The sequence below is a fragment of the Camelus ferus genome, chromosome X (assembly GCF_009834535.1).
Source record: "Camelus ferus isolate YT-003-E chromosome X, BCGSAC_Cfer_1.0, whole genome shotgun sequence".
In the NCBI taxonomy this organism is placed as follows: Eukaryota; Metazoa; Chordata; class Mammalia; order Artiodactyla; family Camelidae; genus Camelus; species Camelus ferus.
The window spans coordinates 73,976,354-74,258,513 of record NC_045732.1 but is presented as its reverse complement, the minus strand read 5'-3'; the positions used below and the strand labels follow the sequence as shown (position 1 = coordinate 74,258,513).

Here is a 282,160-nt window from a genome sequence, read left to right as displayed (position 1 = left end):
CTTTATTATCTCCATGTAAACTGCCTTCCTCCCCCTTGAAGTCCCAAACACCTACTCCCAACATCCTCTTTTGGCTTTAGCTGAAGATGGTATTTAAGGTGGGGGCTTCAGCCATTTTGGTGAGTTACTCAGTTTTCCTGGGTCTCTCCCATATATACATGTTGCTAAACTTTTGCTTGATTTTTTCCTGTTAATCTACTCATGTCAATTTAATTCTTAGACCAGCCAGAAGAACCCAGAGGGGTAGAGAAAATTTTCTTCCTCCATGACACCAGGAACCAGTCCTCTCCTTCCTTAAATGAAGCTCTCATATGCAGTTGGAGTCTCAGTTCAAACTTCTTCTCAATAAAAATGAGTATCACTTGTTGGCAGGAGGGGTGGGTAGTAGAGCTGGTAGTGGGACAGAAAGGAAGGGGGCAGGGCACAGCCATGCAAGGAATGACACAGCAATTAACACCAAGATGGCAGAAAAGTCAACTCCCAGCAGGCCTTGAGGCTCAAGATGGCAGGAGATTTGACTTCCAGTAGACCTTGAGCTTCATTATACACTTATTGTAATATATTAGCATACAAAATGGCACACTCACAGGTGCCATGACAGTTCTGAGGCTAGCCATAAAAGGTCAAAACTGGGCAGTGGCCCAATTCCTGGGAACCCCCGCCCCTTCCCCAAAGTAGTTGGAATAATCCTCCCATTTGTTAGCATGTGAAGTTACCGAGCCCATAAAAACTAGTAACCCCCACACCTCGTGGCCGCTCTTCCTTCTGAGTGAGATGGACCCCACTGTGTCTATGGAGTTTGTAATTACTTTTACTTTAAACTAAGCACCCAAAACCACTCTCGTGGCCTTTCTCTTGCCTTCTGAGACAGCCTACATTCTGTCTATGGAGTAAGTTATCTCTCTGAATAAATCTACTTTTACTCAATTATGGCTCACTCTTGAATTCTATCCTGTGCTAAGCCAAGGATCCTCAGTGGTGGGGTGTGTCCCAGGGACTCAACGGAGACCTAGGACATGGCCATCCTCTCACACTCCATTTTCTTGTATCAGTGTTGCTTCTTCATTGATGACATTAGTAAGTGACATCTCAATGCATAAAATATACTATAACTTTGAACTTCTTAGAAAAAGGGTCTAGTACTTGATTCCCTTCCTCTCAGAAGGCCCCTTTGCCAATTGCTTCGTCCCAAAAAACCCCAAGGTCAATATACCAATATGTATGGGATACAGCTGGCACAGCTCCATTTGCCTGAAAACTTGGAACCACCAGACCATTGCCAAAACCCAAAATTTCCAGTTACAGCCTTTTCTCTAATAATGGATCCTACTTATTTTACATTCATTACCACTGAAGTGATCATTCCCATTACAACAGCAAAGTCTATTTCACTGTTTCTTGATGTCTTAACAACTTGAAATATTTGTGGATAATAATTTGAAATGGTCTTACTGGATATGCTAAATCTACTGTTACGTATTGAACTGTGTCTCCTCAAAATATATATGTTGAAGCCCTAACCCTGAAAGTGATTATATTTGGAGCTAGAGTTTTCAGGAAGTAATTAAGGTTAAATGAAGTCATAAGGATGGAGTTCTAATCCCACAGGACTGGTGACCTTATAAGAAGAGGAAGATCTAATGTTGCTGGACAAAGTGGGGAAAGAAACCTATGAGCTCAGTGATTTGAATTCCCAGTTCAAGCGCTGTACAAATCACCTGAAAGCTTCTAGGTGTGCCCTGAAGGAAATCCTTACCTCCCGTAGTCTCAGGGCTGAGATTGCTGAAAATCAAATGCAGAACCTCTTCGTGCAATTGGCTAAATTACAATGCAAATTGAATTCCCAGTCTCACAGGTTGTGTGTGGTTAACAGGAGGGCATTGATTGGGAAAGAATGAGATTCTGTAAATTGCAATGGGAATGTGTAAGACCGTGATGAAACTGAGGACATTGAGCCCCTACATTCTGATAAGTCTTCTTTGCCAGAGGAAGAAGTGTGACCACCCTCAGTGGCAGCAGCCCCTTTACCCTCATTTGAAGGGATTAACCTTGCATTGCCTGGGGGAACTCTAATGGCCTCTCCTTGTGTAGCTGCCATGCAAAAGAATTCTGAGTCTCCTCACAACCCACCCCATCACCCATCTTTGCTTCTAGTTCTGTAACTAGATTCACGTTCCAGCAGGGCCCTAATGGTGAGACACAAACTCTGACCCATGTACCTTTGTGAAAATTCCAGAAACCAGTTAAGAATCTGTAGTACCCTAGGCAAATGCAAAGTTAAAGCAGTTGCACTGGAGCAGTTAAGAGCCACTTCATATTACCACAATCACCCCTCCCCTTAGCAGACGTAGCTCAGCCTGGTTTCTGGCTTCTCCCTCAGGGGAGGGGAAAAGGATGGGAACAGTGGAATGTGCACTCATTGTTCTGGCTTTTTGGAGAGCTACGTGAGAGATTAGTTTCTTTCTTACCTGATTTGGAGCACTAACAGAACTCACATGGTTTGGATGCCTTGAAGATACTGAAAGTAAAGAAGAGTAGAGGCAGCTTGCTGTAGCATTAAAGGGACTGCAGAGCCACCGACAGAGGCTGGTGTGGCTTGGTACAACCAAGAGAAGGTACCCAACTTGTGACTTCTCCCACAGGAGAGAGTGAAAAGAATGGAGTGTGCAACTGGTATTCCAGCTTTTCAGAGAGCTGCCAGAGGGACTGGTACCTGCCTTGCCTTGGGGGGGGGGGGGCACTGATGGCAAGCTGGCGTAACTTGCATGCATGGGGACCACTAAGAATAAAGGAGAGGGGGATGGCTTGTAGCACCAGAGATTCTGCAGAACCAAAGGTACCAGAGAGCATGAGCTCCTGAAAAAGAAACCAGCATAATTCTCTAATTGGGAAATTACATGTATAATCCCAGATAAGTTACATCCCACCAAAAAAGATTTCAGAGGTCCCCATCTAGCCAGGCTGATTGGTGAAAGTCTTCCCTAGTTTGAAGTCAGTACAAAAAGACTAGTAGAAGTGGCTGTTATTTCAAATACATGAAACTCAATTATAAATTACAAGGCATGTTAAGAAACGGGGAAACATGGCCCAAGCAATGGAACAGAATAAATCTCTTGAAACCAACCCCAAAGAAATGGAGATCTGTATATTACCTTAAAAAAAATTCAAAATAATTCTTAAAGAAGCTCAAGGATCTACAAGAGGACACAGATAAACAAGTAAATGAATGAGGAAACAATGCATGATCAAAATGATAATATCAACAAGGAGACGTTATTAAAAAAAAAACAGAAATTCTATAGCTGAGTAATATAAAAAATGAATTTAAAAATTCACCAGAAGTGTTCAACAGCAGGCTTAATCAAGGAGAAGAATCAGTAATTTTGAACAGAAGATATTTCAAATTATCAGAGGAGTAAAAAGAAAAACAATGAATGAAAGTGAAGAAAGCCTAAGGGATTTATGAACACCATGAGCAGACTGATATATGCATTATGGAAGTTCCAGAATGAGAAGAGGGAGATAAAGGGACAGAGAGCCTGTTTAAAGGAATGATGCCTGAATACTTCCCAAATCTGAGGAAGGAAATGAACATCTAAATTCAAGAAACCCAGAAGACTCTACGTAGGGTGAGGCCAAATGGACCACACCAAGACCCATTATACTCAAGCTATCAAAGTACTTAGGAATAAACTTAATTAAGGAGGTGAAATATCTGTATACAGAAAACTACAAAACACTGCTGAAAGAAATTAAAGGCATAAATAAATGGAAATATACCCCATGCTCATGGGTTGGAAGTCTTAATATTTTTTAAATGTTCATACTACACAAAGATCCAATGCAACCCCTATCAAAATCCCAATGGCATTCTTTATAGAAATACTAAAAAATCATCCTAAAGTTCATATGGAATCTCAAAGGACCTTGAATAGTCAAAACAATCTTTAGAAAGAAGAACAAAGCTGAGGCTTCACACTTCTTTGTTTCAAATTATATTACAAAACTACATAATCAAAACAGGATGATACTGTCATGAAGACAGACATATAAGCCAACAGAACAGAACAGAAAGCCCAGAAATAAACTCTCATGTTTATGGTCAACTAATCTTTGACCTAGGTGTGAAGAACTCTCAATGGAGTAAGGATAGTATCTTTAGGAATGATATAGTGAAAACTGGATATCCACATGCAAAAGAATGAAATTACATCATATACCATATACAAAAATTAACTCAAATGGATTAAAGATGTAAACATAAGACCTGAAACTATAAAACTCCTGAATATAAATCTAGAAAAACCTCGGAAAATATTGACATTGGAATGGGCATGATTCCTGGATATGATACCAAAAGCTTAAGTACCAAAAGCAAAAATAGACAAATGGGACTACATCAAACTTAAAAACTTCTGTGCAGCAAAGGAAATAATCAACAGAATCAAAAGGCTATCTACAAAATGAGAAAAAGTATTTGCAAATTGTATATTGGATAAAGGGTTAATAACCAGAATATATAAAAACTCTTTCAACTCATTAACAACAAAAATATATATAACTCTATTTTAAAAGACTGGATAAAGAAGTTGTGGCATATACAGTGGAATACTACTCAGCCATTAAAAATGCCATTTGCAGTAACATGGAAGGACCTGAAGATCGTCATACTAAGTGAAGCCAGAAAGAGAAAGAAAAATTCCATATGATATCACTTATATGTGGACTCTAAAAAAAAAGACACAAATGAACCTATTTACAAAACAGAGATAAGACTCACAGACATAGAAAACACTTATGGTTACCAGGGAAAAAAGGGGGTGGGAAGGGATAAATTAGGAGTTCTGGATTTGCAGATACAAACTACTATATATAAAGTAGATAAACAAATGGGTCCTACGGTATAGCACAGGGAACTATATTCAATACCTTGTAATGGCCAATAATGAAAAAGAATATGAAAAGGAATATATATATATATATATATATATAAATCACTATGCTGTACACCAGAAATTAACACAAATTAACACATTGTAAAATGACTATATTTCAACCAAAATAAATACATAAAAAATAAAATTAAAAAGGAAGCAAAGGACTTGACTAGACATTTTCCAAAGACGTTATACAAATGGCCAATAAACATATGAAAAGATGCTCAAATTCATCAGAAAAACATGAATCAAAACCACAATGACTTAATACCTCTCATGCATTAGAATGTACACTATCCAAAAAAAGAAGAAAAAAACAAAAAAAAAAGAAGGGAGAAAGGAGAGAAAGAAAAGAACAAGTGTGTGAGAGAATGTGAAGAAATTTGGAACCCTGTGTACTGTTGATGGGATTGTAAAATTGTGCAGCTGCTATAGAAAAAGAGTACGGAGTTTCATAAAAAATTAAAAATAGAACTACTATGTTATTCAGCAATTCTACTTTTGGGTATATATCCAAAATAATTTTTTAAAAGATCTCAAAGAGATATTTGGACACCCATGTTCATTGCAGCAATGTTCATAATAGCAAGATGTGGAAACAACATAAATGTTAATCAATGAATAAATGAATAAAGAAAATGTGATATAGAGATACAATAAAATATTTTTGTATTTGTATTGTATTGTATTTCATTAAATAAGAAGGAAATCCTGTCATATGCTACAATATGGATGAACCTTGAGGATATTATGCTAAGTGAAATAAGCCAATGACAAAAACTTACTGTGTGACCACTTAGGTGAAGTATCTAAAGTATTCAAACTTATAGAACCAGAAGTATAATAGGGTTTGCCAGAGCTGGGGGAAGGGAGAAATGAGGAGAGGTTAATCAATGGGTACAGAATTTCAATTATGCAAGATAATAAAGTTCTATAGATCTGTTGTACACTAATGTGCATATATTTAACAATACTGTAATGTACATTTAAATTTGTTAAGAGGATAAATTTACGTGTTTTTTTAAATTAACAATTTAAACTTTAGAGCAGTTTTAGGTTCACAGCAAAACTGAGTGGAATATACAGAGTTCCCATATATCCCTTGATCCCACAAACCACAAGTTCCCCCACTATGGACATCCCAAATGACATTTATTACATGTAATACACTTGGTAATAATTGGTGCTACATTTATTACAACTGATGAACCTATTTTGACACAGCATTATCCAAAGTACATAGGTTCACACTTTGTAGTGTACATTCTATGGATTCTGTTAAATATATGGTTACCTGTATCCACTATTGCAGTATCATATACAGTAGTTTCACTGCTCCAAAAATCCTCTGTGCTCTGCCTATTCACCTATTCCTCTCCACTCACTCCTGGAAATCACTGATCTGTTTCATGTCTCCATAGTTTTGCCTCTTTCAGAATGTCATATAGTTGGAATCATATAATACGTAGACTTTTCAAATTGGTTTTTTTCACTTAGTAATAGGCATTTAGATTTTCTCCATGTCTTTTCATGGCTTGATAGCTCATTCCTTTTTAGTACTGAGTAATATCCCATTGTCTGGATTCACCTACTGAGGGACATTGTGGTTGCTTCCAAGTTTTGGAAATTTTGAAGAAAGCTGCTATAAATATTCGTGAGCATGTTTTTGTCAGACATAAGTATTTAATTTATTTGGTTAAGTATCAAGGAGCACAATATGCTAGATCATGTTTATTTTTCTAAGAAACTGTCAGACCTTCTTATAAAGTGACTATACCATTTTACATTCCCACCAGCAATGTTTCTGTTGCTTCACATCCTCACCAAAATTTGGTCTCACCATAGTGTTGGATTTTCACCATTTACATAGGTATGCAGTTGTAACTTGTTATTTAATTTGAAATTCCCTAATGATACATAATTTTGGACATCCTTTCATATACTTACTCTGCACCTGTATATCTTTTTTTGCATCTGTTTATCTGTTTGGACATTTTGTCTATTTTTAAATTGGGTTGTTTGTTTCTTTTTGTTTTATAAAGGGAGGTAGTTAGGTTTATTTATTATTATTATTTATTTAATGGAGATACTGAGGATTGAACCCATGACCTCATGCATGCTAACCATGCGCTCTTCCACTGAGCTATACCGTCCCACCTGTTTGTTTCTTACTGTTATGTGCTTTTTAACACACACGCACACATAAAACAAAAAAAAAAAAACAAATAAAACAGTACCTGGCACATAGCAAATATTCAAAAAAAAAAAAACCAAAAAACGATGCAACCAACTTTTAGGACCTGCAGCTGAGAGACCAGCCCCCAAATAATCTAACTTTGAAAACCAATGGGGCTTGCATCTGGAGGCCAACAAGTTTGTAGCAATCTGGGAGACAGCTCTTAAAGGGCCCACCCACTCAAATGCACCTGCCCCAGGGCCCAGCTTAAGGCAGCCAATCACTCCCGGACTCAGAGTGAAGGAGGTTCACCACTTTTATTAAAGCATAAGCCTGAGGAGCAGGAATCTAGTTTAACAAACACATCTAGGAGCCTTCTGGAATACTCTCCAGGACAGAGACTGGTGGGCACCATCTTGGCACTATCCCTTTGCCATGCTCCAGAACATCAGTATCTTCTGGAAGGGAGCATTTACACATATCTGGTGCTCCAATCTTTGTGGCTGATGCCCAGACGATGCCTCTTGACTGCCTGGCTCCAGAGGACAAGGGAGCTTGCATCCCTGGTCCAATGGGACTGTAATAATCACTGTCACCTAGAAAGGCACTCATCTCCCTGTCTGGCAGCTCAATTTTCCACCTGATATCAGGGAACACTTCTACAATGCCTGGTCAGTGGGGCTTACACACGTGGGTCTCACAGGACTATGACTAACAGAGAAAGAGTTTTTAAACACCTACCACACCCAGAGCACACCAAGAGGCAACAGACCCAGGAGCTAGGTCTTTCTGTGAAGGAAGCCTATTAGCTAATCATCATGGCTGCAGCCTGAAGTGCGGGCTTCCAATTAAACAGGTATCTAGAGGATAACTGTAATCCTTCCAGAGACCTTGGAGGGTGGGTCCAATCTTTACACTCTCCCTCTGCTGTGCTCTAGAGCACCAGTGTCTCCTGCAAGGGAGCTTTACATATGTCTGGTGCCCTGGTTTTTGCAGCTGCCACCCAGGAGACTCCCCTTGATCACCTGGCTCTTGTGGTCATGGAGACTTCCATTCCTGGGTCCCACAGAAGTGTGGAAGTCAGAGAGATGATTTTTTAGCGGTCTGCCACCCTCAGGGCACTGTACAGACAGCAGACTGAGGCACACCCCCTAGGCTTGCTGTGAAGGAGGCCTCTTTGCTTGTCCAGGAGGTTTAGCCTGAATGGCAGGCTTCAGGTTTGGAGCTGCTCTTAAGAAACCCAGACTGTGTACACAACCTTGGTGTTCTCCCGCTGCTTTGTTTCAACTCACCAGTATCTCCCAGAAGGAGCTTATACCTTTGTTTGGAGCTTCAGTTTTTGTGACTGCCACTCAGAGGAAACCACCTAATCTTCTGGACAGTGAATATTATGTTTGCAGTCCCACAGGACAGTATATATTTGCATACTATTAGAAGCTTCTTCCTGAGGGTCTGGGTTCCAAACAATCTGAACCTTGGTGCTGACATAATGTTCACTTTAACAAAATCTAGAAAAAATACTAGAGCTCATCAATCAATTTGGTAAAGCTGCAAGATACAAAATTAATATACAGAAATCTGTTGCATTTCTATACACTGAAAAGAAAATAGCAGAAAAGGAAATTAAGGAAACAATCTCATTTACCATCACAAGAAAAAGAATAAAATACTTAGGAATAAACGTACCTAAGTAGGTAAAAAACCTGTACTCAGAAAACTATGTGTATATGTCCATGTATGACTGAAAAATTGTGCTGAACACTGGAATTTAACACAACATTGTGAAATGATTATAAATCAATTTAAAAAAAGGAGATAAAAAAATTAATTAATTAATTAATTAAAAAAAAAGAAAACTATAAGGCACTGATAAAAAGAAATTGAAGATGACACAAAAAGATGGAAAGATATACTATGTCCTTGGATTGGAAGAATCAACATTGTTAAGATGGCCATACTACCCAAGGCAATACACAGATTCAATGCAAACGACCCTATCAAATTGGCATTTTTCACAGAACTGGAACAAAAAATGTTAAAATTTGTATGGAATCACAAAAGATCCCAAATAGCCAAAACAATCTTGAGAAAGAAGAACAGAGCTAGAGGAATTATATTCCCTAACTTCAGACTATACTACAAAGGTACAGTAATCAAAACAGTATGGTACTGGCACAAAAACAGACACATAGATCAATAGAACAGGATAGAAAGTCCAGAAATAAACCCACACATTTATGGTCAATCAATCTATGAAAAATAAGATAAGAGTATACAATGGAGAAAAGACAGTCTCTTCAATAAGTGGTACTGGGAAAATTGGACAGCTACATGTAAAAGAATAAAATTAGAACGTTCTCTAACATTATATACAAAAATAAACTCAAAATGGATTTAGAACATTCTCTAACACCATATACAAAAATAAACTCAAAATGGATTAACGACCTAAGTGTCATTAGGATACTCTAAAATTCCTAGAGGAAATCATAGGCAGGACACTCTGTGACATAAACCACAGCAATATTTTTTGGACTCCATATCCTAGAGTAATGAAAACAAAAGCAAAAATAAACAAGTGGGATCTTTTGCACAGCAAAGGAAACCATAAACAAAATGAAAAGACAACCTATGGAATGGGAGAAAATGTCTGCAAACAATACGACCAACAAGGGATTAATTTCCAAAATATATAAACAGTTCATACAGCTCAGTATTTTAAAAAACCAAACAATCCAATCAAAAAATAGACAGAGGTCCTAAATATACATTTCTCTAACAAAGACGTACAGATGGTCAACAGACACATGAAAAATTACTCAACATTGCTAATTATTAGAGAAGTGTAAATCAAAACTAAAATGAGATATCACCTCACACGGGTCAGAACGGCCATCATTAAAATGTCTGCAAATAATAAGGACTGGAGAGGGTGAGGAGAAAAGAGAATGCTCATACACTGTTGATGGGAATGTAATTTGGTGCAGTAATTATGAAGGACAGTATGGAGGTTCCTTAAAAATCTAAACATAGAGTCACCATATATCTAGCAATCCCACTCCTGGGCCTATATCCAAAAAAGATAAAAACTGTAATTCAAAAAGATACATGCACCCCAACATTCACAGCAGCACTATTTACAATAGCCAAGATATGGAAGCAAACTAAATGTTCATAGACAGATGTTAGGATAAAGAAGATGTGGTGCGTGCGTGCATGTGTGTGTACGTGTGTATGTATAATGGAATATATATAATGTGTATATACATATACATATATAATGGAATATTACTCAACTATTAAAAAGAATGAAAGAATGCCATTTGCAGCAACATGAATGGACCTAGAGATGATCATACTAAGTAAGTCAGACAGAGAAAGACAAATATCATGTATCATTTATACATGGAATCTAAAAAAAATGATACAAATGAACTTATTTTACAAACCAGAAATAGACTCACAGACATAGAAAACAAACTTATAATTACCAAAGGGGAAAGGAGGGGAGGGATAAGTTAGGAATTTGGGATTAACAGATACACACTACCATAAATGAAATAGATAAACAACAAGGACCTACTGTATAGCAGAGGGAAATCTATTCAGTATATTATAATAACCTATAATGGAAACGAATCTGAAAAAGAACATATATGTGTATAAATGAATCACTTTGCTGAACATCTGAAACACTGTAAATCAACTATACTTCAATACAAAAAGAAAAAGAAAATTACATATATATAATGGAATATTGTTCAGCCATAAACAAGAATGAAATCTTGCCATTTGCAACAATATGGACGGACCTTGAGGATGTTATGCTAAGTGAAAAAAGTCAGACAGAGATATACAAATACTATATGTTCTCTCTTAAATGCAGAATCTAAAAAAAAAAAAAAAAAAAGCTCATAAATACAGACAACAAATTGTGAATTGCCAGAGGTGAGAGGGTGGCTGTGGGAAGAAATAAAATTTTTAAAATAAATAGATAGATACATAGATAAACAAACAAATAAACACATTGTAGAAGAACATGTATCAGCATGGGAAAATGTTCACAATATACTACTTAAAGAAAAAATCTTGCTACAAAATAGTATGCACAAAATAAACCATTTTACTAAAGAAAATATACTCAGAAAAGAAAGGCTAAAACATACATTAAAATGTTGAGAGTCTGAGGACAGTAGGACTCTATGCAATTCTTTTCTTTCACTTCTGAATTTTCTAAGGTTCTGCACTGAACATTTCTTATTTTTACAGTTTTTTAAAAAGCCTTTTTAATGAAAACAGCAATTTTGCAAGTCACATCTTATACTATCTTCACATCTATTATTAGTAAACGTAATGGAACATCTTTCACCATAGGAGATTCTCAATAAAAAGAAAAAAAGAAGGGATACCGTCATTCCTTTTTCCTCTGGGAAATCAGATTAAAATACAACCATGTTAATCTACTAGCTAAGTGTAAATGTATTCTTCAACATGCATATGTTAAGATGATTTGTCAACTTGCATCACTGAATGTGAATTTGGGGGACTCTGAAAGATTCTAAAAAAGGAGTAATATATCAGAGATTTTACTTGTGAATCAGAAGGCTATTTATTAAAACAATTTCAAGAAGGAATAAATCTGTAATTATATAATTGAATGTTAATTATAGAAGAGAAGCAATAATCCCAGATTAATGCCATGTCTAAAAAAATTACTGCTTTAAGGTTTTAGCATTAGAAACCCCAAAGCATCAAAAATAGAGGTCTCTTTCATGAATACCTCTTTATTAATAAAAAATAGTAATAGGTAATATTTATTAACAGCTTACAACAAGGCAGGTACTGAGCTTAATTGCTCTACATAAAGTATTTCTTGTAATTTTCACAGCAGTTCTGTGAGGTATTTATGATATACATGTTCCCTCAAGATATCAAAGTCTAGCATTAAAATAGAGTAGTACTAATAGTTTTAACTATATTTCGTTGATACATCACTACTCATTTTTGCAGGATTTCCAGTCCTGAAAATGTCATCTTAATATTTGTCATTATTTCTAATGATAAAACTTCGTTATGGGTCAGGTATTATTTTAGTACTTTATATTCATTATATTCAGTCATTCTCACTATTACTTTAGGAGCATTTATCCCATTGACATTTAATTATTGGTAGGTATGCACTTACTGCCCTTTTATTATTGATTTTCTGGTTGTTTTTGCAGTTATTCTCTGTTCATTTTTTCTTTTTTTTTTTCCTTGTGGTTTGATGATTTTCTTTAGTAGTATGCTGTGTTCCTTTCTTTTTAGTTTTTGTCTATCTACTGTAGGTTTTTGATTTGTGGTTACCATGGGTTCCATCTATGTTGACCCATAATTACACCTACTTGATTTAAACTGATAGTCATATAAGTTCAAACAATTCTAACAGATCTATATTTTTTACTCCTCTTCCCCATATTTTGTGGTTTCAATGTCATCTTCATGCTTATCCCTTTACTGTTTAATTTAGTTATAGTTGTTCTTATAATTTTTTGTCTTTTAATCTATGTACTGGCTTATTTAAGTGATCTTCAATCCTTACTATATATTTGCCTTTCCTATTGGGATTTTCTCTTTCCTATAGATTTTCACTTCTTTTCCATTTAGAGAAGACCCTTCAACATTTCTTTTAGGGTAGGTTTAGTATTATTGAATTCTTCTAGTTTTTGCTTATCTAAGAAGTTCTTCATCTCTCCTTCAATTCTAAATGGTAATCTTGCTGAGTAGAGTAACCTAGGTTTCAAGTTTTTCATTTTCAGCAATTTGAATGTATTTTGCCATTCCCTTCTGGCCTGCAAAATTTCTGCAGAGAAGTCAGCTGACATCCTTAAGGGGATTCCCTTGTATGTGACTCTCTGTTTTTCTCTTGCTGCCTTTAGAATTCTCTCTTTATCTTCAACCTTTGCAATTTTAATTATATGTCTTGGTGTGGGTCTGTTTGGGTTCATCTTGCTTGGGGCCCTCTGTGCTCTCCTGTACCTTGATACATGTTTCCTTCCTTAGGTTTGGGAAGTTTGATGGGCCAGCCACCATCAGAGTTCCAGGCTGCTTCTGATGTGCTGCCTGAATACATGCCAACGACTGCCCTCGCCCCACCCAGATGCCGCCCTAGGTCTGAATCACTTCTGTGTCCCATAGCTGAGCTGTCTTCCTGGTTGTGGCAGCCCTAGGTCCAGTGCACATCTGCAACATGGAGTAAGTGAGGCTGAAGTGTTCGCTCAGCTCACGCTGGGACATACACGGGGTGGTCGCAGGAAACCTGGCAACCACTGGAGCAGTCTTCAATCCACCCTCTTCACCCTGCTTCAGGGGAAAGCCAGCATGCTTCTCACAGGAGAGCCCACACTTCCCACAGCCCTCCCGTTCCCCTGTGGCCCTCCCACCAGACAAAGGGGCTTATCTTCCCTGTGCAGGACCCCAGGGCTTGGGTGACAAATAAGTGGCTCCAATTGCTCACTCTCTAGGGGAACCTCTGCCTATGTAATCTCCCTTTTCCTCTGAGTCCCCTCCCAGGGACACAGATCCCAATCTGATGTCTTCTCTTCCCTTTCTACCCAATTCCATGTGTATCTTTCTTATAGCCTTGGTTGTACAGGAGTTCTTCTGCCAGTTTCTAGCTAGTTTTCAGTGAGGATTGTTCTACATATAGATGTATTTTTGATGTGTTCATGGGAAGAAGTGAGTTCCATGCCTTCCTCCTCCTCCATCTTGATCAATCTCCTTAGTAATAAAGTATTTTTAAGTAAGATAAGTACATTTTTTAGACATTATGCTATTGCATGCTTAACAGACTACAGTATAGTGTAAACATAACTTTTATGTGCACTTGGAAACCAAAAAAATTCATGTGACTCACTTTGTTGCAACAATCATTTCATTGTGGTGCGGGATTCAACTTGCTGTATCTCTAAAGTATGAGGCACAGTGTTAGAATCTGTTTGGCATTGCAAAAGATCAGTAAAACAGAGTCCCTTTCCTCTAGGGCTCATAATCTGAGATATTTTCAAAACTAAACTACAAAGCATTTGTTATATATATATATATGTAAAAAATGCTAGTTTGGGGTTAGGAGAGAGAGGAATCAATTCCTCCTATGAGATCTCAAGAAGGATTATAGTGAATGTCTTACCTAATACAGATTTTGAAAATGGGTAAGACTTCAACAGGTAGAAATGAAGTGGAAGAAAATGCTACAGTCATGTCATGTAGTATTAGAGTGGAAGAGTGCAGGGTTTACTTGGGGAAGTGAAACTGGTAAAAGTTTTGGAGAAATCAAGAAGAATGACAGAGGTTATACAGGTCACAAGATAGTAGGATAGCAATTGTCTTTTGTTTATCACTGTATACCCAACATGGTGCCTGGTAAAAATTAGTACCCAATAAATAAAGGACAGGAAATATGAATTTAAATGTAGACAAATGCCTTAATTTTCAATACTGGAGAAAAGCTGGATCTCAGAATAGTTATAACAGATTGATTTTCAAACACCTGAAAAGAAAAGCAATATTCATGAAGAACTAGCATGGATTTATCAGTAACAAATCCTATTAGATTCTCCTCACTTCTTTTTTCCAACTTTTTTATTCTGAAAAGCTGAAAAGTTATAGAAAAGTTGAAAGAATAATTCAATGAACACATTTATGCTTTACTTAGATTCTCCAAATGTTAACATTTTGCCACATTTGCTTTCACTCTTTCTATGTATGTGTATGTGTGCATGTGTGTATTCTTTTTTATTATTTAATTTTTTTCCTGAACATTTGAAAGTAAGTTTAAGATATCATTTCCTTTTAAAATAAGGTTACTAAACTGGTATTAGCAAACATAATGTACCTGGGCTTTCCAAAGGATTTGAAAAAAAATTTTTATAGATTCATGAATGAAATGGGAAAATATGAGTTAAATGATTTGACTAGGTGAGTTCACAGTTAAATTAACATCTTGAAGATTGTTGATTAATGGATCGATTTCACCCTGGAGGAAGGTCACTAGCACTGGACTATAGGGCTCTGTACTTACCGCAGTTGGAGAAAATATTTTGTCCCTGGATAATATCTAATTCAACTGTTTCCAGATGTAGTTTATATAAATCACAGTTGGGGCTTTTTTCTAATATATTCTTGCCACCCCGACAGATTCTTATTTAGTAGGACTGGGGAAGGCTCCAGGCATTTGTGGCAGACATTTGTGACTGAGAATCATTGATTTAGGGTAACTCTCTTCATCTGGTTGAATCTCAAGGTATCCCTACCTCTTTGCAAGCAGTTAAGATTTAAAAACCTTCCAACATTTATAACACAAAGAATTGCCTAAACAATTGCCTCCACCTGAATGAAATAGATTTGCTAGTTTCATGTCATCTCTCAACTTGCAGCAAGAGTTTTAATTAAGACTCAAAAAACTTACAGTTGTACCTGCTAGACAAGGTAGAGGCCTTTTAAAATATCTTCCATTGGCTAAGATTCTTCTCCTGGAATGTGACTAAATTGGGCCTTATAACATAAAAATTCTAATGTGTAAGTGCTTCCTCTGAGTTTTAGTATAAGATGTTTGAAAGAGACCTATATTTTATAAAGTGAATCCCTATATTTTGAAGGCGTTTATGCATTTTACTTTCTACATATAAGATGAAAATATGTTAGTAGAGGGCCAGACACTAAGCTTAGTGTCTGAAGGACACTATGAGGAATATCATGGACTCATATAGTGAGAAACTTTCCTTCTGTGTCATGATTTATCTCCTTAAAAAGATAAATATAATTTGGGGTTTTCATCTTCTCCTAAGGACCATGCTATCTTTAAAGATCTGACTACAGTTTGAAAACCCTTTAATCTGTATGAACTCTTTGTAAATTATAAGATAATAATCAGATGACTTCAATGGTGTAGTGGGTGGGAGGTTATCAAGACCTTGCACATGGACTCTCTGTGGGCTGGGAGGCTGATTTTCCTATTAATCTGTCATCTAGAGTAAGCTGTATAAATCAGAATGAGACAAGAAAAAAACTTCTGAATTTACTTTTAAAGAACAGTTCATGGAATAAATTTGGAACAAATAGCACACTTATCTGTATGCATCAGGTCAGTATTATGGTCAGTATTATTGGATTACAGCTTGCCTTTCCCTGCCAGGGTAAAGAAAAGTAGACCACAACAGGAATAAATTGTGCAAACAAAACAAGATCTTAAATGTACTATGCTATTGAAAAAGGGAAGTTATGTTAACAAGAATATGTAAAAGGTAGTTTTAATTCACAGGCAACTTTCCAATATTGTTTATAAAAAACTAAGAAAACTATCACCCCAGTTTCTGAAGACTATAATAATAACCAACATCTTACCAAATGCTTAATATTTGCCAAGTGTACTTATAATTACATTAGAGCTGGCGTTTTTAACCTCGGCTGCAAATTAGAATCATCTGGGGAACTATAAAAATTCCAGGTAACCAGGCCTCAGGAGAAACCAATTAAATTAGAATATTTGAGAGTGGTGTTAGTCCAAGTATTAGTAGTTTTTTAAGCTCACCAGCTCATTGCAAATGCAGCTGAGGTTCAGAACTGTTGCTTCTGATGCATCAACTATTTAATCCTCATAACCACACTTTGATGGGGGTAACTTTTTATTATTATCATCATCACCATCTCTAAATTACAGCTGAGAAAACTATGACAGAGAGATATGAAGTTAATTTCCCAAGGCCATCAGCTCATAAGGGACAGAACTGGGATTTGAATCCAGTCAGTGTGATAATTATGCTATTATTAGGCTCTTGCCACTCAAATTAAAAACTACCGATTAACAAAATTTTTGTCAACGTCCAAAGTACCAATCATAACTGTTGCCCTAGAAGCCTTTAAATAATTTTATTTTGTTTGGTTGAAAGTGAAATGTAAAGAAAATGGTGTCTACTGTGAAAATTAATTCCTCTTTGTCAATATTATAATACAACTAAATTATCTGATTTCTAATGTATATCTATTGTCATCCAGCAATGTCAGACCCTCATTCTTTAATACAGTCTCAAACTGAGTCTTACTTACAGCATTCCTATTTCTAAAGCACCCCAAAAAGTTACATTTATAGAAGATTAAAGCAAAACCCATTCTTCTAAATATTCTATGTTGTAGCCTTCAATTAAGTGAATCCATGAAAGCTTACTGTTTGTCCTATGTTATTTTAGTCCTTTGAAGAATTACCTTCCCTTTAGTTTTTAGATTTCATATTTATGTACTAATATACTATTTAATGTCTTTTCATTGCAAGATGCTTCAAAAATTTTGAGGCAGGGTTATAAATAAATAATCAGACATGTTTATATCAATGACTTGGGTGAAGGCATACAAGGATTATTATGAATCACATGAATTTAGAAGTTATATCTAAAATAGTTTGACAAAATGTGAACTAAAAACAATATTGAAAGATTTGAGTTATGTACTGAAGCAATGAGTATACTTAGCATCCTGCACTCAGTTGTAAAAAATATAAGACACAAGTTTAACACTTTGAGTCAATTCACCCTATATATCTGCACGGAACTGGTCATTAGGAAGTTCCTTCTTGTATTGAACACAGCATCTTTGTAACGTTTATCCGTTGGTCTTAGCTTTTCCTACTCAGGCACACAACAAAACACCAATGACAGCAAGATGTAAAACCACACGACATGGTATCAAATATTTGAATACATCCATGATCTCTGGGAAAAAATAGACTGCAGTAATTAAAAACCTGAGTTCAGGCTACAGATATACTGGGTTCAGGTCTGAGTAGGATGACCAACCATCCCAGTGTGCCCAGGCATAACAGCTTTCCTGGGATATAATACTTTTGGTACTAAACTTGGGAAAGTCTCAGACAAACTGAGACGAATTGGTCATGCTAAATCCTAGACCCACTATTTTTTAGCTGTATGATTTTGGGTAAGTTATTACACCTCTCATTTTCTTCATTAGCGAAATAGAGCTAATAATTTTCTCTGCTTCACAAGGTAATTGATGTGAGGATTAAAGGAGTTAATGCATATAGAGCACAGAGCTCAATAAGTGGTGGTAGCAGTAGTGGTCGTAGTAGTAGAAGGCAGTTTCACAGGATGGGGAGATATTCATGTGACTAAGTTCTAAAGACGTTAGTTATCTACAAAATTAATATAAGAGAACACTGACATGGCTACTGAAAAATAAAAAGCCAATGTCCAGGAGCGGGATTCCTGGGTCATATGATAAGTCTATTCCTAGTCTTTTGAGGAATCTCCATACTGTCTTCCACAGTGGCTGCACCAACCTGCATTCCCATCAGCAGTGTAAGAGGGTTCCCTTTTCTCCACAGCCTCTCCAGCATTTGTCATTTGTGGACTTTTGAATGATGGCCATTCTGACTGGTGTGAGGTGATACCTCATGGTAGTTTTGATTTGTATTTCTCTGATAATTAGTGATATTGAGCATTTTTTCATGTGCCTATTAATCATTTGTATGTCTTCCTTGGAGAATTGCTTGTTTAGGTCTTCTGCCCATTTTTGGATTGGGTTGTCCTGGGCATATATCCAGAATGAACCCTACTTCAGGATGACACCTGCACCCCAATGTTCATAGCAGCACTATTTACAATAGCCAAGACATGGAAACAGCCTAAATGTCCATCAACAGATGACTGGATAAAGAAGATGTGGTATATTTATACAATGGAATACTATTCAGCCATAAAAACTGACAACATAACACCATTTGCAGCAACATGGATGTTCCTGGAGAATGTCATTCTAAGTGAAGTAAGCCAGAAAGAGAAAGAAAAATACCATATGAGATCACTCATATGTGGAATTTAAAAAAAAAAAACAGAACATAAATACAAAACAGAAACAGACTCATAGACATAGAATAAAAACTTGTGGTTGCCAAGGGAGGAGAGGGGTGGGAAGGGACAGACTGGGAGTTCAAAATTTGTAGATTCTAACAGGCATATGCATAATAGATAAACAAGATTATACCGTATAGCACAGGGAAATATATACAAGATCTTGTGGTAGCTCACAGTGAAAACAAAATGTGACAATGAATATATATATATATGTTCATGAATAACTGAAAAATTGTGCTCTACACTGGAATTTGACACAACATTGTAAAAATGACTATAACTCAAAAAAAAAGTTAAAAAAAAAACCCATTGCAATACTAGGCTTCATTAATAGAGCTACAGTATTCAGAATGAAGGACTAGATTATCCTGTTCTACTATTTTGATCAGCCAATATCAAGAATAATGTGATTAACTCTAATGTCCAGCAGAGGAGTTATAACTAGAATGGCAACCGGTTTTGAAATCATATCATCTGAGGTAAAAAGAAACTGAGATATTAGCTTGGAGAAGATAAGGTGTGGAGGAAAAATGAAAGAAATTTTCAACTTTGTGAAAGTACTTCCATTATAATGAGGAGGGAGTTACAGGCAGTGTCAGATAATTTTTTGAAATGATCTGAAAAAAGGCAGCAGAGAGATGCTGAAACAGACAAGTTAAGACTCAGGAGACAGAAGAACCACAAAGATGTTAGATATTCTCTACTGCCACATTTACCTGGGAACAACTGTCAACTCTGAGTACAAGTAGAGGGCTGAAAATCCATTGCAAATCCTGGTGCATAGCCCAGAAGAGGGCCACTGCAGGGGGGCACAGAAATCAGTACTGCTTTTGGCAGACATTTGGAGAGGGGAGCTCAAGCATGTAGCCAAATTTCTCCTCAAAGTATGTGCTGCATATTGGGGATACATGGGATATAAGGCTAAAATCACAAGCTGAATGCTCTGAAAATCAGAGCAGTGTCTCCAGTAGTCACATAAGACAAAGATTAGAGTTCCGTGAATAAAAAAAGCTAGGCTATGCAATCACCACCCAGAAGATATCTGGTATTTCTGTCTTAGTATCAGATAAGCAGATTGGGAAAATTTGATAATACAAAACTGATCAAACAAAGGTAAAATATCAAAGTTATAAATATGTAAGCACTTATATAGTGAAGAATTAACTTTACCCAGAGTTCTGATCATTGCCCTTGGCTACTAGGAGGTAATCTCTAGGTCCCTGGAATGTTCTTCCTGATGGGAGTGACTTTGTTTGTCCGTGGGCTTTGGCCACTAGACAGTCTAACAATGTAATTTATGACGGGGTTTATGAGCCAAACCATATCAGTTCTCACCTGTGAAGGAACTGGAGACTAAAGATGGAGGGCCTGGAGAATAAAGATCAGCCATGCAGGAAGTATGTGATCAAGCCCCAGGGTTTTTGGTATCCAAAAACCCTGGATACCAAAAGCTCAGATCAGCTTCCCTAGTTGGCAATATTCTTTTAAAATTGTTACACATAGGTGCCGGGAGGGTAACATTCCCCTGAGGAAGATGGAAGCTTTACATTTGGAACCCTCCCAGGCTTCACCCTACGGATCCCATCCTTCAGATGGTTCTAGTTTGTATCTTTTTGCTATAAAAAAAAACTGTAATCATAAGTATAGCATCTTTTTGAGTTCTGTGAGCTATTCTAGTGAGTTATTGAATCTGAGAATGATTGTAGGAACCCGTGAATTTGTAGCCCTCAGGGATCCTGAACTTATGACTACTGTCTGATGTCAAGGCAGTCTTTGGGGACTGTTCCCTCAGATTGTGCAGGTTTCCCTAATTCTTTACACATCTGCTAATAGGGTTTTGAAATATAAAAGGCAAACATTGATAAAATCTAAAAGAAAAATTGGCAATCATCATTGTTGAATACTTTGAATACTGTAATACATCTCTTAAAATAGTTCATGGCACAAGCAGGAAAAAAAATCTGTAAGGACACGGACAATGTAAAAAACACAATTAAACAAATTTGACCTAATATATAAATTTTATGTGAAAAAGAAATGAATTTAATCTGCACTACATACAAGCAACAACCGACTATATACTGTTTTTAAGTACATATGGTGCATTTTCCCAAATTGAACAAATGTGATTGTAAAATGAACTTCAGTAAATATAAAATGATTGAAATAATTCAGAATATGTTCTTTGAACATAGTGAAATTAAACTAAATAAAATTAAAAGTTCAACTAGAATACTATAATATGTTTGGAAATTAAGGAATATACTTCTAAATATTTCATGGGTCAAAGGAGAAATCAGAATGAAAAATAGAAAATATTTTGAGAAAGCAGCTAAAAAATATGGCCAAAAGTTTGAGATATGCAGCTAAAGCAGTGTTTAGAAAGAAATATATAGCTTTAGATGTATTATTAGAAAAGAAGAAAGACTGAACTTCAGTTATCTAAGTTACCATCTCAAGATAGTAGAAAAAGGAACAAATTAATCATAAAAGAAAATAGAAGGGAATAAATAATAAAGATAAGAACAGGGTTGAATAAAATAGAAAAAGTCTATGTAATAAAGGAAATCAACAAAGTCTAAAGTTCAATTTTTAAAGGATTAAGAAGTTAATATACTTTACTAAGACTTGAAGGGAAAAAAGAGAAACAACAAATTACCAATGTCAGGAAAGGAGTGGAAGAAACTAGTACAGAAAACAAACACTGAAAGTATAAGGGGATACTTCTACTTCCAAAATCCTAGCATGTGGAGAAAAAAAAACTGGCAAAAAATATTTTTAAATAACAATATAAAGTCTCTGGAAAATGTCTTTTCTATTTTATTCAACCCTGTTCTTATCTTTCCTCCTTTCCTCTTGGTACCCCTTAGTAAACTGGGGAAGGAATTTTAGTTCCAGTTCTGTCACTCTAGCTATTTAAGCTTAGGCAAATCATATATTCCCTCTGAATCTCAGTTTATTCATTAGGAAAATTAGAATAAAATACTTCCCTTATCTCACAGGATCATTTTGAAAATCAAATGTAAACGTATGACAATGTCTTATAAATTCTAAACCAATAGACAAACTTGAGTCATTATTAAACGTAAGAAATTTGCTAACAATAATGTAGAACTGGAGCACATTTCTATCATCAGTAGGATTGATTGTATAAAAGTGTGTTCTCTGTTATCGTTATGTTAATGAGCAATTTTTTATCATTTTTTTCTTAAAAGGAAGTACATCAAGTTGCAGTTTTATATATGCAGTCCTTAATTGATTTAGTTTTCTGCCTGTGGATCAGTGAGATTTGATAGATAAATCTGTTACCATCCTTGCTTTATAAAATACATCAGCAAATAAAAATAAACTTTTTTTTTTATTTTTTAAAAATGTATCTTTCTGGAAAGTGATTACTTCAGGTTTCTTATAATCCAAGAAGATTCTACCAAAACTTCCTGTCCATTCTCTCAGTTGATAGACTATTCCCACAGAAACATTCCCATTGATAGCATCAGAGCAAAGGAAGAAAAATGAACTATCCCTAAGAAAAACTATCTCCTACCATATTCTCTGACAATGCCACAATAACTTGGTGCTTCCAAGGTCAAAATTCAAGGTCTGAATTGGCGTGTAATTATAATCATCCAAAAAGCAAAGAACTGGAAAGAAGTTACTGAGATTCAGAAGTATTCCCAGGATTCTAAGTGCAGCTTGCCTTGATGTCACTCACTTTTCAAGTTTTAAGTGACTACCTGAAGGATTAGCTTAGCAGGAGCTAAAGAGGGAAAAAGACCCCAAGTACACATATTTTTCCTGCCTAGCAAAGTCTTGACATATTTTACAACTGCCCTCTGTGTATGGTGCTCAAGATGAACTGACCTAAAAGAGTTAAATGTAGACTTTCCATACTCCAGTTTAGGGTCAGTGAGCTCATTAGCAGAGAGAAAGAGAAAGACGTGGCAGTTCAAGGGCTCTGTTTATAGGAAAACACTGTCGAAAAGGGAAAAAGAGCAATTTTAATATCTATGTGAAACCTGAAGAACCAATAAGGAATATAGAACAAATATTCACATGACCTGAGGGTAGAGAAGGGTTTCTTAAACAAATCACAAAAACACAAAACAAAAAATTAATAAAATTTGACAAAGAAATGTACTTCAAAAAAAGAACTATAAATACAGAAAAACAATCAACAGGCTAGGAAAGGATATTTGTAATATACATGTCTGAAAAATTAGTATACAGAATATATAAAGAGCACATATAGATAAATCAGAAAAGGTCAAACAACCAAAGGTAAAAAGCAGTCAAAAATTACAGGCAGGCAATTCACCCAAGAGGAATATTAAATGGAAAATAAACATAAAAGATGCTCAATCTCACTATCAGGGAAATACAACATGGTTCATGAAAAGTGCCAATTATAAAAGGATCAATGTATGTATTTTTCCCTGAATGTGTTTTGTTATTATTTTTATAGCTTGACCCATATATTTTATTTATTCTTTAATTATTATTTTAATAATAGTTTTGTTGAGACAAATTCACATACAAATTTACTACATTGAACTGTGCAATACAGTGGTTTTTAGTATATTAACAGAGTTGTGCAAGCATTATCCCTATCTAATTTCAGAATATTTTCATCACCCCAAAGAGAAACCCCACATCCATTATCAGTCACCGCCTCTCCTACAGCCACTCTCAGCCCATGGCACTCAATAAATTACTTTCTATTCCTATGAATTTGCCTATTCTGGACATTTCACATAAATGTAATCATACAATATGTTGCCTCATGTATCTGACTCTTTCACACGGTATAGTGTATTCAATGTTAATACATGTTGGAGCATGTATCATTAGTTCATTCCTTTTATTGCCAACCAATATTCAATTTATGGATGTTTGTTTATTTTCTTATCAGTTGATGGACATTTGGCTAGTTTCCAATTTTTAGCTATTAAGAAAAATGCTGCTCTGAACATTAGGTTAGGTTCGTTCTAGCCTGGCACCCCAACGTGACCTTGGCCTGCAAAGGTGAAAAGACAGAGTTTTAGCTGACCTTGTAAATACATGTGTCAATGGTCCAATTACACTGATTCATTGTTGATTATACAATCATATTGAAGGGTATAGATTATTGGAATGTTAACCTAGATGGAAGTCACTAGTTCTGTGCCATAGAGGTTTGCAATTGTTTCTGTCATAATCACTATTAATATGCTCTAATGAAGGCATAGATCCTCAGGTTTCTAGTTTCCCTGAAGGGGTGTCCAATTCTTCTTTCTCTGATATAATTTGCAGCAACAGCTCTTAATATAACATGCATATCACAATTCACTGTGATGACTTTTTAGAATGTACATGCCAAGGGATTCTAAGTTAGTAGAAATAATATTTTTAAAAACTCCATCAGTGATTCTGATGGCACCCATCCCAACTGAAAATAAGTGCATTATCACAGAACTTCATATGCATTCTTTATTTTATCAGCATTACCAGGAACCTATTCCATTCCACACACTACTAGTCCACAGAGACACCAAATTAAGAGAAAAAACATCCGCCACTGAGAAACTCACAAGACTAGAAACGGAAGACAGACATAAAAACAAATAACAATACTCAGTATAAATAGTTTAAATAAAATCCTATGGGATTCTAGCGCTCAGAATTAGCAATTTACAAGAGGGTAGCTAAGGAAAACCTCATATAAGATGCAAAATTTTAGCTGGTTCCCTGAGGAATGAGGCAGAGGAGAAAAAGTTATGTATGTAAGGGCAATGAGTAGAGATTGAACATGGTATATTTGGGATAGAGTGCGAAGTCTGATAGAGCTAAAACCAAGAAAGTGGAGAAACATAAAAAGACTGTAGATGAAAGTTGGGACCACATTATAAAGATCTTTGTATGGAATCCTAAACATTTTAGAATTTATTCTGTAGGTTGGGGGATGGGTTCTTTGGCTAGCCACACAGTAATTATGAAGACTCTGAAAATTCCTATGTACATGAGTTTTTAAAATAAACAATTACTGAAGGCACAATATAAGTTTTTAAGAAGTGAAGTGAGATGAGTAGATTTCTTTTTAAAAAATACATTTTGAAGCAATGTGGAGAGCAAACAAAAAGTGGAAAGAGATAGGAAGCAGGGGGGAAATAAAGAAGGCAATTGCAACAGTCTAACTGAAAGATTATGATGAATAGATTAAGGGGAAAGGAAGTGTTACATATACACCATGGAAAGGTACTAAGGGACCACATCATAAAGAGCCCTGTATGACATCCTGAAGGGTCTATACGCTATCCTTGCAGTACTGGGGAGCCAGTGAAAGTTTTTGCTTATTTGTTTATATGTTTAAAGGAGAAGGGGAGGAGGGCGAAGAGAGGTTTGTTTTGGAAAAAGAACAAAAAAAAAACAGCAATTATGCATATTCCTACCACTCAAATGTATTCTTAATATTTTGTCATATTTGCTTTCAGTATTTGTTTCTATATATAAAGTTCTTTTGTAAAATCACACAAGCAATACACAAGCACAATTGTCCAATAAAAATTACAAGGTTAAAGCTAAAAACTATCTAACTTTTATCAAATTCTATACCCCACTCCTTGGAGATAAATTTTTTTTATAAATTTAGTAGGAATCCTTCAAGTCTTTTTAAATATAATTTTAATTAGTAATATGTGTGCCCTTAGAAAATCTGTAGTTATTATTTTTGTGGTTTTAAAAATCATGTATATAGCATCATATTTTATGTATCATTCTGGACTTGTTCTAACAACATTTATAGATATATTCAGATCAACCGATAAAAGTATACTTTATTGATTTAAATTTCAGTATCAATATCCCATTTTATGGATATAGTGCAATGTATTTATTCTTTCCCCTGTTGATGGATATTCCAGATTTTTACAATTTTTCCTTTATCATCATGCAATGCACATCTTTTTAAATGTGTCTTTGGAAACCAATGGCACTGTTTTCTTGAGGGAAAATACCTAGAGATTAAATTATATGTTAAGGACACGGTCATTATTCCATTTTTAATGGATAATATCAAATTTCCCTACAAAGCAGCTATGGCAGACTTATCAATTTGCACTTCTACCAGCAGAGTATAATACCAATTTTTCCCATGACTTACCAAAATTTGATATGACAAGACTTTTAATTTTCAAAATTTCATCTATAAAAATTATATTATGATGTTTTTATTTGCATTTGCCTACTTAGTGGTTCTGTTTTTATGTGTAACAGGATAATATTTTGAGATAATTAAGAGCCTGTTACTCCCTAGCCCTCCCTCTTATATCAATAAGTTTATATTCTACCAGTTTGACAGCAGCCAAGAGCTGGAGAGCTGATGCAAAGCTATAACAAAGAGTCAAAATTTGAGCTTTGCTATTTTATGTAGATATTTATAAATCTATACTAAAAAGAATACCAGAAAGTCAAAATGCTTTTTTGATTTACAAGTACCATGTTTTGTTCAGAAAGAAGTGATTCTTCCTGGAATTCCAGAAGATGAATTTTGGACATCAAAAATCTGGAGGATGATTATAAATCAATAAAAAATGTTAAAAAAAATCTGGAGGACAAGGAATCTAGCATTTATGTCATAAACCATAGAACTCAAAACTACAGACAGGTTTGTCCGTGCCTACCCCAAGGAGATAAAAGTCCAATCAGGTATCAGGAAGAGGAGATTCAAAGAGAACCTGACCAGAGCTTAGAAACTGACTTCATGAATACGGGGCCACTGTTTTACAACTCAGCTGATCTGGAGGTAGAGCTGGAGGGGATCAAGTATAGAGAGGGAGAGAGAAAGAGAATCCTGATAAATTTTCACTTATCAAAACTTACTATATTATGGTAATTATACTATAGTTTATACTATAGTAATTATGGTAATTAAACTGATATTGTATCAGAAGTAAACACATAGATTTTTTAAAATAAATTGACAGTCTGGAAACTATCACATGGAACTAGGTATATACAGAGTTGATACTAATATTCATTTAGAGGAAATGGACTATTATATAAGCAGTAGTTAGATCATTGATTTCATATGGAAACATAATGTGATTATGTTCCTCTTGTCAAACATACGAACACACACACACAATTCCAAATATATTAAAGTCTTATACTTGGGGAAAACAAAAAAACAATACTTTAAAATGTTGGTCTTTTTCAGGGTATTATTCTTGATTTCTTATTACTCTATATAGAATTCATGAGTAAGCAGAAGACAACAATCCAGAAAAGGCAATTGAAAAGGAACTGATAAAGAGAAAAGTTTGTGTAGGAAGCTCAGGGAGGAGCTTCAAAAAGAGGGAAACTGTGTAATAGAATAAAATAATCAGAAAATACTCAACACAACCCTTTAGCTATGCCTCACAGCTTTAAACATTTGTGCCCATATATAATTTTTAAATGTTTGATTCATACAATGTACTAGGTAGAAGCATAAACTGAACAATGTTAGTAAAATATTAACTCACTATTACATAACTAGGAACTTCCTGAGTCATGTTAACCTGTTTATACATTCAATGATAGTCCAATACAGGATTTTATGTCAAACGGGAGTGGTAGAACAGAGCTATGACAGAGAAAAGTAGAACTAAACAATGAATTGTGAAGGTAAGAGAAAAGATCATAGATATATAGGAAATATGCCTAATACACAGATGATTGTATTCCCTGAATAGACCAGAATAAAATGACAAAAAAAATGAAAAATATATAATAGAAAATGAAACATTCTTGTACTAAAAAATTGAATGTTCATGTGTAAGGGCTCATGTAGCAAGCAAAACAAATAAAAAGAGATCTACTTAGTAAAACTCAGTTTGAAAGTGTTACATACATTGTAAAATAATTAAGAATTCTATAAGAATCCAGGCAAAAAATCAGATACTTCAATAGAAGTAAAAACACACTGGTCTTAACACGTAACCTCCACAACATTAAATTGTGAAAAACTGGCGTTAGATAGCTAACGTTTACTAATGGACTGATGTGTGTCAGGCACTGCCTGAGTACTTTACATAAATCATAATATTTCATTCTCATACAAAACTGTTACAGTGTGTAATATTATTATCCCCATTATACAGATGAGTTCATTACATTTCAGAGAAGTTCAGAAATTGTCTAAGTTAACAAAGTTAATAATCAATGGCATCAGGATTCAAACCCAAGCCATTATCATTTCAGAATGTGTTTTTTTAATATTATGCCATATTGGTTCATATATGGAAAGGCAAAATACAAATGTAATGATTATTTCTAAAGAAAATATTTTTAAATCTTAAAAAACAAAACAATTGAACAATAACATACTGGTTGAAAATCCAAGATAATACCAACAATAATGAACTAATGAACTAACAATGAGCAATAGTTATCATTAGTAATAGAAAAAGACTGGAAACAACATTAACATATATCATTCAAGGAAAATTTAGATAAATTATGGCACACCCACCCAATGGAGACTCTGAAGCAGTAAAAAAGAACTGAGGAGCATCTCTGTATACTAGTACGCAGTAATCTCTAGATATGTTACATATCTAGAAAGCAAGGTGGAGAAATGAGTGACTATAAATTATTATTTACCTAAAGGAGAATATAGACATATAAACATAGTTGTTTGTATTTTCAAATGGAAGAATGAATCATATAATTTTAAAAGTTACCTATATGATGGTTGCACAACATTGTAAAAGTAGTAAATGCCACTAAAGTATACATTTTCAAGTGGATAATTTGATGTTATGTGAAATTCACATCAATTTTTTAAAAAGTTCCCTTAAGGGGAGGGAGAGTACAGAGTAGAGAGGACTGAGATAGATATTGGACATCTCTTACTTAATATAACATACTTAATAGATTTTACTTTAAAATCTTCTTAATATTTTACATAAATATAAAACTTTTTCAAAGTAATCATTACAAATGAAAACCAAATGAAACAAATTGTCCTAACTTTCTGTCAAGTTGGTGGCAAAATCATGTAGAGACAATTTATTTCAAGTATCTTTAAAACACAGATCTTTGACTGTACAGCCCTAACAGAATATACTCCAAAGACTAAAAACTCTAACCATGTTTTCAGTAATCATAACGCTGGCTACAGTGTAAGAATTATTATTCTGAAACTACTACCATGTGGGTATTGTGGAATAACGCAAATGAGTAATTATGTTGATGCCCTGAAAACTAAAATTTTTCACAAGGAATTGAAAGACACAGATTACGATCAATGAGATTCAGGCATGAATTTGAACTGGCGGTATCAGTATAAATTCGTGATGTACTATTCTCTTAAAAAAGTACTTCCCAATTATGTCTACTGAAAAGTCCTGGAAACTATGACCAACTCATTAGTAGTGAGTACCACTAGCATCCAAATTATAATCTCTAAATATCATTAACAACAAAAAGGGAATTGAGGCTTCCTGAAGAAATGTCTGTTTTCAAGTCTGGTGTAAGAAATACGTAAGATAAGCATAAAACATGCCGTCATTCCAGAAAACAAGGAAGTTGCACAAGAACTTATACAAGGCATATGCCTTTGTTTTGCCTAGCTTGGAACTCCCTCAGGGCAAAAAATGCCTTAAAAGAGGGCATTCCTTGAAAACACTGAAAGGCAAATTAAAAACGGATGTTACCTGAGGCAGATGATTACAGCTGAGGAAATCAAGATACACTGAAGTCTGGGAGGAAAAGCTGAGAAGAGTCTTTGGAGAAATAGGGCATTAATAAGCTACCACATACACTGGGCAACTTAGGAATCCATGTGCATGCCTAGTGCATGACACACACTCAGAAAAGAATTGAGAAGACTTAAAGCTTTCAGCTCTGGCTCATCTTTAGGTTCAGTGTATGCAGAAAGTGAAGGCTAAAGCAAAGCTGTGACTAGTCTGGTTAGCACTGAAGGAGTGTCCTAATATAAAGCCAATCTGCAAAGAGTAGGGGAATTTTTTTTCTTACTCCAGACTTTCAAAGAAATCTCAGGTAAAACACTAGCTGAATGCAAATTAAAGGTACAGAGTATTTAAAAAGCACATACAACGAAGAATTTAGTCTTTATGAAATTAGTTTAGAAAAATCATGTAACAACCAACCAACTACTACCCATATAAGCAATAAGCAGTCCTGAACAGGAAGAATTTCATTTACAGAGTTATAACATTGTAATAAAATGTTCAGTTTTCAGCAAAAAAAAAAAAATATAAAGCAGGTAAAGAAGCAAAAAGTAAGCCCCATTCACAGGAGAAATTAACAAAAACTATCCCTGAGGAAACACAGTTATTCTACTTACCAGAAAAAAACCCTTAAATACGCTAAAAAAAATTAATACAGGAAACCAAGAGAATGATACCTCAAGAAACAGAGAATATCAACAGTTAGAAATAATGAAAAAAGACCATATAGAATATCTGAAGCTGAAAAGTACAATAACAGAAATAAAAAAATAATTAATTAAGGCAACAGTATATTAGAACAGACAGAAAAATAAATCAGTCAACTAGAAATAGGTTAATTGAAATGATCCAGTCTGAGGAACAAAAAAGAGAAAATAATGAAGTAAAATAAACAGAGTCTAAGAGAGCTGTGGGACACCATCCAGCATACAAACATAGACATTATGGGAGTCCTAGAATGAGAGGAGAAAGAGAAGGAGCAGAAAGAATATTTAAAGATACAATGGCTGAAAACTTCCCAAATTTGATAAAAGACATGAAACTACACAACCAAGAAGCTCTATGAACTCCACAAATGATAAAGGCAAAAGATTCCATAGTGAATACATAGAAGATCCTAAATTAGACACCATCAGAAAACTGCTAGAGCTCATCAATGAGTTTAGTAAAGTTGCAGGATACAAAATTAATACACAGAAACTTGTTGCATTTCTATACAGTTACAACAAACTATTAAAAAGAAAAATTAAGAAAAAAAAAGAGAAATTAAGGAAACAATCCCATTTACCATCACATCAAAAAGAATAAAACACCAAGGAATAAACCTACCTAAAGAGGTAAAAGATCTGAACTTGGAAAACTGTAAGACACTGATGAAAGAAACTGAAGATGACACAGATGGAAAGATATATCATGTTCTTAGATTAAAAGAATCAATATTGTTAAAATGACCATACTACCCAAGGCAGTCTAGAGATTCAATGCAATTCCTATCAAAATACAAACAGAATTTTTCACAGAACTAGAAAAATAATTTTAAAATTTGTATGGAAACACAAAAGATCCCAAATAGCCAAAAGAAACTTGAGAAAGAAGAACAGAAGTAGAGGAATCATGCTCCCTGACTTTAGACTATATAAAAAGCTACAGAAATCAAAACAGTATGGTACTGGCACAAAAACAAGCAAATAGATCAATGGAACAGGATAGAGAGCCCAGAAATAAACCCACACACTTATGGTCAACTAATGAATAACAAAGGAGATGAGAATATAAAATGGAGAAAAGACAGTCCCTTTAATATGCGGTGCTGAGAAAAGTGGACAGCTACTTGTAAGAGAATAAAATTAGAACTTTCTTCAACAACATATAAACAGAGACAGACTCACAGACATAGAAAACAAATTTATAGTTACCAAGGGGGAAAAGGAGCGAGGAGGGATAAATTGGGAGTTTGGGATTTGCAGATACTAACTACTATACATAAAATAGATAAACAACAAGGTTTTACTGTATAGCACAGGGAACTATATTCAATACCTTGTAATGGCCTGTCATGAAAAAGAATATGAAAAGGAATACATATATATATATACATATTATATATATATATATATATATGTATAAGTGAATCACTATATTGTACACCAAAAATTAACCCACTATAAATTGACTATACTTCATTCAGTCAATCAATAAATTCAAAATTGATTAAATACCTAAATGTAAGACTGGAAACCATAAAACTCCTACAGGAAAACATAGTCAGGACTCTCTTTGACATAAATCGAAGCAATATTTTTTCATCTGTCTCCTAAAGCAAAGGAAATAAAAGGAAAAAATAAACAAATGGGATCTAATTAAATTTTAAAGCTTTTGCACAGCAAAAAAAAAATCAATAAAACAAAAAGACAACCTCCTGAATGGGAGAAAATATTTGCAAAGGATATGACTGATAAGGGGTTAATATCGAAAATATATAAACAGCTCATGCAACTCAACATCAAAAAACAAACAATTAAAAACTGGGCAGAAGACCTATATAGTCATTTTTCCAAAGAGGAAATGCAGATAGCCAACAGGCACATGAAAAGATGCTCAACATCACTAATCATCAGGGAAATGCAAATCAAAACCACAATGAGATATCATCTCATACCTATTATCAAAAGAACACAAATAACAGATGTTGGTGAGGACGCAGAGAAAAGGGAACTCTGGTACGCTGTTGGTAGGAATGTAAATTGGTGTAGACACAGTGTAAAACAGTATGGAGGTTTCTCAAAAAAAAAAAAAAAACTAAAAATAGAACTACCATATGAGCCAGCAATTCCACTCCTGGGTATATCTGAAAAAATAAAAACCAAAAACACAAATTCAGAAAGATACATGCACCCCAATGTTCACAGCAGCATTATTTACAATTGCTAAGGTATGGAAGCAACCTAAGTGTCCATTAGCAGATGAATGGATAAAGAAGATGTGGTTCATATGTATAATGGAATACAACTCAGCCATAAAAAATGAAATTTTGCCATTTGCAGCAACATGGATGGGCCTGGAGGGCATTATACTAAGTGAATAAGTCAGACAGAGAAAGACAAATACTGTACGCTATCACTTATATGTGGAATCTAAAAAATGCAACAAATTAGTGACTATAACAAAAAGGAAACAGACTCATAGATATAGAGAGTAAACTACTAGTTACCAGTGGAGAGAGGGAAGAGGGGAGGGAAAATATAGGGGTAAGGGAGTAACAGGTACAAAGTATTATATATAAAATTAATAAGCTACAAGGATATTGTACAGCACAGGGAAAATAGCCAATATTTTATAATAACTATAAATGGAGTATAACCTCTAAAAATTGTGAATCACTATATTGTACACTTGTAACTTATAAAATATTGTACAACTATACTTTAATTTTTAAAAAAGATCCATAATTAGACACATTATATCTAAACTCTAAAGCCAAAAACAAAAAGAATCCTGAAAAGTGACGAGAGATAAGTGATTCATCATATAAAAGGGACTCTCAGTAACATTGTGGGCTGATATCTCAGCAGCAACCACGGACACCAGAAGGCAGTGGAATGACATATATAAAATGATCAAAAAAAATTGTCAGAAAAAATTCTGTAACTAGCAAAATTACCCTTCACCAAAAAAGGAGAAATTAAGACATTGCTAGAAAAAAATTGAGAGAGCTCATGGCTACTACCAATGCCCTATACGAAATACTAAAGAGATTCCTTCAGGTGGAAATGAAAAGAATCTAGCCATTAATGTGAAGCCATGTGGGAAAATTAAAAAACACTGGTAAAGGTAAGAAATGTGTAAATAGAAAAGCTAGTACTGTTGTACGTTTGTTACTCCTCTTTTTTACTCCATATAACTTAAAAGAAAAAGGAATAACACAATTATTATATATCAATGTTATTGGGAACACGATATATTAAAATGTGCTGTATGAACAAAATGGTGGCATAGGAATTTCTACCTCTCAACAAACCTTTCACACACACCCCCCCAAGAAAAATCCAATTTGAACAACTGTGCATAAAAATACCTTCACAAGAGCAAAAGATTTCAAGTGAGAGATTATAGTACCTGGATGAGCACAGAAATTTAAAAAGGGATAAACTGAGAAGCGTAGGAAAGATAGATTCAAACTCCTCCCATCACCCTCCCCCAAGCCTGGGCAGCCCAGCGCGGAAAGACACGTTCCCCATGGGAAAAGAGGGGTAACGTGAACATCCAACTCCACAGACCTTAGAGAGGGCTCACACCAGCGCCCGGCCGACTCCCGCAGCCCTAGGTGGCTGCTTGTGGGCTCCCGTGAACCGAGTCCCCATTCACCCTCCAGCAGCCCCAAGCAGCGTCCTAGGCACCAGGCTGCCAGGGGTTCCGGTGACCCCAGACGCTGGCTTACCCTAGCGCCGGCCTACTCAGCAGCCCTAGCCGCCTCCACGGCCCCAGGCGGACTCCCTGTGGGCTCCTGGGTGCCCAGGCCCCGGCTGTCCCCGGCGTCTGTCGGCTCTAGCAGCCCCAGGCAAGTGCAGTAACACCAGGCTCCCCTCAAGCTCCTGGGAATTCAGTTCCCTGTTTTACCCAGGCGCCTGCTGGCTCCAGCGGTCCCAGTTGGCTCCTGTGACTCCAAGCCTCTGGCCGACTCCCAGGAACCAAGGCGCTGGCTCACGCCACGGCCTGCCTCCTCCAGCAGCCCCAGGCACCTCCCACACCCGAGGCAGCTCCCAAACACCCAGGCTCCTGCCTCACTCCACACCTCCCAACTCTAGGAGCCCTAGGCAGCCGCAGTGAAACCAGGTTCACTGCGAACTCCGGTGACCCCAAGTCCCCAGCTCACCTCAGCAACCGCCGGCTCCATTGGCCCGGGCTCCCACGGCACCTGACTTCCGGTAGACGCCTGCAAACAAAGGCCGCTAGCTTCTCCCAGCGCCCGCCCACTTCAGCAGCCGCGAGTGGCCCCCATTGCCCCAGGTGGTGGTGTCCTTAACAACAGGCTGCCAGGGGGTTCCTATGAATCCAAGCCTCCAGCTCACCCTGGTAGAGCCCAACTGCTGTGGATCTAGGTGGCTTCCACAGCACCAGGCTTCCAGCAGTCTCCCAAGAATCCAAGCATCCATCTTACCCCAGCACCTGCCAGCTCCAGGGGCCCCAGGAAGCGCCAGCAACCCCAAGCAATCCCAGCAGCACTAGGTTCCACGTGAGATCCCGCAAATCCAGGTCCCTGGATCACCCCAGCTCCTCCCAGCTCCCGTGGCCCCAGGCAGCTCCCACAGATCAAGGCAACTTTCTTGTCCCCAGGCTCTCAGACGACCCCTGCAAACCCAGGTTCCCAGCATACCCAGGCACTGACCAGCTCCAGCAACCCCGGTGGCTTATTTCTTTGGGATGGCTATAATAAAAAATATACAAAATAGCAAGTGTTGACAAAGATGTAGAGAAATTGGAACCATAATATAACTCTGGTGAGAATGTAAAGTAATGCAGCCACTGTGAAAAAAGATGTGACGATTCTTCAAAAAGTCCAATTACCGTATGACCCAGCAACTTCACTCCTAAATATATACAGAAGTCAATTCGAAATAGATACTAAAATAAATCCTTATACACAATGTACATAGCATCACTATTCATAATAGCCAAAAGGTAGAAACAACCCAAATGTCCATCAATGTATGTACAGATAAACAAAAATGTGGTAGATACATACTATATATTATTCAATGATAAAAGAGAATTATGTACCAATACACGATATAATGTAGATGAACCTTGAATGCATCATATGAAATTTAAAAAGCCAGACACAAAGGATCTCCTTTTTATTATTTCATTTGTATGTAATATACAGAATAGATAATCCCAAAGAGGCAGAAAGTGGGTTAGTGATAACCAGGGGCTGAGAAGATGGGGGAATGGTGAGTGACTGATTAATTGGTACAGAGTTTGTCTTTTTGAGTGATAAAAATATTTTGCTACTTCATAAAGATGGTAGTTGCACATTTTCAATGCACAGAATGCCACCTAATGGTATACTTTTTTAAATTGACATATAGTTGATTGTTGTGTTATTTTCAGGTATACAGCAAAGTGATTCAGTTATACATATATACATATTGTTTTATAGATTCTTTTCCATTATAGGTTATGACAAGATACTGAATACAGTTCCATGTGGTATACTGTAGGTCCCTGTTGGTTATTTATTTTATATAAAGCAGTATATATATGGTAATCCCAAACTCCTAATTTATCCCCCCCACCTCTTTCCCCTTTGGTAACTATAGTTTGTTTTTCATGTCTGTGAGTCTATTTCTGGTTTGTAAATAAGTTCATTTGTACCTTTTTTTTTAAGATTCCACATATAAGTGATGTATGATATTTATCTTTCTCTGACTTACTTCATTAATATGATAATCTCTAGGTCTATCCATGTTGCTGCAAATGGATTTATTTCACTCTTTTTTTTATGGCTGAGTGATAGTCCATTTATATATACCACTATATATATATATATATATATATATATATATATATATATATACCACTTCTTTATCCATTCATCTGTTGATGGAAATTTAGGATTCTTCCATGTCTTGGCTATTGTAAATAGTGCTGCATATATATTTTTGAGTTAGAGTTTTCTGCGGATATATGCCCAGGAATAGGATTGCTGGATCACATGATAACTCTATTTTTTGTTTTTTAAGGACACTCCATACTATCCCTCATAGTGGCTGCACCAATATACATTCCCATCAATAGTGTAGGAGGGTTCCCTTTTCTCCACATCCTCTCCAGCATTCATTATTTGTAGAATTTTTAATGATTTATTATTTGTAGTCTTTTTAATGACATTCTGACTGGTGTGAGATAATACCTCACTGTAGTTTTGACTTGCATTTCCCTAATAATTAGTAAAATTGAGCATCTTTTCATGTGCCTGTTGGCCATCTGGATGTCTTCTTTGGAGAAATATCTATTTAGGTCTTCTACCATTTGTTGATTGGGTTGTTTGTTTTTTTGATATTAAACTGTATGCAATGTTTGTATATTTTGGAGATTAATCCCTTGTCAGTCCCATCGCTTGCAAATTTCTCCTATTCTGTAAGTTGTCTTTTCATTTTGTTTATGGTTTCCTTTGCTGTGCAGAAGCTTTTAAGTTTAATTGGGTCCCATATGTTTATTTTTGCTTTTATTTGCATTACTCTGGGAGCTGGTTTGAAAAAAATATTGCTATGATTTATGTCTAAAAGTGTTCTGCCTATGTTTTCCACTAAGAGTTTTATAGTATCTGGCCTTACATTTAGGTCTTTAACCCATTTTGAGTTTATTTTTGTGTGTGGCATTAGAGATTGTCTTAATTTCATTCTTTTACAGGTAACTGTCCAGTATTCTCAACATCACTTATTGAAGGGACTGTCTTTTCGCCATTGTATATTCTTGATATTTTGTCATAGATTAATTGACCATAAGTGCATGGGTTTATTTCTGGACTTTCTATCCTGTTCCATTGATGTATGTGCTTGTTTATGTGCCAGTACCATACTGCTTTGATTACTGTAGCTTTGTAGTATAGTCTGAAGTCAAGGAGCACGATTACTCGAGCTCCATTCTTCTTTCTCAAGATTGTTTTGGCTATTTGAGGACTTTTGTGTTTCCATACAAATTTAAAAATTTTTTTGTTCTAGTTCTGTGAAAAATGCCATTGGTAATTTGATAGGAATTGCATTGAATCTGTATACTGCCTTGGATAGTATGGCTATTTTAACAATATTGATTCTTCCAATCCAAGAACACAGTTTATCTTTCCATCTGCTTGTGTCATCTTCAATTTCTTTCATCAGTGTATTTTTTTAATTGAAGTACAGACAGTTACAATGTGTCAGTTTCTGGTGTACAGCACAATGTCCCAGTCATGCATATACATACATATACTCATTTTCATATCATCAGTGTCTTACAGTTTTCTGAGTACGGGTCCTTTGCCTCCTTATGTAGGTTTATTCCTAGGTATTTTATTCTTTTTGATGTGAATGGTAAATGGGATTGTTTCCTTAATTTCTTTTTCTGCTATCTCGTTTTTAGTGTATAAAAATGCAACTGATTTCTGTATATTAATTTTATATCCTGCAACTTTACCAAATTCACTGATGAGCTCTAGTAGTTTTTTGGTACTATCTTAATTTTCTATTAGTATCATGTCATCTGCAAACAGTGATAGTTTTAAGGGAACATAACAACCAACTGTAAAAAAAAATCAACCTACTTTTATACCTTGATTTAAACATATTTTACAAAAACTATGAGCAATCAGGGAAATTTGAATACTCACTAGATACTGCATTATACTAAGAAATTAGTGTTATTTTTAAAATGTGATTATGGTATTGTAGTTATGTTTAATGTTAACTCTTTTATTTTAGAAATACTAAAAGATACACAGATTAAATATGATATTGGAGATTTGCTTCAAAATAATGGAGATGTGGGAAGTAGGTGGAGTTCAAATGAAGCAAGAATGATTATAAACTTATAGTTATTGAAGCTGGGGATGAATACATGAGTATTTATTATAATAGCCTTTCTACACTTGTATTTGTTTCAATTGTTCCACAATAAAAAGATTTATTTAAATTATGTTCAGCTTTTTAAACATATGTTAATGTGTGGAAAATATGGATAGGAATAGAAATTGTTCTTGATAGAAAGATAAGCAGACTGAGCAAGTTTTAAAAATAAGAAGAAAACCAGCAACTATGTTCGTTTTGCTTGAGCTGATAGGTAATAGGTAAATAACTAACATAAGGCTTTTTGCTTTGAAAGGAAGAGAAAAAATCTTGCAGTCGAGAAAGAGAAAAAATGCAAATTATTATTGTGTAACAACAACTTGGCAAACTGTAAGTTTGGTTGCTTGCCTGCAGGAAGGGGAAATAGGTAGCTGGTTGGGGCACAGAGGTTATAGAGAATTTTCTACTATTTAGCCTTTTGTATCTTTTTAACTTTGAACTATAAAAATGTATTACTTATTTAAAATTAAATAAAATTTCAAAAATAAAGAGGAAAAGAAAAGTGGAAGACAGGAGGCACTGTGGTGAAGTAAATTAAAATATGCTAATATTCTCATTTTGTATAGAAGAATATAATAGAAAATGCTTTATTCTTAATGCTTACACTTAAAAATTATAGACACAAATATGGTGTTATTATTTTAAATAGGACTGAACACTATTCATTCACTATATACTGATATCAAAGAAACAAGGAAATAAAAAGATTAAACACATAATTAAAAAGTAAGATTTTTTTAAATAGGAAAAAGAAACATCAAACAAAGCAAAATTTAAGAAGCAAGACTAAATATAATAATTATTAAAATAAAAGCAATTATTTGAACTCCTTTATAAAGGTTGAAGAAACTCAGATTGGAATAAAACCATAAACCCAATGAAAGGATTTGTAAAAGAGATACACATAAATAAAATTAATTTGGATAAAACTATACCTACATCTACATCTTCACCTACATATATATCTATAACTATCAACAACCATAATCATAAGTAAGATTGGTTTGTTGTTTTGTTCTGCTATCAGATTTCACTAAGTTTATGCTAACTTTGTAAGCATAAATTATGAAACTTTCAGGCTTGCACTTAACCCTGAAATCACTTCTTTAGGACAAGAATTGATTGTTCCATGGAAGTTTGGGAGGGGTGCAGGAAAGACATAACCCTGTCTCAGTTTCTTATGTACATCATAACTTGACAGCTTTTCAGTATCTTCAATGTATTAGTCTTTTGTTCATGTTTTCCGGGGTTATTGAGCAATCATTCATCATTTCTATTGTCTTACAAACATTTCAATTTCATCAAGATTTTCAAATTTTAAAATATTTTTTTAAATCCTTACCTACATTTATATCCCAATAGTAATTCCTAGTTTTAGTAGTTTTCTTTCTTTTTTTTAATATTTTTAATTGAAGTATAGTCAATTTACAATGTTTTGTCAATTTCTGGTGTACAGCATAATGCTTCAGTAATATATATATAAATATAGATATAGATATAGACATAGACATAGATATAGATAGATAGATTCCTTTTCATATTCTTTTTCATTATAGGTTATTAGAAGATATTGAACATAGTTTCCTGTCCTACACAGTAGAACCTTGTTGTTTATCTATTTTATATATAGTAGTTAATATTTGCAAATCCCAAATTCCGAATTTATCTCTCCTCACTCCCTTTCCCCCGATAACCATAAGTTTGTTTTCTGTATCTGTGAGTCTGTTTCTGTTTTGTAAATGAGTTCATTTGTGTCACTGTTTTAGATTCCACATATAAGTGATATAATATGGTATTTTTCTGGCTTACTTCACTTAGTATGAAAATCTCCAGGTCCATCCATGTTGCTGCAAATGGCATTATGTTATTCTTTTTTATGACTGAATAGTATTCCACTGTATATATATAGACCATAACTTCTCTACCCAGTCATCTGTAAATGGTCATTTAGGTTGCTTCCATGTCTTGACTATTGTAAATAGTGCTGCTATGAACATTGAGGTATATGGATCTTTTGTATTAGAGCTTCCTCTGGATATATGCCCAGGACTAGGATTGCTGAATCATATGGTAAGTCCATTTGCAGTTTTTTGAGGAATCTCCATACTGTTTTCCATGATGGCTACACCAAACTACATTTCTACCAACAATGTAGGAGGGTTCCCTTTTCTCCACACCCACTCCTGCATTTGTCATTTGTGGACTTTTGAATGATGGCCATTCTGACTGGTTTGAGGTGATAGATACCTTATTGTAGTTTTGATTTGCATTTCTCTAATAGTTAGCAATACTGAGCATTTTTTCATGTGCCTATTGGCCATTTGTATGTCTTCATTGGAGAAATGCTTGTTTAGGTCTTCTGCCCATTTTTGGATTGTATTGTTTGTTTTTTGTTATTGAGTTGTATGATCATAATCATAACCTCTTTATTTTTATTTTATTTTACTATCTTCAATATGGATCTGGGCTGGACGGCTAGGGAAATAAATATAAATTATTGGTCATCAGAACATAGTTAGTTATGAAAGCCACATAGATACAAGAAGATGTTTACAGATGTGGTTACTGCAGCATTTGTTTATACTAGCAAAATAACGGAACCAACCTAAGTGCCAAGAGTAGGGGAAATGACTAAATATGTCATATTCATATTGGCTGCTTAAATAAACCACAGCATTTCCACAATGACAAGCTAAATAAACTGCAGTATATATATACACACACCATATATAGCTTAAAAAGGATAAGGAGATCTGTGTGTACAAATGTAGAAGTATATATGACATAATTGAGAGTAAAAAGTAATTTGCCTAAATATTAATATAGATATAGATACCATTTATGTGTACACATATTAATATATAATACTGCAGATTTTCTATGGCAGTATCTATAAACATTTAGAAGGATAATCACCAAATTGACAAATACAGTCACCTCTAGGGAGGGAAAATGACATCAGATTTTAGGATGATGATGCCAAAGGGTCTTTAATTTTACCTTTAATGTTCAAATTTTGCATTACATGTATGATTAAAAATTAATTTTAATGTTGAAAATTATATATTGATCAATAAATTCTTTTAAAATTTTAACAAAATCCAACACCTTTCATGATAAAAACACTCATAAAATTAGAAATAGAAGGGAACTTCCTAAACCTTGTAAGGGGCATCTGTGAAAAACCACGGCTTATGTCATATTTAAAGGTAAAAAGTTTGTAATGGAAAAGAATCTGAAAAATATTCGTATGTATGTATATGTATAACTGAATTGCTTTGCTGTAGTATATCACTGGTATATTGTCAACTGTGAACAGCATTCAAATGGAATGTTGCAAAGTTCTGGATTTCCCTCACGGTTAAGTGGCAAGCAGGATCAGAATGATTTTAACAGCAACCTTAGTATGCAAGAGGCCTCAGTTGAAACCTAGTGGAACTGTAGAATCTTGGAACATTTGAAAGAGACTGAGGATGAGATCCTGAAACATAGGAAAATAAATAAGAGAAAATAGTATCACAAAGGACAAAAAAGAAGAATTTCAAGAAAAGAGCGATCAACTCTGTCAAAAACTACAGAAGTTGGATTTAGACTAAAATTAGGCCACTGAAATAAGGACAGCAAAACTATTTAGTAATATAAAATACAAGTTCAGAAGTCTGAAGAATAAGATATCACATCCATAAATCTACTAAAATGGTGAATTCACAAGATATTAAAATCAGAAAGATGTGTTTTGTGCTGTTTTTACGGTTTTCCTATCTTTTTGAATCAAAGGCCTATTCAAAAGAGTAAATGCAATTGTCAACCTTTTTTTAGAGGTTTGAAATTATTTGTATTTTTAAGTGTGCTTAGTCTCATTTTTTCATTGAAGGTCAAACGAATAAAAGTCAGGCACTGACAGGGTTGAATTGTCCCATCTTGTAAGCAAAACTTTGCCTGGAATTTTACTTTGGCAAGCCAGAAGGTCTTCTTTTGTAGAATCCTAGGTCCCTTTTCTAAAGAAGAGAGGGTCATCCTTAGTATGTTCCTCCCACAGTCATTTATTTTCTCTCAAGCCAACTGGATGCTTCTCTGTCAGAGGGCCCCATATTTCCATCCAAAGGAATTATAAACACATTTTAGGGGTAAACCAGATGTTTCTTTGTATAAATGCAGATGTTACTTTAAATCAATGTGCTTGTAATAATTAATTATAACTTTCATCTGCATTCTTAAATTCTGTTTTACAATTGTTATTGTAAATTATTATATAAAGTCCCATCAGAGATGATTACATTATTCCTTTTATCATGCTCTTTCTACTTCTGCTGTTAATTTTACCATATCTCATCAAATGCTAAGATTTGGACTGATAGACTTTTTTATATGAAAAAAGGATAACTCTTTAATCTTTAGCTAACAAAGCTTAGTGTCAACCCTGCAAAGATATTATGTGCAGGATTAGATTATTAAGAATACAAATTGTCCCTTGGTCCTCACATTTCTTATATTTATCTTTTCCAAAGAGCTCAATCTCTAATCCTGCAACGACTTCAATTTTTTTTTTTTTTGCATGACATAAAATGTCCATCATCATGTAGTCAACCAGTCCTTATCTTCCACTTTAGTCTCATCCTGGCCTCTACTGCCCTGGCATCTTATGTTTCTACCAAATCAAGCTACTGAAAACCCCTCAAATGTGATATTATCTCTCATGCCTCCAGCTTTGAACAAACTATTTTCTCAACCACAAGTACATTTTCCTCAGATCTTCAACTGACTAATCCATACTGTTTTATTAAAACTCAGTCAAGGAATCATTTTTCCTGGAAACACTCTCTGTCTCTGTCTCTGTCTCTGTCTCTGTCTCTGTCTCTCTCTCCCCACTTCCAACTTTGAGCTGGTAGCTCTACATTGTATCTCAATGTGCTCCTTTTGCATGTATCATTCTGCATTAGAAGTTTTTCAGCAACCCTACTAAGGTATTATTTACAGAAAACAAAATACACATTTTAAATATACAGTTTAATGAGTTTTGACAAGTGTATATGTCTGTGTAATCACCACCTCAATCAAGAGATAAAGCATTTCCTTCACCCCAGAAAGTTCTCTCATGCTCATGTATTTTTTGCAGGCAATCCCACCCACATAGACAGACCTTAATCTTATTTCTATAAACATAATTAGTTTTTCTAATTCTAGACCTTTATGTAATTAAATCACATAGTATGTGCTTTTCTTGGGCTTGGCTTCTTTTGCTTTTCATGATGTTTTTAAGACATCCCATATTGTTGCATGATTGATAGTTCATTCTTTCTTACTGCTTTGGGGTATTCCATTTATGGCTATGCCATGCTTTATTTATCCATTTACCTGTTGATGGAAATTTGGGTTGTTTCCAGTTTGAGGCTATTATGGAAAAAAACTGCTATCAACATTTGCACACAAATCTTTGTGTAGATATATGTTTTCATTCCTCTTGGGTAAATAATTAGGAATAGAATTGCTAGGTCATATAGTAGCTATATGTTTAATTTTATAATGAACTGCCAAACTGTTTTACAAAGTGTTTGTTCCAGTGTACATTTCCATCAGCAGAGTATGAGTGCTCTAATTGCTCTATATCCCAGACAACACTTGGTATGGTCAGATTTTTAATTTTTGCCATTCTAATGAGTGTGATGGGTTATCTCATTATGGTTTTAATTTTCTTTTCCTTGATGACTAATGATGGTCATCTTTTCATCTACATTGGAATTTCTTTCTTTACATGTTTGGCAAATCAGCATATCATCTGTGAAAGAATCTGATTTTTGTATCAAAAATCCATGTTTGAATTTCAGGTCTGCCATTTTCAGTTGTTTGATCTTGGGCCACTGTCCAACCAGACTGAGCCACAGTCAGTTTACCTGTAAAACGGGAATACCACTATCTCACTTGTGGATCTCACAGGTAGATCACATATGTGAGGTGCCTAGAACAATGCCTCTTATATGGTAGAACTTAATGAACAGTAACTATGATTTTTATTGCCAAAACTATTTAGAACCCTTACCAGTTTTCCTTCCCAGGCTGTAGTCAAAGCTGCAGGAAGCTATAAGCCTTGTCTGTAGTCATGTTGTTGTAGGTCAGGGATTTGCTCTACATTCCCCCATCCCCTGATTTCCTCTCTAGTTTTCAAACTTCAAATTTTTAATGATTTTCCAAGTTTCCATTCCACTGCCTCACTAAAATGTAAGTTCCATAAGAGAAGTAATACATCTGTATCATATACCTCTGTATCCTGTAACAATGCAATAGATATTTGCTGAAAGAAGAATGAATTATCTGCATCCTCCCTCTCTGTCTCACTTCAAGGCATTGACGCACACATCGGTTGATCTGTCTGGTTTTCTATTTTAATTTCTCCAGGAGGCATAAGATGCTTTGTTTTGTAATTGCCCATGGGTAAGACCTTCCTCAGTGCCATCCAGCCTAGAAACTCTTAACACTGCACTCTAGCCTAAATCAACCTTCTAGGTTCATGCTTGTCTGGAAGAAGGCAAGCTCTGTAGCCACAATTCTGTGATCCCCCAGTTCAAGGTGGCTTTTGCTCATTCCTCTCACTAGGCTCCTGACCTAAAGAATTCCATCCACAAGCTGTAGGAAACTCATGAGCACAATTGGCTCAAGTACAATATGGCATTGTGATTAAAAAGAGAGAGAGGAAAATGTGGGTTGTAGCATAGGATGAACCTAAGAGAGAGACCAAACTCTACCACTTATTTGCTATGTGACTTTTGACTTCCTTTAAGTCAATCTCTGCTCTTAATGTAGGTAAAATAATTAGGTAACACATATAAATAGCTTAGCATATTAGTTCCCAGCTCATAAGTAAGCTTTCAGTGTCAGGGATGACTTCTTTGAAGCAGAACTGTTTAAGCTGAGATTTGAAAGATGAGTAGGGTTTGACCAAGAAAAGAGTGGAGGAAGAGCATGAAAGGCACAGGGAACAGTATATGCAACAGTAAGTATGGGGTGACTCTTCCCCAATGTAGCCTTCTACTAGTGCAAAATGATGTTTGGCAAGAAGTAATTGTGTTATATATCCTAATAGAGTTTCTTCAAATAATAGCCATTAGAGGTATCTGGCAATTTTGTAAAACAAGCCCTCATCCAGCACACCTGAACCAATTCAACTGGGAGTATTAGAGCCTTACTAAGAATGTCAGCAGAAACTAGTCCCATTAGAATACCTCAATAGACTTCGACTTGGTGGTACTTTAAAGACGCAAGCTTTCCATTGCAAATTGCCTCTATTTATTCTTAGTTCTCAACCTCTTTTGGCCAAAGGCTCACAATTACTTCCTGAAAAGCCCACACCCTCCATTCATATCAGAAATCTGTAGCGAGGACAAACAATATCTCCTAGGAGACACCAACATTCTTGCCATCTTTAGGCCAAGGCTCCTGGGATCTTGGTGATGTATTTTGATACATGAAGGATAAAGAGTTTCTCTAAAGCAAATGTATGACCACCAAATCAGCCTGGTGCCAGACCCCGCACGTTTGCCAGACAGGCCTATTCTATAGGCCTGACTTCATGGTCAAGGCCCTTCACTAGTATATAGATATCAACTGTTCTCAGGAACCATTACCATGCCATGGGAAGATCATCTTCTTTCAATATTAATCTAGATTATAATGAAGCTACTATTTGAGAATGTTAGCACTTTAGGTGACTTCTCACCTCCTGTACAGCATTTTAGTGGTCTTCATAAAATTAGATCTCTGAAGTATCTATAACCTTGCCAATATCTAGAAAGGTGGCAAGTGGAAAATGGTCTTCCACATACTCTTTGATAATTCGAATGTTCTATATTGCCATTTAGCCTATGCAAAGCCCCAGTCTTCTTTCAGAAATTAATCAAAGCATTCTTCTAAAAGTGGGAGTTCTACCAAAAGAAGTGAATTTAAGATTTACAGATTTTGACTCTCTGAAGTTGGGGAAACCTTGCTCAGAGTATCTAATGTTGGTTTGGAAAACGAATCAGTGATACAAGGATGAATGAATACATGGATGGATGGGTGGAAACAAAGGAAAAATAATTAGGCTATAACTATAATATGAAATGTTTAAGTTATCTATAAATTGTACCTCAAGTTATTTTTGAGCACTTACTATATGCAGGCACTATTGCAAGTTACATATATATATACATATAAAATCTCATTTAATTCTCACAACCACCAAATGAAATAAATGCTGGTACTAGTGATATAGCTAAGGAAACTGAGACTCAGAGAGAGAAAGTAATTTTCTCAAAGTCACTCAGATTATTAAGTGATAGAGCTGGCATATGATCCCAGGCATTTTGGCTCCAGATCTTAATTTCTTAACCTCTAGTACAACTGCCTCTAGTGCATACATTTGCAAGAATGTATTATTTAGTAAGAAGAGATAGTATATCTGAATATGACCACATGCTAAGGTGAAATAAATACATTCTCAAATTTGGAGGGAAATGTAGAAGCAAAGAAAAGATGTAAGCAAAACACTATTCCTATGGGAAATGGTACTTAATGATGTTCAGGGGCTCAGACATCAGGATCCCTACAAACCTGGCACAAATTCTAATCCAGATCTGGTACTAATTTCGCTTTGCAGCCTTGAGCAAACTAGCAAATCTCTCTGTGTTTCAGTTTCCTCAACTGTAAAATGTGGGTAACATTAGAACCCACATTAAATGGCAGTGGAGAGGATTAGATACTGCAAATAAAGCCCATAATGCTGTGCCTAGGGCATAGCAAGAAATTAATCATGTTAGTTATATTGTATTATTATTATTATCATTATTATTGCTGTTCTAATTTCTCAATTGTACAATAAAACTGGAAATGGCAAATTATTTTGACATTTCATGATATCTATAATATTTGGCATGGTGTTGACATAGCCTAAAATTCAGGCCAAATGAAAATTCAGTCTCCAGGAAGACAAATCTAATCTTGATTAGCAAACTAATCAAGATGATCTAATGAGGATAGGAAAATTTTAATTCACAAGTAAACAGAAAATAACAATATGGGCTATTTCTGAAAACAAAAAAGTAGCAGATTAAAATTAAGAAGCATATTTATCCAAAGCCTATTGATTTAGTAAGGAGCCATCCTTCATAAAAGATCTGCCTTCTTATCACCAGGGACTTTAAAGGCCTGATTAATGGGAAGGCTAGGATGCAAGATATCATCTGCAACAACACAGGAACATACATACATCCCACTCAAACGTAGAAGATGGCTCCTCATCTAGGAATTGTCATGAACAAGAATGCCCACTATGTCTAGACAAGTGTTGTTGTAGTCTAACTTTCACCAAGCATAACCCAGACCCTGGCATTTAATTAATGTACAGGTTGCTGGTTACATAACAAGTTTAATTTGAGCTCTTTGATCATGTAATTTCTAACAAGGAAAACTGGGGAGAAGCCCGGTTTAAATAGAGAAGTCATGGATTTTTCCGCTTCTATTGTTTCAGGTGCCACAAAAAATCTGCAAATCCATGACACACCAGGCAGTAAGGCAGGATGTGTCAGGCAGGCAGCCAGAGACAAACAGACTCCAGAGCCAGAGACAGGGATGGATGGAGGGCAGGTCACGAGCAGATCGAGCAGCCTCTTAGGAGCAAGTGTGAGCCTGTTCTAGACAAGCAGGGGGTCATGGCGAAACAGGCAAATTGGAAGCCCTACAGGGACAAGTTAAGTGATCTACTTCAGGATCCCGAGGAAAATCGGGGAGGCCGGGGGGCGGGGTAGTGGGATGAGGGAGACCGGAGGATGAGGGGCTAGGGGTAGATGCTGAAAACCAAAAGCAGAACGGGAACAAATTACAAATGGAGAATGCAGTCGCATTGCGTCAGAATCGAGTGGACTTTGGCAGCTAAGGCAGCGCGCCGTTCCAGCTTCAGCTGTTCCGCTTCCCCTTCTGCCACGTGAATCTGGCCGGGGGGCTTGCGGCGCAGGCAGTGGAAACAGCTGGCCAAGTGAGGAGCGTGGGGGTGAAGAGCTGAAAACGTTCTTGCAAAGAGAGTATGTTTTGCTTATAAAGGAAATTAGAAATGTGCTGAAGAAGGTATTTCAGTATGAATGAGGTTTTTAGCTATTTAAATACCCCAAAGAAAAATCGTTCGATAGCAAGAATGCCTAAACTTAAAAAAATTTAACAGGACACAAGCACACACTTCAGTAAATGAGTTAATAAACCATATAGCTAAACATGCATGGCATTTTCAGTCTAGAAGCCTCCCAATCATCTCCCACTCTTTTTAAAGGGCAGAGAGCTGTTTAACAACCCTTCAGTGTTCCAGGCAGCAAATCGGCTCTCAACTATTAATGGCAAAGCTGCCAGAAGCCAGACATACCTGGGAACAGATGAAAGGTTTCGTTTGTTCACCTCCAACGTTACACTCATTCCCACTCAGGACCTCTGAGCACATTACTGGAAATTTTTAAAACACACAGTTACTGGTGTGAAGAGGTTTCTGAAAACATACAAAGCACACATTCAACAAGAAAGTCTACCTGAAAATCCTGTGAGGGCAAAATTGGATCGGAACATTACAGCATGCCTGTTGTTTTTACAAAGACCAAAGCAAGTTCAAAGACTCAGAAACTTTCTTGAAAATGATAGCAATGTTATGGCAAGTTAGGTTTCATCTTGCGTGCCAAATCCAACTGATTGGTAGTTGCTTCCTGAAGCTCCATGTACCTGGTCAAATTAGTGACGTCTGCCATAGCTTAGGGAGGAGGGAGTAGATGTGCATCATTGTTTCAAAGTCTAGCTTGCTTTGAGTCTCAGGCCATCCGGCCATACTGCTTTCTAGCCTAGAGGTGCACATTGGCAGCTCGTGGGCTGGGTTCACACTGAAGACGTGCTTTGGCCATCACAGTATTTTTTTAAATTAATTGCCAATATTTGAAAATGGGAGCTTTCACATTTTTTTTAAAGGACTTGAACTTTCTTTTAAAAATGGACATTCCTTGTAGTTTTAGACCTATCTTCCCAAATGGCATCTGCCTCCTGGAGCTGTGTAGGGGGTGCCTCCTTTTGATGGGATGTCTTCTCTTCAACTTGCCTTCTTTCACTCATTTACATTGCCTATCTGGCTTCTGAAGGATATGTGTCCATGACTCCCTGCTCTATCCCTCTGTATTATTGTTACTTAATCAAGTTCCTCCACGTTAATGGAAGACTTTGAGTTTCATTGTTTCCTTTTCCACTTCAATTTTGTCATTAACCAGAATGACTTTAACTCCTTGGCTTCACAGTTGCTGGACTTGCTCAGCTTCAATAAGTCCCACCTCCACTTTGGCAACCCACTCTTCAGCAACAGAAATGTCCTCCCATCAAAAATGTTTAATTCCAATACCCAAGTTTTTTGTTTTTGTGTTTTGTTTTACTGTAACCTCATATTAGCACAGATGTTTCTGCCTTTATTTCCAAGGACTCTACCATTACTTCTCAACCAGTGGATTTGGAAAATATGGAACAGGTAACTTTTCATATTTCCCACATCTGTCAGCCCCTTTCTGGGTCTCCTTTGTTCCCATTGCCCATCATGTCACTGCCTCTCTTGAAAGTATTTTCAATTCTTTTGTTCCTTTATCTTCCTCTCATACCTGCTCACCAAAACTCATCCCTGGATCAATTCAACCACTCAGCTTCTCCAGGGTGATCAGCACTCCTGGACAAAATCACTCCCTTCAAATTCCTGAACTCCAATCTCAATGAGCCTTAAGTCCCTAAATAACACCCTCTCCTACTCCCCTCAAAGGCTACTTCAAAGAGTCACCACTTTCCTCAAACTGTACAGTCTACTTCTTCTTGCATCACTTTGAGAAGCAACTTTTGGTTTCTACTTGCTGGGAAAATCAAGGCCATCAGATGAGAGATGTTCCTTGCCTTGCTCCTCCACCACCTACAAACTTACTTAATGGCTGTGTCTTTTAACATTTTTGAAAGCACTGCTTTTGCTCATAAACTAAATGTTGTCATTACCCAGGACTCCAATCTCAGCTCTATGCTCTTCTCATATCATACATTCTCTGTTGTGATCCCATGCACTTACATAAAACTTCAGCTATAACCTGTAAGCTGCGGCATCCAACCCAGGCCTCCCTCTCACCAGGACTGTTTTAGGCTGATTATTTGAAGAAACAGCAGACACCAGAAAAGCTCTGAAAATTGAGTAGAAGTTATCCTTTTGTAAGAGACATTTACATTTTAAATGAAACCTCCATTTGTAAGGGTATCTCCCTCTGTACTAGGAAGAAGAGGATGACTAAATCTCTAGAAACTTATCAATGGAGAAGACAATGATCTAAATACACATAACAACCTTACTCTTGCTTACTGGTTTTCCTGATAGCCTGCCATAACTGGCTTTCCCACCCACTAACATCTTCTTTTGTCTTTAGCTTGAGATGGCATTTAAAGTGATGGCTTGGGCCAGTTGGGGCAGTTACTCAGTTTTCCTGGGTCTCTCCCATGTATACACAAGGTACATATGTTATTAAACTTCTGTTTGTTTTTCTCCTGGTAATCTTTTTATTAGAGGGAAGTCTAAGCCAAGAACCTAGAAGGGTAAAGGGAAAATTAATTTTCCTCCCTTATATCCTCTTTTTCTGTACCCTCAGTACTCTATGTGAGTATTATAGCACCTTTTTACACTGACTTATGAATGTCGATTTACTTGTATGATTCTTCTATCAGGCAGTAAAGTCCCAAAGACAGGGAGTGGTTGATTGATTGATATTTATTTCTGTATCTCCAGTGCTTAGTACATTATTTAGTTTGTAGTAGATGCTTGATTAATATTTGATAAATTAAAAAGGAAGGGAAAAAAATGAATGGAAAGTTAATTAGAAAATAGAGGAGACTAAAAATCCATGATGCTATGATTTCTTTTTTACACTGACATCAAATTTATGTCTTAACTGGGGGCTTGTCTTTCAGTTATGTACTTGTAGGGGGTAATTGAGGATTTTTAAGAATTTATACTACTGGTCACCTTTGTGTTACTTTATCATGAGTGATGTTAGGCTGTACTTTGCATAATTGAAGTGCTGCCTGACTAGATCCTTTGGATCCTGTTAGGGTAAGTAGGCTAAATTACATCACCAAGAATTTCTCTTTCATTTGCCAACCCTCTATTGTCTTACAAAGAAAGTCAATGCAAACTCTGCCCCAGCCACCATGCTTCCAGGACTCTTCTGCCACCACTCTGCCTGCCTTGCCTCATCTTGTTCATTCTTGCTGCCAGTTACAGCTGCTGCTTTAATAGAATGAGCCAAGCAGGCTCCCCAAGCAAGGTGAGAACAGTTTCCCAGAGGAGCGAAATAATTGTTAAATCACAGGCTTTGCAGATCAAAATCACTTCTAACCTCACTCAAAGCCTCCTTTTGTGCCTGGAACAAATTTAAATAGTTGTGCTTCTGCTCCCTTTACTACACACTCCCCCCATAGCCTACCTCCAAAATCAACACCTTCTTGCCAATGAATAGCCTAATTCAGACCTCTCCTTTCCTTTTCAATGAATGGGTCAGGAGGTACACTCTGCTCCCTTCCTGCCTGTTCCTAGGCTGGTGTGCACTGTCCAATTATGCTATAAGCCCTCCCCAGGACAAGAGTGTGGTATCTGTCTAGGGAGGGAAGTTTACTACTGTTATGTAGCTAGTAAGGTCTATAATAAAGAGGCAACACAGGTGAGCCTCGTCCGTTCACAGTAGGCACAGGCTACCTGTCACATGCTGCCAAAAGTTCAGTCTAGTGGCACAACCCTTTGAAATATTCTAGCTTATCATTTCTGCATTACCTTGGATGTGGCCTGCCTTCCTGCACTTATTTATATGCTCCAAACTGTAACACAAGTATTTTCAGAAGGTGCTGGTCTCTGTTAAAAAAAAAAAAACAAAAAACTAGGCATCCTGCTGCCAAAATAGTCATCTCTGCTAGTTCCATAAATCACCTGAACATTTTTGCCAGTACTTTTTTTTTTTACTTAAAACAGCACAAATTTATTATCATATAATGCTGTAGTTCAGAAATACAACACAGTTGTCATTGTGCTGTAATCAAGGTGCTGTAAGGGCTGTATTCCTTTCTGGAGGCTTCCAAGGGGAAATCCATTCCCTTGCCCTTTCTAGATTCTAGATTTGCCAGTACTTTTTAAAGCAAGTACATTCACCCACCTGATTCCCCTTTACAATCTTTGGTCAGACCACATTGTGATGTTATTTCACTCCAAATTATTTAATGCCCTCAAAGTTCAAGAGTTGCACCTGAGCAAAAATTCCTGTTGACATGTCTGTATTAATCCCTTAAATGCTCTTAAAAAGAGCATTAAAAAAAACAAATCAAATAAATCTGTTTAAAAAACAAATCAAATTAATCACTCTAGTAGCCATGAAATCTTTCTTTTTGCATTTTCAAATCTCTTTCCCAAAACTTTTTATTTAATCTCTATTCAGATATTATAAATCCCCATGTATCTTCAAAATTCTCAAACACCAACAGGTCTCCTCACAAAGCCAATTAATTACATTGAAGCCATAGGGAAACATTTTTTACAAGTATCTGTAAATATTCTCTTAAATGTTCCTGAATATATTTAGATCTAGATAGATAATTCAAGCTGAAATATGCAACCTATTAAAGCTCAATGCTTTTCATGTTAAATTTAGGCCACGACCAAATCACCAAGCTTGCTAATTAGATTTCCTGTGGTTTGATCAACCTAGAGAGTTCAAATCTTAATGCTAACTTAATTGTCAGAATTCGTTCCCTTTTAGCAATTTGATTGATGTGAGAAATTTAAATCTGAACAGAAAAATGAACTTTGAAAATCCCTCATTTTATGTTTTCCCATCTAATAGAAATCACATGTCTCCTCTTCAGGCAGAAAGAACTGAAGTGGCCTCCCAAGTCATCTGACCCCCAAGTTTACCTAAGCAGAGATATGTGCTTTTCAAAGCTCCAGTTCCTGGAACTGTGTCTGTATATTGGCTGGACTGTGTCAACGGGGAAAAGGCATAGGAGAGGGACTGTCCAGAGCTGTTTCATGTTAACCACTGGGTCTGGCTCAGGACTTTATCAGCACCGTGCTGCCTTTCCAACTGGCAAATTAAGATTAATAGGAGGACAGCCATAGAGCCATGGCTTCCATTCTACGTTCTGCTGCTGCTGCTGCTGCTGCTGCAGCTGCTGCAGCTACTGCTGCTGCTGCTGCTTCTGCTGCTGCTGCTGCTGACAGATAATTTATTATTGCCTTCATCTGGCAGGTTTGGCGTTAGGGTTGGGACCTGACAAGCTATTTCCTGAGTGCGGATGACCAACTTCAACTGAGTGTGACAAATATTTTATAAATCCTATATTTCTTTCAAGAATCACTGGGAAAATAAAATACCCCCTGACCCCATCATTTTATTTTGATAATTAGATGCTTTGTTGAGTAAGGAAAGTTAAACTATTTTAAAACAATCAGTGAGGAATTTAGTAACTCTTTATAAATGTTGGCTCTCAAGACTCAGTTACATCACCCAGCATACACATCTGGAGGAGCATACATCTAAATGGACCCAGAGCAAAGCCTGAGTTCATTTTTGTGCTACTAAACACCAGGGCTTGAATAATTGCATAAATCATTAGGCAAAAGCATTTCTCTGTAGTCAATTATTAAACAAAAACTTCCAGAGAGGCCTGAGAGCATGCACTGCCTTCATAATATCCTAGGAAGGAGAGCTAGAAGGATTCTGAGAATAAAAGTGAGGCCAGGCCCTGAACACAGCCACAAAATATCAGGCAGGATATAATACTCCCAGAAAAATGAAAGGATGCAGTCATCTTAGAGGCTCTGAGTTTGGAGTAAATCATATCCTGTACCTTCCTGCCCTCCCCCTTCTCAAGTACATCCAGGTTAGACTGACAAGTTAAACATCCAGGCCAATCCAAGGGGAAGGTGATATCACCATCAATAGCCTATATAAATATGGAGAAGGGCACTAATGACTAGTAGCCTCATGGACTTGCAGGGAGGCTTATGAATTTGCATCTGTCACGAGCATGACCAAATGATCCGGACGCAGAGGGTCCACAGGCCATGCTTTACGAAGCACTGCCTCAGAGAATAATAAAACTATCGTAATCATGGGATCCTAGAGGTAGAGAGTCCCCAGAGACTATCAAATCACTTCCAACAGAGCCAAAAAAAAAAAAAAAAAAAAGATGTGTGCCATTTGGGGGAGGTAGTAAACAGCCTATCACTGGAGGTATTCCAGCAGAAACTCAATAACTCCTTAGCAGGAATATCGTAGTGGGATTTCAAATCCCACATAGGGAACTTAGGCTATGTGATCTTTAGGAAAATTTCAAGTCTGAGCTTATATTATCTCTAGCTCTGGGAAAAGTCAGAAATCCCATTCCCAGAAGTAGAAATAATACTAAGATATGTTCCAACTTATCAGATCATGGGGGTGATGTTTTAAGAAAAAGTTTATACGCAAACTAAAATAATGCCAAATGTTCTGAAAAATGTTCTGAAAAACTATGCACTGAGAGTCTATGGAGAGAGAGAGAGTCTAGAGGGAAGAGGTTGCTTGGTCTAATTTGAAGGAGCATGAGAAGAAAGGTTACTGTGCATGAGTACACCTGGCCTATATCTGATAAGTTTAAGCGCTTGATATCGGTCCTCACCTACTTTCGTCATGGGGCAGAGGTTAGAAAACAGAATGGCCATGAGATGGAGAATAAGTAGGAATGGGAGCGGGGAGAAATAACACTAGCCCACAAAGTGAATCGCTCAGAAAGGTATTCCATATACGGTATCTTTTGGGGAAAGGGCTGTAGCACAACATCCACATTTAATAATTCAGGCAATTATGTGTGTATAAGAGGACTTCTAACTCAGGGCAAGATTCCTGGAGGCCGTGGTAGTTGCAACAGTTCGTGAAGCTCTTCTTAGTGCTCAGAGTAGTGGAAAGGAGGAAAGACATTGGAAACTAGCATTTGTAGGGCACTTCCTATAATCGGGGACTTCTACTTTGACATGACATTTAATCCACGCAACAGCCCTACGAGATGAATAGCATGCTTATGCCCTTTTTACACGTGAGAAAACTGTCTTAGAGACACAACGATTAGTAAATGGTGGGGTTTGAACCCGTGATTCTCTGATTCTAAAAGCCATGATTCTGCCACCACCTCAGAGTCTCTCACATTTAATGTGCACGTTAAAATCATCTGAGGAGCTTTTAATAATTGCCACTGCCCAGATCCCACTCTCAGAGACTCAGATTCAACTGTCTAGTTGAGAAAAGGGGGAAATAGGCATTAATATATTCTTCATAACGTACATAGAGAAAAATGCACAAAACAAATTACAGTTGTGTGAACCAGTGGTCCATTTCCTTTTCGTTTCTTTCTTTTTTTGGTTGTACAGTGTTTTAATTCTTTGGCTATACCACAATACTTTTAACCATTCACTTGTTGATTTACAGTTTGGGGCAAATATAAATATAAAGCTGCTAAGAATATTCTTATACATGGCTTTTAATAAACATCGGCCCTTACTTCGAAAGGGCCTATGCATTTCCAGCAAAGCAATAGTGTGCTCAAGAGGATAAAAATTGGTTCTTGGGGAAGTGAAAAAAATCTTAAGATGTTATAGTGGTTTGTGGCCCTCTAAAAGGCCCCAATACATAAGCCCATATACACTATTTCTGGAGTATTAAAATTTCATGGTGGGGTGAGCACGATAAGGACAAAAAGTCTAAAAAGGCTCTTAGGGGATAATAATGGAAAAAAGGTTAGGAAACACTGCTTTATATCTAGGAGTGAAATTGCAGTGTGTATCTATGTTCAACTTGACATATACAGTCAAAGAGGTTTCCAGAATGGTTATATTTTTAAAGTACCAGAGGATATTCTAACATACCCAGAGTTGGCCTTGACTACACTGTGACTATCTGTCACTGCCTGTTCTGAATAAGGAAAAAACAAGACAGAAGCATTCTCCAAAAGTAATGCTTCTTCAACAATATTTTTAAGGTACTGTGTTGACATGATTGTTTCTAAGTCTTGAGATACAGAGAAGGCAGTTGAGTGTTGTCTAAAAAAAATTTGCTTACTCCCCCTACCAGCTAATATCATATTTACTCCCAAGCCCCCTTTGGCACCCTCCCTCTGAGGTTAGAAACTCTGCCTTCCCAGGTGGCCTTAATTTTATCACCTGGAGCTGGGCCTTTCCTCCAACATCTGCCCCATGCCATATATCTCAAGTTCTAGCCTCACTTATGTGTAAACTTGCTTGTGTCTCAAGTTACCTTATTGGTAAATTGTCAAAGCTCCCTTACACTTTCTGAGTCTCAGACCAGTTCTGTGTGTAAAATTCTGTCCCCTTGGCCGAATTCTAATTTATGTTCTTAATTTGAAGGTTATGAATGTTTCTTTTGGACCTTCCTATGCTCTTTATTTTCTAGACATGGCTACATCTAGATGATCAAATAAATACCCTCCAACAGAGGAAAAAATCATTTTATGATTAAAATCTTTGTTTAAAAAAAGAATCACTGCATTTAGAAGATGACTAAACTCTGACAGATGTTGAACTGAAACATCATTTAGGGGACAGTAACGGGAAAAAAGCAACTTTACTTCACCACTGGCTGCCTCACGAAATCCAGGCTCCTACAGCAGTAACTCGCACGCGCATGTGTGGTGTGTGTGTGTGTGTGTGTGTGTGTGTGTGTGTGTGTGTGTGTGTGTGTGTGTGTTTGTGTGTGTGTGTGTGTGTGTGTGTGTGTGTTTAGGGGCCTCTGGAGCTGCGTGGCTAGATAGCACTTCCATTGCTACAATTTCAGCAGGACTCTAGCTATAGCATGGTCATCAGCCTCTCTGGGGACTAATGAACATATGAGGGAATGTAAACTTTGTTAGCTTCCATTATGCTCTCAGGCACAAATTAATCCTCTCAAGCATACATAGACTGCCAGAGCCTCTGGACCAAGTAGAAGGACCGGGATTCCCTGGAAAGAAAATATTAGCTCAGAGTAGGAAGGATGGAAAAAAAACAGGTCCACTTTCTTTTAAAAGTTGCAATTATTTTTCACCCAAGCAAAAATGAATCATGATCTCCCTCTAGTGACCAAAAGAAAAGTAGCCACCAGACTATCTTAAGTTCCTTTTTTTTCCCCAACAGGCTAAGTGTAAAAATGTTCATACTTATTCTCAGCAACTAAACACACACACACGCACACGCACACGCACACGCACACGCACACGCACAGGCATACATATATGACTCTCTTTGTTTCTCTATGACCAGACCACAACACTGTGCTTGGAGCAAAATCAGAACACAAATTATGGATGCCATAACTTGGATACCAGCTACATATGCACTAATTGCTTTATTGCTAAGCACAGGCAGCCTTATAAAATATTAAAACCTTGGGGCTAGACAACTAAGTGTTAGGTAAGATGGTGTCTGAAAGAAGAAGAAATCTGACGTTCTTGTTATTGGACTAATGAACTTAAACTGATGCACAAGCTTCTATGTGGTTGGAATCAGATTATACTACAGATTTTCATTTTGTTTTTCCTGTATCCACTAAGTGTTTGCTATAGGACAGTGTTTTCCTCTCTCTATTGTTTTAAAAGTTGCGGTTTTTTAAATATTCTGTTATGTTTGCCCTTAAGAATCATATTCATGTTTATGTACTTTTATTAATTTATTAAAGGTATTAATACCTATAACTACTCCCTAATAAAATAAGAAGCTCAGCATGCTCTCAAATTAATTTGGTCACATCTCATCTCCATTATGTTAATACTGTCTATAATTTTAGTTACGGGTTATGGTGAATATACATTCATTTTTTCCTCTCCTTTAGTCCTGAAATTATTTTTTATTTTATTTTTAAGGCATCAGTAAACTTAGCAAAGAGATTTTATTATCTTAACTTGCTATATTTCTAGAACTGTCATTTGGATTTTTTCCAGTTTCATTTGAGCACTTCTGATCAAGTTTTCAGTGTGGGTTCCTGTCCCACAGTGCAAGTCCCCTAAGGCCTAGTATCCCAAGGAATATTTTTCTTATTCCTTCACAATGGAATAAAAATTTAGCTAGGTAAAAAGTCTGGCCTCAAAGATCTTTTCCTCAACATTAAAAAAATGATAACTCAGATATCAATCTAACTCTAATTCCTATATTGTTGATCTATTCTTTCTTTCTGGTTCACTTTTAGGAAGATTGGTGCTTTTTTTTTTTTTTTTGGACTAACACACTTTACTTTTTAGAGTAGCTTTAGGTTTACCTAAAAATTAAGTGGGAAGTACAGAGTTCTTGTATATCCCAAAATGCTCCCCCCCACACACATACACACACATAGGTACCCCTATTTTTAGTGTTTTATAAAGTGTGGTACATTTGTTATAATCAGTGAAGCAATATTGATACATTACTATTAACTAAAATTCATAGTTTACATTAAGATTCACCTTCGTGTTGTACATTCTATTGATTTTAACAAATGCATAATATTATCCACTATTGTAGTATCATACAGAATAGTTTCACTGCCCTAAAAATCCCCTGTGCTCCAACTATTCATCCCTCCATCCCTCTCCCCACCGCCATCATCATCATTATCACCAGGATTATTAATATGATTATCCTCACCATCACTATCATCATCATCACCATCATAAACATAAACATCATCTTCATCATCATTACCAAAACCGTCACAATTATCAACATCATCATCTTCTTCATAATCAAAATAATCTCATAATAATCACAATCATCTTTATCACCATCAGCAGCAGCAGATCACCATCAGCACTCACATCATCATCCTCACCATCATTATCATGATCATCAACATCATCAACAACTTAATCATAACCATCACTATCCTCATCATCATCTACCCACACCATCTTCTTCATTATCATTGTCACCATCTGTTATGGGCTGATTTGTGCCCCTCAAATTCATATTTTGAAGTTCTAAGCCCAAACGTGACTGTATTTGGAGATAGGGTCTTTAAGGAGGTAATTATCAAAACTACAATGAGGTATCACATCACACTAGTCAGAATGGCCATCATTAAAAAGTCCACGAAAGATAAATGCTGGAGAGGGTGTGGAGAAAAGGGAACCTCCTACACTGTTGGTGGGAATGTAGTTTGGTGCAGCCATTATGGAAAACAGTATGGAGATTCCTCAAAAAACTAAAAATAGACTTACCATATGATCTAGCAATCCCACTCCTAGGCATATATCCAGAGGGAACTCTATCTCAAAAAGATAATGCACCCCAATGTTCACAGCAGCACTATATACAATAGCTAAGGTGTGGAAACAACCTAAATGTCCATTGACAGATGACTGGATAAAGAAGTTGTGGTATATTTCTACAATAGAATACTACTCAGCCATAAAAAAGAATAAAATAATGCCATTTGATGGACCTGGAGATCATCATTCTAAGTGAAGTAAGCCAGAAAAAGAAAGAAAAATACCATATGATATCACTCAAAGGTGAAATCTAAAAAAAAAAAGGACACTAATGAACTCATCTACAGAACAAAAACAGGCTTACATAGTAAATAATCTTATAGTTACGGGGGAAAGGGGGTGGGAAGGGATAAATTTGGGAATTTGAGATTTGCAAATGATAACCACTATATATAAAAATTGATTTAAAAAAACAAATTTCTTCTGTATAGCACAGGGAATTATATTTAATATCTTGTAGTAACCTTTAATGAAAAAGAATATGGAAACAAATATATGTATATATATGCATGACTTGGACATTATGCTGTATACCAGAAATTGACACCTTGTAACTGACTATACTTCAATAAAAATAAATAAGTAAACAAAAAGTTAAATGAGGTCATAAATGTGGGGCTCTATTCCTATTGGACTTGTGTCCTTATTAGAAGAGGAAGAGACACTAGAGTTTACTCTTCCCTGTCACTTACAGAGAAAAGAGCATGTGAAAACAATAAGAAGGTGCCATCTATAAGCTGTGGAAAGTCCTCACAAGAAACCAACCATGCTGGCACTTTGATCTTAGACTTCCAGCCTCCAAAGCATACCAAAACTTACAGGACCCAGCAAAAGGAGTGCTAATAGGGAATGTTTCATACATTATTTTATAACATTTTCATACATTAAAAAAGATTTCAAATAACATAACTAGAACCAGAGAAAGAAAAAATCTAAATGCAAAATTAGCAGAAAGAAGAAAATAATAAAAATTAGAGCAGGAAAAAATAAATTGAGATTAAAAAAACAACTTAAAAATTGATAAAACTAAGAGTTGGTTTTTTGGGTTTTGTGTTTGATAAACAAAATTTACAGACTACTAGCTATAATAAGAACAAAGGAGAGAACACTCAAAAGAGTAAGATCAAAAATGAAAGAGGAAGGGCAAAGGTATAGCTCAATAGTAGAGTGCGTGCTGAGCGTGCATGAAGTCCTGGGTTCAATCCCCAGTACCTCCATCTAAAAATAAATAAATATACCTAATTCCCTTCCCCCTAAAATAAATAAATAAATGGTACAAAATATAAATGCATTTACATAAATATAAATTCTAATTTTTTTAAAAAATGAAAGAGGAGTCATTACAACTGATTCTACAAAAATATAAAGTATCATATGAAAATATGAAAAATTATGCATAAAAAATTGGACAACCTAAAAGAAATGGAGAAATTCTTGGAGATATACATCTCCCAATTGTGAAAAGAATAAAAACAAATAAGGAGACTGAAGAAGTAATCAAAAACCTCCCAAAAAAGAAAAGACGAGGATCACATGACATTTTATGGATAAATTTAAACAAACATTTAAAGAAGAATTAATATCAATTCATTGTAAACTCTTAGAAAAAACAAGAAATAACACTTCAGAACTCATTCTATCAGGCCAGCATCACCCTAATACCAAAGTCAGGTGAAGACCTCACAGGAAAAGAAAACGTACAGATCAACATCTTTGGTAAACACAGACGCAAAAATTATCCTCAAAATACTAGCAAACCAAATTCAACTAAAAAAATTGTACTCCAAGAGCAAGAAGGATTTCTCCCTAGAAGGCAAGGATAGTTAAACATACATACAAATCAGGAGGATGCCAAAATGGAGACATAGGAGAATCCAGTCTCCATGTCCCCTTATAAAGATCAATGATTGAACAGCTATGCATGAACAAAAACAGCTCTGGGAAACCTCCAGAATCCACTTCAGAAATTTTAGCAACACTGCGGAGCAAAAAAACCTCAGAATAACTGCACAAAAAAAGAATTGTTCATCTTCAGGAAGGAACTTCCCAGCTAGAAAGAGTTCCCCTCACCAGCAAGGGAAGAGTGGAGGTAAGTGACCATCTTCTCCAGCCTCTTCGGGCAGGGTGTGAAGGTCCCACTTTAATTTAACCTCACCATATCAGCAAACCTGAGACTTACAGCACTGGCTAGGAACAAAGAAGAAAAGCAAGGGCTAATATTAGCAGAAGAGCCATTGTGGTACAGAGAACTGCAATGCATACAAATTCAGCAGATTTCACCACTGTTGACGTCAACAGCCAGCACAGACTCTACAGATGCCCTGCAGATTTGCCAGCTTTTGCTCCACGGTTTTTTGCATTTGCTGATGCCAGCCACCTGAGTCCCTCCCTCACCACCCCTACTGGAGTTGGAAACTGCACCAGTAGCCATCCCAGGAATCTCCAGCCATGTAAGTCACTAGCTGCCTGAGTCCTTCCATGCCTGTGACCTGCACCAATAGCTAACTCAGGTATCTGGGGCTATGTGAGTGCAAGACACCAGCCTAGACCCCCATAGCTGACTCCCACTGTTGTGCCCAAGATTGGGTCTATCCCCTTCAGCTGTGTGCTGCATACCACTAGCCTGATGCCCATCATCTACCTCCAATTCAGTATGCACACCTCCTGGGAAACTGTGCAGCCATGGGAAAGTACAACAACAACCAGGGCCCCCACAGCTGCTTGTGGGCCCAGATCAAGCCCTGCCTTCTGTCAAGGGCCAGAACCACCATACCTGCCTGTAGCTAGCCCCTTCAGCTGTGCACCTGCACACTTCCAACCTAACCCCTATCACTAGCCTCCCCTGCAGTGTGCATACCCAGGGGAAATTATGCAGCAGCAAGAGAGCATGCCAAAATCCAGGGCTTCCATAGGTGCTCAGGGCTCTCTATTCTGTTCCATTGATATATATGTCTATTTTTGTACCAATACCATGCTGTTATGATTACTGTAGCTCTGTAGTACTGTCTGAAGTCTAGGAGGGTTAGTCCTCTGGCTTCATTCTTTTTCTTCAGTATTGCTTTGGCAATTCTGGATCTTTTGTGATTCCATATAAATTTTAGAATTATTTGTTCTAGTTCTGTGAAAAATGTCCTGAGTAGTTTGATAGGGATCACATTAAATCTGTAGATTGCTTTGGGTAGTATGTCCATTTTAACAATATTAATTCTTCGAATCCAAGAGCATGGGATATCTTTCCATTTCTTTAAGTCATCTTTAATTTACTTAATCAATGTTTTATATTTCTTCTCATAAAAGTGTTTCACCTCCTTGATCAGGTCTATTCATAAGTATTCTATTTTTTGATACAATTTTTAAAGGGATTGTTTGTTTACTTTCCTCTTCTGATCTTTCATTGTTCGTGTAAAAAAAAATTCAACTGATTTCTGTATGTCAATCTTGTATCCTGCTACCCTGCCAAATTCTTTTTATTGCTCTAGCAGTTTTTGTGTGGAGCCTTTAGGGTTTTCTATATATAGTATCATGTCATCCACATATAGTAACAATTTTACCTCTCCTCTTCCAATTTGGATCCCTTTTATTTCCTTTTCTTGTGTGGTTGCTTTGGCTAGGACTAAGGAAGTCTTTCTTCTTAGGCATGTCAACCCCTTGTTTATTTACCATGTCTCTCATGGTAAATTTGTTCCTACTATTGATGGAAAGTGTTCATTATCTTCTGTCTGTTTCACACATGCACTGACCATTATGTGCAGGTTAATGGAAGAATACCTTATCTTCTACCTTCATGAGGTTCCTACCTTTGATCATTTCCTTATGACCTAAGAACCAACTTCAGTGGACTCTTAAAATGAAGGGAGTTACTAATAAAGACTCTCTCCTTGGCCAAACTTAGTTAGGTTCCTCTGAGCCCTCTTTTCAACTATGCTTTAACCTTGGCCCCAGTCCTATCTTTGGCTTACCCAGTCTGATTTTAGCAAGAATCCTGCTAAGTCAGTTTAGAGAGAATCTCCCATACTTGATATCTGATCAAGTTTTTCATCTCCCACATTTGATGTATAAGTCCTTGGCCTGCCATTACCAAGAATCCTGTTAGGTCTGTTTAGCAAGAATCCTTCTACCTTTGATAGCTCCTCTGACTAATTTTCTATCCACTGACCCTCTCACCCTGCTCCTTGGATAGAAATCCTCCCATGTCCTTCTTATATTTGGAGATGAGCCCAATCTCTCTCCCCTACTGCAATACTCCTATTGAAATAATTTTGAATGAATTCTTCCTCACCATTTTAGTAAGTGTCAGAATACATATCCTTTAACACTATGCTCTTTTGGTACAGACTTTGCTCTTGAGTGTGGGCTTTCTACTGTCTACCTGGGACTTTATTGATCATAAATTACTTCTCTATATTTTTGGTTTCATAACCAGATATTTACTTGTGGTCCATTCCCAATTTATTGATTTCTGGTTTAGAAGGCCCCTATGGCTTTTTGATACATCCTACTTTCAAGAATTTGACTCTGGTTTATTAGTGTAATGGCCCACAGTCAAGTGATGTCCTGTCTTCATTTAGCACCCAGGCTGGGCCTGTAATCTGCAGTTGAGCTGATGCTATATGTTTTAATAGAAACATGATTTGTCAGCTTACCAAAAACAACTGAATGCATACCTGCAAGTAGAATATTCCACTAGAAGTACTTCTTTGTACCTCCTTAAAACCACTGACTACCTAGCAACCAGGCAGTCTTACCCTAGAGCAACTAAGGCTTCAGTCTTGGGCCTCCATGATATCCTCTGGAATGCCACAGAACAGTTGCTTTTTGCAATACTCCAAATGACACTAAAATGCTCAGAAGAATGTCTATGCCTCTCATTTGCCCAATCATTCTCCCAGAGAAAAGATTAACACCATTAAGGGTATTTGCCTATCAATAAAATCCTAGGTACCTATGCTTTTTGTTTCATATGGAAATGTATTGTTTCTTATGGAAATGTACAGTGTGAACAAAACAAAGCCCCTGAACTGTAAACAATTAAAACTATTGGGGAGAAATACACAAAACAAATGGACGCATAATATTAGATAGGTTTGAGAAAAACAAAGCAGACTGAGTGGTTAGAGTGACAGATTATAGGTGATCAGGGAAGGCTTCTTTGAGATAACATTCGAACAAATACTTGATTAGAGAGAGCAATTCATTTGTGTCATGTTAGTGTTGACATCTGTTAATTGTATTTTTTTCATTCAAGATTTTTCTGGTTCTTCATATGACAAGTGATTTATGATTGTATTCTGGACATGCAAGTATTATGTTTTGAGTGTCCAAATCATACTTACATCTTATATTCTAGCAAGCAGTTTAGATTTAGCCCTCAGGTTTTGGCCTACTTTTGTGGGCTATGTTTCAAATGACAATTTGGTTTTCACAGGCCTTAAAAAGCTATTCAACTCTGCTTCATTTATTTGCTACCCAGAGGCGAATCTGAAAACTTGGGCAGGATTTCAATTTCTTGTACAGGTCACTTGGGGGTTCTACACAAGACGCTATAAATATGTTGAAAAATTCCTTTCTCCAGCTCCTTCCTCGTCTCTCCAGTTGGAAGGGAGAGAAACACCACCTATCTAGCTCACCCAACTCTGTCTCCTAGATATCACTTCATTAAAAGGGGAATACTGCCTCCCAGCCACCAAGTGGGGCAAGGTATATTAGTCATTTTTAAGTATCAAGGAATTTAAAGTTGAAAAACTTTCACTCTCTATGTATCTCTGGCAGATAAACAAAATACACAGGTGTGCAACATCTTACCAAAAAACACTGAGAAATTCAGCTGACATAGATTTATCAAGTGGTATACAGACAGAAGGAAAGAAATTTGTCTCTAAGTGGATCAAAACCAAGGAGAGTATGCTGAGAACTACGCTGTATTAGAACAGAGAACACAAAGGTTGTCCAGCGAAGCAAAACCAATGAAGTACAATGGCAAGGAAAATGAACGTGTTCCTACTACTGATTATACAACAAAGTTAAACAAACTGAGCAATCAGCGTGTGACATTCATTCACAAGACCTCCTTTTTGCCAAGAGTAAATATTCAATAAATAAATAAAATTTTTAAAAATAATAAAATTGCCTTTCTGATTTCTTTACCCATGAATGCGTCATTTCCCAATATGGTGGTCTGGGTAAGGGCATTTTCATTAGAAAATTAGTTCCTAGTTAATGGGTATGTGTAACCTTTCTGATAAACTTTTTATTTCTTAAACTTTTAAAATTAGTTTTATTTTATTTTTTCTTTCCGTTTTATTCAACACTGACATTCAACACTGTATAAGTTTAAGGTGTACAATATGATTTGACTTACATATATCATGAAATGATCATCACAAGTTTAGTGAACATCCATCGTCTCATATACAAGATTAAAGAAACAGAAAAAAATGTTTTTCCTTGTGATGGGAAATCAGGATTTACTCTCTAAACAAATTGCATATATAGCATACAGTAGTGTTAATTATATTTATCATGTTATACATTATATCCCTAGTACTTATTCATCTTATAACTGTGAGTTTGTATATTTTAACTGCCTTCATCCAATTCCCTCTCCCTTCACCCTTTGCCTCTAGTAACCACAAATCTGATCTCTTTCTGTGACTTTGTTTATTTGTTTGTTTTTGAAGTATAATTAACCTATAACACTATTAGTTTCTGTTACACAATATAGTGGTTCAAAATTTCTATGCATTTTAAAATGATCACCACTATAAATCTAGTTACAATATGTCACCATATGACGATTTACATAGCTATTGACTATATTCCCCACACTGTCACCCGTGACATTTTTTTTTTGCAGCTGGAAATTTGTGCCTCTTAATCTCCCTCACCTACTTCTTTCCTCCCTGACCCTCTCCCCTCTGGCAACCACCAGTTTGCTCTCTGTATCTATAACTCTCTTTCTGTTTTTGAATGCTTATTCATTTGTTTTGTTTTTTAGATTCCACATATAGGTGAAATCATACAGTATTTGTCTTTTTCTGTCTGGCTTGTTTCATTTAGCATGATACCCTCTAGGTCCATTCATGTTGTCACAAATGGCAAGATTTCATTCTTTTTTACATCTGAGTAATATTCTGGTGTGTGTGTATATATATATACCACACACACATATATATACCACATCTTTATCCACGCACTTATTGATGGGCACACAGATTGCTTCCGTATCTCGGCTATTCTAAGTAATGGCACAATGAACATAGGGTGCATATGACTTTTCAAATAGGGTTTTCATTCTCTTCAAATAAATAGCCAGGAGTGGAATTGCTGGGTCCTATGGTATTACTATTTTTAAAATTTTGAGGAATCTCAACACTGTTTTCCATAGTAGCTGCACCAATTTACATTCCCACCAACATTGCATGGGGTTTCCCTTTTCTCAATATCCTGGCCAACACTTGTTATTTGCTGTCTTTTTGATAGTAGCCATTCTGACAGGTGTGGGATGATACTTCATTGTGGTTTTGATTTGTGTCTCCCTGATGGTTAGTGATGTTGAGCATATTTTCAGATGCCTGTATGTTTTCTTTGGAAAAAATGTCTATTCAGTTCCTTTGCCCATTTTTTAATCTGGTTGTTTGTTTATCTGAAGTTCAGTTGTATGAATTGTTTGTATATTTTAAAAAGCACTTATAATACATTAAAGATGGTAAAAGATCAAAACTGCATTTCATTTAGGGTTGTGTTTCCCATGTTATTGTAGTGGGATGAATGGTGACCCCCCAAAAGATATGTCTACATCCTAATCCCTAGAATCTGTGATTTCCTTAAATGGCAGAGGGTATGATTTTAAGTTAAGGATCTCAAGAGGAGGTGCTTATTCTGCATTATCTAGGTGAGCCCTGAATGCAATCACCTTACAAAAGAGAGGTAGAGAGAGTTTACAGACACCAAGAGGAGAAGGCAGTGTGAAAACAGAATGGAGCGAGATGTGGCCACAAGCCAAGGAGTGCCAACTGGCATCAGAAGCTGGAAGAAGCAAGAAAGAGATTGTCCCTAGGATCTCCAGAGGGAATGCGGCCCTCTCATCACTTTGATTTTGGACTTCTGTACTCCAGAACTGTGAAAGATAAGTTTTTGTTGTTTTAAACCATCCAGTTTGTGGTAATTTGTTTTAGTAGCCTCAGGAAACTAATACAATTATCTTTATACAATTTTCTTATTTCTTCTTTGCCTTCTACATGAATTTCACATTCGCTATGGAGTTTCCAATTATTGAGATACTATACTGAAAAAAGAACATGAAATGGTGAGTTCAGAAAAGAAAGCAAATGAGTCAGCAGTCTTATTCTTTCTTATACACAGGTATACATTTATTTGCTTATTAATCACCAATGGCTACAGGATGTTATAAACTCTAGTCAACATTTTGCCTTTGGTCATTTGAAATCAAGTCATAGGGTTCAAGAACCAATCCACAGAGTTCAGGTTTATGCATTTATTTATGCTTCATTCCTTAAGATAGAGTAAGCAATGGTCCTGAAGGAGGAGGTTCTTGAACAATGATGGTGGTGGTGATGGCTTATCACTTATTCCAGGTAAAGGAATTGGAGGAAGAGGAGCAAATCCTGTGGATAGAAGAAGTGCTGGTAGAGCTGGTGATGGGGATGGCCCTCCATCTGTCTGTGGATGCAGTGAAAGACATCCTGAAGTTTACAAGTAACCTGAGGGCCCATGCTCCTCTAATATAAATAATCCCAATTTTCAAATGCTTGTGATAAAATATGCAGTAGTCTAATAGTAGAAATTTGTGGAATTTTTAGAGATTATACACTACTTATTAACTTATCAATATTCAAGGACTTAACAGTACACACAAAGGAGTTGTACACATATTGGATTAGCATTTTAAATTCCACAGAATGACTACTTCTGCTCTAACATTCTAATGCTAGAAGGGTTGGCATCCTCATTAAAAACTTTGTGACATACTAATCTAAAACAGAAAAATCAGACTTCATGATGAACATATACAAAGAAGAGGTACACTATCTGTGCTGGACCTGTGAGACTAGTTGGTTCAAATATGGATAATTAATACAAGGATATGGTTTGATCCCCTTTGGGCTAATTAGCTTTTATACAAAGTGTTTATCTCACAGTGCCAATGACCTAGCTGTCTTCTAATAAAATAAGAAATATTCCTTGCGTAGTAGTACATGCTTATCAAAGTTTTTACATCTATTGTCCCTTTTGATCTTTGCTATAACCCTGTAATATAGGTAGGGCAAGTAATTTCATCTTACTGCTTATAGATGAGAAAACTGAGACTCCAAAAGTTTAAGTGACAGGTAAAAAGGTCACAAATTTAGTGTAAAACGTGATTAGGATTTGAATGCAGTTCTTCATATAATTCAGTTCTCTTTCTGCTACAGCAGACTACCTCCTCATGAATACATGTCATTTGTCATGAACTGAGGACAGAACCTAGGTGAATGCTCTAATTTGGGAAGTAAAAAAAGGAAAGAAACTGACTTCTTATAGATGTGAAAAGTGAAGTAGGAGGATAGAGAAAAAAATGAAAGCTTTACTGAAAAATTATCAAATTTTACAGATATAGGAAAGCAGAGTTAAGCCAGGAAAAGGCTACCAGATCGGGTCATTTGGAGTTTACTGTTGAGTTTTTACATAACTTTTTAGTAGAAACAGACCAATTCAAGCAACAAACACCTATTGAGGATCCACTATGTTAAGAGGCAATCTTCACATCGTGAATATTCTCTCCAAACAAGCTGTCTTGAGGAGGGCACTTAATTAGTTGTAAAGTATAGACCACTTAAGAAAGACTTTAAGTATACGTGAAAGCTTTCCTCAAAGAGAATGTAGGTGGGACTATAAAGTTGATAGGTTTTCAAATGATAGTAGTCAAGATTACAGAAGTCTACAAAAGCTTTTGGGATCATTAAAATAATTGAAGATTTTCTTCATGAAAGGACATGTGGTTCTCATGGTTAATTTTATGTGTCAACATGATGGGGTAACAGGGAACCCAGATATATGGTCAAACATCATTCTGGATGTTTCTGTGAGGGTGTTAATGGATGAGATTAACATGTGACTTAACAGACTGAGTAAAGCAGATTGCCCTCCCTAATGTGGGTGTGCCTCATCCAATCAGTTGAAGACCTGATTATAACAAAAATGCTGATCTTCCAACTAATAAGAGGGAATTCTTCCTGCTTAACTGCCTTTGAACTGGGACATCAGCTTTTCTGTGTGCACTGGAACTCGAACTGAAACACTGACTCTTTCTGGGTCTCAAGAGTGCTGGCCTTCCAACAGGAACTATACACCATTGGCTTTCATGGTTCTCAGGCCTTTGGACTCAGACTAGAACTACACCAATTGCTCTCCTGAAATCCCAGCTTGCCAACTCACCCTGCAGATCTTAGGATTTGCCTGCCACCGTAATCATGTGAGTCAATTCCTTATTTTTTATATATATATACACACACATAAAATATACCCTGCTGGTTCTGTTTCTCTGGAGAACTGAGAGAAATACAAAAGTTGCCCCAAGTTTTCAAATTAAAATGAAAATTTTCTCTCAAAAACAGTTTTGCTTGTATAATGTATTCTGTCACAACATATTTAGGGAGTTTAAAAAACCAAAGCTTGAGTCTTTCCACACATGGAAATGATTTGTCTTAGGAAATCAGACTCATAGAGTTATTTAAACTAAAATGTTGATATACCAGAAAGTCTGTTACTAGTCACATTTTCCTTCCATTTAACAGATAATTTTCTACCACAGAACTCATCTTGACATGATACAATATATATCTAGTTTCATTACCTGGGTTCAACTTTGCTGGAATTCTGTTCCAAGCTCTTTGATCTTTTCTTCCTTTTTTTTTTTTTTTTGGCATCTTGTTTTGCGCTTAAGTTCAGGCTCTGAATTCTTATTTTATCTGCAATGATCACCACCATAAATGCACACTTAATAACATATGATTTTCTGAAAGTATTAAACAATATTACGTACAAAGTAAATGGAACACTCTTTGCTTCTTTAATTCCCAGGCCTTCACTCATGATTGTTTTCATGACAATTTAATACCTCTGTGTGGGGATGGGGTTAGTGCTGGTAGTAGTAGTGGTAGTAATGGAAAAATATGCCCTCAGCCCAAGGCAAACAAAACATTTTCACTCCCGGAAAAGAAAAACTATAAAAAAAATTTTAAACGGATGGACCACGTTTCTCTCCCTATTTCATGGACATTTTTGTTATTTTGCTGTTGAAAATTGTATCTTAATAATGTATGCTGTTTTTTAATGTTATATATACTATGGATCTAGGTTTAATAAATTAGAAAATTAAGTCTAAAGATAAGCTGTCAGTTCAACTTCTTAAATATATTTAACCTTGAAAAGGAATCACACTTCCAGAACATTCAAATTGATGCACATAAATACAAATTAGAATCTTTCTACTGCATCCTTCATTTTCTGGCATTGTAAAAGATGTGCGCCACAAAACCAGACAGTAGAATGATATACACCATAAAGGCATTGTCCTTGAGATGGCAAATCAAAACACTTGTATAAAATGTTATGAGATGAAATGTGGGAGGTTAAAATACAGTACAAAGCCAGAGGGATTGGCTGAATGGTGAGCATTATTCTGCTGTGTCCTGCCAGAACTGTCTCATTCAAGCCTCTAAACAAGTCCAGACAAGCCTAAATACTTCACATGAACACTTCTTAAGTCCTACTAAAAAAAACCATACACATCTTACTTCACTTTTGTGGCAGTGTCACCTCAAGTCATTTTAGAAGGCTGTATGCATAACCCAACAGCGCTACTTTTGTTTCTAAAAGTGATAGATCTTGTCTAGAATTGTTTTTAGCTTATGTGGAACAATAAAAATTACCTAAACTGTTAGTAAATATTCATTATCAGAGTATATTTGAACTTTAGAAATTATAGAAGGCATTCAGATCCAAGTCTGAAGAAAGAGCAAGTGAGCAATGTGGGGTCCAGCCTGAAATACTACTTAATAACTGTTCTATCCATTCATACCCGATTCCCTGGAGAATGTGCCACAGGGGCTGATCCAAATCTTCTCTAGTTTCATTAAATTTCACACCCTCCCCAGAGCTTTCATGATCAATCAATGACCTGGTTTCCTAGCTCACTGAGAAGACGTGAGCTTGTTCACCTTCACTACTATTCATGTTATGATTTCTCTGAATCCACATTCCCATCTTCCCCCCTGCAATTAGCTTCTCCTCCTGGGCTTTTTGAGCATAGTGCCTTCACAAGCACACTGTTCACCACTGCTTTCTGTAAATGTTTCATTGCTACCTTTGCAGAGAGGCATACAGTTTTTCTCGAATTTAAAATTAACAACACATGGAATCAGAATCACACAAATCCGCAATATGTGAGCCGGGAGAAGCCTTCTTAGAAGTCCACTAATTTTATCCTCCACGTCTAACGATGAAGCATTTAGGATCCAAGGAGTGTGACTTACTTAAAGCCACAGCCAATTAGCAGCATTGCTGAGATCAGGTCTTACTGCTTGCTTATCATTCTATAACCTCTTTTCTTTTTTCCTTTATACTGCCACTTTAAATGACTCAGAAGAAGAGAAGGTATACATGTAGTCATTGGGAGAATATACATGGTTTCATTCTAAATATTGGTGAAGAGAATAAGAGAATAAAGCATCAAACACTGAAACGACTTTGTTATTGTTTTTCAGCGCTGCTTTTCCTAAAATATATCCTTACGGAAAGCTTTGACAGAGAGAGTCACAATTTGCTCCAGTCCTGTGTGACTGGTGAAAGTGCCTAAAACTAAGTGGATTCTAAGATTCTCAAACTGAGTTTTGAATATGCTACTTAAAATAAGAACATTAGGTACATAAAGATCTATTAATCAAAAACCATGCAGTGTTTTCACCAATTAAACTGACAGTTTCCTACAAACATTTGATGCTCAAGCTGTTAGAATCTATTCTAGTAACAAGAAAAATAGACATTTCTTCAGAAACCCTTAGTAACTTCTGTGATGCTCTATGACATCTGGAGTGAAATAGGAAAAATGATTATCTAATCTCCATGAAAAGTCAGTTTTGAAGAGACAGCAATATGAAAGCACTTTAGTTTCTTGTCAGACAGATGAAAACTAGAGTTTTTGGCTTCTGCTTCAATCCTCCTCCCTTCCACCAACAGGAAAGGAATACTATATGAAAGATTCATAGGAAGTAGAAAGAAAAGGAATGAAACTTTGGGTAGAACCTAGTAATAATTGTAGCTATGCTTTCATGAAACAAACAAAAGACAATCTAGGTATAAATAAAGCTGGCAATTGCTAAAAAGCATTTGTGTAAGACATTAACATTAAAAGAAAAGAGGACCTAAATTTTACCAAACCTTATGAAATAGGAATGTCATTTTTCAAATGTACAGTAGAAAATCTAAAGTAGCTAAATGAACTCACTCTAAGCAGCGAGGGTGGGAGGTTATTTGGTTTTTGTTGCCATCAAGAAGGCTGACTTTAGAGACCATAGAACTAGATAGCCATCTCACAGACCTCCAAGAACTACCTATTGTAAGGAAGTGATAGCTGAAGGAGTGTAATGGGGTGTTATTGAGGCTGATTGCTTCTGACCATATTCTTTCCACAGCCTAATGTTATTTCATTTCATCAATCACTTTAATATACAATGGCTAGTGTTTTCTTCTATATGTATTAAAGGTGATGAGGAAGCAACAGTAGATTATAGTAACTTTATTAGGGAAAAGAAATTTCGAGGTTATGTTTTGGGTCCAGAAGTGTAAAGTACTACATAACCGAAACAATATTTAAAAGGTTTTGCAAAACAGAAATGAGAGGATATGTGATTAAATTAAAATATTTAATCTAACATTTAATGATCCTTATCATTTTTGTTTTTATTTTCTTCAGCTTTTCACTAATCTACACAAGAATTCATTAAAATTAAACAAAAGTGATGAGAAATTATCACAGCAGACCCAGCCATCCTATAAGTCCACAATGCAGAGTATCACTTATTTTATTGTGGTAAAGTATACTAATAGGGTTCAGGACATGCTACCCTAAAATATGGCACCTTGGCATAGTGAATATTTTAAGCTAAAGGAGTTTGAGAAATGGCAGAAACAGTTTGTGCTCTTTACCTTCTCCCCCAATCACCTTTCTCCCCTCAAATGGGTCATAAAACCCTCCTGTGACAGGTGCCCACCCTATACCTGGAGGAAAGGAGCATCTTTATCTCTGAATTAGAAGGTGTACAAAGAAGAATCTGAACAAACAGGCCTTGCTAAGATGACCCCCGTTTACTACAATTACTTCATACTCCTTAATCTATCATATCCCTTCACAACAGTCCACCCTTCATCAAACCTAGCATTAAAGACGTGAGTTTAACCATTCTTCACATCTTCATTTCCTTATGAAAGATTCTGTGTCACATAAAACATATCAAATGTCTCTGTCAGTTTCATTTTCAGATCTAGCCAGGGATGCTAAGTGGGTTGAGGAAAACGTATTCCTCTCCTACAATACATAACATAAAACTGACCATTTTATAGATTACCATTTTATACCTATTGCCATTAAAGATAAATTGGCCTATCCCACACATAAATCATAAGCTGCCACATATTCTTTTCTTAGCTAACTTAATGAATTCAACAGGACGTGTGCTGAGGGCCATAACCAAGCATCCATGAATATATTTTAAGCACATTCTTACTATTTAAAAATGATTCCAATATTTTTCAACTTTTATGATTACAGAATTCTATAAAATTTCTTTCATGATTTGTTGTGGGTGGAAATGTGCCAGACTCTATATTTATGATGATTAACATTCAAAATACCTTAAACAAAAGCATTGATAGGAGGAGATATAATAACACTTGTTAATATGAGATTCTTGTGAAAGATTGTACTTGAGTAATATTCAAACATTCAATCTGGGGCAGAAAGTATCAAAACATAAGGAAAAATTTCTCAAGTACAAGTACACCAGGAGCAAGTTTTTTCGATATATGTAATTGCCTTAATAATAAATTATCCTTAGTTAAGCATGGAAAAAATAACTAAAGAACCTCTTCAGAGAATAATGCTGTTCTCATTATTATATATACCAAGGGAACAAAAAACTTTTTGGTGTGATGGATATATTCGTTATTTTGAGTATAGTGATTATCTCTCAGGTGAAACACATGTCAATATTTATCAAATTGTATACTTTAAACAGGGTATCTTCTGTCACTTATACTCATATTAATAAAGCTTAAAGGGAAAAACCTGTGTGTCTAGGGCAACATAACCAAGGAGAAAAGAGTTTAAATAATCAGGGCAAAGAGTAGCCTGATCTTGTTCATTGCTGGCCATGCTTGAAAAATATTTTCATTCTAATTTCAATGGAAAATCATTGGAGAGTTTCAGATATGATTTGAAAGATGGGCAACAGTAGAATCACATCTGTGTGAAACCGAATGAGACATTGCACTCCCTAAGTCCAGGTGCTCTCAAGAGAGAGGTCCATAGGTTTCCTTAAAGTTCCTGAAGTATCTGCTCATTTGTGTGTGTATGTGCACATGTGGATTTTTAAAGTTAATTTCCACACTATTCATCAGCTTCTAGAGGCACTAGCACTAATAGTCATGCCATTGCCAGAGGTGACCCTGTTAACTGTATAGTGTTATAACAGAAAAGAACATACCTGACTCCATATTAGATGTGCTCCTTTAGCTCTAACCCTGTGCTCTGTTTCCTGTTCTTAGTCTTGCTGGTTCTGCAAATTTTGTAAAAGAATGTTGCCTAGAGCCTGAAATATACAGGATATCCCACTCTCAAGGTTCCGATTTTTAAGGGTTTAACACTTTCCCATTCATATAAAGATAAAAAGTTGAAGAATAGAAAATAACATTTATCTTGTTGGAGGTTTGCAGGGAAACCACCACTTGACCTATGTGGACAGCTGAAAGAACAAAGGATTCCAACACCAAGAAGTTGGAGACAACCAACCATATTCCCTCCCCTTTTTGGTATAAAAGGAGCCTACATTCTGACATGGGGGAAGATAGTTCTCCAGGACGTTAGTCTGCCATCTTCTCGGTCTTATGGCTTTCAGAATAAAGTCCTATTCCTTGCCGCAACACTTTGTCTCCCGATTTATTGGCCTGTCGTTCAGCAAGAAGAATGAGTTTGGACCCGATAATAGTGTGTGTCTTTCAGAATTGCCTCCATATACTTACATTCTCATACAAGGAATCATTAAAAATAAATACCCTTTAAGCTGTTGAATAATTCTACAAGATTTAAAAAACACCTATTTGCAGTCCTAACTGAAGACACAACCAATTACAGGTCTGTAAATGCATTCAGAATCAACTCTTTCAGTTGGCATTTTCTCCCATATATCTCAATAACATACCCAAAATATAATTATCAGTTTTGGTTGGCACAGTTGTGTTTGTGGATATTTATAGCTCTTTATCATGGATCACTTCAAACAAAGCAGACAGAACAATATTAACAAAAATTCTATATGTCAGTAAAGCAGCTTCAACAATCAACATTTTGCCAACTAAGTTTTATTTGTTTTTTAGCATATTTCAAAGATATTCCAGATATCATACGACTTCATGCATAAACCCGAGGAGTTATTTCCTCCGCATACTCTACTGTACCATAAACTATAATGAATACGGCTTTAAAAAACCATAACCAAAATACTATCATTGCATCAGACAAAAATTACAACTATTCCTTAATGCCACTGGAAAACATCCACGTCCAGTGTACCTCCTTGACATAAATATCTCTCTTAAATTTTATTTGTTCTTATTTGGATGCAAACAAGTATCTTACATAGCATTAGCTGAAATATGACTTAACTCTCTTTTCATCTATAACAGCCTCTCCCCACTTTCTTTGATGAAAAGACTGGATTATTTGTCCTGTAGAATTACATTCTGTATGTGTCTGTATGCATCCTGTCCTGAACATGTTCCATTAGAAACAGAATATCCTGTAGTGAGATCTAAGGGCTTGGTTAGATTCAGGCTCAATTATTTTAGCAAGAACATATTACAATTGATGCTTTGTCCTCCTATTGCATCATATCCAAACACACACGATATCTGTTCCCCACAGTTTCCCACATTTTTGATGTAAAAATTAATCAGTGGGTTGGTGTACTCTCACTGTGCTTCACCCACATTATAAAATTTCCCATCCATCTTTTACTTAATTTTTATTAAATTTACAAGTTGGCTTACTTTTTTATTTTTGATATGCCATTTAGATACTACATAATCCACCACATTAAAGCGTACAAGTTATGGGAGTTTTTTAGTATGTTCAGAAAATTGTGGGCCCATGACCACAATAAATTTTAGGACACTTTCATCACCCCAGAAAGAAAGTCCATACTTACTAGTCATTCCTATTCTCCCGTGGGACTGATAACCCACTGCAGTGGTATAAAGATGATTTCAAAGTGAAAACATCTGACCTACAATGGAGGCGGAACTAAATCTTTTCTGAAGTTCCCTTATCTGACTAAAGCAGAACTTTATGAGAGACAGATTCCACCACCCCACCCACATGAGGCAGGGTGTCTGATCAGGGAGGCCTGATTTTGGATACCAGAATATTCCAAAAGATTTTGTAAACAAGTCTCATCAGACTTCTATCCTTTGAAGTCCTAATCCACCAACCCCTCCTTGTGAAGCTGGTATATAAACCCCTATCTCTGGCTGTTTAGGGAGCCTCTTCGTCTGAAAGCTTCTATATAGTAAATAAACTTTTCTCCTGTTCATTTACTGTTATTTAATTTTCAAGCCCCTAGCCACTGGAACCTAAGATGGTGAAGGAAAAGTTTTCCTCCCAACATCCTCCTCTCACTATTCCCTGGTAACCATGAATTAATTTTCTATTTCTGCAGATTTGCCTGTTCTGGGTATTTGATGTGAATGAGATCATAAAATGTGTGTTCTTTGGTGTCTAGCTTTTTCCATGTATAAAAATGTCTTTAAGGCTTATCATGGTTTTTAGCACGTATCAGTAGTTCATTCCATATTATGGCTAAATAAAAATCTATAGTATGGGTAAAGCATATTTTGCTTTAAACATTCGTCAGCTGATGGACATTTGGGTTGTTACCCATTTTGAATTTATGAATAATGCTGTCATAAACGTTCAGGTACAAGTTTTGGTTTGAATGTCTCTTTTCAGTTCTCTGGGATATATGTCTAGGAGTGGAATTGCTAATCATGTGGTCACTCTTTAACTTTTGGTGAGAGTCAAATTGCTTTCCACAATGTCTGCACCATTTTACATTCCCACCAGTGTATGAGGGGTTTAATTTATCCACATCCTCATAAGCTTGTTAATTTCCATTTTATTTTTTAATATAGCCATCTATGTAGGTGGGAAGTGGTACCTCCTTGTGGTTTTAATTTTCAGTTCCCTAATGACTAATGATGTTGAACATCTTCTCTTGCTCTCTGTGGCCGTCTGCACAAGGGCAGCAATGGATTTGCAGCATGAGAGCCCACCGTGTGTGAACTAATCCTGGTTCGCATTGGCAAACCACTTTGCTTCGCTGGACCTTGGTTTCCTGGCACAATGACTGCTTACTGAACCTGTGTCTGTCCAGGGAACAGAAACAGCAAAAAGGCTCTGACTGGGATCTCTGCGCGGGCAAAGAGCCACTACTCCCTAGAGTGAAGGAAAAGAAACAGAGGAATCCAGAGGGGCAGCTGAGATCAGAGCCCAGGCACCAGTCAGGTAATTCCATCTGGGGAAGAGGCGGCCGATCTCCTCACTTTCCGCCCTCAACAAGGTGGGCATGTTGTGGCAGGGCAGTAACCCTCCCCTCACCCACTAGGAGCTGATGGCAGCTGGGCTCTGTGAAGGTTCCTGTGTTGACCTGAAATGCAAAAAGGCAGCTGCCTGGCCAGGACAAAGCAGCTCAGGGCCCTCATTGTCCTTCTGCTTCCAGCCCTGAAAATTCCCACCACCTCTGCCCCAACAGCAGGGAAAGCAGGAGAAAGGGGGATGTGAGTCAGCCTGAGCCAAGAGCCAAAGCTGGGAGTAGCCGGGCTGCAGGTGGTCTTAGGGGGCCTGGGCCTGCTCAGGTCCTCTGTGAGGGAGCAGAACAGAGGCAGGGAATTCTGAGGAGTTAGGGGCATCAGCATGCCAGGAGTTAGGTGCTGCCCTGGGGTTGGTGCCAAACCCATGGATACCTTTTAAGTGTATAAAGATGGTTACACTGGGGAGTAGATCTGAGCAGGGGTGACTTCGATTTTCCCTTGAAATACTTCTGCATTTGTGAATATGGTTTTTCTTAAATAATAATCCAGCAAGTGTTACATCTGTCAATGGCAATAAAGAGTCAACAAAAATGTCTTCAAAATGGATGGTTTTAGTTACCAAAGAGCTGCAGGTTCCTCAAGGGCCTAGAGACAATTGTTTCTAAGGCTCTTTATTTGCATCTCTCCCCTCCCTACACCCTGCCACAGGGAACAAGGTACTGGGAGCATACAAGCCCCAATTTAACACCCATCATCTCGGAGTGGCGGGATCACCTGTTATCTTCCTTTTGCTCTCTTTGCTGCACGTGACTCCATTATGTGAACGTTATTTTGCAAGACGAGCATGCTCCTTTTTCGAACCGGAAAAATAAATCAAGGAAGGCGAAACCTGCAAGTCGCTGTGACTCCTTGGGACCCAGCACACCTCCACCCACCTAGGCGGTGTGGATACCCCCTGCAGCAGCCCCCCACCCCCACCCCGAAAGCCACTTCAGAGGTGACTAGCAGGTCGTTGGCAAACAGCGGGAGGTAACCGGGCGCAGGGAATGCCTGCTGTTGCAAGGAATCTGCCGCCCACCTGAGGAGGCAGCAAGCCAAGTATTAATATCCTCAGGCATATGCATGATACAAACTTGTAACTTCGTTTGAAAGTGTACTTATTCAAAGTTTTTCCCTCTAAATAGTTTTGCGACTGTTCAAAAATTTCCGTTATACTGTTCCTTCACATTCACGGTTTGCTCACTTGTCGGCAAGGACCCTACAAGGGGGGGGGACAAATTGGTACTTCAGAGCAGAGGGCGAAAGACGGGAGGCTTCATCTCCGCCTTTCCCAAGCTCACCTCTCCCACCGCCCCGCACCTGGGACCTTCTCAGGAGGTCCCACCCCCTCCCCTGGGCGGGGCCAACACTGAGGAATCCGGATTCCCAACCCCTCCGCCCCTCAGAAGCGCCCCACCTCCCGGGCGTCTCCGAGGAGACGCGGACGACGTGGGGAGGGGAGGCGGTCTACCCGGGGCCAGGCGGGAGCTGCTTTACGGCAGGGGCGGGCGGGGGGCGCAGTTGAGTCCCACCGGCTCCCGCGCGAGGATCGGAGCGGCCCGGGTCTCCCCTCGCGGCGCGCGGCCGCAGCCAGGTGGGTCCCCCCAGCCTCCTTCCTCTCCTTTCCCTTCCTTTCCCTGATGCAGGCGACGCGAGGCCGGGGTCTGGGCTCCGTCCGGTAGCCTTTGTGGTCCGGGGGCCCTCCCGGTCCTCCGGCGCCTGGGCAGCCTGTGCCGGGCGTGCGACGCAGGCCAATGGTGGCCGGGTCGGGCCGAGGGGGCGCCGCGTGGGCCGGGCCGGGGTGTGGCGTCTGGGCGAGGCTGGCTGAGCGAGGGCGCCGGGATTGTGCCGCCGCCTAAGTTCTGTGCCCTGACGCGTGTGGGGAGAGCGTCCAAGTAGAGCCCTTTGGGTCTCCCCGTCGACTGGCCTCGAAGCGTTTCCCTGTGGCCGGAAGGCGGGAGGCAGGAGGAGGGGTCGCCAGTTCCTTCTCCCTCCTTTCTTTCCTCGCCGTTTACGTGGTGGCCGGAGGGTCGGCTAGGTCCAGCGGGTCCGCTGCCGACAGGGTCTAGGCTTCTTGGAATGTATCCCTAGAGAAGTAACATTTCCTTTAAAGACGTGCCCCTACCAGGGACCGAGGGAAGAGTACGTGTCCTTCCGTTGCCGTTGGGCTCAAGTCCTCTACTTATCTTTTGCAAACTTCCGAAAATCTTAACAGGAAACGCATTGCCAATAATTGGCCGAGAAACTATTCCGCCGTGTAAATTTCCCGTTTATTTAAGCGAAACCAGATTTACATAATGGGTTGCAAGAATATGTGAGAAGATTCCACCCTCTTTATTTTAAATGGAATGGTGGAACTTAGGAGACCAGGGTTAATTTTCGCTAGTCGTTCGTGCTCCTGGTGTTTTGAAGCTTAGCAGGGGGTTGAATTTGAGGAGGTAAAACACCCCGAATGAAGAACGGATGAAGAAATCTAGCCTCTTAGATTCCTGTATATTTAAAACTGTTTTTAGGTCTTGCTATCGGCCATCAGACCTCTTGTATTTCCCTCATTAAAGGGAGCCTATTTAGTAGCAGCCAAAACTTCCGACAATCCATTCTGTCCACGTTTGGTTATTCATGAAACTGTCACATCCTGTTCAGTCTCTGGAGAAATCTGAAAAAGAATTAGGTTAATACAATTACATTTATAGACATGAACAACAGACAGAAGTTTAGTTTATGCACATGCATTTTTTTGTTGTTGTTGCATTTTATACGTGGTTTTTAAAAAATGCCGGTTAAACAGCCCTGCTATTGCTAGTGTTTACTACTGGGGAGTGGAATTTGGAGGAGGCTCTTTCGGATCATATTTAAACCACATCTCTGTGCTTAGAACTTTTTTAGACAAAACAGGAATTTCAACTATGATTCTTAAGCATAAAGTTTTTGAAAGAAATGATGGTTACCAAACAGCAAAGAGTTTAGGAATGAATTTTTGACCTAAAATTTTGACCTATAGGCCTGTTTCTAAGTATGCGTTTAACGACATGGAAGAACAAGTCCCCAAATTTTCATGGGCTCTCCCCAAGTGATGGGAATACTGTTGGTTTATGTTTTGATCTTTCACAGTTCTGTGCAATAGAATCTGAAAGGAGGATTATTATCAGTGAAATAACTAAGCTTTTTAAAGAAATTACTTTACTTTATTTTTATTTTTATTTGTTTTTTATTGAAGTACAGTCAGTTACAATGTGTCAATTTCTGGTGTACAGCACAATGTCCCAGTCATGCATATACATACATATATTCGTTTTCATATTCTTTAAAGAAATAATTTTAGATCATCAAATATAAGATACCAGTAGTAATACAAAAATATTTATAAGGTTGACCAATTAGATGGAGACAAAAAGTCCAGAAGGAAAGAAAACACGTTTATGCTGGATATTTCTAGACAGCAGTATTAAGCGTATGCATGTGCGTGTGCATGTGCGTGCACGCTTGTTTCCTGATAGTGCTACTGAGGCAGAAGTTTCCTCTTCTTTCCAAAATTTAAAAACTAACATAGTAAGTTCTGCAGAGAAGATGTGATGGCATGAAAAAGCAGGGATTTTTACATAAGGGGCTGCCTCTGTTTGCAGTGGGATCATACCCATTTTAGGGGTAAAGGGCACAAAGCAGTTGGCTCCACACTGTGTAAAAGCATCTGCCTATGAGATGGCGTTTGGCTCTCTGTATGTGTGAAACAAACCCTTGCAGGAAAATAGCAAGTAGTGACTTGAGACCACTTAAGATATGCCACATCCAAGACAGGACAAGAAACAGCAGGTAATGTAGTCCCCTCAGAAGGGCAGGTCATGGTTGGAAACCCATAATATATATAAGAGATTGTACAACAGTGCAGTTTTTGTTTAGATTTTTCTTACTATGCATGAGTCAGGTATCTTTGTGTATATTTAGTGTCCTTTTATGTTTCTTTCTCTGTGGGCTGTTGAAGTCTTTTTGTATTGCGTTCTTACTCTAAAACGATTTCTAGAGCTTGTTCTTTATGTAGTAGGAAGACTAGTGATGTGCGTTGAAAATAGTTTTTCCTGTTTGTCATTGCTTTACTAACTTTGTTTATGAAGTTTTTTTAATATGGTGAATTTTATCTATTGATATTTATCTGTGTTTTCTTTGATGGGTTTTGAGTCAAAGGTAGAAAGGCTTTCCCCGCTCCTGGGTTATAAAGGAATCAGCCCATGCTTTGTTTTAGTAGTTGTATGATTCTGTTCATTGTACATTTAATTCTTGGATCCATGTAGGGTTTATCCTGGTTTATTGTATGAAGTGCAGAATTAAGAACCCCCTTTTTTTTTTTTAATAGATGAGTACCCCTTTGTCCCAAATCTGTCTTTACCCCCACTTATTTGGGAGGCTACCTTGTCATATGCTAAATTCTTGTATGTTTTCGGGTCTGTTCTTGGACTCTGTTCTGCTCTATGTATGGTAGAGCTAGTCATCCCACCACGTGGCTACTCATTGGCAAAACTCTCCTGGGTATTCCTGCCTATTTATTTTATTGTCCCTTATGAACAATGGAAAACAACGAGAAAGTCTTCAAAAACCTTTTAGATTTTCCTTAGGATTAGAATAGATTGATTAATTAGCTGATGAAGAATTAACATACTCAAGAGGTTGAGTCTTTTTATTCAAGAATATAGTACATCTTTACTCTTGTTTAAGTCCACATTGTTGTCTTTTAGGACACGGAAAGCTTTCTTTATATAGGTTTCTCATGTTTTTGTTTGATTATTCCTAGGCATATAATCTTTGATTGCTGGTTCTGTAAATCCCTCCACTATATTTAGTAACAGGAAATACGTCCGTGGAATTTAGCTGAAAAAATAGAGCCCTTGATTATTAAGAATTTTGTTAACTTTATAGGAGTCAGTGGATGATATGTTTTCCATATTCTTATCAACCCAAAGAAAGGTGGAAAAGATTTGAAGCGTGTACCTCTTCGTGTACGTTGGATTTTCAAGCACTGAGTAGGTAAAAGTTGAGTAAAACCTTATAAATTAATTTCCCTGAAAAATTTTGTTTTACACCTCATTGGAAGGTGCTAAAACCCTTGCATTTCCCCTTCTTTACACGCTTGTTGAGGTTACAAAGTTTTTGAAAGCTAATATTATGTGGGAAAGATGCAGACTGAGGCCTGATTTCCTGAGCACAGGTTAGGGATCTGTCCCACACAATCTCCTGTGGTCTCTGCTCCGGTACTGTGAGCATGATGGTCTCGGTGTGTCCTTTTGACCAGAGATCACACTGTGACATGATGAAGATAGAGGAGACATCTTGCTTGAGGTCCCAGATATCTTCCAAACAAGAGGATCATGGAAGCCATGAAGCAAGGGTTGGCTTGACTATTGCAGATAAGAAATGTGGGCAACAGACCTTTATCTAGGGACTCTAGAGGATGATGTAAGATCTCAACTGATTAATTTTAAAAGGGCTTAGACAACCTTAGTTGTACCTAACAATATGGGCTAAAGAGTACTGTTGGAGCCTGTGAACCAGAATTTATTTAAGAGGATCAAAATTAACAGAACTCTAAATAGAATTCACCTATATCACCCTTTTCAAGGCCTAGTATAAAAAATGGTGAACAGTGGCTCTCTTCAAACTAGGAGATACAAAATGCTAGTCATTTTCTTCTTTAGGGTCTTTATCATTTCCCTTTACTCGTTGATGGTACACAGACCTTATTTGCTGATGAGAACTAAACAAAATTATATTAATCAGTTTGAAAAGTGGAGTCTAGCTCAAAGGATAGCATGAAATAATGCTTTCTTAGCCTGATAAGAGTCCAAGCATAGATGAAGCTCTAGACTGATTAGTTGGATTCCATCTCACTGTAATCCTGCTTTAGCTGAGGAGACAGGCAAAATAACACAGAATGGAGGCAGACACTTGCACATTCATCATTTGCACTTTTTAACTTTTTATACTGACTTCGATAAAATAGACGAGCCAGGTCTACTAAAATTGGTACATCTTAAACTGGGCAGGCAGGATGCATTTAGGAATATGTCTTTTGGAAACCATTTGGCAAAAATCGATCCCAAAATTGAAAGTACACGAAAATTTTGGTTCATTTTATTGCTTCTCTGAAAACAGAGAAGAGAATTACATAGACAAGTGAGTAGAGGAGTGTTTCCAAGAGGGTGTCCTTCAGCCAGGTTTGTAGAATTGAAAAGTAGGAAGGGATTAAAATGACCCTCTAGAGATGAATAGTGGGATGTCTAGTTATTCAGCTTTGGGAGGTGATATATACCACCTCCCTTAGAAAGAATAAGATGGTCGTACTTGTGGGCCGTAATCCTTGGGAGAAGTGTGTGCTCCTTTGAAGGAAAAAAGCAAAAAAGTCCTTGAACAGTTGACTTCGATGAGTCTCATGCAGTATGGATCTAGAAAGAAAGATCTGTGTATATAGGGCATACTTCTGTGCCAGTACACACACAGACTGAGGTAGAAACAGACATTCACCTTCCACCTAAATGTTTCTTGCTCTCCATGAGACAGTCTTTTGAGGATGAAAAGGATAACATAAAATTGTGACTTGCTTTTCTTTGGGGTCCATGGCACGAGGAGGAGGCTCTTTAGAATTTTTCTTGATGCCTCTCAGTAGATTGAAAGATTTCTAACAGCCTATGTTTGGAGCAGAACATTAATGTGTGGACCAAGAGGGAAAAAAAACCCAAAACACAATTTAGCTGAATATTCCCAAACAGAATAGTGTATGTGCTGCTGGGGAAATCAGACATGGAGGCACGAAAAGAATAAATTTCATTCTGATTGTACTGTCTTGAGATAGCTTTACCTGGAGAGTGTGTTGAATGACGGCACAGTGAAGATTTTTTTTCCCTTCCATCTGCCACAACCATGCAAAACTATATTTTAAAACTATCTGTGACTCGTAGTAAACTCATCATCACATAACATGTGCGGATTGCAAAGAAAAAAAGACTAAAAGATTGTCTTCATATAACATGCTCGAGGTAAAACACATGAATACTTTAAAAATGACAGGTATCATAAATTTTTTCCTTATCAAACATCTAATGAAATGACTGAGATTGAACATGGGACAGACAGGAAGACACATATCATTCCTAGGTCACGTAATTGCGTACATGACTGATTACAAATATAATAATCCATATCTGAAGAACAACACACACTATTGTAAACAAACCCCCCCCCCCCAAATTTTGTGACGATCACTGTATTAGACTAGAGATGTACCTGTTTACTAACATACTTAAAGGAAGTTTGGACCAACTCCCTTTGACTCAAACTAAATAAGGCTACAACTTGAGGAAGTCTTTGAGGCGGTGGGAAAATGGAAGATGGATTGCTAAAGATACAGGTGCAGGTCCACTGCTGGGTGCCTCGATGGGCGAGTACTCGCTTTCTTGTGGTGAAGGCAGCTTGAGAGGACCCCTCAGAGACGAGGCCACTCAGGGTGGCGTACAAGGGTTTGAGGCGCCCGCCCGTCCCCCGTCCCCCGTCCCGCCAAAGTGGCCAAGATGTTGAGGCACCTTGCTTTTCGCCTGCCAGGTTGGAGCCTGCTTGGCATTTCTTTTTTTCGTCAGCCAAGGGCGGAGGGAGAGGACTGGGGAGAGGCAGGTTGCTGTTTCTGGTGCGATGCTGCCATCAAGAGGAACAGGTCCGCCAGTCGCCAGCCTCGCGGACCCTGTGCTGTCCCTTCCTGGGGAGGAGTGGCAGGGGCGTACAGTCGGGAACAAGGGCCCGGCCCGTGCCCCGGGAAATCAAGAGCTCCGCCAGCGAAGGGGCAGGAGGTGTGACCCGAGGCCTTAGAAGCTCCAGAGACGGGCACCGGGGGAAGGCGCTCGGCCCCCGTCCCGTCCCCCCCCCCCACACACCCCCCCCCCGGCCCCCCTCCGCCGGTGCCTGGCTTGTAGGGTAGAGGAAGTGGAGGCTCCGGGACTCTGGCGGCCGCCATGTCTGGGCGGGACTAGAGGAAGCTGCTCGGTTGGAGCCCAGGCCAGGCCAGGGGCCGCCCTGGGCTGCCCCGGGGCCGCGGGCTTTTGGCCGCGTGCGTGCCCCTTCCCCTGGGAGTAAGAGCAGGTCCGGCCTGGGCAGGCCCAGGGCCCCCGAAGCCTCTCTGGGCCGCGTTGAGCCCAGCCAGAGTTGTGCTGCCATTGGCAGCAGTGGCGGAGTCCGGCCCAGTGCCGCTTTTCTGTCCAGCTCGGGGATGACGTGGGGAGCCTGGCTACCCAGTGCCAAGGGGGCCCGAGGCCCAGCGAGGGCTCGCAGTCGGAGTCCAGAGGGGAACGGCGCTCTCAGGACCAAGGAGACACTGCAGAAGGAGCCCTTCTCCTGAGCCAAGAATTTCTGCCATTTCCCGGGGTGTCCAGGATTCTGGCACAGGCCTGTCGTGTCCTGTCCCCAGGGCTCCCGGACCCACCTCCTCGAGAGGACAGCACAGGAGAGGAGCCGGGCCGAGCGGACCCCTGGGCCATGCCTTTGCAGACTTCGGCTTTGTCCCGAAGAGGCCCCGAGCCTCACTTCAGCAATGAGAAGGAAGGGCCCTGGCTTCCATTCAGCCCTGGCTCTCCAGGTCTTGACCCTGTGGCCCTGTGCTTGCGGCCGCAGCCCAGCGGGGAAATCAAGAAGAGGTCTCAAGACGCTGCCTAAGGCCCACCTCTGTTGGACTGAGCGAAATGCGCGCCCCCCCCCCCACCTCCCCTATCACCACCCCTCATCCAGCTTGTCTCCCAAGTGCATACTCCGGGCACACGACCGTTCCTTCTAGACCCTGACTGTCCCCACGGGCCTCTTCTGGAGCAAGCCCTGCGGTGGCTCGTTCCTGCGCTTTGCCCAGCTCTTAACCTGCCTGGGGGTCAGCAGGCTTGCGGGGCCGGGGGTGGCTGTAGCGGTGGTGCTGGTGGTTTGGTGGTAACGTACCGGGCGAGGCTTCGAACTCCAGGAACAGGTCTCCAGGCTGGACCCCTCCCTCCACACATTCCACTTGGCTTTCACCCCTCTTGGAAGGTTGCTGACACCCGCCCCCTGCCCCTTCTTTCACACTTGGGAGCCGGCCGAAACTCTGCCAACAGGCGGTCTCACGTGGGCAGAGCCCTTCCTTGGGGCCAGGGCCTGGCCTCCCTGATCTGACTGGTTCCCTGGCCCCAGGTGGTCTCAGTGTGCCCCCCTGGCTAGGGTCAGCGGCTGCCCCTGCGAACCTTGGGCCCCGTGGGAAAAATCTCCGGCGTCCCCCCCAGACAAGAGGACCCGGGTCGTCCACGACGAGGGAGGCCCCCCGAGGACCAAGGCGTCCCCTGGCTGCAGCGTGCCCGAGCCCGAGCCCGAGTCCGAGATAGAAGGCGGAAAACTTTGGCCCTCGATCCCCTCCCTGCGGACGGTGATGTCCATCTCAGCGTGCTGATGTTGGCCCAGTTGTATCCCGTCCCGAGTGGGTCTGGATACCCAGTGTGATACGGGACAGGAAGGGCCTCATGGGGTCCTGTGGGGCATGGCACCCAGACCCTCTGTGGCGGGCGCAAAAGTAAACGAAACACACCCCGAACCGGAAGTGGAGCTGGAACTCGGGATGTGCGGCCCGCCTACGTTGCGCTTCCTTGTCTGGCTCCGGGACCAGACACTAATCGGGAAATTCTCCGTCCTGTCTGCAGAATGCTGCCCCTGACAGGGTGGCCGCCTCCTCCCCCTTTCCCCTCTGTCCACGTTGCTGGACCCGGGGCCTCCGACGGGGCAGCGGCAACGGGTCCTGGGTTCCCCCGGGATCCCACCGGCGGACCTGGGTCCCGCAAGGAGGGCAGAGTTTCGGGGGCCGGACGCCCTGGATGGGGTAGCTTCAGCTCCTGGTTCCGGAACATGGCGGCTGCCGAGGCCACGCCCCCAAGGTTGGGAAGCCCGGCCGGCCTGACAGCCAGGGGCTCCCGGGTGGGCGAGCTCGGCTCCCACCACCTCCTTTCGCTCCCGCACCTTACTCTGGCGGTGTTCCGGAGTTGGCCGCCCCCCCCCCACCCCCCACCGGGAATCCTCTGAGTGAACCAAACCCACCCTTCGTCCCATGCCCACGGTATCCACAGGCAGGGTTTGGAGGCCGTGCTCAAAAAGCTTCCGCTTGATGGCACTGTTGCTCCAGAAATGCCAACCACCCTTGCGAGCATGGCCTCTCCCTCCGCCCTTTGTGGATCAAAAAAGGCCCAGGGAGGCCCAAGAGCCATCCAGGCCCTGCAAGTGGGGTTGGCTCTACTGGTCTACTGGGGTGTTGCGCGGAGGTGGTGTCTCTCTCCCCTTCGGGGCTTCTCGTGGGCAGAAGGCCGGTACATGTGCGGACAGCCAAAGGGATGCGTGTGTATCCGTGGCTCCATCTCCGCTTCGCTCTAGTCCACACTTCCTGGCGACCGGGGACCCTGTTTATGTCTGCGCATTTGGGGACCGCTACCCATACGGGTCTTCTCAGGCAGAAGCCTAGCTCTCTCAGGACACTGATTCAGAGCTCGAGGTGGCACGGGGACCCGCATGTCCCCTCTTGTTGCGTGGTTGTCTCTCTCCTGCTCTCCTCCAGCTACCTCAACGGGCCTAAGGGCTCCGGAGCAGGCCCAAGAGGGGCTAGGCCACGGGGACAGCGGGAGGAACTGACAGGGACCCGGGGAGCTGGGGTGGATTGTTCCTGCTCACCTCCAGGGGGGCTCGGGAAGTCACTCTGCCAGCGAGTGCCCTGGGGAGGTTGTGGTGGTAGGGGTCCTGGGCGGTGGAGGGGGGGAGGGTGGGGGGCGGGGGCGGGGGTGGGGGAGGATGTGCGCGTATGCGTGCGGGTTTGAAGTCCACGGGACAGGTGCAGAGCTCAGTGTCTCCATCCACACAGATACAGGACCTTGGTGAGGGCCATTAGTTCAGCGGACCCTTCTGGGAAGCTCTCCACGGGAGTGTGTTCCGTACTCTACCCTCAAACCCCGGACTCGTTCGCACCTATGTACTTACGTATTTACGTACGTAAGGGTGCGCGTGTGTCGTAAGGAGGTACGTGTACCAGGGACACACGTGCACTTGCGTATGTGTGCGTATGCGTATATATTCACATAGACCGTTCCTTCTCTCGTACTTTTCCCCTGTGAGTGCGTTGGAGGTGCCACCGTGGAGGGAGATGTATTATCCCAGTCAAGGCAGAAGCCCTCACCGGTGCACCGTGGCGGCTCCTCACTTGTGCCTCCGCCTTGCGACCCCCTCCCTGCAGTGGGAAAGACGTGGGATTGTTGTGTGCGTCGCGCTCGCGGGCTTGAATGCAGGTGAAAGCAAGCCGACGCACAGAGGGCCGTGTCCATCTCGCCTGCTCTGGGACCCCACCGGGCTGACGTAGCAACGTAGGCTCTTTTGCGTTCGTTGGCTCTCAGCGTTGTAGGTCCCCTGGCCTTGGTGTGTCTGTGCAGAGTCAGGTCCTGTCCTGCTAGATCCTCTCCTTTTCTTTTGCGACCAGCAGCCAGGGTAGAGTGCCCTTGTCTCAGCTGGGGCGGGGTGCGGGATGCTGGGGGGAATGGCGGGGAGCAGGGAGGAGCCTGCCTTGTTTCACCTGTCCCTTGTCTTTGGACACTAGGGCCCTCTCTTCTTTCTGCCTCCCTTCCTCCCTGTCATCGATGGAGGCGCCGCGCGCCGAGGCGTGCAGAGTCGTAGTTACCCAGGCGCCAGGTGTGCGTGGTGGCGTCACCGGGGTTCGTTTTCCGGGCTCGGCGTCCACCCGGAGCAAAGCTGTGGGGTAGCTCTTCACTCGCACCGACTCCCCCCCGGTCCCAGGACACAAGGCCTCGTCCCCGGGAAGTCAGTGCAGGGGAGCTGTGTGCGGCCAGGGATGGGAGAGCTTGGTGACTGCTTACCAGCCCGTCATAGGAGCTGCCTGTCAGTGGAGGGTCTGCCTTTCCAGTTGCGGTGGAGGGCGCGGGCTTGCCAAGTTACCCATCGCTATCCCGCCACAGTCCCTCGGGTCCAGAGCCGAGGAGGAGAGCTCTGCGGCTATAAACGCTAAGGTGATGGCTGTGGTTCCCACGGAAGACAGATTGGTGGTGGGGGGAGGTATGATCCAGGTTTGACCCGACACGGTCCTTCCTGTAAGAGCTCCTTCCGTCCGACACCCGCGCAATTTCCAAAGGACGAGTGCGGCTTGATTTTTCACACCCTGCTTTCCTCGGAAGTTTTGCTGGTCCCGGGGAGCTGGTACGAATAGTCGCCGAAGACACTGTCGAGGTTGCCTGGGCCGGGGCTGCACGCGGCCCGTTGTTAACCAGCAGCGTGGCGGTCCCTCACTGAGTGAAGGGCGTTGGGCTCTCTCTCTCGTTGCAGAGGAGGCAGAGCGCGGAAGGAAAGGTGGAGAAGGGACATCATCGGGGACGTCGGTCCATCTCTAGGCGCTGGTGTTCTGGGTGAGTGAGTGCTTTCTGTTCCCTTCCTTCTCCTCTTCCAAAAGGGTTTATTTCATCATGGGAAAGAGGCAGTGATTCTGGTATGTCGGCAAGCCTCGAGGAGGAGAGACTCCCAAGGTAGGTTCCCGGCAGCGGGGGGACACTGGTGTACTAGGCCGGAGTTTTCCGCCGTGGCAGAGAAAGGCTCTCGAGGCAGGTCGTGATTGTGGAGTGGGAAGGAAGAGATGCTTGGACGAGCATGTGGATCATCCGTGTACATGCGGGCGATCGGCACGTGGAAACTGAGGTCAGTGTCCTGCAGGACCGGGGAGAGTGGAGAGGAATTGGGCCCGAGCCAGGGCCTGGGGCGTGTGCACCTGCGACCGGGACCCAGATTGGCCTCCAGCTTCTGTGAAGCTTAACTGCCAGCGACGTGATCATTCGGCCGCCCACCTCACCCACGAGAAGCCGCGGTCTCAGCCCCAAGGGGGCACAGGCGGTTGGTGACCCTTTGAGGAGATCCAGGCCTGTTAGGCCTTTGGCCTTTTGTGCTGTGAGGGCAGGAGCCCCGTATGCCTGTTCCTCCCCTCGCCTCCTGAGCACCCTTGGGCCCAGCTCGCTCCACCCTGGCACTCGCCCAGGCCGGGAAGGCCATGGGAGGGCGCTCTTGCTGGATTATTGAGAGGTTGCGCCGGCTGGACGTTTGGGAAGGGGGATGCGGACGAGACTGGGTGACCCGTGAGATTGTGTCTCGCCAGGCACGGGCCGGATGTGACTCGAACTCTGTGCCCACACTCAGTGTGTTTCCCAAGGTCTTCGGCTTGGGAACCGATTGCTAAAGATACAGCTGCAGGTCCACTGCTGGGTGCCTCGATGGGGGAGTCCTCGCTTTTTTGTGGTGAAGGCGGCTTGAGAGGACCCCTCAGAGACGAGGCCACTCAGGGTGGCGTACAAGGGTTTGAGGCGCCCGCCCGTCCCCCGTCCCCCGTCCCCCGTCCCGCCAAAGTGGCCAAGATGTTGAGGCACCTTGCTTTTCGCCTGCCAGGTTGGAGCCTGCTTGGCATTTCTTTTTTTCGTCAGCCAAGGGCGGAGGGAGAGGACTGGGGAGAGGCAGGTTGCTGTTTCTGGTGCGATGCTGCCATCAAGAGGAACAGGTCCGCCAGTCGCCAGCCTCGCGGACCCTGTGCTGTCCCTTCCTGGGGAGGAGTGGCAGGGGCGTACAGTCGGGAACAAGGGCCCGGCCCGTGCCCCGGGAAATCAAGAGCTCCGCCAGCGAAGGGGCAGGAGGTGTGACCCGAGGCCTTAGAAGCTCCAGAGACGGGCACCGGGGGAAGGCGCTCGGCCCCCGTCCCGTCCCCCCCCCCCACACACCCCCCCCCGGCCCCCCTCCGCCGGTGCCTGGCTTGTAGGGTAGAGGAAGTGGAGGCTCCGGGACTCTGGCGGCCGCCATGTCTGGGCGGGACTAGAGGAAGCTGCTCGGTTGGAGCCCAGGCCAGGCCAGGGGCCGCCCTGGGCTGCCCCGGGGCCGCGGGCTTTTGGCCGCGTGCGTGCCCCTTCCCCTGGGAGTAAGAGCAGGTCCGGCCTGGGCAGGCCCAGGGCCCCCGAAGCCTCTCTGGGCCGCGTTGAGCCCAGCCAGAGTTGTGCTGCCATTGGCAGCAGTGGCGGAGTCCGGCCCAGTGCCGCTTTTCTGTCCAGCTCGGGGATGACGTGGGGAGCCTGGCTACCCAGTGCCAAGGGGGCCCGAGGCCCAGCGAGGGCTCGCAGTCGGAGTCCAGAGGGGAACGGCGCTCTCAGGACCAAGGAGACACTGCAGAAGGAGCCCTTCTCCTGAGCCAAGAATTTCTGCCATTTCCCGGGGTGTCCAGGATTCTGGCACAGGCCTGTCGTGTCCTGTCCCCAGGGCTCCCGGACCCACCTCCTCGAGAGGACAGCACAGGAGAGGAGCCGGGCCGAGCGGACCCCTGGGCCATGCCTTTGCAGACTTCGGCTTTGTCCCGAAGAGGCCCCGAGCCTCACTTCAGCGATGAGAAGGAAGGGCCCTGGCTTCCATTCAGCCCTGGCTCTCCAGGTCTTGACCCTGTGGCCCTGTGCTTGCGGCCGCAGCCCAGCGGGGAAATCAAGAAGAGGTCTCAAGACGCTGCCTAAGGCCCACCTCTGTTGGACTGAGCGAAATGCGCGCCCCCCCCCCCACCTCCCCTATCACCACCCCTCATCCAGCTTGTCTCCCAAGTGCATACTCCGGGCACACGACCGTTCCTTCTAGACCCTGACTGTCCCCACGGGCCTCTTCTGGAGCAAGCCCTGCGGTGGCTCGTTCCTGCGCTTTGCCCAGCTCTTAACCTGCCTTGGGGGTCAGCAGGCTTGCGGGGCCGGGGGTGGCTGTAGCGGTGGTGCTGGTGGTTTGGTGGTAACGTACCGGGCGAGGCTTCGAACTCCAGGAACAGGTCTCCAGGCTGGACCCCTCCCTCCACACATTCCACTTGGCTTTCACCCCTCTTGGAAGGTTGCTGACACCCGCCCCCTGCCCCTTCTTTCACACTTGGGAGCCGGCCGAAACTCTGCCAACAGGCGGTCTCACGTGGGCAGAGCCCTTCCTTGGGGCCAGGGCCTGGCCTCCCTGATCTGACTGGTTCCCTGGCCCCAGGTGGTCTCAGTGTGCCCCCCTGGCTAGGGTCAGCGGCTGCCCCTGCGAACCTTGGGCCCCGTGGGAAAAATCTCCGGCGTCCCCCCCAGACAAGAGGACCCGGGTCGTCCACGACGAGGGAGGCCCCCCGAGGACCAAGGCGTCCCCTGGCTGCAGCGTGCCCGTGCCCGTGCCCGTGCCCGTGCCCGAGCCCGAGTCCGAGATAGAAGGCGGAAAACTTTGGCCCTCGATCCCCTCCCTGCGGACGGTGATGTCCATCTCAGCGTGCTGATGTTGGCCCAGTTGTATCCCGTCCCGAGTGGGTCTGGATACCCAGTGTGATACGGGACAGGAAGGGCCTCATGGGGTCCTGTGGGGCATGGCACCCAGACCCTCTGTGGCGGGCGCAAAAGTAAACGAAACACACCCCGAACCGGAAGTGGAGCTGGAACTCGGGATGTGCGGCCCGCCTACGTTGCGCTTCCTTGTCTGGCTCCGGGACCAGACACTAATCGGGAAATTCTCCGTCCTGTCTGCAGAATGCTGCCCCTGACAGGGTGGCCGCCTCCTCCCCCTTTCCCCTCTGCCCACGTTGCTGGACCCGGGGCCTCCGACGGGGCAGCGGCAACGGGTCCTGGGTTCCCCCGGGATCCCACCGGCGGACCTGGGTCCCGCAAGGAGGGCAGAGTTTCGGGGGCCGGACGCCCTGGATGGGGTAGCTTCAGCTCCTGGTTCCGGAACATGGCGGCTGCCGAGGCCACGCCCCCAAGGCTGGGAAGCCCGGCCGGCCTGACAGCCAGGGGCTCCCGGGTGGGCGAGCTCGGCTCCCACCACCTCCTTTCGCTCCCGCACCTTACTCTGGCGGTGTTCCGGAGTTGGCCGCCCCCCCCCACCACCCACCGGGAATCCTCTGAGTGAACCAAACCCACCCTTCGTCCCATCACAGGCCCTTGCCCACGGTATCCACAGGCAGGGTTTGGAGGCCGTGCTCAAAAAGCTTCCGCTTGATGGCACTGTTGCTCCAGAAATGCCAACCACCCTTGCGAGCGTGGCCTCTCCCTCCGCCCTTTGTGGATCAAAAAAGGCCCAGGGAGGCCCAAGAGCCATCCAGGCCCTGCAAGTGGGGTTGGCTCTACTGGTCTACTGGGGTGTTGCGCGGAGGTGGTGTCTCTCTCCCCTTCGGGGCTTCTCGTGGGCAGAAGGCCGGTACATGTGCGGACAGCCAAAGGGATGCGTGTGTATCCGTGGCTCCATCTCCGCTTCGCTCTAGTCCACACTTCCTGGCGACCGGGGACCCTGTTTATGTCTGCGCACTTGGGGACCGCTACCCATACGGGTCTTCTCAGGCAGAAGCCTAGCTCTCTCAGGACACTGATTCAGAGCTCGAGGTGGCACGGGGACCCGCATGTCCCCTCTTGTTGCGTGGTTGTCTCTCTCCTGCTCTCCTCCAGCTACCTCAACGGGCCTAAGGGCTCCGGAGCAGGCCCAAGAGGGGCTAGGCCACGGGGACGGCGGGAGGAACTGACAGGGACCCGGGGAGCTGGGGTGGATTGTTCCTGCTCACCTCCAGGGGGGCTCGGGAAGTCACTCTGCCAGCGAGTGCCCTGGGGAGGTTGTGGTGGTAGGGGTCCTGGGCAGTGGGGGGCGGGGGTGGGGGAGGATGTGCGCGTATGCGTGCGGGTTTGAAGTCCATGGGACAGGTGCAGAGCTCAGTGTCTCCATCCACACAGATACAGGACCTTGGTGAGGGCCATTAGTTCAGCGGACCCTTCTGGGAAGCTCTCCACGGGAGTGTGTTCCGTACTCTACCCTCATACCCCGGACTCGTTCGCACCTATGTACTTACGTATTTACGTACGTAAGGGTGCGCGTGTGTCGTAAGGAGGTACGTGTACCAGGGACACACGTGCACTTGCGTATGTGTGCGTATGCGTATATATTCACATAGACCGTTCCTTCTCTCGTACTTTTCCCCTGTGAGTGCGTTGGAGGTGCCACCGTGGAGGGAGATGTATTATCCCAGTCAAGGCAGAAGCCCTCACCGGTGCACCGTGGCGGCTCCTCACTTGTGCCTCCGCCTTGCGACCCCCTCCCTGCAGTGGGAAAGACGTGGGATTGTTGTGTGCGCGCGCTCGCGGGCTTGAATGCAGGTGAAAGCAAGCCGACGCACAGAGGGCCGTGTCCATGTCGCCTGCTCTGGGACCCCACCGGGCTGACGTAGCAACGTAGGCTCTTTTGCGTTCGTTGGCTCTCAGCGTTGTAGGTCCCCTGGCCTTGGTGTGTCTGTGCAGAGTCAGGTCCTGTCCTGCTAGATCCTCTCCTTTTCTTTTGCGACCAGCAGCCAGGGTAGAGTGCCCTTGTCTCAGCTGGGGCGGGGTGCGGGATGCTGGGGGAATGGCGGGGAGCAGGGAGGAGCCTGCCTTGTTTCACCTGTCCCTTGTCTTTGGACACTAGGGCCCTCTCTTCTTTCTGCCTCCCTTCCTCCCTGTCATCGATGGAGGCGCCGCGCGCCGAGGCGTGCAGAGTCGTAGTTACCCAGGCGCCAGGTGTGCGTGGTGGCGTCACCGGGGTTCGTTTTCCGGGCTCGGCGTCCACCCGGAGCAAAGCTGTGGGGTAGCTCTTCACTCGCACCGCCCCCCACCCCCGACTCCCCCCCCCCCCCCCCCCCCCGTTCTCAGGACACAAGGCCTCGTCCCAGGGAAGTCAGTGCAGGGGAGCTGTGTGCGGCCAGGGAGGGGAGAGATGCTGATGTTTTATTTACCAGGAAGAGAGGGTTCTTTTTAGTGAATGTTCTGTGAGGTGTTTTCTGTGTTTGTCTTTGTTAGTATACTTGTGTTTGCTAAGTCACTCCTGTGTGTATCATCAATATCTTATAAGTATGTGTTATAGAAACACGTACTGTTGCATCGTTGGAGGCTACTACTTGATTTCTGAAGAAAATGATTTTAACATTATTAGTTAATATAGGGCCTGTTGCCCTCGTATTTTCTCTACTCAAACTAGGTTGATCGGTATGGCAGTGACGTATCATCACATGGGGCTTCTTTTTGTTGAGTCACTGACACATTGTAAAACTGATTTTGCTGAAATGTGTTCAAGTCTGTGGTTATCGTAAAATAATTAACTTTTTTTACCTTAAAGAAGTGAATTGTATGATACATTTTGCAGAGTCTGTAGTATTTTAACAGAATTTTTATGTATGAACATGTAATAGGAAAAGAAAGTTAAATCAACATGTTATCATCCCTTTTCTAAAATCTCACAGTGATGCAGAAACTAAACCCAGATCTAACCGAAGGAGGAAAATAAGTAAGGTTAATATAGCATAAATGGAATAGAGAAAAGACGAATTAGATAACTGATAGCTGGTTTACAGAATTACCATATGTTTAACTAGACTACATAAAGAAATTGTACATCACTAAAGTTAGTATTGTTAGTGGGAATCACGGCTTATCCAGAGTGATACAATTGTATATTCATAAAAGTAGCCAACAAATGGCATCATTTGGTGTATTATCAGAAGAATACAAAAACATATGTAGCAATTGATTATAAATAATTTAAATCATCACAACAGTTGCGATTGTTAGACCAAATGTCTTCCTTCATAAAGAGAAATTAATACCATTCCTTCTCAAGTTTCTCAGAAAAACGTAAAATCACGAAATTAAGGTCCATAGAAATGGAGCTATATACAAGGCGGGATAGGTTTATTTTTCAGAATTGTCTCCTGTGATGTTGGAGTTTGGGAAGTACAAAGTCTGTGTTACAGACTGGCGTGATGGAAGTCCATGGAAAAGTTCATGTTGCAGTTGAAGTTGTAAGGCAGTGTAGAAGTAGGTTTCCTCTTCCTTGGTGGACCTCTGTTTTCTCTTAAGGTTATCAACTGATTTGATGAATCGTACTTACATTATGGATAGTAATCTGTACTTTAATTATAAATGCTAATCTCATCCAAAATAGACCTTCAGTTCACATTTAGACTAGTGTGTGAGCAAATATGTAGGAGTCATGGCTTAGACATGTTGACACATAAAATTAACCATCACAGCATCTTTTGTCATTTTTTATGACCAGTATTATCCTAATATCAAAGCCAGACAAAAAATATCACAAGAAAAGTACAGACCAATATCTTGTTTGACTATCCGCATAAAAATTCTCAACAAAATACTAGGAATCCTCATCTAACAGCGTATTAGCAGGAACGTGTCAGAATAATCCCAGGAATGCAATGATGGATCCATATGTGGAAATTAGTATCATAGACACATAAATAGGCATAAATAGAATGAAGCCTAAAAACCACATAATCATGTCAATTGACGCAGGATAACCACTTGACAAAATATAATACCTTTGTTTTAAATTGTAGTTGATTTATAATGTTGTGTTAGTTTTCTGTGCAGTGATTCAATTACACACACACACACACACACACACATATCTCTCTTCTTTTTAAGATTCTTTTCCATTATAGATTATTACAAGATACTGAATATAGTTTCCTGTGCTGTACAGTAGGTCCTTGTTATCTATTTTGTATATAGCAGTGTGTTAATCCCAAACTCCTGATTTATCTCTCCACCACCCTTCCCCTTTGGTAGCGATACGTTTGTTTTTTATGCCTGTAAGTTCATTTCTGGTTTATAAATGAGTTCATTTGTATCATTTTTTGGATACCACATAGAAATGATAGCATATGATATTTGTCTTTCTCTGTCTGACTTCACTTAGTATGATGATCTCAAGGTCCATCCATGTTGCTGCAATTCTTTTTTATGGCTGAGTAATATTCCACTGTATATATGTACTACATCTTTACACATTGGTCTGTTGATGGACACTTAGGTTGTTTCCATGTCTTGGCTACTGTGAATAGTTCTGCTATGAACATTGCGGGGTACATGTGTCTTTTCAAATTAGAGTTTTCGTCTTTTCTGGATATATGCCCAGGAGTGGGATTGCTGTGTCATGGTTAACTCTATGTTGAGTTTTTTGAGGACCCTCCATACTGTTCTCTATAGTGGCTGTACAAATTTACATTCTCACCAACAGAGTAGGAGGGTTCCTTTTTCTGCACATCCTCTCTTGCATTTATTATTTGTAGACTTTTTGATGACAGCCATTCTGACTCGTGTGAGGCGACACTTCATTGTACGTTTGATTTGTGCTTCTCTAATAATTAGTGATGTTGAGCATCTTTTCATGTGCCTGTTGGCCATCTGTATGTCTTCTTTGGAGAAATACCTCTTAGGTCTTCTGCCCGGTTTTAGATTGGGTGGTTTGTCTTTTTGATATTGAGTAGTATGAGCTGTTTGTGTATTTTGGAAATTAATCTGTTGGCCTGAACTTTATCTGAACTAGAACAGCTTGACTCATGGCCGTCAAATACACGTTGTTCATCGGATTTAACCATTAAAGAATGTCCACTTTGAAGATAAGGAGTAGTGTCCCTTCCTGTCATGCCAATGCTAGTATGCCTTCAAAGATACGGTTCCCTTCCCAGAGGCCAGGATCATGCTGGCTCACTGTGTGCATGCTTATCTGTAACCTCATCTCTGTTGAAACCTTGAAGGAAGAAACCTGTTGTGTTTGTTACGTGTTCTTTGTTCTTAGGAGATACAAAATTGTGCTGAAAACCATGCTTCTCTGGGGTGCTTTCTTCCTTGGTGGAGGCTATACCTAAGAGTTATTCCTCAGCTTGCCACAAAGAAAACTCCCTCCTATTCCTCAGTATAGATTGCTTTGATTATTTGTGTCGACATTGCCTGGCATAGCCGAATATCCGAGAAACCCAAATCTACTTTGAACTAGCCCTTGGCACTCTGCAGGTGCTGTGGTGAGTTCCTCCTTCTATCTGGACTTCCATATTTTAAGTGAGGCATGTGACTTTTATTTGCGTCGTTAAGATCTGAGGATAACAGTACATTTCCTAGGTGAAAGGGACCTAGGAGTCATTTCCTAGGTAGGGAAAGCCTAAGGGGAACTTTGAAGTAAACTGGGTTGGGTGACCTTTTGAATTTGGCTTAAAATTGGGAAGGTTTCTAATATATAAAGTCTCAAGAAACTGTTTGACAAAGAGACTAAAAATCTGTCCAGCTCTGAAGAGAAGGGACACTAGCTCCTTCCAGCCGAACGGCATTCTTTGGTTTAGTGCCTGAGGATTCATCCTCAGGACATCTAGCAGTCCCAGAGGGATCACATTATGGCACCTTTTAAGTAATTGATGACTTGCATGGGGACGCACAGAATTACAGTCAGCCCTCCATATCCATGGGTTCCACATCCACAGATATGGACACACAGATATGGAGGGCCAAGTGTAACGGACGTGAGCATCTGCTGATTTTGGTATCCACAGGGGTCCTGGAACCAATCCCCGACGGATACTGAGGGCTAACCTTATTGAGAAAACTATACACTGAAAGAGGAGCATAAGTTGGTGAGCTCACAAAGGAAAGTTAGAGTCAACAGTTAGTTCTCTGAAAATATTCCGTACTTTTACACAGCTATGAATTAGAAAAATGTCAAAAACCTCTAGTCAAAATTTTACCGCTGACAATTTGATTGTCTTCACGGAGAATCAAGTCATGCAGTTCGAGAATCAATTCATGAAGGTCAGTTTTATACATTTATTTCTGCTTCATGTTTTAGGTTACACCAGGAGATGCCCAAACAAAGGTGATGGTGGTGGGTATGGTGTACCATTTAGTAGAGATAAAGGAGTTGGAGGAGGAGGAGGAGCAATTCCTGTGGGTAGAGGTGGCACTGGTAGAGACGGTGGTGGGGATGGCCCCTCACCTGCCTGTGGATGCAGTGGAGGTGGTCCTGGAATTTAAGAGCCCCCTGTGAGTCCATGCTCCTGTAATACAAATAGTCCAATGTTTAAATGCTTGCAATAGAATATGAAGCCCAGAATATACAGCAGTAGATGTTTGTGGGGTTTTTTAAAATCAAGTATACACTGCTTATTAATTTGTCAGCATTTGAGGGCTTAATAGTGCATGCAAAGGACTTGTATAGATGTTTGATGAACATTTTAAACACTACACAGTGACTACTGCTAGAAGAAGAGTTGGCATTCTCATCTAATCCCTAAGTGGGGCACAAAGGGTGTCTTATATAGCAGCAGTGACTGAGCTGTTTTCTACTGCCAGTAATTAGTTAAGTAATATCCATTTGCATAAGAATAAGGCTTATCCAAAGTTTTTCCTCTTTTTGGTTTGTAATGTAGGTATGATAAGTAGTTTCATCTCACTGTTTTAGAAGAGGAAACAAACTCTAAAAGTTTAGGTGACTGATCAAATGTCACATACTCATTTGAAGCATGATTAGGATCTGAATGTAGTTCTTCTCAGACCTGTTTCCATTCCCTGTCTGATGCAGCAGCTATCGGGGTGTGGAAAAGGGGAGAGAGCCCGGCTCAGCTCTCAGAGATGCGAAAAGGAAAGTAGGATTTTTTTTTTTTTTTTAATGAAAGCTTTATTGAAAAGAAACCCAGTTTTATAAAGTGAAGCAGAATGAGGCCAGGAAAAAGCCACCAGACTGCGTCACTTGGAGTTCACTGGTCACATACTTCTTGGCAGAATTGTGGATACAGAACAATTTAAGACAAAACATCTAGTGGGAGTCTACTATATTAAGATAGTCTTCACATGCTGCACATTACCTCCGAGCGTAAGCTGTCTTGAGGAGAGTACTTAATCGGTTGTCAAGGGTAGACCACCTACTTAAGATTAACAAGCCCCCATGGGTACTTGCAAAGAGAATAGAATGTAGGTGGATCTGTGGAACTACAAAGTTTACAGGTTTTGAAATGATGATAGTCGAGATTGCAGAAGTATACAGAAAAATTAATCACTACTTCATATTCCCTCAAGACAGATGTCTTGACCCCCCACCCCGAATAACGATTTTAAGTGTAGAATGGGATCTTTTTGTCATAAATAATGTAGGTGGATATGTAAAGTTTTCATTTTTGAAACGATGGCAGTTGAGATTTGCAGACATGTAAAAAGCTTTTAGAATTTTCTTTTTGAAAGGGAATTCTGTGGTCCCAGTTTTTCAAATCATCATGATTTTCCTCTCAACAATTTTTGTTTCTATAATATATTCTGTCACAAAATCCATGGCATTTTTTTTAAAACTAATGAGCTCTTCCCCCGTATGGAAATTATGTATTTTTTTGAAAATCCTATCTGTAGAGTGGTTTAAACGAAAACAGATAATTGCCAGTAAGTCAGCTTTTGGTCACCTTTTCCTTCCATCGGACAAGATAATATGTGCTTTCATTACCTGGGTTTCATGCTGCAATTCTGTTCCAAGGTCTTTGAGTTTCTATTCCTATTTTTGCGGCTTGTCTTGAGTTTACGGTTGGGTTCTGAATTCTTCATTTTTCTGCAATGATGACCACTATAAATGTACACATAGTACACCTATCCCACACATAAATCATAAACTACCACATACTCTTTCCTTAGCTAACGTAATGAATTCAACAATTTATGGGTGGAAATGTGCCAAAATCTCCACATTTACAATGACTAAGACTCAAAATGACCCTTAAACCAAAAGCAGCAATAGGAAGCTATACTATAACACCCATTAATTCAAGATTCCTGTGAAAGATTTTACTTAGGTAACATTTGATCTAGGGCAGGAAATATCAAGTATGTAAGGAAAGGAACTTCTCAGGAACCTTCAGACACTCTAGGTACATGTTTCTTAGTACACATGAAACTGCCTTAATAGTAAATTATATCCCTAGTTAAGCACGGAATAAATAACTAAAGAACCTCTTTGGAGCAACAGTGTAGCTTCCACGATAACGTATGCCGAGGGAGCAAGAAACACGGTGTGATGGATGTGTTCCTTATTTTGACTGTGGTGATCATTTTTCAGGTGTAACATACGTCAATATTTATCAAATTGTATACTTTAAATAGAGCAGTTTACCTTCAGCCAATTATACCTCTTTCAGTAAAACTTTTTAAAGAAACACCCAGAACATAGGTGTCTGGGCCAAAGCAGCCAAGGAACAAAGTGGAACGTATCCCTAGAGAAGTCATATTTCCGTTAATGAATTTTTAACCTAAAAAATTATAGTTCCATTTTCACGTATGTGCATTTAAACCACATGGAAGAATAGGCCCCCAAATTTTCAGGGCCTCTCCCCAGATGATGGGACTAGTGGCGTTTTACGTTTTCATCTATTTACAGTTCTGTGTGGTAAGAGGAGTCATTTTATTAATGAAAGTGGCAATGAAGTTTTTTAAAGAAACAGTTTCTGGGTAAAAAGATAATTAAGTTTTTGAGTATAATACAAACTGAATATGGTGAACAATTTATGTGGACAAAAAATTTCAAAAGAAAAAGACATAATTATGCTAGTTATTTTCTGACATGGTAAAGGTGTGTTTCTGCAAGCACTTGTATCTTGTTAGTGACAACTGGCAGAAGAGCGGCTTTGTTTCTAAAAGGTAAAAACTCGAATAACTTCTGCAGAAAAGATTTAAGACATGAGTGGGCAATTGGAGTAAAAGGGTCAGGAATGTTCATATAAAGGAGTGTACTGTTTATAGTGGGATTATTACCATTACATGGGTAAAGGCGATTTGGGCACTTGAAACAAGTCAGATCCAAGAGATGTGAGGAAATGGCAGGTAATACAGGCCCCTAAGAAAGGGCTGTTCTTGGTTGGGAACTCATACTTTGTAAGATTTATCAATGTACTGTGATTATGGTTTTTTGGTTAATATGGTAGATTTTATGTGTTCATATTTACCCCCTTTGTTTTAAAGGATTTTCAAGTCAAACATACAAAAAGCTTTTTTCCTGCTCCAGAGCTATAAAGGGAAATCTTATTCATTATTTCTTCTAGTAGTTGTATGGTTCTGTTTGTAGTACATTTAATTCTCAGATCTATGTACAGTTTATCCTGGTATATTGTGAGAGGTGTGGAACTATGAGCCTATTTTCCTGTGGCCATCTTCACTCTCACTGATTTGGGAGGCTGCCTCATTTTATACTAAATTCTTATGTCTTCAGGTCCCTTCTTGAACTTCGTGTTCTACTATATATTTTCACATGTAGTACGAGTGGTTCTTTCACAACATGGCTATTTATTGCCATAATTCTCCTGAGTATCTCTGCTTGTTTATTTTCCCTTATTAACAATGGAAAGTAACAAGAGCATTCAAAAGCCTTTTAGGGGAGGAGGGTATAGCTCAAATGGTAGAGCCCATGCTCAGCATGCATGAGATCCTGAGTTCAATCCCCAGTAACTCCTCTAAAAAAAATAAGCACCAATAACCTTTTGGATTTTCTTTGGGATTAGAATGGATTGATTAAGTGATAAAGAATTGGTATGTTCATGAGGCTAAGTCTGTTTGTTTGGGAATGTGGTACATCTTGATTCTTGTTTAAGTCTACTTTTCCATCCTAGAGGAATTAAAAAATTTTCCTCCTGTAGATTTTTATGTGTATTTACATTATCCTAACCATGTAATCTTTTATTATTGATACTTTACAATCCTGTAAATTTTATTTCTAACTGGATTCATGGAATTATGTAAATATTGGTAAAGCCCTTGATTGTCAAGAATTTTGTTAATTTTCTCAGTTTCAGTGAATGGTGTATTTTCCATATTCTAATCAGCCCTTTGAAAGGTTAAAACTTTGTGAAACATACCCCTCTGAGTGTTGGATTTTTGAGCACTGTGTTGGTAAAGCTGGGGAGAAAGAAATTAAAAATCAATGTCTCTGAAATGTTTTCCCTCTGGTGTGCACTCTTGTAAATAATTCAAATGTCAAATTTTTAAAAACATTTTATTATAGGGATACTGAAACCCTTGAATTTCCCATTTTTTACATACTTCTAAGAGTCTAACATTTTTAAAGTTAATATTGAGTGGAGAGGATGCTGAAACTTCCCCATGTATTAATCCAGTGACTAGGTCCTGACCCACACAAATTCGTGGTCCCTACCCAAGGCTGTGAGCAAGGTGGTCTAGCTGTGCCCTTTTGACCAAAGTTGACACCAGGACCTACAAAGACCACCTGCCTGAGGTCCCAGGTGTCTTCCCAAACAGGAAGAGCATGAAATCAACTGGAAACAAGGAATTAGGGGCTCAATTGATTATTATTGACAAGAAGTATGGATAACAGACTGTGATCCAATGATTCCAGAAAAGGATGAATATCTTAATAATAAATGTATAATGAAAGGGTATAGACATCCTTCCTAATACATAACAAGATGGGCTTAAGAACCTTTGGAGACTAAGAACCAGACATTATTAAAAGGATCAAAACAAAACAACTGTAATATACTTGTATTACCCTTACTTTTTATTGCCTAGTAAAAGGGATAAACATTTCTATTGAAACAAAAGGTTATCATATTGGTGATTTTCTTCTTGAAAGACTTCCATTTATATTATGATACACAGACCCTTCATTAGTGACTGAAAATAAAAATACAGCCATGAAATGTTTTTTAAAAGGAAACGCTAGACCTGGCATTGCCTTAATAAGGATAGGGCTTTTTACACTAATTTAGAGCTATTTATTTTTAATTTCTGGCACTGTGTTAACAGTGGTAAACAGAGTTGACCTTCCACCAACACTAGTTTCCTTTGGTGTCCTGGATATGGAATCCACCTCCTCTAGATGGATCTGTGTGTACAACCATTAGGCTGGCCTCTCTGACTCTAGAGAATGTAGCTCCCCTGGCCCTAGTAAGGAGAGGCTAGGACTCTGTGCCCACATTCAATGTGTCTCTTGATGTCTCTTGCCCAGCTCCAGTGCTAAAGACACAGTCAAGGATAGGCTTAGGTCCACTGCAAGGTGCCTGGATGAGGAGCCCTTGCTCTTCTGGTCACGAAGGCAGACTATGAGGACCCAACAGGATGAGGCTCTGCTCTCTAGAACATTAGATGTGGGTGTGCTCCCCTAAAGTGGCCAAGATGGTGAGATGCCATGTTGGAGCCAGGTTGGACATAGGTTGGCATTTTTTCCCTCAGCAAAGTGCAGGAGAGGACTCAGTGGGGGTGGGAGGGCAGGCAATTCTGTACACCCTACACTGTCTCTTCCCCTGGAGTTGATAAGTCAGGACAAGATTCTGGCCCTCCCTCCACACTCCAGGGTCCAGAGCTTGGCCCAGCCAGCAAGGAGTGGGGTATGGGGAGTGTGGGCAGGCCATGGTAAGTCCAGGCAGGGGCACCAGGACAAGGTCCACAGCCCTGTGCCTGGCGGGTTGGGCACAGGAAGCTGAGGCTCGGGCTCCTGCTAGCCACCACATCTGGGCTAGATTGGTAAAAGCCACTCTGAGGGAACCCCAGTCAGGGGCTTTGGGCATTTGGGTGCGTGCCCCCTTCCCCCTGGAGCAGGGGCAGTTTTGGCCTAGGTGGGCCCAGGGCTCTGGAAGCCTCTCTGGGGCAGGATGCACCCCAGCTAGAGCTCAGGTAGGGTAACTGGTGGGCTGTCTGCTTTGGCAGCGGCAGCAGCAGCAGAGGTGGAACCCAAGATGTCCCTCTGTCCAAATCTGGGGTTCAGGTGTGGAGCTTGGCTGCCTAGGGTCAAGGGGGCTTGAGGTGGTTGCTGGAGGGGGTAGGGGGTGGGCCATGGAGTCTAGGGGTGGGGGGTTGGGAGGGTTACTGAGAGCGGAGTCCAGAAGGGACAGGCCCTCAGTGGGATAAGACAGCATGGAAGCAGCAGCAGTTGCTCCCTCTTCCTAGGTCTGGGCCATAGAAGCAATGCCCAACAGAGAGGTGGCAACTGTAGTGCCATCTCAGGGGCTCTCTCAGACCCTGGAGGCTTGACCTGTGTGTGGTCTGGGCTCAAGACCAGGCAGAGAGGTCCGCTAAGGCTGCTGCGTTTACAGACTTCAACTTTCTAGGCCACCTTCTCCAAGAACCTGTGGGTGTCTGCAGGGCCAGGAACAATGGCTCTTGCTTCTGCATCTCAATCCTATGCTTGCTACAGAAGTGGTCATGAATGGCCCAATGTGGAGAGTCAGGACTGTCAGATTGCAGCCACTTGGTTGCAGGACAAGCTGCCTTTCCCCAGCTCCACCAACAATCAAGCATGTCTGCCAATCTAGGGCAGTAGTCCTTGCTGAACTGCTCATGCATTTGTGTTGTGCATTGCTTGTCTAGTCTGTTACACAGTCCATCCTAATTCAATTACAGGCCTCGAGGTCCTAATCCTTTGGCGGTAGTGGGACTTTTAGACGTCACTATGTCCAGGATAGGGGATCAGCTGTGCAGGTTGGCCCTCTAGTTCCAAGGTGGTTTGAGATGTGGAGGTTAGCTGTCCTGTTCCAGTAGGGACTGAGGTGGTTTTAAATGAGTAGATGTTGTAAACGCTATATGGAGGAAGATGATCTTGCAGAGGGACTGTGGCCATTTCTTTTCTGCACTTTATCTTTAAAATGGTTCTTATCACAGTGTAATTAAGGATCAGTTATTTTTGTGCCCATTCATAAAAGCAATACCCGGATTGTCCAAACATATCATCAAAGCCTCACTACAGAAAATTTTATTTGCTATTTTTAAATTAGGAAAAAAACCCAAACTACTCCTTATCAGTCATTAGAAACAAAGCACATTCAGAGTTATATTTATACCTGCAGAATCTTAATCTTATTGTTTAGAAATTAGTAACAATTTTTTCCTCTCTGGAATTTTCCCCTGAAACCTAATTAGTTTGCCTTGAAGAATCTTTTGTCTTATTCCCACCATTTGTCTTATTCCCACCATCTTTCATTAGGTTGAAAATCTACATTAAAATTTTTGTTTTTATTGGAAAAACACCTTAAAATATAATTTACTATATAATAAATTTTTTCTGTATTGGTCAATAGTGTTAAGTATATTCTTGTTATGCTATTAGATCTCCAGAACTTTTCCATGTTGCAAAACTGATCTCTTTACTCTCTAAATAATTCCCTGTTCTCCCTCCCACCAGCCACTGGTACCCACCATTCTTTATTTTTCTATGAATTTGACTACTTACCACTTATCTGTGGAATCCTAAAGCATTTTTTTCTATATGACTAGCTTATTTCACTTGCATTTTTGTCCTCAAGTTTTATACATGTCTTTCCATGTCACAGGACTTCCTTTCTTTTAAGGAAAGAATAAAACTCCATGTTCTGTATATATCTTATTTATCCATCCATCTGAAGACCAACATTTGGGTTGTTTCCACCTCTTCACTATTGTGAATACTGCTGCTATGAAAGTGAGTTTGCAATATCTCTTCAAGACTCTGCTTTCAATTATTTTGGATATATATCTAGAACTTGGATTACCTGGTCATATGGAAGTTCTCTTCAGTTTTTTAAGGATCTGACACACTGTTTTCCATAGTGGTTGTTCCGTTTTCAAATCCTAGCAGCAATGCACAGGGTTTGAATTTCTGTACATTTTCATCAGTGTCATTATCTTGTTTTATTTTGGTAGTAGCTATGTTAATATGTTGGAGGTAATATCTCATTATGGTTTCAATTTGCATTTCTCTAAGTCAAGGTCAAGATGGCAAAGTAGTAGGACCACGAGCTTGCCTCTCCTCAAAACTACAGCAAAATCACAACAGACTACTAAGCAACCATCAGAAAAGAGACTGTAACCTAGCAAAAAAGATCCTCTTCAACTGGAAACAAAGAGGGAACCTCAGTGGGATGGTAGGAGGGGCATGCTCGCTATATAATTGGGCCCCATACCCCCTGGGTGGGCAACCCACAAGCTGAAGAATAATTAAGTTGTAGAGGCCCTCCTACAGGAGTGAGAGTTCTGAGCCCCATGTCAGGCTCCCCAGCCCGGGGCTCTGGCATTGGAAGGAGGAGACTCCAGAACATCTGATTTTGAAGGCCAGAGGGGCTTAACTCCACAAGCCCCAAAGGACTGGGGAAAACAGAGACTTCACTCTCTTGGGAAGTGCACACAGAATTTTGCGTGCCCTGGATCCAAGGGCAGAGTCAGTGACTTCATAGGAACCTGGGCCAGGCCTACCTGCTGGTTTTGGAAGATCTCCTGGGGAGGTAGGGGGTGGCTGTGGCTCACCTAGGGGACATAAAACCTGGTGGAGGACATTCCAGGAGTGTTCATCTACATGAGCTTTTCTGGAGGCTGGCATCTCACTTGGATCATTAGTACCAAGACCTAGCCCCACCCAATAGCCTGTAGGCTTAAGTGCTGGAAGCCTCAGGCCAAACAACATACTGGGTGGGTACACAGCCCCACCCATCAGCAGACTTCCTGAGCCACAAATGCCTCTCTAGACACAGCCCTTCCCACCAGAGGTCCAGGACCAAGCTTCACCCAGCAGTGGGCAAGCACTGACTCCTCCTACCAGGAAACCTGCATAAGTATCTAGTCCAGCCTTATCCATAAGGGGGCAGATACCTGAAATAAGAAAACAACAATTCCAAAGCCTCTGGAAGGACTCTACAAACACAGCCCAGACTCTACACTGGGCTGGGCCATGGCCCTTGGGTGACAAGAGAGGAGTGTACTGCTGGGACACATAGGACGTCTCCCACAGAGGGCCACTTCTCCAAGGTCGAGAAACATAACTAACCTACCTAAAAATACAAATAGAAAGTCAGACAACATGAGGTGGCAGAAGACTATCTTCTAGGCCAAGGCACAAGATAAAATCCCAGAAGAAATAAGTGATGAGGAGACAGGCAATCTATCTGAGAAAGAGTTTAGAGTAATGATGGTGAAGATGTTCAGAGAACTCAGGAGTATAGATACACAAAGGGAAGTTTTTAGCAAAGATTTATAAAATATAAAGAATACCCATAGTTGAAGAATACAATTACTGAAATGAATAACAGACTAGAAGGAACCAAGAATAGACTAAACGAGGCAGAAGAATGGATCAGTGAGCTAGAAGACAGAGTAGTGGAATCACTACCAAACAACAGAAAAAAAGAATGAAAAGAAATGAAGATGGTTTAAGAGAACTCTGGGCAACATAAAAGGCACCAACCAATATTCACATTATAGGGGTCCCAGAAAGAGAAGAGAGAGAGAAAGGACCTGAGAAGATGTTCGAAGAGATAATAGCCAAAAAATTCCCTCACTTGGGAAAGGAAACAGTCACCCAAGTCCAGGAAGCACAGAGTTCCACACAGGAGTAACCCAAAGAGGAACACCCCAAGGCACATAGTAATCAAATTGACAAAAATTAAGGATAAGGAGAAAATATTAAAATCAGCAAGAGAAAAGCAACAAATAACACACAAGGGAACTCCCATAAGGTTATGCACAGCTAAAGATACAATCAACAAAATGAAAAGGCAACCTACAGAATGGGAGAAAATGTTTGCAAATGATGCAGCTGACAAGGGGCTAATCTCCAAAGTATATGAATAGTTCATACAGTTTAATATAAAAAAATAACCCAATCAAAAAAAAGGGCAGAAGACCTAAATAGACATCTCTCCAAAGAAGGCATCCAGATGGCCAACAAGCACATGAAAATATGCTCAACATCACTGATTGTTAGAGAAATGCAAATCAAAATTACAAATGAGGTATTGCCTCACACCAGTCAGAATGACCATCATTAAAAAGTCCACAAACGATAAATGCTGGAGAAGGTGTGGAGAAAAAGGAACCCTCCTACACTATCAGTGGGAATGTAAAATTGGTACAGCCACTATGGAGGACAGTATGGAGATTCCTCAAAAAACTGAAAAGACTTACCATATGATCCAGCAATCCTACTCCTGGGCATATATCAAGAGGAGAATATAATTTGAAAAGACACATGCACCCCAATGTTCACAGCAGCACTGTTTACAATAGCCAAGACATGGAAACAACTCAAATGTCCATTGACACATGACTCGATAAAGAAGACTGGGGTGTGTGTGTGTACATAATGGAATCCTATTCAGCTATAAAAAATAATGAAAAATGCCATTTGTGGCAACATGGATGGACCTGGATATTGTCATTCTAAGTGAAGTAAATCAGAAACAGAAAGAAGAATACCATATGATATTGCTTATATGTGGAATCTAAAAAAAGGACACAAATGAACTTATCTCAAAAAAAAAAAAAAAAAGAAACAGACTCAGACATAGAGAACAAACTTATGGTTACCAGGGGTTAAAGGGGGTGGGAAGGGATTATTTGGGAATTGGAAATTTGTACCTCTTGGGGAGTGATGGACAAGTGAGCTATCTTGATTATGGTGGTGGTTTCATTGGTGTATACATCTATGAAAATTCATCAAATTGTGTATCTGAAATATTTGTAGTTTACTGTACAGGAACCCTACCACAATAAAGGTGTTAAAATATTTTTTAAAATTTGCATTTCTCTAAAGATCTATGATGTTATGCACCTTTTCATTTTCTGTTTGGCCATCTATATATCATCTTTACAGAAATGTCTATTTAAAGTCCTCTGCTCATTTGTTATCAGGTTTTTGTTTTTAAGCTTGTAGGGGTTCTTTTAATATAGTAGATAATAACACCTTATCAGATACGTGATTTGCAAGTATTTTCTCCCATTCTGTAGGTTATCTCTTCAATCTGTTGATTGTGCCCTTTGATTCACAGTTTTTAGTCTTATGTAGTCTGATTTGTCTATTTTTGCTCTTGTTGTGTCAACCAAAGAAAAAGGCACACAACCTAAAAGTTTCGAGTTCAGTTTATTCCAGGATATTATCGCCTGAGAGACAGCCTCTCAGCTCTGAGGAACTGCTCAAAGAGGTAAGGGAGGAGCCAGGATATATACAGGAATTTTTTTGCTGGAAAAAATATTTAGATGAACACCAAAAGATAACTGCTAATCACAAAAAACAGACATCTCAAGTTAATGATTTTAGTGCTTTGCTATGTATGGGAATATGCAAGGATCTGGGCTCACTGAAATTATTCCTTAGATATGCATCTTAATTATCTAGGGTCGTAATCCAGTGCACAAAATACTTTTCTCCATCCTGAATTACCCTCAGGGCATATCTCCAGGGGGTAGCTTCAGGGCAGTGGCTGATGGCTTGATCCAGGTCAATATTGTAGAACTAAAATGGCGGGGAACATTCTTTGTTTACTGGAATGGCAGGCAACGTTTCCTGTCCACAGCTGCCCTTGCTTCTCATGTCATATCCAAGACATCATTGCCAAAATCACTGTCAAGTAAGTTGGACCCGTTTTCTTCAAGGAGTTGTATAGTTTTACATCTTACAGTTTAGGTCTTGTTTTAATAGAGATACTGGGGATTGAACCCAGGATGTTGTGCGTGCTAAGCACGCACTGTACCACTGAGCTATACCCTCCCCTCCTTTACATTTAGGTCTTTAATATATTTTGAGTTAGTTTTTGTATACGGTATAACATAAGTATCAAACTTCTTTCTTTTGTATACAGATATCTAGTTGGCCCAACAGTATTTGTTGAAGAGACTGTATTTTGCCATTGAGAACTATTGGAACCCTGTTGAAAGTCATTCGGTCATACACAGTGGTATTTTCTGGGCCCTCTAGTCTTCTCCACTGGTGTATATATCTGTCTTCATGCCAGTACCACACTGTTTTGATTAGTGTAATACTTTTCTGTAGTAGGTTTTGAAATCAGTAAGTGTGAGACCTCCAACTTTGTTCATTTCAGAGACTGAGTATTTGGAGGTCCCTTGAAATTCCTTACGAGTTTTATAATTTTTCTATTTTTGCAAAAAATTTTGTTGGTATTTTGATAGTGATTGCACGGAATGTGTAGATAGCTTTGGGTATTATTACCGTCTTAACAGTATTAAGTCCTCCAGTCCATGAACACAGGATGTCTTTCCATACATTTGTGTATTCTTTAATATTTTCTTCAGTGTTTTTTTGTTTTCAGTGTACAGGTCTTTGACTTCCTTGGTTAGGTTTATTCCTCAGTATTTTATTCCTTTTGATGGTATTGTAAATGACATTTAAAAATCTTCCTTTATAGATTGTACATTTAAATTTTTATTTCTTTTAAAAGCTGCGTTGTTTCAGACCCTCATATTTCAGATATCTATAAACAGATAAAAACATCAACCACTATTATTCCCATCACTTGCAGAAAGATCCTAAAAGCTTGGGGTTTGCTTTTTCATATTATTAAGCACACACATGGAAATGGAGTTATTATTTTAGGTAAAAAATTCACCTTTATGATCTATACTGTTAGGCAACCATCAATTCTTTCAAAACTTCTAAGTTAAAATATTATAATTGAAATTCCTAGTTTGTCTTTAAAAAATCCCAGCACAGGAGACTGATTGAAATGATTGAAAGAGCCTCCTCCAACATTCCACTGCCAACTAGTAAACATAATAAATAGCCTGGTCATTTAACCTGCTTTTTTAAAAAAACATGTATAAATGATCAACAGGATGTGGGATTCTGGATATACATGCAGCAGACAAATTTATATAACAGATTTTTGCCCTTGGTTAATTTGTATGACTATGTAATGATCTACATTTTTTTCCAGATTTGTCCAGGGTCCAGAATGCATATGAAATTTCTTATAAGTAACCAAATATAAACAATGTATTTGTAACAAAGGGTGGCAGAATATGCCACCTAAAAATGCGCCATTTTGGCATAAGGATTATTTTAAGATGAAGGCAAATACGAAGAAGCAGATACAAGAAAAGCTCCCTGTCCTCCCCTTATTTACCTAAAAGCAGGATATAAATTCTCAAAGGTGTCCCTCCCCCCTTCTCTACCAGGAAGGAGAAAAGTTACTCCCTGGAGAAAACACTAGACCCTTACCAACCTGGAAGTGGCACCAGAGGAATCTACATACGATCTACCAAGTGGCCTTTGTCTACATTACTTTCCCATATATTTGCCTTCTCACAGTTGGTGCCCTGGAACTTTCAAGGTTCTTTTCCATTATCACTTCTCTAAAAATGTATTGTTCCTTTGCTAAAATACTATGTAAAATCAAGTTCTAACCAAACTTTTGAGTTTCCCATTTCTAGGGACTCTCATGCGTCACAAGCATGGTATACATGTTAATAAACTTCTAGTTATTTTTGATCTTTCTTTTCTTATAGTGACCCCAACTAAGAACCTGGAATATTTTAAAAAATTATTTTTCCTCCCTTCCATTGGGCAAATGATATTTGCAAATGATGTCTGTCATGCAATAATAAAGTGAAAAATTTACCATTCACAAAACTATTTAGAAGTAAAAGAAGTTTAAACAAGTACACTTCCCAAAAGATGTCATCAGTTTGTATCATTCATAAGCCTGAGATTATGATAGGCTTAGCTGCTTCCTTCCCAGGTGAGAAGCAAGTTCCCAAGAGCAGGCACTGACTGTGTCCCACCGCCTCCTGCTCTTTGCCAAGAACCTGCTAGGGAGCCGGTGGCTCTTCTTCCGTGGCCTTCCCTGGACTGCTGTAGGTGGTGTCTACACCGCCTAAGTGGGTGGGGGTGCCTGGATCACAGTGACTTGCAGGCTTTTCCTGCATCACTGGTACCTTTATTTGTGTTTTCCTTCATTTTGAAAAAAGAACATGCTCTTCATGCAAAGTAAGGCTTGCATAATGGAGACACTGTAGTGTAGAGAGGAAAATAAAGTTAACTATTGAGATGAAAAGTATTAATTTGGGGCATGTATCATCACAGCATGTTGTTCCCTGAGGACAGAGAGAGAGGGGGATGCAAATAAACATCATTTAAAAACAACAGTCTAAGTAGCTGCCTAAGCTCCTGGGTAACATCCATCTACACCTGACCTTTGAATAACGGGTGAGGGGTGGGCTCCGCACAGCTGAAAATCGGTGTATACCTTGCAGTCAGCCAGCCTTCTGTGCATGTGGTTCACCTGCATCTACACAATGTCATTGTTTGCAGCTGTGGATTCAGCCAGCCTCGGATCATGTAGACTGTAGCATCTACTACTGAAAAAGGTTTGTGTATAAGTGGACCTGTGCAGCTCAAACCTGTGTTGTTCAAGGCTCAACTGTATTTAGTTGCTAAACAACTGATTGTTGAGATCTTTTTCTTGACTATTTCCATTGAGAAATGTAATCTTTACTTATTTTTTAAGGAAAAAAAAATCCATCTTCACAAATACAAAAGACTGAAGTCACGCCTGTCCACATCCAGGCCCCAGTGTAATCACCCTTAGAAGAAACACTTAAAAAAATATATCCATGGTCTCTGCATCAACCCCAGGGCACCATAACAGGCCTACTGATGCCCCTAACTCCTCAGAATTTCTGGCTTCCATTCTGCTCCCCAACAGATTATCTGAACAGGCTGTCTGGCTACTGCCAGCCTTGGTTCACGCTCTGAATCACAGCCCCTTTTCTCACCCATTCCCTGCTTTTAGGGCAGAGATGGTGGGAGTGTAACGGAATGCACAGCAGAATAAACACTAAGATGCCAAGGTTCACAGCAGAGAAAGGGTTTATTCACAAGGCAGCCAACTGAGGACACTGGAGGACAAATCTCAAATCCACCTCCCTGAAGGCAAGAGGCTCAGGGATAAAGGAGCAGAGTGGTCTGATAAAATACTTGTGCAGACCCAGTTGAATGGTTGCTGGTCTTGACCAGTTTGAACTGAGCAAGACTAGCTCCATGTTCCTGAAAAACAACTTAAAGATTAAACAGAGTGACGGGGACAGAGGTGGGGGAACCCTATGGAGATCAGGCAGATCATTGTGTGAGGAACACATCCTGTACCTCTTATTCATGTTATGCTGTTAAGTCATTCAGCCGCTGACAAATAGTCATTTTCCCTCCACTTTTGACTCAAGAGGTACTAGTTGGGTTTATGCCCAGAATTACGCTGACAATTTACGTAACTAAGATATGTTTAAAGACCTTCTCGGCTTTGAATTAATCAAGGCTCTAGCCACGCATTTAAGTGTGTGTGTGTGCCTGGATCTTTTTGGAATACATGTACAGACTGGTCCATACAGAGTACCTTACTTATGTAGCTCAGTCCAGTTTTGTAAGCTGTTTATAGCTACCTGACAGTGCTGAACAAAACCCAAACTATCACTTGCCATGTAGTGCCAGGACACTCATTCCTTTTTGGAAACAGTACGTTGTAAGTCTGAGGGAGAACATTTCTGTGTGGGTGTAGGTCTAATGGTTATTTGCTTCACTAACCTCAGGGGCAGGGGTTAGGTAAACAGAAAGGCTGATCAGTATCTTTGACCTCAAGCCTAAGTCCCAGCAAGTTACAGTGTGAAGTGACTAAATGGTCACAGTGGATTACATCACAATGGGTTTGCTGTATAAAGCCCAGAGCATTTTAAAGCTTAGGCTTATTTCTCCTAAGGGTAGGTAGTGGCTGGGTGGGTTTCTTTTACAGAGCTAGAAACAGACTGGTGGGTTTTGTTGTTTTTTACCTTTTTTTCACACTGAATCCTTATTTAGGGAAATTGATTTGTACCTGTGGCAAAGGTATTCAAAAATATATTTTTTTCCTATTCAGGTCACAGTTTTGTAAGAAAATCAAAGGGCATGATCAACAGCTTGTGCACTGCCTTGGTGTGGAACCAGAGTTCAAGCACAGACAAAAATCAGACACTGATTTCCCACTTCTGATAGGTAAGTACCAGCTTCAGTTGTGCTTTGGTTCTGCTACCCTCTTCTGTACAATAGGCTCCTCTCTCAAAGCAGGTCCCTCACTCAACTTCCTCGGTTAGTAACTGGTTAGCACTGCGTCCATGTATACTCAGTTGCCATAATTGCTCACTATGATGATGAGGAAAGGTCTGCCCGTGCGTTTCAAAGATCAACCTGTTTGCTAAGTTCCAATACCCCTGAACTCAGTCTAAATCAAAGCCCAGAAAGGACCATTATTTTACGAGCACTGATTCTCACATCTGATGGCTATGGAACATAATTCCCAGGTATACTTTGTGTTTCACCCCCTTCATTTTCACCAGGATGACTTGTGAAATGTTTTAATCCAGTTTTATACCAGTGCCAGAGAGGTGTGTTCTTAATGCTCAAGACTGAGCAAAGGCAGGGCTATTTCAGTAACCGGAGACCTTCTGAAGCTATCAAAGTAGCCTGATATTTTCATAAACCCTAGAGCTAGGAAGGCATATCAGGTGATCCTGTTAGTTCCCTCGGGGTTGCTGAGGATAGGACCTCTGTCATCCTACATTGGAATCTCTGAAGGATGATGTGAAATGTCCCTTGGGAAAGGTACTTTGCTATCATGCCTCCTGGTTGAGCAGTTTAATTTATACCTAGCTGAAATCTTTACTGGGAAGGATTAAAACATGAACTCCTTGTCATTTCTTTACAAGAAGAAAACCACAGCTGTTGATGCCAATTCTGCTATTCTTTTGGTCTATAGCACAGGGCAGGCTCAGAGTAATACCGAAAGATGACTAGCTTATTATGATTTATGATGTATTGTTCTTTTGTGATTTTTATAGTAATACACACATAGGTGATTTAGAAAATGGTACAACTTTGAGGAGGGGGTCATACGGCCCTATTTTGCAACATGTGTACTGGCTGATCACCTCTATGGACCATATGTATCATTGGCACACCTTCATGCTGATGTGGGGAAGTGGGTCAGGGTTCAGCAGACATTGGCTTCATGTGCTGCATGCCAGCTGCTTATGGCGATTGTGTTCTGTGCGTCAGCAGTTGGGGCACGGAGAGATGAGGGGACCAGGGCAGAGGAGGTCGTCAGCATCATAAACCCCTTATGACCTCATCAACCTGCCACCTCTGATTTTGAATAAATCCTTTTAGTTCTCCAGGTTCCATATCTTCAACTAACTTATAGGTCAAATAAAGGAAAAGTTTCTACATTTTTATGGTCAAGGGCCTTTTGGGAAGCTGATGAATAGTGTGGAAATTAATTTTAAAAAACTCACATGTGCACATACACACAAATTAGCAGATACTTCAGGAACTTTAAGGAAACTTGTGGATTTCTCTTAAGAGCTCATGGACTTAGGGAGCTCACTGTCGCATTCAGTTTCACACAGGTGTGATTCTAGTGCCATCCATCATTCAAGTCATATCAGGCCCGTGCCTGAAACTCTCCAGTGATTTCCCGTTGAAATGAGAATGAAAATAATTGCCAAGCGTGGCCAGCAGTGAACAAGACGAGGCTACCCTTTGCCCTGATTACTTATCCACTTTGTTCCTTGGCTGCTTTGGCCCAGACACCTATGTTCTGGGTGTTTCTTTAAAAAGTTTTACTGAAAGAGGTATAATTGGCTGAAGGTAAACTGCTCTATTTAAAGTATACAATTTGATAAATATTGACGTATGTTACACCTGAAAAATGATCACCACAGTCAAAATAAGGAACACATCCATCACACCGTGTTTCTTGCTCCCTCGGCATACGTTGTCGTGGAAGCTACACTGTTGCTCCAAAGAGGTTCTTTAGTTATTTATTCCGTGCTTAACTAGGGATATAATTTACTATTAAGGCAGTTTCATGTGTACTAAGAAACATGTACCTAGAGTGTCTGAAGGTTCCTGAGAAGTTCCTTTCCTTACATACTTGATATTTCCTGCCCTAGATCAAATGTTACCTAAGTAAAATCTTTCACAGGAATCTTGAATTAATGGGTGTTATAGTATAGCTTCCTATTGCTGCTTTTGGTTTAAGGGTCATTTTGAGTCTTAGTCATTGTAAATGTGGAGATTTTGGCACATTTCCACCCATAAATTGTTGAATTCATTACGTTAGCTAAGGAAAGAGTATGTGGTAGTTTATGATTTATGTGTGGGATAGGTGTACTATGTGTACATTTATAGTGGTCATCATTGCAGAAAAATGAAGAATTCAGAACCCAACCGTAAACTCAAGACAAGCCGCAAAAATAGGAATAGAAACTCAAAGACCTTGGAACAGAATTGCAGCATGAAACCCAGGTAATGAAAGCACATATTATCTTGTCCGATGGAAGGAAAAGGTGACCAAAAGCTGACTTACTGGCAATTATCTGTTTTCGTTTAAACCACTCTACAGATAGGATTTTCAAAAAAATACATAATTTCCATACGGGGGAAGAGCTCATTAGTTTTAAAAAAAATGCCATGGATTTTGTGACAGAATATATTATAGAAACAAAAATTGTTGAGAGGAAAATCATGATGATTTGAAAAACTGGGACCACAGAATTCCCTTTCAAAAAGAAAATTCTAAAAGCTTTTTACATGTCTGCAAATCTCAACTGCCATCGTTTCAAACATGAAAACTTTACATATCCACCTACATTATTTATGACAAAAAGATCCCATTCTACACTTAAAATCGTTATTCGGGGTGGGGGGTCAAGACATCTGTCTTGAGGGAATATGAAGTAGTGATTAATTTTTCTGTATACTTCTGCAATCTCGACTATCATCATTTCAAAACCTGTAAACTTTGTAGTTCCACAGATCCACCTACATTCTATTCTCTTTGCAAGTACCCATGGGGGCTTGTTAATCTTAAGTAGGTGGTCTACCCTTGACAACCGATTAAGTACTCTCCTCAAGACAGCTTACGCTCGGAGGTAATGTGCAGCATGTGAAGACTATCTTAATATAGTAGACTCCCACTAGATGTTTTGTCTTAAATTGTTCTGTATCCACAATTCTGCCAAGAAGTATGTGACCAGTGAACTCCAAGTGACGCAGTCTGGTGGCTTTTTCCTGGCCTCATTCTGCTTCACTTTATAAAACTGGGTTTCTTTTCAATAAAGCTTTCATTAAAAAAAAAAAAAAATCCTACTTTCCTTTTCGCATCTCTGAGAGCTGAGCCGGGCTCTCTCCCCTTTTCCACACCCCGATAGCTGCTGCATCAGACAGGGAATGGAAACAGGTCTGAGAAGAACTACATTCAGATCCTAATCATGCTTCAAATGAGTATGTGACATTTGATCAGTCACCTAAACTTTTAGAGTTTGTTTCCTCTTCTAAAACAGTGAGATGAAACTACTTATCATACCTACATTACAAACCAAAAGAGGAAAAACTTTGGATAAGCCTTATTCTTATGCAAATGGATATTACTTAACTAATTACTGGCAGTAGAAAACAGCTCAGTCACTGCTGCTATATAAGACACCCTTTGTGCCCCACTTAGGGATTAGATGAGAATGCCAACTCTTCTTCTAGCAGTAGTCACTGTGTAGTGTTTAAAATGTTCATCAAACATCTATACAAGTCCTTTGCATGCACGATTAAGCCCTCAAATGCTGACAAATTAATAAGCAGTGTATACTTGATTTTAAAAAACCCCACAAACATCTACTGCTGTATATTCTGGGCTTCATATTCTATTGCAAGCATTTAAACATTGGACTATTTGTATTACAGGAGCATGGACTCACAGGGGGCTCTTAAATTCCAGGACCACCTCCACTGCATCCACAGGCAGGTGAGGGGCCATCCCCACCACCGTCTCTACCAGTGCCACCTCTACCCACAGGAATTGCTCCTCCTCCTCCTCCAACTCCTTTATCTCTACTAAATGGTACACCATACCCACCACCATCACCTTTGTTTGGGCATCTCCTGGTGTAACCTAAAACATGAAGCAGAAATAAATGTATAAAACTGACCTTCATGAATTGATTCTCGAACTGCATGACTTGATTCTCCGTGAAGACAATCAAATTGTCAGCGGTAAAATTTTGACTAGAGGTTTTTGACATTTTTCTAATTCATAGCTGTGTAAAAGTACGGAATATTTTCAGAGAACTAACTGTTGACTCTAACTTTCCTTTGTGAGCTCACCAACTTATGCTCCTCTTTCAGTGTATAGTTTTCTCAATAAGGTTAGCCCTCAGTATCCGTCGGGGATTGGTTCCAGGACCCCTGTGGATACCAAAATCAGCAGATGCTCACGTCCGTTACACTTGGCCCTCCATATCTGTGTGTCCATATCTGTGGATGTGGAACCCATGGATATGGAGGGCTGACTGTAATTCTGTGCGTCCCCATGCAAGTCATCAATTACTTAAAAGGTGCCATAATGTGATCCCTCTGGGACTGCTAGATGTCCTGAGGATGAATCCTCAGGCACTAAACCAAAGAATGCCGTTCGGCTGGAAGGAGCTAGTGTCCCTTCTCTTCAGAGCTGGACAGATTTTTAGTCTCTTTGTCAAACAGTTTCTTGAGACTTTATATATTAGAAACCTTCCCAATTTTAAGCCAAATTCAAAAGGTCACCCAACCCAGTTTACTTCAAAGTTCCCCTTAGGCTTTCCCTACCTAGGAAATGACTCCTAGGTCCCTTTCACCTAGGAAATGTACTGTTATCCTCAGATCTTAACGACGCAAATAAAAGTCACATGCCTCACTTAAAATATGGAAGTCCAGATAGAAGGAGGAACTCACCACAGCACCTGCAGAGTGCCAAGGGCTAGTTCAAAGTAGATTTGGGTTTCTCGGATATTCGGCTATGCCAGGCAATGTCGACACAAATAATCAAAGCAATCTATACTGAGGAATAGGAGGGAGTTTTCTTTGTGGCAAGCTGAGGAATAACTCTTAGGTATAGCCTCCACCAAGGAAGAAAGCACCCCAGAGAAGCATGGTTTTCAGCACAATTTTGTATCTCCTAAGAACAAAGAACACGTAACAAACACAACAGGTTTCTTCCTTCAAGGTTTCAACAGAGATGAGGTTACAGATAAGCATGCACACAGTGAGCCAGCATGATCCTGGCCTCTGGGAAGGGAACCGTATCTTTGAAGGCATACTAGCATTGGCATGACAGGAAGGGACACTACTCCTTATCTTCAAAGTGGACATTCTTTAATGGTTAAATCCGATGAACAACGTGTATTTGATGGCCATGAGTCAAGCTGTTCTAGTTCAGATAAAGTTCAGGCCAACAGATTAATTTCCAAAATACACAAACAGCTCATACTACTCAATATCAAAAAGACAAACCACCCAATCTAAAACCGGGCAGAAGACCTAAGAGGTATTTCTCCAAAGAAGACATACAGATGGCCAACAGGCACATGAAAAGATGCTCAACATCACTAATTATTAGAGAAGCACAAATCAAACGTACAATGAAGTGTCGCCTCACACGAGTCAGAATGGCTGTCATCAAAAAGTCTACAAATAATAAATGCAAGAGAGGATGTGCAGAAAAGGAACCCTCCTACTCTGTTGGTGAGAATGTAAATTTGTACAGCCACTATAGAGAACAGTATGGAGGGTCCTCAAAAAACTCAACATAGAGTTAACCATGACACAGCAATCCCACTCCTGGGCATATATCCAGAAAAGACGAAAACTCTAATTTGAAAAGACACATGTACCCCGCAATGTTCATAGCAGAACTGTTCACAGTAGCCAAGACATGGAAACAACCTAAGTGTCCATCAACAGACCAATGTGTAAAGATGTAGTACATATATACAGTGGAATATTACTCAGCCATAAAAAAGAATTGCAGCAACATGGATGGACCTTGAGATCATCATACTAAGTGAAGTCAGACAGAGAAAGACAAATATCATATGCTATCATTTCTATGTGGTATCCAAAAAATGATACAAATGAACTCATTTATAAACCAGAAATGAACTTACAGGCATAAAAAACAAACGTATCGCTACCAAAGGGGAAGGGTGGTGGAGAGATAAATCAGGAGTTTGGGATTAACACACTACTATATACAAAATAGATAACAAGGACCTACTGTACAGCACAGGAAACTATATTCAGTATCTTGTAATAATCTATAATGGAAAAGAATCTTAAAAAGAAGAGAGATGTGTGTGTGTGTGTGTGTGTGTGTGTGTGTGTAATTGAATCACTGCACAGAAAACTAACACAACATTATAAATCAACTACAATTTAAAACAAAGGTATTATATTTTGTCAAGTGGTTATCCTGCGTCAATTGACATGATGATGTGGTTTTTAGGCTTCATTCTATTTATGCCTATTTATGTGTCTTATGATACTAATTTCCACATATGGATCCATCATTGCATTCCTGGGATTATTCTGACACGTTCCTGCTAATACGCTGTTAGATGAGGATTCCTAGTATTTTGTTGAGAATTTTTATGCGGATAGTCAAACAAGATATTGGTCTGTACTTTTCTTGTGATATTTTTTGTCTGGCTTTGATATTAGGATAATACTGGTCATAAAAAATGACAAAAGATGCTGTGATGGTTAATTTTATGTGTCAACATGTCTAAGCCATGACTCCTACATATTTACTCACACACTAGTCTAAATGTGAACTGAAGGTCTATTTTGGATGAGATTAGCATTTATAATTAAAGTACAGATTACTATCCATAATGTAAGTACGATTCATCAAATCAGTTGATAACCTTAAGAGAAAACAGAGGTCCACCAAGGAAGAGGAAACCTACTTCTACACTGCCTTACAACTTCAACTGCAACATGAACTTTTCCATGGACTTCCATCACGCCAGTCTGTAACACAGACTTTGTACTTCCCAAACTCCAACATCACAGGAGACAATTCTGAAAAATAAACCTATCCCGCCTTGTATATAGCTCCATTTCTATGGACCTTAATTTCGTGATTTTACGTTTTTCTGAGAAACTTGAGAAGGAATGGTATTAATTTCTCTTTATGAAGGAAGACATTTGGTCTAACAATCGCAACTGTTGTGATGATTTAAATTATTTATAATCAATTGCTACATATGTTTTTGTATTCTTCTGATAATACACCAAATGATGCCATTTGTTGGCTACTTTTATGAATATACAATTGTATCACTCTGGATAAGCCGTGATTCCCACTAACAATACTAACTTTAGTGATGTACAATTTCTTTATGTAGTCTAGTTAAACATATGGTAATTTTGTAAACCAGCTATCAGTTATCTAATTCGTCTTTTCTCTATTCCATTTATGCTATATTAACCTTACTTATTTTCCTCCTTCGGTTAGATCTGGGTTTAGTTTCTGCATCACTGTGAGATTTTAGAAAAGGGATGATAACATGTTGATTTAACTTTCTTTTCCTATTACATGTTCATACATAAAAATTCAGTTAAAATACTACACACTCTGCAAAATGTATCATACAATTCACTTCTTTAAGGTAAAAAAAGTTAATTATTTTACGATAACCACAGACTTGAACACATTTCAGCAAAATCAGTTTTACAATGTTTCAGTGACTCAACAAAAAGAAGCCCCATGTGATGATACGTCACTGCCATACCGATCAACCTAGTTTGAGTACAGAAAATACGAGGGCAACAGGCCCTATATTAACTACTAATGTTAAAATCATTTTCTTCAGAAATCAAGTAGTAGCCTCCAACGATGCAACAGTACGTGTTTCTATAACACATACTTATAAGATATTGATGATACACACAGGAGTGACTTAGCAAACACAAGTATACTAACAAAGACAAACACAGAAAACACCTCACAGAACATTCACTAAAAAGAAGCCCCTCTTCCTGGTAAATAAAACATCAGAATCTCTCCCCTCCCTGGCCGCACACAGCTCCCCTGCACTGACTTCCCGGGGACGAGGCCTTGTGTCCTGGGACCGGGGGGGAGTCGGTGCGAGTGAAGAGCTACCCCACAGCTTTGCTCCGGGTGGACGCCGAGCCCGGAAAACGAACCCCGGTGACGCCACCACGCACACCTGGCGCCTGGGTAACTACGACTCTGCACGCCTCGGCGCGCGGCGCCTCCATCGATGACAGGGAGGAAGGGAGGCAGAAAGAAGAGAGGGCCCTAGTGTCCAAAGACAAGGGACAGGTGAAACAAGGCAGGCTCCTCCCTGCTCCCCGCCATTCCCCCCAGCATCCCGCACCCCGCCCCAGCTGAGACAAGGGCACTCTACCCTGGCTGCTGGTCGCAAAAGAAAAGGAGAGGATCTAGCAGGACAGGACCTGACTCTGCACAGACACACCAAGGCCAGGGGACCTACAACGCTGAGAGCCAACGAACGCAAAAGAGCCTACATTGCTAAGTCAGCCCGGTGGGGTCCCAGAGCAGGCGAGATGGACACGGCCCTCTGTGCGTCGGCTTGCTTTCACCTGCATTCAAGCCCGCGAGCGCGCGCACACAACAATCCCACGTCTTTCCCACTGCAGGGAGGGGGTCGCAAGGCGGAGGCACAAGTGAGGAGCCGCCACGGTGCACCGGTGAGGGCTTCTGCCTTGACTGGGATAATACATCTCCCTCCACGGTGGCACCTCCAACGCACTCACAGGGGAAAAGTACGAGAGAAGGAACGGTCTATGTGAATATATACGCATACGCACACATACGCAAGTGCACGTGTGTCCCTGGTACACGTACCTCCTTACGACACACGCGCACCCTTACGTACGTAAATACGTAAGTACATAGGTGCGAACGAGTCCGGGGTTTGAGGGTAGAGTACGGAACACACTCCCGTGGAGAGCTTCCCAGAAGGGTCCGCTGAACTAATGGCCCTCACCAAGGTCCTGTATCTGTGTGGATGGAGACACTGAGCTCTGCACCTGTCCCATGGACTTCAAACCCGCACGCATACGCGCACATCCTCCCCCACCCCCGCCCCCCACTGCCCGGGACCCCTACCACCACAACCTCCCCAGGGCACTCGCTGGCAGAGTGACTTCCCGAGCCCCCCTGGAGGTGAGCAGGAACAATCCACCCCAGCTCCCCGGGTCCCTGTCAGTTCCTCCCGCTGTCCCCGTGGCCTAGCCCCTCTTGGGCCTGCTCCGGAGCCCTTAGGCCCGTTGAGGTAGCTGGAGGAGAGCAGGAGAGAGACAACCACGCAACAAGAGGGGACATGCGGGTCCCCGTGCCACCTCGAGCTCTGAATCAGTGTCCTGAGAGAGCTAGGCTTCTGCCTGAGAAGACCCGTATGGGTAGCGGTCCCCAAGTGCGCAGACATAAACAGGGTCCCCGGTCGCCAGGAAGTGTGGACTAGAGCGAAGCGGAGATGGAGCCACGGATACACACGCATCCCTTTGGCTGTCCGCACATGTACCGGCCTTCTGCCCACGAGAAGCCCCGAAGGGGAGAGAGACACCACCTCCGAGCAACACCCCAGTAGACCAGTAGAGCCAACCCCACTTGCAGGGCCTGGATGGCTCTTGGGCCTCCCTGGGCCTTTTTTGATCCACAAAGGGCGGAGGGAGAGGCCACGCTCGCAAGGGTGGTTGGCATTTCTGGAGCAACAGTGCCATCAAGCGGAAGCTTTTTGAGCACGGCCTCCAAACCCTGCCTGTGGATACCGTGGGCAAGGGCCTGTGATGGGACGAAGGGTGGGTTTGGTTCACTCAGAGGATTCCCGGTGGGGGTGGGGGTGGGGCGGCCAACTCCGGAACACCGCCAGAGTAAGGTGCGGGAGCGAAAGGAGGTGGTGGGAGCCGAGCTCGCCCACCCGGGAGCCCCTGGCTGTCAGGCCGGCCGGGCTTCCCAGCCTTGGGGGCGTGGCCTCGGCAGCCGCCATGTTCCGGAACCAGGAGCTGAAGCTACCCCATCCAGGGCGTCCGGCCCCCGAAACTCTGCCCTCCTTGCGGGACCCAGGTCCGCCGGCGGGATCCCGGGGGAACCCAGGACCCGTTGCCGCTGCCCCGTCGGAGGCCCCGGGTCCAGCAACGTGGACAGAGGGGAAAGGGGGAGGAGGCGGCCACCCTGTCAGGGGCAGCATTCTGCAGACAGGACGGAGAATTTCCCGATTAGTGTCTGGTCCCGGAGCCAGACAAGGAAGCGCAACGTAGGCGGGCCGCACATCCCGAGTTCCAGCTCCACTTCCGGTTCGGGGTGTGTTTCGTTTACTTTTGCGCCCGCCACAGAGGGTCTGGGTGCCATGCCCCACAGGACCCCATGAGGCCCTTCCTGTCCCGTATCACACTGGGTATCCAGACCCACTCGGGACGGGATACAACTGGGCCAACATCAGCACGCTGAGATGGACATCACCGTCCGCAGGGAGGGGATCGAGGGCCAAAGTTTTCCGCCTTCTATCTCGGACTCGGGCTCGGGCACGGGCACGGGCACGGGCACGGGCACGCTGCAGCCAGGGGACGCCTTGGTCCTCGGGGGGCCTCCCTCGTCGTGGACGACCCGGGTCCTCTTGTTTGGGGGGACGCCGGAGATTTTTCCCACGGGGCCCAAGGTTCGCAGGGGCAGCCGCTGACCCTAGCCAGGGGGGCACACTGAGACCACCTGGGGCCAGGGAACCAGTCAGATCAGGGAGGCCAGGCCCTGGCCCCAAGGAAGGGCTCTGCCCACGTGAGACCGCCTGTTGGCAGAGTTTCGGCCGGCTCCCAAGTGTGAAAGAAGGGGCAGGGGGCGGGTGTCAGCAACCTTCCAAGAGGGGTGAAAGCCAAGTGGAATGTGTGGAGGGAGGGGTCCAGCCTGGAGACTTGTTCCTGGAGTTCGAAGCCTCGCCCGGTACGTTACCACCAAACCACCAGCACCACCGCTACAGCCACCCCCGGCCCCGCAAGCCTGCTGACCCCCAGGCAGGTTAAGAGCTGGGCAAAGCGCAGGAACGAGCCACCGCAGGGCTTGCTCCAGAAGAGGCCCGTGGGGACAGTCAGGGTCTAGAAGGAACGGTCGTGTGCCCGGAGTATGCACTTGGGAGACAAGCTGGATGAGGGGTGGTGATAGGGGAGGTGGGGGGGGGGGGGGCGCGCGCGCGCATTTCGCTCAGTCCAACAGAGGTGGGCCTTAGGCAGCGTCTTGAGACCTCTTCTTGATTTCCCCGCTGGGCTGCGGCCGCAAGCACAGGGCCACAGGGTCAAGACCTGGAGAGCCAGGGCTGAATGGAAGCCAGGGCCCTTCCTTCTCATCGCTGAAGTGAGGCTCGGGGCCTCTTCGGGACAAAGCCGAAGTCTGCAAAGGCATGGCCCAGGGGTCCGCTCGGCCCGGCTCCTCTCCTGTGCTGTCCTCTCGAGGAGGTGGGTCCGGGAGCCCTGGGGACAGGACACGACAGGCCTGTGCCAGAATCCTGGACACCCCGGGAAATGGCAGAAATTCTTGGCTCAGGAGAAGGGCTCCTTCTGCAGTGTCTCCTTGGTCCTGAGAGCGCCGTTCCCCTCTGGACTCCGACTGCGAGCCCTCGCTGGGCCTCGGGCCCCCTTGGCACTGGGTAGCCAGGCTCCCCACGTCATCCCCGAGCTGGACAGAAAAGCGGCACTGGGCCGGACTCCGCCACTGCTGCCAATGGCAGCACAACTCTGGCTGGGCTCAACGCGGCCCAGAGAGGCTTCGGGGGCCCTGGGCCTGCCCAGGCCGGACCTGCTCTTACTCCCAGGGGAAGGGGCACGCACGCGGCCAAAAGCCCGCGGCCCCGGGGCAGCCCAGGGCGGCCCCTGGCCTGGCCTGGGCTCCAACCGAGCAGCTTCCTCTAGTCCCGCCCAGACATGGCGGCCGCCAGAGTCCCGGAGCCTCCACTTCCTCTACCCTACAAGCCAGGCACCGGCGGAGGGGGGCCGGGGGGGGGTGTGTGTGTGGGGGGAAGGGACGGGGGCCGAGCGCCTTCCCCCGGTGCCCGCCTCTGGAGCTTCTAAGGCCTCGGGTCACACCTCCTGCCCCTTCGCTGGCGGAGCTCTTGATTTCCCGGGGCACGGGCCGGGCCCTTGTTCCCGACTGTACGCCCCTGCCACTCCTCCCCAGGAAGGGACAGCACAGGGTCCGCGAGGCTGGCGACTGGCGGACCTGTTCCTCTTGATGGCAGCATCGCACCAGAAACAGCAACCTGCCTCTCCCCAGTCCTCTCCCTCCGCCCTTCGCTGACGAAAAAAGAAATGCCAAGCAGGCTCCAACCTGGCAGGCGAAAAGCAAGGTGCCTCAACATCTTGGCCACTTTGGCGGGACGGGGGACGGGGGACGGGGGACGGGCGGGCGCCTCAAACCCTTGTACGCCACCCTGAGTGGCCTCGTCTCTGAGGGGTCCTCTCAAGCCGCCTTCACCACAAAAAAGCGAGGACTCCCCCATCGAGGCACCCAGCAGTGGACCTGCAGCTGTATCTTTAGCAATCGGTTCCCAAGCCGAAGACCTTGGGAAACACACTGAGTGTGGGCACAGAGTTCGAGTCACATCCGGCCCGTGCCTGGCGAGACACAATCTCACGGGTCACCCAGTCTCGTCCGCATCCCCCTTCCCAAACGTCCAGCCGGCGCAACCTCTCAATAATCCAGCAAGAGCGCCCTCCCATGGCCTTCCCGGCCTGGGCGAGTGCCAGGGTGGAGCGAGCTGGGCCCAAGGGTGCTCAGGAGGCGAGGGGAGGAACAGGCATACGGGGCTCCTGCCCTCACAGCACAAAAGGCCAAAGGCCTAACAGGCCTGGATCTCCTCAAAGGGTCACCAACCGCCTGTGCCCCCTTGGGGCTGAGACCGCGGCTTCTCGTGGGTGAGGTGGGCGGCCGAATGATCACGTCGCTGGCAGTTAAGCTTCACAGAAGCTGGAGGCCAATCTGGGTCCCGGTCGCAGGTGCACACGCCCCAGGCCCTGGCTCGGGCCCAATTCCTCTCCACTCTCCCCGGTCCTGCAGGACACTGACCTCAGTTTCCACGTGCCGATCGCCCGCATGTACACGGATGATCCACATGCTCGTCCAAGCATCTCTTCCTTCCCACTCCACAATCACGACCTGCCTCGAGAGCCTTTCTCTGCCACGGCGGAAAACTCCGGCCTAGTACACCAGTGTCCCCCCGCTGCCGGGAACCTACCTTGGGAGTCTCTCCTCCTCGAGGCTTGCCGACATACCAGAATCACTGCCTCTTTCCCATGATGAAATAAACCCTTTTGGAAGAGGAGAAGGAAGGGAACAGAAAGCACTCACTCACCCAGAACACCAGCGCCTAGAGATGGACCGACGTCCCCGATGATGTCCCTTCTCCACCTTTCCTTCCGCGCTCTGCCTCCTCTGCAACGAGAGAGAGAGCCCAACGCCCTTCACTCAGTGAGGGACCGCCACGCTGCTGGTTAACAACGGGCCGCGTGCAGCCCCGGCCCAGGCAACCTCGACAGTGTCTTCGGCGACTATTCGTACCAGCTCCCCGGGACCAGCAAAACTTCCGAGGAAAGCAGGGTGTGAAAAATCAGCCGCACTCGTCCTTTGGAAATTGCGCGGGTGTCGGACGGAAGGAGCTCTTACAGGAAGGACCGTGTCGGGTCAAACCTGGATCATACCTCCCCCCACCACCAATCTGTCTTCCGTGGGAACCACAGCCATCACCTTAGCGTTTATAGCCGCAGAGCTCTCCTCCTCGGCTCTGGACCCGAGGGACTGTGGCGGGATAGCGATGGGTAACTTGGCAAGCCCGCGCCCTCCACCGCAACTGGAAAGGCAGACCCTCCACTGACAGGCAGCTCCTATGACGGGCTGGTAAGCAGTCACCAAGCTCTCCCCTCCCTGGCCGCACACAGCTCCACTGCACTGACTTCCCGGGGACGAGGCCTTGTGTCCTGGGACCGGGGGGGAGTCGGTGCGAGTGAAGAGCTACCCCACAGCTTTGCTCCGGGTGGACGCCGAGCCCGGAAAACGAACCCCGGTGACGCCACCACGCACACCTGGCGCCTGGGTAACTACGACTCTGCACGCCTCGGCGCGCGGCGCCTCCATCGATGACAGGGAGGAAGGGAGGCAGAAAGAAGAGAGGGCCCTAGTGTCCAAAGACAAGGGACAGGTGAAACAAGGCAGGCTCCTCCCTGCTCCCCGCCATTCCCCCCAGCATCCCGCACCCCGCCCCAGCTGAGACAAGGGCACTCTACCCTGGCTGCTGGTCGCAAAAGAAAAGGAGAGGATCTAGCAGGACAGGACCTGACTCTGCACAGACACACCAAGGCCAGGGGACCTACAACGCTGAGAGCCAACGAACGCAAAAGAGCCTACATTGCTACGTCAGCCCGGTGGGGTCCGAGAGCAGGCGAGATGGACACGGCCCTCTGTGCGTCGGCTTGCTTTCACCTGCATTCAAGCCCGCGAGCGCGCGCACACAACAATCCCACGTCTTTCCCACTGCAGGGAGGGGGTCGCAAGGCGGAGGCACAAGTGAGGAGCCGCCACGGTGCACCGGTGAGGGCTTCTGCCTTGACTGGGATAATACATCTCCCTCCACGGTGGCACCTCCAACGCACTCACAGGGGAAAAGTACGAGAGAAGGAACGGTCTATGTGAATATATACGCATACGCACACATACGCAAGTGCACGTGTGTCCCTGGTACACGTACCTCCTTACGACACACGCGCACCCTTACGTACGTAAATACGTAAGTACATAGGTGCGAACGAGTCCGGGGTTTGAGGGTAGAGTACGGAACACACTCCCGTGGAGAGCTTCCCAGAAGGGTCCGCTGAACTAATGGCCCTCACCAAGGTCCTGTATCTGTGTGGATGGAGACACTGAGCTCTGCACCTGTCCCATGGACTTCAAACCCGCACGCATACGCGCACATCCTCCCCCACCCCCGCCCCCCACTGCCCAGGACCCCTACCACCACAACCTCCCCAGGGCACTCGCTGGCAGAGTGACTTCCCGAGCCCCCCTGGAGGTGAGCAGGAACAATCCACCCCAGCTCCCCGGGTCCCTGTCAGTTCCTCCCGCTGTCCCCGTGGCCTAGCCCCTCTTGGGCCTGCTCCGGAGCCCTTAGGCCCGTTGAGGTAGCTGGAGGAGAGCAGGAGAGAGACAACCACGCAACAAGAGGGGACATGCGGGTCCCCGTGCCACCTCGAGCTCTGAATCAGTGTCCTGAGAGAGCTAGGCTTCTGCCTGAGAAGACCCGTATGGGTAGCGGTCCCCAAGTGCGCAGACATAAACAGGGTCCCCGGTCGCCAGGAAGTGTGGACTAGAGCGAAGCGGAGATGGAGCCACGGATACACACGCATCCCTTTGGCTGTCCGCACATGTACCGGCCTTCTGCCCACGAGAAGCCCCGAAGGGGAGAGAGACACCACCTCCGAGCAACACCCCAGTAGACCAGTAGAGCCAACCCCACTTGCAGGGCCTGGATGGCTCTTGGGCCTCCCTGGGCCTTTTTTGATCCACAAAGGGCGGAGGGAGAGGCCACGCTCGCAAGGGTGGTTGGCATTTCTGGAGCAACAGTGCCATCAAGCGGAAGCTTTTTGAGCACGGCCTCCAAACCCTGCCTGTGGATACCGTGGGCAAGGGCCTGTGATGGGACGAAGGGTGGGTTTGGTTCACTCAGAGGATTCCCGGTGGGGGTGGGGGTGGGGCGGCCAACTCCGGAACACCGCCAGAGTAAGGTGCGGGAGCGAAAGGAGGTGGTGGGAGCCGAGCTCGCCCACCCGGGAGCCCCTGGCTGTCAGGCCGGCCGGGCTTCCCAGCCTTGGGGGCGTGGCCTCGGCAGCCGCCATGTTCCGGAACCAGGAGCTGAAGCTACCCCATCCAGGGCGTCCGGCCCCCGAAACTCTGCCCTCCTTGCGGGACCCAGGTCCGCCGGCGGGATCCCGGGGGAACCCAGGACCCGTTGCCGCTGCCCCGTCGGAGGCCCCGGGTCCAGCAACGTGGACAGAGGGGAAAGGGGGAGGAGGCGGCCACCCTGTCAGGGGCAGCATTCTGCAGACAGGACGGAGAATTTCCCGATTAGTGTCTGGTCCCGGAGCCAGACAAGGAAGCGCAACGTAGGCGGGCCGCACATCCCGAGTTCCAGCTCCACTTCCGGTTCGGGGTGTGTTTCGTTTACTTTTGCGCCCGCCACAGAGGGTCTGGGTGCCATGCCCCACAGGACCCCATGAGGCCCTTCCTGTCCCGTATCACACTGGGTATCCAGACCCACTCGGGACGGGATACAACTGGGCCAACATCAGCACGCTGAGATGGACATCACCGTCCGCAGGGAGGGGATCGAGGGCCAAAGTTTTCCGCCTTCTATCTCGGACTCGGGCTCGGGCACGGGCACGGGCACGGGCACGGGCACGCTGCAGCCAGGGGACGCCTTGGTCCTCGGGGGGCCTCCCTCGTCGTGGACGACCCGGGTCCTCTTGTCTGGGGGGGACGCCGGAGATTTTTCCCACGGGGCCCAAGGTTCGCAGGGGCAGCCGCTGACCCTAGCCAGGGGGGCACACTGAGACCACCTGGGGCCAGGGAACCAGTCAGATCAGGGAGGCCAGGCCCTGGCCCCAAGGAAGGGCTCTGCCCACGTGAGACCGCCTGTTGGCAGAGTTTCGGCCGGCTCCCAAGTGTGAAAGAAGGGGCAGGGGGCGGGTGTCAGCAACCTTCCAAGAGGGGTGAAAGCCAAGTGGAATGTGTGGAGGGAGGGGTCCAGCCTGGAGACTTGTTCCTGGAGTTCGAAGCCTCGCCCGGTACGTTACCACCAAACCACCAGCACCACCGCTACAGCCACCCCCGGCCCCGCAAGCCTGCTGACCCCCAGGCAGGTTAAGAGCTGGGCAAAGCGCAGGAACGAGCCACCGCAGGGCTTGCTCCAGAAGAGGCCCGTGGGGACAGTCAGGGTCTAGAAGGAACGGTCGTGTGCCCGGAGTATGCACTTGGGAGACAAGCTGGATGAGGGGTGGTGATAGGGGAGGTGGGGTAGGGGGGGCGCATTTCGCTCAGTCCAACAGAGGTGGGCCTTAGGCAGCGTCTTGAGACCTCTTCTTGATTTCCCCGCTGGGCTGCGGCCGCAAGCACAGGGCCACAGGGTCAAGACCTGGAGAGCCAGGGCTGAATGGAAGCCAGGGCCCTTCCTTCTCATCGCTGAAGTGAGGCTCGGGGCCTCTTCGGGACAAAGCCGAAGTCTGCAAAGGCATGGCCCAGGGGTCCGCTCGGCCCGGCTCCTCTCCTGTGCTGTCCTCTCGAGGAGGTGGGTCCGGGAGCCCTGGGGACAGGACACGACAGGCCTGTGCCAGAATCCTGGACACCCCGGGAAATGGCAGAAATTCTTGGCTCAGGAGAAGGGCTCCTTCTGCAGTGTCTCCTTGGTCCTGAGAGCGCCGTTCCCCTCTGGACTCCGACTGCGAGCCCTCGCTGGGCCTCGGGCCCCCTTGGCACTGGGTAGCCAGGCTCCCCACGTCATCCCCGAGCTGGACAGAAAAGCGGCACTGGGCCGGACTCCGCCACTGCTGCCAATGGCAGCACAACTCTGGCTGGGCTCAACGCGGCCCAGAGAGGCTTCGGGGGCCCTGGGCCTGCCCAGGCCGGACCTGCTCTTACTCCCAGGGGAAGGGGCACGCACGCGGCCAAAAGCCCGCGGCCCCGGGGCAGCCCAGGGCGGCCCCTGGCCTGGCCTGGGCTCCAACCGAGCAGCTTCCTCTAGTCCCGCCCAGACATGGCGGCCGCCAGAGTCCCGGAGCCTCCACTTCCTCTACCCTACAAGCCAGGCACCGGCGGAGGGGGGCCGGGGGGGGGGTGTGTGTGTGGGGGGAAGGGACGGGGGCCGAGCGCCTTCCCCCGGTGCCCGCCTCTGGAGCTTCTAAGGCCTCGGGTCACACCTCCTGCCCCTTCGCTGGCGGAGCTCTTGATTTCCCGGGGCACGGGCCGGGCCCTTGTTCCCGACTGTACGCCCCTGCCACTCCTCCCCAGGAAGGGACAGCACAGGGTCCGCGAGGCTGGCGACTGGCGGACCTGTTCCTCTTGATGGCAGCATCGCACCAGAAACAGCAACCTGCCTCTCCCCAGTCCTCTCCCTCCGCCCTTCGCTGACGAAAAAAAGAAATGCCAAGCAGGCTCCAACCTGGCAGGCGAAAAGCAAGGTGCCTCAACATCTTGGCCACTTTGGCGGGACGGGGGACGGGGGACGGGGGACGGGCGGGCGCCTCAAACCCTTGTACGCCACCCTGAGTGGCCTCGTCTCTGAGGGGTCCTCTCAAGCCGCCTTCACCACAAAAAAGCGAGGACTCCCCCATCGAGGCACCCAGCAGTGGACCTGCAGCTGTATCTTTAGCAATCGGTTCCCAAGCCGAAGACCTTGGGAAACACACTGAGTGTGGGCACAGAGTTCGAGTCACATCCGGCCCGTGCCTGGCGAGACACAATCTCACGGGTCACCCAGTCTCGTCCGCATCCCCCTTCCCAAACGTCCAGCCGGCGCAACCTCTCAATAATCCAGCAAGAGCGCCCTCCCATGGCCTTCCCGGCCTGGGCGAGTGCCAGGGTGGAGCGAGCTGGGCCCAAGGGTGCTCAGGAGGCGAGGGGAGGAACAGGCATACGGGGCTCCTGCCCTCACAGCACAAAAGGCCAAAGGCCTAACAGGCCTGGATCTCCTCAAAGGGTCACCAACCGCCTGTGCCCCCTTGGGGCTGAGACCGCGGCTTCTCGTGGGTGAGGTGGGCGGCCGAATGATCACGTCGCTGGCAGTTAAGCTTCACAGAAGCTGGAGGCCAATCTGGGTCCCGGTCGCAGGTGCACACGCCCCAGGCCCTGGCTCGGGCCCAATTCCTCTCCACTCTCCCCGGTCCTGCAGGACACTGACCTCAGTTTCCACGTGCCGATCGCCCGCATGTACACGGATGATCCACATGCTCGTCCAAGCATCTCTTCCTTCCCACTCCACAATCACGACCTGCCTCGAGAGCCTTTCTCTGCCACGGCGGAAAACTCCGGCCTAGTACACCAGTGTCCCCCCGCTGCCGGGAACCTACCTTGGGAGTCTCTCCTCCTCGAGGCTTGCCGACATACCAGAATCACTGCCTCTTTCCCATGATGAAATAAACCCTTTTGGAAGAGGAGAAGGAAGGGAACAGAAAGCACTCACTCACCCAGAACACCAGCGCCTAGAGATGGACCGACGTCCCCGATGATGTCCCTTCTCCACCTTTCCTTCCGCGCTCTGCCTCCTCTGCAACGAGAGAGAGAGCCCAACGCCCTTCACTCAGTGAGGGACCGCCACGCTGCTGGTTAACAACGGGCCGCGTGCAGCCCCGGCCCAGGCAACCTCGACAGTGTCTTCGGCGACTATTCGTACCAGCTCCCCGGGACCAGCAAAACTTCCGAGGAAAGCAGGGTGTGAAAAATCAGCCGCACTCGTCCTTTGGAAATTGCGCGGGTGTCGGACGGAAGGAGCTCTTACAGGAAGGACCGTGTCGGGTCAAACCTGGATCATACCTCCCCCCACCACCAATCTGTCTTCCGTGGGAACCACAGCCATCACCTTAGCGTTTATAGCCGCAGAGCTCTCCTCCTCGGCTCTGGACCCGAGGGACTGTGGCGGGATAGCGATGGGTAACTTGGCAAGCCCGCGCCCTCCACCGCAACTGGAAAGGCAGACCCTCCACTGACAGGCAGCTCCTATGACGGGCTGGTAAGCAGTCACCAAGCTCTCCCCTCCCTGGCCGCACACAGCTCCACTGCACTGACTTCCCGGGGACGAGGCCTTGTGTCCTGGGACCGGGGGGGAGTCGGTGCGAGTGAAGAGCTACCCCACAGCTTTGCTCCGGGTGGACGCCGAGCCCGGAAAACGAACCCCGGTGACGCCACCACGCACACCTGGCGCCTGGGTAACTACGACTCTGCACGCCTCGGCGCGCGGCGCCTCCATCGATGACAGGGAGGAAGGGAGGCAGAAAGAAGAGAGGGCCCTAGTGTCCAAAGACAAGGGACAGGTGAAACAAGGCAGGCTCCTCCCTGCTCCCCGCCATTCCCCCCAGCATCCCGCACCCCGCCCCAGCTGAGACAAGGGCACTCTACCCTGGCTGCTGGTCGCAAAAGAAAAGGAGAGGATCTAGCAGGACAGGACCTGACTCTGCACAGACACACCAAGGCCAGGGGACCTACAACGCTGAGAGCCAACGAACGCAAAAGAGCCTACATTGCTACGTCAGCCCGGTGGGGTCCGAGAGCAGGCGAGATGGACACGGCCCTCTGTGCGTCGGCTTGCTTTCACCTGCATTCAAGCCCGCGAGCGCGCGCACACAACAATCCCACGTCTTTCCCACTGCAGGGAGGGGGTCGCAAGGCGGAGGCACAAGTGAGGAGCCGCCACGGTGCACCGGTGAGGGCTTCTGCCTTGACTGGGATAATACATCTCCCTCCACGGTGGCACCTCCAACGCACTCACAGGGGAAAAGTACGAGAGAAGGAACGGTCTATGTGAATATATACGCATACGCACACATACGCAAGTGCACGTGTGTCCCTGGTACACGTACCTCCTTACGACACACGCGCACCCTTACGTACGTAAATACGTAAGTACATAGGTGCGAACGAGTCCGGGGTTTGAGGGTAGAGTACGGAACACACTCCCGTGGAGAGCTTCCCAGAAGGGTCCGCTGAACTAATGGCCCTCACCAAGGTCCTGTATCTGTTGTGGATGGAGACACTGAGCTCTGCACCTGTCCCATGGACTTCAAACCCGCACGCATACGCGCACATCCTCCCCCCCCCCCCCCCCCCCACTGCCCAGGACCCCTACCACCACAACCTCCCCAGGGCACTCGCTGGCAGAGTGACTTCCCGAGCCCCCCTGGAGGTGAGCAGGAACAATCCACCCCAGCTCCCCGGGTCCCTGTCAGTTCCTCCCGCTGTCCCCGTGGCCTAGCCCCTCTTGGGCCTGCTCCGGAGCCCTTAGGCCCGTTGAGGTAGCTGGAGGAGAGCAGGAGAGAGACAACCACGCAACAAGAGGGGACATGCGGGTCCCCGTGCCACCTCGAGCTCTGAATCAGTGTCCTGAGAGAGCTAGGCTTCTGCCTGAGAAGACCCGTATGGGTAGCGGTCCCCAAGTGCGCAGACATAAACAGGGTCCCCGGTCGCCAGGAAGTGTGGACTAGAGCGAAGCGGAGATGGAGCCACGGATACACACGCATCCCTTTGGCTGTCCGCACATGTACCGGCCTTCTGCCCACGAGAAGCCCCGAAGGGGAGAGAGACACCACCTCCGAGCAACACCCCAGTAGACCAGTAGAGCCAACCCCACTTGCAGGGCCTGGATGGCTCTTGGGCCTCCCTGGGCCTTTTTTGATCCACAAAGGGCGGAGGGAGAGGCCACGCTCGCAAGGGTGGTTGGCATTTCTGGAGCAACAGTGCCATCAAGCGGAAGCTTTTGAGCACGGCCTCCAAACCCTGCCTGTGGATACCGTGGGCAAGGGCCTGTGATGGGACGAAGGGTGGGTTTGGTTCACTCAGAGGATTCCCGGTGGGGGTGGGGGTGGGGCGGCCAACTCCGGAACACCGCCAGAGTAAGGTGCGGGAGCGAAAGGAGGTGGTGGGAGCCGAGCTCGCCCACCCGGGAGCCCCTGGCTGTCAGGCCGGCCGGGCTTCCCAGCCTTGGGGGCGTGGCCTCGGCAGCCGCCATGTTCCGGAACCAGGAGCTGAAGCTACCCCATCCAGGGCGTCCGGCCCCCGAAACTCTGCCCTCCTTGCGGGACCCAGGTCCGCCGGCGGGATCCCGGGGGAACCCAGGACCCGTTGCCGCTGCCCCGTCGGAGGCCCCGGGTCCAGCAACGTGGACAGAGGGGAAAGGGGGAGGAGGCGGCCACCCTGTCAGGGGCAGCATTCTGCAGACAGGACGGAGAATTTCCCGATTAGTGTCTGGTCCCGGAGCCAGACAAGGAAGCGCAACGTAGGCGGGCCGCACATCCCGAGTTCCAGCTCCACTTCCGGTTCGGGGTGTGTTTCGTTTACTTTTGCGCCCGCCACAGAGGGTCTGGGTGCCATGCCCCACAGGACCCCATGAGGCCCTTCCTGTCCCGTATCACACTGGGTATCCAGACCCACTCGGGACGGGATACAACTGGGCCAACATCAGCACGCTGAGATGGACATCACCGTCCGCAGGGAGGGGATCGAGGGCCAAAGTTTTCCGCCTTCTATCTCGGACTCGGGCTCGGGCACGGGCACGGGCACGGGCACGGGCACGCTGCAGCCAGGGGACGCCTTGGTCCTCGGGGGGCCTCCCTCGTCGTGGACGACCCGGGTCCTCTTGTCTGGGGGGGACGCCGGAGATTTTTCCCACGGGGCCCAAGGTTCGCAGGGGCAGCCGCTGACCCTAGCCAGGGGGGCACACTGAGACCACCTGGGGCCAGGGAACCAGTCAGATCAGGGAGGCCAGGCCCTGGCCCCAAGGAAGGGCTCTGCCCACGTGAGACCGCCTGTTGGCAGAGTTTCGGCCGGCTCCCAAGTGTGAAAGAAGGGGCAGGGGGCGGGTGTCAGCAACCTTCCAAGAGGGGTGAAAGCCAAGTGGAATGTGTGGAGGGAGGGGTCCAGCCTGGAGACTTGTTCCTGGAGTTCGAAGCCTCGCCCGGTACGTTACCACCAAACCACCAGCACCACCGCTACAGCCACCCCCGGCCCCGCAAGCCTGCTGACCCCCAGGCAGGTTAAGAGCTGGGCAAAGCGCAGGAACGAGCCACCGCAGGGCTTGCTCCAGAAGAGGCCCGTGGGGACAGTCAGGGTCTAGAAGGAACGGTCGTGTGCCCGGAGTATGCACTTGGGAGACAAGCTGGATGAGGGGTGGTGATAGGGGAGGTGGGGTAGGGGGGGGCGCATTTCGCTCAGTCCAACAGAGGTGGGCCTTAGGCAGCGTCTTGAGACCTCTTCTTGATTTCCCCGCTGGGCTGCGGCCGCAAGCACAGGGCCACAGGGTCAAGACCTGGAGAGCCAGGGCTGAATGGAAGCCAGGGCCCTTCCTTCTCATCGCTGAAGTGAGGCTCGGGGCCTCTTCGGGACAAAGCCGAAGTCTGCAAAGGCATGGCCCAGGGGTCCGCTCGGCCCGGCTCCTCTCCTGTGCTGTCCTCTCGAGGAGGTGGGTCCGGGAAGCCCTGGGGACAGGACACGACAGGCCTGTGCCAGAATCCTGGACAACCCGGGAAATGGCAGAAATTCTTGGCTCAGGAGAAGGGCTCCTTCTGCAGTGTCTCCTTGGTCCTGAGAGCGCCGTTCCCCTCTGGACTCCGACTGCGAGCCCTCGCTGGGCCTCGGGCCCCCTTGGCACTGGGTAGCCAGGCTCCCCACGTCATCCCCGAGCTGGACAGAAAAGCGGCACTGGGCCGGACTCCGCCACTGCTGCCAATGGCAGCACAACTCTGGCTGGGCTCAACGCGGCCCAGAGAGGCTTCGGGGGCCCTGGGCCTGCCCAGGCCGGACCTGCTCTTACTCCCAGGGGAAGGGGCACGCACGCGGCCAAAAGCCCGCGGCCCCGGGGCAGCCCAGGGCGGCCCCTGGCCTGGCCTGGGCTCCAACCGAGCAGCTTCCTCTAGTCCCGCCCAGACATGGCGGCCGCCAGAGTCCCGGAGCCTCCACTTCCTCTACCCTACAAGCCAGGCACCGGCGGAGGGGGGCCGGGGGGGGTGGTGTGTGGGGGGGGGGGGGGACGGGACGGGGGCCGAGCGCCTTCCCCCGGTGCCCGCCTCTGGAGCTTCTAAGGCCTCGGGTCACACCTCCTGCCCCTTCGCTGGCGGAGCTCTTGATTTCCCGGGGCACGGGCCGGGCCCTTGTTCCCGACTGTACGCCCCTGCCACTCCTCCCCAGGAAGGGACAGCACAGGGTCCGCGAGGCTGGCGACTGGCGGACCTGTTCCTCTTGATGGCAGCATCGCACCAGAAACAGCAACCTGCCTCTCCCCAGTCCTCTCCCTCCGCCCTTCGCTGACGAAAAAACGAAATGGCAGGCGAAAAGCAAGGTGCCTCAACATCTTGGCCACTTTGGCGGGACGGGGGACGGGGGACGGGGGACGGGCGGGCGCCTCAAACCCTTGTACGCCACCCTGAGTGGCCTCGTCTCTGAGGGGTCCTCTCAAGCCGCCTTCACCACAAAAAAGCGAGGACTCCCCCATCGAGGCACCCAGCAGTGGACCTGCAGCTGTATCTTTAGCAATCGGTTCCCAAGCCGAAGACCTTGGGAAACACACTGAGTGTGGGCACAGAGTTCGAGTCACATCCGGCCCGTGCCTGGCGAGACACAATCTCACGGGTCACCCAGTCTCGTCCGCATCCCCCTTCCCAAACGTCCAGCCGGCGCAACCTCTCAATAATCCAGCAAGAGCGCCCTCCCATGGCCTTCCCGGCCTGGGCGAGTGCCAGGGTGGAGCGAGCTGGGCCCAAGGGTGCTCAGGAGGCGAGGGGAGGAACAGGCATACGGGGCTCCTGCCCTCACAGCACAAAAGGCCAAAGGCCTAACAGGCCTGGATCTCCTCAAAGGGTCACCAACCGCCTGTGCCCCCTTGGGGCTGAGACCGCGGCTTCTCGTGGGTGAGGTGGGCGGCCGAATGATCACGTCGCTGGCAGTTAAGCTTCACAGAAGCTGGAGGCCAATCTGGGTCCCGGTCGCAGGTGCACACGCCCCAGGCCCTGGCTCGGGCCCAATTCCTCTCCACTCTCCCCGGTCCTGCAGGACACTGACCTCAGTTTCCACGTGCCGATCGCCCGCATGTACACGGATGATCCACATGCTCGTCCAAGCATCTCTTCCTTCCCACTCCACAATCACGACCTGCCTCGAGAGCCTTTCTCTGCCACGGCGGAAAACTCCGGCCTAGTACACCAGTGTCCCCCCGCTGCCGGGAACCTACCTTGGGAGTCTCTCCTCCTCGAGGCTTGCCGACATACCAGAATCACTGCCTCTTTCCCATGATGAAATAAACCCTTTTGGAAGAGGAGAAGGAAGGGAACAGAAAGCACTCACTCACCCAGAACACCAGCGCCTAGAGATGGACCGACGTCCCCGATGATGTCCCTTCTCCACCTTTCCTTCCGCGCTCTGCCTCCTCTGCAACGAGAGAGAGAGCCCAACGCCCTTCACTCAGTGAGGGACCGCCACGCTGCTGGTTAACAACGGGCCGCGTGCAGCCCCGGCCCAGGCAACCTCGACAGTGTCTTCGGCGACTATTCGTACCAGCTCCCCGGGACCAGCAAAACTTCCGAGGAAAGCAGGGTGTGAAAAATCAGCCGCACTCGTCCTTTGCAAATTGCGCGGGTGTCAGACGGAAGGAGCTCTTACAGGAAGGACCGTGTCGGGTCAAACCTGGATCATACCTCCCCCCACCACCAATCTGTCTTCCGTGGGAACCACAGCCATCACCTTAGCGTTTATAGCCGCAGAGCTCTCCTCCTCGGCTCTGGACCCGAGGGACTGTGGCGGGATAGCGATGGGTAACTTGGCAAGCCCGCGCCCTCCACCGCAACTGGAAAGGCAGACCCTCCACTGACAGGCAGCTCCTATGACGGGCTGGTAAGCAGTCACCAAGCTCTCCCCTCCCTGGCCGCACACAGCTCCACTGCACTGACTTCCCGGGGACGAGGCCTTGTGTCCTGGGACCGGGGGGGAGTCGGTGCGAGTGAAGAGCTACCCCACAGCTTTGCTCCGGGTGGACGCCGAGCCCGGAAAACGAACCCCGGTGACGCCACCACGCACACCTGGCGCCTGGGTAACTACGACTCTGCACGCCTCGGCGCGCGGCGCCTCCATCGATGACAGGGAGGAAGGGAGGCAGAAAGAAGAGAGGGCCCTAGTGTCCAAAGACAAGGGACAGGTGAAACAAGGCAGGCTCCTCCCTGCTCCCCGCCATTCCCCCCAGCATCCCGCACCCCGCCCCAGCTGAGACAAGGGCACTCTACCCTGGCTGCTGGTCGCAAAAGAAAAGGAGAGGATTCTAGCAGGACAGGACCTGACTCTGCACAGACACACCAAGGCCAGGGGACCTACAACGCTGAGAGCCAACGAACGCAAGAGCCTACATTGCTACGTAAGCCCGGTGGGGTCCCAGAACAGGCGAGATGGACACGGCCCTCTGTGCGTCGGCTTGCTTTCACCTGCATTCAAGCCCGCGAGCGCGCGCACACAACAATCCCACGTCTTTCCCACTGCAGGGAGGGGGTCGCAAGGCGGAGGCACAAGTGAGGAGCCGCCACGGTGCACCGGTGAGGGCTTCTGCCTTGACTGGGATAATACATCTCCCTCCACGGTGGCACCTCCAACGCACTCACAGGGGAAAAGTACGAGAGAAGGAACGGTCTATGTGAATACATACGCATACGCACACATACGCAAGTGCACGTGTGTCCCTGGTACACGTACCTCCTTACGACACACGCGCACCCTTACGTACGTAAATACGTAAGTACATAGGTGCGAACGAGTCCGGGGTTTGAGGGTAGAGTACGGAACACACTCCCGTGGAGAGCTTCCCAGAAGGGTCCGCTGAACTAATGGCCCTCACCAAGGTCCTGTATCTGTGTGGATGGAGACACTGAGCTCTGCACCTGTCCCATGGACTTCAAACCCGCACGCATACGCGCACATCCTCCCCCGCCTCCGCCCCCCACCCTCCCCCCCTCCACTGCCCAGGACCCCTACCACCACAACCTCCCCAGGGCACTCGCTGGCAGAGTGACTTCCCGAGCCCCCCCTGGAGGTGAGCAGGAACAATCCACCCCAGCTCCCCGGGTCCCTGTCAGTTCCTCCCGCTGTCCCCGTGGCCTAGCCCCTCTTGGGCCTGCTCCGGAGCCCTTAGGCCCGTTGAGGTAGCTGGAGGAGAGCAGGAGAGAGACAACCACGCAACAAGAGGGGACATGCGGGTCCCCGTGCCACCTCGAGCTCTGAATCAGTGTCCTGAGAGAGCTAGGCTTCTGCCTGAGAAGACCCGTATGGGTAGCGGTCCCCAAGTGCGCAGACATAAACAGGGTCCCCGGTCGCCAGGAAGTGTGGACTAGAGCGAAGCGGAGATGGAGCCACGGATACACACGCATCCCTTTGGCTGTCCGCACATGTACCGGCCTTCTGCCCACGAGAAGCCCCGAAGGGGAGAGAGACACCACCTCCGCGCAACACCCCAGTAGACCAGTAGAGCCAACCCCACTTGCAGGGCCTGGATGGCTCTTGGGCCTCCCTGGGCCTTTTTTGATCCACAAAGGGCGGAGGGAGAGGCCACGCTCGCAAGGGTGGTTGGCATTTCTGGAGCAACAGTGCCATCAAGCGGAAGCTTTTTGAGCACGGCCTCCAAACCCTGCCTGTGGATACCGTGGGCAAGGGCCTGTGATGGGACGAAGGGTGGGTTTGGTTCACTCAGAGGATTCCCGGTGGGGGTGGGGGTGGGGCGGCCAACTCCGGAACACCGCCAGAGTAAGGTGCGGGAGCGAAAGGAGGTGGTGGGAGCCGAGCTCGCCCACCCGGGAGCCCCTGGCTGTCAGGCCGGCCGGGCTTCCCAGCCTTGGGGGCGTGGCCTCGGCAGCCGCCATGTTCCGGAACCAGGAGCTGAAGCTACCCCATCCAGGGCGTCCGGCCCCCGAAACTCTGCCCTCCTTGCGGGACCCAGGTCCGCCGGCGGGATCCCGGGGGAACCCAGGACCCGTTGCCGCTGCCCCGTCGGAGGCCCCGGGTCCAGCAACGTGGACAGAGGGGAAAGGGGGAGGAGGCGGCCACCCTGTCAGGGGCAGCATTCTGCAGACAGGACGGAGAATTTCCCGATTAGTGTCTGGTCCCGGAGCCAGACAAGGAAGCGCAACGTAGGCGGGCCGCACATCCCGAGTTCCAGCTCCACTTCCGGTTCGGGGTGTGTTTCGTTTACTTTTGCGCCCGCCACAGAGGGTCTGGGTGCCATGCCCCACAGGACCCCATGAGGCCCTTCCTGTCCCGTATCACACTGGGTATCCAGACCCACTCGGGACGGGATACAACTGGGCCAACATCAGCACGCTGAGATGGACATCACCGTCCGCAGGGAGGGGATCGAGGGCCAAAGTTTTCCGCCTTCTATCTCGGACTCGGGCTCGGGCACGGGCACGGGCACGGGCACGGGCACGCTGCAGCCAGGGGACGCCTTGGTCCTCGGGGGGCCTCCCTCGTCGTGGACGACCCGGGTCCTCTTGTCTGGGGGGGACGCCGGAGATTTTTCCCACGGGGCCCAAGGTTCGCAGGGGCAGCCGCTGACCCTAGCCAGGGGGGCACACTGAGACCACCTGGGGCCAGGGAACCAGTCAGATCAGGGAGGCCAGGCCCTGGCCCCAAGGAAGGGCTCTGCCCACGTGAGACCGCCTGTTGGCAGAGTTTCGGCCGGCTCCCAAGTGTGAAAGAAGGGGCAGGGGGCGGGTGTCAGCAACCTTCCAAGAGGGGTGAAAGCCAAGTGGAATGTGTGGAGGGAGGGGTCCAGCCTGGAGACTTGTTCCTGGAGTTCGAAGCCTCGCCCGGTACGTTACCACCAAACCACCAGCACCACCGCTACAGCCACCCCCGGCCCCGCAAGCCTGCTGACCCCCAGGCAGGTTAAGAGCTGGGCAAAGCGCAGGAACGAGCCACCGCAGGGCTTGCTCCAGAAGAGGCCCGTGGGGACAGTCAGGGTCTAGAAGGAACGGTCGTGTGCCCGGAGTATGCACTTGGGAGACAAGCTGGATGAGGGGTGGTGATAGGGGAGGTGGGGGTAGGGGGGGCGCATTTCGCTCAGTCCAACAGAGGTGGGCCTTAGGCAGCGTCTTGAGACCTCTTCTTGATTTCCCCGCTGGGCTGCGGCCGCAAGCACAGGGCCACAGGGTCAAGACCTGGAGAGCCAGGGCTGAATGGAAGCCAGGGCCCTTCCTTCTCATCGCTGAAGTGAGGCTCGGGGCCTCTTCGGGACAAAGCCGAAGTCTGCAAAGGCATGGCCCAGGGGTCCGCTCGGCCCGGCTCCTCTCCTGTGCTGTCCTCTCGAGGAGGTGGGTCCGGGAGCCCTGGGGACAGGACACGACAGGCCTGTGCCAGAATCCTGGACAACCCGGGAAATGGCAGAAATTCTTGGCTCAGGAGAAGGGCTCCTTCTGCAGTGTCTCCTTGGTCCTGAGAGCGCCGTTCCCCTCTGGACTCCGACTGCGAGCCCTCGCTGGGCCTCGGGCCCCCTTGGCACTGGGTAGCCAGGCTCCCCACGTCATCCCCGAGCTGGACAGAAAAGCGGCACTGGGCCGGACTCCGCCACTGCTGCCAATGGCAGCACAACTCTGGCTGGGCTCAACGCGGCCCAGAGAGGCTTCGGGGGCCCTGGGCCTGCCCAGGCCGGACCTGCTCTTACTCCCAGGGGAAGGGGCACGCACGCGGCCAAAAGCCCGCGGCCCCGGGGCAGCCCAGGGCGGCCCCTGGCCTGGCCTGGGCTCCAACCGAGCAGCTTCCTCTAGTCCCGCCCAGACATGGCGGCCGCCAGAGTCCCGGAGCCTCCACTTCCTCTACCCTACAAGCCAGGCACCGGCGGAGGGGGGCCGGGGGGGGTGTGTGTGTGGGGGGGGGGGACGGGACGGGGGCCGAGCGCCTTCCCCCGGTGCCCGCCTCTGGAGCTTCTAAGGCCTCGGGTCACACCTCCTGCCCCTTCGCTGGCGGAGCTCTTGATTTCCCGGGGCACGGGCCGGGCCCTTGTTCCCGACTGTACGCCCCTGCCACTCCTCCCCAGGAAGGGACAGCACAGGGTCCGCGAGGCTGGCGACTGGCGGACCTGTTCCTCTTGATGGCAGCATCGCACCAGAAACAGCAACCTGCCTCTCCCCAGTCCTCTCCCTCCGCCCTTCGCTGACGAAAAAACGAAATGGCAGGCGAAAAGCAAGGTGCCTCAACATCTTGGCCACTTTGGCGGGACGGGGGACGGGGGACGGGGGACGGGCGGGCGCCTCAAACCCTTGTACGCCACCCTGAGTGGCCTCGTCTCTGAGGGGTCCTCTCAAGCCGCCTTCACCACAAAAAAGCGAGGACTCCCCCATCGAGGCACCCAGCAGTGGACCTGCAGCTGTATCTTTAGCAATCGGTTCCCAAGCCGAAGACCTTGGGAAACACACTGAGTGTGGGCACAGAGTTCGAGTCACATCCGGCCCGTGCCTGGCGAGACACAATCTCACGGGTCACCCAGTCTCGTCCGCATCCCCCTTCCCAAACGTCCAGCCGGCGCAACCTCTCAATAATCCAGCAAGAGCGCCCTCCCATGGCCTTCCCGGCCTGGGCGAGTGCCAGGGTGGAGCGAGCTGGGCCCAAGGGTGCTCAGGAGGCGAGGGGAGGAACAGGCATACGGGGCTCCTGCCCTCACAGCACAAAAGGCCAAAGGCCTAACAGGCCTGGATCTCCTCAAAGGGTCACCAACCGCCTGTGCCCCCTTGGGGCTGAGACCGCGGCTTCTCGTGGGTGAGGTGGGCGGCCGAATGATCACGTCGCTGGCAGTTAAGCTTCACAGAAGCTGGAGGCCAATCTGGGTCCCGGTCGCAGGTGCACACGCCCCAGGCCCTGGCTCGGGCCCAATTCCTCTCCACTCTCCCCGGTCCTGCAGGACACTGACCTCAGTTTCCACGTGCCGATCGCCCGCATGTACACGGATGATCCACATGCTCGTCCAAGCATCTCTTCCTTCCCACTCCACAATCACGACCTGCCTCGAGAGCCTTTCTCTGCCACGGCGGAAAACTCCGGCCTAGTACACCAGTGTCCCCCCGCTGCCGGGAACCTACCTTGGGAGTCTCTCCTCCTCGAGGCTTGCCGACATACCAGAATCACTGCCTCTTTCCCATGATGAAATAAACCCTTTTGGAAGAGGAGAAGGAAGGGAACAGAAAGCACTCACTCACCCAGAACACCAGCGCCTAGAGATGGACCGACGTCCCCGATGATGTCCCTTCTCCACCTTTCCTTCCGCGCTCTGCCTCCTCTGCAACGAGAGAGAGAGCCCAACGCCCTTCACTCAGTGAGGGACCGCCACGCTGCTGGTTAACAACGGGCCGCGTGCAGCCCCGGCCCAGGCAACCTCGACAGTGTCTTCGGCGACTATTCGTACCAGCTCCCCGGGACCAGCAAAACTTCCGAGGAAAGCAGGGTGTGAAAAATCAGCCGCACTCGTCCTTTGCAAATTGCGCGGGTGTCAGACGGAAGGAGCTCTTACAGGAAGGACCGTGTCGGGTCAAACCTGGATCATACCTCCCCCCACCACCAATCTGTCTTCCGTGGGAACCACAGCCATCACCTTAGCGTTTATAGCCGCAGAGCTCTCCTCCTCGGCTCTGGACCCGAGGGACTGTGGCGGGATAGCGATGGGTAACTTGGCAAGCCCGCGCCCTCCACCGCAACTGGAAAGGCAGACCCTCCACTGACAGGCAGCTCCTATGACGGGCTGGTAAGCAGTCACCAAGCTCTCCCCTCCCTGGCCGCACACAGCTCCACTGCACTGACTTCCCGGGGACGAGGCCTTGTGTCCTGGGACCGGGGGGGAGTCGGTGCGAGTGAAGAGCTACCCCACAGCTTTGCTCCGGGTGGACGCCGAGCCCGGAAAACGAACCCCGGTGACGCCACCACGCACACCTGGCGCCTGGGTAACTACGACTCTGCACGCCTCGGCGCGCGGCGCCTCCATCGATGACAGGGAGGAAGGGAGGCAGAAAGAAGAGAGGGCCCTAGTGTCCAAAGACAAGGGACAGGTGAAACAAGGCAGGCTCCTCCCTGCTCCCCGCCATTCCCCCCAGCATCCCGCACCCCGCCCCAGCTGAGACAAGGGCACTCTACCCTGGCTGCTGGTCGCAAAAGAAAAGGAGAGGATTCTAGCAGGACAGGACCTGACTCTGCACAAACACACCAAGGCCAGGGGACCTACAACGCTGAGAGCCAACGAACGCAAGAGCCTACATTGCTACGTAAGCCCGGTGGGGTCCCAGAACAGGCGAGATGGACACGGCCCTCTGTGCGTCGGCTTGCTTTCACCTGCATTCAAGCCCGCGAGCGCGCGCACACAACAATCCCACATCTTTCCCACTGCAGGGAGGGGGTCGCAAGGCGGAGGCACAAGTGAGGAGCCGCCACGGTGCACCGGTGAGGGCTTCTGCCTTGACTGGGATAATACATCTCCCTCCACGGTGGCACCTCCAACGCACTCACAGGGGAAAAGTACGAGAGAAGGAACGGTCTATGTGAATACATACGCATACGCACACATACGCAAGTGCACGTGTGTCCCTGGTACACGTACCTCCTTACGACACACGCGCACCCTTACGTACGTAAATACGTAAGTACATAGGTGCGAACGAGTCCGGGGTTTGAGGGTAGAGTACGGAACACACTCCCGTGGAGAGCTTCCCAGAAGGGTCCGCTGAACTAATGGCCCTCACCAAGGTCCTGTATCTGTGTGGATGGAGACACTGAGCTCTGCACCTGTCCCATGGACTTCAAACCCGCACGCATACGCGCACATCCTCCCCCGCCTCCGCCCCCCACCCTCCCCCCCTCCACTGCCCAGGACCCCTACCACCACAACCTCCCCAGGGCACTCGCTGGCAGAGTGACTTCCCGAGCCCCCCTGGAGGTGAGCAGGAACAATCCACCCCAGCTCCCCGGGTCCCTGTCAGTTCCTCCCGCTGTCCCCGTGGCCTAGCCCCTCTTGGGCCTGCTCCGGAGCCCTTAGGCCCGTTGAGGTAGCTGGAGGAGAGCAGGAGAGAGACAACCACGCAACAAGAGGGGACATGCGGGTCCCCGTGCCACCTCGAGCTCTGAATCAGTGTCCTGAGAGAGCTAGGCTTCTGCCTGAGAAGACCCGTATGGGTAGCGGTCCCCAAGTGCGCAGACATAAACAGGGTCCCCGGTCGCCAGGAAGTGTGGACTAGAGCGAAGCGGAGATGGAGCCACGGATACACACGCATCCCTTTGGCTGTCCGCACATGTACCGGCCTTCTGCCCACGAGAAGCCCCGAAGGGGAGAGAGACACCACCTCCGCGCAACACCCCAGTAGACCAGTAGAGCCAACCCCACTTGCAGGGCCTGGATGGCTCTTGGGCCTCCCTGGGCCTTTTTTGATCCACAAAGGGCGGAGGGAGAGGCCACGCTCGCAAGGGTGGTTGGCATTTCTGGAGCAACAGTGCCATCAAGCGGAAGCTTTTTGAGCACGGCCTCCAAACCCTGCCTGTGGATACCGTGGGCAAGGGCCTGTGATGGGACGAAGGGTGGGTTTGGTTCACTCAGAGGATTCCCGGTGGGGGTGGGGGGGGGGCGGCCAACTCCGGAACACTGCCAGAGTAAGGTGCGGGAGCGAAAGGAGGTGGTGGGAGCCGAGCTCGCCCACCCGGGAGCCCCTGGCTGTCAGGCCGGCCGGGCTTCCCAGCCTTGGGGGCGTGGCCTCGGCAGCCGCCATGTTCCGGAACCAGGAGCTGAAGCTACCCCATCCAGGGCGTCCGGCCCCCGAAACTCTGCCCTCCTTGCGGGACCCAGGTCCGCCGGCGGGATCCCGGGGGAACCCAGGACCCGTTGCCGCTGCCCCGTCGGAGGCCCCGGGTCCAGCAACGTGGACAGAGGGGAAAGGGGGAGGAGGCGGCCACCCTGTCAGGGGCAGCATTCTGCAGACAGGACGGAGAATTTCCCGATTAGTGTCTGGTCCCGGAGCCAGACAAGGAAGCGCAACGTAGGCGGGCCGCACATCCCGAGTTCCAGCTCCACTTCCGGTTCGGGGTGTGTTTCGTTTACTTTTGCGCCCGCCACAGAGGGTCTGGGTGCCATGCCCCACAGGACCCCATGAGGCCCTTCCTGTCCCGTATCACACTGGGTATCCAGACCCACTCGGGACGGGATACAACTGGGCCAACATCAGCACGCTGAGATGGACATCACCGTCCGCAGGGAGGGGATCGAGGGCCAAAGTTTTCCGCCTTCTATCTCGGACTCGGGCTCGGGCTCGGGCACGCTGCAGCCAGGGGACGCCTTGGTCCTCGGGGGGCCTCCCTCGTCGTGGACGACCCGGGTCCTCTTGTCTGGGGGGGACGCCGGAGATTTTTCCCACGGGGCCCAAGGTTCGCAGGGGCAGCCGCTGACCCTAGCCAGGGGGGCACACTGAGACCACCTGGGGCCAGGGAACCAGTCAGATCAGGGAGGCCAGGCCCTGGCCCCAAGGAAGGGCTCTGCCCACGTGAGACCGCCTGTTGGCAGAGTTTCGGCCGGCTCCCAAGTGTGAAGGAAGGGGCAGGGGGCGGGTGTCAGCAACCTTCCAAGAGGGGTGAAAGCCAAGTGGAATGTGTGGAGGGAGGGGTCCAGCCTGGAGACCTGTTCCTGGAGTTCGAAGCCTCGCCCGGTACGTTACCACCAAACCACCAGCACCACCGCTACAGCCACCCCCGGCCCCGCAAGCCTGCTGACCCCCAAGGCAGGTTAAGAGCTGGGCAAAGCGCAGGAACGAGCCACCGCAGGGCTTGCTCCAGAAGAGGCCCGTGGGGACAGTCAGGGTCTAGAAGGAACGGTCGTGTGCCCGGAGTATGCACTTGGGAGACAAGCTGGATGAGGGGTGGTGATAGGGGAGGTGGGGGGGGGGGCGCGCATTTCGCTCAGTCCAACAGAGGTGGGCCTTAGGCAGCGTCTTGAGACCTCTTCTTGATTTCCCCGCTGGGCTGCGGCCGCAAGCACAGGGCCACAGGGTCAAGACCTGGAGAGCCAGGGCTGAATGGAAGCCAGGGCCCTTCCTTCTCATCGCTGAAGTGAGGCTCGGGGCCTCTTCGGGACAAAGCCGAAGTCTGCAAAGGCATGGCCCAGGGGTCCGCTCGGCCCGGCTCCTCTCCTGTGCTGTCCTCTCGAGGAGGTGGGTCCGGGAGCCCTGGGGACAGGACACGACAGGCCTGTGCCAGAATCCTGGACACCCCGGGAAATGGCAGAAATTCTTGGCTCAGGAGAAGGGCTCCTTCTGCAGTGTCTCCTTGGTCCTGAGAGCGCCGTTCCCCTCTGGACTCCGACTGCGAGCCCTCGCTGGGCCTCGGGCCCCCTTGGCACTGGGTAGCCAGGCTCCCCACGTCATCCCCGAGCTGGACAGAAAAGCGGCACTGGGCCGGACTCCGCCACTGCTGCCAATGGCAGCACAACTCTGGCTGGGCTCAACGCGGCCCAGAGAGGCTTCGGGGGCCCTGGGCCTGCCCAGGCCGGACCTGCTCTTACTCCCAGGGGAAGGGGCACGCACGCGGCCAAAAGCCCGCGGCCCCGGGGCAGCCCAGGGCGGCCCCTGGCCTGGCCTGGGCTCCAACCGAGCAGCTTCCTCTAGTCCCGCCCAGACATGGCGGCCGCCAGAGTCCCGGAGCCTCCACTTCCTCTACCCTACAAGCCAGGCACCGGCGGAGGGGGGCCGGGGGGGGGTGTGTGTGTGGGGGGGACGGGACGGGGGCCGAGCGCCTTCCCCCGGTGCCCGTCTCTGGAGCTTCTAAGGCCTCGGGTCACACCTCCTGCCCCTTCGCTGGCGGAGCTCTTGATTTCCCGGGGCACGGGCCGGGCCCTTGTTCCCGACTGTACGCCCCTGCCACTCCTCCCCAGGAAGGGACAGCACAGGGTCCGCGAGGCTGGCGACTGGCGGACCTGTTCCTCTTGATGGCAGCATCGCACCAGAAACAGCAACCTGCCTCTCCCCAGTCCTCTCCCTCCGCCCTTCGCTGACGAAAAAAAGAAATGCCAAGCAGGCTCCAACCTGGCAGGCGAAAAGCAAGGTGCCTCAACATCTTGGCCACTTTGGCGGGACGGGGGACGGGGGACGGGGGACGGGCGGGCGCCTCAAACCCTTGTACGCCACCCTGAGTGGCCTCGTCTCTGAGGGGTCCTCTCAAGCCGCCTTCACCACAAAAAAGCGAGGACTCCCCCATCGAGGCACCCAGCAGTGGACCTGCAGCTGTATCTTTAGCAATCGGTTCCCAAGCCGAAGACCTTGGGAAACACACTGAGTGTGGGCACAGAGTTCGAGTCACATCCGGCCCGTGCCTGGCGAGACACAATCTCACGGGTCACCCAGTCTCGTCCGCATCCCCCTTCCCAAACGTCCAGCCGGCGCAACCTCTCAATAATCCAGCAAGAGCGCCCTCCCATGGCCTTCCCGGCCTGGGCGAGTGCCAGGGTGGAGCGAGCTGGGCCCAAGGGTGCTCAGGAGGCGAGGGGAGGAACAGGCATACGGGGCTCCTGCCCTCACAGCACAAAAGGCCAAAGGCCTAACAGGCCTGGATCTCCTCAAAGGGTCACCAACCGCCTGTGCCCCCTTGGGGCTGAGACCGCGGCTTCTCGTGGGTGAGGTGGGCGGCCGAATGATCACGTCGCTGGCAGTTAAGCTTCACAGAAGCTGGAGGCCAATCTGGGTCCCGGTCGCAGGTGCACACGCCCCAGGCCCTGGCTCGGGCCCAATTCCTCTCCACTCTCCCCGGTCCTGCAGGACACTGACCTCAGTTTCCACGTGCCGATCGCCCGCATGTACACGGATGATCCACATGCTCGTCCAAGCATCTCTTCCTTCCCACTCCACAATCACGACCTGCCTCGAGAGCCTTTCTCTGCCACGGCGGAAAACTCCGGCCTAGTACACCAGTGTCCCCCCGCTGCCGGGAACCTACCTTGGGAGTCTCTCCTCCTCGAGGCTGGCCGACATACCAGAATCACTGCCTCTTTCCCATGATGAAATAAACCCTTTTGGAAGAGGAGAAGGAAGGGAACAGAAAGCACTCACTCACCCAGAACACCAGCGCCTAGAGATGGACCGACGTCCCCGATGATGTCCCTTCTCCACCTTTCCTTCCGCGCTCTGCCTCCTCTGCAACGAGAGAGAGAGCCCAACGCCCTTCACTCAGTGAGGGACCGCCACGCTGCTGGTTAACAACGGGCCGCGTGCAGCCCCGGCCCAGGCAACCTCGACAGTGTCTTCGGCGACTATTCGTACCAGCTCCCCGGGACCAGCAAAACTTCCGAGGAAAGCAGGGTGTGAAAAATCAGCCGCACTCGTCCTTTGGAAATTGCGCGGGTGTCGGACGGAAGGAGCTCTTACAGGAAGGACCGTGTCGGGTCAAACCTGGATCATACCTCCCCCCACCACCAATCTGTCTTCCGTGGGAACCACAGCCATCACCTTAGCGTTTATAGCCGCAGAGCTCTCCTCCTCGGCTCTGGACCCGAGGGACTGTGGCGGGATAGCGATGGGTAACTTGGCAAGCCCGCGCCCTCCACCGCAACTGGAAAGGCAGACCCTCCACTGACAGGCAGCTCCTATGACGGGCTGGTAAGCAGTCACCAAGCTCTCCCATCCCTGGCCGCACACAGCTCCCCTGCACTGACTTCCCGGGGACGAGGCCTTGTGTCCTGGGACCGGGGGGGAGTCGGTGCGAGTGAAGAGCTACCCCACAGCTTTGCTCCGGGTGGACGCCGAGCCCGGAAAACAAACCCCGGTGACGCCACCACGCACACCTGGCGCCTGGGTAACTACGACTCTGCACGCCTCGGCGCGCGGCGCCTCCATCGATGACAGGGAGGAAGGGAGGCAGAAAGAAGAGAGGGCCCTAGTGTCCAAAGACAAGGGACAGGTGAAACAAGGCAGGCTCCTCCCTGCTCCCCGCCATTCCCCCCAGCATCCCGCACCCCGCCCCAGCTGAGACAAGGACACTCTACCCTGGCTGGTGGTCGCAAAAGAAAAGGAGAGGATCTAGCAGGACAGGACCTGACTCTGCACAGACACACCAAGGCCAGGGGACCTACAACGCTGAGAGCCAACGAACGCAAAAGAGCCTACGTTGCTACGTCAGCCCGGTGGGGTCCCAGAGCAGGCGAGATGGACACGGCCCTCTGTGCGTCGGCTTGCTTTCACCTGCATTCAAGCCCGCGAGCGCGCGCACACAACAATCCCACATCTTTCCCACTGCAGGGAGGGGGTCGCAAGGCGGAGGCACAAGTGAGGAGCCGCCACGGTGCACCGGTGAGGGCTTCTGCCTTGACTGGGATAATACATCTCCCTCCACGGTGGCACCTCCAACGCACTCACAGGGGAAAAGTACGAGAGAAGGAACGGTCTATGTGAATATATACGCATACGCACACATACGCAAGTGCACGTGTGTCCCTGGTACACGTACCTCCTTACGACACACGCGCACCCTTACGTACGTAAATACGTAAGTACATAGGTGCGAACGAGTCCGGGGTTTGAGGGTAGAGTACGGAACACACTCCCGTGGAGAGCTTCCCAGAAGGGTCCGCTGAACTAATGGCCCTCACCAAGGTCCTGTATCTGTGTGGATGGAGACACTGAGCTCTGCACCTGTCCCGTGGACTTCAAACCCGCACGCATACGCGCACATCCTCCCCCCCCCCCCCCCCCCCCACTGCCCAGGACCCCTACCACCACAACCTCCCCAGGGCACTCGCTGGCAGAGTGACTTCCCGAGCCCCCCTGGAGGTGAGCAGGAACAATCCACCCCAGCTCCCCGGGTCCCTGTCAGTTCCTCCCGCCGTCCCCGTGGCCTAGCCCCTCTTGGGCCTGCTCCGGAGCCCTTAGGCCCGTTGAGGTAGCTGGAGGAGAGCAGGAGAGAGACAACCACGCAACAAGAGGGGACATGCGGGTCCCCGTGCCACCTCGAGCTCTGAATCAGTGTCCTGAGAGAGCTAGGCTTCTGCCTGAGAAGACCCGTATGGGTAGCGGTCCCCAAGTGCGCAGACATAAACAGGGTCCCCGGTCGCCAGGAAGTGTGGACTAGAGCGAAGCGGAGATGGAGCCACGGATACACACGCATCCCTTTGGCTGTCCGCACATGTACCGGCCTTCTGCCCACGAGAAGCCCCGAAGGGGAGAGAGACACCACCTCCGCGCAACACCCCAGTAGACCAGTAGAGCCAACCCCACTTGCAGGGCCTGGATGGCTCTTGGGCCTCCCTGGGCCTTTTTTGATCCACAAAGGGCGGAGGGAGAGGCCACGCTCGCAAGGGTGGTTGGCATTTCTGGAGCAACAGTGCCATCAAGCGGAAGCTTTTTGAGCACGGCCTCCAAACCCTGCCTGTGGATACCGTGGGCAAGGGCCTGTGATGGGACGAAGGGTGGGTTTGGTTCACTCAGAGGATTCCCGGTGGGGGGTGGGGGGGGGGGGCGGCCAACTCCGGAACACCTGCCAGAGTAAGGTGCGGGAGCGAAAGGAGGTGGTGGGAGCCGAGCTCGCCCACCCGGGAGCCCCTGGCTGTCAGGCCGGCCGGGCTTCCCAGCCTTGGGGGCGTGGCCTCGGCAGCCGCCATGTTCCGGAACCAGGAGCTGAAGCTACCCCATCCAGGGCGTCCGGCCCCCGAAACTCTGCCCTCCTTGCGGGACCCAGGTCCGCCGGCGGGATCCCGGGGGAACCCAGGACCCGTTGCCGCTGCCCCGTCGGAGGCCCCGGGTCCAGCAACGTGGACAGAGGGGAAAGGGGGAGGAGGCGGCCACCCTGTCAGGGGCAGCATTCTGCAGACAGGACGGAGAATTTCCCGATTAGTGTCTGGTCCCGGAGCCAGACAAGGAAGCGCAACGTAGGCGGGCCGCACATCCCGAGTTCCAGCTCCACTTCCGGTTCGGGGTGTGTTTCGTTTACTTTTGCGCCCGCCACAGAGGGTCTGGGTGCCATGCCCCACAGGACCCCATGAGGCCCTTCCTGTCCCGTATCACACTGGGTATCCAGACCCACTCGGGACGGGATACAACTGGGCCAACATCAGCACGCTGAGATGGACATCACCGTCCGCAGGGAGGGGATCGAGGGCCAAAGTTTTCCGCCTTCTATCTCGGACTCGGGCTCGGGCTCGGGCACGCTGCAGCCAGGGGACGCCTTGGTCCTCGGGGGGCCTCCCTCGTCGTGGACGACCCGGGTCCTCTTGTCTGGGGGGGACGCCGGAGATTTTTCCCACGGGGCCCAAGGTTCGCAGGGGCAGCCGCTGACCCTAGCCAGGGGGGCACACTGAGACCACCTGGGGCCAGGGAACCAGTCAGATCAGGGAGGCCAGGCCCTGGCCCCAAGGAAGGGCTCTGCCCACGTGAGACCGCCTGTTGGCAGAGTTTCGGCCGGCTCCCAAGTGTGAAGGAAGGGGCAGGGGGCGGGTGTCAGCAACCTTCCAAGAGGGGTGAAAGCCAAGTGGAATGTGTGGAGGGAGGGGTCCAGCCTGGAGACCTGTTCCTGGAGTTCGAAGCCTCGCCCGGTACGTTACCACCAAACCACCAGCACCACCGCTACAGCCACCCCCGGCCCCGCAAGCCTGCTGACCCCCAAGGCAGGTTAAGAGCTGGGCAAAGCGCAGGAACGAGCCACCGCAGGGCTTGCTCCAGAAGAGGCCCGTGGGGACAGTCAGGGTCTAGAAGGAACGGTCGTGTGCCCGGAGTATGCACTTGGGAGACAAGCTGGATGAGGGGTGGTGATAGGGGAGGTGGGGGGGGGGGCGCGCATTTCGCTCAGTCCAACAGAGGTGGGCCTTAGGCAGCGTCTTGAGACCTCTTCTTGATTTCCCCGCTGGGCTGCGGCCGCAAGCACAGGGCCACAGGGTCAAGACCTGGAGAGCCAGGGCTGAATGGAAGCCAGGGCCCTTCCTTCTCATCGCTGAAGTGAGGCTCGGGGCCTCTTCGGGACAAAGCCGAAGTCTGCAAAGGCATGGCCCAGGGGTCCGCTCGGCCCGGCTCCTCTCCTGTGCTGTCCTCTCGAGGAGGTGGGTCCGGGAGCCCTGGGGACAGGACACGACAGGCCTGTGCCAGAATCCTGGACACCCCGGGAAATGGCAGAAATTCTTGGCTCAGGAGAAGGGCTCCTTCTGCAGTGTCTCCTTGGTCCTGAGAGCGCCGTTCCCCTCTGGACTCCGACTGCGAGCCCTCGCTGGGCCTCGGGCCCCCTTGGCACTGGGTAGCCAGGCTCCCCACGTCATCCCCGAGCTGGACAGAAAAGCGGCACTGGGCCGGACTCCGCCACTGCTGCCAATGGCAGCACAACTCTGGCTGGGCTCAACGCGGCCCAGAGAGGCTTCGGGGGCCCTGGGCCTGCCCAGGCCGGACCTGCTCTTACTCCCAGGGGAAGGGGCACGCACGCGGCCAAAAGCCCGCGGCCCCGGGGCAGCCCAGGGCGGCCCCTGGCCTGGCCTGGGCTCCAACCGAGCAGCTTCCTCTAGTCCCGCCCAGACATGGCGGCCGCCAGAGTCCCGGAGCCTCCACTTCCTCTACCCTACAAGCCAGGCACCGGCGGAGGGGGGCCGGGGGGGGGTGTGTGTGTGGGGGGGACGGGACGGGGGCCGAGCGCCTTCCCCCGGTGCCCGTCTCTGGAGCTTCTAAGGCCTCGGGTCACACCTCCTGCCCCTTCGCTGGCGGAGCTCTTGATTTCCCGGGGCACGGGCCGGGCCCTTGTTCCCGACTGTACGCCCCTGCCACTCCTCCCCAGGAAGGGACAGCACAGGGTCCGCGAGGCTGGCGACTGGCGGACCTGTTCCTCTTGATGGCAGCATCGCACCAGAAACAGCAACCTGCCTCTCCCCAGTCCTCTCCCTCCGCCCTTCGCTGACGAAAAAAAGAAATGCCAAGCAGGCTCCAACCTGGCAGGCGAAAAGCAAGGTGCCTCAACATCTTGGCCACTTTGGCGGGACGGGGGACGGGGGACGGGGGACGGGCGGGCGCCTCAAACCCTTGTACGCCACCCTGAGTGGCCTCGTCTCTGAGGGGTCCTCTCAAGCCGCCTTCACCACAAAAAAGCGAGGACTCCCCCATCGAGGCACCCAGCAGTGGACCTGCAGCTGTATCTTTAGCAATCGGTTCCCAAGCCGAAGACCTTGGGAAACACACTGAGTGTGGGCACAGAGTTCGAGTCACATCCGGCCCGTGCCTGGCGAGACACAATCTCACGGGTCACCCAGTCTCGTCCGCATCCCCCTTCCCAAACGTCCAGCCGGCGCAACCTCTCAATAATCCAGCAAGAGCGCCCTCCCATGGCCTTCCCGGCCTGGGCGAGTGCCAGGGTGGAGCGAGCTGGGCCCAAGGGTGCTCAGGAGGCGAGGGGAGGAACAGGCATACGGGGCTCCTGCCCTCACAGCACAAAAGGCCAAAGGCCTAACAGGCCTGGATCTCCTCAAAGGGTCACCAACCGCCTGTGCCCCCTTGGGGCTGAGACCGCGGCTTCTCGTGGGTGAGGTGGGCGGCCGAATGATCACGTCGCTGGCAGTTAAGCTTCACAGAAGCTGGAGGCCAATCTGGGTCCCGGTCGCAGGTGCACACGCCCCAGGCCCTGGCTCGGGCCCAATTCCTCTCCACTCTCCCCGGTCCTGCAGGACACTGACCTCAGTTTCCACGTGCCGATCGCCCGCATGTACACGGATGATCCACATGCTCGTCCAAGCATCTCTTCCTTCCCACTCCACAATCACGACCTGCCTCGAGAGCCTTTCTCTGCCACGGCGGAAAACTCCGGCCTAGTACACCAGTGTCCCCCCGCTGCCGGGAACCTACCTTGGGAGTCTCTCCTCCTCGAGGCTGGCCGACATACCAGAATCACTGCCTCTTTCCCATGATGAAATAAACCCTTTTGGAAGAGGAGAAGGAAGGGAACAGAAAGCACTCACTCACCCAGAACACCAGCGCCTAGAGATGGACCGACGTCCCCGATGATGTCCCTTCTCCACCTTTCCTTCCGCGCTCTGCCTCCTCTGCAACGAGAGAGAGAGCCCAACGCCCTTCACTCAGTGAGGGACCGCCACGCTGCTGGTTAACAACGGGCCGCGTGCAGCCCCGGCCCAGGCAACCTCGACAGTGTCTTCGGCGACTATTCGTACCAGCTCCCCGGGACCAGCAAAACTTCCGAGGAAAGCAGGGTGTGAAAAATCAGCCGCACTCGTCCTTTGGAAATTGCGCGGGTGTCGGACGGAAGGAGCTCTTACAGGAAGGACCGTGTCGGGTCAAACCTGGATCATACCTCCCCCCACCACCAATCTGTCTTCCGTGGGAACCACAGCCATCACCTTAGCGTTTATAGCCGCAGAGCTCTCCTCCTCGGCTCTGGACCCGAGGGACTGTGGCGGGATAGCGATGGGTAACTTGGCAAGCCCGCGCCCTCCACCGCAACTGGAAAGGCAGACCCTCCACTGACAGGCAGCTCCTATGACGGGCTGGTAAGCAGTCACCAAGCTCTCCCATCCCTGGCCGCACACAGCTCCCCTGCACTGACTTCCCGGGGACGAGGCCTTGTGTCCTGGGACCGGGGGGAGTCGGTGCGAGTGAAGAGCTACCCCACAGCTTTGCTCCGGGTGGACGCCGAGCCCGGAAAACGAAACCCCGGTGACGCCACCACGCACACCTGGCGCCTGGGTAACTACGACTCTGCACGCCTCGGCGCGCGGCGCCTCCATCGATGACAGGGAGGAAGGGAGGCAGAAAGAAGAGAGGGCCCTAGTGTCCAAAGACAAGGGACAGGTGAAACAAGGCAGGCTCCTCCCTGCTCCCCGCCATTCCCCCCAGCATCCCGCACCCCGCCCCAGCTGAGACAAGGACACTCTACCCTGGCTGGTGGTCGCAAAAGAAAAGGAGAGGATCTAGCAGGACAGGACCTGACTCTGCACAGACACACCAAGGCCAGGGGACCTACAACGCTGAGAGCCAACGAACGCAAAAGAGCCTACGTTGCTACGTCAGCCCGGTGGGGTCCCAGAGCAGGCGAGATGGACACGGCCCTCTGTGCGTCGGCTTGCTTTCACCTGCATTCAAGCCCGCGAGCGCGCGCACACAACAATCCCACATCTTTCCCACTGCAGGGAGGGGGGTCGCAAGGCGGAGGCACAAGTGAGGAGCCGCCACGGTGCACCGGTGAGGGCTTCTGCCTTGACTGGGATAATACATCTCCCTCCACGGTGGCACCTCCAACGCACTCACAGGGGAAAAGTACGAGAGAAGGAACGGTCTATGTGAATATATACGCATACGCACACATACGCAAGTGCACGTGTGTCCCTGGTACACGTACCTCCTTACGACACACGCGCACCCTTACGTACGTAAATACGTAAGTACATAGGTGCGAACGAGTCCGGGGTTTGAGGGTAGAGTACGGAACACACTCCCGTGGAGAGCTTCCCAGAAGGGTCCGCTGAACTAATGGCCCTCACCAAGGTCCTGTATCTGTGTGGATGGAGACACTGAGCTCTGCACCTGTCCCGTGGACTTCAAACCCGCACGCATACGCGCACATCCTCCCCCACCCCCGCCCCCCACTGCCCAGGACCCCTACCACCACAACCTCCCCAGGGCACTCGCTGGCAGAGTGACTTCCCGAGCCCCCCTGGAGGTGAGCAGGAACAATCCACCCCAGCTCCCCGGGTCCCTGTCAGTTCCTCCCGCCGTCCCCGTGGCCTAGCCCCTCTTGGGCCTGCTCCGGAGCCCTTAGGCCCGTTGAGGTAGCTGGAGGAGAGCAGGAGAGAGACAACCACGCAACAAGAGGGGACATGCGGGTCCCCGTGCCACCTCGAGCTCTGAATCAGTGTCCTGAGAGAGCTAGGCTTCTGCCTGAGAAGACCCGTATGGGTAGCGGTCCCCAAGTGCGCAGACATAAACAGGGTCCCCGGTCGCCAGGAAGTGTGGACTAGAGCGAAGCGGAGATGGAGCCACGGATACACACGCATCCCTTTGGCTGTCCGCACATGTACCGGCCTTCTGCCCACGAGAAGCCCCGAAGGGGAGAGAGACACCACCTCCGCGCAACACCCCAGTAGACCAGTAGAGCCAACCCCACTTGCAGGGCCTGGATGGCTCTTGGGCCTCCCTGGGCCTTTTTTGATCCACAAAGGGCGGAGGGAGAGGCCACGCTCGCAAGGGTGGTTGGCATTTCTGGAGCAACAGTGCCATCAAGCGGAAGCTTTTTGAGCACGGCCTCCAAACCCTGCCTGTGGATACCGTGGGCAAGGGCCTGTGATGGGACGAAGGGTGGGTTTGGTTCACTCAGAGGATTCCCGGTGGGGGTGTGGGGGGGGGGGGCGGCCAACTCCGGAACACCGCCAGAGTAAGGTGCGGGAGCGAAAGGAGGTGGTGGGAGCCGAGCTCGCCCACCCGGGAGCCCCTGGCTGTCAGGCCGGCCGGGCTTCCCAGCCTTGGGGGCGTGGCCTCGGCAGCCGCCATGTTCCGGAACCAGGAGCTGAAGCTACCCCATCCAGGGCGTCCGGCCCCCGAAACTCTGCCCTCCTTGCGGGACCCAGGTCCGCCGGTGGGATCCCGGGGGAACCCAGGACCCGTTGCCGCTGCCCCGTCGGAGGCCCCGGGTCCAGCAACGTGGGCAGAGGGGAAAGGGGGAGGAGGCGGCCACCCTGTCAGGGGCAGCATTCTGCAGACAGGACGGAGAATTTCCCGATTAGTGTCTGGTCCCGGAGCCAGACAAGGAAGCGCAACGTAGGCGGGCCGCACATCCCGAGTTCCAGCTCCACTTCCGGTTCGGGGTGTGTTTCGTTTACTTTTGCGCCCGCCACAGAGGGTCTGGGTGCCATGCCCCACAGGACCCCATGAGGCCCTTCCTGTCCCGTATCACACTGGGTATCCAGACCCACTCGGGACGGGATACAACTGGGCCAACATCAGCACGCTGAGATGGACATCACCGTCCGCAGGGAGGGGATCGAGGGCCAAAGTTTTCCGCCTTCTATCTCGGACTCGGGCTCGGGCACGGGCACGGGCACGGGCACGGGCACGCTGCAGCCAGGGGACGCCTTGGTCCTCGGGGGGCCTCCCTCGTCGTGGACGACCCGGGTCCTCTTGTCTGGGGGGGACGCCGGAGATTTTTCCCACGGGGCCCAAGGTTCGCAGGGGCAGCCGCTGACCCTAGCCAGGGGGGCACACTGAGACCACCTGGGGCCAGGGAACCAGTCAGATCAGGGAGGCCAGGCCCTGGCCCCAAGGAAGGGCTCTGCCCACGTGAGACCGCCTGTTGGCAGAGTTTCGGCCGGCTCCCAAGTGTGAAAGAAGGGGCAGGGGGCGGGTGTCAGCAACCTTCCAAGAGGGGTGAAAGCCAAGTGGAATGTGTGGAGGGAGGGGTCCAGCCTGGAGACCTGTTCCTGGAGTTCGAAGCCTCGCCCGGTACGTTACCACCAAACCACCAGCACCACCGCTACAGCCACCCCCGGCCCCGCAAGCCTGCTGACCCCCAAGGCAGGTTAAGAGCTGGGCAAAGCGCAGGAACGAGCCACCGCAGGGCTTGCTCCAGAAGAGGCCCGTGGGGACAGTCAGGGTCTAGAAGGAACGGTCGTGTGCCCGGAGTATGCACTTGGGAGACAAGCTGGATGAGGGGTGGTGATAGGGGAGGTGGGGGGGGGGGCGCGCATTTCGCTCAGTCCAACAGAGGTGGGCCTTAGGCAGCGTCTTGAGACCTCTTCTTGATTTCCCCGCTGGGCTGCGGCCGCAAGCACAGGGCCACAGGGTCAAGACCTGGAGAGCCAGGGCTGAATGGAAGCCAGGGCCCTTCCTTCTCATCGCTGAAGTGAGGCTCGGGGCCTCTTCGGGACAAAGCCGAAGTCTGCAAAGGCATGGCCCAGGGGTCCGCTCGGCCCGGCTCCTCTCCTGTGCTGTCCTCTCGAGGAGGTGGGTCCGGGAGCCCTGGGGACAGGACACGACAGGCCTGTGCCAGAATCCTGGACACCCCGGGAAATGGCAGAAATTCTTGGCTCAGGAGAAGGGCTCCTTCTGCAGTGTCTCCTTGGTCCTGAGAGCGCCGTTCCCCTCTGGACTCCGACTGCGAGCCCTCGCTGGGCCTCGGGCCCCCTTGGCACTGGGTAGCCAGGCTCCCCACGTCATCCCCGAGCTGGACAGAAAAGCGGCACTGGGCCGGACTCCGCCACTGCTGCCAATGGCAGCACAACTCTGGCTGGGCTCAACGCGGCCCAGAGAGGCTTCGGGGGCCCTGGGCCTGCCCAGGCCGGACCTGCTCTTACTCCCAGGGGAAGGGGCACGCACGCGGCCAAAAGCCCGCGGCCCCGGGGCAGCCCAGGGCGGCCCCTGGCCTGGCCTGGGCTCCAACCGAGCAGCTTCCTCTAGTCCCGCCCAGACATGGCGGCCGCCAGAGTCCCGGAGCCTCCACTTCCTCTACCCTACAAGCCAGGCACCGGCGGAGGGGGGCCGGGGGGGGGGGTGTGTGGGGGGGGACGGGACGGGGGCCGAGCGCCTTCCCCCGGTGCCCGTCTCTGGAGCTTCTAAGGCCTCGGTTCACACCTCCTGCCCCTTCGCTGGCGGAGCTCTTGATTTCCCGGGGCACGGGCCGGGCCCTTGTTCCCGACTGTACGCCCCTGCCACTCCTCCCCAGGAAGGGACAGCACAGGGTCCGCGAGGCTGGCGACTGGCGGACCTGTTCCTCTTGATGGCAGCATCGCACCAGAAACAGCAACCTGCCTCTCCCCAGTCCTCTCCCTCCGCCCTTGGCTGACGAAAAAAAGAAATGCCAAGCAGGCTCCAACCTGGCAGGCGAAAAGCAAGGTGCCTCAACATCTTGGCCACTTTGGCGGGACGGGGGACGGGGGACGGGCGGGCGCCTCAAACCCTTGTACGCCACCCTGAGTGGCCTCGTCTCTGAGGGGTCCTCTCAAGCTGCCTTCACCACAAGAAAGCGAGTACTCGCCCATCGAGGCACCCAGCAGTGGACCTGCACCTGTATCTTTAGCAATCCATCTTCCATTTTCCCACCGCCTCAAAGACTTCCTCAAGTTGTAGCCTTATTTAGTTTGAGTCAAAGGGAGTTGGTCCAAACTTCCTTTAAGTATGTTAGTAAACAGGTACATCTCTAGTCTAATACAGTGATCGTCACAAAATTTGGGGGGGGGGGGTTTTGTTTACAATAGTGTGTGTTGTTCTTCAGATATGGATTATTATATTTGTAATCAGTCATGTACGCAATTACGTGACCTAGGAATGATATGTGTCTTCCTGTCTGTCCCATGTTCAATCTCAGTCATTTCATTAGATGTTTGATAAGGAAAAAATTTATGATACCTGTCATTTTTAAAGTATTCATGTGTTTTACCTCGAGCATGTTATATGAAGACAATCTTTTAGTCTTTTTTTCTTTGCAATCCGCACATGTTATGTGATGATGAGTTTACTACGAGTCACAGATAGTTTTAAAATATAGTTTTGCATGGTTGTGGCAGATGGAAGGGAAAAAAATCTTCACTGTGCCGTCATTCAACACACTCTCCAGGTAAAGCTATCTCAAGACAGTACAATCAGAATGAAATTTATTCTTTTCGTGCCTCCATGTCTGATTTCCCCAGCAGCACATACACTATTCTGTTTGGGAATATTCAGCTAAATTGTGTTTTGGGTTTTTTTTTCCCTCTTGGTCCACACATTAATGTTCTGCTCCAAACATAGGCTGTTAGAAATCTTTCAATCTACTGAGAGGCATCAAGAAAAATTCTAAAGAGCCTCCTCCTCGTGCCATGGACCCCAAAGAAAAGCAAGTCACAATTTTATGTTATCCTTTTCATCCTCAAAAGACTGTCTCATGGAGAGCAAGAAACATTTAGGTGGAAGGTGAATGTCTGTTTCTACCTCAGTCTGTGTGTGTACTGGCACAGAAGTATGCCCTATATACACAGATCTTTCTTTCTAGATCCATACTGCATGAGACTCATCGAAGTCAACTGTTCAAGGACTTTTTTGCTTTTTTCCTTCAAAGGAGCACACACTTCTCCCAAGGATTACGGCCCACAAGTACGACCATCTTATTCTTTCTAAGGGAGGTGGTATATATCACCTCCCAAAGCTGAATAACTAGACATCCCACTATTCATCTCTAGAGGGTCATTTTAATCCCTTCCTACTTTTCAATTCTACAAACCTGGCTGAAGGACACCCTCTTGGAAACACTCCTCTACTCACTTGTCTATGTAATTCTCTTCTCTGTTTTCAGAGAAGCAATAAAATGAACCAAAATTTTCGTGTACTTTCAATTTTGGGATCGATTTTTGCCAAATGGTTTCCAAAAGACATATTCCTAAATGCATCCTGCCTGCCCAGTTTAAGATGTACCAATTTTAGTAGACCTGGCTCGTCTATTTTATCGAAGTCAGTATAAAAAGTTAAAAAGTGCAAATGATGAATGTGCAAGTGTCTGCCTCCATTCTGTGTTATTTTGCCTGTCTCCTCAGCTAAAGCAGGATTACAGTGAGATGGAATCCAACTAATCAGTCTAGAGCTTCATCTATGCTTGGACTCTTATCAGGCTAAGAAAGCATTATTTCATGCTATCCTTTGAGCTAGACTCCACTTTTCAAACTGATTAATATAATTTTGTTTAGTTCTCATCAGCAAATAAGGTCTGTGTACCATCAACGAGTAAAGGGAAATGATAAAGACCCTAAAGAAGAAAATGACTAGCATTTTGTATCTCCTAGTTTGAAGAGAGCCACTGTTCACCATTTTTTATACTAGGCCTTGAAAAGGGTGATATAGGTGAATTCTATTTAGAGTTCTGTTAATTTTGATCCTCTTAAATAAATTCTGGTTCACAGGCTCCAACAGTACTCTTTAGCCCATATTGTTAGGTACAACTAAGGTTGTCTAAGCCCTTTTAAAATTAATCAGTTGAGATCTTACATCATCCTCTAGAGTCCCTAGATAAAGGTCTGTTGCCCACATTTCTTATCTGCAATAGTCAAGCCAACCCTTGCTTCATGGCTTCCATGATCCTCTTGTTTGGAAGATATCTGGGACCTCAAGCAAGATGTCTCCTCTATCTTCATCATGTCACAGTGTGATCTCTGGTCAAAAGGACACACCGAGACCATCATGCTCACAGTACCGGAGCAGAGACCACAGGAGATTGTGTGGGACAGATCCCTAACCTGTGCTCAGGAAATCAGGCCTCAGTCTGCATCTTTCCCACATAATATTAGCTTTCAAAAACTTTGTAACCTCAACAAGCGTGTAAAGAAGGGGAAATGCAAGGGTTTTAGCACCTTCCAATGAGGTGTAAAACAAAATTTTTCAGGGAAATTAATTTATAAGGTTTTACTCAACTTTTACCTACTCAGTGCTTGAAAATCCAACGTACACGAAGAGGTACACGCTTCAAATCTTTTCCACCTTTCTTTGGGTTGATAAGAATATGGAAAACATATCATCCACTGACTCCTATAAAGTTAACAAAATTCTTAATAATCAAGGGCTCTATTTTTTCAGCTAAATTCCACGGACGTATTTCCTGTTACTAAATATAGTGGAGGGATTTACAGAACCAGCAATCAAAGATTATATGCCTAGGAATAATCAAACAAAAACATGAGAAACCTATATAAAGAAAGCTTTCCGTGTCCTAAAAGACAACAATGTGGACTTAAACAAGAGTAAAGATGTACTATATTCTTGAATAAAAAGACTCAACCTCTTGAGTATGTTAATTCTTCATCAGCTAATTAATCAATCTATTCTAATCCTAAGGAAAATCTAAAAGGTTTTTGAAGACTTTCTCGTTGTTTTCCATTGTTCATAAGGGACAATAAAAATAAATAGGCAGGAATACCCAGGAGAGTTTTGCCAATGAGTAGCCACGTGGTGGGATGACTAGCTCTACCATACATAGAGCAGAACAGAGTCCAAGAACAGACCCGAAAACATACAAGAATTTAGCATATGACAAGGTAGCCTCCCAAATAAGTGGGGGTAAAGACAGATTTGGGACAAAGGGGTACTCATCTATTAAAAAAAAAAAGGGGGTTCTTAATTCTGCACTTCATACAATAAACCAGGATAAACCCTACATGGATCCAAGAATTAAATGTACAATGAACAGAATCATACAACTACTAAAACAAAGCATGGGCTGATTCCTTTATAACCCAGGAGCGGGGAAAGCCTTTCTACCTTTGACTCAAAACCCATCAAAGAAAACACAGATAAATATCAATAGATAAAATTCACCATATTAAAAAAACTTCATAAACAAAGTTAGTAAAGCAATGACAAACAGGAAAAACTATTTTCAACGCACATCACTAGTCTTCCTACTACATAAAGAACAAGCTCTAGAAATCGTTTTAGAGTAAGAACGCAATACAAAAAGACTTCAACAGCCCACAGAGAAAGAAACATAAAAGGACACTAAATATACACAAAGATACCTGACTCATGCATAGTAAGAAAAATCTAAACAAAAACTGCACTGTTGTACAATCTCTTATATATATTATGGGTTTCCAACCATGACCTGCCCTTCTGAGGGGACTACATTACCTGCTGTTTCTTGTCCTGTCTTGGATGTGGCATATCTTAAGTGGTCTCAAGTCACTACTTGCTATTTTCCTGCAAGGGTTTGTTTCACACATACAGAGAGCCAAACGCCATCTCATAGGCAGATGCTTTTACACAGTGTGGAGCCAACTGCTTTGTGCCCTTTACCCCTAAAATGGGTATGATCCCACTGCAAACAGAGGCAGCCCCTTATGTAAAAATCCCTGCTTTTTCATGCCATCACATCTTCTCTGCAGAACTTACTATGTTAGTTTTTAAATTTTGGAAAGAAGAGGAAACTTCTGCCTCAGTAGCACTATCAGGAAACAAGCGTGCACGCACATGCACACGCACATGCATACGCTTAATACTGCTGTCTAGAAATATCCAGCATAAACGTGTTTTCTTTCCTTCTGGACTTTTTGTCTCCATCTAATTGGTCAACCTTATAAATATTTTTGTATTACTACTGGTATCTTATATTTGATGATCTAAAATTATTTCTTTAAAGAATATGAAAACGAATATATGTATGTATATGCATGACTGGGACATTGTGCTGTACACCAGAAATTGACACATTGTAACTGACTGTACTTCAATAAAAAACAAAATAAAAATAAAAATAAAGTAAAGTAATTTCTTTAAAAAGCTTAGTTATTTCACTGATAATAATCCTCCTTTCAGATTCTATTGCACAGAACTGTGAAAGATCAAAACATAAACCAACAGTATTCCCATCACTTGGGGAGAGCCCATGAAAATTTGGGGACTTGTTCTTCCATGTCGTTAAACGCATACTTAGAAACAGGCCTATAGGTCAAAATTTTAGGTCAAAAATTCATTCCTAAACTCTTTGCTGTTTGGTAACCATCATTTCTTTCAAAAACTTTATGCTTAAGAATCATAGTTGAAATTCCTGTTTTGTCTAAAAAAGTTCTAAGCACAGAGATGTGGTTTAAATATGATCCGAAAGAGCCTCCTCCAAATTCCACTCCCCAGTAGTAAACACTAGCAATAGCAGGGCTGTTTAACCGGCATTTTTTAAAAACCACGTATAAAATGCAACAACAACAAAAAAATGCATGTGCATAAACTAAACTTCTGTCTGTTGTTCATGTCTATAAATGTAATTGTATTAACCTAATTCTTTTTCAGATTTCTCCAGAGACTGAACAGGATGTGACAGTTTCATGAATAACCAAACGTGGACAGAATGGATTGTCGGAAGTTTTGGCTGCTACTAAATAGGCTCCCTTTAATGAGGGAAATACAAGAGGTCTGATGGCCGATAGCAAGACCTAAAAACAGTTTTAAATATACAGGAATCTAAGAGGCTAGATTTCTTCATCCGTTCTTCATTCGGGGTGTTTTACCTCCTCAAATTCAACCCCCTGCTAAGCTTCAAAACACCAGGAGCACGAACGACTAGCGAAAATTAACCCTGGTCTCCTAAGTTCCACCATTCCATTTAAAATAAAGAGGGTGGAATCTTCTCACATATTCTTGCAACCCATTATGTAAATCTGGTTTCGCTTAAATAAACGGGAAATTTACACGGCGGAATAGTTTCTCGGCCAATTATTGGCAATGCGTTTCCTGTTAAGATTTTCGGAAGTTTGCAAAAGATAAGTAGAGGACTTGAGCCCAACGGCAACGGAAGGACACGTACTCTTCCCTCGGTCCCTGGTAGGGGCACGTCTTTAAAGGAAATGTTACTTCTCTAGGGATACATTCCAAGAAGCCTAGACCCTGTCGGCAGCGGACCCGCTGGACCTAGCCGACCCTCCGGCCACCACGTAAACGGCGAGGAAAGAAAGGAGGGAGAAGGAACTGGCGACCCCTCCTCCTGCCTCCCGCCTTCCGGCCACAGGGAAACGCTTCGAGGCCAGTCGACGGGGAGACCCAAAGGGCTCTACTTGGACGCTCTCCCCACACGCGTCAGGGCACAGAACTTAGGCGGCGGCACAATCCCGGCGCCCTCGCTCAGCCAGCCTCGCCCAGACGCCACACCCCGGCCCGGCCCACGCGGCGCCCCCTCGGCCCGACCCTGCCACCATTGGCCTGCGTCGCACGCCCGGCACAGGCTGCCCAGGCGCCGGAGGACCGGGAGGGCCCCCGGACCACAAAGGCTACCGGACGGAGCCCAGACCCCGGCCTCGCGTCGCCTGCATCAGGGAAAGGAAGGGAAAGGAGAGGAAGGAGGCTGGGGGGACCCACCTGGCTGCGGCCGCGCGCCGCGAGGGGAGACCCGGGCCGCTCCGATCCTCGCGCGGGAGCCGGTGGGACTCAACTGCGCCCCCCGCCCGCCCCTGCCGTAAAGCAGCTCCCGCCTGGCCCCGGGTAGACCGCCTCCCCTCCCCACGTCGTCCGCGTCTCCTCGGAGACGCCCGGGAGGTGGGGCGCTTCTGAGGGGCGGAGGGGTTGGGAATCCGGATTCCTCAGTGTTGGCCCCGCCCAGGGGAGGGGGTGGGACCTCCTGAGAAGGTCCCAGGTGCGGGGCGGTGGGAGAGGTGAGCTTGGGAAAGGCGGAGATGAAGCCTCCCGTCTTTCGCCCTCTGCTCTGAAGTACCAATTTGTCCCCCCCCCTTGTAGGGTCCTTGCCGACAAGTGAGCAAACCGTGAATGTGAAGGAACAGTATAACGGAAATTTTTGAACAGTCGCAAAACTATTTAGAGGGAAAAACTTTGAATAAGTACACTTTCAAACGAAGTTACAAGTTTGTATCATGCATATGCCTGAGGATATTAATACTTGGCTTGCTGCCTCCTCAGGTGGGCGGCAGATTCCTTGCAACAGCAGGCATTCCCTGCGCCCGGTTACCTCCCGCTGTTTGCCAACGACCTGCTAGTCACCTCTGAAGTGGCTTTCGGGGTGGGGGTGGGGGGCTGCTGCAGGGGGTATCCACACCGCCTAGGTGGGTGGAGGTGTGCTGGGTCCCAAGGAGTCACAGCGACTTGCAGGTTTCGCCTTCCTTGATTTATTTTTCTGGTTCGAAAAAGGAGCATGCTCCTTTTGCAAAATAACTTTCACGTGAGTGACAGTGCTGAATAAAACCCAAACTATCACTCGCTATGTAGTGCCAGGACACTCATCCCTTATTGGAATCAATATGTTTTAAATGGGAGAAGATTTCTCTGTCTGTGGGTGTAGGTCTAATGGTTATTTGTTTCACTAACCTCAGGGGCAGGGGTTAGGTAAACAGAAAGGCTGATCAGTATCTTTGACCTCAAGCCTAAGTCCCAGCAAGTTACAGTGTGAAATGACTAAATGGTCACAGTGGATTACATCACAATGGGTTTGCTGTATAAAGCCCAGAGCATTTTAAAGCTTAGGCTTATTTCTCCTAAGGGTAGGTAGTGGCTGGGTGGGTTTCTTTTACAGAGCTAGAAACAGACTGGTGGGTTTTGTTGTTTTTTACCTTTTTTTCACACTGAATCCTTATTTAGGGAAATTGATTTGTACCTGTGGCAAAGGTATTCAAAAATATATTTTTTTCCTATTCAGGTCACAGTTTTGTAAGAAAATCAAAGGGCATGATCAACAGCTTGTGCACTGCCTTGGTGTGGAACCAGAGTTCAAGCACAGACAAAAATCAGACACTGATTTCCCACTTCTGATAGGTAAGTACCAGCTTCAGTTGTGCTTTGGTTCTGCTACCCTCTTCTGTACAATAGGCTCCTCTCTCAAAGCAGGTCACTCACTCAACTTCCTCGGTTAGTAACTGGTTAGCACTGCGTCCATGTATACTCAGTTGCCATAATTGCTCACTATGATGATGAGGAAAGGTCTGCCCGTGCGTTTCAAAGATCAACCTGTTTGCTAAGTTCCAATACCCCTGAACTCAGTTTAAATCAAAGCCCAGAAAGGACCATTATTTTACGAGCACTGATTTCTCACATCTGATGGCTATGGAACATAATTCCCAGGTATACTTTGTGTTTCACCCCCTTCATTTTCACCAGGATGACTTTGTGAAATGTTTTAATCCAGTTTTATACCAGTGCCAGAGAGGTGTGTTCTTAATGCTCAAGACTGAGCAAAGGCAGGGCTATTTCAGTAACCGGAGACCTTCTGAAGCTATCAAAGTAGCCTGATATTTTCATAAACCCTAGAGCTAGGAAGGCATATCAGGTGATCCTGTTAGTTCCCTCGGGGTTGCTGAGGATAGGACCTCTGTCATCCTACATTGGAATCTCTGAAGGATGATGTGAAATGTCCCTTGGGAAAGGTACTTTGCTATCGTGCCTCCTGGTTGAGCAGTTTAATTTATACCTAGCTGAAATCTTTACTGGGAAGGATTAAACATGAACTCCTTTGTCATTTCTTTACAAGAAGAAAACCACAGCTGTTGATGCCAATTCTGCTATTCTTTTGGTCTATAGCACAGGGCAGGCTCAGAGTAATACCGAAAGATGACTAGCTTATTATGATTTATGATGTATTGTTCTTTTGTGATTTTTATAGTAATACACACATAGGTGATTTAGAAAATGGTACAACTTTGAGGAGGGGGTCATACGGCCCTATTTTGCAACATGTGTACTGGCTGATCACCTCTATGGACCATATGTATCATTGGCACACCTTCATGCTGATGTGGGGAAGTGGGTCAGGGTTCAGCAGACATTGGCTTCATGTGCTGCATGCCAGCTGCTTATGGCGATTGTGTTCTGTGCGTCAGCAGTTGGGGCACGGAGAGATGAGGGGACCAGGGCAGAGGAGGTCGTCAGCATCATAAACCCCTTATGACCTCATCAACCTGCCACCTCTGATTTTGAATAAATCCTTTTAGTTCTCCAGGTTCCATATCTTCAACTAACTTATAGGTCAAATAAAGGAAAAGTTTCTACATTTTTATGGTCAAGGGCCTTTTGGGAAGCTGATGAAGAGTGTGGAAATTAATTTTAAAAAACTCACATGTGCACATACACACAAATTAGCAGATACTTCAGGAACTTTAAGGAAACTTGTGGATTTCTCTTAAGAGCTCATGGACTTAGGGAGCTCACTGTCGCATTCAGTTTCACACAGGTGTGATTCTAGTGCCATCCATCATTCAAGTCATATCAGGCCCGTGCCTGAAACTCTCCAGTGATTTCCCGTTGAAATGAGAATGAAAATAATTGCCAAGCGTGGCCAGCAGTGAACAAGACGAGGCTACCCTTTGCCCTGATTACTTATCCACTTTGTTCCTTGGCTGCTTTGGCCCAGACACCTATGTTCTGGGTGTTTCTTTAAAAAGTTTTACTGAAAGAGGTATAATTGGCTGAAGGTAAACTGCTCTATTTAAAGTATACAATTTGATAAATATTGACGTATGTTACACCTGAAAAATGATCACCACAGTCAAAATAAGGAACACATCCATCACACCGTGTTTCTTGCTCCCTCGGCATACGTTGTCGTGGAAGCTACACTGTTGCTCCAAAGAGGTTCTTTAGTTATTTATTCCGTGCTTAACTAGGGATATAATTTACTATTAAGGCAGTTTCATGTGTACTAAGAAACATGTACCTAGAGTGTCTGAAGGTTCCTGAGAAGTTCCTTTCCTTACATACTTGATATTTCCTGCCCTAGATCAAATGTTACCTAAGTAAAATCTTTCACAGGAATCTTGAATTAATGGGTGTTATAGTATAGCTTCCTATTGCTGCTTTTGGTTTAAGGGTCATTTTGAGTCTTAGTCATTGTAAATGTGGAGATTTTGGCTCTGCTTAGAGTGACCTCATTTGGCTTCCTTGAGTTTTCGAATTAAAATTTTTCAAATGATACTGCTACTTCCTGCAGACTTGCTGAAATAAGAGTTTGCCTTTTCTTTCCATGACTTACATAAATGCCTTTCAACAAATGCCAGCTTTATTAATATCCTAATGTTAACTATACCTAGATTTTCTTTTGCTTCTTTCTAAGACCTACATTTCAATGGTGAAATATTTTAAATGTCCATGATAAGTCAAGAAAAACTCCTCGGTCCACTCATTTTTTCTTTTTTCTTTTTTTCCCCCAGGATTGAAAATGAATTTGTTTGCCTTTGGTTGGGGACATATTTCTTCATGATTACTACCACTAGCACTAGCTGTACCCCAACACGGGTACTTAATTGTCATGAAAATAATCATGACTGAGGGTCTGAGATTTAATGCTCTAATTATTTCATATATAATATTGTTTGAAGCTTTCATGAAACTACATTATTAAGTAAACATTTATGGTGGTGATCATTGCAGGGTAATGAAGAATTCAGAGGTCAACCCTATACTTAAATCCAGGCGTAAAAGAAGGGAGAAAAGATCGAGGAGCTTAGAACAGATTTCTAGCAACACTGAACGCAGGTAATGAAACTAGATATGTATTGTGTCATGTCACAGTAAGTTCTATGGTAGAAGATTATTTTGTTAAATGGAAGGAAAATGTGACCAGTAGCAGACTTTATGGCAAAATAACATTTTAGTTTAAATAACTCTACAGATTTGATTTTCTAAGACAGTAAACCATTTTCATATGTGGAAAAGACTTGGGCATTAGTGTCTTAAACTATCCTGAATGTTTTATGATAGAACATAGTACATAAACAAAACTGTTTTTTATTTACTTATTTTTAGAGGATGTATTGGGAATTGAACCCAGGACCTCATGCATGCTAAGCATGCACTCTACCACTTGAGCTATACCCTCCCCTACCTAAACAAAACTGTTTTTGAGCGGAAATTTTCATGATGATGTGAATAATTTGGTCTATGGTATTTCCTTTCAAAAAGAAAAACCCTTATTTTAATGATTTCCCAAAGCCCTCTGAAGACCTCTGCGAATCTGGACTATCATCATTTAATAACCTGTAAAGTTTATATATTCACCTTTGACAAAAGCTCCCATGTATACTTAAAATTTTCATCAGTATCTGAACTTTACAACTGATTAAGTATTCCACATTCTACTAAAAAGTTATATCAGAAGTCACCAGTGAATTCCAAATGACCCAATCTAATGGCTTTTCCCAGCCTCATTCTGTTTCATTATATTTATAATATTTTATTCATTTATTTTCAATAATGCTTTCATTTTTTTCCTATCCTCCTACTTCCCTTTTCACATCCCTGAGAAGTCAGTTACTTTCCCTTTTTTTTTTTATCTCCCAATGGGGCATTCTCCAAGGTTCTGTCCTCAGTTCATGACAAATGACATGCATTCATGAGGAGATAGTCCGCTATAGTAGTAAAGGAACTAAATTAGGTGTGAGAACTGCATTAAAATCTTACTTATGTTTCACACTACCTTCATGAACTTTGATCAGTCACTTAAATCTTGGAGTTTCAATTTCCTCATTCATAAGAAATGAGATGACTTGCCCTATCTATATTACAAGGTGATAATAAGGATCAAAAGGGATAATACATGTAAAAACTTTGATAAGCATATATTACTATGCAGATGAATATTAATTATGTTATTAGAAGACAGCTAGGTCATTGGCACTGTGAGACAGTTAATGCATAAAGTTAACTGACCCTCAAGGGGATTGAGGCCATGACCTTGTATTAATAATCCATATTTAAACCAACTGTGTTTTAACAGGCCCAAGCCATATAGAATAAGTCTTCTTTGCATATGTCTATCATGAAATGTATTTTTTCATCATTTTGGAATAGTATTTCACAAAGCCTTTGATGAAGGTGCTGGCTGACTCTTCCTAGCATTAGAGTATTAGTAGAAGTAGTCACTGTGTAGTGTTTAATATGCTTATCAAATATCTGTCTTTGCATGTTGTATTATGTCTTTGAACGCTGATAAATAAGCAATGTATAATCTATAAGAAAACACAAATATCTAATGTTATGAATTGTTTGCTGTATATTTTATTACAAGCATTTAAACTTTGGATTATTTATATTACAGGAGCATGAGCCCTCAGAGTGACTATAAATTTCAGGACCTCATCCACCACATCCACAGGCAGATGGAGGGCCATCCTCACCACCAGGTCTACCAGCGCCACGTCTCCCCAGAAGATTTGCTCCTCCTTCTCCAAGTTCTTTACCTAGAATAAGTGGTAAACCATCACCACCACGACCACCTTCGTTGGAGGACCTCCTCCTCCAGGATTACCACATGCTCTGTCTTATGGAATGAAGCAGAAATAGATGTATAAACATGAACTCTGTATATTGAGTCTTGAACGGCATGACTTGATTCTCCTTTGAAAGAATTAACTCATCAAAGGGAAAACTTGCACTAGAGTTTTTGGGTGTCTTCTGGCCATTAGCAGTCATTAATGTGTGAAAACTGCATAGTTTTGTGTAAGAATGATATAATTTTAGAGAATGTGACTGCTGACTCTTTCCTTTGTGAGCTCACCATCTTATATTCCTCTTTCAGAACAGTCTTTCAATAATTGAAAACTTCACAGAGAATGTGAAATTCATCTAGGAGGCAAAATTATCTTTGCAAATTGATGTTTAGTCTCCTAAGGCTGCCATAATAAATTCCTACAAACTAAATGACTTCAAAAAACAAACTTTGGTCAATTCTGAAGGCCAGTCATCCAAAATCAAGGTGTTGGCAGGGCTATGCTCCCTCTCGAGGCTCTGTTCCTTGCCTCTTCCAGCTTCTGATGGCTATTGGCATTCTGTGGCTTTGGCCACATCTCTCTCTGCTCCATAGTCACATGGCTATCGCCTCTGTGTATCTGTACACTCCCACTTCCTCTCTTTTATAAGGATACATGTGACTACATTTAGAACCCACGCAGATAATCCAGGATAAATCCCTCCTCTCAAGATCCTTAAATTAATCACATCTTTTGCCATATAAGGTAATGTTCACAGGTTCTATGGATTAAGACAAGAACATATTCTTTTGGAGGCCACCATTCATCCCACTTCAATAAAACCGGAAATACATTCTCAAATTAAGAGCAGTTTTGTTTCTTTTTACCATCTTTAACTTCAAGTACTATAACATTCTTAAACATAAATATCCCCTTTTTTGTTATTGAGCTTTAGTATCTTAGTTGTTTTTGTACTTAGAGAATGTTTCTGTTTATTTTTAAACTTTCAGATAGTCTGGTGTAGGTGACAACATTCCGTGGTGACAAAAACCTAATTGCTTTTAGATATGGTATTTGAAACTATCTTTCTCCTGGATATTATTTTACTTCATCATCATCAAATAATACAACAAAATTTACCATTTTAACCACTTTTTAAGTGCACAATTCAATGGCATGGAATACTTTCACAATGTTGTGCGATAATCACCACTATCCATTTCTTGAACTTGTTCATCATCCTGAACAGAAACTCTTGACCCATTAAACAGTAACTTGCCATTCACTCCTCCCCTCCAGCCCATGGTAACTACCATTCTACTTTCTGTCCCTGTGAATTTGCATTTTCTAAGTATCTCATATAAGTCAAATTATATAGTATTTGATAATATTTGTCCTTTTCGTTCGGCTTATTTCACTTAAGTGAAATATTCATATTCAAATATTCAAGCCCAGGACTAGGTGCTATATGAGGACTGGATGTCATTTTCCTATGAGCCATCAAACTAACAAACAAACCTGGGAGTCAACTTCTTGAGGATAGGATTAATCAAACAGCCACATGGACCTTCTAAACTAATAATCAGTAACATGAAACCAGACCACAAGTAAATATTTGGATATGAAACCAAAGACAGAGAAATCACTTATGGTCAATAAGGTTCTAAACAGACAGTGGAAGGACCGTATCCAAGATCAAACGTACCACCAAAAGGCAGCTGCCTTCATTCTGAACACCTACCAAAAGATATAGGCTTGGTGATAAGGAAATGCTCAAATATAGGAACCCCAAAACAGCAAAAAGAAAAGTATCCCTCTGGAACTTCATGTAGCCATTAGCCTGTACATGGTGGTCAGTGCACATGTTGAAACAGAGAGGAGAGGAGGCAATGAATGGGGCCCATTGATAGTAGAAACAAACTGAGACATAGTAATGAACAAGTAGCTGACCTGCATGAAAGACTTCCTTGATAAAAGGGGCAGCAGTAGAAGGTGTGAAAGGGGATATAGCAAGTGTGGGACAAATAACAAATGACAGGATCACAACTTCTAATATGATGTCATGCCATAGGGAAAACAGGCTCAGGTAAGTCAGAAATTAAAACAGCCATGATGGTGTCTATGGTAGAATCATTGGTCCCAATTCTTTGCTCCCTTGCTACATCCACACTCTTTGTCATGTGGCTTTACACTTTCTCTTAGGGGAGTTGGATTACATTTCCCCACCTCCTATTGTTAGATTCAGACATATGACTGGCATTTGCCAATGGGATCTGGGGAGAAGGGACAACATGCCAGTTCTCAGCCCTAGGACTTAGGAGGCACCATAGTTTTTCCACTTGCTCTCTTTGTTCCTCTGCCATCACCTTCCCATAGTCTGCTGGCTCTAAGGAGATGAGAGACATGCTGAGCACACCCAGATCCAATGTGCAGCTGATAGGCTAGCCATTCGGCTAAGCCTAGCTCAAATCATGTAACCAACCACCAGGCAAGCCACAGATGCATGAGCAAAAAAGATGTTCACTGTCATATACCACTGAGATTTAGTGATTTTCTCTAGATTTCCTCTACCTTAACACAGTACCACCAGGTTGCTCAGAAATACAGATCAGGAATTGAGAGGCAATACACAAAATGATTAGAAGGCCACATTTTGGGAGTCGAAATCCAGCCTGCCACTTCCTACCTGTGGGAAATTTGGGAAATCACTTAAGCTCCCTGTGCCTCAGTTTCCTCATTTGTGAAATAGGGATGATGATAGTTTGGGCATCTTTTCATACTTTGTTGGGTGACTGTTAGGATTTACCAAATATTTTTTCTGTAACTGTTGAAATGATCATGCAGCTTTTGTTCTTAATTTTATTGATATGGTTTATTATGTAATTAGATTTTTGAATGTTAAATCAATCTTGTATTCCTGGGGTAATTTACACTTGGTCATGGTGTATAATTTTTTTTTTAATGTTGCTGGATTTGGTTTGCTAATATTTTGTTAAGGATTTCTACATCTATATTCCTAAGGGATATTGGTTTGTAGTTTTCTTTTTTTGTAATTTTTTTTTATCTGGTTTTGGTGTCAGGGTAATACCAGCCTCACAGAATGAGTTGGGAAGTGTAACCTCTTCTATAGTTTATAAGTGTTTGTGGAGAGTGGGTATTAATTGCAGGTGAAATTCACACAGCCGAGGTGGGTGGGGATGTATTGGGTCAGAAGGAATCACAGTGACCTGCAGGTTCTCCTGCTTGACCACTGCCTAATTTACATCTTCCTTCATTTTGAAGAAAAAGAAAAAGAACATCATGCAAAATAATGTTCACCCTATGGAGATACATGTAGCATAGAGAGGAAAAGGAAGCTAACAGGTGAAACTGCAACTCTGAGATGAGGGGTGTTAAATCGGGGCTTGTATCCTTCCAGTACCTTGTTCCCTGAAAGCCGAGGAGAGGTGGGTAGAGGAATAAAGACCTTTAAAACCGATTGTCTAAGGAGCTCCCTAGACACATGGATAAACTGCAGGCTATATGGTTACTAAAAATTAATCAAGATATTTTTTGACTCTTTTCATTTCCACTGACAAGTATGTTCCTTGCTTATTTTTAAAGAAAAACACCATCTTCACAAATACCAAAGTGTTTCGAGTGAGAGCTGAAGTCACTCCTGGCCAGATCTGCTCCCCAGTGTACCCACCTGTAGTAGGAAAACTCAGTTCAGTCTACCTCCTGTGTATGGAAAACCCAGTCCTTCCTGTTTCTCCTTTACACTCACACGGAACACTTCACTTCTGGTTACCAATTGTCTAGAGGTTTTTTCCCCACAAAAAGCAATTCTCTGCAACCAATGCCAGCTGGGTGTTCTACAAGTCAAGTCAGTTCTGACCCTTGCTACCTGGAGGTAGTATCAGATCCCACAGGTGAAGGGCTCAGTCCCGCAAGACTGGTCCTACCTCACTTCAAATGCCAATCACACGTAGCAGATCTCCAGGTTACCAACAATTTCTGTCTGATTTGGCTACGAATTGGATGTTTCATAACACCCACCTCAGGTTTGACTCATTTGCTGGAGTGGCTTACACAACTTAGGGAAACACGTAAGTTTACCAGTTTATTAAAGGAAATGATAAAAGACACAGATGAACAGCCAGATGAAGAGATACCTAGGGCAAGGTCTGAGAGGGTCCCAAATGCAGGAGCTTCTGTCCCTGTGGAGTTGGGATGTGTCACCCTCCCGGTGTGGGTGTGTTCACCAATCTGGAAGCTCTAAGAACCCCCTACTATTGGGATCTTATGGAGCCTTCCTCACCTGGGCATGATCAGTTATTCACTCTATTTCTAGCCCCTCTTCCCTCTCTGGTGGATGGGGAGGAGGTGTGGCTGAAAATTCCAAGCTTCTAATCATAGTTTGGTCTTTCTGGTGACCAGCCCCCATCCAGGAGCCCATCTAGACTTGCTTCATTAGAACAAAAGATGCTCCTAGTGCTCTTATCACTTAAGAATTTACAACGGTTTCAGGAGCCCTGTGCCAGGAACTGGGGGCAGAGACCAATATATATATTTCCTGTTATCTCACACCACCTTTAAAAGAAACACACTTAGAAATCCATGGGCTCGGCACCAACCCCAGGGCAGCACCTAACTATTGTAGAATAGATAAACAAGATTATACTGTATAGCACAGGGAAATATACACAAGACCTTACGGTAGCTCACAGAGAAAAAACTGTGACAATGAATATATATATGTTCATGTATGACTGAAAAATTGTGCTCTACACTGGAATTTGACACAACATTGTAAAATGATTATAAATCAATAAAAAAATTTTAAAAAAAGAATTTACAAGGCTTTTAGGAGCCCTGTGCCAGGAACTGGGGGCAGAGACCAATATATATATTTCCTATTATCTCACATCACCTTTAAAAGAAACATAATTAGAAATCCATGGGCTCGGCACCAACCCCAGGGCAGCACCTAACTCCTGGCATGCTGACGCCCCTAACTCCTCAGAATTCCCTGCCTCTGTTCTGCTCCTCCACAGAGGACCTGCGCAGGCCCAGGCCCCCCAAGACCACCTGCAGCCCAGCTACTCCCAGCCTTGGCTCTTGGCTCAGGCTGACTCACATCCCCCTTTCTCCTGCTTTCCCTGCTGTTGGGGCAGAGGTGGTGGGAATTTTCAGGGCGAGAAGCGGGAGGACAATGAGGGTCCTTAGCTGCTTTGTCCTGGCCAGGCAGCTGCCTTTTTGCATTTCAGGTCAACACAGGAACCTTCACAGAGCCCAGCTGCCATCAGCTCCTAGTGGGTGAGGGGAGGGTTACTGCCCTGCCACAACATGCCCACCTTGTTGAGGGCAGAAAGTGAGGAGATCGGCCGCCTCTTCCCCAGATGGAATTACCTGACTGGTGCCTGGGCTCTGATCTCAGCTGCCCCTCTGGATTCCTCTGTTTGTTTCTTTTCCTTCACTCTAGGGAGTAGTGGCTGTTTGCCCGCGCAGAGATCCCAGTCAGAGCCTTTTTGCTGTCTCCGTTCCCTGGACAGACGCAGATTCAATAAGTGGTTTGCCAATGTGAACCAGGATTAGTTCACACACGGTGGTGGGGGGGCTCTCATGCTGAGAATCCATTGTTCTCTCTTTGTTGTAAATGGACTTTCTGATTTCACCTTAGGTTGTCGAGGAGGAAGAAATTTCCCTCTGTCTTTCAGGGTTCTTCTGGCTAGTCTAAGAATTAAGTTGACATGAGACAGATTAACAGGAGAAAATCACACAAAAGTTTAGTAACATATATATACAGAAGAGACCCAGGAAGACTGAATAACTCACTAGAATAGCTGAAGCCCTCACCTTAAGTACCATTTTCAGCTAAAGACAAAGAAAGATGTTGGGGGTAGTGGTTTAGGGCTTCAAAGGGGAGGAAGGCAACTGACGTGGAGATGGAAAAGCAGATGTTTGGTAAACAAATGTTTGCTGGGCCAGGCAGAGACAACGGGACCTACAGAGGAATTTTAACAAGTGGACTGTGCTGGGTTCTTCCGTGTCTACACACCTAGTTCTTACCATAGTATCTATGGTGATAGCCCCCTTCCTGGAACAGGTCCTCTGTCTACATTCTTTTAGGCAGTTAGGGAGAAGGTCAAAGGTTCTTCCTGAGTCTTTAGGACTTTAAAAATAATCAGCCTAAATTAATTCTCTTGCCAAAGAAACATATTTTGGGGTGACAAATTTTGCTCCCTTACAGGGTGGAGACCAACTTGACCTGCAAACCTCCCAACACTTGCTGCTTCTAGACACCCTGACTCAGCTCCAGCTCCCGCTCCGCTTCTCTGGGCCTGCCCAGTTTCAACACCAATAAAGGCCAGCTCAGTATATTATAATTCCTTTCTCAGCCACAGAACCATCTTGACCTGGTTTCTAACTTGCTACTCTTCTCTCTAGGTTTGCCTCTGCTCATGCTCTTGAGGACTCCCCTCTCCTCAGAGTCCCCATTCCTGCCTGTGGACAGATTTTGATTTAAAAGCTCAGTACTGAGTGCATCAAACTCACTCCCCTGGCCACTTCCTCCCTGGCACTCCACAATTCTCTCTGGCCTTCTGGGACACAAATCCTGGCCCCTTCAGGCTTGGCTGCCCCCTTGTAGGAGGAAGGAGAGGCTGGGCCGGCAAAGACTGTTCCTAAAATCTACATGCTCACCTATGGTGCTCTCAGAACCCTGCTGCCTGAGTGTATCCCATCATGATTTCAAGACAAATACCCACATGCATGGTCATACGTGGTTAGGATCAAAGGGAACCTCAGCTTCAAGATCAAGTCAAAACCCTTCCCAGATGAAGACTTTTATTTTCCTACCAAAGTCAGACCATTTCTCAAAAGTTTAAAACATTTCCTGCATCTGGAAATAACTGTTATAATTTCATCCAAGCACCAGGAGAGAGCACGGTGGACTCCAGGAGGGAGAGGGACACACTCCACATAAGCCTTCAGTTCCGTTTAAAATAAGCAAGTAGCATTATGCAATCTGGCCACTAGATGGCAGGACCTCCTCAATGTGAGAATCACAGTAAACTGTTCAGAACACCTGCAGGTGGTCACACTGGTGAGCCCCAGACAAAGCTGGAGGAATTTACCAAATTTTGGTGAAAGGAGTTCTTCCTAAGAGTATCCTTATCTTAATAATGATGTTGGCAAGTGCAGTTTTGATCATCTAGTTTGTTTCCACATTGATAAGTCTGTCCTTTTTACATCCTCTCTGTGCATTTAAGAATTCTTCTAAGGAAAACCACTTTAATCAGGAAAGAAAATCTGAAATTTTTTAATGGAAATACCCAGCAAACACAGAGGCTCCACTTTTGTTAAAAATGTATTTCAAGAAGTCTCTAGGAATCTTCAGGAAGCTCACTGAACATGGATCTATTCAAACACAGAGAAAAACTGGTCCAAATTTCATTCAGAGCAATTATTCAGTTAGATTTTTAAAATTTGTTTTCATGCTAAGTACTTTGAACTCTTTCCAAGGGTGAAAGGGTGTGTTGCAAAATTCTTTTCCTCTCTTTAGAAAATAAATCCAGAGGAGACAAAGGAGTGGGCTGAAGGAAAACTAGAGACAAGGAGACCAGTTCTGGGCATGCATGTAGGGGTGAAACTGTTAGAGCAGGCAGACAGCTAGATATGAGCAGAGAAAGTGAGACACAGACCAAATGGCAGAAATTGGGCAGAAAGGAGGGGCACAGACCAAATGCAGAAAACCATACGTCATGTAAGCACCAAGGGTCCCTGGGCAGAGAAAGAAAAGCAGGAACCTCTGGGCTGATAACTGGTCACAACTTTGGGGGTGATAAGTGCCCCGGAGGCCATCAAAGAAAGGTGAGAAAAGGCAGGAATCTCCAGTGTCCGAACAAACCTTTTGCTTATTACCCTCATTACAATAAAATGAGCCTCGCAGGTTAGAAGTACCCATCATGCACTGACGCCATGACACTTCCCATCCAGACTAAATAAGGGCAAAAATCCCTCCTCCCTTTGGGAATGTGGAGCTGGGATGAAAATCAGGGAATACAACCCCAAACTCTTCCCTCCCCAATGAATATTCTGCCCATTCATTTTTACACCATATTAACCAACTTGCCAAAGAAACTCAGGGCAGCCTATCACCTGAGCCTGCCCGCTCTCCCTTTGCCAGTGTACTATCCATGCTTTAATAAATTCTCACTTTACTTTTTTAACCACTGTGTCTTGGGTCTGAATTCTTTCTGGGAAGGGGCAAGAACCTGTAACATGGGTTACATCCACCGGCAACAAAGCTTGAATGCATTTTCTCCTCTCTCCTATCAGACAACCTGAAGGTGGAGGCTGTTGTTTCCACTGTTAAAGAACACGAGGACCGTCCATCCTTGCAGTGAAACAAGTGGGATTTATTTCTTATTGAAGGAACCATGGATTATCTCCATAAAAGTGTGTAGAAAAGATTTCATATAGGATTTGAATTTGTATTAGATGGTTTTAGAGATGGCTTAAAGAATTAGTGCTTTGCTCTGTATTGGATGCTGGGATGTAATAAGAAATAAGTGTTTAGTCTTTGTCCCTTGTTGCTGGCATATAGCTCCTAAAACCTTTGGAATCTCCTGGGTGATGAGAGTGTCTTTGGTATGGAAATGAGATGACTGGTGCCCCAGGGCCTCTGGATAGCTTGAGGATGGGGGCTGATCCCCAAAAGACCAAGGCCTGATTAGAGAGTTGAAACTTTCAGCCCTACCTGTGACCTTCAGGGAGGGGAAAGGGACTGGAGAATGATTTCAATCACCCACACCAATGTGAGCTGGCATCATCCAATCTGTTGAGGGCCCAAGCTGAACAAAAAGGTAGAGGAATGATGAATTCTCTCTCTCTCTCTTCTTGAGTTGAGACACCCACCTAATCCTGACCTCAGACATCAGAGTTCCTGTTTCTTGGGCCTTTGGATTCCAGGACTTAGTAAACCACCTCCCACCCCTGCCCCGGGTTCTTAGGCCTTTGGACTTGGACTGAATTATACCACTAGCTCTCCTGGGGCTCTAGCTTTCAGTTAGTAATTACAGGGACTTCTTAGTCTCCATAACTATATGAGCCAATTCCTAGTAAAAAAAAAAAAATTATACTTACTTATATATATATATACACACACACACATATACATATATATACACAGATATATATCTCATCTCCCATTGGTTCTATTTCTCTGGAGAATTCTAATGCAATCACCAATGGCCAATGGTTTAATCAATCATGTCTACATAATAAAATCTTCATTTAAAAAATCCCTAAACAATGGGGTTCAGAGAGCTTGTGGGTTGGTGAATACATCAAGGTGCTGGGAGGGTGGCGTGCCTGGAGAGGGCATGGAAGCTCTGCACCTCCCTCCCCAACATGCACATCTTCCATTTTGCTATTCCTGAGTTGTAACCTTTAAAATAAACTGGTAAGTGTAACTGTTTCCCTGAGTTCTATGAGCTGTGCTAGTAAATTATCGAACATGAGGAGAGGGTCATGGGAACCCCTGATTTATCACTAACTAGTCAAAAGTATAAGTGGCAGCCCAAAACTTGTGATTGGTATACGAATTAGGGGCAGGCTTGTGGGACTGAGCCCTTAACCTGTGGGGTCTTTGCTAACTCTGGGTAATTAGTGTCAGAATGGAATTGAATTGCATTAATTAAACCAATAAATGTAAACTAACTTTAATACCAAATATTAATTTAATACTTAGTACTTCCCAGATCATGTGAACCTGAAATTCATTTGGGTTTCTTTTATATCTCTGAGAATTTACATAAGCACTTGATTTCCTTTAAGCCAATTAAATCAAGCTCACTTAATTAATTTTTGCAATACCATTTGGAGGTAGAGGCATAGCATATCTATAATGTACACACAGACATGTGGGACCAACTGATGTCCTTCAAAGTCCAACGACCCCCATTCCTGGGCTTTCAGATATCTGCTGGTGATTCTGAGGTGGGAAGCCCCATGAAAAAGACTTTCCTCCAGCCCCATCCAGTTCCCTGGCTGGGCAGCATTATCTTGCTTTTTGCCTCTATAAAATGGCTTGCTCCTAGGAAAGTGGAACTTACCCCTAAGATTCTATTGGTTCCCTGAACTAATTCCTGATTGGTCCATTTGTAACACCTCATTTGCATAAAGCTCACTCCTGATTGGTCCATTTCTATCACTCCTGATTGGTCCATTTCTAAAAAGCTCATTCCTGATTAGTCAACTTTGTTACACCTTATTTGCATATGATGTTGCAAAGTCTAGACTGGCAGCCTATAAAAGCCTGTGTAAACCTATAGATGGGGTCCAGAGCTTGGAGTGTTAACTCCTCTCGGCCCGCCAGCTTAATAAACCTGAGTTCTCCAACCCTCAGAGTGCTGGTTGGTCTCTCGTCAGGATCCAGGTTGCTGTCACAACTGAGCTGTAACACACTTTGCTGCAACAATTCCTCAAAAGATAAAGTACATTCTTGCTGGGCGTGTTTGCCCTAACAAACTGATAGCCCTAGGTAATGCTTAATCTCATAATAGATCAAGGTAGCTCCTTTCAGCCCACCTTATCAGAGTGATAAACCCCACAAACCCTTCCCAGACCTTAAACTTCTTACCTCACCCATAACCAATCAGAACTTGTGCACGAGCTAATCACACAGCCCCCAAACTATTGTGACCACCAACTCCTCCCCCCAGTAAAAGACCCTGTACTTCACCCCTGCGCTCACACAGACAACTCTCGCCTGTGTGGCCCACTGTTGTCTATGACGGTGTACCTAATAAACTCCTTTCTATTCTTATACTTCATCTCTGGTAAATTGTTTTACCAACCGCGTGTCACTGGCTCACCAACCGGCCACTCCATTGTGCCCCATGACAAGACATAGACACAGCTAGAGATTTCATAGTTTCACTTAAAAACTTAAGTCATAAATCAGATATTATAATATGAAACTCACTATTGTATTAATAACAGTTGGAATAAGTTTACTTGCTTGAGTTTTAAAAAGTTTCCTCCTTTCCCCCCCTCTGTCTCAGGAATATGAGATGGTTTAGATAAGAGTAAGATAAAAGTCCCTGAGAGTCCTAATAGAACATTTACATCTCAAAGGCACAGAAGAAAAATGCAAGCTCCTCCTACAAGGACTTTGTTCCCTTAGGGTCGGAATTTTGAAAAGATATTTTATCAAGCTGGCTTTCTCTAATTGCATAAGCAAAAACCAGTTTTGGAATGTCAAAAGAAAAGCCTCATCTTGGCCATTTCACGGCAGAATTTCCTTAGTTCCCAACTAAGGAAGTACTTACAAGTATAAATTTCAGGTGTACATAAACCCAGCTGGGGCGCTAGTCACAGGTTATCTGGTGTCCCCTTTCCTTCTGTTTAGGAGACTGTATTCCTCAATTTAAATTTGGGTTTTTGTCAGGATAAAATCAGTATTGAAAACTGTGTGGCGGGCAAGTGGGCTGTTGGTGAACTTAACTTCTCTAGGTGTCACCCTGGAGTCATCTCAGCTTTTTCATGGGTCTAGGTTTCTCCCAGCAGCAGCCTAAAACTGCCATGGGTTCTTGGAGCATTGGATGGCCAGACCTTATGGTGCACCCCCAGATGACTGAGGTTTTAATTAATCAGTGATTTTTCTCTATGGCACAGTGTGAGGACTCACCTACACCACTCCCATAAATTTCTCAGTTGCCATAACCAGCCAGGAGGAGCTGCGTCCCTTATTTTTGGAGCTAAAAGCGCTCATATGATATCCTCACTCTTATTCCAACAAACTCTTTTATAGCCAATTCAAGGAAACACACCAACAAGCTGCTTACCTATTCATTCAGTCCAAAACTCCTCAGTGTCTTCCAATTGAGCAAAGTCTTCCTAGTGTCTTTCAACTGGGGATCCCAATGTCTTTTCAACCAAGCAAAATTTCAGTATCTTTCAACTGAGAAGACAGGTAACTTTTTAATGCACCATCAAATAAAACCAAGGATCATCGACCAAGATGGGCAATCTGGGACCAAGAAAGACTCACCCAAATTTGTCTGGACTTGCTAGGCATGTGGATGGGCACAAGGTGCCCTTACTGGTATCAAGGCTCCAGATCCTTGTAGAGTTCAGGCTGTGAATGAAAAATATTGTCAGCCATATCAGTAAACAAAGAATGCTCTGGCCATCAAGTCTTCAGCCACTACTGCCACTCCCCAACAGTAAGTGGGGGTAACTCAGGATGCAAATAAGCAGGCAGCCCGTGGGCTTCTGCAGGCACCCCCAGCTGTGCACACTGAGGTAACTCAGGATGTGGAAGAACAGGACATTGGCCCTAGATAGCTGGGTGTACATCAAAGGAATATTTCAATGAGCCCAGATCTTTGCACCTTCCCATACATAGAAAAGCACTAAATTCTTTAACTTGAGATATCTGGTTTTCTTTAATTAACAGTAATCTTTTGATGTTCCAACTACCTGGTATTTATTGTAAAAACTCCTATATATCCTGGCTCCTCCCTTACGTCTTCGGAGCAGTCCCTCAGAGCGATCTGGGAGGATGTCATCCCAGGCTCAAAGGGGTTCAAGTCCTCAGAAATGTCTGCCAAATAAAACGTAACTCTCAACTTTTAGGTTGTGCATTTAATTCAAACAACAAGGTGAAGAAGCAAAGTCTGCTCTGGGTCCTTTTGTGGTTGCCAAAACTGTTGCCTGAAATAAACACACAACATGAGAGCTGTGATTTTCAGTTTTATTTGGGGGAACTTACTGAGGACTATAGCCCAGGAGACAGCCTCTCAGATGGCTCTCAGGAATAGCTACGAAGAGGTCAGAAAGGAGCCAGAATATCTATGAATTTTGTTGGTTGGGGAATACACATAGTCAAGCATATATCTTGGTAAAAGATTACCACTAATCACAAAAGCAGATCTCTCAAGTTAATGATTTTAGTGCTCATCTATGTGTGGGAAGATGCAAGAATCTGGGGTCATTGAAATTCCTCTTTAGATATGCATCTTAACTATTTAGGGGCCCATAAATCCAAAACACATATTTTTCATCCTGTTTTTCATCCTGAATTCTTTTCAGGGTGTACTGAATGTCAGTGGCTAATGACTTGATCCTCATAGAATTGAATGGCAAAAAATATTCTTCGCTTTACAACACACAGACGTACACAAACAGACAGCCAGATGCAAGCAGAGATCTCACAGCTTTTGTTTAAAAAATTTTAGCCATGAGCAAGATATGATAATGTGAAACTCACTAGTTCATAGAAGAACAGTTCGATCCAAATTGTGTTTCTGGCAGGTGGAATAAGTTATGGTTACCTGCTCAGATGGCTAAAGCCTTTTACTAATATTTGTAAAGAAAACTTCTAACATTTTTCTTAGACCTATTTTTGAAATAGTCCCTCCTCCTCTTCCTTTTTCTTCCTCTTCTCCTTCTTCATCTTCCTATTCTTCTTCCTCTTCCTCTTCTTCTTCTATTTTTTTGGGGGGGGGGTACATTCTGATAGGAATTACCTCCCCGAAGTTTATATTTCAAAGAAATGGCCGTTAGTTCCTAGAGAAAACCAGGTAGAACATTTACATCTCAAAGGCACAGAAGAAGAATACAAGTTCTACCAAGAAGGACTTTAGTCTCCTAAGTCCAGAATTTTTACAATATCTACAAGCCTTTTGAGATGAAGAGTAGAGGGTGTGAGAATGGTAAAAAGGATAAGTGAGCTTTGAATTATGCACTTCTGTTCTTGTAAAGACTCATAAATTTACAAGACAAGGACAGTTGTTTTTAATTTCTCACAGAATTGGGTTGCAACTTGAATGACACCAAAGGGCTGACCCACACATCCAACTACATCATCTTCAATCCACTTTTTTAGATCATGGCAGAGATCTCCAACTAAGATGAAAATCAAAAGATTCCTATGGTCTAGATTTAGAACTGTTTGTCTTTGGAATGTTTTTCTTTCCCTCTGGGCACATAGCTTCATTTAGCTTAGGGGAGAAGGCTTAAAAAAAAAAGCTCTTATCAAATTCTGTATATCAGCTTCCAATTTGACCAACTCTGACCATAGAGTTACTTAAAAAAAAATCCTTTCAAATATCTTGCCAGGATTCAGCCAGGACAAACAGTAAATATTCCTGGCAGTATTGAGCAACCCCACTGACCCAAGAAGCATCTCCAAAGAGGGTGCAAAAGATACTACCCTCCCGAGATTCCAGCGCCACTCCCAAAGATAGCCAAAAGAAAGACAGACTTAGAAAGTTCTCCTGAGAGCTGGTAACAGTTTGTAGGATCCTTGCTGCAAATGGAGTGGCCCACATTTCTGTCTGGCCATGTTTTGGGGGCCCCCAAATTGATGGCTTCCAAGCCAGTTTCTTAGGACACAAGACAAGACAAACAAGAAGGCAACAGGTGTCCCTGTGAGAGAAAGAATCAATAACCATTGGGTCTGGATTTGGAAAGGAAGGGACAATGTGAAATTTTACCTTCATCTCTGGATGGGGCACTACAGACAGAGATCTGGGCCTGCTGTAGGAATTCTCATCCTTTGCTGGCTTCTGCCAGTTTTCCCAAGATCCCATCTGCAGGCTCCAGAGCTAATAGGGATTAGAGTGTAGTTCCAATATCTACCAGAATTTGACAAGGTTTTCCATTAATTTTAATTTTTGTTTCCCCTTGGCAGTTTAAGGGAATGACTGGTAGCAGTTTACTGGATAGTCTCTCAGAGTCCTGTCAACACTGGGAGAGGCTCTCCTTCAAGGAGGGTATCTTTAAGGCAACTAACTCGGCAGACTTTAATCCCTTCAGAGTTGAAAGGCAATATAGATAGAGGATTACTAGACTGAATATTCAGGTAAAGTAGACTAGAGGAGAGTAGCAGGAGTCACATCAGTCCTACAGTCTTATTTTAGGTACCGCTTGTGTCTTTAATTTTTCATTAGCCTTTTGCAATGAATCATTCAATGAAGGTATTTTGGAGTCTTGAAGCCTTTTGGAGGCTTCTACATGCCAATTAAATAGCTATCCCATTCTGTTTGTTTGATTTGGGAACTCTTACTTTCACGTACAGTTCTTAAATGAATGATCTTGTCTAATTGGAATGTTCCCTGTGATGACCACTGTAATTGTAGGTGGTCTTAGTAAGAATTTGCCATTTTTGTAGCTATCAGCAGCTTCTGGGACCACAGCTCTTAGACATAGAATTAGCAGGCATGCCGGAAGTTGGTGTGTTTCATTCTTTGAAACTTGAGGAGCTCATTTCTTTAGCCAAGTCTTGGGTCTCTCGGAGCCAAATTAATACCTAAGAGGCATGTGCCACTGGGTTGGAGATTTTGTAGAGTTCTACAGTATAACTCACTGCATGGAAATTTTCTTAAGGTTGGCGAGTGAGGTTAAAGTTAGGTGATAAGCACCCTAACGGCTTTTAAGTGGTTGACCTGTACCCACCAATTTTGTGGCGGTGGCTTCCAAGATTCTCATTAGCAATAGAACTCTTATTTCTTTCATGAGATGATTTCCTCACAGTGGCAGACATTCTAATGGTTTTTAGTAGTTTAACTTGTGCCTACTTAGATTTTGATGTGCTATTGGTAAAAAGAGTCCAAATTTCTTATCTTAGTTTATCTCCCCATGTCCCCCAGTGGTTTTTTGCTGTGGACTTAACTTTGAGGCTTTCTGAATCCCCTAATAGTTGCCATTTTGCTTTCTTAGACTGAAGGAGTATCCATTAATTTCCCTTGTTGAAATAATCTTTCTTAATTCCATGAGACTTACTGTTTCTGGCTGCCTGTGCACCGTTCCTGAGCCCTATCAGGACCTCTCGAAGGTGGCTTACCTTGTAGATGAAACTTGCAACAAACCCAAGTGTTGTGGCCCAGTAAGTCTCACCCAGAACAATCTGCAGTCTCTCACACCCCAATTGTCCACTCAGAAATATTAGGACAAAGAAACTCAAAGAAGTTAGAGCACAAAATAGGCAGAGCTTATCCAAGAGCAGCTTACCCAGAGGTCCCAGAGGGCTGAAGAGGCAGCAAAACCGAAGGGCTCTGTGGGTATCGTCACCTGTGTCTTGGAGCCGTTCACGGAATCTTGAGCAGCTGTCTTCAGGTCCCAACCCATTGCCAAAATGTCAATTGACAAAACTAAAACAAATTTGTCCCTTATTTAAGGGAAAAACCATCCATGGGTTGGGAGAGTACATGCCTCACAAGCAGAGAAACGCTCTTCCCGAGTGATTTTGGGAAGAGCGAGTTTTACGGAGAGTCAGAGGATGCAACGTGGAGAAGGGCATGATTGGCTAGGAGGTTGGGGATTTCCTTGTAGGGCTAACAAACCCTATTTTCTAAGGTAAACGGCTAAAGCTGGGTTGGAGGGTAGTGATTGGCGTAAATTAGGACTCTTGACAGGTGTTTCCTATTAAGTGCAGCCTGACTTTCAGGTTTAGATTTGTGATGTGGGCTTGGCCACTAGGGGGCCCTCCACTTTGTGGCTCCTGGTATAGGAATCACCTTCATCAATAGGTACAGCAAGTAGTGTTTGCCATGGCGTAAATTCCCACTCAGACTACTTAAGAGGTCATCAAAGGTCACGTGATTGTCCACAACAATCCTAACTAATGGGTTTAAACTAATTTGTCTTTTAAAGTTGAAGTTGTGCTAGTTATGATTTTGGTTAGGGTCCGAGGCAAGTTTTGGGCCACGTTTGTCAGTGACACTATCCCTAGTGGTGGAACTGCAACTTACTTAGTACACATTAAAACAGAGTCAGTTATACCTTCTGGGAGCTTTGGTTTTAATAAGCTTGGGTGTACTGCGTTTTGAAGGTTTTTGGGTAGTATTTTTTCCAGAGAAACATGATCCACAGGAGGGATGGTGCTTTTAAATACTTAAAAGTGTCTCACAATTATCCTGAATCCTGTGTGTGGCCACGTTGTGTAAGCCTACCCGTATAAATGAAATACCCTAGTTGGGGGTAAACTGTACTGCGAGTATAAAGTGTCATTTATCACAACAGGGGTAAGTCAGTTTGATGTCCTTCGAGATAGAAAAATTTTTTGAGTGGTGCTAACTAGTTCAGCAAAGCAGGATGTTATCTAAAGGGAATGAACTGACTGCAGGGGTCAGGAAAGCCTTAATATTATTGTCTACACCTCATCGGCTAGGTCTTGCTGATGGTATTATAATCACCTTAGCAGAGCTTTCTGATAATGTGAGGTCAAGGTCCATTGTTACAAGGCTGAGAGTTGGGATTAACGATATGAGGGAAGCTGAAGTACCAGAAGGGGTCTGTGAAAGGGAATCTGCCTTCTGAGATGTTTAAAGGGATAGATGTTGAATTAGTGTCAGCAGGGTCTGGTGGAGGATATCAGATCCAGCAGTTAGTTAAATTCAAAGCAGTAGCTATGGCCTGGGAAAAACATATAGGAGAGTTTTGTTTTCTCTGAAGAGACGGAAGAGGGCAATAGTGGTTCAAAAATAATAGGATGAAGAGAAGGGAGATCATATTAGTGTCCTGGAGGGTATAAACGTGTAAGAAGAGGTAATATTAGAAGGGCAAAGGGGCAGAAAAAGGGTTGAAAAATGAGAAAAATCTCATTCTGTCATCTCGGGTGGAACCTATTGGCTTCTGAGGACAGCAGCTTTTGTTGTCTCGGGCAAAAACTGTCCACTTCTGCTGTCAGTGGCTTCTGGAGGATTCCTAAGAATCCAGTTCCTCAGTCTTGTGATGAAATGGATGTCCAGTAGTCTGGGAGAAAGTGATGTGTATCTTTTAAGTTAAAAATTTAAATACTTAAATCTAAGTATCAATATCTTGTAGTTTTACTGATATACCAGTTGACGGTACCAAGATATTTTTCACAGAGCCTCAAAGGAAGTTTTATTTCCATTGCCTGTTTCAGAAGACCAAATCTCCAGGTGGCAGGTCACACAGAGGATGTTTAGGTGATTATTTTGAAAATGTACCTTGTATCTATTGGTCATAAAGTTGGGGACATTTTATAAGTGTTCCAGAATATTCAGTCCCATTAACTTGTAAAATAGAGTAGAATCTAGGATTGGAAGTGAAATTCCCAAATGCACAAGGCAGTCTTTTAAAACATACAAGGAGAAAACTTGTGGATCTTTGAGTGGTTTGTCATCATCAGGCCAATGGCAGCATTTGGGGCCTGGGAAATCTGGAGGTTTTGAGAGCATTCATAATTATAATTTTTGAATTCTGTTAATTTTTTCTAAATTCGAATATGGTATGTACAGAGAAATTTCTAAGTATAATGTAATACTTGAAAGGATTTTGAAATGATGATCCCAGCAAAATGTGTGTCCCTATCACTAGACAGATACCTTGGGATTTCCCATATCATTTTTTAAAACTTATTTATTTTCAGGTGGGGAGGGAGATAATTAGGTTTACTTATTTATTTTTAGAGGAGATACTGGGGATTGAACCCAGGACCTCGTGCATGCTAAGCATGCACTCTACCACTTGAGCTATACCCTCTCCCCAGGGATGTCCCATATTAGGAGAGAGAAATCGTTTCACTCAGCTCTCCAGCAAGGAGGCCTCAACCCACCCTAAGAACAGACAGCAATAATCAGAAAATACTCATCGCCCACTTGGAGATGTGTAAGTGGGACTTGGGGCTTTGGTTCCAGGCCATGTCCTACCTTGACAGCCTTTCAGGATGGCGGGAGTGCACGTAGAACACGCACTGCCGGCCACTCAGCAGTACCTCTGGCCATCTCCCTGCTATTGTTGGTTCAGTGTTGCGGCCAAACTATGTCTGCTATGCAGGTGATAACACAAGGCATTTTTGCTAAAATCTGTTTTTATCATGGTTATCTTCTCAGATAATGGCAAAGCATCTCAAGTTCTTTTAAGTCACCATTTATTTTATAAGGGTTCCTGGAGAGGCCAGGAAATCTCCTTGTTTCTAAACCGTGTTGACATCATGGAACCAACCTAAAATCACATATTTACTCTCAGTATAAAGGATCCTGTTTTATATTTTGTCCAATGGTTAGCCTGGGCAAGGACAATTCATTTAGCTATCTGAACTGATTTAATTTCTATGAGAAGCTTGTATTTCAAGGAGACATTTAAGTATGTAATAGCATATCCTGTTTAGCAATGTTCACTTTTACTTTTTCTTTTTGAACCATTAACAAATACAACTAAATCATGGTTATTTAAGAGAGTCTCTAGAAGTTTTGCCCAGGGCAGAGATAATCTCCTGAAAGAGATAAGCAACCATGGGGGGTTTTCTATTTCAGGTAAAGGGAGGAAGAGTGGCCAGGTTTGGAGCATTACAATAACATTTCTTAGGTGGCTAGGTGGCTAGGTGACTAGCTGAAAAGTGGTGAGTGCTTTGCTTCCATCAAAGAGTTTATACAGCATGAGAAGCATCATGTTTAGTGAAGACCTTAGAACTAAGCTTCCTGAAGTTTTTACATATTTTGCTGTTGCTGTTAAGGCTCACAAAGTGGTTATGTCTTGGTTACTGGATTTAAGCAATAGGACCCTCATGAGTCCTACATAACTAAGTCAGTACTCCAAATGCCTATCCACAAATATTTTGAACAAAATACAAAAATAGTTTGTGAATCAAGAATCCTGGAAAAATGTTTGGCAGAGAGTCATTGCATCAGTCTTTATGCTTAAATGTATGTTTCTTTTAAACTTGAAATGCATTCAATCATTGGAAGATATAACTACCATCTTTTATCTATGCATAACTAATGTAGGAAGTTAAACTCTTGAGTTTGTCAAGTTTATCATCATCATTATAAATACATTTGGCAGATAAAAGTTCTTATAACAGTTTTGACTTAATTAAAAGGTAGAAAATTTTGTCACAACTGTTTGTCAGAGGAGACAAGGGGTAAGGAATACGTTATCTAAAGACAAGAAATATTTACAATCAATGTTGTAAAATCATACTAGATTATACCAAGGCTAAAAATTTATTGGGGGAAAAAAGCAGCAGCAGTGCTTCATATCAGCCAGGAGTGGAGGATGTTTGTTTATTTCTGAGACTTGGACAACATTCATGTTTTGTCTGTGTTCAGACATGATTACACAGTAGTCTTGTTTTTGTCTCACTGAATCACCACCGCAGAGGGGCCTTGTTGGATGCTGGTGTGTGAATTTCTCTATGCTCACAGGAGAACACGGCCAAGCCGTGAGGGCCACGCCAGCTCTCATATATCAGGGGCTATTTTTCTCATCAGTGACACTGGACCGTGAGTCTCAGCTCTCAAGCCTTTCAAGGAGTCCCTTCCATGAAATCTAATGAGTGTAGCAGTTTTGAAAGAGGATTTTTAATCCAGGGAATAAGTATGGGTCAAATCTGGACCGCAAGGAGGAGTCTGCTGGATTTAAAAAAAAAACAAGAAACAAAAAACACCTGTCTAGGCCCTTTTATCTCCAGTCAAACTTCAAAGAAAGGAATCAGTAGCGAAAGCATCACTTCGCACTGGGGATTGTACTGACCACCACGCCACACACACCCTGATCCACACACATTCTGTTCACTGCCGTCCGAATTTCCCCTTTTTGACTTTGTGCTCCTACCTGATACAAACGTCCACTGTTACACTTTACTTTATGATAAGTGTTTGTGTCCCAGATACCCAAGTATAGAGCTCAAGGAAAAGAGCGTGTCTCACTTGAATTTCAGGCTTCAGGCCTTGGACAAAAGCCTGAGACAAAGCAGGTACTCAATGTTATTTAATTGATTATTAATGGAAAGTATTTTAACAGAAGACTCAACAGAATATGTAATGTTGGAAACTTCTCCAGTCACAGGAAGTATGTTGAATAAAAAGTGATGAAGAAGAAAGACCTGAATTCTTCACTGAGGAACATTTCACAAAGTGGACAAAATCTGATAAATTCCTTGTGAGTGACTGCAAGTTTGTATACCTGGTGTTTAATGGTTTATTTTAAAATCTTTCACCAATGCTATTTGTTTCCCAGTAAGTGGCTGTCATCTCCATCACGCTGATCCTTTAAATATACCTTCCCATACAGTGTTCCTGGGAAGATATATAAAGGAGAGAAGACCACTTCCCATTAAATTAGCAATGATTTGTTTTTGTCTTTTAAAACCATTATTTTATTGTGGTAAGAACATTTAACATGAGATCTACCCTCTTAACAAATTTTTGCAGATGATATGAATGTCTATGTAGAAAATCCCAAGGAACTTACCCAAAACTCCAAATAAAATATTTAGGTATAAATTGAAAATGTGTACAGACTCTGTACACTGAATATTTTTAAATCCTGATTAAAGAAATCAAAGAAGACCTAAATAAATGAAGAGATAGACCATACTCATGGATTGGAAGAATTGACATAGTAAAGATGTCAATTCTCCCTCAAATTGATCTGTAGATTTCATACAATTCCTATCAAAATACCAGCAAAAAGTTTTTTTAGACATAGAATAACTTATTCTAAAATGTGTATGGAAAAACAAAGGACCTAGGATATCTAAAGCAATTTTGAAAAGGAAAAATACACACACACACAAATGAGCACATGTAAAACTGGTGAAATACAAATAAGCTCTATAGATTGTACCAATGTCAATTTCCTGGGGTTTTTTTTTTCCTCACATTTTTCACTGTTAAACTCTTTTCTAGTCCCTTTTCTTTTTTCACTTGAGGTAAAGCTGACATATAACATTGTATTTGTTTCAGGTGTACAGCATGATTCATTACTTGTATACACTGCCAAATAATCACCACAAAAACTTGAGTTAACATCCATCACCACACGTAGTTACAAATTTTTTTTCTTGTGATGAGAACTTTTAAGATCTACTCTTAGCAACTTTCAAATATACAATACAGTAGTTAACTATAGTCACCATGCTACACATCACATCCCCAGGACTTATTTATAACTGGAAGTTTGTACCTTTTGCTCTGCCCCCTTCACCCATTTCACCCACCTGGGTTTTTTATATTGTACTTCAGGGATACCTTGTTTCACACCTCAAAGTGCAGTATTGCACTTCGCAGTTACTGTGATTTTTACACATTGAAAGTTTGTGGCAACCCTGCATCGAGCAAGCTTATCATCAATTTTCCAACAGCAATTGCTCACTTCATGTTTCTGTGCCTCATTTTGGTAATTCTTGCAATCTTTCAAACTTTTTCATTATTGTTGTATTTGTTATGGTGATCTGTGACCAGTGATCTCTGATGTTATTACCACAACTTGCTGAAGGCTCACATAGCATTTTTTAGCAATAATATATTTTATTTTTTAATTAATAAAATTTTTTGTTTTCTTGGGGGGGCGGGGTAATTAGGTTTGTTTATTTTTAGAGGAGGTACTGAGGACTGAACACAGGACCTCGTGCATGCTAGGCATGCACTCCACCACTTGAGCTATATTCTCCCCAATAATGTATGTTTAAATTTAGGTATGTACATTTTTAAAGACATAATGCTGTTGCACACTTAAAAGACTACAGTATCGTGTAAACATAACTTTTATATGCACTAGGAAACCAAAAAGTTCATGTGACTCACTATTTCAAGATTCGCTTTATTGCCGTGGTCTGGAACAGAATCCATGATCTCTGAGGTATGGCTTCAGAGCTACATAGGGTGTTGTGACTGGGTGAAACTGGATGGAGGGGGCATGGGACCACTTGTTCATTTTTTGACACTTCCTGTCAGCTTACAACCATTTCAAAATAAAAATGTAAGGGGGATTGGGTACAGCTCGGTGGTAGAGTGCATGGTTAGTATGCATGATGTCCTGGGTTCAATTCCCAGTGCTGCCATTAAAATAAACAGATAAATAAACATAATTACCCCCCCAAAACCCAAAAACCAAACAAGAAAATGTAAAATGATTCACATTTTCCCCCCAAAAGTCATGTCACCTTTCCAATGGTACCCACTTAAAATAAACCCTACAAACTCATACCATGAACTCATTTATACCAGGTTTGTAAATATTATTTTTCCTAAATTGCAAAGAATGTTTTTTCCTTCTTTTCACAATCAGACAAATCCAGATGTGGGTCATTCTACAACACTAGCCTGAACTCTTAACAAATGTCAGTGGCACAAAAGATGAAAAAAAAAGCAGATTATTTCAGTATCTTAAATCTTAAAGGACAGAACAGGGACTTGATAGTGAAAGGCAATGTGTAAATTTTTATTGTATCTTGGATTAAAGAGAAAATTTTTAAAGATACTTTGGGAATAATTTGGAAAATTTGAATTTAGACTGTGCATTAGAGATGATATCTATGTTACATTTTGGAGATATGACAATGTTATCATAGTTATGTGGGAGAATGTCCTTATTCTCAGGAGGCTGATGCTGAGGTATTTAGGAGTGAAATGTCACGATGTTGACAACTTACCTTCAGATGCTTTGGCAAAAAAACAGATAATAAAACAAATATGTCAAATTGTTAACAATTGGGAAATGTAGGTAAAGAATATATAGGCATTCACTGTGACACTCTTTTAAATTTTCTATAGGGTAAAATTTTTCTGTTATTTGCCTGACAACAGTAACAGTGTATTTTTAACTCTCCTGACATTATAGAAATATGTAACATAAAAAGTAAAAAACTTGTTATTCCACTCCACCTCTCAAAGTGTAACTACACAAATATGTAGTTTCCTCAAGACTTTTATCTATGCATATACTACCATTTTTTTTTAAATGGGATAATACAGGACCTCTTTCCTTGTACAGACGGACCACACTATTCCCCCAGTCCTTTATTACAACACAAGACGTACCATGGCACACTGCTATACTTGCTGGCTGCAGAGTTCAAGGATATGCCACTTTTTAGTTTGACTGTAATTACCAAATTGCCTTTAACAAATTATAAACTGATGATTCTTCCATCTGCGGTATCAGAGAGTGCCTGTATACTCGTACTGTCATCAACATCAGGTAATTTATCAATCACTTCTTTTTTTTTAATCAATGAAAGGCAGTTCATAAAAAAGGCAGTTCTCTTAAATGTGTATTATTAAGCGAAAGAAGCCAATCTGAAAAGGCTACATACTGTATGATTCTAACTTCCTAACATTCTAGGAAAAGGCAAAACTCTGGAGACAGTAAAGAGATCAGTGGTTTCCAGGGGTTAGGGAAGAGGGAGGGATGACTAGAAGAGCACAGAAGAGTCTTAGGGCAGTGACAATACTCTGTCTGATACTATACTGGGTGGATACATGTCATTATACATTTGTCAAAACCCACAGAACGTACAACACCCAGAGTGAGCCCTAAGGTAAAGCATGGACTTCGAGCGTTAAGCGTGTGTCCAGGCAGCTTCATCAATTGTAACCAATGTACCCTTTTGTTGGGGGATGTTGTTAGTGAGGGAGGTGATGCATGTGTGGGGGCAGGGGGTGTACCTTTGTACCTTTCAATTTTGCTGTGAACTTAAAACTGCTCTAAAAATAAAGCCTACTAAAAAAAAAGGCAGTTCTTGGTTGATTTTAACTACATAACCTTCATTACTTTTGAGAATTAGCATTCCATCTTTATGTTCATTTGTTAATGATAGTTTTTGAAATGGATATTCATCTCCTTTGCCCGTATTTATAAAGCAACTTTTTCTTTTATAGATTTGTTAGGCCGTTTAATATATTAGTGATTTTAGCCCATTATTTGGAGGAAGGAAGAAATGGCATACTCAGGCTCACCACTTTATATGAACATGTATCTATTCAAAGGTGCATTCCTACAGACTGTGGGCCTTGTACAGGGAACCACCCAAGAGACAGGCTCCTTTCTTGAAAAAAGGGCAAGATGGAATAAACCTTTTATCTTGTTTCAAAGGCATTTCAAGGCATTACAGACATAATTACAGAGAAGAATCTTTGTACTTAGAGGGAGAGGAATGTAGGTAAGCATAGAAAATACAAGGCTGAAGACAGGAATAAGATGGGATTGTCTTTATCTCATCAGTAATGAGTATATGTTTGCAAAAGACTTATCTTTTACTTATTCATTAAAGCTGTCTTTATATTAAGAAAATTAATCCCAACATATGGACACTGTAGACCAAATACTTGGGTCCCCCCCAAATTCTTATGTTGAAACCTAATCTCCCAGTGTGATGGTACTAGGAGGTGGGGCCTGAGGTCATGAGGGTGGAGCCCTCATGAATGGGATTAGTTGCCCTTATTAAAGAGACCCTTGCCCCTGCCACCACATGAGGTTAAGGTAAAAGACCACCACCTATGAACCAGGAAGTGGGCCCTCACCAGACCCTGCCAGAGCCTTGATCTTGGACTTCCTAGACTTCACAACTGTGAGAAATAAAGTTCTGTTGTTTACAAGCCACCCACTCTATGATGTTTTGTTATAGCAGCACGAATGGACTAAGACAATGAGACTAAACTTTTTTCTTGGTTGTCTATATTTTGACTTTATTATATTTATATATATATCTTTTATAAAAGCAGAACTGTCAAATTTATCATTCTATTTTATGTCTCTGGGGTTTGTATCATACTAAGAAAGATGTTTCTTACTTTTAGATTGTAAGTACAAAATATTTTATAATATCACCATGCAGTACCTCAAAGGACTGCATTCATATTACTCAGTCACACAAAACCTTGAAATGGTACCATAAACAACAGGATGTCAACTAGGGATGATTTTGGTGCTCCATGGAACATTTGGCCATGTCTGGAGACATATTTGGTCTACACCCCAGGGAGGGGATGTTACTGAAATCTGGGTACAGGCCAAGGATACCACTAACCCCCTGCAGTGCAAAGGACGGCTCCCTCCCCACCTTCAATAAAGAATTATCCAGCCCCAAATGTCCATAAACCATCTCTCTTGCCTGGTTGTTCAGACCCCCACTGTTTCGATTTTCTGTATATCATAGAACACTGAAAAGACTGAGTGAGATGGAGAAGGAAGAAAAAGGGAGAAATTGGATAAGGAAATTTTGGTAGGGTGGAGAAAACCATTTTACCCCATTGATAGTATCCTTAACTCAGTCCCTGCAATTCAGCTCCAAAGGTAAAATTTAACAAACATCATTTTATATAGTACACCGGAAAGAGAGTTAGAATATTGGAGGAAAAGAACCTGGCAAACATTACCGGCACACTACTAAGAGACAGAAGCATGAAGAGACTAATTATTATGTAAATGCCTTTATTTGAACTAATACACTGCTACCAGATTACATCATTTTTCAGAGTTAGAGTAACATTATGGTCTTGAAAACTATAGCAAACAGCTTGACAAAGCAAGAGTACATTAAGTCCTAATATATATGTTTATTTTTTAGTGACCACATCTCCTTGTCTTAGGTGTAAAATTAGAAAATTTACTATACACTTAGCATACTTGGCCTACCGTATCCTGTCTAAGTTCTGTGCACACTCTCTCCTCAAAGATGTCATACTCAACAGCATTTGAAATCTAAAGAGAGAGTTGGATGATACAGGTTTTAAAATGAATAAGCATATATTGAACCAAGTGTTTTAAGACAAAATATGTCAACTGTTTACAGCTTGGGTGTGAGAGGGAAGATGGAAATTCAAGGTACATTTTCCTCTACCTATAATGTATGTTTTTTACTTACTTGAAGACCCCTTAAAAAAAGTAGCAAAATCAGCAGTCTTGTTTAATGTAATCAAAATATTCTTAAATGTACAAAAAAGGATCATGTAGAAAGAATACTGTAAAAAGATACTGATTTTAAGAATAAAAGAATATGAAAAGCTTCTATTACATTCTGCACAGCCCGTTACTTCTGTAAATTTCCAGTACAATAAAGATAAGCAAAGGACAACTCATATCCAAATACCCTCTGACCACAGTTCTCAAATAAGAACTAGCATACTGGATGGAAAGCAAAATTATTGTCTAATAATATTCATATCCAATCATCTAAGCAAGTCTTAAGAGGTGGGCATTCTAAGAAGGAAGAAGATACTTAGAAATATGGACAGCAATGAGAAACATCAGGGCAGCGACCTAGGAGGAGCGTGTAAATGATTCGGCTATGAGCACGTTTCAGGTATGCCTGACAAGTCCACCTTGACTACAGGAAAGAGGAGTAGTTTTTACTAAAACTCTTTCCCCTGAGGGCTCTCATGATGCGCTTAGTCTTGTTACAACTAAAAGTCCTTTAAATAACCAACAACTCCTTAAGCCATGAGCACTTCACCTGGAAATTGCCGATCTGCTAATCATGCACCTGGGAGCAAGGCTGTTTGTATTCCAATTGGCTATTTTACACTCTCTTCATTCCCCTGCCCATCAAGCATGCGAACACGGTCATGACCATCTTGGGCTTTACTTCCACAAGGTCTTCAGGGAGGGCGTACACCCTGGCTCCAATCCTTCTAGCCATTGACACTGCGTACCTAATTTTGGAGGAAACACAAATTAAAGTGACATTCTTGTCAGTCATGGGCACAACACGAGACATCTATTTCCTCTTATATCATCATCTGGCTGAGATGCAAAACTGCCACGGCCAAAGTTCAAATCAGAATGACTTTATCTTTTGCTATTTTGTTTTCTTTTTTGTTTGTGATGTCACTCCTAAGTGACATCAGATTTTTAAGCTCTACTATTTGGCGTTGCTATTATTTATTCACTCCTTCTCTTCAATATGAAATGAGTTAATTCTGGAGCACTGATTTGATATGAAAAAAAAATTTTTTTATAGATATATCTAATGACCCAGACTGTTGATATTTCATTGAGCAACTACACACACTCTCATGTGATCCCAGAGATATGGAGTGGAAAATTATGGCAGATGCAAAATGCAAGTTGCTTTGGTAGATGCAGTAAATACTTCCAAATATTCAAGGGCAGGGAGAGAGTTTACATGGCACATGGACAGAGTGGCTGAAACAAGGAATGGCAAGGGTAGCCAAAGGAAGGGAGAAAAGAACTGATTTGCCCAGCTGGGGAAATCTGCGGGAGCACCCCTCAATGAATACACGAGGCATTGCTAGGTGTTCTGTAATGGGAGTCTTTAAAGATGATCAAGTTTCTGGAAAAAGAAGTTTCAAGAGCTCTCTATATATTATGGACATTAAATCTTTATCATATATACTAAATATTTTTCAAGAAATGATGTGCCTAACTCCAAAGATTTGCAGTAATGTGTCTTAACTATCCTGTGAAGCCCTGCTGTGGGCTGATTTTCAGTGTATACTAGTAAAGCTTTCACCGGTTGCCTGTGAAACCAGATCACAGTCTAGATTTTTGGAGAAGAAGGAAAGAGAAAGGTGGAAAAAGACCGTCTCAATTACTGCTGAAATGTAGTAAACTTTCAAGGCACAGTTTCAGCTGAGGCTTAAGCATCCTGCCCATTTAGGGACCAAGATAATCAACTCAGCATACATAGGAAGAGTGATCTACACACAGTGAGCGAGACATCGGTGGAAAGGCGTTAAAAAAAAAAAAGTGTGACAGAAGAATACTCTTATCTAAGGCATGAATATTCTTAGCTCATTTTTCCCTTGAAAGCTTGTAGCTAAGTTGCACTAAAACACACAGCACGTTATTTCTGTAATCTGCTAAAGCAACAAGTGATTGAGCACCTACCTACATGCTCTTATATATTTTATTCATTTCAAAATCTCCGAGGTATTATTGCTCTCATTTTACTGATGAGGAATCTGAGGCTAGAAGAGGTTTCCCCTGGGGTAACACCATTCTTAAGTGGCAGAATGTGAAGGAGAACACACATCTGTCTGGCTGCAAAGCCTGGGCTCTTGCCAGGACATTCTGCAGCGCCCCTTACTTGGCATTATTGTGCTTGTCGTCCTCTGTGAGATTGCCACTCTTAACAAGGTCATAGTTTATGCAGCCCGGCTGGATGGCGTCAATTAAATCCACAACTGCCAAACTGGAGCTGATCGTCTTGTCCTAGTGTAAAAGGACAATACCGCCGAGACTGTCAATGTGTACAAATTATCATGTGATGACTTAGATAAAGCCAAAAACAAAGTCCAGTGAATTAGAAAAGCATCATGCCATTAGCCCAACAAGGAGTCTCACTCACAAAGAAACCAAAGGCTGTCTTTCCCAATTATAGATACTTTCTACAGCGAAAGTAATGTTTAATAGTCAAACATGGAATTCTTACCTTAAAACTCTGAATGGAAGTTGATTTTCCAGCTTCACTCAATGTTCTGTTCACCCAGCTGACGATGATGTCGTCATTAGCTTTCTGACCGTCTCCAAGGTCTTCCAGAACATTGAGGGTATATCTAAAAGAAGCAGCAGAAGAAACGGTCTTGATCTACCTTACGAGAAACAATGCAAACCACAGAAAGAGGCTCATATTACATGGAAAAAAAAAAAAAACCCCAAACATTTCAAGTAGTAGGGACTTGCCATTGAGCTGCCTTTTCTACTAGTTGGGAGATTTTCAGTGCTTTAATGAGTAAGCCCGACAGTCTACTGTAGGCACGCTTTGTACTAGTCCAGCCATGGTTAAGGACTTAAAATAAACTGTGCTTTGGCTGGTACCCAGTTATAATGAATGCTTTTCAGCATTCTAGTGAAGAGATCCTCTTTCTCAAATGGATACATGGGATATTCATAAATTTTTGCTATTTTTTCACTCACTGATGCTAAATGAGGTTCAAATCTACGTGTCAGGTTTCCTATGAAAAAAAGGGGGAATTTTCACAGTTCTGCTGCCTAACTTTCAAGAAGGCACCTCCCATTGAACATCCAACATATATTCATTACTTAAGCTCACTTCAGACTCTAAACTCAAAAATTTCAAAGGTGTGGTCATTGATATGTTTGCTTAAAAATAATAAGGATGAGATCACAGACCTGTATTAGAGTGAAGTGTAAACAGCTACAACTGTGTACTGTACCTTCTCATCAGCTGCCAGACTAAAGCTAAAGTCAGGGTTTGGTTCCCATCATTCAGGTCTTGCCCTCCAATGCCAACCAGGGAGAATTTGGCAGGATGCTTCCCTAGTTCAACAGCATAGTTGCAGTTTTCTAGCTGCAAACACACAAAAGCAAATACAGATTTTCATTTGTTTAATCTGTACACGTGTGTGGGCACATGCGCGTGACCTACAGGCTTAGTGCACAAAGCTAGTTCCTGTCCTCAAGAAGCTCAGAGTCAAAGAGTTTTCCAAACAAAAGAAAACAAACTGAGAATAAAAATAGTCTATAACAAATGCAGCAACTTAATTACCTACCTTTTTCATGTTGGCTCCAAGTTTCGGGTATGGAGGTTTATTAACCTTACTCCAGTCAACAGGAACTTTAATTCGTTCGTATAACTGTAAGATTACCAGGGCATCTTGCAGGTCACTAGTGATTTAAAAATAATTTGATCAGTGTTTTCAGACAGCTGGGCCTATGTTTCCTTAAAGACAGCAATACTACATTGTCAAACACAGTGTAGAAAACCATAGATAATACCCAAGACTGACAATTTTTATCAGTCTGTGCTAAAAACAGAGCTAAGACCATCCAATTCACTTAAAAAAATAATTGAGAGCTTACGGTCTGCAAGGTACTGTCCTAGAAGCTGGGCACATATGACAAAAATCTCTGGTCTGACATTAGAGTCAGAGAGAGAGACAATACACAAAGATATGGATAGATGGATAATATGATTTGCAGAAGGAAAAAAAGACCTGGGTTAGGGGTTAAGGAGTAGTAGGTGGTGGTCGGGATCCGAATCAGTGGCTCGAATACAGCAAGGGAATAAGGCATTACATGTGGAAAAGAACATCCTGGGCTGAGAGAACAGTGAGCAGAAAGGCCCCAAGGCATCAAGGATGGTCAACTTAAGGTGTTCCCTGGTCTCTGTTTCAAAATATCAAGTATCTGTTCCCTAGGGTGTCAAAAAGACATTTAGACATGCTTTTACTTAATGATAATGATCATGTAAAGGCATAATCTGGGCTTTTGTGTATTTGGAAAATGAATAATGGAAGTCAGTGCTCAACATCTTTCAACATAAATAACTGCTACAAACTAACATTTAGAAAATGTTAAGAGCTGTAATCATTTATGCAGCTCCCACTCATAACTGTTCATAACTGTTTACAATAGCAGGAGGAAGGCTTACGCATAGAGATGGTTTACATGGGGATTAACACCAAGAGAGTTCATCCAGTTACGGAAGGTTCTTTCTTCACGAGTTTCTCCTATTAAAAACATTCACAAAATTTACATATTCATTAAACACCTTATATATGTGCATATAGTGTCAACCCACATTTAAGACTATTTTATTTCCTCTGTACATATCTACAGATCTTCTCTGATATGAATCGCCAAGCATTCTCTCTAGATACATGCTTGTTGTTTTAATTGGTTGAATTTATTTTAAAATTAAAGAATATAACCTTATTATAACCAGTTAAGCAATTTAGAGGTTTATGAACATTTATAATCTCCTCCTCCTTCTAATCCTTTTCCAGTATCTCCTCAAATCCCCAATCCTCAAAAGTAATTGATGTTATCAGTTTAGTTTATATTTTAAAATTCTGCTATGGTCATATAAACACCTATGCTCATGTTAATTTACATCTTCCCTCTACCCAGTTAAAAATACTAAGCTATATATGAGTACTCCTTTCACCTGCCTACAGTACAACAAAATATTTGAAACTTCAGAAGCATAAAATTTAATGATTTTATAGTAATGCTAGCAGATATGCAATGAACTATTTATATTTGTCAAATTTTTAATAATTGTTTTATTTATTTATTTATTTATTTAATTTTGGGGGGGGATAATTAGGTTTATCTATTTATTTACTGACTAATGGAGGTACTGGAGATTGAATCCAGGACCTTGTGCATCCTAGGCATGCGGTCTACCACTGAGCTATACCTTTCCCCCTCATTTGTTAATTTTTAAATGCCATACTTTATGCACATACAATCTGGCAAAGGAAAACTCTGCCTTTCCCAAACTTAAACAAATAATTACCATGCATTATTGTTCTTTTTCCGAGTAGGTTAAGTGTGAAAGGAACTGGGGCCAGTTCCAGTTAGCGTGACTATGGAGGAATGAAACGTAAATATTGTAAATTTATAGGTCAAATTTTATGCATATGTGCATTTTTCTGGTGAGAGGTTTAAAAAGTGACCTAATTCTACAATATTAAAATAAAACATTGGCTTACTAAGTGGCCTTAAATTAAGTGACCCTAGGTTACCTTACTTTAAAAAGTTCCCTTGTATCATCCCTTTCTGTATCAGCCCCTGGCTCTACTTCTAGCAGATATTTGCTAATGGGAAGTGGATAAGGAAACATATTAAAGTGAAGATTATGAAATCACTATGGCCTACGTACTTCTACTCTGTAGTTCCACACAGAATTTGAGAAACCTTTAGTTACCTTCTAATAGAGTCCAGTCAATATCCTGGTTCTCTGGTTTAGTTAGTGCCGGGTATTTATTAAACAAGTTAGCCACAAAGGCTAAGTTCAGTTTGGGGTTTCCACTGACAACATCAGCAGGGGTAACAAACTGTCGGCAACCTAATTTGTCTGCTTGTTGAAGCATACTCTCAGCTCTCTTCAAATCATCTGTTTCCTGTTGAAGTAAAAGAAGAAGACATTTTTTAAAAAGGCCATACTAAAAATATAGAAATCTCTCCCTACAATGATAGTCTGGGTATACAATTCTATTTTCTCTTGGCCAATATACGGCACTTACAAAACTGTTTTGAATGGGGAAAAAAAAAAGTTGGTTGTGCTGCATATGCAGTACATTGAAAATCCTCTAGATGGCACCAGGTCATATATCTAGGGAAAGAATAGATTTAACTCAATAGGGATTACATGATTACATCTCTCATACCAAAATTCATCAAGAAAAAGGTGAAAACTGGTCAGACTTTTAAATTAAGCCCTAAAGAAGGCGTAAGGCTGAAAAATATGAAGGCATTATGAAAAAATACTTTAAAAATAATAATCAAGGATACCAGGTTCCAATAATTTTATTTCAGGTTTAAATCGCACATTTCAAATTGTAGTTTTTCTCTTAAACTATTTTTTTGTTTTGTTTTACTTGACTTTTCCGCTAAGGAAGCAAAGTTGTCCATTTCTGTAAAAAAAATACTTTCAACTAATTCCTAGGACTCCTAACTTGTTAATGTCCCCCCCCCTTTTTTTTTGTAAAGATGCATGCTGATCTCTTGATTAACACACGGTCTGATGAAGAATTTAAGTTATAGATCTGATGATTTCAGATCAATGTAAAAATAGTTTTCCAGGTGCCCACCACTCCCACCTCCCAATGATAAAACTAAAAAAACCAGAGCTACAGGAGGAACAGTTGCTTTTGGATTTTCCCCTTCTAGTGACCTACCCCAGACTGCTCTTGGCAGTTACCACAGACATCTCCACCCCAGTCTGCCCCAGGGCAAAAGCACTTCTGGAAAACAGTGTCATGTGAAAAGGGATTTTATAATGGGGAAGGAGAGGGAGGGAAGATATAAAAATGAAACTTGAGGAATGTTATTTATAAACCAACAGTATTCAGAATGTAGAATTTGACAGTCTTAACTCTGTCTTTAATGGGTGATGCTATCTTTAGTTTTTAATCTCCAGTGAGGTGCCTTCATTGTCTAGGACCCCTGAACAAAGTGAGTTTTTTGTGTTACCCTTCATTGTTACCACCTGCAGAGCAATCAGTGAGCACCCGAAGATGGGCAACTGAGTGGTACTCAGCCTTTCTTCAGGATTCCCTTGGAGCAGAGTGAGTTTCTCTCATAGAGCGTATTCTACTTCTTATACCCTGTCAGCTGTTAAACTTTAATATTGTCTGCTTTATGCTATTTACCATCTTCATTTTAAAATCCCTTCTTTACTGATCATCTTGGCATTCCTAGAGAAAAAGCACTGGTAATACTGGAATAGAAAGAAGCTTTAAAATAGTCAAAAAAGGTTTTAAACAGTCAAATATAAACTAATGAAATAAAAAATACACATACACAAAAAAGAACTTCAGACCATTCCTCACACCATATTCAAAGTTAAGCCCAAGCAGATATATATTCCTAAATGTAAAACCCCAAACTATTAAACCTCGGGAAGAAAACATAGGACGAAATGCTTGTGACCTTGTGTAAAGCTAAAATTTCTTAGATACAACATCAAAAGCATGATTTGTAAAAGAAAAAATGGCAAAATCTGACTGTCAAAATTAAGAACATCTGTTCTTTGAAAAACAACGGGAGAAAATATTTGCAAATCACATGTCCAATGAAGGACTTGTATCTAAAATATATAAAAACATTCAAAAATTAATAAGAAAACAAACAATGCAATTAAAAATGGGTAAAGTATCTGAATAAAAATATATGGGTAGCAAATAACCACATGAAAAGATATTCAGTATCATTTGTCATTAGGGAAACGCATATTAAAATGACAATGGGATATCATTTGGCACCTGTTAGAATGATTAACATTAAAAAGACTGTACTTCCACAATAAAAAAAAGACCAAACTAAAAAGAGTAACCCTAACCATACTGAAGTGTCAGTGAGTATGTGGATGAACTGGAACTTTCACACATTGCTGGTGGCAATGCACAATGGTACAACCACTTTGGAAAACAACTTGGCAGCTGCTTAAAAAAGTTAAACACACACATATCATATTACCTAGGCCATTCCACTTCAAAGTTATTTACCAAAGAGAAATGAATGCACATATGCATACAAAGACTAGTACAGGAATGTTCAGAGTAGCTGTATTTCTAATAGCCCCAAACTGGAAACAAAATAAATGTTCATCGACAGGTAAATGAATAAGCAAACTGTAGTATATTCATTTACTGGAATATTATTCAGCAATAAAACAAGGAATGAATCTGATACATACAACAACATGAATGAATCTCAAAATAATTATGCTGAGTGAAAGAAGCTAGACAAAGACTACATATTGTATGATTCTATTTATATAAAAGTCTCAGAAATTCAAACTCAAGTGAAAGAAAGCAAATCAGTGGTTACCTGGGATGGAGGAGTATGGGGGCAAGGAGGAACTACAAAGGGTCATGGGGAAACTTGATATGGTAATGGATATCTACCTACTCTATCTATCTATCTATCTATCTATCTATCTATCTATCTATCTATCTATCTATCTATCTATTATCTTCCTCCCTAAAGAAGGTGTAAGGCTAAAAAAGGTGAAGGACTCTGAAAAACAAGGGAAAAGCATGAGGAAAGGCTCAGTGGTAAAATGAGTGTGGGGGGGGTACAGCGAAGTGGGAGATAGCACTGGCTGGGAGACACGGAGCAAGATGGTGTAGTAGGGCCCTCAGATGCTCCTCAGAACATTTCAGACTGAACTCTAGCATCAGTGGGGAATCCCTGAAGGATTCTGAGGAGGGAAGAGACAAAGAAGGGAGTGTTTTAACATCAATCAGGGAGGAGTGACTGGAGAAAAGCTGTATCAGAATCAGTATTCTAAGTGCCATCTACCCAGGCATAAGATCACCTGGCTAGCCATCCCAGATAGCTCCCTTGTGCATAGGAGGGCCCTTCATCCATGCCAAGAGTGATCTGAACTGAAGAGCTGCACATTTAAATACAGACAGAAATAGAAGCGCACAAGTCAGTTACAATTTCAGTTCCGGTAAGGGCAGTATAAATGGTTCAGCCAGTGTATCCACTCTATCTTACTGCATAATATGCTAGAAATGTGGATTTTTAAAATCAGTGGAATGTGTTCCATATCTAATGAGAGTAAATAGTCTAGTCCAACTCTTTTTTTTTAAACATTTTTTTATTGAGTTATAGTCATTAGTCCAACTCTACTTCATGAATGAGACAAGTGAGATCCAATTTTGGGAAGGAACTTGTCCAAGGCCATTGAACAAATAAGTGATGTAACTAGGGAACACGGTCCATGACACTGAATCCCCAGACTGGATTTCAGGAATCAGGAGTTTTTAAACGTATTCACATCACTCTCAACACAGGAATATTAGATACATATATGAATATGCAGTCATTAAATCTAACACTGCGATTATAATCCAAATACTTGGAAAAAGTTAGTCTCTACTGCTTATTTCCTCACACTTTCTTTGACTGTTTTACACTATCCATATAAACCAATACCAGCATAATTATAGGACTTATGATAAACTATCAGCATAATCAAAGCTAGTCTTTCTGCCTCTGAATTATCTACAGCAATAAATTTTAAAATAATACTTAAAATTGCCAAACCAATACATGCAGTTATAAAAGTTCTTGTTATTTATAAGAAATTGACAACAACTTTGTAAGTCTGAAAAATTCAAAAGAACACCCATACTTACATTGAAACCTGACATGTTAATATCTATCCGTGGTTCACCTTCCTTTTGTCCTTTTGGTGCAATTTGATTGAGAAGATGGAAATAGGCTTTGGAATCCTAGAAATGAATTGAAAATGTCACTGAGATCACATTTACAAAGAATGAATGTATCCTATTGTCCCATGTTTAGAAGGATATTTGCATTGGATTTTGTGAGAATGTATGACACAAATCTCTTCTAATTTAACAGCTCTTTTCCCCTCAGAAAAGTCCACCTATCTGGTCTTATGTCTGCCTTGAATATGGATGAACTGGATTTTGTTATGACCTTACAATTTACTGAAGTCATCAATACAAAAAAGCTAGTAAACACATACTCTTTCTGTACCTTCACTGAGTTACTGAAGTCAATAAGCTTGGTAGATAAAACAAGCAAGAAAATAGTAGGACAGCAGAAATCCAGGAAGCATAGGGAGAGAGAAAATAAACAGGTTACATCATTACAAAGCACAATACATATATACCGTAACCTATGGAGAAGAGATTAGCTGTGTTAAAGATGTATTTAATTGTAAACTTAAATGATAAAAAATTTTAAATGAGTAAAACTTGAGTTGATGAGGTAACATTAAACTTTGATCATCTGAATATACTTAACCAAACAAGTTTCTCTTTGTTTTAAGCCCCTGAACTCTTTCATCACTTGAACACTTTTACTTGGAATCCCAATACTTAAAACAAAATGGTATTGCTCGTAAGGGGGTGGGCTGGGTGGATTCAGGCTGTGTGGACACTACACAGAACACAACTGAAAACCACTGTACCAGTGCAAACATTTAATAAGGGTCTTCAATACACATGTCAGGTACAATTCTGCTTCTCTGGAGTACCAGAAGATAGGCACTTGAGTGAAGATTCCTTAATTCTGCTACATCTGAAGATCACCTCCCCAGCTATGATATTTTCTATTACTGGGCCTTGACAGTCCGGACAAGCTATAAAGGAATGTTTCTCATGGTAAATCTATGGATTGTGTGCATCCTAAACCCCTGGGGAAGTTGTTCAATATGCAGATTGCTGGATCCAACCCCAGACATACCAAATATGGATCTCCGGGAGTTGCCCAGAAAGCTGCCTCTTAAAAGAGCCACCCAAGTAAATTTGACACACCCACCAGAAATGATTCTAAGAACGGAGAATCAGGTGAGTGAAAGCCGCTTCAGAGCAATTCAAGGAATGCAAACCCAGATCCTACCATTAATGGGCATAGGATTTATCTCCTTCTAAGGACTAGTGCATTACTGTTGTGGAAGTGCTTTCGCTTACAATTACCACTAAAGGTGCAGAAACAGTTCATAATCTAACCCTATGCACTTGAGAAAGACAAGGTGAAGAGCAGACCCTGCAGAGTCTGCACTTACTACCTTGAAAAGGGGCTTTATGGGTGAAAATGTGAACTTAAAACAGAGATAAATTGGAAGTCCCTTTTTAAATTACCCAACAATCCTCTGCTTTTCAAAAATATTCAAAGCAGGCTTCATTTTTAAATAAGGTTTCCTTTTGTACATTTAAATTACATCCCAGATCATTAAAAAAAAATCCATCTATAAATGGCTTTTGGGAACATATCTAGTGTGTAAAGCAAATTATAACTGGCTAAACATGTTGTATAAGTTAAAAGAAGGGATGGGGTCAGTTGCTTTTAAAATTTCAGAGCCATCCTTAATTTCCACTGATGAAATCAGTAGCACAAATACCCCATTACTTCCTCTCACCACTGGATAAACTGATACAGTCACAGACTATATTCATAGCCCTGCTGGTCAGTGACATCTGGTAAAGATCCTGGAGTTTGTTCCCTGTGTCCCAACATCTGGATTTTGGAAAGAGTTGAGTCAGTTAATGAGAACTCCCTGTATTTGCTGTGGTCACTTTGACCCCTCTCTCCCTGAGAAGCCAGAGGCAGCAGGTGGTAAATGAATGCTACCAACGGGTCCGCCCTTGCGAGTTTTCCCTACTGCTCGTGGTAGGCCAAATGCAAGAAATATTTGTGAGTCTTTTATGTGCCAAGTGTTGTGTTAGAGGTGGGCTTTAGTAGGAGGGCACTGGGGCGGTGCTCCGTAGCTACCCTTAAGAACTCAACATCTGAAAGAGGGAGTGCATGACAGGAGAGGAGCTGAGTAAGAAAGGGGAAAGGGAATCCTGAGGCCCTTTCTCTCTCTTCTAGGTCTTTACCAACAGGTACACCAGGAACAGAAGAGTCATGGCTGGCTATCCTTTCATACTCCATGCTTAACAGTAGGCAGAATATAAAAATGTTAGGACTATAATACTCTTACCCTTTTCCAAAAAATGAAAACTAGATTTGGTGCTAGTGCTCCTAACTTGGCTCCACCTCTCTCCTGAAACCTACAGTCAGGGGCAAGAGGCGACAAGGCTTGGTGATAGGATTTCCCCTCTGTGAAGCTGACATGAAATCTCCCAAGTCATTATATCCCCTCAAAGTGTTAATAACTGCACAGTTACCTTGATGTCAGCACTGAAGTTGTTGATTTTTTGCCAGCCCGAGTTTTCCAAATGAAAGTTTGCCCATCTCAGCAGAAGCTCTTCTGGAGACAGCTTCATAAGCTCCTCCAAAGTCTCGCCATCTCGAAGTAAGGCAGCCAAAGCTATAGGGAAAAAACCCACAACCAATATATTATGGTCATTACAAGTTTATTGAGTCTTCTGACACTCTGGTAAGTAATTTAATAGAGGTGTAAAAACTACCGTGACCTAGTTCCTGGTTTTCAGGTACCCTTAGTCTAATAAAAAGATAAATACATAGGTAGATAAATTATAAATGATAATATCTACCTATGATAAACACATAGGTAGATAAAATATAATATGATATAATATGATAAATATAATATGATAAAATATAATATGATACAGATAGAGATACTGTATTATGAGAATATACAGCAAATATATATTATAGTTTATTCTTTATTCTTCTTCACATTGTGAATACCAAATAAGTTACAGCTTTTAAGTTGAACATTTTCAAGTTATGTCATACATTTACATAAATTGCTCTTAAGTAATATTAAAACCAGAGACTTGGGAGAGCATGTTTAAAATTTTGGAGACTTTTATTTAACCTTTTGATTAAAGGAGTATAGAAACCCTATGTTATCTATATTTAAGTATAATTAATTAACTTGAAGGGTTAAATCTATTTTTAAAAGAATATAATTCAACTTTACATTTTCTATGGCAACTAACAAGTCGTGGCTGTTCAACAATTTTTTGTCGTTGACTTGAATGCATGGAAGGGGTAGAAGCTTGAGTGTCTGCACAGAGAACTGTCTAGACTTAAGCGCTGTTTTATGAAGAAGTTGTGTAGTCCTCATGCAATAATTACCTCTCGTAAGATAAAAGGATATTTCTATTGAAGAAGACTGAGACTGCCTGCTTTCTGAAAATGGTCTAAGTAATATCTCTATCAGGCAAGTTTCGTCTTTCATGGACTCCTCTTCACACCACGCCACCCTGGCACTAAGTAATTTAAGCAACGGCAGAGGCAACACTGTCATTTGTACAGAAACATCCTTGTGCTCCCATCTCCAAGTCAAAGGTAGAAAGGATTAAAATGCTTGACATATGCACCTGAGACTGTGTCAAAGATAAATCATTTGATTCATTACATGAGTCAATGTAATTTAATTCTGTTGTCTTCCTTTTCCTTTTCAATGGACTTCAATTCGTTTAACAAGACAAACACTGCTGTGAAGAGGCCAGCAATTAGAATAATTTAATTTGTTCAAATATGGGCACCTCTGAGTGGATCGAAAGTGTAAGTGTAATAAAGTCTTGAATAAATGTGGAAGACTGTTGACAGGCATCATGAGACCTTGAAAACCTGAGAACCCCCAATATACTCGTCACCCAAAGTAACTGAGGATTGATATGGTGATTTCCAGAGTAAAATGTGAATATTTGAAGTGATGCTTAATATTTTAAACTTCATAAGGAGAGGATAATGTAGTACTCCCTAGGACCCCATGACAGTTGTATGGCATATGCTTATACAAACTATAAGTTTACAATGTGGTATAAAAACCTATGCTGTAAGCAGGATGATGCTTCTGCTGATTCAGGAAATAGAAGATCATCGAGGGTAGGTCAGAATATTTTTGAAGACGTCTAAATGTATGATAGACTAGAAAAGGTATTAAAAATAGGAGATGGTATGCAGTGCTGGAGCTGAGGGTGGTGATGGGGTCGGGACTGTGTAGGCAGAGCAGAAAAGAAGAGACCTCAAATTTGGGGACTCTGGGCAAGTTCCTTAAACTCTCTGTGCTTTTGTGTCTTTACTGTGAAATAAATTCTGTAGTGCTAGATAAATGTTAATTTCTACTAAAGAAGGAAGTTATAATTAGGCTGTTTTCCTGAATAACACTATAGCATTACCTTATGTGAATTCTAGTTATCATCTAATCACCTCAATTAAGTGAAAGCATGACAGTCTGGATGACTAGGAAAAACATGACCAATAAACAACTTTTGAAATAATGACTGTGTTCCATTACCTTCATTCCTGCTTAATTCAATGTCAGCGAACAAACCGATCTTAATGATCTGCCAAAGGAGTCCCAAAACCAGATGAGGTTTCCCAGCCCGCAAATCCTCTGCACCAATGTTCACAACATGACACCCAATGGCAGAAGCAGAGTTCAGTGCCAAATTCAAGTTTTCCTGCAAGACAGCCAATTTACAACACTTGCTTCTTGACCTTTCTGTTTTTTGTGGTCTATTTCTCCCTTCACAGAAAATAACACGCAGTGAGGAAGTTAATTAATTTCACACATATATGATCTATAGGAAACAATATCCAGACTTCGGTGTTAAAAGCATATTGTTACTGTATTTTCCAGATTTCCAGGGGAAGTTAACTTGGTATTTTTATTTGGACCCTTTTGAAGTACACTGACACTAAAGAAAAAGGCTAAGTGATTAAAGTTAAGTATATCTGGGTGGCTTAAATGTCGTATTTCTAAAAATGCCTAAATTCGAGATCTATTACACCTGAGAGTTCTAGAAGTTTTCTATCTCCACATCCCAAGAAGTGCTCTTGCCTAATGGGATTTTGCTATCCAATAGTCCAATACTCACTTTATGGAGAAGAAAACTCCTCCATTCTTTAAGCATGCTAATTAATTAAGAGCTTAAATATTTTTGCGTATTTTTGTATGTTTGAATACCAAATGTAATGAACACAAGGCTTTACAGTTAGACCTAGATTTGAACTTAAGTTTCAACGTGAACCTCGGGCAAGCTCAGAAACCATTCTGAGTCTCAGCTTTTCTTCTCTGTGAAATCTGGAAAATAAACCTAAACTCAGAGTTGTTATGAGAATTAAATGAGAAGATGCAAAGTGCAGAGCCTATGGTCTGTAGAACAGGTCCGCAAATAGTAGTTTCTTGGAAGAAGGCGGTGAGAACAGTGCATACCTGAATGATGAAAGGTGTAAGTTTCTTCTTGTTGATTGCTCTCTCATCAATTGTGTCGGGAACTGAAAGGTTGATCATTTTACTGAAATAAGAATGTAAAAATGTGTTGATTTTTAAAGAGTCTGTAAATGCTCACAAATATTTTAAGGCTTATTATAACAGATCTCTCATGTAATCTGAAAAAATGCAATATGTGACTTTTATCATGTTGATCACAAAAAGCTATACATATAAAAATGCAAGTTAAAAAAAAGACCAAAATGTTTACAGTAGTTGAGTATTTCTGAGTTGGGGATTGCAGCATATTGTCTTATTTTAATTTTTTTGTATTTTCCACATTCTTTTAGAAGAATGAATTACTTGGATAAATGTTAAAAACAGATAATATCCCACAATGAAATTGAGTCTCTCTTCTAGACTATATAATTCAGAATTAAAATTACTATTTATCTACAAAGAGGTAAAATTAATTGAGCATGAGAGTTTTTCATTCATCACATACTTATTGAGTGCCTAAATGATGTGCCAGGTACTATATTTGGTGCTGGAAATACAGTGATAATGATGAAACAAAGGTTATATTAATTAGGCTAGAATCTGATTTATTAGGTTAAAATTTGGAGTTAGACTCTTAACACTTTAGATGCTTATAATACTGCCCTAAAACACGTTATTCTGCATAGGAAAAACCATGCTTCTTCCCATGCAAAATACTAAATAAATGGTACCATATGATTCTTTCTATTAAAACATAAGGGGAATTATTTCTTTACAGCATATAAATGGCAAGAAAAGGGATATTTCACATTCTGAAAATTAGCTTTTCAAACAACTAAAATGACCTTATTGAACGAAAAAGGAATTTTACATATGGTACACTGCCATCTGAAATATATCCATTGTACTGTTCTAAGCGCTCTGTATGTAGTCACTCAATGCGCACAATCACCCTGTAAGGTTAAGTACAATATTGGGATTATAATGGATGGAACCTGAAATGCAAAGGGGCTGAATACCTTGATCATGGTTACACAGCTACTGATTGCCAGAGCCTGAACAGGGACCAGGCAGACTGCTTATGGAGCATGTTCTTAACCACTGTGCACCACTGCCTCAAAACAGGAGCATCCACTAACAAAGTGTTGATAATGTTATATCACTTCTGCCAATACACCGTTGGCTCTGGGGCAGCAGCAATGGCAAATGCATTTTTCAGAAAAAAGTAACTGCAGAGTAAAACGTGTTAAGAGTGGCCTCTTTTTTCCTTTGGAGGCTATGGTACTTGAAATTAAAGAGATATTGACATAAAAAGTTTTCAATTCTAATTATTTCCTGAGATGAAGCTGTCAAGTATCCAGAAATGAATATTCATCAATTACATGGAAGCTGATTTTTGGAAACCTGGATATAAAATAAGCCAACATCTTACCAAAGCACAATTCCATCACCAACAGCTTTGAACAGGTCATCGGTATTTGGATTCATTGGTATGACGTGTCTGCAATCAGGATCATTTTCCAGAGCTTTGTTTATCCAGTTAACAAAAGCATATTTTTCTTCCTCTATAATTATGTCGAATAACAAGACATTAGTTCACACTCTAGGTTAAATACTTGACTCCAAAGCCTGAAATAGTTGTTCAGGAGGACTGAATGTTACAGTGTGGTTACCCTCTTTGGAAACCACTGAATGCAACACAGTGGCTATTAGGAATTACAAAACTAACAAAATGAATAGAACAGGGTTAACTGAGCCTAGGAGAAGCTAGTTACAAAATTCTTTAAAAATTATACTGCTGTGTAGAGCTCTAATCTAATAAAGTCTATCAGTGCACACAGGCTATCATCTCTCCTGCAAGCTAACAAAGCCATAAAATAAATACCTCTAATGCTTTTACAGCAAGAATTAGCCCCAAGTCCAAATACAGGTCAGAACGACTTCAACTGTCTTCTTAATTAGGAGGCAATGTTTTTCTAGAGAGCCTCCTTGACGTTACAGCAGGCACCCCACTTAGTTCGTTGTGTTAACCTTATGCGGGTAAAACTATTACCTGAGTAAGAATGCTGCGTTCCCTCACTGGACAGCTCCGAAGTTCCTCCCAGAGCACAAATCCCTTCTTTCCTGTTGATGGCTTTGCGGAAGGTTTTCGCAATATCACTGCTTTTTACCTCTTGGAAAATCTATTAATGAAAATACGTTGTTGGTTCACAATTTTCAATCAGGCACAACCATTAGCATATTACTTATCTTCTTTTATACTCTGAGAAGCTACATTTCGCTCCACAGGTGATGAGTGTTAAAAGATAAGGCAAACTGGGCTTGAGTTTTTAAAATGCTAAACAAGTACTATGATACAGCTACTGAAAACGAATTGCCAGAAAGTCAGCTGTACACACTTGTCAAAAACATTAAGTGCCACATGCATTGAAGCCGCTTTAAGCCAAAAACTGGTGTAGTTCAAAGGCACAGGTAAATCTGTTAATTTTCTAGAACAAGGAAGGCTTTGTTCTTTTCCTGGAGAGAAGAGGCTGAAGGATCCCCCCTTCCTTAAGCACGACTCATAGAGCAAAGAAAGATGAAAATTTTATTGCTCAGCCAAAAAGACTATTTTTTATAATGGGGTAGCTCAGTAAAAGTTTGTTCAACCTAAATGTATACAATAATGAGGGGGAAAGTGTCTTAAAAAGTGTTCAGTTGGCAGCAATAGATGACTGTTGAGAATAAACTCAGAAAAAGAGGCTTTTCAGTGATTGTCTTGTTGGAGCATGTATGAAGTCCAGCTTGTCTTCACAATAAGGCCCATGGCTTATGAAATTAACCTGTACATCCCACCTGTACAAGAGCAGGTGGTAAGAAAGCAAATTTCATATCCTACTCTAACTGCCTGACTGAATGAGTGGACATTCCAACGGTCTGCCTATATGTGTCTGAGATACTGGAACTGACCTAACCTCCAGTTTGTTCCTGATCTACCAGTGGGCATGGCTAAATTAGCCACCGCCTGTAAAAGAGCAAGATGTAGCATTTTCATAAAAACTTCTTTAAAAGGGCTTATCAAAAGACACGTATGGCCCTAATGGAAAAGTCACTGAACAGAAAGATGATAATTAAAGGCCTTTAGCATTACTGACAGGTACATACTCTCACACACACCTCAGGAGGGCTAGCCTATGTCTGAGTTCGTAGAACAGGGTCACGGTATCTAGCAGTTCTGGCTGTATCTCTGACAGCAGCCACAAGCAGAAGCTGAAATCCAGTCCACGCTCCCCTAAGCAGGCCTGGTGTCTTGCACAGGACTGTGTCAGGCCAACACAGTAGTGCCTTTTTACATTTAGTCTTTCCAAGAGGGCACCTTTTTGTAATTAATCAATCAAAAGAGAGTGGCTTTTTGGAACTGGCAGGAAAGTTGCTGCAGCCCTGTCCCAAAGTCATCTTTTCCTGCTACCTTTCTTGAATCTTGGTTTTCCTTGGACTTGCAAATCCAATTTTATTTAGGAAAATAGTTAGTAAGCAGTAAGTTTTACAAGATGAAGCTCACTCAACTTCCATAGCTGTGATTGCATGCTATACCTATAATTTCCGAGGCAGACTTTCAGAACGGGTGTGTGTGTACACGTGTCTATGTCTGTACGTGCATACAGACACACACATACACACTGACCACTCTAAATATTACACCCAACCCAGGAAATCACTCTTCCTCCTCTCTGGCTATTATACTTGCTCCTGTTAAGTTTAATAGTGCAGAGCTGACTCATGTACTCTGGGTAATTTTCAAACCGTTAAAATTATTTTTACTCGCACTCTGATTTTTTTAGTCCAACTGTAATTTCATCTAATTTACCTTCCTTTCGAAGCCAAGATTACACAACAAAATGGTTACCCGAGAATGTAGCAGTCTTAAAGTGCGATGCATTTCGTTCCCACAGCTGCCTCTCTGATAACTCTATATCTGCTCAGTGAAAAAACAATATTCACTATTCTCACTCTAAACTCTACTTCATTTAGTAAAACGTTGTCTGGTAAATTAGAATCTGAGCTGTGTGTTTTTCCTCAAGACTGAGATATCATAAATCACTGGAATGACAAAAAATATCCAAAATGTGACTGCCTCGGAGTCACTGCCTCAGAATGACGTATGAAATGTTATTTTTCTTATTATGACTATTTTTGCCTCAAGGATCATTAGCTTTTAAAAATTAGGTTGTTTCCATGATCACAATTTCAGCTGAAAAATAAATCCAAATTTGTATACATCATGGAAAAGAGGAATAATACAAATAAGAATTTTTAAAAGAGTGTCTGCTGTAAAATTTACTAATGCAATTACCTAGACAGCTCCAGTTAAACTCCTAATGCTTGGGAATGGCATGCCATGTTGCAATTAAATTAGTTAACTTTCCGTTGTCTTACAAAAGTTACAAGACCTTCCTTCCTTCCTTTTAAAAATACTTTAAAATAAATTATTCCAGCCAAGTTCAAATTTTCAGTTTCATAGTATTCCCCTCTGTTCTTTAGATTAAAAAAAAATTAAAAGATAAGTGATAATCGAAGACTTATGTATCTGTTAAAATGATTTACTACGTGAGAATTTTATTTTCTATTCAAGTAGAGAAGTCGCTTCAGTGGATGATAAAGCTGTTTGAGTATAAGCCTTGGCTTAACAAGAATCTCTGAAATCAGAGATAAAACCAGGCCAACTACTGTGCTGGAGAGTTGTCAATGAATCTTTTCAAAGCTGCCCATTGTGATACTAATGAGCTCACTGTTTCATGCTGTTTTCCCTCCATGAGGAAGGACTTGCTTTATCATGTGTGAACAAACTCCTGGTGTACACTGCTCACTCTGGTTCTAGACATCTTTTCCAGTCTCTTTCATGGAACATTCATGTTTCTTTTTCCTTTTAGAAGTTTCATCACCTTCCTAGCTCAGCACAGGAATAGTGGCCCAACCAGAGTGATGTAGAGGTACAGGACTTAAGAAAGAAAGATCTCAGAAAGAACTGCAAAAAACAAACAAACAAAAAAAAAAAAACAAAAAAGACTGGCTTCCAGTGTTTGAGGCTTGTTTCCAAAGTAGCAGGTCTGAATTTTTACTTTTTGGAGAATCTGTTGCAGGCCTAAATTTAGTAATAATAGGAAAAGAACACTGCCCTTTTAATAAAAATAACTACCAGTAACAGCTATGTAGCATTTGTTACATGGCTGGTACAGTTCTAAGCACTTTACATAAAGTTACTTAATCCTATGATGTGGGTAGTATTAGTAAAAGTCCTAAAACAGGTCAACAACTTATTTCCAATATGTTAGAGCAAGGTTCTCACTGTGAAAATAAGAGTTCAATGCAGACATCTCTGCTGAAAGAACTTACTGCCATACCATTCTTTTTACAGATGCAGGGGAAAAAAAACCCCACTATTATCTCGTAAGGGTAAAAATCCAGTAATTTAGTTTTTTTTCTTTTTCAATTGAAGTACAGTCAGTTTACAATGTTGTGTCAATTTCTGGTGTACAGCATAATGCTTCAGTCACACGTGAATATACATATATTCGTTTTCATACAGTAATTTAGTTTTGAAATATCTAGAAGAAACAGTATCACTTAATATATTTATTTTAAAATGTGAAGTTTCCATATAATTTGAGGACTCTTTTCTACACATATATATTTGTCTCCAAAATTAATATAAACTGATTTTGTTTGTAGCCTGGTTTGCGACTGACACCTCCTAAGCAGCAATTTAAATAAAAAGCAGACGACTAACATGCAAGAACTTGTTTATTTCCTTATGGTAATCCCTGACATGAATAATGTGCTTCCTCTTTTCCAGATAACTAAGATCAACCCATATTTTGTTTGACAATTTGTAAGATGTTTCATTGATGACAAGGCAGATGGGAGTGGACAGACGGTTACACACCCATCTTTCTTTCAGTACAGTCATGGTGGTATCATTCTGAAACTTCAGGTAGGTTTTTTTATTGTCCTTCACATTTCAAATTTCTTGAATAGAAGGGAGGTAACTGGAAAAAGCCACTAGTCTCTTGTGGAATGTTGGGCAAGTAGTTTCCTTTCTCAGGAACCCAGGCTTTTTTTTTTTTTTTTTAATTTGAAAAATAAAGGAGTATAAACAAATTGATTCCTTCCAATTCTAAAATAGACATTTTAACCTACAATGTCCTCATTAGTATTTCATTTTTAAAAAAGAATCCCTGGTGATGCCAAATATTATTATGCCTGTTATTCATTTTTTAAGAAAAATACTGGGGTAATCACACTGCCTCACTTAAAAGCCACCAAGAGCTGTGTAGAATCAGCAACGTTTCAAATACACAAAATTAAATATTTCCCTAACATGATTTTTCTCAAAGACAATTTCATAACCGTGTCCTTAAAAATACTGGCACACTGCAAATCTTAATGATTTATGTCTGTTCTTTCTAGTAGATTAAACAATTCTGAGCAGAAAATTGTATCAAAAATAAGTGATCGTCATCAACTACTGCTCTAAGCTGCTTGAAATTCACAATTAAACATGCAGTTACAAGGTGGGCAAATTACACATCAGAAGACATGCAAGTGCTCATATTCCAAGTCAACTACAACTTACTATTGAACATAGGATTCAAAACAAAAGGCTTTGGCAATAACTGGAGATGAAAATGGTGGAGAAGAAATCAGTATTTCAAAAGAAGATGGCAAGAACTACAGCATTATAATTATGACACATGTCTACATTTTTTAACAGCGACATTCCTCCCACCCTGCCCTGTCCCCGCAAATTCTATCAGCTGAATAGACATCATTACTTAGTCAATTTGCTTCTGGAACTCTCAAGGTGTTCTAAAGGGGTTAATTGTAATCAGAGAAAACATATCAGAATTTCACTTGCTATAGCGAGCCATGGTTACTGATGGGAGTATATGTTCTCCTTTCAGGTGTCCTGGGGCAAAAACAAACCGTGGAAAAGGAGGATAGGAGTGTCAGGAACTTTGTGGTAAGTATTAGGCACTAATTACCTATCTGCAATATATGTAAGCAATGCCCAATTAGATCTAGTCAAAGAGCCTTTAATAAAAAACAAAAACAAAATCTTAAGAGTGTCCTTAATTGAGGGAAGAGGCAACAGCTATTCTGCAATATATATCTCAAATATTTTATCAATGAATATGGATGGAAAATGGCATATGTCTAGAAAACATCTTGACCCCATGCACTGGCAGCGAAAACTATTAGGCTTCAGTAGTGACGGCCATACAGTCCCTAAGCACTGAGGATGGAACATAAGGTGCTTGGGGGTAGAAGACTTAAAACATCAGCCTCTAACTTTGAAGAGTATTTGATGATACTAGAGAAGAAAACAAGAATTTCAAATGTCTCTTCCAGTGGACTGAAAGGATATGCTCCTAACTTTCAATTATCAAAATTATTATCCTAGAGAACACGGTACAGTTAAATACTACTACCACAAGAGTAGCAAACATCTTTTTAATCAGAAAGTTCAACTCAGGAAGCTTCCAAGACTGTGAGTCGGGGTGTATCATTAAGATTTGGGAGCACACTGTTGACTGAGGGAGACAGAAAGGACACTTTGAGGATGTCATTTTGCACCTTGAAAAATGACCTTTAATGATGCCCCCAAAGGAGACTGAGTGTTTTATCTTTGATTCTGTCAGCATTCTTTTTCTCAGTTCTTTTGTTAAGATATTCTAATGGCTAAAAGAATGAAGCAAGTATAGTAGGTGGAAATGAGAGAAATTTTATTAGTTATAATAGTACTAATGTTATGTATTTAGGAACTTAATATAACAGGACTTATTACTAAAAGAACCCATAAGACAAAGGAACAATCATGACTTCTAATAACTTAGGTTGATTTTCACATACTTACATAAACAAATTCATCAAAACTTATCTTCCCATCTTTATTTCTGTCACCATCCAGCATGAGTTTTTGAATAATTTCTCTCACTTTATATCCTGGCAACGGCATATTAGCTTCCTTGAAAAGCTCATGAAGTTCATAGTCACAAATGAATCCATTGCTGTTGAGATCTTTGTAAAATGGGAGAGCAAACAAAAAAAGGAAAGGAAGTTTTAGGAAATAAGTTAACCTATTAGAGTATTTTTCTTTTGAGGCTCAGTTCATAAGCTCGCCTAGATACAATGTTTTCCTTTCTTACTGTTTGGTACCTAAGGATGTTTGAAATGGAAATGCAAATTTTAACTGAAAGGGCATGGTTTTACATCATATTTCTATTTTAAACAGTGTATAAATAGCTTTACTTAAAAATAGCATCCCCAATATTAAGAAAGTATAGTTGTTTCATAAAATTATTATTAAATCATCAAGCTAACAGGACTTAAAAAAAAAGAATTAATAGATTATACACCAGTAAAACACTGTGCCCCTTATTCTCCCCTTAGTCTAATAGAATAGTACGAATTAGTGCCGATTATATTACAAAGCATACCTGAAATTAAGCTACCATCTTCAGTGCCAACTTTTTTCAAAAGTTAATGTAAATAAACTTTAGTCCAAAGCAAATATAGAGCTCATAAAAATAAATGCAGTCATGAGTAATACAAATGTTTAAATGGAGTCTATAAATAATTTTTGTGCTGCCATCATTTTAACAGTATATACCTAAGTGCCGATGCTGCTTATTTTGAAACTGTTAAAAATGGGGGAAAAAATTGATTAGTGACCAAAAGTTAATTTATTTGTGAAAGAAGGCTAATGTCCTGAAGGTTATAATCACTTGGGTATATTTTTTTAGTAAAGAAAGTTGGACTTTCAGCAGCAAGTTCAAATACTTATTGTTCAAAAATGCTTTTTATTCCTTAGATCCTCCACTGGTTTTCATATATAAATTTAATTATTGTAATAAAAGGAAACAATCTGAATAGAAAAATGACTCAAGGTGATGACAGCACCATTCAAGAAAATATACAGTGAAGTTAATTCATTTGATACATTACTGTTTTCCAAAAATTATTTAACAAGTGCTTTACTATGAAAGTAACTTTCTCAATCAATGTCCACAATATAGATGCACTTTTACAATCCAATAAACAACTCAAAAAGAATCATCCTACTGTTTTTGTGGAAAACCCACAGCAATTTTTGGGGGTAGTAATTGGATCCTTATATGTATTATTATTATGAACAGTAGTATAATTCTAATGAACAAGTTAAATCAGGGATCTCTAAATTTTGGAATCCCAGTATTAATCAGCTACAAATAAACATTAGCCCACATCTATCACCAATGACTCAGATGTTTCTTTCTAATGAATTGACCATTACATTTCCACAGTTCTGAAATGGCCAACAGACCATAAAAAGACTTTTCTTTAGGCTTCTGCTTGAAACCAACAGCTTCAGCAAGCGGCTGGCCTTGATTCAGGGCCGATTCACTTGATACATTACTTAAAAATTGTACCAGATACTGATCCTGGGATTGGGGATACCGCATCCAATGAAAGAAAATCTTGCTGTACAAAAGCTCACATCCATACTAATAAACAAATAACATATAACATGAGATGTGATTATAAAATATAATATACTATAACATAAGTGGTATGAAAAAAAAAGAGGGGTAAGGGATTGGACTGGGGGTTATTTTGTTCCCCAGGGAACATTCAGAAATATCTGGGGACATTTTTGATTGCCACATACAACCAGGGGTGGGGGAGATGCTCCTGGCATCCAGTGTATAGAAGCCAGGGATGCCGCTAAAAATCCTACAATGCATGTGACTCCCCTCACCCACTCTCTGCAACACAGAATTGTGCAGCTCAAAATGTCAATAGTGTTGAAACTGAATAACCCTGGGTTACAGTGCAGGTAAGGATGTGGGTGATGGTGGGGTTGCTATTTAGATAGAATATTATTTAGATAGATGGCCACTCTGATGAGGTTATATTTGAATGAAGATGTATGTGAGGTAAGGAAGCAAATCATGTGGCTATCTGGGGGAAGAGATTTTAGGGAGAGGAAAGAGCAAATGCAAAGTCTGTGATGTGAAAGAGTGTTCTGGTGTGTTTTGGGGACAGCAGAGACCCAGCATAACTTGAGCAGAGTGAGCAAAGAAGAAAACGAGAGATGAGGTCAGGGAGTTATCATAAAAGGTCTTAGAGGCTACGGGACACACTTTGGATTTTATTCTAAGTGTGATCTAAGCATAATTCATAGTAGCCAATTTGGGTCAATTATTAAAATATTAAATCCCCTGTATGAAACCATTTCCCCAAGATGTTGAAGGTTGATGAAACTGTATCTTTACTTTTAATGAAGCATATAATTCTAGAGTCAAATATTTTTAAACATAGATGACTATATATTAAATCTATCAATTAAAATATCTATACTTTTAAAGCATCAACCCCCAACTACTCAACACTTTTGAAAATCACTAATACTTCCTTCGAGGTAAAGCATTTAATCCCCCTAGGGCACATCTTCACTCTTTGCTTTGAACTTATGAAAGGCCATACATCAAACACTTTATTAGTAAAGTGTTTATACACAGAAATCAATCCAGCAACAACATCTGCAGTTGCTAAAAAGAACAAAGTAATCCACATGGCACTGTGGCAGGATTTTAGGAACTTTTAATAAATGAAATTCTTGAGTTTGAATATACCTTCTTCCATGTATATACCAATCTGTTCCTCCCATTTTCTTTAAAAAGTTAAAAGAGAGCTCAGTACTAGGGAGTAAGTGTGATGGAGTGAAAGATATACAACATAGCTGAAGGGACACAACACGTGGGAATAATGTGACACAGGGTCTAATTTCATCTTGGCCACTCATTTGACCAAGTCATTTCTCCAGATCTTAGTTTCCTCATCTGTAAAAGGAGGGCTGTAGATCAAATGACCTGTAAGGTCCATTTTTGGCTCTAAAAACTGGAAATAAAAACATCATACACATTAAAAACAAATACAGAGTAACAACATTCTAATGACTACTATACGTTATTATCTAAATGCTATGTTTGTTCATTTTACAGTATCTTTAGAGAAGGAGATAGCTTATTCCTTGCAAATTGTCTGTCCACTCCAGCAATTTCTGATAGAAGGGTATTTGAAAATGTATTTTACTTTACCCTGACTTCTGAAATGACATATCTGAGCAGAATTTAATTGTGTTCTTTACTCTAGTTTAGACCCAGCATGTTGTTCTTTTTGTATTCTCGGTAATACAATAGAAGTGAAGGTAGAGATGTTTAAAAGTAAATACTGGAGAACTATAATAAGGTCAAAGCTACATGAAACCAAGAAAGGCCCTGAGAGTCTCATATATCTGGCAGTTTCTTCCCTTTAGATAGAAGAAAGGAGCAGGCAATGGGGGAACTACCACTTGTGTGCACCCTTTCTAAAATAACCTCCCTTGAGCATTAATTAGATGCTCACTGATGTGATTAAAAGATGCCAGGAACTAGCCACCCTAAAATATAACTAACATAAAATAACCACATGAGGAAACACTATTCTGAAGTAAAAGTAGTAATAACTGATGCTTTTAGTAATGGACAGGAACATTTTAAAGAGGGGTTGGAGGAATAGAATTTGTCATTACCTGCCCATCTTATGAGATTGTAAATCTCTTGATAAAGATTCTTCTAAATCTTTTTATCACTAGCCCCAATATGCAGCACAGTACCTTGCACAGAATAATCAGTGGGAAAAATTATTTTTGTAGGATCATTGATTCCTAAGTATTAAAGCAGGAAAAGGCTGCTCTAATCTAATGAGCATTTTAAATACAGAACTAAGCAAACAGCAGTGACCAAAAAATGCAGAAATAGCATGGAAAGACTGAATGGCAATTCATCAGGAAACCCTAAAGACAGAAATATCCCTTAAATAACATTCAATCTCATTCCCTTTGTTCTAATCCTGTCCCCACCCAGCAGCCTTCAGATCTGTAATTTGGTTTTCTAAGTGAACACACCCACCAAGCAGTATCCAAGTAGACTACCAGGGATGGCCGATGGGTCAGGGCCTCTCTCTCATTCTAAGCATAGAAATCTGCTTTGACTTTATTAAGAAATATCTGTGCACTTGTTTACCATGAGTCAAGTTCCGGAGCAAACTGAGTGCCCACTCTGTAGCAGGCATTGCGCTAGACACCAAAGACACAGAAATTAATCAGACGGAACTCCTCGGTCTTACTTGAAACTGTGGCTTCAAAATCCTTATCAAAATTTGGAGTCACTTTGAATCTCTTTCCTACATCTTTCCTGATATGGGAAGAGAACCACAGACCGTGTGTCATCTACTTTTACGTATTTATAAAGTTTTACCTCCTCTGCTATTTCTCAGTATTTTAACAGCAGATCCAGCTTGTACTACCTCCTGAGATCAAAGGCATTTCAGTGTGAGTACCGGCCAATTACAGCCAGGCTTTCTTCGAGTTCCTAAATCATATCTTTTGAAGAAAACAATTTAAATTTCAATAAGAAGGCAGAGGGAGCCTAAAAAGGCAGCTTGCAATTAATTTTAGAAAATCTCCCAGCTGCTAAAGGACTTGAAAGACAAAATAGGGTACAATTATTTTTAAAGAGTTTTATGCTAATTTTATTTCCAGTCCTCAGCCAAAACACACATGCACGCACACGCAAGTGCACACGCACACACACGCGTGCACACACACACACACTTAAGCAAGATTAGAGATCTAGTGTGCTGTGCTTCAGAAGGCCAGAATATGATAGCAGAAAGGCATTTTAGAAAGCTTCTACCTTGTCAGTGACATTATTAACCAGGAGCTCAAGACTGTATTTCATGGTGAACTTTTCCTATTCTGAGTTTTGACATAAACATGAGAATTTAATAATAAACTGACCCAAAAAAGCACAGACCTAGATTGAAAACAGTCTTAACAACTGGAAATCACAACCTCCTGGCCTAATGGCAGTCTTTTCTTTTCTCATTAAAGCTGCCAATTTTCCGGAGGCCCTTTCTGGCTCATTTGCCCTTTCTTCATTACACATTGGCGTCTGGTGGAACAGGTTCTGCATTTCGAAGAGTCTTCTGTTCCAGCATCATATTTTCGACTACCTATAAAGTAGATGTTATCATAAAGCCTGTCTTATCTAGAGCATTCTCAATGTTTCTGCACACATGGGTCTCAACTTCTTGGTTCAGAAAATCTGGTCAGTATGGACAATGACGGGCTGCCGGAGAAAAGAAACTCCACCTACCCAATGAACAAAGTCCCTGCACAAAGACAAGAGTGAAATTTCAAGATATTATTAAGTGTTCTATTTTTAAAGAAAAATCACAATACTTAAAAAAAAAGGGGGCTAGGGTATAGCTCAAGTGGTAGAGCACGTGCTTAGCATGCACAAGGTCCTAGGTTCAATCCCCAGGACCTCCATTAAAAAATAATAACTAAATAAACAAATCTAATTACCTCCCCCTCCAAAAAGAGAGAGAGAGAGAGAGAGAGAGTGAGCAGGGTTCAGCAAATGTTAAAAAAAAATTTAAAAAATTAAAAAAAAAGACGCTAAGACGCTCCCTATGCTGTACCAGAGAGGCCCACATTTCATACTGGCTGCTAAATTCATCAGAAAATGAAGAACCAAATGTTTTAAACAACAGATTCTCCCTGTCTGTCTCTATGATGACACATGTAAGTTCACATCTGCATTCTGTTTTAAAAGAAACCTCATTATGCTCTTTTACCAAGTTTTATTTTAGATGCCAGTTAAGTCTCCTCAAACCCTCCCCCCAAGTAACCTTAAAGTAAATAAACTTATTATACAGCCATGTTCCTGCAGAAGTTTGAATCACACCAAGAATGCATATCCTTAAAAGGAAATGTTTTCCCTCCCCTTGCATCCTGTTATTTAAGCTATTTTAAGTACTTGTCTGGAGAAAGCTGAGCCAGAATTCAAGTGGTTTTGATTTTGGCTGGTGTTTTACACTGCCCATGTCCAGGTGGTATGCAGTGCAATCTGTCACTTCAAAAGCATCTTTTGGGGTGCTACTTTGTCTTATAAATCTGACAGTGAGAAAGACTGAGATTTCCTTTGACCCCCAGGGGGTGTGTGTGTGTGTGTGTGTTGCCTTATCCATCCTTGAATCTGTCCACATCTAGTGTCTTTCTTTATAAAGAGGTCGCATATGCATGTCCTCATCTGCAACACATATGCAACCTCTTTACCAACCCACTACGGACAGTGCTCATTAGGAGTTTAAGAAGAAAACCAATCAAGTGCAGATGCACATCCTTTCAGAGAAGCTGGGTTTAAAAATTCCATTTAGTTTAACCAATATACTGCACAAATTTTTGGACTAAAAAATGACAAAAGGAATCTGTATTTCTAACAATAATGGATTTACACACACAAAACCTTGATTTCCTATGAAAGCACATGAAATATTAATTTAAGACACTCAGCCAAAAGACTTGTGTATAGGAATTTAGATTATATTCCATCCTAAGATCTAAGCAATAAAGTCGAGCTTTCATTAGGCATTAAAACTTTAGAAAAGGCAGCTGCTAAACACCTCCAGATGCTTAGCTAAATACAGGTTTTGCCTTTCACAGCTTATACCTTTTGAGGTAGCTCATTCCAGCAAATACATATAAGAGGCCGTTTAATCAGTCCCAGTTAAGGGTAGAATAGAGGTCATTACTTTCAGAGTTCATCCTAATAGTGGATCCCCAAGGGTGGAGGTCAAATACAGCTGAAGGCTGGACAAGGTTAGAGGGCTGAGACCAGGCAACCAACAATGTTGTTTCCAACTCAAAACTTCCAGCAGTTTGGCCATCATTTTCCACCTGCTGCCACTTCCTCACTTTAAAAACACATACACGCCCACACACACGTTCACACGAGCACATTCTCACACACGTGTGCTCTTGCTCTTACCCCACACACTCACAGATTCGTACTCCTTCCATCTTCCAAACCATCAAAACATGGCTTTCAGACTATCCTGAGACATTCCTTTTTACTAGCCCATCGATAATTAACCAGATGGCACACCGAAAGAGTAGTGGTTTGTTTAATTTTTTGGTTAGGCTGTAGTTTTTATTTTTTAAGCCATAATTAAATAAATATGCACTGGTGTTGTTTTACTGAATACTAAAAGTAAATTAAATGAAACCACCAGGCTTTTGCGGCATCATCCTGATGTGGTTGCATACTAGAGAATATCAAGTAATCGGAAACAACTCAACTTCCTGAGATGAGAAAATCTGGTACAGCTACAATCACCAGAACCAAAATTTTTTGGCATAGTTTGGTGCACAGCCTCAAAAGAATATACCCGCACTATTACTAGTCATTTATAAAACTCCATTATTTTTTTGTTTTAAAGGTGCTGAATTTGCATTTAAAGAAAAAAAAGCTGAGTGGCTATCTATTGCTTTGGAGAGAGAAAAGTCAGATGTGTTTGTAGGACTACAGACAATCTGAAAAGATTTACATTACATGGATTTATCTTCATGAGAAGTAATCATTCAAATGACCTCTAGCTTCCATAACAAGATTAAATTCTCAAAATGTAAAAGACACTTTCTACTTGGTAAAATATTTACTTCCTAAGTGTTCTAAAAAGTTTTATTTCTTCTTCTTTAGAAGGAACTTATGCAGCACTGCAGCATTTAAATTGAAACAGAAACATTATGAAGCAGGAAAAATGCATTTAAATTGAAACAAACATTATGAAGCAGGAAAAATGAGAGCCAAGGCTTCTGCTATCCTAGTGGGAAATACTGGAAACAAATGTTTAGAAAATGAAAATAATTAAGTGAAAATATACTGCTTGGAATTTAACGCTAAGCAGGTGCAGAAAGTGAGTGAAAGGAGAACTTTAAATCTTAATACTCAATTTATTGCTAGTAAAGAGAGTTTCAAAGCACTATTAATTGATTGAACAAAACCTATGATTAGTGGTAATTACAGAGATTTTCTCCACACACTATGATTCTGCAGAATTTCTAAAGAGATAATCAAGGCTATTAATGTTAATAGATGGGGAAAACCGTATAATGATTTCCATATTTTGTCACAATTGAACTGAGACAAAGTAGTCTTCCCTCCCACAAGAAGGAACTGTCCTTGTCAGGAAAATAAGTTATAGAGCTTGATTTTAAAAATCAAGTTTCTTTGAATGAAAAAGAAAAGGATTTCTATAACACCTTTGACAGTTGCCTGAGGGCTCCATAACTAAGAACAACTAAAAACTACAAAGATTTTAAAGGAAAATCAAAAGATTTAGCTGGGTCTTGAAACACTTTTCTAAAAGACAGACTACATACAAGTCCTTTAATATGCTGAGAAATAATATTTTATGTGTTACACTGTAATGGCCAAGACCTTTAGCAATAAATTCCACCATGATGAAAATCTTTGTAACAAAGACTCTTTGAATTCACAGTTGACAAAGTCCCAGGACACGAAAAGACTACGTATAATTCCTTGGGATTCAATCAATTAACAATTTATTTATTGAGAATCTAACATGTGTGCAACACTGAGCTAGATATTGAGGGGGAATACAAAAGAATGATATGTGGAACAGGCAGAAATTTTGGACTCCAGAATTCCTATTTACAGCATATAGAATAATGAGTCTGCATATCATAGGAATATGTGCTTGGTAGGGACTTCAATAAGACACATGGTCCAATCCCCTGCCGCTGGGAAGGTGTTTGCCTACCTTAAACCCTCCAAGGTGTAGGATTTAAAGTAAGACAGTAGTTTCACAGTGACCCTTTCTTGCAGTCCAAGTTCTAATAGGTCCCTCACTTAGAGCAATTTAGCCCTGTTTCCTCCTTGGAGATGACTGGTCAACCCTCTTTATATCATTAAGCTTTAAAGGAGCAATTAAGCTCTTTTACTAATAAAAGTATTCATGTTTCATCGGGTAAACAATATTTGAATTAACTTCGGTTTTTTAAAAATATAGCATACAAATATTTCCAAGATGCTGCACATGAGACCAAGGCCTGTATTCAACGATAAACATTTATTTGAGGAGGTGAGGTCTTGAACATTGAGCAATAGCAATAATAAGGTCCCTACCCACAAATTCTACTCATAAAAAAGTTAGGCTGTCCCCAACACTCAAAGATGAATGTAAGTAAAACAGAAGCTTCAACAGAAATGCAATCCTGAAACAATTATGATAAAAACTTCTGCAGAATAATGCGATTTAAAAATCTTGCAGCCAAGAATTCACCTGCTGTTTTTTCATAACCAATCTAATATTAGACTGAGTACTGCTCTTCTTAGGGTAAGTGGTACCTATGGCAAGTTAACTGACTGCCTTTTCTTTGTATACACACACACAAAATTGTGTTAGATTCAGAACTCTTTGATCTTTTTTTCCTAGTTAGAATTCTGATGGTATTCTGAATAGTCACTCTGGCTGGGGGTCATTATTTTTCCCAAGGCATGCTGTAACTACGAAATGCCTTCACAGAAAATGTTGCTTATAAATATATGGGAATAGAGATGTACACTTCCACACTTTTCACCAATGAGGTTTCCAACCTAGGTCAAAGGGTAGATTCTGATTTAAATAACTAATCATTATAATTAAACTTTATACCCTTTAATCAAGGAGATACCAAATAGATACCTCTCTAAGCACATGTTGACTCATGCTGACACATCAATAATCGGGTCTTAACCCTGTTTTCTCATGATCTTCTAGTGACTTGACCTGAGCACTGAAACTTGGAATGTAGATACTGTAAACTGCTTCCATAGCTGCTAAATTCTAAGACATGTTATATGATGTTAAAGGATAAATCAAATGGCATGCTATGTCTTCCCATCCTATACTGATGCTAACTTAATTTGAGAAAGTAGAACAGTCTTCATTATCCAAAGGCACAGAAGATGCATGAAAAAGGCAACAAAGTCAAGTTAAACAGGCAGAGGTGAAACATCATGTAATGGTTCTTAACATTTTCAGGGGTCACGCATCCCTTTGAGAATATGGTGAAAGCTCTAAATCCTCTCCTCAGAAAAATACGATACATAAAATATGGTAATAACACAGAATTTGTCTAAAAATTTCAGGAGCCACGGCAGCCCCCAGTTAAAGACTGGGACCCTGGACTAAAAACCTTTGACCATATTAGATACTAGATACAATTAGGAATAACACAGTTTAAAGTGTAGCTTCTAAAACTTTATCCCATTGATTTTAACTGTCTTGCCCTAAGGTTCACGATTAACCATTCATATAATTCTCTAGAGAAATAACTTCGATTGGGACCAAGAAAGATTTCTTTACTAGAGTTACTCTACCAAAAATACTTACCAACTTTTGCAAAGGCCTCTTTGAGTTCATCAAGCTCATCTTTGGAAATCTGAGTGGTAGCCATCTCATCCATTTAAAGACGATCTAAAGAGAAACCAAAAAGGTCTAAGACTTTAAACAGAAACAGAGTCATAGATACAGAGAACAAACAGGTGGCTGCCAGAGGGGAGGGGTTGGGGTTGGGGGGAGAAATAGTGAGGGAGATTGAGGTACAAACTTCCAGTTGCAAAATTAGTGAGTCACAGGTGTGAAATGTACAGTATGGGGAATATAATCCATAACTATGTAACATCTTTGTATGGTGTGACATATTGTAACTATACTTACCATGGTGATCAATTCGGAAATGTACAGAAATGTCAAATCACTATGTTGAGTAGCAAGGAATTAACATAGTGTGGTAGGTCAATATACTTCAAAAACAAATAAACAAACAAATTCACAGAAAAAGAGATGAGATTTGTGGTTACCAGAGGTAGGGGTGGGGGGACTGCATGAAGGCGGTCAAAAGGTACAAACTTCCAGTTATAGGATAAGTAAGTACTAGGGATGTAATGTACAACATGATAAATATAATTAACAGTGCTGTGTGTTATATTTGAAAGTTAAGAGAGTTAATCCTAAGAGTTCTCAACACAAGGAAAAATTTTTTTTCTATTTCTTTAATTTTCTATCTATATGAGGTGATGGATGTTTATTAAACTTATGATAATCACTTCATGATGTATGTAAATCAAATCATTATGCCATTCACTTTAAACTTATACAGTGCTGTCTATCAACTATATCTCAATAAAATTGTAATAAAAAATTTTAAAGACAAATTTTCTTGTGTGTGATGAATATATTAGCACTCCTGAGAACTCTCATTTTAGGGATAATTTGGATAGAATTGCAAACTACTAAAACCATCTGAATAGGTTCCCACATTTCTAGCCTTAATAAAGAAAACAAACAAATGAGAAGTCATCACTTACCAAAAGTTATTCAGAAAAAGATATTCCTGAATTTTCCTTTCAAGGATAAAATCTTACATTACATTCAAAACGTATAAGGAAGGGGCAAGGTATCCAGCGATGATAGAAATTCTTGGTTATATGTGTCAAAACTAAGTCAAAGTAAGTGACCAAAGATTCATGTAAAATATGAGTTTTGCATTTATCATTTATCTATCTATCTTACTGGCTATTACCATTTTCTCCATTTATTGAGATGTAAGTAGCATATAATATTTTGTGAGTTTCAGGTGTACACTGTGATGATTTGATATACATACATAGTGAAATGATTACCACAATAAGGTAAGTTAACACAGCCATCACCTCACGCAGTTACCATTTTTTTCCCCATTAAGCCATTGAAAAATCATTCACTTTGAAAAACTGATTTTTAAATAGCATACTAATACCTATCGATCATTCACATTAAAGGAGGAGTCAACTAGAACAAATTACATTTGGCTTTGATAAAGAAACACACAGAAGGGTGTGCTAATCAACACATCTTTGTGCACATAACTTATTAATATGATGTGAGTTTATAACCTTTCTGATTTGGCTCTATTTTACCTATTTAACCAATAGACAGGGGTTGGTAAACTACGGCCTGTAGGCCAAATTGGGCCCACTACTCACTTCTGTATGGCCCCCAAGCTAAGTATGGTTTTTGCAGATAAACATTTGCAATCAAATGTTTGAATCCCAATTAAGTGAAATACCTCAGAAAAAAAAAAGAACTCCATTCCTCTAATCAGTGGACTTGTATTACCAACAATGATACCTAATTATTATTATAGTTTGAATTTTTTCAGTAAAAATTTGTGGAAATAATATTTAAATCTTTGATATTAATATAATATTCTTGATTCTGCCTCTTGGTGCACAATATTTATGATCTGGACCTTTACAGAAAAACTTGACTGAGCCCTGCAATTAAGAAGGGAGGTCTGCACCACAATGGAAAATCCCCACATACAAACCTATTAGCAATTTTTGGACAGAAGGAAATGAAAACGATTATGCGTTGGGTTTGGGTTTTTTTTTTGGCTTTTTTTTCTTTCTTTAAATCTTTCTATTTTTGGCTTTGTTTTTTTCTCTCTCTTTTAATCTTTTTAAGGACTTTACTTTTTAGGACAGTTCACAGCAAAATTGAGCAGAAAGTACAGAGAATTCGGTTCCCATGTACCCCCTGCCCTCACACTCGCACAGTCTCCCACAATATCAACATCCCCACCAGAGCAGTGCATTTGTCACAGTCGATGAACTTATCATTGTCACCTAAAGTCCATAGCTGACATTAGGCTCACTCTTGGTGTTGGACACTCTATTCCTTTTTTACCAAGTATATATAATAGCACATAGCCACCGTGATAGTATCATACAGAATAGTTTCACTGCCCTAAATCTGTTGCCTTTCCAAATAAGTATTCTATGTGTTAAACTTCACCAACTATACAATACACAAACTTGAGATCTTATATTTATCCCTCAAAGACATTTTTTTAAAAGTTAAGAGACTACTTGCCAACTCATCTTTTTGCCATTACAACTAATACTCAGTCCAGAGAAGCTCAAGAGAGCTGGGCCACATCTGTCTTTCGCTCACCCAGAGTTGTCACCTGAGAGCTTATCACAGTGCCAGGCACATAGTAAGGCACTCAATAAAACAGGACTTTCATAAATTCATCCATTTAGCTGTGTGCCAAGCCTACATTATATAAATTCGTATTCCTATTACTTGCCCGAACCCTCGTAACAGCCTTATATGGTAAAGATTCTTATCCTCTTTTTTCTTATTAGATAATATAGGCTCAGAGGACCACAGACCTGGAATTCAAACTCAGCTTTCTCAAATCCCTGGGATTTTAAAATGATCATATGATACTATTAGCTAAGTTTCCATCATAATGCGACACACATTTATAATGACTCATATTTTTAAAACTCAAATAAACACAGACATTTTAAACACATAAAGCAGAACTTGTCTGTTCATAAACTTTTCTCACCTATGATGTTAAAATGTCACTAAAGACAGACAAATTCTCAGTAGGTAAGTTGGGTAAAAACACCTTTAAGAACAGTCTCAGGATGTATAAGGTAAAGAAAGATCTTCAGTTAGATACGAAGCAGTCATTTTAAAGATTAAGAGTAAAAAGTGACTTTTCATAAATTAAGCTGCAACTAGTGATAGTACTTTTAAAAAGTACTGTATATGTTACTAATATGATGTCCAACACTTCTGATTACAAAAATACTATAAAGGATTTACTCCAATTGTCTTCACGTACATTTTAAGTAACCACGTTTTCAGTATGAATTATTGCCCATCTCCACGAATTATACCATGCAGAACAATGGCACAGAAAGTTTGAAGGTGAGACTGTCTCAGAAAATCCAAACCATGTGGCCTCTCCTTTATTTCTAAAGGTCCTTTCCAGTTTAGGCAATTTGTGAGTTAATAATAATCTAAAGGATGTGAGTTAAAAAAAAAAAAGACGATTTTATTCTCCTACAAGAGAAAATTAGACCAAGATGGCTTTAGACATAGCCCTGCCCCGCCCCGCCTCCCCTTTAATCCCTGCGACCAGTGGGTTCTGAATCAATCCTTCTCTCATTTCTCCCCTTTGCAGGCAGTACGGCTGAACAGGGTAGAAATCTTTCCTTCTTCTTTATGCCCCTCTCCCAACACAATATACCTTTATCCTCCCACAATTTTACCTATATTTTAGGCATCTGTTATATGCCTAGTTCCTGCCCTCAAGGAATTTACAACCTGGGGAAGACAAAGATGTAGATGATTATAATTGGACACAAACTGAATTAGTGGCTGTAATAGAAAGTATAGAAGCGGAAAGACTCTGGAGATTTGAAGGATTAATTCCTTCTCAGGCGGGCCAGGAGAGCAGTACTTCTGTTCTTCCTACAAAATTAGGAAATACTTATATCTCATAGATATGATTTCAAGGCACTTGCTTACTTAAAAATATATATTAATACAATGCATCATTAAAAAAACCCCAAAGACTTTCAAGTTTGCTAATTTCTTATTTCTAATTATCATAATAAAAGCCTAAAGTGACCCCTTTTACACCTGTAACTCAGATTTTTTTCTATCTACAGGAGACATGAAGAGGCACAATTGAATAATAAAAAGAATTAGAACATGTGTATATTCCACAAACATTTGTTTGGTCCAGGATAACAAAATAGTTTAATTTAGGAGTCCCTTACTTAAATAAAATATATTTCATTTATTTGTAATTATTTGAAAGTAAATAAATAAATGCAACCTTGAAGTACCCGAGTTAAAACTAAGAAATACAAAGTCAAATGTAACACTTCAGTTGATAAAAATCACAATATATAAATTAGCTATTTAATGTAGATTTTTTCCCCATTATGGATACAAAAAGGATTGTCCTTAAGACTACTCAAAGGTACTTGATGGTAACTTTAAGAAAATCAAGTAATTAAGTACTATCCTGGGAGAAAATATCTCATTTAAATAATTTAGGGAATACCGCCAGGTAGGTAGCAACAGCAGATTTTTAGAAACCTTACAAACTAAAATTACGAAAGCCCTATCCCTCTTCATGCGGCATTCATTGTACTTAAGGGTCATTTTCTCTCAAAGCAAGTAAAACATCCCAGACTGGGGCTTACGAAGCAAAACAGAGGATTTGACTTCATGATGGCCCTGCGGTTACTGCCTGCGGCAAACTGTGGTTCCCCACCCAAGGATGTATGTTCTGATGGGAAGACAGATGTTGAATCAGAAGACGTCAATTAGAGCCCCGGCTCTGCTACTTCCTAGCAGTGTGTCTATGAGCGAGTTTACTTAATCTCTCTAAATCTCAGTTTCCTCATCTGAAAATAACCATAATACCTACTTCCCTAGGGTCCTCATGAAGATTAAAGATGGCATGTGAAGGCACGCCCTCAACTATAAAGTATTATACAGCAGCTTCAAATCCTTACTGGAAGAAAATAGGAAATAAATCAATGTTATATAAATATAAGGCCTAAGTTCTACTAAGAACCTTTTAAATGGACTATATGAAAACTTACATCATTTGCCCTATAATTATTGACTACAGAATATAACAGAGCTCCTTCATATATAAAAAGTGTGAGCCTTTAAGTCAAAGTAATTTAAGAAGGATGGGACTAGCGAAAATCTGTCAGCTACTTTTTATCCATGACTCAGTTTGGTTCCTGCATAAGGCCAGTTTCTGAACACAACTTGAAAAGTGGCCATGAGCTATTTAAAAAAAATTTTTTTTAAATTTTATCTCAGGGCCACCTTAAAAAAAAATAGCTAACAGCTTTCAATATTGGCACATTCCTTCTACTTTGCACATTTATTTTTCAAGAGCAATGAAAGATAAAAGGTGAAGAGGTAAAAACTAAATACTCCATGCTGAATACAAGTTTAACCTCAATTTCACAGTATGTGATTGCTAGGCAGAAAGAAAGTCTGACTTGTGTTGAAATGTGTTGAAATGTGTCCTTTCCCCAGCCTGTCTTCCCACAAAAGTGAACTTTATTTACATAGAGAGAAAGAGAAGGTGCTGATACCAAAAAAAAAGGAAGAAAAAAAAAAGATACTTTCCCTCTCCATTTAAATTTAGCCAAATGAAATACTAATAAAAGCTTCCAGGATCTCTGCCTTTTTCTGAATTCTCTCATTTGCCAGCACTTTGATCTGTCCCAAACTCTGTTTCCTATGCAGTTTCCTAGCGCCCATGCCTTCTCTATAAAGGGAAAGCAGCAGGAAGAAAGCAAACCCTCTCTCTCCCTAAACATCTGAGACACAGGAAAACAGATTTTCAAATAAGGGAATGAAACAAAAGCAAACAAAACCTTGTTTGTTTGTTTTGTCATAAAAGGATATGGTGTACAACTGGGTCTGAATTCAGGGCGTCACCCAGAGAGGAATCTTATGCCTATGAAGTCATCCCTAATTACAGAGTTTGACTAACAATACGGCAATTATGAAACCACTCCACTGGCTCGTTTAACTATACTTAAACCCTGAACACAAATCTTTGCTGAGAAAGGTGTACCTACAACTAACTACCTGAAACTATTACTCAAATTCTGAAAGGTATTTGATGGAGATTTGGGGGGGGGGCATGCCTGTTTTCATCCCCTAAGGTGATTCACGTTAGGAATGCAGCTGACTAATCTATTTACTCATCTGTGTCACTCAGAACCACGTGGGTCAGGAGGCAGGACATGCACAATGGGAGACTCAACCATGGATAATCCAGAGTTGATTATGAACTTTGTATTTTTTTTTTTTCCTTGAAATTGAAAGGCAGCTAAAAGATAAAAGCAAGGGATATTCACCATAGACTTTATCCAGCTACTAGTAAGCCAGGTAAATAGAACTGGGAAAGCAAGGCTGGTGACTTAAATCGGAGATCTGGCTACACACACTTAAGCTGGTAAATTTGTATCATGGAGAAGAGAGGGTGGACAAAACATGGACAAATACATTATTTGTGTTTGTGGCTTTGTCACTTTCTTCTGTCCAGAACAGGCAGTGCTTCTTAACACCCACACTTCACATACCTACCAGTACCAACAGAGACCGCCACCATGGCTCCTCCCCAGTAGGTAAGCACACATCTCCAGGTCAGATGGGTGTGCAACCCTCTGCGCTAAAGCTCACCTACTCTCAACTCTGATTACTCAAGCTCCAGTGCTGTGTTTCCAAACGACTTTAGAAGATTTCAACTTGAATGTCTATCATATTCACCCACTTATTCATTTATACTCAAGCCTTAATTGAAGGGTTACTACGTACCAGGCACGGTGTTGCGTGCTGCAGATAACAGAGAATTAGGACTCAAAGTCTCCTCTTAACGAGCTTACCGTCCAGTGGGGGGAAAGATGGAAAAACAGACAATATTTTGCCATCATGCTACTATAGTCATGTTCACTGAGGGGTGGGGTGACAGTGGTGGGCTTCAAGGAAAGGTTTTCCAGAGAAGGTGACTTTTGAACTTTACCTTAAAACATAAGTAGAATTCCTCAGACAGATTTCACTGGTAAATGCATTCTAGGCACAGAGACATAAAGAGAAGATGATATTCTGGAGATGGAGAATGACAATGTGGTTGGAGCACGGTGCCTAGGGTTTGTGACAGACACAAGTGGAGCAGAAGGTCAGGGCTGAATTTAGAAGGGCTACACTCAAAATCTGGACTTGACTCTCCGGCCAAGGGAAAAGGAAGGTCAGTGAGGAAAATTCCAGTCACCAAAGTATAAGCGTCTACATTTGAACTTATTGCCATATTATTTCTCCCCTTTTCAAGTATCTCTGCTGTCAAGTTGGGTCTCTTTTTCAACTTCTTTACTTTCCTCAGTCTCCAGGTTTACAAATTTGAGACTGAACTTTGGCCACAGGAAACCAAGGGAGACGGAAGTAAATCACTATGCCCTCTGGGTTCTTCCATCATATCCATTTATCATCTCATGTCTGGCCTTTTCCAAAGGCCTTTTAGCTAATTTATCTACAGTCCTGTCTCTCCCAGTGTAATCTTTACACTGCTAACTTCTCGAAGAGCAGAGCTAAGATATATTCCCTACGAAGGCAGGTCCCAACTTTTAAGCACAACATCCAAAGTCCTGTACTCTTCTGTATTGCTACCTGCCTGTCTTTCCAATGTTACCTCCCATTACATGCACTGCACAGCCTGGAATCACACTCTGTAGAGATACCCTACTCCCCAACAGGCCATGTGTCTGCCTATCTCCATTCCTTCTCCTCTGTGGCTCTCTCAGTGGAATGCCCTTCACCCATCTCCTATCCGCATTTCAAAAAGATCTTTGAGAAAGTCTCTTCAGAGTGTCCTCACACGAGACAAAAATGCTCTCTTCCCAATACTCTCACAGAACTGTGTGTTTTCTTCTGTTATGGCCAGTAATTGAAGCTTTTTGTCTGATCCTTTCAGACAGCTCCAATTTTAAATATCTTGTTTTACTGTAAGACCATATGTACTAATTTTTTAATGGGAAAATACAGTCATCACAAGGAGAGCGTTTAATACTATTATACAAAAGCTCTTTGATGGAAGGGACCATATCCCATTCATCCTTATATTCCCAACCCCTATCACAGTACCTACAGATTAGGTAATAATAATAATTAGGATAATATAATAACATATCATTGTAAGTTTATATTATAGCAGCTAACATTTATGGAGGACTTTTTATTTATGTGGACTGTGCTAAATGCTTTATATATACATTATGTAAGTTACTTCTTGGAAAAACTCTCTGAATCATGTAACATTGTTATTTCCATTTTACAGAAAAGCAAGCAGGCGTAGAGAAGTTGACTAACTTGTCAGTCACACACCTAGAAAGAGGTAGAGCGGGGTCTCAAACCCAACTCTGCCTGACACCGAAGTCAGTATTTTCAAATATTACGCTATATTATATAGCTTCCTCAACCACGGCTTATTGAATGAACTTATTTCCCCAACAAGACTATAAACTTATTAAAGTAGAAGCAGGGCTTACTCATCTCTGTACTCCCCATAGCACTTAGTATAATGCAGGGACACAGTGCCTTCTCAATAAATATCGTGAATCCAAAATGGTCCACATCTAGAACCCACACCCTTTTGATCACATTCATCCCATTTCAGGGAAGGTATGATTTCTTACATTTAAACAGCTAGTCTAATTTTTGTTTGCTATTCCTGGTCCTCTAGAGTGTTCTACTAGTCACATCTAACCAGTTCAATCTTTCAACAACACTGAAAATTAGCTTTTTGATCACGACCATCCTCCAGAACATGTCCTATTAACTCTGACATCAGTACCTTTTGTTTTATCCTGCCCCCACTTCCTCTTAGATCCCACCCTCCTGAAAAGAACTCCTTCTCTCTGTATCTACCTCACACTTATAATGCCTTCGTCCTCTTCCTTCTCTCCTTATCCAAATTCTGCTCACCATTCAAGGTTCAACAGAAGCCTCACCCTCTCCCAAACCATGTTTCCCAATGACTCCACACCCCTGCTGCTCTTTCTTTTCAACTCCCACGGGATTTAGAACCTTGCTGCAAAATTTAGCAATTTAATTATACACTTCCTCCTATAGTTATACAAGTGGTTGTCAGGACAGTCTGCCTGGGACACCCATCATCCTACTTGATTCAGTTCATCTGCCTCCTCCACACGGATCCTCAAACTTGGTCAAAGAGAATAATCTTCCCCAATCAAAGAGAACCATTCTTTCATCAACAGCACACAAATACTTGTCTAATTATTTTTCAAAATTGTTTGCTTCTCAAGAACAGAGTCTACACTTCATCTTCCTCTCGGATACTCCCACAATAATAATCCAATGCTGGATGCTAGGTACAGAGATATGGCTCAGAAAATTCCAACTGACTGCAATGTTTCGAGTACAATGAAAATTCCCAGCATGCCCAATATCCAGTGATCACTAAAATTTATTAGGAAAGAAACAAGAGCCTAGGGTAGTTAAGTGACTGCCGGAGACACAGAGCTGTGCAGCAAATGTAAACATTTCTAAGAAAAGAGTATGTGAGAGAGAAGGTAATTAACTACTCCTACCATAAAAATAAAAACAAAGCGGCTACACACTACTTTGTGGAAGAGAATTTAAAAACTCCTAACAAGCATGACCATGATGTTGAGAAATATGAACGATTACCAGAAAATATAGTCACCCTTCTAGCTAATGTTGACTCGTTTTCATTACTCAAAGGAGAAGAGATTCACTTAATCCTTGAACTGAAATCACCAAAATGGTAACTGTGCAAAATGTACAGACCATTGGCAATAAACAGGTTCAGTAAAGACTGTATATATGAGTTCTAAAAGTTGTTTCTCCAAAACATTGGTGTTAAATGGCTACTGCCAATAAAACAGGCCATGCTTTTAAAAAACAAGGACACGAATGCTTCCCTTCTCTTGTGGCACATTCATTCCTATGAGACCCCCTCCTGCTCCCCTGTATTCAATATCGCTTAATTTCAGCCTCTTTCATGCTAAGTACTGTAAACAACCATTTCCACTCTATCAGTCCTAATAACATAGTATAACTATAACCAAACACTAGAATTTTTTGTTCATACATAAGCCATCACTGCGGTAACCATAGGTTTTTTAGTGATTAATTTTTAACCTTAGAGCTGATTTTTCTCAAGGGGCTTGGAGTTTTGTTTGCTTCCTTTCCAAAAACTTTAATGCACTCTTTAGTAGTGGGCTCGAGTAACTGTAGTAACTGAAGAAGTTATACTCCTCTTTCTCAATGTAATGATTTGTTGCTCTCAAAGTCAAAGCAAGTGAGTCAAACTCTAAACGCCCTCACCTGTGTCACAGGTTCCCAGCCCTGAGTCACAGGTTCCTAGCCCTGCAGGTTGAGGAAAGGTGAAAGCAGAGAGAAGTGATGAAGGATTTTACTGTTTATTATTCTAGCACCTCAGTGTTATTAAAAATTGTTCATCATGGTCAATGTGGAGAACAAACTCCTACGATGAAAGCAATACTCAACACGTCCAGCATGCTTTACTCAGCGAGGTTGTTTTTCAGGCCTAGATCTTCTGGTAATTCTACGTGACATTTCAGCCACAAATTGGTAAAACTGAACAGAGGACACCGCTAGATAACCCCAAATAGAACTGACAGCATTTCCCCATGAGGCACCGTTATATATGCTGTTAGGCTGTACAGGGTTTCAGACTAGAGAATGAAGTACGCACATCTGGATACATTTAGCAACTCTGCTTCAACAATTCGTTTAGATTTAAATATTATGAACACTAAAACATAGCATTTAGAGTAACACAGCATTACCATTTTAGGGATATTTGTGAAGTAACCCCAAAAAACTTACCTACTATTTCCAAGACAAAATATGTTTCAAATTCCAAATCTATTGAGCAATGAACTTTGGAAGATTCTGTCTGTGACTGAAGGGTACTTCTCCCTTTTATCCAACCCCAAGTAGCCGCCTACCTATAACTGCAATTTTGTCTTGGATGTATCCAAAAACGTTAGGGGGACTTAAACATTAGCTTATGATTTAATGTGAAGAACGGACGGCTATCTCCTGCACATATGCTGCTCCAGCAATGCCTGTGGACGCACGAGAGAGGTAGGAAGGTTTTCCGAAGGGCAGGGAGCAGAGACAGCTGTTATTTGCAAAGTAATGCGTGGGGGGACGGGGGTGGGGGGGGTGGCACACAGAGTTAAACTAAGCTATCTTAGCCCTCTTCCTACCTCTCTAATACCCGCCACCAACTAAACCACCTCAAATGTTCTGCCTGTATTGTTTTAAAGGAGCTGCAAGGTCCTGGTTCCTAACTAGTAACTCCCTTGCCCCAACTCCAGCAGCCCCTCGCAGTGAGCGATGACCATCTACTTCTCTATCTCCTCCACTAGTCTGCAAGCTTCTAGAAACCAGGGCTGATATCTTATTTGGCTTTGTATCTTGGCTCACAATAAGCCCCTTGTAAATATTTGTTGAATAAATAAGCTCTGATGTTGGCGAGTAGAGAAAATGAACAGACTTAAACATAATGCAGGCTAAATAGTTGTCTTGTGTGGTTTTAAACATGCATACTCTAGAAAAAGTTGGGAACAAAATAGTCAAGACACAATAATGTTCCCACATTCTTCACAGGCACTTGGCCTGTTAGCATGCTTTAACCATCTACTCTTGTTTAATACTTCAGGATACTACAAAACTCCTCAAGATGTTTGCAACCTGTCCTTTGAATTTAGCTGAAAGTCAAACAGAAAGGTTTGGTTTTATTTTCTTTCTCAGAAACAGTTTTTACTTGCAACAATTTTGCTGATCGAGTGTGCACATTTCACCTTTATTGATAATACACATCATGCACAAATCATGTTTTGACAAACCTGCAATTTACAGATAAAAGTATTATTTAGAAATAAATGAAATTATCTCAAACTTTAGCTATATTTAAATTGATTATGAAAATTTTCAATGGATACAAAAGTAAGAAAATAACACAACAAACACTGATAAACCTGTCATCCAGATTCTACATTTATCAAGATTTCCCCACAACTGCTTCATTGATTCTCTCTTCCTGTTCTCTCTCCTTTTCCCCCACTCCCTCCCCTCCCTTCCTCTCTCTCTCTTGAATTATTTTACAGCAAACCCTAGACATCTCATGATTTCACCCTATGGAGCTATTAAGAAACAAGTTCATTTTCTGGTAATACCTCTATTTAATCTATTTTTCAAGTACCAATATCTATGAGTCACTTAAACTCCCAAGGGTGCCCAATCCTGTGTCATTTCCTGGAGGAATATCCAATACTTCCATTTTAAGTAAAAGTTTCCTTTCTTCTTTTCCTCTTAATACAAAAAGATAAGATCTTTAAGCAATGGCTATTTAAAAATAAGTTAATAATTTTTCCAGTAATAGAAACATTCAATTCGATTAAGTCAGATTGAAGACATTCTTTAAATTCTTACCAGATGAGAGTTTAGTAGATATTTAACATACATCTTCATCATATTCTCAAAGCCCCTTTTCCTGTTATGAAGAACCCTCTATCAAACCCAAAAAAACAACAGTGACAACTCTTCCCCCATCTTTACAAAACTAAGGTGTCTTAACTCCTTGGACTGAAACAGCAGTCTTCTTTTAAAGGGTCTAATCCCTTCCATATTTCCTAAGTAAATTTTGACACTTTCCAAAAATATCTGAATAACTTATGACAAAATATATCTGCTTCTAATGAAATTAACTTTCAAACCTGAGGAGTATTTCCATTTTCCTTCCTATTAAAATCAACACTGAAGCCAAGGGCAACCTTATATATGTAAAATCTCACAAGGCAAGATCAGACTAGTTAACTCAAAACAAAATATTATGATGTACAAGTCAGAAATCACTGGAGATAAAATTTCAGCTTAGAAGCTGAGCTAAGCCGAAAGCTTTTCTATGAGTTACTGAAATTGCCTCCTGCAGTGTTACATACCCTGCTTATATATTCCCAAATACAGTACTTGTTAATTGAGAAAACTAGATTCTTTTGTTTCATACTTCACTTTTTACTTTGTATGGGTGTGGTAAGAACAAGTAATTTTAGAGGTTACCCTTGACTCAGAGTCGAGATTTATAAAAACTAGCTATGGTGGGAATAAGAAGAAATAAAACTGGTAATGATCACCACGTGATGGAAAACCCTGGTGAGTTCGTGAGCATGGGAAATCACTATCACTACCATCCTATACTAACATCCCCAAAATCTCATCATGAATGATTTTCATGTATTTTGGAAAAAAGAAATGAACACTAGGACAACTGTTTGTCATACGTTATTTTGTAAGAGTAGAATATCAATCTGTTTGTCATATTCTGTCATGAGAGCTACCTTCAACTTCTATTTCCCAGAATTTGGAAAAATCATTTAATAGGGATCAAAGGCATTTGAAATCCCACCCCACCCCAAATATAAAGTACTAGTTTCTGTCATTTAAACCTTTGAGCATCTAATTGGATACAGCTATATAATGAGGATTTCAAAACCCATTTTCATAAAGTACAAAGTCCCTAAAATATTCCCAAAATAAAAGCAGAGTATCGAGAGAACAGGTTAGATTCTAAACTTCAAAAATTTGTCTTGAACACGTAAGATTTAGACTGTCTCCAAATGTTTAACTACCCAAACACACAATAAGGATTTCGAGATTTTTAAAGTAAATTTCTGCTTGAATATTCCGTAATCTAAAAGTTAGAACCTAACAAAATAACATTAAAATCACTACCCTTCTGGGACGAGAGCAAACCTGTTCCTTTCTCCCAGCACTAAAAGAAGGAACCTCCCACGCCCAGAACGCCAATCTGGAAACCCAACATTCTTCTTACGATTTCAACTTTAGAGAGCAAGTCATAACACTTCCTGCTAGAGAAAGAACAGCCTGACAGAAGAGTGATACAGTGCTTACGAATCCCCTTCCTGTCTGCCTCACAGTATTTTGCCAAGTATTAATAAATTCTAACTTCACAATATTTAGAGAAAAGTGAATTTTTTCATTCCGGCTCCACCGAAATCATGCAAGAACACAAGGGAATTTAAAGTTGGTTCAAGTCAAATTGCTACAACCCACATACCTATTTAAAATTTGAACATTAGCCAAGTAACCTGCTTATTTTAGAACACATGGAACCAGATTTTCTCCAGAGGCCAAGTCACTCGTCCCGAGGAAAGTACATTACTCAGAAAGGCAAATTAACGTCTCAGACCACTTAAGTTCTATTATTCATTTCAATCTATACTTCTTCATGTCTGTATGACACTCACACCCCATATACTAGGTGCTGGAGCATTTACTGCGAATATCTACATCTTGTTTTCTGTTAAAAATGTAAACTATTAAGTGTAGGAAATACATTTTCTAGCAGCTTAGCACATAGGAACTAAGCCACTACTTGCTGAACTGAATTTTCTACTGAGAGGCAATACCGCTGAGTAGTTCAGTGCTCTGAAGCCAGACTGGGTTCAAATCCTGTCTCCCTAATTTTCTAGCTTGTCCCTGGGCAAACTGCTTAAGTTCTTGTGCCTCTGTTATCTCATCCAGGAATAATAATAACTACTTCACATAATAATAACTATTTTGCACATTGTTGTGATGCTTAAATGATTTAAATTTAGATTTAGTGTTCAAATTTTAGATCATAGCCCGGCATGTGGCAAGCATTAGATATGTGGTAATTGCTATATTCTTCTTAAGACTTGTTTTTTAACTGGCTTAGCAATTCTAATTAGTTAATTGCTAAATTAAGCAACTGGTTAGTTGTGAGTACCCTTTATGGGAGAGAACAGAAAATCCCTATGAATATACCACGTGAGGCTCAAGAGACCACTTCAAATACAGACCGACAGAGGGGAAGTCAATCATTTGAAAGGAAATGGAGCGCAGTCGGGGCATCAGGGCCTTAGGAGTCTGACAGACTGTGTGAGTTTGAACCAATCACTTAGCTTCTCTGAGTCCTAGGTTCATATCTATAAAAGTGGAGCTAATTCCACATACTTCACAGGGTTGCCATGATGATTAAATGAGATACGTTTATAAGAGGGTCTGGCTCCAGCAAGGTCATAATCTGTCTGGGATGTAACATGCAGAAGAGCATCTGCTCCATCTACCTAATAAGAATGAAAGTGAGATAATAGATCCTCCAGTGCTCTATAAATAATATAAAGGGGAGCGTTTTATGATAACATACTGAATTCCCAGAATAAGGAGGCGACTCACACTGCAGTCACTTTTAAGAAGGATCGGGAGAGCCCATGTCAGGGGGCAGAGCGTTCTCCTGTCCCCATCACCAACCACCCTTAGCAGACACCGGATTACATTCTGTCTCCTTAATGGAAGCACCTCTATTTATTTCATCAGTGGCAAAAATTGCATGAAATATCAAAAGGCAGCACAATCCGGTACAGAAGGAATAGACTGGCAGGAGCCAAAGGACGTGTTTTTCCATCTGTCTTCATTGCTGACTCACTATGTGAAACCTCTTCAACTCTCCTGAGTCTCGGTTTCGCCGTTTGTGAAACAAGCGCAGGGCTACGTGCCTGTGCCCGGCAGGGACGTGTGACGTGCTAAGTAGCGCTCAAGGCTCTGAGCGAACTGGAAGAAAGGGTATGCGTGTATGTATTATCACACATTTCCAGAGAAAACTGGGGCACAGGCAATTGCCTCGGGTGAGAAGACAGTATCAGTGTTAGACCAGAAATGTTGGGTTTTCCCAGCCTCACTTTTTCTTCAGCCACACTTGTCACTTCAACACACTTAGATGGGTCTGTCCCAAGTGTTCTGAACTTCTTCAGTGACCATGCTACCTAGAAACGGCTTCCTTGACTTTCCCTTTCTTGGTCATCTGGAATGTATGTGCCTTCATGCTTTCTGAACTCCAAGGCTAATTTTTGATCACAGTGAAATCTGTCAACACCAAGTCGTTGATTCTGAAGTCTATTCACCATAACAGAATGGAATTTATTTCAATTGCAAAATATTGTGGTGAAAGTTCTAGGAATGAATATTCCCTTTAAAAATGGACAGCTTCTACTTAGTGAATACCAGGACATTTCGTAAAAGACTGCTGTATCACGTCAGTAGTTCAACCAGTTTTAGTCTGTGGCCCATCCTGTAATCATCTAAATGTCTCATCATGTGAAGTAGGTGCAGGTGTGTGGGGCTGGAGGGTGTTGGTGTTTGTGTACATGTGTATGTGACTGTGTGTGAGTAGCATCTCTGCTTTTACTACGGGTAATGAAAACTGGCTTGGGAATAGATGATGGCAAGGGTTGGGTAATACGTTTCACATTTTTATAAGCAGGCTGCAGAATGAAAACAGCTTTTACACTGCATTCCAAATTCATCATGATGAACACAGACGAAAGCCAATGGTAACCAATCTGTACCCATAAAGTTCAAAAGCGCCTTCTCGCTCACTCTCAGGTGTTACAAACAAATCCATAAAGTTAAAAGTTCACACACATGCACCTGTGGACACACGCATCCCTCAGGGTGGACAGGAAGGAAAGAGGCACACCCGAAGTTGCATGAGAGTTTCACAGACATATCACTGTGACATGCAGTTAGGACACAAGACCAAGACGTCCTATATTTAAAGTCTCCTCCAACTTTCATTCAAACGTCATGCTCTCCCCACCACACCCAGTACCGGGTATATTCTTTCCAGGTGTGACACATAAAATGGAGGCCTCTCACACTGCTTCATGCCACACCTCAATAACACTAACCTACTGTCCTTTAATGAAATAGGATTTCACGTATCTTCATGACTTATAAACAAACAACACCCACACTGAGCGAGGCATCGAAGCAAGGGGAGCTAACATAAAACAAGTACCAAATTAACACACAGGATATTGCTACTGTAATTTTGGGCTATACTGGAAAGTTTAGGAAATTTATACTAGAAACAGTAGTAGGTACACAAACTTCCTGTTGAATGAATGTCTCACTTTTAAGAATCGAGTAGACCCAGTTTATGTGATGATATGGGGGAAAAACAGGCCACAAAAACATCTTAATTTCAATATTCCATGGGATGTCTCCCCAATAATATTAGCTCTATATTTGCATAACAAAGTAATCAACATTTTAAAATAAGATGTCTTATTATACATTAAATCATATACGTTACCTTAATGCAAACTAACACAAAAGGTTGAAATAAAATTGAAGGATTTAAATGTGGGTCCTCCAAAAATTATCAACTGAACTACACATGGGGTAAGTAACTGACTTAAAAGACATCTGTGGTGACTATATATAGTTAACAATACTGAATTACGTATTTCAAAATTGCTAAGAGAGTAGAAGTTATCTTAAAAGTTATCATCGCAAGAAAAAAAAAGTGTAACTGGGGTGGTGGATGTTAACTAGACTTGTAATAATTACTTCACAATATATACATACATTAAATCATGTTGTAGATCTTAAACTAATACAATGTTGTATGTCAATTATATCTCAATGAAACAGGGGAAAGACATCTGTGTTCTGTTCACAGCTAATAAAATAATTCAAAGAAATAACTCGTGTGCTCTACACCCTTCTGTCCTGAGACATTCCAAAAAAGAAGGCTAGGAAAGGAAATAGGAAAGCACAGGAAACAATAAAAAACCCAACTAACTCGGCAGTTCCTAAACTTTCTGGCCTCAGGACCTAAAGACCCCAAAGCGCTTTTTGATGTGTGGGTTAGATCTGTCAATGACTATCAGAAATTTCGACTAGGCCAGCAGTCCTACTCCTGGGCGTATATCCAGAAGGAATCCTAATTAAAAAAGACACCTGCACCCCAATGTTCACAGCAGCACTATTTACAGTAGCCAAGACATGGAAACAACCTACATGTCCATTGACAGAGGACTGGATAAAGAAGTTGTGGTATATTTATACAATGGAATACTATTCAGCCATAAAAACAATAACATAATGCCATTTGCAGCAACATGGATATGCCTGGAGAATGTCATTCTAAGTGAAGTAAGCCGGAAAGAGAAAGAAAAATACCATATGAGATCACTCATATGTGGAATCTAAAAAAAAAAAAAAAAAAATTACAACTATGAAATTTTAAAGATAATTTATTTTAAAATAACAATAAACCCACTGCATATTAATATAAATAACACTCTTAAATAAAAATAACTATATTTTCAAAAAATCTAGTGGGAAGAAGCAGTTCACCCAGCAGTCCCACAGACCCAGGGGCACCCCTTCTTCCAGCCTCTGATCACCCTCCAACCTCTTTTCCAGTCGCAACCTTGGGAATCAACCACTCAAACATCTGCAGCTCCTGAGACCAACCAACACCATTTTTTGAGCTTAGCTCCTTATTGCTGATCAACTATGAGCTCCCAGATTTGTCAGAATTATTCCATCTAGGTGGAAGCCACCATCAACCACCTGGTGAACTGGCACCTGAGGTCCTCCGACACCTACCTCTCTCTGGGTTTCTATTTCTCCTGTGATGATATGGCTCTGGAGCGTGTGGGTCACGTCTTCCGTGAGCCTGCTGAGGCGAAGCACAAGGGCATCCAGCCTCTTTCGAAAACGCAAAACCAGCAGAGTGGCCAGGCCCTCTCTTCCAGGATGTGCAGAAGCCATCCGGTGATAAGTGGGGCAAAACCCTGGAAGCTATGGAAACTGCTGTTCTCATGGAGAATAACCCAAGCCAGGCCCTTTGGGACCCGTGTGCCCTGGGTTCTACCGCGCAGGCCCACATCTGTGACTTCCAGGAACGCCGCTTCCGGAGCGAGCAGGTGAAACTCATCCAGAAGAGGGCGACCACACGGCTAACCTCGGCCGGCGGGCTGGCTGGTCCCCGGGCGGTGCTGGGCGAGTAGCTCCTGAAAAGGCTCACTCGCTGGCAAGACTAGGAGCCTCTGGAACCCAGCAGCCTTTGAGGAGCCCCTCTGGAGTCGGGGCTTCTGCCTGACGCCTCTCTGCAGCCACTAGGCAGCTTTTTAACCACCCTGGAGCCCTCACCCAAGCCTTGGACCAAATGGAAACAAAGCTTTTTGCAGGGAAAAAAAGTGAGAAGAGTATATTGTTTACATTTTTGTTTAACTCAGTAAAATTTTCATATCTGCTTCCGCATGCAGCCTGTTGCAATATGTTGTTTCAGATCAAGTATATGAAGAAAACATGGCCTCCCACAGAAATGTTGAAAAAGGAAGTATTTTAAGAGCCTTTTCAGATAATTATGTATATTCTTCTTTATAATACTATGTGAAAACTCAAGAAGTGGTAGTTTCTTTTTTTTTTTTTTAAATTGAAGTATAGTGAGTTTACAAGAAGTGGTAGTTTCTTAAATTTTTGTTGCATTTTGGAATCTGATACCAGATCAATGACTTTTTCGTACTCTGTTACGCTAAAATCCATTGGTCTACCTTGCACTTTAAGTGGACCTTCTACCCATGCTTGATTTTGTAATATCATGCGCTGGTCTTTTGGAACAATATAATACAAGTCTTCCGAATGTTGTCAACTTCATTTTACAACATCTAACAAATTTCTTTCATTAAAAACACCACCAATATCATTAGAAAAGTACTGAGGCTTGGTGGCTGATGCAAGTTTTCAAGAACTGAATTTTTGCTTGAAATCACTATCATTGGCAACAAATACTCTCAACAACAATACAAGTTGTTGTCCTTGCAGTGACAAGCACACTTGGTTCATTTTTGATAAAATATCTGCCAAATATTCACTTTTTTTTTACTAATAGACTTTAATTTTTTAGAGCAGTTTCAGGTTCACAGCAGAATTGAGCAGAGAATACAGAGTTCACACAGAGCCCTCCCCATCCACACATATATACTCCCCTACCTTCAACATCCCTCATCAGTGTGGCATCCAAATATTCACTTCTGAAGAATCAGTTAATGCATCATTTGATCTTTCAAGTAAAAATGGTTTTCTGTTTTTTAAAAAACGCGGCTAGTTTAGCTTGCAGCTCAAACAATTGCACAAGTGCTTTTCCCCAAGACAACCCCTGTACATCCCTATGCAGCAGAAATGCTTTTTATGCACTTCCCATTTCATCACACAGAATATTGAAAAGATGTATCCCCAAGAGTTGAGATGTAATAAAATTAATTTTTCCTGCTTCATCAGGGACATTCATTAATGAAATGCATGTTCTAGGTCTTTTTCTAACAGGAAGGATATAGTGTTGAATACAAAGACTACTAATAAATACAGTGTGGGGCTGCTGCCTTGCATTCTAAGGCACCCGCAGTTTTACCCACCATTGCTTTTGTCAACACAGTGAAAAGGGAAAGAACATCTTAGTGTTATTATGCAAGTAATTCTGATCTCCCAGGGACTATATGGCATACTTTTTTTTTTGAGAACTGGTGCTTTATTTAGTAATATTTATGAAGGAGTCACCCAATTTTAGAGAGATAAGGTCCATAGGTTTTTAACAAGAAATCTCAAAACTGAGAATACAATTTCCAGAATAGGTTTTAATGTGAGTTCTGTGCTGTTGAATTGTGAAAAGAAAAATTAATTCATTAATATCAATTCTGTAGGGACCAATCTATAGCTTATCCCCCCCAAAGGACACTTTGCAGAATCAGGTTCATGTCCACAAGGTGAGAACTTACCATTGATAGTGTAGCTTTTAGAAACTTTTAATACATTTTTTTAAAAGATTAAGAAAGGCAATGTATTTGTTACAAAACTACTTTAAACTATCCAGAGAATATGTAGCAAATCAGATTTTTCTTCTGATAATCAGCAAGAATTTCCTTCTTTGACACCTAAACTAGATAGAACAGGAGTTTGAAAGTTAAACTCTGTATAAAATGTAGAAAATATTACTATTTTAAAATATGAAAAACTAAGTGCACTGTAGTATTAATGTGTAAAATAATGTGGGTTATTTTAAAGCAAAATTCCAAACAACAAATAAAAAAGAAGGGGAAAGAAAAGATGAAATATAAGAACAGATATTGGTAACTATTGAAACTGGGGGGTTCCTTATGCTATTTTACTTTGTAGGTTTGAAATTTTCCATAAAAATAAGTTTTTAAAAATTCCGTGAGCTTATAAGAAAGTATTTGGTATTTTGGAAAGCAGAAATAAAATTCCTGGCTCATGTTCATCAATTAGACAAACAGTGAATGAAAATCCACTCTGTCAAAGGCACTGTACTAGATGGCATCAGGAAATAGATTTATGAAACGTGCCTTTTTACACCCAAGGAGCTCAGTGTCTGTGTCCATATATGTAATTAATTCCCTAAAATGGGTATAATGCCTCCACTATGACCATTCTAAGGGGTACCTGTGCTTTTACAAAGCACAACTTGAGCCAATTGAATTGCAAATCATGATAATGCAATTTTAAGGGGGAAAAAAAAAGGAAAATGGCATGAAGAGAAAATACAAAAGGAAACTGAAAAAATAAGAAATGAGACTCTCTTTGGTTTTCCTCTATAAAAGGAAATGAACAAGAGATGCGAGCAAATATGGGCATGACCACATTATTTTTCCACCACAACCCCATCATCTTATTTCACTTCGGGACGGGAACCATCATGTCATCTCCTTTGAGTCAGCTCTTGTACTACTCACATATGCAAAAATAACTGAGCAATACATTCATTTTTTCATTTTCCATGGTGAACATTCAATATATTAAGTATTCTATAATTCTTCCAATGGCAGAAAACAACATTTACAAATACCATACTTTAATTTCCAATGCAACTATGTCCATTCTCACTGCCCCGCTCCCATATAAATTAAGCCCTTTCTAAAGAATAAACCCACAAGTTAAACCAGTAACATTCCTTAGTTACTCAAGGGGTCTAATTATAACACTGATAAACAAAAAATCAAAGTGAGAATCAAAAAATCAAATATTTAATTATCAGCTTCCAGCTTATTGCCATATATTCAAAACAACTTGTCAACTTTCCCCTATTTGAACTTTAGGTAAAATGTGTAACAAACAGTTCTCAAAACTCATTCAATGTAGGTCTTTTAAAGCTAAGTGACAGCAGTTAAGAGATTTTAAATTGCTATACTGTTTTAATCTTTAATATTTATTAAGCTCTAGAAGGGCAGTGATATGTCTTTGTTCACCTATCTATCTCAAGCATCTAAAACAGTGCCTGGCACACACTCAATAAGTATCTGTTAAGGAGGGTGGGGGAACTGGATGAAGGCAGTCAAAAGGTACAACCTTCTGGTTATAAGATAAATAAATATGAGGGATGTAATGTACAATATGAGAAATATAATTAACGCTGCTGTATGTTATAAATGAAAGTTGTTAAGAGAGCAAATCCTAAGAGTCCTCATCACAAAAATTTTTTCCATTTCTTTAATTTTGTACCTATAAGATAATGGATGTTCACTAAACTTCCTGTGATAATCATTTCATGATGTATGCATGCCAAATCATTATACTGTACACTTTAGACTTAAACACTGCTGTATGTCAATTCTGTCTCAATAAAATGGAAGAAAAAAAATTCAGGAATAAATATTTACTTTCAAATTTTATAAAGTATCTATTACATGAATATATGATAGTAACACTGCATTCTAAAGGAATTAAACTCCCCAGCATTTGCTATAGTGATTTATTATATAACCGAGAGCAAATTTTTAGCACTTTTAATGCAAATCATGTAAATAAACACGAAAGGCATCTACTCTAGTCCCACTGGGTAACTCCACAAAATAGGATGACTCCTGACAACTATCTGCAAGTAAATGGTAGGTTACATCTTTCTAGTGGCACCGAGTCCATGATCATATTTGGCAGTGGAAATGAGTTTCTAACTCTCCACTTTTCAAAATTCTCCACTTTTTGAAAATAATGGAATTTCAGAGAAAAGAAGTAGAATGGTAAGTACAAAGAACTCTGAATTTTATGAAGTTTTCCCTTAAACATGCCACACATACATGCACACACACACACACACACACACACACAGAAAGACAGAAAAATCTCATTTATCTGTGAAGATCTCACTGCTCTAGCTTTCTAAACTTTAAAGCGACTACTTTTTGACCTCACAAAAAATCAAGAAACCTTCAGAAGAAAGCCTCTTCAGCATTTCCTGCCTGCCCGCCCAGTACAAGATTAACCTTGTCAGTCCTTAGGAAGATGTATAAAACCCCCTTAAATGACTAATTCAGATGAAGTGGTAACATGAAGCCATAGTTTATAAGACGCTGGTTTCTACTCATTACCAGATGTTGCCATCACTTCAAAGTGTTAAATGCATTCAGTGAAGAGGTTCAGATATATTTGCGTGTGGAGTATTTTCTGTCTGTCTTCTGCTAGACTGTGTTCCCAGAGAAAAACTGCTGCCTCGTTGTCTAACAAAATGCCTTTAAGATTGCTATTATTCACTTCAAGAACCACCAAGTACTCTGTCAGTCTAATTCTTCCATGTAATTCTTTCAAGCACATATATATATACACTTTCAAAACACAACACAAATTAATTCCATTTCTTTGGGAGCTTATTGTGAAACAGCCCGCTTAAAGACCTAGCTGAAAAATCCAAACGTCGTGTGTGTGTGTGTGTGTGTGTGTGTGTGTGTGTGTGTGTGTGTGTGTGTGTGTGTATGTGTGTGTACTTACTTTTGGAATTGTTTTACTTTTTTAAAAAATTGAAGTATAGTCGATTTAGAATGTTTCTGTTGTACACATAGTGATTCAGTTATACATATATATATTCTTTTCCATATTCTTTTCATTATAGGTCATTATAAGATATTGAATATAGTTCCCTGTGCTATACAGTAGGTCCTTGTTGTTTATCTGTTTTGTATATAGTATTATCTGCAAATCCTAAACTCCTAATTGATCCCTTCCCCCCTTTCCCCTTTGGTAACCATAATTTTGTTTTCTATGCCTGTGAGTCTGTTTCTGTTTTGTAAATAAATTCATTTGTGTCTTTTTTGGGGGGATTCCACATATAAGTGATATCATATGATATTTGTCTTTATCTGGCTTAGTTCACTTAGTATGATAATGTCTAGGTCCATCCATGTTGCTGCAAATGTGGAATTGCTTTTTTCAGACAAGTAAACAGTCACCAGCTTCACATATTAGGGTTCCTTTGCCAGGTATAACTCCACAATTGCACTGTTTTCTGCTTCTACCCATTCTTCTCTGGTTATGTTCATTTCTTTGGTTATGTTGTCATTAAGGTTTTATTAGGTTAATTTAAAATGTTTTTTTAATCTCCAGAGAGTTTAATGCAACAACAATGGTTGCTATTTTCTACACATAATGGTCATTGTTAAGTTTGGCTCAGCACAGCATCCTGAATACAATGTAGATTTATCCTTAAGATTGGCTGCAAAATACCCTGGTCTCACACAGCGTTATGTGCCCTTACTATTCAAATGTCTGGGAGATACCCCATCACTTTTATTTTTTTTTTGCTGAGATACACTGATTGTATTTCTTTGAGGATGGAGTTATATCCATAAACATGACACTATGCTGGCTCAGATTTCTAGAAACTGAATTGTAACTGACCAGTCTTGCTTGCTCAGTATTTTATTTGGCAATCTATTAACCTGGTACAGCTAAATAGTCTCATTATAATTAATTCTGCCACAAATCAAATGGCTTTTGCGGTCTTCACTTGCTGAAAATCATATTGCTAGCAAAAAGTCATCCACACAGGAGTAACTTCTTCTGTCTCCCAGTTTACCCTCTCCCTGGTACTATTACCTCAGAAATTGGCTAAAGCCATTAGCAGGGTTCTTTTGATGGGGTAGACTACGGTAGGTTCACTGGCTCTGAGAATTCCCTGCTTTAGAGAATGAGCTTTTAAAAGTCTCTCACTAGACCAAACACAAAAAATGCAGATAAGCTATATGCGAAGAAAGAAGTTGGAATATCTGTTTAGGATGAATACCATTATATTGCATTCTTCCTTAAATTACACTTTTTTTTCCCCCCATAGTAGTATTGGTTTTGCTGTAGCTGTGACTATTACCTAAACAAAGTTAGGAGTAGGTGGGGAAGAAATAAATCACTGATATTGGTGGTGGTAAATTTCACTGTAATAATTATACTAAAACTATGAGCCATATGCTATAACTTAGGGTAAGTTTTCCTGATTGAGAAGTAATTGTTAATTGTGTTTAAAGTAGTATAACTGGACTGTGATTTTCAAAAATTCCTGCTTTATAAGCATGTAACCACTTAATACCATATTCATAATGTTACAGGCTGCCAGTGATACATTTATTAAAACAATAAAAGCCAATTTAGAATATAAACAGGATGGGAAAGAGAGCCAGAAGGTTTTTTTTTTCTTGGTGCTTCCACCCTGAATCATGAAGCAGAAAGAAGGGTGGAAAAGCTTTATCTTGAGAAAGCAAGAGAGAAATGAAAGCATGATCTCATTTGCTTTTCCTTCACCCAAAAGCAACAAGGTGACATTTTCTCTTCCTTTCTTCTTCGGCCCTAATCAGTTTAACAGTCCTCATCTTTTTTACCCTTAATCGTACATTTCCAAGTGCTCTTTTTAAATTAAGAGGTTTACCAGATTCTTCTTGCAATTTTTAAGATTTTATTTTTCAGGATCAAAGATCAAAGCATGAGAATGCTCAAAAGTTTTCATTTAAAAACTTCTGATTTACTATTCATAAATAACAAATGCATCCCAAACTCCAGTACCCTAAATCCCAATGATTTACTGGCATATTCCATTTTGCTATTTGGGGAAACGTATTTGTTTGAAACAACTGAAGAAGTAAACCATACTTCCCTTACGGAAGAACAATAGGTTTAGGAGTCTTATAAATAGCAATCTAATGGGGGATGTCTTTAAAAATTCTAATTGACACAACATTGTAAACTGACTATACCTCAATAAAAAAAATTCTAGAAGTAACTCTTCAAAAAATTTTAAAAATCAAAAATAACAATGATTTAGAACTTGAAAGTTGTATACTTAAATCAAGAATGTGTCATTCCTTTGAAAAAAGTTTCAGTTTTGGCAATGGAAAAAAAAAAAGACATCCAAGTTATTTCCTGAAAAGAAATGACCAATTAATACTCAATGATATAAAAATCACAAAATTTTTAAAAAATCATGAAATAGGCAGACTTTAAAAAAATAAGATCTAGCGTGAGACTATCAAAGAAATTAAATTGTCTTCCTTATGGAATTATAATTTTTAACTTAGTTAACATTACATGTGCAATCTCAAAATTCTAATTTGTTCATGCAATTCCCATCGACAACATAGTTTTTTGGTAGTCACAGACCAGCTTATTCTAAAATTTCATGTGGAAAGAAACAGATCTTAGAACAGGTAAAATATACTGAAAAATAAAGTAGGTGCACTCACTGTGCCTGGTTTTAAGTCATACCTTGTAGCTACAGCAATCAAGGTAGTGTGGTCACAGAGCAACAGATGCAGAACAATGGAGCAGACCAGAGAACTCAGACCCACACAGATACGTTCAACTGATTTTTGACAAGGGTGCAAAAGCAAACAGTGGCGGAATGGTGGGTGTTGGAACATTTGGACAACCATATCAAAAAAAAAAAAAACAAACTTGGACCTAAACCTCATTTTGTGTAAGTCTTATGTAAAGATTTACACCAAAATGAACTCAAAATGGGCCATAGACTTAAATGTGAAACATATCACCATAAAACTTTTTAAAAAATCTGAAAAATTCATCAGGAACCATGTGTAGGGGAGGGGCCTTAGACATGACACCAAAAAGACAATCCCCAAAAGGAAATATTGTGAAATTTGGCCTTGTCAAAATAAATACTTTTTTTCTGTGAAAGACCTTGTTCAGACATGGAAAGTCAAGCTACAGACCACAAGAAAATAGTTGTATACCACATATCTGACAAAGGATTGTTAACTAGAATATATAAAGACTTCTCAAAACTCAATATTAAAAAACAATCCAATTAGAAAATAGGCAAAAGATACGAACAGCTATTTCACCAAAGAGGAAATAAACACAGACAGGAAATAAACACATAAAAAGATGCTCAACATCATTAACCGCTGAGAAATGCAAAATGAAACCCAAATGAGGTATCACTACACATCTATCCGAATGGCTAAAATAAAAAAGTGACAATACCAAATGCTCACAAGGATGTAGAAAAACTGGACCACTCATACATTGCTGGTGGGAGATTAAATGGTACAGTTACTGTGGAAAAAACATCTTGGCAGTTTCTTATAGAATTAAACATGCAACTCTCATATGACCCAGGGATTGAATTCTTTGGGCATTAATCCCAGAGAAATAAAAGTTTACATTCATGGAAAAACCGATTCACAAGTGTTTGTAGCAGTTGTATTTGTAATAGCCAAAAACTAGAAACAGCCCAGACGTCATTCAATGAGTGAATGGTTAAATAAACTGTGGTACTTCTACACCATGGAATGCTACTCAGCAATAAAAAGGAAGACGGTATTGATATACACAACTTGGATGAATCTCCAAAGAATTATGCTGAATGAAAAAAGCCAAAAGGTTGCATACCCTGATTCCATTTATATATTTTTGAAATGACAAAATTTAGAAATGGAGAACATATTAGTCGTTTCTAGGGGTAGAGATGGGGCAGGTGGGTGGGGGCAGGAGAGGGAGGAAGGAGTGTGGGCTATTACAAAGGAGTAAGGAAAGGGATTCTAGTGGTGGTGGAACTGTTCTGCATCTTGACTGTATCAGTATCAACATCTTGGCTTCCTTTTTTTACACTTTTTTGTTTTGGCAGGGGGGAGGTAATTAGGTTTATTTATTTATTTATTTTTTCGATGGAGGTACTAGGGATTGAACCCAGGACTTTGTGCATGCTAAGCATGAACTTTACCAGTGAGCTATACCCTCCCCCAACATCTTGGCTTTGATAGCTCACTATGGTCTTGCAAGGGGTTACTGCTGGGGAAAACAGAACATCTGTTTTATTTCTTACAAATCTACAATTCCACAAAGTAAGAAGTTCAACTAGGGCAGAGTGTACAGCTCAGTGGTAGAGTGTGTGCTTAGTATGCACAAGGTCCTGGGTTCAATCCGCAGTACCTTCACTAAAAGTAAACAAATAAAGGGGGAGGGTATAGCCCAAGTGGTAGAACGCATGTCTAGCATGCCTGAGGTCCTGGGTTCAGTCCCCCGTACCTCCACTGAAAAATCAAACAAATAAATAAATAAACCTGATTACCTCCCCCTGCAAAAAAAAAAAAAAAAAAAAAAAAAAAAAAAAAAAAAAAAAAAAAAAAAAAAAACAAATAAATAAATCTAACTACCTCCCCTCTCCAAAAAACTTAAAAAATTTTTTTAAAAGTTCAATTTAAAAATCTAACTCAGAACTAAACACAGAATATAGTATAATTAAATTGATAGGGAAAAGGGAAGAATATCTACTTGTGACAATTTCATACCCTATTTTAAACACTATTCCCACTAATCTTTCCAAAACATTATAGACATAACTACTGACATCATAATAGCTTTATATACAGTCAATTCATGTCTCCACTGGAGCATTTGATCTGGGGTACAAGGTATTTTTTTCTGTTCAATACCAAAATAACAAGCTGATATAAAGAAGAATTTCAGGGCAAAACCCCACCAATGCAAGACAATTTTGATATCTGTTATTAGAAACATTTACTTAAGTAACACTTCTCTCCAGATAGTCACGTGGCTTACTCCTTGATTTCCTTCATGTCTTGCCTCAAATATCCTCCTTTCAGTGAAGCCTTCTGTGATCATGTGACTTGAAATGGCAATGCCCTTCTTCCCACTCCCTATGCCCTCAATCCTGCTTTAATTTTCTCCATAATACATTACCATCAAATATACTATATATATGGTTGTTCATTTTCTATCTTACCCTAGTAGGATGTAAGCTTCATAAGGATGGTAATGTTCGTTTGTTTCAGTCACAGGTATAATCCCTAGTGCCTAGAAAATACCTAATCTATAGAGGTGCTCGGTAAATATTTGAATAAGCGAATGAATAAATGAATGAAATGGAATTTTTTTCTTGGTGAGGAGTAGTACAAAGGAGAAAATGCTACATCTCTGAGAGTGTTAAAATCCAGTTTAGAAGAAATCAAGAGTGATAAATCCTACAATGTAATCCAATATATTGGCATTAGAGTTTTCAAAATCCTTTGGATGCAATACAATATAGGAAACTCTTCAAGATCAGTGATTAAGACTACAGCTTTCTTAGCATAAGAGTATGCTGGATTGAAAATATGACCTAGAAAATAATTTACCACTTTAAAGCTATTGCTAATGAATTTCCATTAGCTATGGAAGAATTGATCAAGTTAAACCAAACTGCATACGTTATAGGTGAAGTGAGTTTCAGAAAGTTCATGCCAACTTCAATGTCACGGCATCTGCCTCTTTGTTAACATCTGAAAGAAAACTCCAGTTAGTATAAACTGATTCAGGGAGGAAGAGGCATTTCTATTAAACAAAGCTGGACTCTGGATGTGGTGTTTAAACTTACGGCGAGACATAAGTTGATGGATTAGGTATCAGGAGACCCCATTCCCCACCAGTGTCCTCGACCACTGCATGCTGGGGCAAGTCAAAATCAGTTAGACCTCTGTTGCCTCATCTGTAAAAATCAGTGGCTGGGTTAGACTCTGAGCACTTCAAACGATGTCACATTATTTTATTTATCTTAGTTATAACAGTGCCTAGCATGCTGTTGGTAATTTAATAAAGTCCTGTTAAATGAATTAAGTAATTAAATAGGAAGTTCCAAATGGGTCGCCCTGAAATTGTACCTTTTCTTGACTGGACTACAGCCCTCTCTCTCAGGGAGACTGATCCCTTCCTAATGGGCCTGCCAGGTGCTAGCTGCCCAGAAGAGAAAGGCAACTGGGTCCAGGAATTTCTCTGCGGGTGGAATCCAGAAGATAATGGCAGAGATTGGTTCTAGACGTCATTAGCTCTTTTGATCTGAAGCTATGTAGGTGAATCTGGGGCCAAAGGTGCTTGAAAGAAAAACTCTGATCTGTAACTGAAGGTGATCATCCTTGGATAATCCCTCCTTCTCATGCTCACCCCTAAAAAGTCAAAAGGTAAAGAAAGACTCCCTCAAATTCAGTGCTGCACTTTCTAAATGTAAAACACCAAGCACTTCTGAAAATGTCACATGTTAAATGTACTCAATATTATTTCTCGATGGATACACAAGAAACTAGTACTAATGGTCACCTCCTGGGAAGGGAAATGGCGGACTGGAGTCAGGGGCAAGAGTTTTCTTTTCTTTTATGTCCCTTTATAGCTTTTGAATTTTGTTCTGTGAATAATTTCATACTTGAAAAGTAAATTTAAAAAAATATATTAGATGTGCTCGATAACACTTTAGATTGACTGAAAAACATTTGTGTTTCAAAGCTTTTATCATTTACTTCTGCAATACTTAATACTGCTTACCTTTGTTCCTTATAGTAGGTGCTCAATAAATGTGTCTAAATAAGGAATTTTGTATAAATCTTTTATACAGCAAGTTTTAGAAAAGCTGATTACACAACTTTTTCAGGCTTTCTATTATTTAAGGAAAAATATTACTAAGGAAAGAGGTAGTATTGGAAACAAGTTGATGATAATAAGTTACTAAGCATCAGGAAACAAGAAAAAAACAGCTACACTTAGATGTAGAAATCAATATTGCTCAGAGGTAAAGCAAGGATTTACATAACAGCAGAGTAGTGGTAAATGAAGTGTGATTTTGTCAGTATCACTTCTAACTCATTAGCTGACTCATGGTTAGACATTTAACACTAACATGTCCCATTATTCATAATAGCCAAAAGTGGAAACAACCCAAGGTCTATCAACGGAAGAATGGATAAACAAAATGTGGTATAGCCATACAATGGACTATTATTCAGCCATAAACAGGAATGAAGTACGGATACATGCTACAATGTGAATGAACCTTGAAAACAATATGCAAAGTGAAAGAAGTCAGTCACAAAAGACTGTATGTTCCACTCATATTAAAGTCCAGAATTGGGAAATCTATAGACAGAAAGTAGATGACTGATTGCTTAGGGTTGGGGAGGTTGGGGGGCTGGGGAGAGAGATAGCTTGAGAGTATGGAATTTCTCTCTGAGGTGATGAAAATATTGGAAAATTGGTGATGGTTTGTGTGTATCTATGACTATACTAAAATCCACTGAACTGCACGCTTTACATGAGTGGTACAGAATGTGAATTCTACCTTAATAAAATGGTTTTAAAAAGTGAAAAAATTTATATGTTCCAATTTCCTCTTTGATTCTTTTTTCCTCCCTCTTTGATTCTGAAATTAAGCAGTTCTCATAATGAAAGTGCCATCCTTAACATTCACACCTGACCACTCATTGAAAACAAAAGAGGAAGAAGAGGGAGGGTATAGCTCAGTGGTAGAGTGGGTGCTTAGCATGCACAAGACCCTGGGTTCAATCCCCAGTACCTCCGTTAAAATGAATAAACCCAATTACCTCCCCTCCTAAATAAATAAATGCAAATAATTTTTTTAAAAAAGAGAAAGAAAACCAAGGAAGCCATTTGCTTAGTCTTCTTATAGGGTCATATCATTATGTATTTTATTCAGTGGTTCATAAGTTACCAACTTGCACATTAGGTTTTCACAATTTAATTTTTCTTTATCAGCAAGGCCCATTCATGGACATTTATATACTCTTTCAGATGTATTTTTGGAGACCAACTGTGTGCTAGGTGCACCGTGAAAGAACTAGGAGAAGGGGTTTATTTTTCTTTCTCCCTAGAAGTACAGTTCTTCCCATGGTACATGACAAGAATTTAGTACTGTCTTTGAAAAAACCCATATACAGCGGACAGAGTACACCCAGATACAGTCCATCCATCTGATCCTCTCCCACCAAATGAAACAATGATCAGATTTGGAATCCTGGGTTTTCCTGCTCATTTTAAAGCCTGTAATAATCAAGAAGTTCAAGGCAGAAAATAAAGGTGTCAGCTATACCTGGAGTTACTTGCTATTACCTTTGCATCAGATAAAATTTAACAGAAGGCTCTACTACAGAAAATATGAGAGCCGCCTGTACCAGTAATGGCAAATCCATGTTTTTCAGGGCTTCTGCATACACAGACATTTCCCCAGCTGCAGAACCAACTACTGCAGAAGTACATGCTGTGCACAACATCTACAATTTAGTAAAGCTGGAAAGAATTTTATTTTTGTAAAAACTAAATGGGGTGTGGCTCATTTTCTTGCCAAAGGGCTATTTTATTCCAAGACACTGGTGTCTGCTGACCTTCATTTATAGGCTGAGCAATGTTCTATTTAAGTAAAATTAACTCATGGTGGGCACTTTTTTTAGGATGCAATAATTATTGCAAAGAAATAACAATGTTTAAATTTGATTTGTTCTCAGTTTAGATTTGATTATACTGGGTTATACGTGAATGTCTTTGTTCACACAAGGATTAAATTTAGAAATTATTTTATGTTGAGAAAAAAGGCCGTATTTAAGTTCCTTTTCTACATGTAGGAATATTTTTAGGTTTCATGAAATCCAATATTACTTTTCTCTTCTACTAGACTGGAGGAGTGTCTTATCCATCTTTGTAATGTCAGCACCTAACAGTCTTCATTAAAAAACTAATTTTAGTTGAATGATGAAGCCATTTCACAAACAGACTAATTAAGGCATTGTCCATGTTATTATCTTTGGCTAACTATTTCTCTAGCTATAGTTTGTACTATTTCAATATATATTTGGGCACATTTTAAAGTTTTCCTGAGTTTTCCATCTATTTGTATATGGCCTGTAGGCCTTCTATATAATCCTTACATATTTAAAGGTACTTGACTTAACATAACAAACTTCCCTTCATCTCTACACAAATCTTCTCTGGTTAGGGAAATTTGCCACCTTTCATTTGCATTTGTAAATATATTCTAGTTTGCTTTTTTTTTTTTTTCCTCAGGGGGCCAGCTAATGCTGGAACACTTTGATTTAGGATAAGACACCAAATGTATGGGTTGGCTTATATTTTTAAACATGTAAATCTATCAATATTACTTTTTGGTTATCTATACTTAATGCTTACTTGGCTATATTTGTTTTTTTAATTGTCATTAAGACAAAATATAAAATTTTTATTATTTATAATCACTTGCAAAAATGATTCAACTGTAGCTTTAAACTCGAGACCCACAAACTGCTCAAAATATTTACTGAATGTGTCAATGTCCGTCATCATTTCCTGGTTTTTGCTTTTGAAAACTTCCACTAGAGGAAATAATGGGCATTGTAAATTTAAGATTAATATGTTTTGGATTCACCCATGTTTAAAGGCTACGTGTCAGATTTAATTTATAACTCTCTGTCTTCACCAGCATTTTTAGTTTTCACTAGTTTATTCTCTTTTCTCCCATATTTTCAAAGGTAAACTTCTAAACACTAATGTCAAGACTATTTCTGCCATTGTAGAAACATTGAAGAACTTGAACCTTTTTTTTCTTCCCTCAAAAATCAGGCAGCAACATTACCTATTACCTTTCATCCTGATCTAAGCTATATTTGTTAGTGGCAATTAGTTTATAATCGTGTCTGTAATATATATTAAAAGAGTCATGTTTCCAATTTTCCTTTGAGGGTGAATTTAGACTGCTGGATGGCATATCCTCATAAAAGGATAAATTAAATGGTAAAAAAGGTTTCTTAGCTATGCCAGGAAGCTTCTTCAACCTGGAAAATTGTTAAAATCCTCCCCATTTGTAATAAAAAGCATTAGAAAGTCGTATTTTCACAATACTATTAAATAAAACAGAAAAAATAAACTACTTTATCTTGAATGGTGATACTTCAGGAAAAAAAGTTTAAATTAGAGGCAAATGAAGAGGTAGATACAGATACCTGACAAAGATCACCTAAGGCAACATTAATTGCCCTGTAAATGGGAACATTGATTGAGGACCTACTATACGTTAATTTCTTTATAAATGTTCTCGGTTTTAAGGAAACAAGTGACATTATCCCGATTTTATAGTGAAACTGAGGTTTTGAGGAGTTAAGAAACTTCCCCAGTATCACAGACATATAAAATAGCAAAACCATTGGAACTCATATTTTATGCTAAAATCCATCTTGACTACGACACCTAGCATGTACATGATCTCTCTGAGAAGAACAGAAAAAGGAGGTGGTGAGAATGAGTTGTCGGTCAGACAAAACTTTCCACACCGCTTCTGGGTCATCATGGGATGCCCAGACCAACATGGTCCTTAGTGCCACTGGTGAACTGGGGGAAAGAGACAAACATCAGGAAAGGGTCTGTGAGGCAGCACGGGTAAGTTTAGAGAGGTAGATGCAGTGTGCAATGAGCCTTTCAAATATACAAAATATTTGTTAAGTCAAGTGTTGTAATTTGGGAATATACCATAGACTGAAACTGGGCACAAACTAACTTGGTGGCATCAGAAATTTTCCCACTAATGGATCTGAGTTTAATTATTTAAGCAACCTGAATGAAATATAAAATTTTGAGTTTATTGAGGAATGTCAAAGAACAGGCATACCTCATTTTATTGCGCTTTCCAGATATTGCACTTTTTACATCTGGGAGGTCTGTGGCCACCCTGCGTCAAGCGAGTCTATTGGCACCATTTTCCCAATAGCATTTGCTTACTTCAAGTCTCTGTGTCATATTTTGGCAATTCTCACCATATTTCAAACTTTCTCATTATCATTATATTTCTTAGAGTGCTCTGTGATCAGTGATCTTTGATGTTACTAGGACTCACTGAAGGCTCCGATGATAAGCATTTTTCAACAGTAAAGGATTTTAAATTAAGGTATCTACATTTTTTAAAACATAATGCTATTGCATACTTAACAGACTACAGTCTAGTGTAAACATAACTTTTATATGCACTGGGAAACCAAAAAATTGGTGTGATTCACTTTATTGCCATGGTCCGGAACCCAACTGAAATATCTCAGAGGTGTAGCTGTACTTCAAGAGACCAACAGCCTGAGATTAAAAAGCCTATCAACAAACACAGCCATCTAACCAACTTCAGGATTAAAAGTTTCTTTAGGATCCTGAAGGTTTATGGTCACAAATAAGCTTTGTATACTTTAACTGAGTTTTATAGCAACCTGAAATCTAATGGCTACTTAAATACAAACCTGTCTCCCTTCCCCCATTAACAGTTCCGTTTCAAAAAATAGAACTTCCTATGATTGTACACCCCACGGATTCTACTTCATCCTGCCTTGCACCTGCTAAGTAGATCAGAGGAAACCAAAATATGTCCAAGACATATACTTTACCTAAACCAGCTTCCAGTTTAGCCACATACGAAACGCTATATAAAGAACGGCTTTTTTTTTTAACCCAATGTTTAAATCTCAGAGACTGTCAAAGGAATTCATCTTTAAAAACAAAAATCTTTGCAATTTCTCTTCTAAATGTTTATCCCAAAGAAATAATCAGAGTCATAAAATGGTTTTTGCCTCAGGATGTTCACTGAAGCATTATCTATAAGACAGGGAGAGAACGCCAACTTCCAACAATCTGGGATTAGTGAAATACAGTATGAAATATCCATTATATAGAACAGCATGCAGTAATTTACACATTTTCAAAAATATCTGATTACATGTAAACATAAAAACATGAAAAGAATGGATACACACTGTATATACAGTATGATCTCAATTTTAAAATATCTTACTTTCTGCACAAGAAACAGATTAAAAAATATGAACGAATGGTACAATTATGAGTAATTTTTATTTTCTTCTTTATAAACTCTTTTATGTTTTCCTCTAAAATTTTTACTACGGCCCATCTTAAGTACACAACCACTTAAGACATTTTCCAGCAGATTAACTAAATCATATATACTGATAGCAATAGGATATACCCTAGGAATCATTTACCATTTTCACCTCTGAGAAAACACTTGACAGTCTTAAATGGTAATTCTCCCTGACCTGAAATACCAACTCCCAAACATCAAAAAGAGTAAGAAATGGCAAAAGTGGTAATACATAAGCAAGTTAAGAAATACAGGTAAAAGCCTTAAAAATTACATTCATCTACAAAAGACAAGATATTTATTATTCAGTGTCAACAGCAGAATGTCAGTCTGAGTGCAACACTGTAATTAGAGCATATAATATAGGATGCAATAATATGAAAATTCACAGCTATTATACTGCCCTCACAAATTCTATTTTATAGAAAGTAAAAACTTTATAGATACACTTTATATATAAACAAATTTTATATATACATATAAGTTAAACACAGCTTAAGAGAATCAGAGTTGTATTCTCAATCAATGGGTTACATTACAAAAAAATGATTTGCTATTTAATCTTTTAAACAAGAGATGTTAGAAATAAGAGCTCAGAATTTACAAAAGAAAATGACTTCAATTAGCAAAAAGAACCCTCTTCAGAACTAGTCATGATACCAGGTTATTTCAAAAGTCCTTTAACTCAGGGTTTTCTGCTTATTTCATTCTCATTAAGTACTATCACTACACGAATGATACTTAAACAAATGTTATCAATTTTAGCCTACAAAATAAAAATGCATGATAACGCAAAGAATGACAAAGAACCATCATGTAATTGGCAAGGTGAAAACAGACATTGAAAATCAATTCCAAGTTAATAGTTTTGAGGGCGGGGGTAGAAAATGACCCCTCAGAAGTCTTCTAGCCCAAAACATGTTTGTTTTTCAAATGAAGATCTCCATTAACTTCACACCTTTTCTGTGTTAATGATGGCATACAACTTAAACATACAGATTATGTGCTTATCCATACCTGCATATGCAATTTAGAGTGCAATTATACAGAGAAACACTTGATTTTTTCCTGAGCAGCTTTGCACAAAACCTCGTATTACAGGCAATCATAAAACTAAGAATGAAGTATAATAAGCCAAAGGATTTTGTAACGATTACCAATGAACACCAAAATACTGCTCAGTAGTTACTTGGGAAGGGTTAAAAAAAATTCCACCACATTAATGGCTTTAATAGGCTATTTGGCACAATACTGGAGGGAAAAAATATAAGGAAGTATTACACATATAGGTTCTTACTCGCTTGTTATCAACCATGTCTCTTATTTTTCATTATAGTATGTCTGGCTTTATTTCTCCTTTGCTTGTAAAAGTGGATGGCTGGAGAACACTTACAGACGAGTAAAAATGTGGCAAGACTTAAGTGATGAGAATTCTACCATTTTTGTAAACTCCTGTTAAAGCTTTAGTGTTTATATGATATACTACTACAGTACTTTGAATTTATAGAGCACCTGTTTGCCGAAGAGCCAAGGCTTACATAGCTCATTTATCCTTTCAGCGTGCCTGTGAAATACATAGATTGGAAACAGATGGCTTACAAACAAAGTAAAATCCAGATACGAACACCGGGAACTTCCATGATTTACTTAAGATGGTCTATCTGTCCAAATTGTAGAGGACTCAAAGACCCTGGATTCCACTCAATGCCTTTTCCAGTAAACAATACTACCTCCTTATCATCAAACAAATTTCTACACTGTTAAAAAAATTAAGCTATCTCATAATATAAAATCAGTAGGTTTAATGTGCCAAAATTCCTTGATAAGGAATGATATAAATGGTGTCTCTGTATTTTAAACATGAGTCATGGAATAAGCAACTGGTGATCATCTTCCTGGATAATCACCGATTTGCCAACTAGGAAGGTATTTAGCTTGGTTCAGTATAGTTGCATTAAAATTTGAAAAAAAATCAACTGATAAATATAACTGAAATAAGCCAGACTATATCTATTTGGGAAGAAAAATCCCTGCAAACCAAAATCTTTGAGCCATGCCTTCATTTTATAAATGAGAAAATGTATGGTATCTGGCACGTGTATGTACTCAACGTCAGTTATCAATATAATAATCTTAAGTGATTTTCTCAACATCAAACTATGAGTCAGTGGCAAAGCCATGTCTAGAATCTAGTTCTTCTGAAGCAAGTTTAACATACTTCCCCTTTAGTATCGGGAAAAATTTTTTTAAATGGCGGTACTGGGGATTGAACCCAGGACCTGTAACGCTAAGCATGTGCTGTACCACTGAGCTATGACCCTCCCCCTCTTAGTATTGAAATTTTCACTTAATAGCAACGCTTTTTCATCCTTGAAACAGTTTATACTCTCTCATATTTGTCTTTCAAGTGCTAAAAATAAGGCAAATTCTATGTTATTAAATATATTAAATTTTTGGAAGCTGTCTCACCTCCATAACTACAAGTTGGCCCACGAATTATCAGATCTTCTCCTGAGACTGACATTTCATGATTAGATAGGTTTTTTATGTTTTCAGGCCATAATTTTAACCAAAACTCTCCCCAAACTAAAAACAGCTAGTGACCACTGGTATCTAAAAGACCTTCCAACAGTATGATGTATCCAAAAAGCTTCTGAAACCTCCAACACATTGAACATACATTATATGGTGTATCACTCTCTAGAACAATTATACAGACTCAAAACATGATCTAGCTATTTTCTTCTAAACTGAGTTTTATTATTTGCACAGATCAAACTCTCCCCCATCACTTTTCACCAGAAGAAAAGTTGTCATTCGAGCAAGTACAAAATGATTCCAAAAAGATACTCAAAGTGTCATGTATTGATAGATGCTCATTTTCAATTTTATACCAGCTACTTGTGAAATCTGTACTAAAAAGCAAAAACAATTTGGCATACACATTCCACCCAGATTATAGCAAACACAATAGCAAATTCATGAATTTATCATGTGTGCTAAGAATATGTCAGTAAATTTCTTAGAAAGGCAAGTAGAAATGCCTAAAACAGGCTATGGAATAATGGGAAGTGGACTTTTCTCCTTTTCCTTGTCAGTTTCACCAAAAAGAATCACTTTCGTGCTCAGGCCAAGCTGGCCAAGCTGGCCAAGCTGGCCAAACTACTACCCCCTTCTTTTCAGAAACAATCACGCTGTTTGCCTACGAGCAAAATTTCATGTGGTTCCTGATAGTGCCCTGGATACTGACATTCTGCCAGTATAAACAGTCACGGTCAAGTCTAATGTGCTTGTAACCATTTGTAGAAGAGACTTAATCTCAACCCAAATATTGCTCACTAGTTATAATTAATCCTTCCACCCAAAATGCATTAAGCGTAGACATTTTTAGCAACTGACTCTAAATGATGGCATCAGACTGGAGACCCTGGTCTTCAGTGTTGACTGTCTGTGTTAAATCAAGGCAGAACATAATTTATTTGGCTCCCCACTCCAGGTAAAGAAAGTTGGGTAACTTGCTAGATCTAACGGTAGAAATTAAGAATTTGACTCACAATCCCCTAATTTTAATGAAAGCGTGTGTTTATTAGATCATATCACTAAAAAATGAAGTCAGTGGTTGTAACTGAGTAGACGCCCCAAGACAATGAAAGGCTGTGGACTGAGAGCCTAGTGAGGATCCTGTTTTGACACGAGTTATATACTATTTTAAGAAGAGCTTATCTTCCTACCATTTTAACCTAGTTGGATAGTTGTACTCCTCTTTTTTTTAAGGTTAAATATTAGGAGTTCAGTCTAAAATTATATTATCCCCTCACTTCCACTAGGGGGGTGTATCTACCAGTATAGTTAACTCCAATTAACTCAGGTGCAGCTCGAGTCCACTTTCAGCTAATTGTGCTGCAAAGCTAGCTTTGCCGTCAGAACTATGTGCTTTAAAGTTGTTCTAGTTTTTAGGCTTACAAACCCATGCACAGCATGAAAATGGAGCGCTCAAGTCATTCAGAGGTTGCTGCAGTAGACAACGAGGTTTTGGCTAAAGCATACAAAGCCAAAATCTCTTAAATGTTCCCAGTTTCATTTTTAGCTGCCCTACTTGTTTTGAAGACTGAATACTGATCAACTGGGTCTATTTTTGTAAATAAGTAAAGCTTTTAAACCCCCAACCTCATATGTCCCTCTGCCCTTTAATATACCCTGCAATATATAATCTGAATAGCAAAAGCAAAATTGCCACATTTTCCCACCAGCAGTCTTAACTTGGGCCACAGGGTCAGGTATTGGTCATTATGGGAGTTGTTCCCATTTCCTCTTATTATTATTCTACTAATCTATTGACAGGCAAAATCCAACCAGCTCGATTTCTTAAATTTAGTGTCCAGTTTTTGTGCCTGATTTCTGATCCAATTAATTCCAAACCACAATAACTGATGGTTAATTTTAGCCAAGAGATTATTATCCACCACCTTCAAGCAGATGCCTAATATAGAGAACAGTTCAATTGGAATATAGGCCAAACCCAGGAATATGGACAAAGCCTAATTTTTTTTAACACTAACTTATGTGATATAGCTTCAAATCTATCATTTAGGAATGAAATAGGGCATGAATAAAAGGATGATTACCCTAGGAAATAATTAGTAAGATATTTTTAAAATTTAGAAAAGCCAAAACTAGATTGAAGAGCCACAGGGGAGATATATATCCCAGCACAAACATATTTCAAGCCCTTATTTTAAAAACAGCTCCTGTTTTTAATTTTGGATAAAATCTGAGTGCCAAATTCCCTTACTGTTCCCCTCATCCAAATCTAAGTAGAGTTCCCTTGAGTACAGGCTAGTTCACACCCCTCTCCCCTTTTTCGTCGCGGCAGTTTTGGGAAAATGGACTTCAGCCATTACATTCCAGTTTTAAGTCAAAAGAAGTCATGTGACCATTACCCTAGGGGCATCAGAGACTTGGGCACGTGATGCCAACTGGCATGTGTGGGGCTTCGGCCACTACGTTGGAATTCACTGTAAGTTGCATCTTCGGGATCAAGTTCAGGCTCCCAAATACACTTTGAAATCCTGTAAAGCAGAATATGTACTTACCTCTCAAAGGTTTTAATTTCATCTAGGTTTTCTACCAACTGTGCGGCCAGCCAGGCTCTCTTCCCCACCCCCCATCCCTCCTAACAGGCCGGGCACCCCCAGCATCCCGTCTATCTGATCCTATATGGCAAGGCTCTCGAACCCAGTTAGTTCTAAACTCAACCTTGTGCACCACCCGGGATGTTGTGCAGATCAGGTGCGGAACAAGAAGCGATGCAGGCGGGAAGTGTCAGAAAGCATTAAGCCCACTCCACCTCCCGGGCTGGGATCTTCTGCCCTGGAGCCGGGCCGTCGGGATCGCCAGCACATTAGAGCAAGTAGTAGCAACAGCAGCGGCGGCGGCGGCGGCGGCGGTGGCGGCAACTTTGGGACTGGCGAGAGGCCAAGGCGGGGGTGGTCGGCGTCCCCCAGCCTCTCATTAGAGCGCCTAAGTGCTGCGACGGGGGGAAAGTAAACACCAGCAAGTGCAGCTGTGTCGGGGGAGGGGGATACTGCCCCCCTTCCACCTCCCCTTCTGCTCTGCCTCCGAAGGAGCCCCGAGAGGTCCCGGACGGCCACAGCCTCGACTGCGCGCTCGGGGCTGCTGAGCCAGAGGAGCTGAGAAGGGACCAGACAGGCGACGCGGGGTCGGGGGAGAGGAGAACGGTAAAGGTACTGCCCTAATGGCCCGGAGATGTTCTGCTACTGAAAAGAAAAAAGTGCTTACTCATAGGGAGACGCGGTGCGATCGCGACGCTCCCGCTCGCTAATGGCAAGGGAAGCAGGCGGAAAGGCAGGCAACGGGAGCCTTTCCTTCCCTGGGCCACGGCACCCCGCGGAGCCCCGGGGGCCGGGGTGAGCCCGCGAGGTCACCAGAGGCGGGCGAGCGGAGGCTGGAGGCGTCGCAGGCAGCCGGCTCCGGGATTTCCTGAGTCCGGAGCAGACGGAGGAGGGGGAGGAGGGTGGCAGTAGCTGGAGAAGGACGACAGAGGGAAGTTAGGCGTTCGGTTTCCACTTCGGGGCCGCCCCGCCGCCACGGAAAAGGAGAAGGGCAAGGGTTGGCGTCAAGGACTCCAGCCCAAGGTTGGCAAGAAGTTAAGAGCAACTAGTGAGAAAACACTATCTCGCCAGTGAAGAGCAGAAAACGTGTTTGCGGCGGGTGGTAGTCGTGGGGAACATTCGCTCACTCCCATCCATCCTTGATGCGAACGATCGCTTTGGCGCCCAAGGGCTACGACTGATATTTCTCCAGTCTCCCTCTCTGGGCCCCCAGCCCCCCATGCCAGGCACGTTCCTGCCGGGGTTCCCGGAGATGCTCTCCCCTGGACCCACTCCCTCCCACGCCCAGGGACCCCGCTCCCCTCGTGCCCTCCCGCGCCTGCAAAGCACTTACAGAAAGTCGCAGAGTACCAGATCTGGCCCGGCAGCCTCCGACCGACGCACTCAGACAACTTCTGCCTCTCGGAATCTTTGCGGCTGTGGTTCTAAAGCCACCGCTCCCTCCCCTCCTGCCAACCCCCTCCGCTCCTCGGCCGCCGCCATTGGCTCGGGTGGTGCTAGCAGTCGGCCTGGGAACCAGGAAGGGGATTGGGCCACGAGCCTGTCACATCAACTGGGTGGGGAGTTGGGAGAATAGGCACCGGGATGGGCGCCCTGGAGGGATGGGGACTGTAACTCTGCGGCAGGGATCAGAGATTGGTCCTCTGCTCCTGTTTCTCCCTCTCCCTGGCTCCCTCTCCCTCTCCCTGGCTGAAATTAGAAGTCCTTGGAGCCTGGCTCGGGGGACCACGTTCCAAAAAATTGTGTGGAATCAATGAGAGGGTTGAGAATGTCGGAGTGAGAGTTTGAACGTCAGCAAGCCCCTATTTAAGTCTATGGAGGGTACAATTTCTCCCCAGCGTCGCGAAGAGAAGCTCGGCATAGGAAGGGACGTGATGTAGTTTCTTCTGCTCCAGTCAGCCCACGTGTGGAACAACACAGAGGGAAAACCTCAGCAATCTTCCCTTTTCTACTGGGTCTAGGAAGCAGATGTAGGGACAGGACGGAGCTCTCATGTATTTGACTTCATGCCAAGTAAACAGTTGACCTAAATCACCTGTCTGGTCCGTTTGTCCATTCGGAAAAGGAGTGAGAGGTGGAGTTAGGAAGGGGCGGTGGAAGTAACATGGTTCCACTCATTTGACTGGAAATGGATATCAATTCTCATCTGTCTCCTTTCACCACAGAAAACTTGGAGACATGCTCCTGCTTCCCAGAGTACCTTTTCTTCTTCTTGGCCTCCAATGTTGTAGCTGACCTCTTTCCTGAATGGGCAAGGTTTCCTCTCCTTATCTGCATTCCAAACCTTTGGCTCACTCCAGGTCCAAAATCGGCCCTGAGGACCAGATGCTGACGGATTCTCCAGGGTCAGGTCAAGAGACTGGCTTGTGGGACAGCTGTAGAAGAGAAGGCGAGGCCCTTTCCTGCTTCAGTCACAACCATTTTGTTCAAGATATGTGGGCTTGGAAATTTTTTAAAGAATTTAAAGTTGATTCAAGTACATCTCATTTTATTTGCACTAGGAAAAATGCTAAATTAAGAGTGGCCTGAAAAATTGAATGGTCTTGTCAAGGAACCCTCACTTCATCTGCTGTTATGAATTTCCTTAGAGAAATTAACCTATAGTGAGTGCCAGAACTTCTTAAATGGGCAGGAAAGGGGAGTTCATATACTGCCTAAAAAGCCAGACTAGCAGAGAGGGAATTGGCACTGGGAAAAAGCCTCGTTAAATATTAATTAATGATTAACCAACTGGAAGAACATATGAAAGGCACAGAAAGGTGAAAAAGAAATGAGAGGGCAATCATGCTTTCAGAAACATTAAATTTTTGTTGTGACAGATTTTGTACTGGGTCAGGTTTGGGTCAGCACAAAAATACTGATTTCAACATGTTCGTGTTGGGTGGACCAGGCAGTACACCGCCACACATATTTACAAGGGGCTCAAAATGAGATTTCTGGCTTTCAGTAACTGGCCCAAGGTTTGGTATGGTTTCTGATATTCTTTACACAAAATTTCTAGATACACTCAATATAGTACTTCAGTTTCCTACATTTTATGGTGTAAGTCACCACTGCAGAGCTTCCACCTGCTTTAAAACTTAAAATTACAGACTTAGTATGTCTGTACAAAGGGACTCTGCAAGCTGAATTTTCAAGTATGGATGTATTTGTCTCAATTACTTAGTATTCTATTTTAGTTTATTTTTCAAGTGTTAGGCTTTAGAATGAGTCACAATTTTAAGAATCCTATGCATATGCTATTGATGCTTTCCTGTTTTTTATTCAGAAAAGGCTACATGGAAGCTGTACATAAGCTTTACTTTACTTACTAACATGGAGGATGTCAGAATTCAGCAAAAGTTAGTTGTCAGGAAATGTCACTTTAATGGAAGTGCAGTGGTCCGTAGTTTCAAAGCCACAAGGTGCGCAGGCAGTGGCACGCATTGCCTCAGTAGTTTCCAACAGATAAAACATGCCCTAAACACAGAAGTACCTATCTGAATGCTGGTTGAGAGTCCTATTTAACAAGTTCAACAATATAATCCAAGTAGAATTCCATTTTAATGAATACTGTTAAGATAGCCATTTTGATGTAACTGAGCTACTTTTGTGTTGCCCAAAATCTAAAGGGCCTTTTCAGAAGTTAACATTTTGCTCTAAGACAGGAGACTCAGACTCAAAGCTCTATTCAAACTGCGTTTCTTTCTGATCTTTCACACTGTCAATTTAACTCATATGGGGTCATTCACAAAATAACCCAAAGTTGGTAGTTTTCCTTTATATATAGGAAAGACACAGATGATCTTCAGGGTCCCTTTCAGAGCTTAGAGGCAGATTATAGGCTCTAATTCATCTTTTAAAAATTGAGTTATAGTTAGCATACAATATTATATTAGTTTCAGGTGTACAACATGATTTAATATCTTTATACATTACAAAATGATCACCACAATAAGTCCAGTTACCATTCATCACCATTCAAGTTGTTGTAATATTATTAACTATAATGTCTATCTGTGCATTACATCCCTGTGACTTTTCAAAAATTTTATTTATTTATTTTTGTCGGTGGGAAAGTAATTAGGTTTGTTTATTTATTTATCTATTTATTTTTTATGGAGGTACTGGGGATTGAGCCCAGGACCTTATGCATACTAGGCATGCACTCCACCACTGACCTATATACCCTCCCCCACCGTGACTTATTTTATAGCTGGAAGTTTGTACCTCTTATTCCCCTTCACCTATTTCACTCATCCCCCCCACCCCTCTCCACTCTGGCAACCACCAGTTTGTATCTCTGAGTCTGTTTCATTTTGTTCGTTCATTTGTTCCACTTTTTAGATTCCACATGTAAGTGAAATCATATGGGATTTGTTTTTCTCTATCTGGTTTATTTCACTTAGCATAATACCCTCCAGGTCCCTCCATGGTGCCACAAATGGCAAGATTTCATTCTTTTTTATGGCTGAGTAACATTCCATTGTATGTTATACACCACATCTTCTTTATCCATTCATCTATTAAATGGGCACTTGGGTTGCTTCCATATCTTGGCTATTCTAAATAGCTGCAATGAACATAGGGGTGCATATATATTTTCAAATTAATGTTTTTGTTTTCTTTGGATAACTACACAGAAGTGGAATTGCTGGATTGTATGGTAGTTCTAGTTTTACTTTTTTGAGACACCTCCATAGTGTTTTCCATAGCGGCTGAACCAGTTCACATTTTCACCACAAGAGTTCCCTTTTCTCCACATCTTCACCAAGACTTGTTTCTTGTCTTTCTGAAAATAGTATGGGTTCTAATTCATCTTAACAGCACCGTGCATAGCACCTGGCACATAGGAGTTTAGTAAATGTTGAACTAATGGATATTTTATGGTTCTATTCATATAAAAACAAAAACAGAAGGCTATATCTAAGTCTCTCACAGACACTGTGAATCAGTAGCCTAAAAGTTTTTGCCCTTTCCTTCCTTCTCCAATTTTCAATCCCATGCATCTTTGTAATGCCTTAATATCAATATCACAAAATTTTGAAAACTGTTTCTTCTTCCTGTATTCCTTTGATGTCATGGAAGGCTCTGATCTCCCCCTGAGGTTTTACCTCTGCCCAACCTACCATTTTTTCCTCCTTTCCACCGGCACATCCTCCCTTTCTTTGCTCTTTTTCCTATAGCTCTAATCAACACTCTCCCCAATCCAGTTAACAATTTATTATGTGCACATAGTCTGAGGTTTCTTTTCCTGAAAATTTTCTAGGGTGAATCATCTTTTCCTTTGTATCCATTTTTTTAAAAACATCCTTTTTCTGGTTTATTAAAATGTGCTTTTGCTACATAACCATTATATAATAGAAATAAAAAATAAAGACTCTTGATCAATTCAATACTAAATAATTTCTTCTAATTCACCTAATTGTTTTCTCAATGTCTAAATGTACAATTGGGTACCAATCTATCTTAATTAATTGCTTCTTAATTTAGCATTTCATTTCCAGGAACCAATCTATTTTTCTTTCATCTTATGGTTTATATTGATAATTCTATTCCATGGTATGATATTTTATGTTGTTGGATTGATCAATTTGTCTTCTTATTCAACATGTTATATTTTGTTAAAGATACAGATTAATATCCACAACAAATAGTGACATGAATTTTTTAATTAAGTGCAATTTAAAAAGTTTTC

General features: G+C 42.5%; 1 protein-coding gene, 3 long non-coding RNA genes and 1 other non-coding gene across 14 annotated transcripts; 2 read left to right on the top strand and 3 right to left on the bottom strand.

Moving 5' to 3' along the window:
- The first annotated feature begins 79,976 nt into the window (after positions 1-79,976).
- On the top strand, positions 79,977-120,146 carry LOC106729656. 2 transcript variants are annotated; one of them, XR_004318279.1, is made up of 5 exons: positions 79,977-80,137; positions 90,895-90,974; positions 116,036-116,151; positions 118,360-118,461; positions 119,893-120,146. It is a non-coding gene; the product is annotated as an uncharacterized LOC106729656 (long non-coding RNA). The 2 variants fall into 2 exon arrangements; XR_004318280.1 differs by lacking the exon at positions 79,977-80,137 and adding an exon at positions 89,563-89,583.
- LOC116662247 lies at positions 81,179-169,683 on the bottom strand. Of its 7 annotated transcripts, XR_004318273.1 has the most exons (10): positions 169,546-169,683; positions 158,698-158,777; positions 152,834-152,913; positions 148,350-148,504; positions 146,962-147,041; positions 141,087-141,166; positions 135,223-135,302; positions 129,348-129,427; positions 101,878-101,979; positions 100,191-100,444 (listed from the first exon to the last, which is right to left on the bottom strand). It is a non-coding gene; the product is annotated as an uncharacterized LOC116662247 (long non-coding RNA). The 7 variants fall into 7 exon arrangements; XR_004318272.1 differs by lacking the exon at positions 148,350-148,504; XR_004318278.1 differs by lacking the exons at positions 148,350-148,504; positions 169,546-169,683 and adding an exon at positions 160,088-160,218.
- LOC116662249 lies at positions 169,595-176,210 on the top strand. Its single transcript, XR_004318282.1, has 4 exons — positions 169,595-169,722; positions 170,834-170,949; positions 173,557-173,661; positions 175,223-176,210. It is a non-coding gene; the product is annotated as an uncharacterized LOC116662249 (long non-coding RNA).
- A 25,321-nt stretch (positions 176,211-201,531) lies between these two features.
- On the bottom strand, positions 201,532-277,957 carry PLS3 (plastin 3). Of its 3 annotated transcripts, none has more exons than XM_032476001.1 (17): positions 277,817-277,957; positions 277,151-277,395; positions 235,480-235,563; positions 225,068-225,231; positions 219,227-219,356; positions 218,606-218,738; positions 217,177-217,258; positions 216,256-216,421; positions 214,205-214,347; positions 211,700-211,795; positions 207,754-207,949; positions 206,473-206,551; positions 205,592-205,706; positions 205,256-205,389; positions 204,511-204,634; positions 204,166-204,290; positions 201,532-202,768 (listed from the first exon to the last, which is right to left on the bottom strand). In XM_032476001.1, exons 3-17 carry the CDS (start codon positions 235,550-235,552, stop codon positions 202,636-202,638), a joined length of 1,893 nt encoding a protein of 630 aa, XP_032331892.1. In that variant the 5' UTR covers positions 235,553-235,563; positions 277,151-277,395; positions 277,817-277,957; the 3' UTR covers positions 201,532-202,635. The 3 variants fall into 3 exon arrangements, with proteins under 3 accessions (XP_032331892.1, XP_032331891.1, XP_032331890.1); XM_032476000.1 differs by lacking the exon at positions 277,151-277,395 and adding an exon at positions 276,292-276,420 and having other exon boundaries at positions 277,817-277,936; XM_032475999.1 differs by lacking the exon at positions 277,151-277,395.
- LOC116662298 lies at positions 226,456-226,592 on the bottom strand. Its single transcript, XR_004318338.1, has one exon. It is a non-coding gene; the product is annotated as a small nucleolar RNA SNORA2/SNORA34 family (small nucleolar RNA).
- Positions 277,958-282,160: the final 4,203 nt, after the last annotated feature.

Excerpts from the sequence above, each read along its gene's own strand:
- PLS3 (XM_032476001.1), bottom strand. The coding sequence starts at position 235,552 with ATGGATGAGATGGCTACCACTCAGATTTCCAAAGATGAGCTTGATGAA. Across the intron at positions 219,357-225,067 it reads GTTTTGATGAATTTGTTTAT|ATTTTCCAAGAGGTAAAAAG; the intron begins GTAAGTATGTGA and ends TTTCATTAATAG. Across the intron at positions 205,390-205,591 it reads TTGGAGCCAACATGAAAAAG|CTAGAAAACTGCAACTATGC; the intron begins GTAGGTAATTAA and ends GTGTGTTTGCAG.